Raw genomic sequence first — 288,358 nt, 5'->3', positions numbered from 1 at the left:
GAAGCGTGTGAAGGAAGCCTGTGGGGGCTTTATGCGGCGCGTGCCACTCAACTCTGTCAAAGGTTTGCCCTTCGGGGAAACCATCCTTCACCTGACATCTTGTATCACTAAGTCAGAAGCGTTTGAAAACCTATGCAGGGCACGATGTGGAAAGTGATATGTACTCGATACTCTGAAAGAATCCTGCAGAGAAACCATCTCTCAGCTGACATCTTGTTTGACTAAGTTGCAAGAGTTTGAAAGCGTATGCAGACGTACACGGCAAGTGCTCTGTCCTCGACTGTGTGAAACAAAACCGTGGAGGGCGGAAGGGGGGGGGGTGAGGAAACACCTTTCAGCCAACATCTCCTTTCCCTAAGTGGGAAGAGGCGGAACAGTGATGGGAGGCCTATAGTGAAAGTGCCATACACTCACCTTTGTGCAGCTGCACATTTGGGGAAACCGTCTTTCCAGGAACATCTTGTATCACCAGGTTGGCATTGTTTGAAATCCTATGCGGAGAACGACGTCGAAAGTGACCCTCCACCCCGTGAAGGTGTACTGTGGAGAGACCACCTTTCAGCTAGCATCTCGTTTCACTCCGTTCCAAGTGTTTGCCAACCTACGTACGGTGGCTTGCGTAGAAAGTGCCCTTACACTCCATCATGTGAAACACGGTGTGGCGAAACGGTCTTTCTCCTAATATCTTGCTGCACTAAAAGAGAGCTGTCTGACAACTGTGCGGGGCCTGCAAGGTAGGTGCCGTAGAGTCACCCGTGTGAAGGCACACTCTGAGGACACGACCTTTTAGCTAACACCTAGTTTCACTCAGTTCCAAGGGCTTGAAAACCTGCGCGGGGACTGCGCGTCAAGTTCCACGTACTCAACTCCGTCAGACTTCACTCTGGGGAAGCCAACACTCAACTAACAGCTTGTATCAATCACTAGGTTAGAAGAGTTTGAGAACCTATGTGGGGAACGATGTGGAAAGTGACATATACCAGCCACTGTGAAAGAATCCTGTGGAGCAACCATCTCTCACCTAACATCCGGTGTCACAACGTTGGAGGTGTTGGAACACCTATGTGGGGGGCGGGGGGGGGGGGCTATGTGGAGAGTGAAGTGCCATGTACACAAGTCAGTCAATCTGCACTCTACGGAAACCATCTTTCCACTAACCTCTGGCTCCACTAACGTGGAAGTGTTGGAAAACCCATGTGGGGCCTAGAAGGAAAGTGCCATACCCTCAACCCTGTGAAACAACACTGTGGGGAAACCATCTTTCCACTCACATCTTGTTTCACTAAGGAAGAAGTGTTGGCAAACCTGTGGGGGCTTAGGCGGAAAGTGTCATACCCTCCACTCTGTCAAGCAGCCTTTGGGGAAACCATCTTTCCACTACCATCTTATTTCACCATGTTAGAAGTGTTTGAAAAACTGCTGGGAACGAAGATTCGTCTTCAACGGAATTCTCGAGTTCCTCAGAATTCTCGATTCAGAGAAAACATACTGTGGAGAAACCATCTTTCAACTCACATCTGGTTTCTGTCAGTTAGAAGTGTTTGAAAAACTTACGCGGGCCCATGCGGAAAGGGCCGTATACCCAATCCTGCGAAACAACCCTGGAGAGTAACCAGCTTTCACCTAATGTGTGGTTTCGCTCAGTGAGAACTGTTTGAAAACCTACGCGGGGCCTACAGGGTAAGTGCCATATACTCAACCCTGTGATACAACACTGTGGGGAAAATATCTTGTAACTAGCCTGTCGTTTCACTACGTGAGAAGAGTTTGACAACCTATGCAGGGAATGATGTGGAAAGTCACATATACCAGCCATCGCAAAAGACTCCTGTGGAGAAAGCATCTTTCAACTAACATGTTTCACCAAGTTGGAAGTTTTGAGAAGCTATGCAGGGCCTCCAAGGTCACTGCCATATACTCATCTCTGGGAACCAACACGGTGGGAAAGCATCCTTTGAACTAACATCTAGTTTCACTAAGTTAGAAGGGTTTGAAAAATTATTCAGGGACTGTGCAGAAAGAAAGTGCCATATATTCAACTCTGTCAAAACGGCACTTTGGGGAAACCGTCTTTCAACTAACATCTTGTTTCTCCATGTTGGAAGCGTTTGAAAAACTGCTGGGAACGACGACGAACGTGCCATACACTCAACTCTGTGAAGTAACACTGTGGGGGAAAAACCATCGTGTGGCTAACATCTTGTTTCACTGAGTTAGAAGTGTTTGAAAACCTCGGCGGGGACTAGGTGGAAAGTGCCATATACTCAACTCTGTCAAACTGCACTTTCAACTAACGTGCAGCCTACACAAGACACGAATTACACGGAAACCCACACATATCTCACACATACCACAGTACCCAAACACACAACACACAAACCCAAAACATTTAAGGAAAACACACCACACACGGCCACCCGTGCAATACACTCAAGACACTTATATAACACACATACACACACACACACACACACACACACACACACACACCCTGCACATTCCACACACCTGGCACGCCGCATTGGCCACCTTCCTACGACATACACACCTGCATGACACATACACCGTCTACACATGCATACATCACACACACCACATGCTCACCACACACTCACCATGCATATGCCACAGACATGTCCAACACACATCACACATGCCCCACACACCCACAGTTACACCCCTCGCACAGTATTACCACACTCCACACATATACAGCACACGGTTTCCAAACAAACCACTGCCCGTATACCACGCATACACCCTCCACATGCACACCCCACACCCCAAACCCACGCCACTTATACGGAAGACAGATGCTCCCTCCTCTACACGTCGACTACCAGGACACCACACACACTGCACATAGAGACACAAATGTGACACATATGCCACACAGCCACATCACTCCTACACCGAACACACAACAGGGTACCAACATACCTCGCTTGACACGTGAATACCACACAAACACCTCACCCAGTCACCACATACACACCAAACCACTTACACCTCGCACAGACATCTTCCACACACTACTTACTACACCTAATACACGGACCACACATATACCCACCGTACACTACGTATAGCCCACAAACACACCCCGTATATACACCACATACATGCCAAACTCATACCGCACACAACGCACTTACACTACACAGACACCGCATCCACAATACACACACCATGAGAATCCATACATCTATGAAGTACGGACACCACGCACACCACACACACACCACACTTTTACTGCCCAAACTCCACCCGTATGCCACACCACAAAACCACACGTGCACCACATACAAAACACACATGCCATAGAAAGACCATACACGCACATACGTTCTATGCGGCGCATACCTAGCTGATATACTACAATCACAACACATATATGACCCTTGAAGACAACACAGAAGGACACATACAGCACCTCCAAAACACTGACACACCATACACACACCACATTCACCACACAAATAACATGCACAGACACAAACGTTATATACAACATACGTGCCATCCATACTTTAGAGATGTAAGATGTTAGCTGAAAGATGGCTTCTGCAATGTGCAGTTTGACAGAGGGCACGACGGGTTTCTCAAACACTTCTAACGTAGTGAAACCAGGTGTTCGTTGAACCCGTTTCCCCACAGCGTTGTTTCACAGAGTTGAGCATATGGCACTTTGGCTGTAGGCGCCGCATGGTTTGCAACCCCATGGTGACATAGTGAAGTAAAATGTCAGTTGAAGGACGGCTTCCCCAAAGTCTTTGCCAGAGTGCAGTGTAAGATACTTTCGGGGTAGGCTCCGCATAGGTTTTCAAACACTTCTAACAGTGAACCATGATGCTATTTGAAGGATGGTGTCACCGGTGTTGTTTTACAGAGTTGAGCATATGGCACTCGTTGCGTAGAACGCACGTAGGTTTTCAAACCCTTCTCACTCAGTGAAACGAGCGGTTGGTTGAAACGTGGAGACCCACAGTGTTGTTTCACAGAGTGGACTATAGGCACTTTCTGCGCAGGCCTTGCATGCATGGGTTTTCAAACACTTGTAAGTTTGTGAAACGAGAAGTCACTTCAAAGACGGTTTCCCTAGGGCGTCTCATAGAGTAAGTCCCTTTGGGGTGTAGCTCCTCATGGTTTTCAAACTGACACACGTTAGTCGGAAGATGGTGTCCCCACTGTGTTCTGTCACAGAGTGGAGCATATGGCACTCTCCTCACAGACCCTGAATAGTTTTCAAACACTTTTAAATTAGTGCAACCAGATGTTAGTTGAAATATTGTTTTAGCACACCATCGTTGTTCACCGTTGAGCGTAGAGGTATGGCACTTAACCAGTTGGCTTCTCATAGGTTTTCAGACACTTCTAGCTCAAAGAAACCACATAGAGGTTGAAAGGTGGTCTCCCCAACCGTGTTGTTTCACGGAGTTGCGTGTTTGGTACTCTCCACCCAGGCCCCGCATGTGTTTTAAACACTTGTAACCGAGTGAAAGCAGATGTTGGGAGACTGTCTCTCGACCGTGACGGTGCCCAGGGCTATGTGGCACTTTCGGTGTGATCCCCGGATGGCGTTCAAACACCTCTAACTTAGTGTAACAAGAAATTGGGTGGACGATGGGTTCCCCACAGTGTTCTGTCACAGAGTTGACTCTATGGCGCTTACCTCTAGGTCCCGCCTAGTTTTCAAGCCATTTTAACGTAGCGAAACCCGACGCTTCACTCTTTTTTTCCAGAGGTGAGTATAAGGCACTTTCCCTGTAGGCCCCGCACGTATTTACTAAGGTTTCTCACGTTGTGACACGTAGCCGTTAGTTGAATGATGGTATCCCCACGGTACTTCCTAAAGTTAGGTACAAGGCACTGGTCGGGGTAGGCCTACGGGGTTTTTCAAACACTTGTGACTTAGTGAAACAAGATGTTAGTTGAAAGATAGTTTCCCTCAAGGGCTGCCTGGTAGAGCTGAGTACATAGAGCTTTCCACCTGGGCTCCGCATAGGTCTCCAAGCGCTTCAAACTTAGTGAATAAGACGATAGGAGAAAGCTTTCCCTAAGGTGTTTCATGGTATTGCGTATGAGGCACACTCGGTGTAGGTGCTGCATTTGCTTTGAAACACTTTTAACTTGGTGAAAGAAGATGTTAGTGGCAAGATGTTTCCCTCACACTTTTCTGTTTCACAGAGTTGAGTGCATGGCACTTTCCCCGTAGGGCCCACGTAAGCTTTCCAATTCTACTTGGCGAAGCAAGAGGTTAGTTGCAAGCCGGATACCATGGGTTTTCAAACACTTCTCACTTTGTCAAATCAGATAGATGTATGTTACTTGAAAGTCGGTTTCCCCACGGTGTTGTTTCACGGAGGTGACGCTATGGCCCTTACCCTGTAGGCCCCGCCTAGGTTTTCAAAGAGTTCTCACTTACTGAAACCGGATGTTAGGTGAAAGACTCTTTCCCCGTAGTTGTTTCACAGAGCTGCGTGTAGGCGTTTCCGCCTAAGCCCCGCAGAGGTTTGCAAACGCTTCCAACCTACCGAAACAGGATTTTAGTTGGAAGGTGGTTCCCCCACAGCGTTTCATACACTTCAGCCTATGGCGCTTTCCGTTTCGTCCCCACATGGGTTTTCAAGCACTTGAAACCCTATGCGGTGAAAGCAGATGTTAGTTGGTAAAAGGCGTCACCACACTGGGGTTTCACAGCGCCGAGGACATGGCAGTGTCTTTGCGGCCCCGCAAGCGTTTGCAAACACTTCCCACTTAGTTAAACCAGATGTTATTTGAAAAGTGGTTTGTCTACAACGATCCTTGACACAGCGAGGAAAGTGCGCTTTGCTTTTTAACTTCTTTTTTAAAGTTCCTTTATTTTTTGAGACAGAGAGAGATAGAGCTGAACGGGGGAGGGTCACGGTGAGAAGGAGACACAGACTCTGAAACAGGCTCCAGGCTCTGAGCTGTCAGCACAGAGCCTGACGCGGGGCTCGAACCCACGGACCGCGAGATCATGACCTGAGCCGAAGTCAGACGCTTAACCGACCAAGCCACCCAGGCGCCCCGCTTTTTAGCTTCTATGCCTAGGATTCCAACATTTCTAACTTTGTGAAACAAACAGATGTTTCCGCACAGTGATTTTACACCGCGTTAAGTATGTGACACTTTTCATAAATAAGCCATTTATCAACTAACATCTTGCTTCGCTGAGAAGTGTTTGAAAACCTATGAGGAAAACGAGATACACTCCACGCTGAAATCTTACCGTGGAGAAACCATCCTTCAACTACCATCAGGTCTCACTATGTTAGAGGTATTCGACAACGTATGTGGGGCCTACGAATAAAGTGTCATATACTCGAGTCTGGCAAATAACACTGTGCGGAAACCATCTTCCAACCAGCATCCTGTTTCAGTACGTTAGACCCCTCTTAGCTTGAAGACCCATGTGGGGCCTACACCGAATGTGCCATGCACTCAACCCTGGGAAACAACCGTGTGGTGAAACCATCTATCCACCAACGTCGGGTTTCACCAAGTTAGAAGTGTTGGAGGGCCCGTGCGGGGCCAACACCGAAACTGCCGTATGCACGACTGTATGAAACATCTTTCAACTGGCATCTGGTATCCCTACGGTTAAAACCATCTTTGAAACCTATGCGGAGCCTATGCGGAAAGTGCCACACACTCAACTCTGCACAAGAGTCTGCTCAAACCCTCAGCCAACTAACCTCTTGTTGCACAAGGTTGGACCAGTTTGAAAACCTATGCGACACCTTCAGGGAAAGCGCCTTGTACTCAAATATGGGAAACAACAACATTTTGGGGAACCCTCCTTCAAGAAACATTCGGTTTCACTAATTTGGACGGGGTGGAAAACGTACGCGAGCAACTATGAGAGAAGCGCCATATCCTCCACTCTGTGAGACAACACTGTGGTGAAACCATCTTTCAACTACCATCTGATGTCACTAATTTGTAAGTGTTAGAAAACCCACGCGGGCAACGAGACGGAAAGCGCCATCACTCAGCTCTGTGAAACAACAGTGTGGTGAAACCATCCTTCAACTAACATCTCGTTTCACCGTTGGAAGTTTCTGTAACCATTTTCGGGGAATTACGATGAAAGTGACATAGACTTGATTGTGTGAAAGAGTGTTACGGAAAAACGGTCTTTCAACTAATATCTTGTTTCACTAACAGAAGCACTTGAAACCCTAGGCCGGGTCTATGAGGAAAGTGCCGTCTACTCAACTCTGCGAGACAACACTGAGGTGAAAACCTCTTTCCACTACCATCTGATTTCAGAAATTTAGAAAAGCTTAAAAACTGAAGAGGGACCTAGAGGAAGGTGCCATATACTCCACTCTGTGAAACAATACTGTGGGATAAAAATCTTTCCATTAACAACTTGTTTCACGGTTAGAAATGCTTTAAAACACACACTAGGGACTATGGGGAAAGTGACATATACTCGACTCTAAAGACTGCTTGTGGGGAAACCATCTTTCAACTAACTTAACGGTTTCACGTTGCTAGGCGTGTTCCAAAACCTATGCATAAAGTGCCACATAGTCAAGTCTGGCAGACAACACATCTTTCAACTAATGTCTTGTTTCACGACACTAGAAGTGGCTAAAAACCCATGCGGGGACTACAGCCAAAGTGCCCGGTACTCAACCCTGTGAAACGTTTGTGTGGTGCAAACGTCTATCAGTTAACATCTGGTTTCGCTAACTTAGTGTGCTTGAACACCCGTGCGGGGGGGCGACATCCAGAGTGCCACATACACGCCTGTCTGATACGTTGCGGGGGCAACCATCTTTCAAGGAACAGCCCATTACGCTAAGGTGGAAGCGTTTGAAAACCTGTGAGGGGCCTAAGCGGAAGGTGCCAAATACCCATCTCCCTGTGAAACAACACTGTGGGGCAACTGTCTTTCAGCTACTACCTGGTTTCACAAAGTCTGAAGTGTTTAGAAACACTTGAGTGGCCTCCCCGCAAGGTGCCATATACACGACTCTGTGAGGAGACCACTGTTCGATTAACATCCGGTTTCACTAAGGTTCAAGTGTTTGGAAAACTGTGCTTGGGATACACGAAAGTGCCATATACTCGATTCTGCGAAGCAGCAGTGTAATGAAAACAATCGTTCAACTACCATCTTGTTTCGCTAGGTTCCAAGTGTTGGAAAATCAATGCAGGGCCTATGGTGAAAGCGCCGCATCCTCAACTCTGTCACAACGCACTTTGTGGAAATGGTCTGTCCATTGACCTGTCGTGTCGCGTAGAAGTCTGTGAAGGTCTATGTGGGGAACGATGTGGAGAGTGACACGTACAGGACACTGTAGAGAATCCTGTGGAGACACCCTCTTTCAACTAACATCTTGGTGCACTAAGTTCGAAGTGTTTGAAGACCTATGCAGGGACTACGCAGAGAGTGCCATAAGCTCAACTCTGTAAAACAACAGCGTGGTGATACCATCCTCCAAATATCACCTGGGTTCACTTGTCAGACGTGTTTGAAATGCCATGCGGCCGCTACACCGAGTGTATCTTACATTGCACTGTGTCAAACAACACTTGGAGGAAGCCGTCCTCCAACTCACATCTTATTTCCCTAAGTTTGATGTGTTTGAAAACCATGCGGGGCCCACAACGAAAGTGCCATATACTCAACTCCGAGAACAGACACGATGGTGACACAGTCTTTCTCCGAGCATCTGGATTCGCGAGGTTACAAGGGTTTGAAAAGACGGGGGGAGGGGGCTTAGGTGCATAGCACCATAGGCTCAACTCTGTGAGACAACATGGGAGAAACTGACTTTGAACGAAAAGCTGGGCCACTAAGTTAGAAGTGTTTGAAACCCCTGGGGGGGGGGGGCCTCTGAAGACCGTGCCGTATACTCGACTCTGTGAAACAACACTGTGGGAAAACGATCTTCGACTACCAGCTGGTTTCTCTAAGTGAGCAGTGTGTGGAAATCCTGTGCTCTCATAGGATTGCCTAATCGCAAGGTGCCCTATACTCAACTGTGTGAATACCAGTGTGGTGAAAGGATCGTTCCACTACTATCTGGTTTCACTGTTACAAGTGTTTGAAAACACATGCGGGGCCCATGTGGCTAGCGCCATACGCGCCACTCAATCAAACAACACTGTGGTGAAACCACCTTTCAATTAACTTCTCACTGAGCGTGGTTGCAAGGGTTAGGAAACCTAAGTGTGGGCCACACGGAGAGTGCCATACGGTCAAGTCTGTGAAACAACACTGGGGAAACCATCGTTCAACTACCATCTGGTTTCCCTAGGGTAGAAGTCTTTGAACACCCACGGGAAGCCTAACGGTTAAGTGCCGTGCACTCAACTGTGAGAGACAATGGTGTGGCAAAACGATCTTTCAACTAACATCTGGTTTCCCTGCTTCAAGCCTGTTTGAAAACTATCCAGGGTCTATGAGGAAAGTGCCATAGTTTCAACTCCGAGACACAACACAGTCGGGGGAAACCCTCTTCCAACTAACACGTTGTTTCAGTAAGTTAGAAGTGTTTGGAAACCACGCGGAGATGACACCGAAAGCGCCACCAACTCATCTCTGTGAGACCCTGTGGAGGAACCATCTTTCAACTGACATCTCATTTCACAAAGTGACAAGCGTTTGAAAACCCATGTAGGGCCTGCGCCGAAAGTGCCACCTAGTCAACTCTGTGAAACAACACTGCGGGGACTCCACCTTTCAACTAAACTCTCGTTTCACTTAGAAGTGTTTGAGGACCGTATGCGGTTCTACGTAGAAAGTGCCATGTGCTCAACTCTGTAAAACAACACGGTGGGGAAACCACCCTTCAAATACCATCTGGGCTCCCCTGTTAGAAGTGTTTGAAAACTTCTGCAGCGCCGACACCGCAAGAATCATACACTCCACTCTGTCAAACAACACCTGGGGAAGCCGTCCTCCAACTCACATTTTAATTCACTATGTTAGATGTAGATGCAAACCATGTGGGGCCTAGTCCGAAAGTGCCATATGCTCAACTCTGTGAAACGGCACTGCGGGGGGAAAGATCTTTCTTCTAGCCTCTGGTTTCACTAGGTTACAAGTGTCTGAGAAGACCCACGGGACCTAGGCGCGTAGACCATGCACTCAACTCTGTGACACAACACTGTGGTGAATCCATGTTGCAGCTAACTGCTCTTCACTCAGAAGTGGTTGAAAACCTATGCCATTTCTACAAAGAAAGTGTCATATGCTCAACTCTGCACAACACGACTGCGGTGAAACCGTCTTTCAAATAACATCCGGGTTCAGTTCGTAGGAGTGTTTCGAAACTTGCCGGGGGTGGGGGTTGGGGGGGGGGGGCTTAGGCGGAAAGTGCCATCTGCTCCACTGTCAATTTTTTTTAGGGAAACCGTCTTCCAACTAATATCTTGTTTCACCATGTTAGACGTACGTGAAAAACGTTGCTAGGAACAATGAGGAAAGTGCCATGTTCTCGACTCTGTGAAAACACACTGTGGAGAGAACCGTCTTTTCAACTAACCCCTTGTTTGCCTAAGTTAGAAGAGTTTGAAAACGTATGCAGACGTGGACGGTGAGTGCCATATACTCGGCTATGGGGAAAAACACGGTGGGGAAAACACCTTTCAACTGACATCTCAGTTCACTAAGGCAGACGTGTTTGAAAACCTATGGAGGCGTATGTAGAAAGGGACGTACACTCAACTCTGTGACACAACCTTGCGGGGAAAGCATCTTCCAACTACCATGTGGTTTCACTAAGTTGGAAGTGTTTGAGAAGCATCCGGAGACTACAACGAAACTGCCGTATACTCAGCTCTCTGAGACGCTGTGGGGGAAAACCATCTTTCCAATCACATCTCGTTTCACAATGCTAGAAGTGTTTGACAACCTATGCAGGGCCTATGCGGAAAGTGCCATACACTCAACTCTGTGAGACAACACTGTGGGTCTCCACGTTTCACCTAACCGCTCGTTTCGCTTAGTGAGAAGGGCTCGAAAACCTACGTGGGTACTACGCAGAGAGGGCCCTGTGCGCAACTCTGTATGTAAAACAACACTGTGGTGAAACCCTCCTTCCGACAGCATCTGGGTTCCCTCGCTAGAAGTGTTTGGAAAGCTACGCGGAGCCTAGCCCGAAAGTATCTCCCACTGCGCTCTGGCAGATAACACTTGGTGAATGAAAGCCGTCGTTCCGCTGACATCTCGCTTCGCTAAGGTACACGTAGCTCCAAACGTTGCGGGGCCTACAACGAGAGTGCCATATACTGAACCCTGTGAGACGACACTGTGGGGACACAATCTGTCTCCTAGCATGTGGTTTCACTAAGCCACACGTGTTTCATAAGGCTCGCAGGCGCCTAGCGCACGGGACCGTACGCTCTCAACTCTAGGAAACAACACTGTGGGGAAACCGTCCTTCAACTACCATGTGGTTTCTCTAAGGTAGAAGGGTTTGAAAACCTACGAGAAGCCTAACTGTTGAGCGCCGTCTACTCAACTGTGAGAAACGATGGTGTGCTGAAACGAGCACTCAACTAGCACCTGGTTTCACTAACTTAAGAGTGTTCGGAAACTGTTGGGGGTCTACGCGGCAAGGGCCCTACCCTCAACTCTGTGAGACACTGGGGGGAGACCACTTTTCAAATGGCAGCTCGTTTGCCAAAGTGTCAAGGGCTTCAAGACCCATGCGGGGCCTGCGACGAAAGTGCCGTAGAGTCAACTCTGTGAAACAACACCGTGGAGACGCCACCTTTCAACACACCTCTCGTTTCCCTTACTGAGAAGAGTTTCAGAAACGAGGGGCTTCCTACGCAGAAAGCGCCATGTGCTCAACTCTGTAAAACAACACTGTGGTGAAACCATCCTTCAAATAGCATCTGGGTTCCCTTGTTAGACGTGTTTGAAAAGCGATGCGGAGCTCACACCAAAAGTATGAGACACCCCACTCTGTCAGACAACACCTGCGGTGTGTGTGGGGGGAGGGGGGAGGGCGGAGAAGCCGTCCTTCAACTAACAGCTTACTTCACTATGTTACCTGTGGCTGCAAACCGTTCGTGCGGGGCCTACAGCGAAAGTGCCATACACTCAACTCTGTGAAACAACACTGTGGGGAGACCGTTTCAACTAACACGTGGTTTCACTAAGTTAGAAGTGTTTGAGAAACCCGTTGGGGCCTAAGCACAACGTGCTATATGTGTGTGTATATATATATATATATATATATATGTATATACACAGAGCACTGTCCCACTGCACATTGCAGGAGCCATCTTCTGGCTAACAGCTTGCATCACTAACGTAGAAGTGTTTGAAACCCTCTGTGGGGAGCCAGGGGGAAAGTGACATATACTCGACTGTGGGAGAGAATACTGTGGACTGACATCACGTTTCACTGGGCAGAGGTGTCTGAAAACCCATTCGGGGCCTATGACGAAGGTGCCATATACGCGACTCTGTCGAGAGGCACTTTGGGGAAACCACCTTTCAAATAACATCCCGTATCGCTAAGTTAGATTTGCCGGAAATCCTCTGCGGGCAAAGAAGGGGCAAGTGACATTTACTCGGCATTGTGAGAAAGTCCTGTGGAGAAGCCATCTTGCAACTAACATCTTGGCTCACTGAGGGAGAACTGTTTGAAAACCTATGCGGCGCCCACATGTAAGGTCAGTGCCACAAACTCGGCTCTGTGAAGGAACATCTTGTATCGCTAAGTTAGACCAGCAGTTTGAACAAACGCCTATCGTGGGGCCTCAGTGGAAGGTGTCATATACTCGACTCGGGCAAACTGCACTTTGGAGGAACGCTTTCCACTCACCTCTGGTTCCACTAACTTGGAAGTGTTTGCAATCCCATGTGGGGCCTAGACCCTCAGCGCTGTGAAACAACACTGTTGGGGAAACCGTCTTTCAACTACATTGGGTTTCACCAGGTAAGAAGCGTGTGAAGGAAGCCTGTGGGGGCTTTATGCGGCGCGTGCCACTCAACTCTGTCAAAGGTTTGCCCTTCGGGGAAACCATCCTTCACCTGACATCTTGTATCACTAAGTCAGAAGCGTTTGAAAACCTATGCAGGGCACGATGTGGAAAGTGATATGTACTCGATACTCTGAAAGAATCCTGCAGAGAAACCATCTCTCAGCTGACATCTTGTTTGACTAAGTTGCAAGAGTTTGAAAGCGTATGCAGACGTACACGGCAAGTGCTCTGTCCTCGACTGTGTGAAACAAAACCGTGGAGGGCGGAAGGGGGGGGGGTGAGGAAACACCTTTCAGCCAACATCTCCTTTCCCTAAGTGGGAAGAGGCGGAACAGTGATGGGAGGCCTATAGTGAAAGTGCCATACACTCACCTTTGTGCAGCTGCACATTTGGGGAAACCGTCTTTCCAGGAACATCTTGTATCACCAGGTTGGCATTGTTTGAAATCCTATGCGGAGAACGACGTCGAAAGTGACCCTCCACCCCGTGAAGGTGTACTGTGGAGAGACCACCTTTCAGCTAGCATCTCGTTTCACTCCGTTCCAAGTGTTTGCCAACCTACGTACGGTGGCTTGCGTAGAAAGTGCCCTTACACTCCATCATGTGAAACACGGTGTGGCGAAACGGTCTTTCTCCTAATATCTTGCTGCACTAAAAGAGAGCTGTCTGACAACTGTGCGGGGCCTGCAAGGTAGGTGCCGTAGAGTCACCCGTGTGAAGGCACACTCTGAGGACACGACCTTTTAGCTAACACCTAGTTTCACTCAGTTCCAAGGGCTTGAAAACCTGCGCGGGGACTGCGCGTCAAGTTCCACGTACTCAACTCCGTCAGACTTCACTCTGGGGAAGCCAACACTCAACTAACAGCTTGTATCAATCACTAGGTTAGAAGAGTTTGAGAACCTATGTGGGGAACGATGTGGAAAGTGACATATACCAGCCACTGTGAAAGAATCCTGTGGAGCAACCATCTCTCACCTAACATCCGGTGTCACAACGTTGGAGGTGTTGGAACACCTATGTGGGGGGCGGGGGGGGGGGGCTATGTGGAGAGTGAAGTGCCATGTACACAAGTCAGTCAATCTGCACTCTACGGAAACCATCTTTCCACTAACCTCTGGCTCCACTAACGTGGAAGTGTTGGAAAACCCATGTGGGGCCTAGAAGGAAAGTGCCATACCCTCAACCCTGTGAAACAACACTGTGGGGAAACCATCTTTCCACTCACATCTTGTTTCACTAAGGAAGAAGTGTTGGCAAACCTGTGGGGGCTTAGGCGGAAAGTGTCATACCCTCCACTCTGTCAAGCAGCCTTTGGGGAAACCATCTTTCCACTACCATCTTATTTCACCATGTTAGAAGTGTTTGAAAAACTGCTGGGAACGAAGATTCGTCTTCAACGGAATTCTCGAGTTCCTCAGAATTCTCGATTCAGAGAAAACATACTGTGGAGAAACCATCTTTCAACTCACATCTGGTTTCTGTCAGTTAGAAGTGTTTGAAAAACTTACGCGGGCCCATGCGGAAAGGGCCGTATACCCAATCCTGCGAAACAACCCTGGAGAGTAACCAGCTTTCACCTAATGTGTGGTTTCGCTCAGTGAGAACTGTTTGAAAACCTACGCGGGGCCTACAGGGTAAGTGCCATATACTCAACCCTGTGATACAACACTGTGGGGAAAATATCTTGTAACTAGCCTGTCGTTTCACTACGTGAGAAGAGTTTGACAACCTATGCAGGGAATGATGTGGAAAGTCACATATACCAGCCATCGCAAAAGACTCCTGTGGAGAAAGCATCTTTCAACTAACATGTTTCACCAAGTTGGAAGTTTTGAGAAGCTATGCAGGGCCTCCAAGGTCACTGCCATATACTCATCTCTGGGAACCAACACGGTGGGAAAGCATCCTTTGAACTAACATCTAGTTTCACTAAGTTAGAAGGGTTTGAAAAATTATTCAGGGACTGTGCAGAAAGAAAGTGCCATATATTCAACTCTGTCAAAACGGCACTTTGGGGAAACCGTCTTTCAACTAACATCTTGTTTCTCCATGTTGGAAGCGTTTGAAAAACTGCTGGGAACGACGACGAACGTGCCATACACTCAACTCTGTGAAGTAACACTGTGGGGGAAAAACCATCGTGTGGCTAACATCTTGTTTCACTGAGTTAGAAGTGTTTGAAAACCTCGGCGGGGACTAGGTGGAAAGTGCCATATACTCAACTCTGTCAAACTGCACTTTCAACTAACGTGCAGCCTACACAAGACACGAATTACACGGAAACCCACACATATCTCACACATACCACAGTACCCAAACACACAACACACAAACCCAAAACATTTAAGGAAAACACACCACACACGGCCACCCGTGCAATACACTCAAGACACTTATATAACACACATACACACACACACACACACACACACACACACCCTGCACATTCCACACACCTGGCACGCCACATTGGCCACCTTCCTACGACATACACACCTGCATGACACATACACCGTCTACACATGCATACATCACACACACCACATGCTCACCACACACTCACCATGCATATGCCACAGACATGTCCAACACACATCACACATGCCCCACACACCCACAGTTACCCCCCTCGCACAGTATTACCACACTCCACACATATACAGCACACGGTTTCCAAACAAACCACTGCCCGTATACCACGCATACACCCTCCACATGCACACCCCACACCCCAAACCCACGCCACTTATACGGAAGACAGATGCTCCCTCCTCTACACGTCGACTACCAGGACACCACACACACTGCACATAGAGACACAAATGTGACACATATGCCACACAGCCACATCACTCCTACACCGAACACACAACAGGGTACCAACATACCTCGCTTGACACGTGAATACCACACAAACACCTCACCCAGTCACCACATACACACCAAACCACTTACACCTCGCACAGACATCTTCCACACACTACTTACTACACCTAATACACGGACCACACATATACCCACCGTACACTACGTATAGCCCACAAACACACCCCGTATATACACCACATACATGCCAAACTCATACCGCACACAACGCACTTACACTACACAGACACCGCATCCACAATACACACACCATGAGAATCCATACATCTATGAAGTACGGACACCACGCACACCACACACACACCACACTTTTACTGCCCAAACTCCACCCGTATGCCACACCACAAAACCACACGTGCACCACATACAAAACACACATGCCATAGAAAGACCATACACGCACATACGTTCTATGCGGCGCATACCTAGCTGATATACTACAATCACAACACATATATGACCCTTGAAGACAACACAGAAGGACACATACAGCACCTCCAAAACACTGACACACCATACACACACCACATTCACCACACAAATAACATGCACAGACACAAACGTTATATACAACATACGTGCCATCCATACTTTAGAGATGTAAGATGTTAGCTGAAAGATGGCTTCTGCAATGTGCAGTTTGACAGAGGGCACGACGGGTTTCTCAAACACTTCTAACGTAGTGAAACCAGGTGTTCGTTGAACCCGTTTCCCCACAGCGTTGTTTCACAGAGTTGAGCATATGGCACTTTGGCTGTAGGCGCCGCATGGTTTGCAACCCCATGGTGACATAGTGAAGTAAAATGTCAGTTGAAGGACGGCTTCCCCAAAGTCTTTGCCAGAGTGCAGTGTAAGATACTTTCGGGGTAGGCTCCGCATAGGTTTTCAAACACTTCTAACAGTGAACCATGATGCTATTTGAAGGATGGTGTCACCGGTGTTGTTTTACAGAGTTGAGCATATGGCACTCGTTGCGTAGAACGCACGTAGGTTTTCAAACCCTTCTCACTCAGTGAAACGAGCGGTTGGTTGAAACGTGGAGACCCACAGTGTTGTTTCACAGAGTGGACTATAGGCACTTTCTGCGCAGGCCTTGCATGCATGGGTTTTCAAACACTTGTAAGTTTGTGAAACGAGAAGTCACTTCAAAGACGGTTTCCCTAGGGCATCTCATAGAGTAAGTCCCTTTGGGGTGTAGCTCCTCATGGTTTTCAAACTGACACACGTTAGTCGGAAGATGGTGTCCCCACTGTGTTCTGTCACAGAGTGGAGCATATGGCACTCTCCTCACAGACCCTGAATAGTTTTCAAACACTTTTAAATTAGTGCAACCAGATGTTAGTTGAAATATTGTTTTAGCACACCATCGTTGTTCACCGTTGAGCGTAGAGGTATGGCACTTAACCAGTTGGCTTCTCATAGGTTTTCAGACACTTCTAGCTCAAAGAAACCACATAGAGGTTGAAAGGTGGTCTCCCCAACCGTGTTGTTTCACGGAGTTGCGTGTTTGGTACTCTCCACCCAGGCCCCGCATGTGTTTTAAACACTTGTAACCGAGTGAAAGCAGATGTTGGGAGACTGTCTCTCGACCGTGACGGTGCCCAGGGCTATGTGGCACTTTCGGTGTGATCCCCGGATGGCGTTCAAACACCTCTAACTTAGTGTAACAAGAAATTGGGTGGACGATGGGTTCCCCACAGTGTTCTGTCACAGAGTTGACTCTATGGCGCTTACCTCTAGGTCCCGCCTAGTTTTCAAGCCATTTTAACGTAGCGAAACCCGACGCTTCACTCTTTTTTTCCAGAGGTGAGTATAAGGCACTTTCCCTGTAGGCCCCGCACGTATTTACTAAGGTTTCTCACGTTGTGACACGTAGCCGTTAGTTGAATGATGGTATCCCCACGGTACTTCCTAAAGTTAGGTACAAGGCACTGGTCGGGGTAGGCCTACGGGGTTTTTCAAACACTTGTGACTTAGTGAAACAAGATGTTAGTTGAAAGATAGTTTCCCTCAAGGGCTGCCTGGTAGAGCTGAGTACATAGAGCTTTCCACCTGGGCTCCGCATAGGTCTCCAAGCGCTTCAAACTTAGTGAATAAGACGATAGGAGAAAGCTTTCCCTAAGGTGTTTCATGGTATTGCGTATGAGGCACACTCGGTGTAGGTGCTGCATTTGCTTTGAAACACTTTTAACTTGGTGAAAGAAGATGTTAGTGGCAAGATGTTTCCCTCACACTTTTCTGTTTCACAGAGTTGAGTGCATGGCACTTTCCCCGTAGGGCCCACGTAAGCTTTCCAATTCTACTTGGCGAAGCAAGAGGTTAGTTGCAAGCCGGATACCATGGGTTTTCAAACACTTCTCACTTTGTCAAATCAGATAGATGTATGTTACTTGAAAGTCGGTTTCCCCACGGTGTTGTTTCACGGAGGTGACGCTATGGCCCTTACCCTGTAGGCCCCGCATAGGTTTTCAAAGAGTTCTCACTTACTGAAACCGGATGTTAGGTGAAAGACTCTTTCCCCGTAGTTGTTTCACAGAGCTGCGTGTAGGCGTTTCCGCCTAAGCCCCGCAGAGGTTTGCAAACGCTTCCAACCTACCGAAACAGGATTTTAGTTGGAAGGTGGTTCCCCCACAGCGTTTCATACACTTCAGCCTATGGCGCTTTCCGTTTCGTCCCCACATGGGTTTTCAAGCACTTGAAACCCTATGCGGTGAAAGCAGATGTTAGTTGGTAAAAGGCGTCACCACACTGGGGTTTCACAGCGCCGAGGACATGGCAGTGTCTTTGCGGCCCCGCAAGCGTTTGCAAACACTTCCCACTTAGTTAAACCAGATGTTATTTGAAAAGTGGTTTGTCTACAACGATCCTTGACACAGCGAGGAAAGTGCGCTTTGCTTTTTAACTTCTTTTTTAAAGTTCCTTTATTTTTTGAGACAGAGAGAGATAGAGCTGAACGGGGGAGGGTCACGGTGAGAAGGAGACACAGACTCTGAAACAGGCTCCAGGCTCTGAGCTGTCAGCACAGAGCCTGACGCGGGGCTCGAACCCACGGACCGCGAGATCATGACCTGAGCCGAAGTCAGACGCTTAACCGACCAAGCCACCCAGGCGCCCCGCTTTTTAGCTTCTATGCCTAGGATTCCAACATTTCTAACTTTGTGAAACAAACAGATGTTTCCGCACAGTGATTTTACACCGCGTTAAGTATGTGACACTTTTCATAAATAAGCCATTTATCAACTAACATCTTGCTTCGCTGAGAAGTGTTTGAAAACCTATGAGGAAAACGAGATACACTCCACGCTGAAATCTTACCGTGGAGAAACCATCCTTCAACTACCATCAGGTCTCACTATGTTAGAGGTATTCGACAACGTATGTGGGGCCTACGAATAAAGTGTCATATACTCGAGTCTGGCAAATAACACTGTGCGGAAACCATCTTCCAACCAGCATCCTGTTTCAGTACGTTAGACCCCTCTTAGCTTGAAGACCCATGTGGGGCCTACACCGAATGTGCCATGCACTCAACCCTGGGAAACAACCGTGTGGTGAAACCATCTATCCACCAACGTCGGGTTTCACCAAGTTAGAAGTGTTGGAGGGCCCGTGCGGGGCCAACACCGAAACTGCCGTATGCACGACTGTATGAAACATCTTTCAACTGGCATCTGGTATCCCTACGGTTAAAACCATCTTTGAAACCTATGCGGAGCCTATGCGGAAAGTGCCACACACTCAACTCTGCACAAGAGTCTGCTCAAACCCTCAGCCAACTAACCTCTTGTTGCACAAGGTTGGACCAGTTTGAAAACCTATGCGACACCTTCAGGGAAAGCGCCTTGTACTCAAATATGGGAAACAACAACATTTTGGGGAACCCTCCTTCAAGAAACATTCGGTTTCACTAATTTGGACGGGGTGGAAAACGTACGCGAGCAACTATGAGAGAAGCGCCATATCCTCCACTCTGTGAGACAACACTGTGGTGAAACCATCTTTCAACTACCATCTGATGTCACTAATTTGTAAGTGTTAGAAAACCCACGCGGGCAACGAGACGGAAAGCGCCATCACTCAGCTCTGTGAAACAACAGTGTGGTGAAACCATCCTTCAACTAACATCTCGTTTCACCGTTGGAAGTTTCTGTAACCATTTTCGGGGAATTACGATGAAAGTGACATAGACTTGATTGTGTGAAAGAGTGTTACGGAAAAACGGTCTTTCAACTAATATCTTGTTTCACTAACAGAAGCACTTGAAACCCTAGGCCGGGTCTATGAGGAAAGTGCCGTCTACTCAACTCTGCGAGACAACACTGAGGTGAAAACCTCTTTCCACTACCATCTGATTTCAGAAATTTAGAAAAGCTTAAAAACTGAAGAGGGACCTAGAGGAAGGTGCCATATACTCCACTCTGTGAAACAATACTGTGGGATAAAAATCTTTCCATTAACAACTTGTTTCACGGTTAGAAATGCTTTAAAACACACACTAGGGACTATGGGGAAAGTGACATATACTCGACTCTAAAGACTGCTTGTGGGGAAACCATCTTTCAACTAACTTAACGGTTTCACGTTGCTAGGCGTGTTCCAAAACCTATGCATAAAGTGCCACATAGTCAAGTCTGGCAGACAACACATCTTTCAACTAATGTCTTGTTTCACGACACTAGAAGTGGCTAAAAACCCATGCGGGGACTACAGCCAAAGTGCCCGGTACTCAACCCTGTGAAACGTTTGTGTGGTGCAAACGTCTATCAGTTAACATCTGGTTTCGCTAACTTAGTGTGCTTGAACACCCGTGCGGGGGGGCGACATCCAGAGTGCCACATACACGCCTGTCTGATACGTTGCGGGGGCAACCATCTTTCAAGGAACAGCCCATTACGCTAAGGTGGAAGCGTTTGAAAACCTGTGAGGGGCCTAAGCGGAAGGTGCCAAATACCCATCTCCCTGTGAAACAACACTGTGGGGCAACTGTCTTTCAGCTACTACCTGGTTTCACAAAGTCTGAAGTGTTTAGAAACACTTGAGTGGCCTCCCCGCAAGGTGCCATATACACGACTCTGTGAGGAGACCACTGTTCGATTAACATCCGGTTTCACTAAGGTTCAAGTGTTTGGAAAACTGTGCTTGGGATACACGAAAGTGCCATATACTCGATTCTGCGAAGCAGCAGTGTAATGAAAACAATCGTTCAACTACCATCTTGTTTCGCTAGGTTCCAAGTGTTGGAAAATCAATGCAGGGCCTATGGTGAAAGCGCCGCATCCTCAACTCTGTCACAACGCACTTTGTGGAAATGGTCTGTCCATTGACCTGTCGTGTCGCGTAGAAGTCTGTGAAGGTCTATGTGGGGAACGATGTGGAGAGTGACACGTACAGGACACTGTAGAGAATCCTGTGGAGACACCCTCTTTCAACTAACATCTTGGTGCACTAAGTTCGAAGTGTTTGAAGACCTATGCAGGGACTACGCAGAGAGTGCCATAAGCTCAACTCTGTAAAACAACAGCGTGGTGATACCATCCTCCAAATATCACCTGGGTTCACTTGTCAGACGTGTTTGAAATGCCATGCGGCCGCTACACCGAGTGTATCTTACATTGCACTGTGTCAAACAACACTTGGAGGAAGCCGTCCTCCAACTCACATCTTATTTCCCTAAGTTTGATGTGTTTGAAAACCATGCGGGGCCCACAACGAAAGTGCCATATACTCAACTCCGAGAACAGACACGATGGTGACACAGTCTTTCTCCGAGCATCTGGATTCGCGAGGTTACAAGGGTTTGAAAAGACGGGGGGAGGGGGCTTAGGTGCATAGCACCATAGGCTCAACTCTGTGAGACAACATGGGAGAAACTGACTTTGAACTAAAAGCTGGGCCACTAAGTTAGAAGTGTTTGAAACCCCTGGGGGGGGGGGGGGCCTCTGAAGACCGTGCCGTATACTCGACTCTGTGAAACAACACTGTGGGAAAACGATCTTCGACTACCAGCTGGTTTCTCTAAGTGAGCAGTGTGTGGAAATCCTGTGCTCTCATAGGATTGCCTAATCGCAAGGTGCCCTATACTCAACTGTGTGAATACCAGTGTGGTGAAAGGATCGTTCCACTACTATCTGGTTTCACTGTTACAAGTGTTTGAAAACACATGCGGGGCCCATGTGGCTAGCGCCATACGCGCCACTCAATCAAACAACACTGTGGTGAAACCACCTTTCAATTAACTTCTCACTGAGCGTGGTTGCAAGGGTTAGGAAACCTAAGTGTGGGCCACACGGAGAGTGCCATACGGTCAAGTCTGTGAAACAACACTGGGGAAACCATCGTTCAACTACCATCTGGTTTCCCTAGGGTAGAAGTCTTTGAACACCCACGGGAAGCCTAACGGTTAAGTGCCGTGCACTCAACTGTGAGAGACAATGGTGTGGCAAAACGATCTTTCAACTAACATCTGGTTTCCCTGCTTCAAGCCTGTTTGAAAACTATCCAGGGTCTATGAGGAAAGTGCCATAGTTTCAACTCCGAGACACAACACAGTCGGGGGAAACCCTCTTCCAACTAACACGTTGTTTCAGTAAGTTAGAAGTGTTTGGAAACCACGCGGAGATGACACCGAAAGCGCCACCAACTCATCTCTGTGAGACCCTGTGGAGGAACCATCTTTCAACTGACATCTCATTTCACAAAGTGACAAGCGTTTGAAAACCCATGTAGGGCCTGCGCCGAAAGTGCCACCTAGTCAACTCTGTGAAACAACACTGCGGGGACTCCACCTTTCAACTAAACTCTCGTTTCACTTAGAAGTGTTTGAGGACCGTATGCGGTTCTACGTAGAAAGTGCCATGTGCTCAACTCTGTAAAACAACACGGTGGGGAAACCACCCTTCAAATACCATCTGGGCTCCCCTGTTAGAAGTGTTTGAAAACTTCTGCAGCGCCGACACCGCAAGAATCATACACTCCACTCTGTCAAACAACACCTGGGGAAGCCGTCCTCCAACTCACATTTTAATTCACTATGTTAGATGTAGATGCAAACCATGTGGGGCCTAGTCCGAAAGTGCCATATGCTCAACTCTGTGAAACGGCACTGCGGGGGGAAAGATCTTTCTTCTAGCCTCTGGTTTCACTAGGTTACAAGTGTCTGAGAAGACCCACGGGACCTAGGCGCGTAGACCATGCACTCAACTCTGTGACACAACACTGTGGTGAATCCATGTTGCAGCTAACTGCTCTTCACTCAGAAGTGGTTGAAAACCTATGCCATTTCTACAAAGAAAGTGTCATATGCTCAACTCTGCACAACACGACTGCGGTGAAACCGTCTTTCAAATAACATCCGGGTTCAGTTCGTAGGAGTGTTTCGAAACTTGCCGGGGGTGGGGGTTGGGGGGGGGGGGGCTTAGGCGGAAAGTGCCATCTGCTCCACTGTCAATTTTTTTTAGGGAAACCGTCTTCCAACTAATATCTTGTTTCACCATGTTAGACGTACGTGAAAAACGTTGCTAGGAACAATGAGGAAAGTGCCATGTTCTCGACTCTGTGAAAACACACTGTGGAGAGAACCGTCTTTTCAACTAACCCCTTGTTTGCCTAAGTTAGAAGAGTTTGAAAACGTATGCAGACGTGGACGGTGAGTGCCATATACTCGGCTATGGGGAAAAACACGGTGGGGAAAACACCTTTCAACTGACATCTCAGTTCACTAAGGCAGACGTGTTTGAAAACCTATGGAGGCGTATGTAGAAAGGGACGTACACTCAACTCTGTGACACAACCTTGCGGGGAAAGCATCTTCCAACTACCATGTGGTTTCACTAAGTTGGAAGTGTTTGAGAAGCATCCGGAGACTACAACGAAACTGCCGTATACTCAGCTCTCTGAGACGCTGTGGGGGAAAACCATCTTTCCAATCACATCTCGTTTCACAATGCTAGAAGTGTTTGACAACCTATGCAGGGCCTATGCGGAAAGTGCCATACACTCAACTCTGTGAGACAACACTGTGGGTCTCCACGTTTCACCTAACCGCTCGTTTCGCTTAGTGAGAAGGGCTCGAAAACCTACGTGGGTACTACGCAGAGAGGGCCCTGTGCGCAACTCTGTATGTAAAACAACACTGTGGTGAAACCCTCCTTCCGACAGCATCTGGGTTCCCTCGCTAGAAGTGTTTGGAAAGCTACGCGGAGCCTAGCCCGAAAGTATCTCCCACTGCGCTCTGGCAGATAACACTTGGTGAATGAAAGCCGTCGTTCCGCTGACATCTCGCTTCGCTAAGGTACACGTAGCTCCAAACGTTGCGGGGCCTACAACGAGAGTGCCATATACTGAACCCTGTGAGACGACACTGTGGGGACACAATCTGTCTCCTAGCATGTGGTTTCACTAAGCCACACGTGTTTCATAAGGCTCGCAGGCGCCTAGCGCACGGGACCGTACGCTCTCAACTCTAGGAAACAACACTGTGGGGAAACCGTCCTTCAACTACCATGTGGTTTCTCTAAGGTAGAAGGGTTTGAAAACCTACGAGAAGCCTAACTGTTGAGCGCCGTCTACTCAACTGTGAGAAACGATGGTGTGCTGAAACGAGCACTCAACTAGCACCTGGTTTCACTAACTTAAGAGTGTTCGGAAACTGTTGGGGGTCTACGCGGCAAGGGCCCTACCCTCAACTCTGTGAGACACTGGGGGGAGACCACTTTTCAAATGGCAGCTCGTTTGCCAAAGTGTCAAGGGCTTCAAGACCCATGCGGGGCCTGCGACGAAAGTGCCGTAGAGTCAACTCTGTGAAACAACACCGTGGAGACGCCACCTTTCAACACACCTCTCGTTTCCCTTACTGAGAAGAGTTTCAGAAACGAGGGGCTTCCTACGCAGAAAGCGCCATGTGCTCAACTCTGTAAAACAACACTGTGGTGAAACCATCCTTCAAATAGCATCTGGGTTCCCTTGTTAGACGTGTTTGAAAAGCGATGCGGAGCTCACACCAAAAGTATGAGACACCCCACTCTGTCAGACAACACCTGCGGTGTGTGTGGGGGGAGGGGGGAGGGCGGAGAAGCCGTCCTTCAACTAACAGCTTACTTCACTATGTTACCTGTGGCTGCAAACCGTTCGTGCGGGGCCTACAGCGAAAGTGCCATACACTCAACTCTGTGAAACAACACTGTGGGGAGACCGTTTCAACTAACACGTGGTTTCACTAAGTTAGAAGTGTTTGAGAAACCCGTCGGGGCCTAAGCACAACGTGCTATATGTGTGTGTATATATATATATATATATATATATGTATATACACAGAGCACTGTCCCACTGCACATTGCAGGAGCCATCTTCTGGCTAACAGCTTGCATCACTAACGTAGAAGTGTTTGAAACCCTCTGTGGGGAGCCAGGGGGAAAGTGACATATACTCGACTGTGGGAGAGAATACTGTGGACTGACATCACGTTTCACTGGGCAGAGGTGTCTGAAAACCCATTCGGGGCCTATGACGAAGGTGCCATATACGCGACTCTGTCGAGAGGCACTTTGGGGAAACCACCTTTCAAATAACATCCCGTATCGCTAAGTTAGATTTGCCGGAAATCCTCTGCGGGCAAAGAAGGGGCAAGTGACATTTACTCGGCATTGTGAGAAAGTCCTGTGGAGAAGCCATCTTGCAACTAACATCTTGGCTCACTGAGGGAGAACTGTTTGAAAACCTATGCGGCGCCCACATGTAAGGTCAGTGCCACAAACTCGGCTCTGTGAAGGAACATCTTGTATCGCTAAGTTAGACCAGCAGTTTGAACAAACGCCTATCGTGGGGCCTCAGTGGAAGGTGTCATATACTCGACTCGGGCAAACTGCACTTTGGAGGAACGCTTTCCACTCACCTCTGGTTCCACTAACTTGGAAGTGTTTGCAATCCCATGTGGGGCCTAGACCCTCAGCGCTGTGAAACAACACTGTTGGGGAAACCGTCTTTCAACTACATTGGGTTTCACCAGGTAAGAAGCGTGTGAAGGAAGCCTGTGGGGGCTTTATGCGGCGCGTGCCACTCAACTCTGTCAAAGGTTTGCCCTTCGGGGAAACCATCCTTCACCTGACATCTTGTATCACTAAGTCAGAAGCGTTTGAAAACCTATGCAGGGCACGATGTGGAAAGTGATATGTACTCGATACTCTGAAAGAATCCTGCAGAGAAACCATCTCTCAGCTGACATCTTGTTTGACTAAGTTGCAAGAGTTTGAAAGCGTATGCAGACGTACACGGCAAGTGCTCTGTCCTCGACTGTGTGAAACAAAACCGTGGAGGGCGGAAGGGGGGGGGGGTGAGGAAACACCTTTCAGCCAACATCTCCTTTCCCTAAGTGGGAAGAGGCGGAACAGTGATGGGAGGCCTATAGTGAAAGTGCCATACACTCACCTTTGTGCAGCTGCACATTTGGGGAAACCGTCTTTCCAGGAACATCTTGTATCACCAGGTTGGCATTGTTTGAAATCCTATGCGGAGAACGACGTCGAAAGTGACCCTCCACCCCGTGAAGGTGTACTGTGGAGAGACCACCTTTCAGCTAGCATCTCGTTTCACTCCGTTCCAAGTGTTTGCCAACCTACGTACGGTGGCTTGCGTAGAAAGTGCCCTTACACTCCATCATGTGAAACACGGTGTGGCGAAACGGTCTTTCTCCTAATATCTTGCTGCACTAAAAGAGAGCTGTCTGACAACTGTGCGGGGCCTGCAAGGTAGGTGCCGTAGAGTCACCCGTGTGAAGGCACACTCTGAGGACACGACCTTTTAGCTAACACCTAGTTTCACTCAGTTCCAAGGGCTTGAAAACCTGCGCGGGGACTGCGCGTCAAGTTCCACGTACTCAACTCCGTCAGACTTCACTCTGGGGAAGCCAACACTCAACTAACAGCTTGTATCAATCACTAGGTTAGAAGAGTTTGAGAACCTATGTGGGGAACGATGTGGAAAGTGACATATACCAGCCACTGTGAAAGAATCCTGTGGAGCAACCATCTCTCACCTAACATCCGGTGTCACAACGTTGGAGGTGTTGGAACACCTATGTGGGGGGCGGGGGGGGGGGGGCTATGTGGAGAGTGAAGTGCCATGTACACAAGTCAGTCAATCTGCACTCTACGGAAACCATCTTTCCACTAACCTCTGGCTCCACTAACGTGGAAGTGTTGGAAAACCCATGTGGGGCCTAGAAGGAAAGTGCCATACCCTCAACCCTGTGAAACAACACTGTGGGGAAACCATCTTTCCACTCACATCTTGTTTCACTAAGGAAGAAGTGTTGGCAAACCTGTGGGGGCTTAGGCGGAAAGTGTCATACCCTCCACTCTGTCAAGCAGCCTTTGGGGAAACCATCTTTCCACTACCATCTTATTTCACCATGTTAGAAGTGTTTGAAAAACTGCTGGGAACGAAGATTCGTCTTCAACGGAATTCTCGAGTTCCTCAGAATTCTCGATTCAGAGAAAACATACTGTGGAGAAACCATCTTTCAACTCACATCTGGTTTCTGTCAGTTAGAAGTGTTTGAAAAACTTACGCGGGCCCATGCGGAAAGGGCCGTATACCCAATCCTGCGAAACAACCCTGGAGAGTAACCAGCTTTCACCTAATGTGTGGTTTCGCTCAGTGAGAACTGTTTGAAAACCTACGCGGGGCCTACAGGGTAAGTGCCATATACTCAACCCTGTGATACAACACTGTGGGGAAAATATCTTGTAACTAGCCTGTCGTTTCACTACGTGAGAAGAGTTTGACAACCTATGCAGGGAATGATGTGGAAAGTCACATATACCAGCCATCGCAAAAGACTCCTGTGGAGAAAGCATCTTTCAACTAACATGTTTCACCAAGTTGGAAGTTTTGAGAAGCTATGCAGGGCCTCCAAGGTCACTGCCATATACTCATCTCTGGGAACCAACACGGTGGGAAAGCATCCTTTGAACTAACATCTAGTTTCACTAAGTTAGAAGGGTTTGAAAAATTATTCAGGGACTGTGCAGAAAGAAAGTGCCATATATTCAACTCTGTCAAAACGGCACTTTGGGGAAACCGTCTTTCAACTAACATCTTGTTTCTCCATGTTGGAAGCGTTTGAAAAACTGCTGGGAACGACGACGAACGTGCCATACACTCAACTCTGTGAAGTAACACTGTGGGGGAAAAACCATCGTGTGGCTAACATCTTGTTTCACTGAGTTAGAAGTGTTTGAAAACCTCGGCGGGGACTAGGTGGAAAGTGCCATATACTCAACTCTGTCAAACTGCACTTTCAACTAACGTGCAGCCTACACAAGACACGAATTACACGGAAACCCACACATATCTCACACATACCACAGTACCCAAACACACAACACACAAACCCAAAACATTTAAGGAAAACACACCACACACGGCCACCCGTGCAATACACTCAAGACACTTATATAACACACATACACACACACACACACACACACACACACACACCCTGCACATTCCACACACCTGGCACGCCGCATTGGCCACCTTCCTACGACATACACACCTGCATGACACATACACCGTCTACACATGCATACATCACACACACCACATGCTCACCACACACTCACCATGCATATGCCACAGACATGTCCAACACACATCACACATGCCCCACACACCCACAGTTACCCCCCTCGCACAGTATTACCACACTCCACACATATACAGCACACGGTTTCCAAACAAACCACTGCCCGTATACCACGCATACACCCTCCACATGCACACCCCACACCCCAAACCCACGCCACTTATACGGAAGACAGATGCTCCCTCCTCTACACGTCGACTACCAGGACACCACACACACTGCACATAGAGACACAAATGTGACACATATGCCACACAGCCACATCACTCCTACACCGAACACACAACAGGGTACCAACATACCTCGCTTGACACGTGAATACCACACAAACACCTCACCCAGTCACCACATACACACCAAACCACTTACACCTCGCACAGACATCTTCCACACACTACTTACTACACCTAATACACGGACCACACATATACCCACCGTACACTACGTATAGCCCACAAACACACCCCGTATATACACCACATACATGCCAAACTCATACCGCACACAACGCACTTACACTACACAGACACCGCATCCACAATACACACACCATGAGAATCCATACATCTATGAAGTACGGACACCACGCACACCACACACACACCACACTTTTACTGCCCAAACTCCACCCGTATGCCACACCACAAAACCACACGTGCACCACATACAAAACACACATGCCATAGAAAGACCATACACGCACATACGTTCTATGCGGCGCATACCTAGCTGATATACTACAATCACAACACATATATGACCCTTGAAGACAACACAGAAGGACACATACAGCACCTCCAAAACACTGACACACCATACACACACCACATTCACCACACAAATAACATGCACAGACACAAACGTTATATACAACATACGTGCCATCCATACTTTAGAGATGTAAGATGTTAGCTGAAAGATGGCTTCTGCAATGTGCAGTTTGACAGAGGGCACGACGGGTTTCTCAAACACTTCTAACGTAGTGAAACCAGGTGTTCGTTGAACCCGTTTCCCCACAGCGTTGTTTCACAGAGTTGAGCATATGGCACTTTGGCTGTAGGCGCCGCATGGTTTGCAACCCCATGGTGACATAGTGAAGTAAAATGTCAGTTGAAGGACGGCTTCCCCAAAGTCTTTGCCAGAGTGCAGTGTAAGATACTTTCGGGGTAGGCTCCGCATAGGTTTTCAAACACTTCTAACAGTGAACCATGATGCTATTTGAAGGATGGTGTCACCGGTGTTGTTTTACAGAGTTGAGCATATGGCACTCGTTGCGTAGAACGCACGTAGGTTTTCAAACCCTTCTCACTCAGTGAAACGAGCGGTTGGTTGAAACGTGGAGACCCACAGTGTTGTTTCACAGAGTGGACTATAGGCACTTTCTGCGCAGGCCTTGCATGCATGGGTTTTCAAACACTTGTAAGTTTGTGAAACGAGAAGTCACTTCAAAGACGGTTTCCCTAGGGCGTCTCATAGAGTAAGTCCCTTTGGGGTGTAGCTCCTCATGGTTTTCAAACTGACACACGTTAGTCGGAAGATGGTGTCCCCACTGTGTTCTGTCACAGAGTGGAGCATATGGCACTCTCCTCACAGACCCTGAATAGTTTTCAAACACTTTTAAATTAGTGCAACCAGATGTTAGTTGAATTATTGTTTTAGCACACCATCGTTGTTCACCGTTGAGCGTAGAGGTATGGCACTTAACCAGTTGGCTTCTCATAGGTTTTCAGACACTTCTAGCTCAAAGAAACCACATAGAGGTTGAAAGGTGGTCTCCCCAACCGTGTTGTTTCACGGAGTTGCGTGTTTGGTACTCTCCACCCAGGCCCCGCATGTGTTTTAAACACTTGTAACCGAGTGAAAGCAGATGTTGGGAGACTGTCTCTCGACCGTGACGGTGCCCAGGGCTATGTGGCACTTTCGGTGTGATCCCCGGATGGCGTTCAAACACCTCTAACTTAGTGTAACAAGAAATTGGGTGGACGATGGGTTCCCCACAGTGTTCTGTCACAGAGTTGACTCTATGGCGCTTACCTCTAGGTCCCGCCTAGTTTTCAAGCCATTTTAACGTAGCGAAACCCGACGCTTCACTCTTTTTTTCCAGAGGTGAGTATCAGGCACTTTCCCTGTAGGCCCCGCACGTATTTACTAAGGTTTCTCACGTTGTGACACGTAGCCGTTAGTTGAATGATGGTATCCCCACGGTACTTCCTAAAGTTAGGTACAAGGCACTGGTCGGGGTAGGCCTACGGGGTTTTTCAAACACTTGTGACTTAGTGAAACAAGATGTTAGTTGAAAGATAGTTTCCCTCAAGGGCTGCCTGGTAGAGCTGAGTACATAGAGCTTTCCACCTGGGCTCCGCATAGGTCTCCAAGCGCTTCAAACTTAGTGAATAAGACGATAGGAGAAAGCTTTCCCTAAGGTGTTTCATGGTATTGCGTATGAGGCACACTCGGTGTAGGTGCTGCATTTGCTTTGAAACACTTTTAACTTGGTGAAAGAAGATGTTAGTGGCAAGATGTTTCCCTCACACTTTTCTGTTTCACAGAGTTGAGTGCATGGCACTTTCCCCGTAGGGCCCACGTAGGCTTTCCAATTCTACTTGGCGAAGCAAGAGGTTAGTTGCAAGCCGGATACCATGGGTTTTCAAACACTTCTCACTTTGTCAAATCAGATAGATGTATGTTACTTGAAAGTCGGTTTCCCCACGGTGTTGTTTCACGGAGGTGACGCTATGGCCCTTACCCTGTAGGCCCCGCCTAGGTTTTCAAAGAGTTCTCACTTACTGAAACCGGATGTTAGGTGAAAGACTCTTTCCCCGTAGTTGTTTCACAGAGCTGCGTGTAGGCGTTTCCGCCTAAGCCCCGCAGAGGTTTGCAAACGCTTCCAACCTACCGAAACAGGATTTTAGTTGGAAGGTGGTTCCCCCACAGCGTTTCATACACTTCAGCCTATGGCGCTTTCCGTTTCGTCCCCACATGGGTTTTCAAGCACTTGAAACCCTATGCGGTGAAAGCAGATGTTAGTTGGTAAAAGGCGTCACCACACTGGGGTTTCACAGCGCCGAGGACATGGCAGTGTCTTTGCGGCCCCGCAAGCGTTTGCAAACACTTCCCACTTAGTTAAACCAGATGTTATTTGAAAAGTGGTTTGTCTACAACGATCCTTGACACAGCGAGGAAAGTGCGCTTTGCTTTTTAACTTCTTTTTTAAAGTTCCTTTATTTTTTGAGACAGAGAGAGATAGAGCTGAACGGGGGAGGGTCACGGTGAGAAGGAGACACAGACTCTGAAACAGGCTCCAGGCTCTGAGCTGTCAGCACAGAGCCTGACGCGGGGCTCGAACCCACGGACCGCGAGATCATGACCTGAGCCGAAGTCAGACGCTTAACCGACCAAGCCACCCAGGCGCCCCGCTTTTTAGCTTCTATGCCTAGGATTCCAACATTTCTAACTTTGTGAAACAAACAGATGTTTCCGCACAGTGATTTTACACCGCGTTAAGTATGTGACACTTTTCATAAATAAGCCATTTATCAACTAACATCTTGCTTCGCTGAGAAGTGTTTGAAAACCTATGAGGAAAACGAGATACACTCCACGCTGAAATCTTACCGTGGAGAAACCATCCTTCAACTACCATCAGGTCTCACTATGTTAGAGGTATTCGACAACGTATGTGGGGCCTACGAATAAAGTGTCATATACTCGAGTCTGGCAAATAACACTGTGCGGAAACCATCTTCCAACCAGCATCCTGTTTCAGTACGTTAGACCCCTCTTAGCTTGAAGACCCATGTGGGGCCTACACCGAATGTGCCATGCACTCAACCCTGGGAAACAACCGTGTGGTGAAACCATCTATCCACCAACGTCGGGTTTCACCAAGTTAGAAGTGTTGGAGGGCCCGTGCGGGGCCAACACCGAAACTGCCGTATGCACGACTGTATGAAACATCTTTCAACTGGCATCTGGTATCCCTACGGTTAAAACCATCTTTGAAACCTATGCGGAGCCTATGCGGAAAGTGCCACACACTCAACTCTGCACAAGAGTCTGCTCAAACCCTCAGCCAACTAACCTCTTGTTGCACAAGGTTGGACCAGTTTGAAAACCTATGCGACACCTTCAGGGAAAGCGCCTTGTACTCAAATATGGGAAACAACAACATTTTGGGGAACCCTCCTTCAAGAAACATTCGGTTTCACTAATTTGGACGGGGTGGAAAACGTACGCGAGCAACTATGAGAGAAGCGCCATATCCTCCACTCTGTGAGACAACACTGTGGTGAAACCATCTTTCAACTACCATCTGATGTCACTAATTTGTAAGTGTTAGAAAACCCACGCGGGCAACGAGACGGAAAGCGCCATCACTCAGCTCTGTGAAACAACAGTGTGGTGAAACCATCCTTCAACTAACATCTCGTTTCACCGTTGGAAGTTTCTGTAACCATTTTCGGGGAATTACGATGAAAGTGACATAGACTTGATTGTGTGAAAGAGTGTTACGGAAAAACGGTCTTTCAACTAATATCTTGTTTCACTAACAGAAGCACTTGAAACCCTAGGCCGGGTCTATGAGGAAAGTGCCGTCTACTCAACTCTGCGAGACAACACTGAGGTGAAAACCTCTTTCCACTACCATCTGATTTCAGAAATTTAGAAAAGCTTAAAAACTGAAGAGGGACCTAGAGGAAGGTGCCATATACTCCACTCTGTGAAACAATACTGTGGGATAAAAATCTTTCCATTAACAACTTGTTTCACGGTTAGAAATGCTTTAAAACACACACTAGGGACTATGGGGAAAGTGACATATACTCGACTCTAAAGACTGCTTGTGGGGAAACCATCTTTCAACTAACTTAACGGTTTCACGTTGCTAGGCGTGTTCCAAAACCTATGCATAAAGTGCCACATAGTCAAGTCTGGCAGACAACACATCTTTCAACTAATGTCTTGTTTCACGACACTAGAAGTGGCTAAAAACCCATGCGGGGACTACAGCCAAAGTGCCCGGTACTCAACCCTGTGAAACGTTTGTGTGGTGCAAACGTCTATCAGTTAACATCTGGTTTCGCTAACTTAGTGTGCTTGAACACCCGTGCGGGGGGGCGACATCCAGAGTGCCACATACACGCCTGTCTGATACGTTGCGGGGGCAACCATCTTTCAAGGAACAGCCCATTACGCTAAGGTGGAAGCGTTTGAAAACCTGTGAGGGGCCTAAGCGGAAGGTGCCAAATACCCATCTCCCTGTGAAACAACACTGTGGGGCAACTGTCTTTCAGCTACTACCTGGTTTCACAAAGTCTGAAGTGTTTAGAAACACTTGAGTGGCCTCCCCGCAAGGTGCCATATACACGACTCTGTGAGGAGACCACTGTTCGATTAACATCCGGTTTCACTAAGGTTCAAGTGTTTGGAAAACTGTGCTTGGGATACACGAAAGTGCCATATACTCGATTCTGCGAAGCAGCAGTGTAATGAAAACAATCGTTCAACTACCATCTTGTTTCGCTAGGTTCCAAGGGTTGGAAAATCAATGCAGGGCCTATGGTGAAAGCGCCGCATCCTCAACTCTGTCACAACGCACTTTGTGGAAATGGTCTGTCCATTGACCTGTCGTGTCGCGTAGAAGTCTGTGAAGGTCTATGTGGGGAACGATGTGGAGAGTGACACGTACAGGACACTGTAGAGAATCCTGTGGAGACACCCTCTTTCAACTAACATCTTGGTGCACTAAGTTCGAAGTGTTTGAAGACCTATGCAGGGACTACGCAGAGAGTGCCATAAGCTCAACTCTGTAAAACAACAGCGTGGTGATACCATCCTCCAAATATCACCTGGGTTCACTTGTCAGACGTGTTTGAAATGCCATGCGGCCGCTACACCGAGTGTATCTTACATTGCACTGTGTCAAACAACACTTGGAGGAAGCCGTCCTCCAACTCACATCTTATTTCCCTAAGTTTGATGTGTTTGAAAACCATGCGGGGCCCACAACGAAAGTGCCATATACTCAACTCCGAGAACAGACACGATGGTGACACAGTCTTTCTCCGAGCATCTGGATTCGCGAGGTTACAAGGGTTTGAAAAGACGGGGGGAGGGGGCTTAGGTGCATAGCACCATAGGCTCAACTCTGTGAGACAACATGGGAGAAACTGACTTTGAACTAAAAGCTGGGCCACTAAGTTAGAAGTGTTTGAAACCCCTGGGGGGGGGGGGGGGCCTCTGAAGACCGTGCCGTATACTCGACTCTGTGAAACAACACTGTGGGAAAACGATCTTCGACTACCAGCTGGTTTCTCTAAGTGAGCAGTGTGTGGAAATCCTGTGCTCTCATAGGATTGCCTAATCGCAAGGTGCCCTATACTCAACTGTGTGAATACCAGTGTGGTGAAAGGATCGTTCCACTACTATCTGGTTTCACTGTTACAAGTGTTTGAAAACACATGCGGGGCCCATGTGGCTAGCGCCATACGCGCCACTCAATCAAACAACACTGTGGTGAAACCACCTTTCAATTAACTTCTCACTGAGCGTGGTTGCAAGGGTTAGGAAACCTAAGTGTGGGCCACACGGAGAGTGCCATACGGTCAAGTCTGTGAAACAACACTGGGGAAACCATCGTTCAACTACCATCTGGTTTCCCTAGGGTAGAAGTCTTTGAACACCCACGGGAAGCCTAACGGTTAAGTGCCGTGCACTCAACTGTGAGAGACAATGGTGTGGCAAAACGATCTTTCAACTAACATCTGGTTTCCCTGCTTCAAGCCTGTTTGAAAACTATCCAGGGTCTATGAGGAAAGTGCCATAGTTTCAACTCCGAGACACAACACAGTCGGGGGAAACCCTCTTCCAACTAACACGTTGTTTCAGTAAGTTAGAAGTGTTTGGAAACCACGCGGAGATGACACCGAAAGCGCCACCAACTCATCTCTGTGAGACCCTGTGGAGGAACCATCTTTCAACTGACATCTCATTTCACAAAGTGACAAGCGTTTGAAAACCCATGTAGGGCCTGCGCCGAAAGTGCCACCTAGTCAACTCTGTGAAACAACACTGCGGGGACTCCACCTTTCAACTAAACTCTCGTTTCACTTAGAAGTGTTTGAGGACCGTATGCGGTTCTACGTAGAAAGTGCCATGTGCTCAACTCTGTAAAACAACACGGTGGGGAAACCACCCTTCAAATACCATCTGGGCTCCCCTGTTAGAAGTGTTTGAAAACTTCTGCAGCGCCGACACCGCAAGAATCATACACTCCACTCTGTCAAACAACACCTGGGGAAGCCGTCCTCCAACTCACATTTTAATTCACTATGTTAGATGTAGATGCAAACCATGTGGGGCCTAGTCCGAAAGTGCCATATGCTCAACTCTGTGAAACGGCACTGCGGGGGGAAAGATCTTTCTTCTAGCCTCTGGTTTCACTAGGTTACAAGTGTCTGAGAAGACCCACGGGACCTAGGCGCGTAGACCATGCACTCAACTCTGTGACACAACACTGTGGTGAATCCATGTTGCAGCTAACTGCTCTTCACTCAGAAGTGGTTGAAAACCTATGCCATTTCTACAAAGAAAGTGTCATATGCTCAACTCTGCACAACACGACTGCGGTGAAACCGTCTTTCAAATAACATCCGGGTTCAGTTCGTAGGAGTGTTTCGAAACTTGCCGGGGGTGGGGGTTGGGGGGGGGGGGGCTTAGGCGGAAAGTGCCATCTGCTCCACTGTCAATTTTTTTTAGGGAAACCGTCTTCCAACTAATATCTTGTTTCACCATGTTAGACGTACGTGAAAAACGTTGCTAGGAACAATGAGGAAAGTGCCATGTTCTCGACTCTGTGAAAACACACTGTGGAGAGAACCGTCTTTTCAACTAACCCCTTGTTTGCCTAAGTTAGAAGAGTTTGAAAACGTATGCAGACGTGGACGGTGAGTGTCATATACTCGGCTATGGGGAAAAACACGGTGGGGAAAACACCTTTCAACTGACATCTCAGTTCACTAAGGCAGACGTGTTTGAAAACCTATGGAGGCGTATGTAGAAAGGGACGTACACTCAACTCTGTGACACAACCTTGCGGGGAAAGCATCTTCCAACTACCATGTGGTTTCACTAAGTTGGAAGTGTTTGAGAAGCATCCGGAGACTACAACGAAACTGCCGTATACTCAGCTCTCTGAGACGCTGTGGGGGAAAACCATCTTTCCAATCACATCTCGTTTCACAATGCTAGAAGTGTTTGACAACCTATGCAGGGCCTATGCGGAAAGTGCCATACACTCAACTCTGTGAGACAACACTGTGGGTCTCCACGTTTCACCTAACCGCTCGTTTCGCTTAGTGAGAAGGGCTCGAAAACCTACGTGGGTACTACGCAGAGAGGGCCCTGTGCGCAACTCTGTATGTAAAACAACACTGTGGTGAAACCCTCCTTCCGACAGCATCTGGGTTCCCTCGCTAGAAGTGTTTGGAAAGCTACGCGGAGCCTAGCCCGAAAGTATCTCCCACTGCGCTCTGGCAGATAACACTTGGTGAATGAAAGCCGTCGTTCCGCTGACATCTCGCTTCGCTAAGGTACACGTAGCTCCAAACGTTGCGGGGCCTACAACGAGAGTGCCATATACTGAACCCTGTGAGACGACACTGTGGGGACACAATCTGTCTCCTAGCATGTGGTTTCACTAAGCCACACGTGTTTCATAAGGCTCGCAGGCGCCTAGCGCACGGGACCGTACGCTCTCAACTCTAGGAAACAACACTGTGGGGAAACCGTCCTTCAACTACCATGTGGTTTCTCTAAGGTAGAAGGGTTTGAAAACCTACGAGAAGCCTAACTGTTGAGCGCCGTCTACTCAACTGTGAGAAACGATGGTGTGCTGAAACGAGCACTCAACTAGCACCTGGTTTCACTAACTTAAGAGTGTTCGGAAACTGTTGGGGGTCTACGCGGCAAGGGCCCTACCCTCAACTCTGTGAGACACTGGGGGGAGACCACTTTTCAAATGGCAGCTCGTTTGCCAAAGTGTCAAGGGCTTCAAGACCCATGCGGGGCCTGCGACGAAAGTGCCGTAGAGTCAACTCTGTGAAACAACACCGTGGAGACGCCACCTTTCAACACACCTCTCGTTTCCCTTACTGAGAAGAGTTTCAGAAACGAGGGGCTTCCTACGCAGAAAGCGCCATGTGCTCAACTCTGTAAAACAACACTGTGGTGAAACCATCCTTCAAATAGCATCTGGGTTCCCTTGTTAGACGTGTTTGAAAAGCGATGCGGAGCTCACACCAAAAGTATGAGACACCCCACTCTGTCAGACAACACCTGCGGTGTGTGTGGGGGGAGGGGGGAGGGCGGAGAAGCCGTCCTTCAACTAACAGCTTACTTCACTATGTTACCTGTGGCTGCAAACCGTTCGTGCGGGGCCTACAGCGAAAGTGCCATACACTCAACTCTGTGAAACAACACTGTGGGGAGACCGTTTCAACTAACACGTGGTTTCACTAAGTTAGAAGTGTTTGAGAAACCCGTCGGGGCCTAAGCACAACGTGCTATATGTGTGTGTATATATATATATATATATATATATGTATATACACAGAGCACTGTCCCACTGCACATTGCAGGAGCCATCTTCTGGCTAACAGCTTGCATCACTAACGTAGAAGTGTTTGAAACCCTCTGTGGGGAGCCAGGGGGAAAGTGACATATACTCGACTGTGGGAGAGAATACTGTGGACTGACATCACGTTTCACTGGGCAGAGGTGTCTGAAAACCCATTCGGGGCCTATGACGAAGGTGCCATATACGCGACTCTGTCGAGAGGCACTTTGGGGAAACCACCTTTCAAATAACATCCCGTATCGCTAAGTTAGATTTGCCGGAAATCCTCTGCGGGCAAAGAAGGGGCAAGTGACATTTACTCGGCATTGTGAGAAAGTCCTGTGGAGAAGCCATCTTGCAACTAACATCTTGGCTCACTGAGGGAGAACTGTTTGAAAACCTATGCGGCGCCCACATGTAAGGTCAGTGCCACAAACTCGGCTCTGTGAAGGAACATCTTGTATCGCTAAGTTAGACCAGCAGTTTGAACAAACGCCTATCGTGGGGCCTCAGTGGAAGGTGTCATATACTCGACTCGGGCAAACTGCACTTTGGAGGAACGCTTTCCACTCACCTCTGGTTCCACTAACTTGGAAGTGTTTGCAATCCCATGTGGGGCCTAGACCCTCAGCGCTGTGAAACAACACTGTTGGGGAAACCGTCTTTCAACTACATTGGGTTTCACCAGGTAAGAAGCGTGTGAAGGAAGCCTGTGGGGGCTTTATGCGGCGCGTGCCACTCAACTCTGTCAAAGGTTTGCCCTTCGGGGAAACCATCCTTCACCTGACATCTTGTATCACTAAGTCAGAAGCGTTTGAAAACCTATGCAGGGCACGATGTGGAAAGTGATATGTACTCGATACTCTGAAAGAATCCTGCAGAGAAACCATCTCTCAGCTGACATCTTGTTTGACTAAGTTGCAAGAGTTTGAAAGCGTATGCAGACGTACACGGCAAGTGCTCTGTCCTCGACTGTGTGAAACAAAACCGTGGAGGGCGGAAGGGGGGGGGGGTGAGGAAACACCTTTCAGCCAACATCTCCTTTCCCTAAGTGGGAAGAGGCGGAACAGTGATGGGAGGCCTATAGTGAAAGTGCCATACACTCACCTTTGTGCAGCTGCACATTTGGGGAAACCGTCTTTCCAGGAACATCTTGTATCACCAGGTTGGCATTGTTTGAAATCCTATGCGGAGAACGACGTCGAAAGTGACCCTCCACCCCGTGAAGGTGTACTGTGGAGAGACCACCTTTCAGCTAGCATCTCGTTTCACTCCGTTCCAAGTGTTTGCCAACCTACGTACGGTGGCTTGCGTAGAAAGTGCCCTTACACTCCATCATGTGAAACACGGTGTGGCGAAACGGTCTTTCTCCTAATATCTTGCTGCACTAAAAGAGAGCTGTCTGACAACTGTGCGGGGCCTGCAAGGTAGGTGCCGTAGAGTCACCCGTGTGAAGGCACACTCTGAGGACACGACCTTTTAGCTAACACCTAGTTTCACTCAGTTCCAAGGGCTTGAAAACCTGCGCGGGGACTGCGCGTCAAGTTCCACGTACTCAACTCCGTCAGACTTCACTCTGGGGAAGCCAACACTCAACTAACAGCTTGTATCAATCACTAGGTTAGAAGAGTTTGAGAACCTATGTGGGGAACGATGTGGAAAGTGACATATACCAGCCACTGTGAAAGAATCCTGTGGAGCAACCATCTCTCACCTAACATCCGGTGTCACAACGTTGGAGGTGTTGGAACACCTATGTGGGGGGCGGGGGGGGGGGGGCTATGTGGAGAGTGAAGTGCCATGTACACAAGTCAGTCAATCTGCACTCTACGGAAACCATCTTTCCACTAACCTCTGGCTCCACTAACGTGGAAGTGTTGGAAAACCCATGTGGGGCCTAGAAGGAAAGTGCCATACCCTCAACCCTGTGAAACAACACTGTGGGGAAACCATCTTTCCACTCACATCTTGTTTCACTAAGGAAGAAGTGTTGGCAAACCTGTGGGGGCTTAGGCGGAAAGTGTCATACCCTCCACTCTGTCAAGCAGCCTTTGGGGAAACCATCTTTCCACTACCATCTTATTTCACCATGTTAGAAGTGTTTGAAAAACTGCTGGGAACGAAGATTCGTCTTCAACGGAATTCTCGAGTTCCTCAGAATTCTCGATTCAGAGAAAACATACTGTGGAGAAACCATCTTTCAACTCACATCTGGTTTCTGTCAGTTAGAAGTGTTTGAAAAACTTACGCGGGCCCATGCGGAAAGGGCCGTATACCCAATCCTGCGAAACAACCCTGGAGAGTAACCAGCTTTCACCTAATGTGTGGTTTCGCTCAGTGAGAACTGTTTGAAAACCTACGCGGGGCCTACAGGGTAAGTGCCATATACTCAACCCTGTGATACAACACTGTGGGGAAAATATCTTGTAACTAGCCTGTCGTTTCACTACGTGAGAAGAGTTTGACAACCTATGCAGGGAATGATGTGGAAAGTCACATATACCAGCCATCGCAAAAGACTCCTGTGGAGAAAGCATCTTTCAACTAACATGTTTCACCAAGTTGGAAGTTTTGAGAAGCTATGCAGGGCCTCCAAGGTCACTGCCATATACTCATCTCTGGGAACCAACACGGTGGGAAAGCATCCTTTGAACTAACATCTAGTTTCACTAAGTTAGAAGGGTTTGAAAAATTATTCAGGGACTGTGCAGAAAGAAAGTGCCATATATTCAACTCTGTCAAAACGGCACTTTGGGGAAACCGTCTTTCAACTAACATCTTGTTTCTCCATGTTGGAAGCGTTTGAAAAACTGCTGGGAACGACGACGAACGTGCCATACACTCAACTCTGTGAAGTAACACTGTGGGGGAAAAACCATCGTGTGGCTAACATCTTGTTTCACTGAGTTAGAAGTGTTTGAAAACCTCGGCGGGGACTAGGTGGAAAGTGCCATATACTCAACTCTGTCAAACTGCACTTTCAACTAACGTGCAGCCTACACAAGACACGAATTACACGGAAACCCACACATATCTCACACATACCACAGTACCCAAACACACAACACACAAACCCAAAACATTTAAGGAAAACACACCACACACGGCCACCCGTGCAATACACTCAAGACACTTATATAACACACATACACACACACACACACACACACACACACACACACACACCCTGCACATTCCACACACCTGGCACGCCGCATTGGCCACCTTCCTACGACATACACACCTGCATGACACATACACCGTCTACACATGCATACATCACACACACCACATGCTCACCACACACTCACCATGCATATGCCACAGACATGTCCAACACACATCACACATGCCCCACACACCCACAGTTACCCCCCTCGCACAGTATTACCACACTCCACACATATACAGCACACGGTTTCCAAACAAACCACTGCCCGTATACCACGCATACACCCTCCACATGCACACCCCACACCCCAAACCCACGCCACTTATACGGAAGACAGATGCTCCCTCCTCTACACGTCGACTACCAGGACACCACACACACTGCACATAGAGACACAAATGTGACACATATGCCACACAGCCACATCACTCCTACACCGAACACACAACAGGGTACCAACATACCTCGCTTGACACGTGAATACCACACAAACACCTCACCCAGTCACCACATACACACCAAACCACTTACACCTCGCACAGACATCTTCCACACACTACTTACTACACCTAATACACGGACCACACATATACCCACCGTACACTACGTATAGCCCACAAACACACCCCGTATATACACCACATACATGCCAAACTCATACCGCACACAACGCACTTACACTACACAGACACCGCATCCACAATACACACACCATGAGAATCCATACATCTATGAAGTACGGACACCACGCACACCACACACACACCACACTTTTACTGCCCAAACTCCACCCGTATGCCACACCACAAAACCACACGTGCACCACATACAAAACACACATGCCATAGAAAGACCATACACGCACATACGTTCTATGCGGCGCATACCTAGCTGATATACTACAATCACAACACATATATGACCCTTGAAGACAACACAGAAGGACACATACAGCACCTCCAAAACACTGACACACCATACACACACCACATTCACCACACAAATAACATGCACAGACACAAACGTTATATACAACATACGTGCCATCCATACTTTAGAGATGTAAGATGTTAGCTGAAAGATGGCTTCTGCAATGTGCAGTTTGACAGAGGGCACGACGGGTTTCTCAAACACTTCTAACGTAGTGAAACCAGGTGTTCGTTGAACCCGTTTCCCCACAGCGTTGTTTCACAGAGTTGAGCATATGGCACTTTGGCTGTAGGCGCCGCATGGTTTGCAACCCCATGGTGACATAGTGAAGTAAAATGTCAGTTGAAGGACGGCTTCCCCAAAGTCTTTGCCAGAGTGCAGTGTAAGATACTTTCGGGGTAGGCTCCGCATAGGTTTTCAAACACTTCTAACAGTGAACCATGATGCTATTTGAAGGATGGTGTCACCGGTGTTGTTTTACAGAGTTGAGCATATGGCACTCGTTGCGTAGAACGCACGTAGGTTTTCAAACCCTTCTCACTCAGTGAAACGAGCGGTTGGTTGAAACGTGGAGACCCACAGTGTTGTTTCACAGAGTGGACTATAGGCACTTTCTGCACAGGCCTTGCATGCATGGGTTTTCAAACACTTGTAAGTTTGTGAAACGAGAAGTCACTTCAAAGACGGTTTCCCTAGGGCGTCTCATAGAGTAAGTCCCTTTGGGGTGTAGCTCCTCATGGTTTTCAAACTGACACACGTTAGTCGGAAGATGGTGTCCCCACTGTGTTCTGTCACAGAGTGGAGCATATGGCACTCTCCTCACAGACCCTGAATAGTTTTCAAACACTTTTAAATTAGTGCAACCAGATGTTAGTTGAAATATTGTTTTAGCACACCATCGTTGTTCACCGTTGAGCGTAGAGGTATGGCACTTAACCAGTTGGCTTCTCATAGGTTTTCAGACACTTCTAGCTCAAAGAAACCACATAGAGGTTGAAAGGTGGTCTCCCCAACCGTGTTGTTTCACGGAGTTGCGTGTTTGGTACTCTCCACCCAGGCCCCGCATGTGTTTTAAACACTTGTAACCGAGTGAAAGCAGATGTTGGGAGACTGTCTCTCGACCGTGACGGTGCCCAGGGCTATGTGGCACTTTCGGTGTGATCCCCGGATGGCGTTCAAACACCTCTAACTTAGTGTAACAAGAAATTGGGTGGACGATGGGTTCCCCACAGTGTTCTGTCACAGAGTTGACTCTATGGCGCTTACCTCTAGGTCCCGCCTAGTTTTCAAGCCATTTTAACGTAGCGAAACCCGACGCTTCACTCTTTTTTTCCAGAGGTGAGTATAAGGCACTTTCCCTGTAGGCCCCGCACGTATTTACTAAGGTTTCTCACGTTGTGACACGTAGCCGTTAGTTGAATGATGGTATCCCCACGGTACTTCCTAAAGTTAGGTACAAGGCACTGGTCGGGGTAGGCCTACGGGGTTTTTCAAACACTTGTGACTTAGTGAAACAAGATGTTAGTTGAAAGATAGTTTCCCTCAAGGGCTGCCTGGTAGAGCTGAGTACATAGAGCTTTCCACCTGGGCTCCGCATAGGTCTCCAAGCGCTTCAAACTTAGTGAATAAGACGATAGGAGAAAGCTTTCCCTAAGGTGTTTCATGGTATTGCGTATGAGGCACACTCGGTGTAGGTGCTGCATTTGCTTTGAAACACTTTTAACTTGGTGAAAGAAGATGTTAGTGGCAAGATGTTTCCCTCACACTTTTCTGTTTCACAGAGTTGAGTGCATGGCACTTTCCCCGTAGGGCCCACGTAGGCTTTCCAATTCTACTTGGCGAAGCAAGAGGTTAGTTGCAAGCCGGATACCATGGGTTTTCAAACACTTCTCACTTTGTCAAATCAGATAGATGTATGTTACTTGAAAGTCGGTTTCCCCACGGTGTTGTTTCACGGAGGTGACGCTATGGCCCTTACCCTGTAGGCCCCGCCTAGGTTTTCAAAGAGTTCTCACTTACTGAAACCGGATGTTAGGTGAAAGACTCTTTCCCCGTAGTTGTTTCACAGAGCTGCGTGTAGGCGTTTCCGCCTAAGCCCCGCAGAGGTTTGCAAACGCTTCCAACCTACCGAAACAGGATTTTAGTTGGAAGGTGGTTCCCCCACAGCGTTTCATACACTTCAGCCTATGGCGCTTTCCGTTTCGTCCCCACATGGGTTTTCAAGCACTTGAAACCCTATGCGGTGAAAGCAGATGTTAGTTGGTAAAAGGCGTCACCACACTGGGGTTTCACAGCGCCGAGGACATGGCAGTGTCTTTGCGGCCCCGCAAGCGTTTGCAAACACTTCCCACTTAGTTAAACCAGATGTTATTTGAAAAGTGGTTTGTCTACAACGATCCTTGACACAGCGAGGAAAGTGCGCTTTGCTTTTTAACTTCTTTTTTAAAGTTCCTTTATTTTTTGAGACAGAGAGAGATAGAGCTGAACGGGGGAGGGTCACGGTGAGAAGGAGACACAGACTCTGAAACAGGCTCCAGGCTCTGAGCTGTCAGCACAGAGCCTGACGCGGGGCTCGAACCCACGGACCGCGAGATCATGACCTGAGCCGAAGTCAGACGCTTAACCGACCAAGCCACCCAGGCGCCCCGCTTTTTAGCTTCTATGCCTAGGATTCCAACATTTCTAACTTTGTGAAACAAACAGATGTTTCCGCACAGTGATTTTACACCGCGTTAAGTATGTGACACTTTTCATAAATAAGCCATTTATCAACTAACATCTTGCTTCGCTGAGAAGTGTTTGAAAACCTATGAGGAAAACGAGATACACTCCACGCTGAAATCTTACCGTGGAGAAACCATCCTTCAACTACCATCAGGTCTCACTATGTTAGAGGTATTCGACAACGTATGTGGGGCCTACGAATAAAGTGTCATATACTCGAGTCTGGCAAATAACACTGTGCGGAAACCATCTTCCAACCAGCATCCTGTTTCAGTACGTTAGACCCCTCTTAGCTTGAAGACCCATGTGGGGCCTACACCGAATGTGCCATGCACTCAACCCTGGGAAACAACCGTGTGGTGAAACCATCTATCCACCAACGTCGGGTTTCACCAAGTTAGAAGTGTTGGAGGGCCCGTGCGGGGCCAACACCGAAACTGCCGTATGCACGACTGTATGAAACATCTTTCAACTGGCATCTGGTATCCCTACGGTTAAAACCATCTTTGAAACCTATGCGGAGCCTATGCGGAAAGTGCCACACACTCAACTCTGCACAAGAGTCTGCTCAAACCCTCAGCCAACTAACCTCTTGTTGCACAAGGTTGGACCAGTTTGAAAACCTATGCGACACCTTCAGGGAAAGCGCCTTGTACTCAAATATGGGAAACAACAACATTTTGGGGAACCCTCCTTCAAGAAACATTCGGTTTCACTAATTTGGACGGGGTGGAAAACGTACGCGAGCAACTATGAGAGAAGCGCCATATCCTCCACTCTGTGAGACAACACTGTGGTGAAACCATCTTTCAACTACCATCTGATGTCACTAATTTGTAAGTGTTAGAAAACCCACGCGGGCAACGAGACGGAAAGCGCCATCACTCAGCTCTGTGAAACAACAGTGTGGTGAAACCATCCTTCAACTAACATCTCGTTTCACCGTTGGAAGTTTCTGTAACCATTTTCGGGGAATTACGATGAAAGTGACATAGACTTGATTGTGTGAAAGAGTGTTACGGAAAAACGGTCTTTCAACTAATATCTTGTTTCACTAACAGAAGCACTTGAAACCCTAGGCCGGGTCTATGAGGAAAGTGCCGTCTACTCAACTCTGCGAGACAACACTGAGGTGAAAACCTCTTTCCACTACCATCTGATTTCAGAAATTTAGAAAAGCTTAAAAACTGAAGAGGGACCTAGAGGAAGGTGCCATATACTCCACTCTGTGAAACAATACTGTGGGATAAAAATCTTTCCATTAACAACTTGTTTCACGGTTAGAAATGCTTTAAAACACACACTAGGGACTATGGGGAAAGTGACATATACTCGACTCTAAAGACTGCTTGTGGGGAAACCATCTTTCAACTAACTTAACGGTTTCACGTTGCTAGGCGTGTTCCAAAACCTATGCATAAAGTGCCACATAGTCAAGTCTGGCAGACAACACATCTTTCAACTAATGTCTTGTTTCACGACACTAGAAGTGGCTAAAAACCCATGCGGGGACTACAGCCAAAGTGCCCGGTACTCAACCCTGTGAAACGTTTGTGTGGTGCAAACGTCTATCAGTTAACATCTGGTTTCGCTAACTTAGTGTGCTTGAACACCCGTGCGGGGGGGCGACATCCAGAGTGCCACATACACGCCTGTCTGATACGTTGCGGGGGCAACCATCTTTCAAGGAACAGCCCATTACGCTAAGGTGGAAGCGTTTGAAAACCTGTGAGGGGCCTAAGCGGAAGGTGCCAAATACCCATCTCCCTGTGAAACAACACTGTGGGGCAACTGTCTTTCAGCTACTACCTGGTTTCACAAAGTCTGAAGTGTTTAGAAACACTTGAGTGGCCTCCCCGCAAGGTGCCATATACACGACTCTGTGAGGAGACCACTGTTCGATTAACATCCGGTTTCACTAAGGTTCAAGTGTTTGGAAAACTGTGCTTGGGATACACGAAAGTGCCATATACTCGATTCTGCGAAGCAGCAGTGTAATGAAAACAATCGTTCAACTACCATCTTGTTTCGCTAGGTTCCAAGTGTTGGAAAATCAATGCAGGGCCTATGGTGAAAGCGCCGCATCCTCAACTCTGTCACAACGCACTTTGTGGAAATGGTCTGTCCATTGACCTGTCGTGTCGCGTAGAAGTCTGTGAAGGTCTATGTGGGGAACGATGTGGAGAGTGACACGTACAGGACACTGTAGAGAATCCTGTGGAGACACCCTCTTTCAACTAACATCTTGGTGCACTAAGTTCGAAGTGTTTGAAGACCTATGCAGGGACTACGCAGAGAGTGCCATAAGCTCAACTCTGTAAAACAACAGCGTGGTGATACCATCCTCCAAATATCACCTGGGTTCACTTGTCAGACGTGTTTGAAATGCCATGCGGCCGCTACACCGAGTGTATCTTACATTGCACTGTGTCAAACAACACTTGGAGGAAGCCGTCCTCCAACTCACATCTTATTTCCCTAAGTTTGATGTGTTTGAAAACCATGCGGGGCCCACAACGAAAGTGCCATATACTCAACTCCGAGAACAGACACGATGGTGACACAGTCTTTCTCCGAGCATCTGGATTCGCGAGGTTACAAGGGTTTGAAAAGACGGGGGGAGGGGGCTTAGGTGCATAGCACCATAGGCTCAACTCTGTGAGACAACATGGGAGAAACTGACTTTGAACTAAAAGCTGGGCCACTAAGTTAGAAGTGTTTGAAACCCCTGGGGGGGGGGGGGGCCTCTGAAGACCGTGCCGTATACTCGACTCTGTGAAACAACACTGTGGGAAAACGATCTTCGACTACCAGCTGGTTTCTCTAAGTGAGCAGTGTGTGGAAATCCTGTGCTCTCATAGGATTGCCTAATCGCAAGGTGCCCTATACTCAACTGTGTGAATACCAGTGTGGTGAAAGGATCGTTCCACTACTATCTGGTTTCACTGTTACAAGTGTTTGAAAACACATGCGGGGCCCATGTGGCTAGCGCCATACGCGCCACTCAATCAAACAACACTGTGGTGAAACCACCTTTCAATTAACTTCTCACTGAGCGTGGTTGCAAGGGTTAGGAAACCTAAGTGTGGGCCACACGGAGAGTGCCATACGGTCAAGTCTGTGAAACAACACTGGGGAAACCATCGTTCAACTACCATCTGGTTTCCCTAGGGTAGAAGTCTTTGAACACCCACGGGAAGCCTAACGGTTAAGTGCCGTGCACTCAACTGTGAGAGACAATGGTGTGGCAAAACGATCTTTCAACTAACATCTGGTTTCCCTGCTTCAAGCCTGTTTGAAAACTATCCAGGGTCTATGAGGAAAGTGCCATAGTTTCAACTCCGAGACACAACACAGTCGGGGGAAACCCTCTTCCAACTAACACGTTGTTTCAGTAAGTTAGAAGTGTTTGGAAACCACGCGGAGATGACACCGAAAGCGCCACCAACTCATCTCTGTGAGACCCTGTGGAGGAACCATCTTTCAACTGACATCTCATTTCACAAAGTGACAAGCGTTTGAAAACCCATGTAGGGCCTGCGCCGAAAGTGCCACCTAGTCAACTCTGTGAAACAACACTGCGGGGACTCCACCTTTCAACTAAACTCTCGTTTCACTTAGAAGTGTTTGAGGACCGTATGCGGTTCTACGTAGAAAGTGCCATGTGCTCAACTCTGTAAAACAACACGGTGGGGAAACCACCCTTCAAATACCATCTGGGCTCCCCTGTTAGAAGTGTTTGAAAACTTCTGCAGCGCCGACACCGCAAGAATCATACACTCCACTCTGTCAAACAACACCTGGGGAAGCCGTCCTCCAACTCACATTTTAATTCACTATGTTAGATGTAGATGCAAACCATGTGGGGCCTAGTCCGAAAGTGCCATATGCTCAACTCTGTGAAACGGCACTGCGGGGGGAAAGATCTTTCTTCTAGCCTCTGGTTTCACTAGGTTACAAGTGTCTGAGAAGACCCACGGGACCTAGGCGCGTAGACCATGCACTCAACTCTGTGACACAACACTGTGGTGAATCCATGTTGCAGCTAACTGCTCTTCACTCAGAAGTGGTTGAAAACCTATGCCATTTCTACAAAGAAAGTGTCATATGCTCAACTCTGCACAACACGACTGCGGTGAAACCGTCTTTCAAATAACATCCGGGTTCAGTTCGTAGGAGTGTTTCGAAACTTGCCGGGGGTGGGGGTTGGGGGGGGGGGCTTAGGCGGAAAGTGCCATCTGCTCCACTGTCAATTTTTTTTAGGGAAACCGTCTTCCAACTAATATCTTGTTTCACCATGTTAGACGTACGTGAAAAACGTTGCTAGGAACAATGAGGAAAGTGCCATGTTCTCGACTCTGTGAAAACACACTGTGGAGAGAACCGTCTTTTCAACTAACCCCTTGTTTGCCTAAGTTAGAAGAGTTTGAAAACGTATGCAGACGTGGACGGTGAGTGCCATATACTCGGCTATGGGGAAAAACACGGTGGGGAAAACACCTTTCAACTGACATCTCAGTTCACTAAGGCAGACGTGTTTGAAAACCTATGGAGGCGTATGTAGAAAGGGACGTACACTCAACTCTGTGACACAACCTTGCGGGGAAAGCATCTTCCAACTACCATGTGGTTTCACTAAGTTGGAAGTGTTTGAGAAGCATCCGGAGACTACAACGAAACTGCCGTATACTCAGCTCTCTGAGACGCTGTGGGGGAAAACCATCTTTCCAATCACATCTCGTTTCACAATGCTAGAAGTGTTTGACAACCTATGCAGGGCCTATGCGGAAAGTGCCATACACTCAACTCTGTGAGACAACACTGTGGGTCTCCACGTTTCACCTAACCGCTCGTTTCGCTTAGTGAGAAGGGCTCGAAAACCTACGTGGGTACTACGCAGAGAGGGCCCTGTGCGCAACTCTGTATGTAAAACAACACTGTGGTGAAACCCTCCTTCCGACAGCATCTGGGTTCCCTCGCTAGAAGTGTTTGGAAAGCTACGCGGAGCCTAGCCCGAAAGTATCTCCCACTGCGCTCTGGCAGATAACACTTGGTGAATGAAAGCCGTCGTTCCGCTGACATCTCGCTTCGCTAAGGTACACGTAGCTCCAAACGTTGCGGGGCCTACAACGAGAGTGCCATATACTGAACCCTGTGAGACGACACTGTGGGGACACAATCTGTCTCCTAGCATGTGGTTTCACTAAGCCACACGTGTTTCATAAGGCTCGCAGGCGCCTAGCGCACGGGACCGTACGCTCTCAACTCTAGGAAACAACACTGTGGGGAAACCGTCCTTCAACTACCATGTGGTTTCTCTAAGGTAGAAGGGTTTGAAAACCTACGAGAAGCCTAACTGTTGAGCGCCGTCTACTCAACTGTGAGAAACGATGGTGTGCTGAAACGAGCACTCAACTAGCACCTGGTTTCACTAACTTAAGAGTGTTCGGAAACTGTTGGGGGTCTACGCGGCAAGGGCCCTACCCTCAACTCTGTGAGACACTGGGGGGAGACCACTTTTCAAATGGCAGCTCGTTTGCCAAAGTGTCAAGGGCTTCAAGACCCATGCGGGGCCTGCGACGAAAGTGCCGTAGAGTCAACTCTGTGAAACAACACCGTGGAGACGCCACCTTTCAACACACCTCTCGTTTCCCTTACTGAGAAGAGTTTCAGAAACGAGGGGCTTCCTACGCAGAAAGCGCCATGTGCTCAACTCTGTAAAACAACACTGTGGTGAAACCATCCTTCAAATAGCATCTGGGTTCCCTTGTTAGACGTGTTTGAAAAGCGATGCGGAGCTCACACCAAAAGTATGAGACACCCCACTCTGTCAGACAACACCTGCGGTGTGTGTGGGGGGAGGGGGGAGGGCGGAGAAGCCGTCCTTCAACTAACAGCTTACTTCACTATGTTACCTGTGGCTGCAAACCGTTCGTGCGGGGCCTACAGCGAAAGTGCCATACACTCAACTCTGTGAAACAACACTGTGGGGAGACCGTTTCAACTAACACGTGGTTTCACTAAGTTAGAAGTGTTTGAGAAACCCGTCGGGGCCTAAGCACAACGTGCTATATGTGTGTGTATATATATATATATATATGTATATACACAGAGCACTGTCCCACTGCACATTGCAGGAGCCATCTTCTGGCTAACAGCTTGCATCACTAACGTAGAAGTGTTTGAAACCCTCTGTGGGGAGCCAGGGGGAAAGTGACATATACTCGACTGTGGGAGAGAATACTGTGGACTGACATCACGTTTCACTGGGCAGAGGTGTCTGAAAACCCATTCGGGGCCTATGACGAAGGTGCCATATACGCGACTCTGTCGAGAGGCACTTTGGGGAAACCACCTTTCAAATAACATCCCGTATCGCTAAGTTAGATTTGCCGGAAATCCTCTGCGGGCAAAGAAGGGGCAAGTGACATTTACTCGGCATTGTGAGAAAGTCCTGTGGAGAAGCCATCTTGCAACTAACATCTTGGCTCACTGAGGGAGAACTGTTTGAAAACCTATGCGGCGCCCACATGTAAGGTCAGTGCCACAAACTCGGCTCTGTGAAGGAACATCTTGTATCGCTAAGTTAGACCAGCAGTTTGAACAAACGCCTATCGTGGGGCCTCAGTGGAAGGTGTCATATACTCGACTCGGGCAAACTGCACTTTGGAGGAACGCTTTCCACTCACCTCTGGTTCCACTAACTTGGAAGTGTTTGCAATCCCATGTGGGGCCTAGACCCTCAGCGCTGTGAAACAACACTGTTGGGGAAACCGTCTTTCAACTACATTGGGTTTCACCAGGTAAGAAGCGTGTGAAGGAAGCCTGTGGGGGCTTTATGCGGCGCGTGCCACTCAACTCTGTCAAAGGTTTGCCCTTCGGGGAAACCATCCTTCACCTGACATCTTGTATCACTAAGTCAGAAGCGTTTGAAAACCTATGCAGGGCACGATGTGGAAAGTGATATGTACTCGATACTCTGAAAGAATCCTGCAGAGAAACCATCTCTCAGCTGACATCTTGTTTGACTAAGTTGCAAGAGTTTGAAAGCGTATGCAGACGTACACGGCAAGTGCTCTGTCCTCGACTGTGTGAAACAAAACCGTGGAGGGCGGAAGGGGGGGGGGTGAGGAAACACCTTTCAGCCAACATCTCCTTTCCCTAAGTGGGAAGAGGCGGAACAGTGATGGGAGGCCTATAGTGAAAGTGCCATACACTCACCTTTGTGCAGCTGCACATTTGGGGAAACCGTCTTTCCAGGAACATCTTGTATCACCAGGTTGGCATTGTTTGAAATCCTATGCGGAGAACGACGTCGAAAGTGACCCTCCACCCCGTGAAGGTGTACTGTGGAGAGACCACCTTTCAGCTAGCATCTCGTTTCACTCCGTTCCAAGTGTTTGCCAACCTACGTACGGTGGCTTGCGTAGAAAGTGCCCTTACACTCCATCATGTGAAACACGGTGTGGCGAAACGGTCTTTCTCCTAATATCTTGCTGCACTAAAAGAGAGCTGTCTGACAACTGTGCGGGGCCTGCAAGGTAGGTACCGTAGAGTCACCCGTGTGAAGGCACACTCTGAGGACACGACCTTTTAGCTAACACCTAGTTTCACTCAGTTCCAAGGGCTTGAAAACCTGCGCGGGGACTGCGCGTCAAGTTCCACGTACTCAACTCCGTCAGACTTCACTCTGGGGAAGCCAACACTCAACTAACAGCTTGTATCAATCACTAGGTTAGAAGAGTTTGAGAACCTATGTGGGGAACGATGTGGAAAGTGACATATACCAGCCACTGTGAAAGAATCCTGTGGAGCAACCATCTCTCACCTAACATCCGGTGTCACAACGTTGGAGGTGTTGGAACACCTATGTGGGGGGCGGGGGGGGGGGCTATGTGGAGAGTGAAGTGCCATGTACACAAGTCAGTCAATCTGCACTCTACGGAAACCATCTTTCCACTAACCTCTGGCTCCACTAACGTGGAAGTGTTGGAAAACCCATGTGGGGCCTAGAAGGAAAGTGCCATACCCTCAACCCTGTGAAACAACACTGTGGGGAAACCATCTTTCCACTCACATCTTGTTTCACTAAGGAAGAAGTGTTGGCAAACCTGTGGGGGCTTAGGCGGAAAGTGTCATACCCTCCACTCTGTCAAGCAGCCTTTGGGGAAACCATCTTTCCACTACCATCTTATTTCACCATGTTAGAAGTGTTTGAAAAACTGCTGGGAACGAAGATTCGTCTTCAACGGAATTCTCGAGTTCCTCAGAATTCTCGATTCAGAGAAAACATACTGTGGAGAAACCATCTTTCAACTCACATCTGGTTTCTGTCAGTTAGAAGTGTTTGAAAAACTTACGCGGGCCCATGCGGAAAGGGCCGTATACCCAATCCTGCGAAACAACCCTGGAGAGTAACCAGCTTTCACCTAATGTGTGGTTTCGCTCAGTGAGAACTGTTTGAAAACCTACGCGGGGCCTACAGGGTAAGTGCCATATACTCAACCCTGTGATACAACACTGTGGGGAAAATATCTTGTAACTAGCCTGTCGTTTCACTACGTGAGAAGAGTTTGACAACCTATGCAGGGAATGATGTGGAAAGTCACATATACCAGCCATCGCAAAAGACTCCTGTGGAGAAAGCATCTTTCAACTAACATGTTTCACCAAGTTGGAAGTTTTGAGAAGCTATGCAGGGCCTCCAAGGTCACTGCCATATACTCATCTCTGGGAACCAACACGGTGGGAAAGCATCCTTTGAACTAACATCTAGTTTCACTAAGTTAGAAGGGTTTGAAAAATTATTCAGGGACTGTGCAGAAAGAAAGTGCCATATATTCAACTCTGTCAAAACGGCACTTTGGGGAAACCGTCTTTCAACTAACATCTTGTTTCTCCATGTTGGAAGCGTTTGAAAAACTGCTGGGAACGACGACGAACGTGCCATACACTCAACTCTGTGAAGTAACACTGTGGGGGAAAAACCATCGTGTGGCTAACATCTTGTTTCACTGAGTTAGAAGTGTTTGAAAACCTCGGCGGGGACTAGGTGGAAAGTGCCATATACTCAACTCTGTCAAACTGCACTTTCAACTAACGTGCAGCCTACACAAGACACGAATTACACGGAAACCCACACATATCTCACACATACCACAGTACCCAAACACACAACACACAAACCCAAAACATTTAAGGAAAACACACCACACACGGCCACCCGTGCAATACACTCAAGACACTTATATAACACACATACACACACACACACACACACACACACACACACACACACCCTGCACATTCCACACACCTGGCACGCCGCATTGGCCACCTTCCTACGACATACACACCTGCATGACACATACACCGTCTACACATGCATACATCACACACACCACATGCTCACCACACACTCACCATGCATATGCCACAGACATGTCCAACACACATCACACATGCCCCACACACCCACAGTTACCCCCCTCGCACAGTATTACCACACTCCACACATATACAGCACACGGTTTCCAAACAAACCACTGCCCGTATACCACGCATACACCCTCCACATGCACACCCCACACCCCAAACCCACGCCACTTATACGGAAGACAGATGCTCCCTCCTCTACACGTCGACTACCAGGACACCACACACACTGCACATAGAGACACAAATGTGACACATATGCCACACAGCCACATCACTCCTACACCGAACACACAACAGGGTACCAACATACCTCGCTTGACACGTGAATACCACACAAACACCTCACCCAGTCACCACATACACACCAAACCACTTACACCTCGCACAGACATCTTCCACACACTACTTACTACACCTAATACACGGACCACACATATACCCACCGTACACTACGTATAGCCCACAAACACACCCCGTATATACACCACATACATGCCAAACTCATACCGCACACAACGCACTTACACTACACAGACACCGCATCCACAATACACACACCATGAGAATCCATACATCTATGAAGTACGGACACCACGCACACCACACACACACCACACTTTTACTGCCCAAACTCCACCCGTATGCCACACCACAAAACCACACGTGCACCACATACAAAACACACATGCCATAGAAAGACCATACACGCACATACGTTCTATGCGGCGCATACCTAGCTGATATACTACAATCACAACACATATATGACCCTTGAAGACAACACAGAAGGACACATACAGCACCTCCAAAACACTGACACACCATACACACACCACATTCACCACACAAATAACATGCACAGACACAAACGTTATATACAACATACGTGCCATCCATACTTTAGAGATGTAAGATGTTAGCTGAAAGATGGCTTCTGCAATGTGCAGTTTGACAGAGGGCATGACGGGTTTCTCAAACACTTCTAACGTAGTGAAACCAGGTGTTCGTTGAACCCGTTTCCCCACAGCGTTGTTTCACAGAGTTGAGCATATGGCACTTTGGCTGTAGGCGCCGCATGGTTTGCAACCCCATGGTGACATAGTGAAGTAAAATGTCAGTTGAAGGACGGCTTCCCCAAAGTCTTTGCCAGAGTGCAGTGTAAGATACTTTCGGGGTAGGCTCCGCATAGGTTTTCAAACACTTCTAACAGTGAACCATGATGCTATTTGAAGGATGGTGTCACCGGTGTTGTTTTACAGAGTTGAGCATATGGCACTCGTTGCGTAGAACGCACGTAGGTTTTCAAACCCTTCTCACTCAGTGAAACGAGCGGTTGGTTGAAACGTGGAGACCCACAGTGTTGTTTCACAGAGTGGACTATAGGCACTTTCTGCGCAGGCCTTGCATGCATGGGTTTTCAAACACTTGTAAGTTTGTGAAACGAGAAGTCACTTCAAAGACGGTTTCCCTAGGGCGTCTCATAGAGTAAGTCCCTTTGGGGTGTAGCTCCTCATGGTTTTCAAACTGACACACGTTAGTCGGAAGATGGTGTCCCCACTGTGTTCTGTCACAGAGTGGAGCATATGGCACTCTCCTCACAGACCCTGAATAGTTTTCAAACACTTTTAAATTAGTGCAACCAGATGTTAGTTGAAATATTGTTTTAGCACACCATCGTTGTTCACCGTTGAGCGTAGAGGTATGGCACTTAACCAGTTGGCTTCTCATAGGTTTTCAGACACTTCTAGCTCAAAGAAACCACATAGAGGTTGAAAGGTGGTCTCCCCAACCGTGTTGTTTCACGGAGTTGCGTGTTTGGTACTCTCCACCCAGGCCCCGCATGTGTTTTAAACACTTGTAACCGAGTGAAAGCAGATGTTGGGAGACTGTCTCTCGACCGTGACGGTGCCCAGGGCTATGTGGCACTTTCGGTGTGATCCCCGGATGGCGTTCAAACACCTCTAACTTAGTGTAACAAGAAATTGGGTGGACGATGGGTTCCCCACAGTGTTCTGTCACAGAGTTGACTCTATGGCGCTTACCTCTAGGTCCCGCCTAGTTTTCAAGCCATTTTAACGTAGCGAAACCCGACGCTTCACTCTTTTTTTCCAGAGGTGAGTATAAGGCACTTTCCCTGTAGGCCCCGCACGTATTTACTAAGGTTTCTCACGTTGTGACACGTAGCCGTTAGTTGAATGATGGTATCCCCACGGTACTTCCTAAAGTTAGGTACAAGGCACTGGTCGGGGTAGGCCTACGGGGTTTTTCAAACACTTGTGACTTAGTGAAACAAGATGTTAGTTGAAAGATAGTTTCCCTCAAGGGCTGCCTGGTAGAGCTGAGTACATAGAGCTTTCCACCTGGGCTCCGCATAGGTCTCCAAGCGCTTCAAACTTAGTGAATAAGACGATAGGAGAAAGCTTTCCCTAAGGTGTTTCATGGTATTGCGTATGAGGCACACTCGGTGTAGGTGCTGCATTTGCTTTGAAACACTTTTAACTTGGTGAAAGAAGATGTTAGTGGCAAGATGTTTCCCTCACACTTTTCTGTTTCACAGAGTTGAGTGCATGGCACTTTCCCCGTAGGGCCCACGTAAGCTTTCCAATTCTACTTGGCGAAGCAAGAGGTTAGTTGCAAGCCGGATACCATGGGTTTTCAAACACTTCTCACTTTGTCAAATCAGATAGATGTATGTTACTTGAAAGTCGGTTTCCCCACGGTGTTGTTTCACGGAGGTGACGCTATGGCCCTTACCCTGTAGGCCCCGCATAGGTTTTCAAAGAGTTCTCACTTACTGAAACCGGATGTTAGGTGAAAGACTCTTTCCCCGTAGTTGTTTCACAGAGCTGCGTGTAGGCGTTTCCGCCTAAGCCCCGCAGAGGTTTGCAAACGCTTCCAACCTACCGAAACAGGATTTTAGTTGGAAGGTGGTTCCCCCACAGCGTTTCATACACTTCAGCCTATGGCGCTTTCCGTTTCGTCCCCACATGGGTTTTCAAGCACTTGAAACCCTATGCGGTGAAAGCAGATGTTAGTTGGTAAAAGGCGTCACCACACTGGGGTTTCACAGCGCCGAGGACATGGCAGTGTCTTTGCGGCCCCGCAAGCGTTTGCAAACACTTCCCACTTAGTTAAACCAGATGTTATTTGAAAAGTGGTTTGTCTACAACGATCCTTGACACAGCGAGGAAAGTGCGCTTTGCTTTTTAACTTCTTTTTTAAAGTTCCTTTATTTTTTGAGACAGAGAGAGATAGAGCTGAACGGGGGAGGGTCACGGTGAGAAGGAGACACAGACTCTGAAACAGGCTCCAGGCTCTGAGCTGTCAGCACAGAGCCTGACGCGGGGCTCGAACCCACGGACCGCGAGATCATGACCTGAGCCGAAGTCAGACGCTTAACCGACCAAGCCACCCAGGCGCCCCGCTTTTTAGCTTCTATGCCTAGGATTCCAACATTTCTAACTTTGTGAAACAAACAGATGTTTCCGCACAGTGATTTTACACCGCGTTAAGTATGTGACACTTTTCATAAATAAGCCATTTATCAACTAACATCTTGCTTCGCTGAGAAGTGTTTGAAAACCTATGAGGAAAACGAGATACACTCCACGCTGAAATCTTACCGTGGAGAAACCATCCTTCAACTACCATCAGGTCTCACTATGTTAGAGGTATTCGACAACGTATGTGGGGCCTACGAATAAAGTGTCATATACTCGAGTCTGGCAAATAACACTGTGCGGAAACCATCTTCCAACCAGCATCCTGTTTCAGTACGTTAGACCCCTCTTAGCTTGAAGACCCATGTGGGGCCTACACCGAATGTGCCATGCACTCAACCCTGGGAAACAACCGTGTGGTGAAACCATCTATCCACCAACGTCGGGTTTCACCAAGTTAGAAGTGTTGGAGGGCCCGTGCGGGGCCAACACCGAAACTGCCGTATGCACGACTGTATGAAACATCTTTCAACTGGCATCTGGTATCCCTACGGTTAAAACCATCTTTGAAACCTATGCGGAGCCTATGCGGAAAGTGCCACACACTCAACTCTGCACAAGAGTCTGCTCAAACCCTCAGCCAACTAACCTCTTGTTGCACAAGGTTGGACCAGTTTGAAAACCTATGCGACACCTTCAGGGAAAGCGCCTTGTACTCAAATATGGGAAACAACAACATTTTGGGGAACCCTCCTTCAAGAAACATTCGGTTTCACTAATTTGGACGGGGTGGAAAACGTACGCGAGCAACTATGAGAGAAGCGCCATATCCTCCACTCTGTGAGACAACACTGTGGTGAAACCATCTTTCAACTACCATCTGATGTCACTAATTTGTAAGTGTTAGAAAACCCACGCGGGCAACGAGACGGAAAGCGCCATCACTCAGCTCTGTGAAACAACAGTGTGGTGAAACCATCCTTCAACTAACATCTCGTTTCACCGTTGGAAGTTTCTGTAACCATTTTCGGGGAATTACGATGAAAGTGACATAGACTTGATTGTGTGAAAGAGTGTTACGGAAAAACGGTCTTTCAACTAATATCTTGTTTCACTAACAGAAGCACTTGAAACCCTAGGCCGGGTCTATGAGGAAAGTGCCGTCTACTCAACTCTGCGAGACAACACTGAGGTGAAAACCTCTTTCCACTACCATCTGATTTCAGAAATTTAGAAAAGCTTAAAAACTGAAGAGGGACCTAGAGGAAGGTGCCATATACTCCACTCTGTGAAACAATACTGTGGGATAAAAATCTTTCCATTAACAACTTGTTTCACGGTTAGAAATGCTTTAAAACACACACTAGGGACTATGGGGAAAGTGACATATACTCGACTCTAAAGACTGCTTGTGGGGAAACCATCTTTCAACTAACTTAACGGTTTCACGTTGCTAGGCGTGTTCCAAAACCTATGCATAAAGTGCCACATAGTCAAGTCTGGCAGACAACACATCTTTCAACTAATGTCTTGTTTCACGACACTAGAAGTGGCTAAAAACCCATGCGGGGACTACAGCCAAAGTGCCCGGTACTCAACCCTGTGAAACGTTTGTGTGGTGCAAACGTCTATCAGTTAACATCTGGTTTCGCTAACTTAGTGTGCTTGAACACCCGTGCGGGGGGGCGACATCCAGAGTGCCACATACACGCCTGTCTGATACGTTGCGGGGGCAACCATCTTTCAAGGAACAGCCCATTACGCTAAGGTGGAAGCGTTTGAAAACCTGTGAGGGGCCTAAGCGGAAGGTGCCAAATACCCATCTCCCTGTGAAACAACACTGTGGGGCAACTGTCTTTCAGCTACTACCTGGTTTCACAAAGTCTGAAGTGTTTAGAAACACTTGAGTGGCCTCCCCGCAAGGTGCCATATACACGACTCTGTGAGGAGACCACTGTTCGATTAACATCCGGTTTCACTAAGGTTCAAGTGTTTGGAAAACTGTGCTTGGGATACACGAAAGTGCCATATACTCGATTCTGCGAAGCAGCAGTGTAATGAAAACAATCGTTCAACTACCATCTTGTTTCGCTAGGTTCCAAGTGTTGGAAAATCAATGCAGGGCCTATGGTGAAAGCGCCGCATCCTCAACTCTGTCACAACGCACTTTGTGGAAATGGTCTGTCCATTGACCTGTCGTGTCGCGTAGAAGTCTGTGAAGGTCTATGTGGGGAACGATGTGGAGAGTGACACGTACAGGACACTGTAGAGAATCCTGTGGAGACACCCTCTTTCAACTAACATCTTGGTGCACTAAGTTCGAAGTGTTTGAAGACCTATGCAGGGACTACGCAGAGAGTGCCATAAGCTCAACTCTGTAAAACAACAGCGTGGTGATACCATCCTCCAAATATCACCTGGGTTCACTTGTCAGACGTGTTTGAAATGCCATGCAGCCGCTACACCGAGTGTATCTTACATTGCACTGTGTCAAACAACACTTGGAGGAAGCCGTCCTCCAACTCACATCTTATTTCCCTAAGTTTGATGTGTTTGAAAACCATGCGGGGCCCACAACGAAAGTGCCATATACTCAACTCCGAGAACAGACACGATGGTGACACAGTCTTTCTCCGAGCATCTGGATTCGCGAGGTTACAAGGGTTTGAAAAGACGGGGGGAGGGGGCTTAGGTGCATAGCACCATAGGCTCAACTCTGTGAGACAACATGGGAGAAACTGACTTTGAACTAAAAGCTGGGCCACTAAGTTAGAAGTGTTTGAAACCCCTGGGGGGGGGGGGGCTCTGAAGACCGTGCCGTATACTCGACTCTGTGAAACAACACTGTGGGAAAACGATCTTCGACTACCAGCTGGTTTCTCTAAGTGAGCAGTGTGTGGAAATCCTGTGCTCTCATAGGATTGCCTAATCGCAAGGTGCCCTATACTCAACTGTGTGAATACCAGTGTGGTGAAAGGATCGTTCCACTACTATCTGGTTTCACTGTTACAAGTGTTTGAAAACACATGCGGGGCCCATGTGGCTAGCGCCATACGCGCCACTCAATCAAACAACACTGTGGTGAAACCACCTTTCAATTAACTTCTCACTGAGCGTGGTTGCAAGGGTTAGGAAACCTAAGTGTGGGCCACACGGAGAGTGCCATACGGTCAAGTCTGTGAAACAACACTGGGGAAACCATCGTTCAACTACCATCTGGTTTCCCTAGGGTAGAAGTCTTTGAACACCCACGGGAAGCCTAACGGTTAAGTGCCGTGCACTCAACTGTGAGAGACAATGGTGTGGCAAAACGATCTTTCAACTAACATCTGGTTTCCCTGCTTCAAGCCTGTTTGAAAACTATCCAGGGTCTATGAGGAAAGTGCCATAGTTTCAACTCCGAGACACAACACAGTCGGGGGAAACCCTCTTCCAACTAACACGTTGTTTCAGTAAGTTAGAAGTGTTTGGAAACCACGCGGAGATGACACCGAAAGCGCCACCAACTCATCTCTGTGAGACCCTGTGGAGGAACCATCTTTCAACTGACATCTCATTTCACAAAGTGACAGGCGTTTGAAAACCCATGTAGGGCCTGCGCCGAAAGTGCCACCTAGTCAACTCTGTGAAACAACACTGCGGGGACTCCACCTTTCAACTAAACTCTCGTTTCACTTAGAAGTGTTTGAGGACCGTATGCGGTTCTACGTAGAAAGTGCCATGTGCTCAACTCTGTAAAACAACACGGTGGGGAAACCACCCTTCAAATACCATCTGGGCTCCCCTGTTAGAAGTGTTTGAAAACTTCTGCAGCGCCGACACCGCAAGAATCATACACTCCACTCTGTCAAACAACACCTGGGGAAGCCGTCCTCCAACTCACATTTTAATTCACTATGTTAGATGTAGATGCAAACCATGTGGGGCCTAGTCCGAAAGTGCCATATGCTCAACTCTGTGAAACGGCACTGCGGGGGGAAAGATCTTTCTTCTAGCCTCTGGTTTCACTAGGTTACAAGTGTCTGAGAAGACCCACGGGACCTAGGCGCGTAGACCATGCACTCAACTCTGTGACACAACACTGTGGTGAATCCATGTTGCAGCTAACTGCTCTTCACTCAGAAGTGGTTGAAAACCTATGCCATTTCTACAAAGAAAGTGTCATATGCTCAACTCTGCACAACACGGCTGCGGTGAAACCGTCTTTCAAATAACATCCGGGTTCAGTTCGTAGGAGTGTTTCGAAACTTGCCGGGGGTGGGGGTTGGGGGGGGGGGGGGCTTAGGCGGAAAGTGCCATCTGCTCCACTGTCAATTTTTTTTAGGGAAACCGTCTTCCAACTAATATCTTGTTTCACCATGTTAGACGTACGTGAAAAACGTTGCTAGGAACAATGAGGAAAGTGCCATGTTCTCGACTCTGTGAAAACACACTGTGGAGAGAACCGTCTTTTCAACTAACCCCTTGTTTGCCTAAGTTAGAAGAGTTTGAAAACGTATGCAGACGTGGACGGTGAGTGCCATATACTCGGCTATGGGGAAAAACACGGTGGGGAAAACACCTTTCAACTGACATCTCAGTTCACTAAGGCAGACGTGTTTGAAAACCTATGGAGGCGTATGTAGAAAGGGACGTACACTCAACTCTGTGACACAACCTTGCGGGGAAAGCATCTTCCAACTACCATGTGGTTTCACTAAGTTGGAAGTGTTTGAGAAGCATCCGGAGACTACAACGAAACTGCCGTATACTCAGCTCTCTGAGACGCTGTGGGGGAAAACCATCTTTCCAATCACATCTCGTTTCACAATGCTAGAAGTGTTTGACAACCTATGCAGGGCCTATGCGGAAAGTGCCATACACTCAACTCTGTGAGACAACACTGTGGGTCTCCACGTTTCACCTAACCGCTCGTTTCGCTTAGTGAGAAGGGCTCGAAAACCTACGTGGGTACTACGCAGAGAGGGCCCTGTGCGCAACTCTGTATGTAAAACAACACTGTGGTGAAACCCTCCTTCCGACAGCATCTGGGTTCCCTCGCTAGAAGTGTTTGGAAAGCTACGCGGAGCCTAGCCCGAAAGTATCTCCCACTGCGCTCTGGCAGATAACACTTGGTGAATGAAAGCCGTCGTTCCGCTGACATCTCGCTTCGCTAAGGTACACGTAGCTCCAAACGTTGCGGGGCCTACAACGAGAGTGCCATATACTGAACCCTGTGAGACGACACTGTGGGGACACAATCTGTCTCCTAGCATGTGGTTTCACTAAGCCACACGTGTTTCATAAGGCTCGCAGGCGCCTAGCGCACGGGACCGTACGCTCTCAACTCTAGGAAACAACACTGTGGGGAAACCGTCCTTCAACTACCATGTGGTTTCTCTAAGGTAGAAGGGTTTGAAAACCTACGAGAAGCCTAACTGTTGAGCGCCGTCTACTCAACTGTGAGAAACGATGGTGTGCTGAAACGAGCACTCAACTAGCACCTGGTTTCACTAACTTAAGAGTGTTCGGAAACTGTTGGGGGTCTACGCGGCAAGGGCCCTACCCTCAACTCTGTGAGACACTGGGGGGAGACCACTTTTCAAATGGCAGCTCGTTTGCCAAAGTGTCAAGGGCTTCAAGACCCATGCGGGGCCTGCGACGAAAGTGCCGTAGAGTCAACTCTGTGAAACAACACCGTGGAGACGCCACCTTTCAACACACCTCTCGTTTCCCTTACTGAGAAGAGTTTCAGAAACGAGGGGCTTCCTACGCAGAAAGCGCCATGTGCTCAACTCTGTAAAACAACACTGTGGTGAAACCATCCTTCAAATAGCATCTGGGTTCCCTTGTTAGACGTGTTTGAAAAGCGATGCGGAGCTCACACCAAAAGTATGAGACACCCCACTCTGTCAGACAACACCTGCGGTGTGTGTGGGGGGAGGGGGGAGGGCGGAGAAGCCGTCCTTCAACTAACAGCTTACTTCACTATGTTACCTGTGGCTGCAAACCGTTCGTGCGGGGCCTACAGCGAAAGTGCCATACACTCAACTCTGTGAAACAACACTGTGGGGAGACCGTTTCAACTAACACGTGGTTTCACTAAGTTAGAAGTGTTTGAGAAACCCGTCGGGGCCTAAGCACAACGTGCTATATGTGTGTGTATATATATATATATATATATGTATATACACAGAGCACTGTCCCACTGCACATTGCAGGAGCCATCTTCTGGCTAACAGCTTGCATCACTAACGTAGAAGTGTTTGAAACCCTCTGTGGGGAGCCAGGGGGAAAGTGACATATACTCGACTGTGGGAGAGAATACTGTGGACTGACATCACGTTTCACTGGGCAGAGATGTCTGAAAACCCATTCGGGGCCTATGACGAAGGTGCCATATACGCGACTCTGTCGAGAGGCACTTTGGGGAAACCACCTTTCAAATAACATCCCGTATCGCTAAGTTAGATTTGCCGGAAATCCTCTGCGGGCAAAGAAGGGGCAAGTGACATTTACTCGGCATTGTGAGAAAGTCCTGTGGAGAAGCCATCTTGCAACTAACATCTTGGCTCACTGAGGGAGAACTGTTTGAAAACCTATGCGGCGCCCACATGTAAGGTCAGTGCCACAAACTCGGCTCTGTGAAGGAACATCTTGTATCGCTAAGTTAGACCAGCAGTTTGAACAAACGCCTATCGTGGGGCCTCAGTGGAAGGTGTCATATACTCGACTCGGGCAAACTGCACTTTGGAGGAACGCTTTCCACTCACCTCTGGTTCCACTAACTTGGAAGTGTTTGCAATCCCATGTGGGGCCTAGACCCTCAGCGCTGTGAAACAACACTGTTGGGGAAACCGTCTTTCAACTACATTGGGTTTCACCAGGTAAGAAGCGTGTGAAGGAAGCCTGTGGGGGCTTTATGCGGCGCGTGCCACTCAACTCTGTCAAAGGTTTGCCCTTCGGGGAAACCATCCTTCACCTGACATCTTGTATCACTAAGTCAGAAGCGTTTGAAAACCTATGCAGGGCACGATGTGGAAAGTGATATGTACTCGATACTCTGAAAGAATCCTGCAGAGAAACCATCTCTCAGCTGACATCTTGTTTGACTAAGTTGCAAGAGTTTGAAAGCGTATGCAGACGTACACGGCAAGTGCTCTGTCCTCGACTGTGTGAAACAAAACCGTGGAGGGCGGAAGGGGGGGGGGGGTGAGGAAACACCTTTCAGCCAACATCTCCTTTCCCTAAGTGGGAAGAGGCGGAACAGTGATGGGAGGCCTATAGTGAAAGTGCCATACACTCACCTTTGTGCAGCTGCACATTTGGGGAAACCGTCTTTCCAGGAACATCTTGTATCACCAGGTTGGCATTGTTTGAAATCCTATGCGGAGAACGACGTCGAAAGTGACCCTCCACCCCGTGAAGGTGTACTGTGGAGAGACCACCTTTCAGCTAGCATCTCGTTTCACTCCGTTCCAAGTGTTTGCCAACCTACGTACGGTGGCTTGCGTAGAAAGTGCCCTTACACTCCATCATGTGAAACACGGTGTGGCGAAACGGTCTTTCTCCTAATATCTTGCTGCACTAAAAGAGAGCTGTCTGACAACTGTGCGGGGCCTGCAAGGTAGGTGCCGTAGAGTCACCCGTGTGAAGGCACACTCTGAGGACACGACCTTTTAGCTAACACCTAGTTTCACTCAGTTCCAAGGGCTTGAAAACCTGCGCGGGGACTGCGCGTCAAGTTCCACGTACTCAACTCCGTCAGACTTCACTCTGGGGAAGCCAACACTCAACTAACAGCTTGTATCAATCACTAGGTTAGAAGAGTTTGAGAACCTATGTGGGGAACGATGTGGAAAGTGACATATACCAGCCACTGTGAAAGAATCCTGTGGAGCAACCATCTCTCACCTAACATCCGGTGTCACAACGTTGGAGGTGTTGGAACACCTATGTGGGGGGCGGGGGGGGGGGGCTATGTGGAGAGTGAAGTGCCATGTACACAAGTCAGTCAATCTGCACTCTACGGAAACCATCTTTCCACTAACCTCTGGCTCCACTAACGTGGAAGTGTTGGAAAACCCATGTGGGGCCTAGAAGGAAAGTGCCATACCCTCAACCCTGTGAAACAACACTGTGGGGAAACCATCTTTCCACTCACATCTTGTTTCACTAAGGAAGAAGTGTTGGCAAACCTGTGGGGGCTTAGGCGGAAAGTGTCATACCCTCCACTCTGTCAAGCAGCCTTTGGGGAAACCATCTTTCCACTACCATCTTATTTCACCATGTTAGAAGTGTTTGAAAAACTGCTGGGAACGAAGATTCGTCTTCAACGGAATTCTCGAGTTCCTCAGAATTCTCGATTCAGAGAAAACATACTGTGGAGAAACCATCTTTCAACTCACATCTGGTTTCTGTCAGTTAGAAGTGTTTGAAAAACTTACGCGGGCCCATGCGGAAAGGGCCGTATACCCAATCCTGCGAAACAACCCTGGAGAGTAACCAGCTTTCACCTAATGTGTGGTTTCGCTCAGTGAGAACTGTTTGAAAACCTACGCGGGGCCTACAGGGTAAGTGCCATATACTCAACCCTGTGATACAACACTGTGGGGAAAATATCTTGTAACTAGCCTGTCGTTTCACTACGTGAGAAGAGTTTGACAACCTATGCAGGGAATGATGTGGAAAGTCACATATACCAGCCATCGCAAAAGACTCCTGTGGAGAAAGCATCTTTCAACTAACATGTTTCACCAAGTTGGAAGTTTTGAGAAGCTATGCAGGGCCTCCAAGGTCACTGCCATATACTCATCTCTGGGAACCAACACGGTGGGAAAGCATCCTTTGAACTAACATCTAGTTTCACTAAGTTAGAAGGGTTTGAAAAATTATTCAGGGACTGTGCAGAAAGAAAGTGCCATATATTCAACTCTGTCAAAACGGCACTTTGGGGAAACCGTCTTTCAACTAACATCTTGTTTCTCCATGTTGGAAGCGTTTGAAAAACTGCTGGGAACGACGACGAACGTGCCATACACTCAACTCTGTGAAGTAACACTGTGGGGGAAAAACCATCGTGTGGCTAACATCTTGTTTCACTGAGTTAGAAGTGTTTGAAAACCTCGGCGGGGACTAGGTGGAAAGTGCCATATACTCAACTCTGTCAAACTGCACTTTCAACTAACGTGCAGCCTACACAAGACACGAATTACACGGAAACCCACACATATCTCACACATACCACAGTACCCAAACACACAACACACAAACCCAAAACATTTAAGGAAAACACACCACACACGGCCACCCGTGCAATACACTCAAGACACTTATATAACACACATACACACACACACACACACACACACACACACACACACCCCCTGCACATTCCACACACCTGGCACGCCGCATTGGCCACCTTCCTACGACATACACACCTGCATGACACATACACCGTCTACACATGCATACATCACACACACCACATGCTCACCACACACTCACCATGCATATGCCACAGACATGTCCAACACACATCACACATGCCCCACACACCCACAGTTACCCCCCTCGCACAGTATTACCACACTCCACACATATACAGCACACGGTTTCCAAACAAACCACTGCCCGTATACCACGCATACACCCTCCACATGCACACCCCACACCCCAAACCCACGCCACTTATACGGAAGACAGATGCTCCCTCCTCTACACGTCGACTACCAGGACACCACACACACTGCACATAGAGACACAAATGTGACACATATGCCACACAGCCACATCACTCCTACACCGAACACACAACAGGGTACCAACATACCTCGCTTGACACGTGAATACCACACAAACACCTCACCCAGTCACCACATACACACCAAACCACTTACACCTCGCACAGACATCTTCCACACACTACTTACTACACCTAATACACGGACCACACATATACCCACCGTACACTACGTATAGCCCACAAACACACCCCGTATATACACCACATACATGCCAAACTCATACCGCACACAACGCACTTACACTACACAGACACCGCATCCACAATACACACACCATGAGAATCCATACATCTATGAAGTACGGACACCACGCACACCACACACACACCACACTTTTACTGCCCAAACTCCACCCGTATGCCACACCACAAAACCACACGTGCACCACATACAAAACACACATGCCATAGAAAGACCATACACGCACATACGTTCTATGCGGCGCATACCTAGCTGATATACTACAATCACAACACATATATGACCCTTGAAGACAACACAGAAGGACACATACAGCACCTCCAAAACACTGACACACCATACACACACCACATTCACCACACAAATAACATGCACAGACACAAACGTTATATACAACATACGTGCCATCCATACTTTAGAGATGTAAGATGTTAGCTGAAAGATGGCTTCTGCAATGTGCAGTTTGACAGAGGGCACGACGGGTTTCTCAAACACTTCTAACGTAGTGAAACCAGGTGTTCGTTGAACCCGTTTCCCCACAGCGTTGTTTCACAGAGTTGAGCATATGGCACTTTGGCTGTAGGCGCCGCATGGTTTGCAACCCCATGGTGACATAGTGAAGTAAAATGTCAGTTGAAGGACGGCTTCCCCAAAGTCTTTGCCAGAGTGCAGTGTAAGATACTTTCGGGGTAGGCTCCGCATAGGTTTTCAAACACTTCTAACAGTGAACCATGATGCTATTTGAAGGATGGTGTCACCGGTGTTGTTTTACAGAGTTGAGCATATGGCACTCGTTGCGTAGAACGCACGTAGGTTTTCAAACCCTTCTCACTCAGTGAAACGAGCGGTTGGTTGAAACGTGGAGACCCACAGTGTTGTTTCACAGAGTGGACTATAGGCACTTTCTGCGCAGGCCTTGCATGCATGGGTTTTCAAACACTTGTTAAGTTTGTGAAACGAGAAGTCACTTCAAAGACGGTTTCCCTAGGGCGTCTCATAGAGTAAGTCCCTTTGGGGTGTAGCTCCTCATGGTTTTCAAACTGACACACGTTAGTCGGAAGATGGTGTCCCCACTGTGTTCTGTCACAGAGTGGAGCATATGGCACTCTCCTCACAGACCCTGAATAGTTTTCAAACACTTTTAAATTAGTGCAACCAGATGTTAGTTGAAATATTGTTTTAGCACACCATCGTTGTTCACCGTTGAGCGTAGAGGTATGGCACTTAACCAGTTGGCTTCTCATAGGTTTTCAGACACTTCTAGCTCAAAGAAACCACATAGAGGTTGAAAGGTGGTCTCCCCAACCGTGTTGTTTCACGGAGTTGCGTGTTTGGTACTCTCCACCCAGGCCCCGCATGTGTTTTAAACACTTGTAACCGAGTGAAAGCAGATGTTGGGAGACTGTCTCTCGACCGTGACGGTGCCCAGGGCTATGTGGCACTTTCGGTGTGATCCCCGGATGGCGTTCAAACACCTCTAACTTAGTGTAACAAGAAATTGGGTGGACGATGGGTTCCCCACAGTGTTCTGTCACAGAGTTGACTCTATGGCGCTTACCTCTAGGTCCCGCCTAGTTTTCAAGCCATTTTAACGTAGCGAAACCCGACGCTTCACTCTTTTTTTCCAGAGGTGAGTATAAGGCACTTTCCCTGTAGGCCCCGCACGTATTTACTAAGGTTTCTCACGTTGTGACACGTAGCCGTTAGTTGAATGATGGTATCCCCACGGTACTTCCTAAAGTTAGGTACAAGGCACTGGTCGGGGTAGGCCTACGGGGTTTTTCAAACACTTGTGACTTAGTGAAACAAGATGTTAGTTGAAAGATAGTTTCCCTCAAGGGCTGCCTGGTAGAGCTGAGTACATAGAGCTTTCCACCTGGGCTCCGCATAGGTCTCCAAGCGCTTCAAACTTAGTGAATAAGACGATAGGAGAAAGCTTTCCCTAAGGTGTTTCATGGTATTGCGTATGAGGCACACTCGGTGTAGGTGCTGCATTTGCTTTGAAACACTTTTAACTTGGTGAAAGAAGATGTTAGTGGCAAGATGTTTCCCTCACACTTTTCTGTTTCACAGAGTTGAGTGCATGGCACTTTCCCCGTAGGGCCCACGTAAGCTTTCCAATTCTACTTGGCGAAGCAAGAGGTTAGTTGCAAGCCGGATACCATGGGTTTTCAAACACTTCTCACTTTGTCAAATCAGATAGATGTATGTTACTTGAAAGTCGGTTTCCCCACGGTGTTGTTTCACGGAGGTGACGCTATGGCCCTTACCCTGTAGGCCCCGCATAGGTTTTCAAAGAGTTCTCACTTACTGAAACCGGATGTTAGGTGAAAGACTCTTTCCCCGTAGTTGTTTCACAGAGCTGCGTGTAGGCGTTTCCGCCTAAGCCCCGCAGAGGTTTGCAAACGCTTCCAACCTACCGAAACAGGATTTTAGTTGGAAGGTGGTTCCCCCACAGCGTTTCATACACTTCAGCCTATGGCGCTTTCCGTTTCGTCCCCACATGGGTTTTCAAGCACTTGAAACCCTATGCGGTGAAAGCAGATGTTAGTTGGTAAAAGGCGTCACCACACTGGGGTTTCACAGCGCCGAGGACATGGCAGTGTCTTTGCGGCCCCGCAAGCGTTTGCAAACACTTCCCACTTAGTTAAACCAGATGTTATTTGAAAAGTGGTTTGTCTACAACGATCCTTGACACAGCGAGGAAAGTGCGCTTTGCTTTTTAACTTCTTTTTTAAAGTTCCTTTATTTTTTGAGACAGAGAGAGATAGAGCTGAACGGGGGAGGGTCACGGTGAGAAGGAGACACAGACTCTGAAACAGGCTCCAGGCTCTGAGCTGTCAGCACAGAGCCTGACGCGGGGCTCGAACCCACGGACCGCGAGATCATGACCTGAGCCGAAGTCAGACGCTTAACCGACCAAGCCACCCAGGCGCCCCGCTTTTTAGCTTCTATGCCTAGGATTCCAACATTTCTAACTTTGTGAAACAAACAGATGTTTCCGCACAGTGATTTTACACCGCGTTAAGTATGTGACACTTTTCATAAATAAGCCATTTATCAACTAACATCTTGCTTCGCTGAGAAGTGTTTGAAAACCTATGAGGAAAACGAGATACACTCCACGCTGAAATCTTACCGTGGAGAAACCATCCTTCAACTACCATCAGGTCTCACTATGTTAGAGGTATTCGACAACGTATGTGGGGCCTACGAATAAAGTGTCATATACTCGAGTCTGGCAAATAACACTGTGCGGAAACCATCTTCCAACCAGCATCCTGTTTCAGTACGTTAGACCCCTCTTAGCTTGAAGACCCATGTGGGGCCTACACCGAATGTGCCATGCACTCAACCCTGGGAAACAACCGTGTGGTGAAACCATCTATCCACCAACGTCGGGTTTCACCAAGTTAGAAGTGTTGGAGGGCCCGTGCGGGGCCAACACCGAAACTGCCGTATGCACGACTGTATGAAACATCTTTCAACTGGCATCTGGTATCCCTACGGTTAAAACCATCTTTGAAACCTATGCGGAGCCTATGCGGAAAGTGCCACACACTCAACTCTGCACAAGAGTCTGCTCAAACCCTCAGCCAACTAACCTCTTGTTGCACAAGGTTGGACCAGTTTGAAAACCTATGCGACACCTTCAGGGAAAGCGCCTTGTACTCAAATATGGGAAACAACAACATTTTGGGGAACCCTCCTTCAAGAAACATTCGGTTTCACTAATTTGGACGGGGTGGAAAACGTACGCGAGCAACTATGAGAGAAGCGCCATATCCTCCACTCTGTGAGACAACACTGTGGTGAAACCATCTTTCAACTACCATCTGATGTCACTAATTTGTAAGTGTTAGAAAACCCACGCGGGCAACGAGACGGAAAGCGCCATCACTCAGCTCTGTGAAACAACAGTGTGGTGAAACCATCCTTCAACTAACATCTCGTTTCACCGTTGGAAGTTTCTGTAACCATTTTCGGGGAATTACGATGAAAGTGACATAGACTTGATTGTGTGAAAGAGTGTTACGGAAAAACGGTCTTTCAACTAATATCTTGTTTCACTAACAGAAGCACTTGAAACCCTAGGCCGGGTCTATGAGGAAAGTGCCGTCTACTCAACTCTGCGAGACAACACTGAGGTGAAAACCTCTTTCCACTACCATCTGATTTCAGAAATTTAGAAAAGCTTAAAAACTGAAGAGGGACCTAGAGGAAGGTGCCATATACTCCACTCTGTGAAACAATACTGTGGGATAAAAATCTTTCCATTAACAACTTGTTTCACGGTTAGAAATGCTTTAAAACACACACTAGGGACTATGGGGAAAGTGACATATACTCGACTCTAAAGACTGCTTGTGGGGAAACCATCTTTCAACTAACTTAACGGTTTCACGTTGCTAGGCGTGTTCCAAAACCTATGCATAAAGTGCCACATAGTCAAGTCTGGCAGACAACACATCTTTCAACTAATGTCTTGTTTCACGACACTAGAAGTGGCTAAAAACCCATGCGGGGACTACAGCCAAAGTGCCCGGTACTCAACCCTGTGAAACGTTTGTGTGGTGCAAACGTCTATCAGTTAACATCTGGTTTCGCTAACTTAGTGTGCTTGAACACCCGTGCGGGGGGGCGACATCCAGAGTGCCACATACACGCCTGTCTGATACGTTGCGGGGGCAACCATCTTTCAAGGAACAGCCCATTACGCTAAGGTGGAAGCGTTTGAAAACCTGTGAGGGGCCTAAGCGGAAGGTGCCAAATACCCATCTCCCTGTGAAACAACACTGTGGGGCAACTGTCTTTCAGCTACTACCTGGTTTCACAAAGTCTGAAGTGTTTAGAAACACTTGAGTGGCCTCCCCGCAAGGTGCCATATACACGACTCTGTGAGGAGACCACTGTTCGATTAACATCCGGTTTCACTAAGGTTCAAGTGTTTGGAAAACTGTGCTTGGGATACACGAAAGTGCCATATACTCGATTCTGCGAAGCAGCAGTGTAATGAAAACAATCGTTCAACTACCATCTTGTTTCGCTAGGTTCCAAGTGTTGGAAAATCAATGCAGGGCCTATGGTGAAAGCGCCGCATCCTCAACTCTGTCACAACGCACTTTGTGGAAATGGTCTGTCCATTGACCTGTCGTGTCGCGTAGAAGTCTGTGAAGGTCTATGTGGGGAACGATGTGGAGAGTGACACGTACAGGACACTGTAGAGAATCCTGTGGAGACACCCTCTTTCAACTAACATCTTGGTGCACTAAGTTCGAAGTGTTTGAAGACCTATGCAGGGACTACGCAGAGAGTGCCATAAGCTCAACTCTGTAAAACAACAGCGTGGTGATACCATCCTCCAAATATCACCTGGGTTCACTTGTCAGACGTGTTTGAAATGCCATGCGGCCGCTACACCGAGTGTATCTTACATTGCACTGTGTCAAACAACACTTGGAGGAAGCCGTCCTCCAACTCACATCTTATTTCCCTAAGTTTGATGTGTTTGAAAACCATGCGGGGCCCACAACGAAAGTGCCATATACTCAACTCCGAGAACAGACACGATGGTGACACAGTCTTTCTCCGAGCATCTGGATTCGCGAGGTTACAAGGGTTTGAAAAGACGGGGGGAGGGGGCTTAGGTGCATAGCACCATAGGCTCAACTCTGTGAGACAACATGGGAGAAACTGACTTTGAACTAAAAGCTGGGCCACTAAGTTAGAAGTGTTTGAAACCCCTGGGGGGGGGGGGGGCCTCTGAAGACCGTGCCGTATACTCGACTCTGTGAAACAACACTGTGGGAAAACGATCTTCGACTACCAGCTGGTTTCTCTAAGTGAGCAGTGTGTGGAAATCCTGTGCTCTCATAGGATTGCCTAATCGCAAGGTGCCCTATACTCAACTGTGTGAATACCAGTGTGGTGAAAGGATCGTTCCACTACTATCTGGTTTCACTGTTACAAGTGTTTGAAAACACATGCGGGGCCCATGTGGCTAGCGCCATACGCGCCACTCAATCAAACAACACTGTGGTGAAACCACCTTTCAATTAACTTCTCACTGAGCGTGGTTGCAAGGGTTAGGAAACCTAAGTGTGGGCCACACGGAGAGTGCCATACGGTCAAGTCTGTGAAACAACACTGGGGAAACCATCGTTCAACTACCATCTGGTTTCCCTAGGGTAGAAGTCTTTGAACACCCACGGGAAGCCTAACGGTTAAGTGCCGTGCACTCAACTGTGAGAGACAATGGTGTGGCAAAACGATCTTTCAACTAACATCTGGTTTCCCTGCTTCAAGCCTGTTTGAAAACTATCCAGGGTCTATGAGGAAAGTGCCATAGTTTCAACTCCGAGACACAACACAGTCGGGGGAAACCCTCTTCCAACTAACACGTTGTTTCAGTAAGTTAGAAGTGTTTGGAAACCACGCGGAGATGACACCGAAAGCGCCACCAACTCATCTCTGTGAGACCCTGTGGAGGAACCATCTTTCAACTGACATCTCATTTCACAAAGTGACAAGCGTTTGAAAACCCATGTAGGGCCTGCGCCGAAAGTGCCACCTAGTCAACTCTGTGAAACAACACTGCGGGGACTCCACCTTTCAACTAAACTCTCGTTTCACTTAGAAGTGTTTGAGGACCGTATGCGGTTCTACGTAGAAAGTGCCATGTGCTCAACTCTGTAAAACAACACGGTGGGGAAACCACCCTTCAAATACCATCTGGGCTCCCCTGTTAGAAGTGTTTGAAAACTTCTGCAGCGCCGACACCGCAAGAATCATACACTCCACTCTGTCAAACAACACCTGGGGAAGCCGTCCTCCAACTCACATTTTAATTCACTATGTTAGATGTAGATGCAAACCATGTGGGGCCTAGTCCGAAAGTGCCATATGCTCAACTCTGTGAAACGGCACTGCGGGGGGAAAGATCTTTCTTCTAGCCTCTGGTTTCACTAGGTTACAAGTGTCTGAGAAGACCCACGGGACCTAGGCGCGTAGACCATGCACTCAACTCTGTGACACAACACTGTGGTGAATCCATGTTGCAGCTAACTGCTCTTCACTCAGAAGTGGTTGAAAACCTATGCCATTTCTACAAAGAAAGTGTCATATGCTCAACTCTGCACAACACGACTGCGGTGAAACCGTCTTTCAAATAACATCCGGGTTCAGTTCGTAGGAGTGTTTCGAAACTTGCCGGGGGTGGGGGTTGGGGGGGGGGGGCTTAGGCGGAAAGTGCCATCTGCTCCACTGTCAATTTTTTTTAGGGAAACCGTCTTCCAACTAATATCTTGTTTCACCATGTTAGACGTACGTGAAAAACGTTGCTAGGAACAATGAGGAAAGTGCCATGTTCTCGACTCTGTGAAAACACACTGTGGAGAGAACCGTCTTTTCAACTAACCCCTTGTTTGCCTAAGTTAGAAGAGTTTGAAAACGTATGCAGACGTGGACGGTGAGTGCCATATACTCGGCTATGGGGAAAAACACGGTGGGGAAAACACCTTTCAACTGACATCTCAGTTCACTAAGGCAGACGTGTTTGAAAACCTATGGAGGCGTATGTAGAAAGGGACGTACACTCAACTCTGTGACACAACCTTGCGGGGAAAGCATCTTCCAACTACCATGTGGTTTCACTAAGTTGGAAGTGTTTGAGAAGCATCCGGAGACTACAACGAAACTGCCGTATACTCAGCTCTCTGAGACGCTGTGGGGGAAAACCATCTTTCCAATCACATCTCGTTTCACAATGCTAGAAGTGTTTGACAACCTATGCAGGGCCTATGCGGAAAGTGCCATACACTCAACTCTGTGAGACAACACTGTGGGTCTCCACGTTTCACCTAACCGCTCGTTTCGCTTAGTGAGAAGGGCTCGAAAACCTACGTGGGTACTACGCAGAGAGGGCCCTGTGCGCAACTCTGTATGTAAAACAACACTGTGGTGAAACCCTCCTTCCGACAGCATCTGGGTTCCCTCGCTAGAAGTGTTTGGAAAGCTACGCGGAGCCTAGCCCGAAAGTATCTCCCACTGCGCTCTGGCAGATAACACTTGGTGAATGAAAGCCGTCGTTCCGCTGACATCTCGCTTCACTAAGGTACACGTAGCTCCAAACGTTGCGGGGCCTACAACGAGAGTGCCATATACTGAACCCTGTGAGACGACACTGTGGGGACACAATCTGTCTCCTAGCATGTGGTTTCACTAAGCCACACGTGTTTCATAAGGCTCGCAGGCGCCTAGCGCACGGGACCGTACGCTCTCAACTCTAGGAAACAACACTGTGGGGAAACCGTCCTTCAACTACCATGTGGTTTCTCTAAGGTAGAAGGGTTTGAAAACCTACGAGAAGCCTAACTGTTGAGCGCCGTCTACTCAACTGTGAGAAACGATGGTGTGCTGAAACGAGCACTCAACTAGCACCTGGTTTCACTAACTTAAGAGTGTTCGGAAACTGTTGGGGGTCTACGCGGCAAGGGCCCTACCCTCAACTCTGTGAGACACTGGGGGGAGACCACTTTTCAAATGGCAGCTCGTTTGCCAAAGTGACAAGGGCTTCAAGACCCATGCGGGGCCTGCGACGAAAGTGCCGTAGAGTCAACTCTGTGAAACAACACCGTGGAGACGCCACCTTTCAACACACCTCTCGTTTCCCTTACTGAGAAGAGTTTCAGAAACGAGGGGCTTCCTACGCAGAAAGCGCCATGTGCTCAACTCTGTAAAACAACACTGTGGTGAAACCATCCTTCAAATAGCATCTGGGTTCCCTTGTTAGACGTGTTTGAAAAGCGATGCGGAGCTCACACCAAAAGTATGAGACACCCCACTCTGTCAGACAACACCTGCGGTGTGTGTGGGGGGAGGGGGGAGGGCGGAGAAGCCGTCCTTCAACTAACAGCTTACTTCACTATGTTACCTGTGGCTGCAAACCGTTCGTGCGGGGCCTACAGCGAAAGTGCCATACACTCAACTCTGTGAAACAACACTGTGGGGAGACCGTTTCAACTAACACGTGGTTTCACTAAGTTAGAAGTGTTTGAGAAACCCGTCGGGGCCTAAGCACAACGTGCTATATGTGTGTGTATATATATATATATATATATATATATATATATATGTATATACACAGAGCACTGTCCCACTGCACATTGCAGGAGCCATCTTCTGGCTAACAGCTTGCATCACTAACGTAGAAGTGTTTGAAACCCTCTGTGGGGAGCCAGGGGGAAAGTGACATATACTCGACTGTGGGAGAGAATACTGTGGACTGACATCACGTTTCACTGGGCAGAGGTGTCTGAAAACCCATTCGGGGCCTATGACGAAGGTGCCATATACGCGACTCTGTCGAGAGGCACTTTGGGGAAACCACCTTTCAAATAACATCCCGTATCGCTAAGTTAGATTTGCCGGAAATCCTCTGCGGGCAAAGAAGGGGCAAGTGACATTTACTCGGCATTGTGAGAAAGTCCTGTGGAGAAGCCATCTTGCAACTAACATCTTGGCTCACTGAGGGAGAACTGTTTGAAAACCTATGCGGCGCCCACATGTAAGGTCAGTGCCACAAACTCGGCTCTGTGAAGGAACATCTTGTATCGCTAAGTTAGACCAGCAGTTTGAACAAACGCCTATCGTGGGGCCTCAGTGGAAGGTGTCATATACTCGACTCGGGCAAACTGCACTTTGGAGGAACGCTTTCCACTCACCTCTGGTTCCACTAACTTGGAAGTGTTTGCAATCCCATGTGGGGCCTAGACCCTCAGCGCTGTGAAACAACACTGTTGGGGAAACCGTCTTTCAACTACATTGGGTTTCACCAGGTAAGAAGCGTGTGAAGGAAGCCTGTGGGGGCTTTATGCGGCGCGTGCCACTCAACTCTGTCAAAGGTTTGCCCTTCGGGGAAACCATCCTTCACCTGACATCTTGTATCACTAAGTCAGAAGCGTTTGAAAACCTATGCAGGGCACGATGTGGAAAGTGATATGTACTCGATACTCTGAAAGAATCCTGCAGAGAAACCATCTCTCAGCTGACATCTTGTTTGACTAAGTTGCAAGAGTTTGAAAGCGTATGCAGACGTACACGGCAAGTGCTCTGTCCTCGACTGTGTGAAACAAAACCGTGGAGGGCGGAAGGGGGGGGGGGTGAGGAAACACCTTTCAGCCAACATCTCCTTTCCCTAAGTGGGAAGAGGCGGAACAGTGATGGGAGGCCTATAGTGAAAGTGCCATACACTCACCTTTGTGCAGCTGCACATTTGGGGAAACCGTCTTTCCAGGAACATCTTGTATCACCAGGTTGGCATTGTTTGAAATCCTATGCGGAGAACGACGTCGAAAGTGACCCTCCACCCCGTGAAGGTGTACTGTGGAGAGACCACCTTTCAGCTAGCATCTCGTTTCACTCCGTTCCAAGTGTTTGCCAACCTACGTACGGTGGCTTGCGTAGAAAGTGCCCTTACACTCCATCATGTGAAACACGGTGTGGCGAAACGGTCTTTCTCCTAATATCTTGCTGCACTAAAAGAGAGCTGTCTGACAACTGTGCGGGGCCTGCAAGGTAGGTGCCGTAGAGTCACCCGTGTGAAGGCACACTCTGAGGACACGACCTTTTAGCTAACACCTAGTTTCACTCAGTTCCAAGGGCTTGAAAACCTGCGCGGGGACTGCGCGTCAAGTTCCACGTACTCAACTCCGTCAGACTTCACTCTGGGGAAGCCAACACTCAACTAACAGCTTGTATCAATCACTAGGTTAGAAGAGTTTGAGAACCTATGTGGGGAACGATGTGGAAAGTGACATATACCAGCCACTGTGAAAGAATCCTGTGGAGCAACCATCTCTCACCTAACATCCGGTGTCACAACGTTGGAGGTGTTGGAACACCTATGTGGGGGGCGGGGGGGGGGGGGCTATGTGGAGAGTGAAGTGCCATGTACACAAGTCAGTCAATCTGCACTCTACGGAAACCATCTTTCCACTAACCTCTGGCTCCACTAACGTGGAAGTGTTGGAAAACCCATGTGGGGCCTAGAAGGAAAGTGCCATACCCTCAACCCTGTGAAACAACACTGTGGGGAAACCATCTTTCCACTCACATCTTGTTTCACTAAGGAAGAAGTGTTGGCAAACCTGTGGGGGCTTAGGCGGAAAGTGTCATACCCTCCACTCTGTCAAGCAGCCTTTGGGGAAACCATCTTTCCACTACCATCTTATTTCACCATGTTAGAAGTGTTTGAAAAACTGCTGGGAACGAAGATTCGTCTTCAACGGAATTCTCGAGTTCCTCAGAATTCTCGATTCAGAGAAAACATACTGTGGAGAAACCATCTTTCAACTCACATCTGGTTTCTGTCAGTTAGAAGTGTTTGAAAAACTTACGCGGGCCCATGCGGAAAGGGCCGTATACCCAATCCTGCGAAACAACCCTGGAGAGTAACCAGCTTTCACCTAATGTGTGGTTTCGCTCAGTGAGAACTGTTTGAAAACCTACGCGGGGCCTACAGGGTAAGTGCCATATACTCAACCCTGTGATACAACACTGTGGGGAAAATATCTTGTAACTAGCCTGTCGTTTCACTACGTGAGAAGAGTTTGACAACCTATGCAGGGAATGATGTGGAAAGTCACATATACCAGCCATCGCAAAAGACTCCTGTGGAGAAAGCATCTTTCAACTAACATGTTTCACCAAGTTGGAAGTTTTGAGAAGCTATGCAGGGCCTCCAAGGTCACTGCCATATACTCATCTCTGGGAACCAACACGGTGGGAAAGCATCCTTTGAACTAACATCTAGTTTCACTAAGTTAGAAGGGTTTGAAAAATTATTCAGGGACTGTGCAGAAAGAAAGTGCCATATATTCAACTCTGTCAAAACGGCACTTTGGGGAAACCGTCTTTCAACTAACATCTTGTTTCTCCATGTTGGAAGCGTTTGAAAAACTGCTGGGAACGACGACGAACGTGCCATACACTCAACTCTGTGAAGTAACACTGTGGGGGAAAAACCATCGTGTGGCTAACATCTTGTTTCACTGAGTTAGAAGTGTTTGAAAACCTCGGCGGGGACTAGGTGGAAAGTGCCATATACTCAACTCTGTCAAACTGCACTTTCAACTAACGTGCAGCCTACACAAGACACGAATTACACGGAAACCCACACATATCTCACACATACCACAGTACCCAAACACACAACACACAAACCCAAAACATTTAAGGAAAACACACCACACACGGCCACCCGTGCAATACACTCAAGACACTTATATAACACACATACACACACACACACACACACACACACACACACACACACCCTGCACATTCCACACACCTGGCACGCCGCATTGGCCACCTTCCTACGACATACACACCTGCATGACACATACACCGTCTACACATGCATACATCACACACACCACATGCTCACCACACACTCACCATGCATATGCCACAGACATGTCCAACACACATCACACATGCCCCACACACCCACAGTTACCCCCCTCGCACAGTATTACCACACTCCACACATATACAGCACACGGTTTCCAAACAAACCACTGCCCGTATACCACGCATACACCCTCCACATGCACACCCCACACCCCAAACCCACGCCACTTATACGGAAGACAGATGCTCCCTCCTCTACACGTCGACTACCAGGACACCACACACACTGCACATAGAGACACAAATGTGACACATATGCCACACAGCCACATCACTCCTACACCGAACACACAACAGGGTACCAACATACCTCGCTTGACACGTGAATACCACACAAACACCTCACCCAGTCACCACATACACACCAAACCACTTACACCTCGCACAGACATCTTCCACACACTACTTACTACACCTAATACACGGACCACACATATACCCACCGTACACTACGTATAGCCCACAAACACACCCCGTATATACACCACATACATGCCAAACTCATACCGCACACAACGCACTTACACTACACAGACACCGCATCCACAATACACACACCATGAGAATCCATACATCTATGAAGTACGGACACCACGCACACCACACACACACCACACTTTTACTGCCCAAACTCCACCCGTATGCCACACCACAAAACCACACGTGCACCACATACAAAACACACATGCCATAGAAAGACCATACACGCACATACGTTCTATGCGGCGCATACCTAGCTGATATACTACAATCACAACACATATATGACCCTTGAAGACAACACAGAAGGACACATACAGCACCTCCAAAACACTGACACACCATACACACACCACATTCACCACACAAATAACATGCACAGACACAAACGTTATATACAACATACGTGCCATCCATACTTTAGAGATGTAAGATGTTAGCTGAAAGATGGCTTCTGCAATGTGCAGTTTGACAGAGGGCACGACGGGTTTCTCAAACACTTCTAACGTAGTGAAACCAGGTGTTCGTTGAACCCGTTTCCCCACAGCGTTGTTTCACAGAGTTGAGCATATGGCACTTTGGCTGTAGGCGCCGCATGGTTTGCAACCCCATGGTGACATAGTGAAGTAAAATGTCAGTTGAAGGACGGCTTCCCCAAAGTCTTTGCCAGAGTGCAGTGTAAGATACTTTCGGGGTAGGCTCCGCATAGGTTTTCAAACACTTCTAACAGTGAACCATGATGCTATTTGAAGGATGGTGTCACCGGTGTTGTTTTACAGAGTTGAGCATATGGCACTCGTTGCGTAGAACGCACGTAGGTTTTCAAACCCTTCTCACTCAGTGAAACGAGCGGTTGGTTGAAACGTGGAGACCCACAGTGTTGTTTCACAGAGTGGACTATAGGCACTTTCTGCGCAGGCCTTGCATGCATGGGTTTTCAAACACTTGTAAGTTTGTGAAACGAGAAGTCACTTCAAAGACGGTTTCCCTAGGGCGTCTCATAGAGTAAGTCCCTTTGGGGTGTAGCTCCTCATGGTTTTCAAACTGACACACGTTAGTCGGAAGATGGTGTCCCCACTGTGTTCTGTCACAGAGTGGAGCATATGGCACTCTCCTCACAGACCCTGAATAGTTTTCAAACACTTTTAAATTAGTGCAACCAGATGTTAGTTGAAATATTGTTTTAGCACACCATCGTTGTTCACCGTTGAGCGTAGAGGTATGGCACTTAACCAGTTGGCTTCTCATAGGTTTTCAGACACTTCTAGCTCAAAGAAACCACATAGAGGTTGAAAGGTGGTCTCCCCAACCGTGTTGTTTCACGGAGTTGCGTGTTTGGTACTCTCCACCCAGGCCCCGCATGTGTTTTAAACACTTGTAACCGAGTGAAAGCAGATGTTGGGAGACTGTCTCTCGACCGTGACGGTGCCCAGGGCTATGTGGCACTTTCGGTGTGATCCCCGGATGGCGTTCAAACACCTCTAACTTAGTGTAACAAGAAATTGGGTGGACGATGGGTTCCCCACAGTGTTCTGTCACAGAGTTGACTCTATGGCGCTTACCTCTAGGTCCCGCCTAGTTTTCAAGCCATTTTAACGTAGCGAAACCCGACGCTTCACTCTTTTTTTCCAGAGGTGAGTATAAGGCACTTTCCCTGTAGGCCCCGCACGTATTTACTAAGGTTTCTCACGTTGTGACACGTAGCCGTTAGTTGAATGATGGTATCCCCACGGTACTTCCTAAAGTTAGGTACAAGGCACTGGTCGGGGTAGGCCTACGGGGTTTTTCAAACACTTGTGACTTAGTGAAACAAGATGTTAGTTGAAAGATAGTTTCCCTCAAGGGCTGCCTGGTAGAGCTGAGTACATAGAGCTTTCCACCTGGGCTCCGCATAGGTCTCCAAGCGCTTCAAACTTAGTGAATAAGACGATAGGAGAAAGCTTTCCCTAAGGTGTTTCATGGTATTGCGTATGAGGCACACTCGGTGTAGGTGCTGCATTTGCTTTGAAACACTTTTAACTTGGTGAAAGAAGATGTTAGTGGCAAGATGTTTCCCTCACACTTTTCTGTTTCACAGAGTTGAGTGCATGGCACTTTCCCCGTAGGGCCCACGTAAGCTTTCCAATTCTACTTGGCGAAGCAAGAGGTTAGTTGCAAGCCGGATACCATGGGTTTTCAAACACTTCTCACTTTGTCAAATCAGATAGATGTATGTTACTTGAAAGTCGGTTTCCCCACGGTGTTGTTTCACGGAGGTGACGCTATGGCCCTTACCCTGTAGGCCCCGCCTAGGTTTTCAAAGAGTTCTCACTTACTGAAACCGGATGTTAGGTGAAAGACTCTTTCCCCGTAGTTGTTTCACAGAGCTGCGTGTAGGCGTTTCCGCCTAAGCCCCGCAGAGGTTTGCAAACGCTTCCAACCTACCGAAACAGGATTTTAGTTGGAAGGTGGTTCCCCCACAGCGTTTCATACACTTCAGCCTATGGCGCTTTCCGTTTCGTCCCCACATGGGTTTTCAAGCACTTGAAACCCTATGCGGTGAAAGCAGATGTTAGTTGGTAAAAGGCGTCACCACACTGGGGTTTCACAGCGCCGAGGACATGGCAGTGTCTTTGCGGCCCCGCAAGCGTTTGCAAACACTTCCCACTTAGTTAAACCAGATGTTATTTGAAAAGTGGTTTGTCTACAACGATCCTTGACACAGCGAGGAAAGTGCGCTTTGCTTTTTAACTTCTTTTTTAAAGTTCCTTTATTTTTTGAGACAGAGAGAGATAGAGCTGAACGGGGGAGGGTCACGGTGAGAAGGAGACACAGACTCTGAAACAGGCTCCAGGCTCTGAGCTGTCAGCACAGAGCCTGACGCGGGGCTCGAACCCACGGACCGCGAGATCATGACCTGAGCCGAAGTCAGACGCTTAACCGACCAAGCCACCCAGGCGCCCCGCTTTTTAGCTTCTATGCCTAGGATTCCAACATTTCTAACTTTGTGAAACAAACAGATGTTTCCGCACAGTGATTTTACACCGCGTTAAGTATGTGACACTTTTCATAAATAAGCCATTTATCAACTAACATCTTGCTTCGCTGAGAAGTGTTTGAAAACCTATGAGGAAAACGAGATACACTCCACGCTGAAATCTTACCGTGGAGAAACCATCCTTCAACTACCATCAGGTCTCACTATGTTAGAGGTATTCGACAACGTATGTGGGGCCTACGAATAAAGTGTCATATACTCGAGTCTGGCAAATAACACTGTGCGGAAACCATCTTCCAACCAGCATCCTGTTTCAGTACGTTAGACCCCTCTTAGCTTGAAGACCCATGTGGGGCCTACACCGAATGTGCCATGCACTCAACCCTGGGAAACAACCGTGTGGTGAAACCATCTATCCACCAACGTCGGGTTTCACCAAGTTAGAAGTGTTGGAGGGCCCGTGCGGGGCCAACACCGAAACTGCCGTATGCACGACTGTATGAAACATCTTTCAACTGGCATCTGGTATCCCTACGGTTAAAACCATCTTTGAAACCTATGCGGAGCCTATGCGGAAAGTGCCACACACTCAACTCTGCACAAGAGTCTGCTCAAACCCTCAGCCAACTAACCTCTTGTTGCACAAGGTTGGACCAGTTTGAAAACCTATGCGACACCTTCAGGGAAAGCGCCTTGTACTCAAATATGGGAAACAACAACATTTTGGGGAACCCTCCTTCAAGAAACATTCGGTTTCACTAATTTGGACGGGGTGGAAAACGTACGCGAGCAACTATGAGAGAAGCGCCATATCCTCCACTCTGTGAGAAAACACTGTGGTGAAACCATCTTTCAACTACCATCTGATGTCACTAATTTGTAAGTGTTAGAAAACCCACGCGGGCAACGAGACGGAAAGCGCCATCACTCAGCTCTGTGAAACAACAGTGTGGTGAAACCATCCTTCAACTAACATCTCGTTTCACCGTTGGAAGTTTCTGTAACCATTTTCGGGGAATTACGATGAAAGTGACATAGACTTGATTGTGTGAAAGAGTGTTACGGAAAAACGGTCTTTCAACTAATATCTTGTTTCACTAACAGAAGCACTTGAAACCCTAGGCCGGGTCTATGAGGAAAGTGCCGTCTACTCAACTCTGCGAGACAACACTGAGGTGAAAACCTCTTTCCACTACCATCTGATTTCAGAAATTTAGAAAAGCTTAAAAACTGAAGAGGGACCTAGAGGAAGGTGCCATATACTCCACTCTGTGAAACAATACTGTGGGATAAAAATCTTTCCATTAACAACTTGTTTCACGGTTAGAAATGCTTTAAAACACACACTAGGGACTATGGGGAAAGTGACATATACTCGACTCTAAAGACTGCTTGTGGGGAAACCATCTTTCAACTAACTTAACGGTTTCACGTTGCTAGGCGTGTTCCAAAACCTATGCATAAAGTGCCACATAGTCAAGTCTGGCAGACAACACATCTTTCAACTAATGTCTTGTTTCACGACACTAGAAGTGGCTAAAAACCCATGCGGGGACTACAGCCAAAGTGCCCGGTACTCAACCCTGTGAAACGTTTGTGTGGTGCAAACGTCTATCAGTTAACATCTGGTTTCGCTAACTTAGTGTGCTTGAACACCCGTGCGGGGGGGCGACATCCAGAGTGCCACATACACGCCTGTCTGATACGTTGCGGGGGCAACCATCTTTCAAGGAACAGCCCATTACGCTAAGGTGGAAGCGTTTGAAAACCTGTGAGGGGCCTAAGCGGAAGGTGCCAAATACCCATCTCCCTGTGAAACAACACTGTGGGGCAACTGTCTTTCAGCTACTACCTGGTTTCACAAAGTCTGAAGTGTTTAGAAACACTTGAGTGGCCTCCCCGCAAGGTGCCATATACACGACTCTGTGAGGAGACCACTGTTCGATTAACATCCGGTTTCACTAAGGTTCAAGTGTTTGGAAAACTGTGCTTGGGATACACGAAAGTGCCATATACTCGATTCTGCGAAGCAGCAGTGTAATGAAAACAATCGTTCAACTACCATCTTGTTTCGCTAGGTTCCAAGTGTTGGAAAATCAATGCAGGGCCTATGGTGAAAGCGCCGCATCCTCAACTCTGTCACAACGCACTTTGTGGAAATGGTCTGTCCATTGACCTGTCGTGTCGCGTAGAAGTCTGTGAAGGTCTATGTGGGGAACGATGTGGAGAGTGACACGTACAGGACACTGTAGAGAATCCTGTGGAGACACCCTCTTTCAACTAACATCTTGGTGCACTAAGTTCGAAGTGTTTGAAGACCTATGCAGGGACTACGCAGAGAGTGCCATAAGCTCAACTCTGTAAAACAACAGCGTGGTGATACCATCCTCCAAATATCACCTGGGTTCACTTGTCAGACGTGTTTGAAATGCCATGCGGCCGCTACACCGAGTGTATCTTACATTGCACTGTGTCAAACAACACTTGGAGGAAGCCGTCCTCCAACTCACATCTTATTTCCCTAAGTTTGATGTGTTTGAAAACCATGCGGGGCCCACAACGAAAGTGCCATATACTCAACTCCGAGAACAGACACGATGGTGACACAGTCTTTCTCCGAGCATCTGGATTCGCGAGGTTACAAGGGTTTGAAAAGACGGGGGGAGGGGGCTTAGGTGCATAGCACCATAGGCTCAACTCTGTGAGACAACATGGGAGAAACTGACTTTGAACTAAAAGCTGGGCCACTAAGTTAGAAGTGTTTGAAACCCCTGGGGGGGGGGGGGGGCCTCTGAAGACCGTGCCGTATACTCGACTCTGTGAAACAACACTGTGGGAAAACGATCTTCGACTACCAGCTGGTTTCTCTAAGTGAGCAGTGTGTGGAAATCCTGTGCTCTCATAGGATTGCCTAATCGCAAGGTGCCCTATACTCAACTGTGTGAATACCAGTGTGGTGAAAGGATCGTTCCACTACTATCTGGTTTCACTGTTACAAGTGTTTGAAAACACATGCGGGGCCCATGTGGCTAGCGCCATACGCGCCACTCAATCAAACAACACTGTGGTGAAACCACCTTTCAATTAACTTCTCACTGAGCGTGGTTGCAAGGGTTAGGAAACCTAAGTGTGGGCCACACGGAGAGTGCCATACGGTCAAGTCTGTGAAACAACACTGGGGAAACCATCGTTCAACTACCATCTGGTTTCCCTAGGGTAGAAGTCTTTGAACACCCACGGGAAGCCTAACGGTTAAGTGCCGTGCACTCAACTGTGAGAGACAATGGTGTGGCAAAACGATCTTTCAACTAACATCTGGTTTCCCTGCTTCAAGCCTGTTTGAAAACTATCCAGGGTCTATGAGGAAAGTGCCATAGTTTCAACTCCGAGACACAACACAGTCGGGGGAAACCCTCTTCCAACTAACACGTTGTTTCAGTAAGTTAGAAGTGTTTGGAAACCACGCGGAGATGACACCGAAAGCGCCACCAACTCATCTCTGTGAGACCCTGTGGAGGAACCATCTTTCAACTGACATCTCATTTCACAAAGTGACAAGCGTTTGAAAACCCATGTAGGGCCTGCGCCGAAAGTGCCACCTAGTCAACTCTGTGAAACAACACTGCGGGGACTCCACCTTTCAACTAAACTCTCGTTTCACTTAGAAGTGTTTGAGGACCGTATGCGGTTCTACGTAGAAAGTGCCATGTGCTCAACTCTGTAAAACAACACGGTGGGGAAACCACCCTTCAAATACCATCTGGGCTCCCCTGTTAGAAGTGTTTGAAAACTTCTGCAGCGCCGACACCGCAAGAATCATACACTCCACTCTGTCAAACAACACCTGGGGAAGCCGTCCTCCAACTCACATTTTAATTCACTATGTTAGATGTAGATGCAAACCATGTGGGGCCTAGTCCGAAAGTGCCATATGCTCAACTCTGTGAAACGGCACTGCGGGGGGAAAGATCTTTCTTCTAGCCTCTGGTTTCACTAGGTTACAAGTGTCTGAGAAGACCCACGGGACCTAGGCGCGTAGACCATGCACTCAACTCTGTGACACAACACTGTGGTGAATCCATGTTGCAGCTAACTGCTCTTCACTCAGAAGTGGTTGAAAACCTATGCCATTTCTACAAAGAAAGTGTCATATGCTCAACTCTGCACAACACGACTGCGGTGAAACCGTCTTTCAAATAACATCCGGGTTCAGTTCGTAGGAGTGTTTCGAAACTTGCCGGGGGTGGGGGTTGGGGGGGGGGGGCTTAGGCGGAAAGTGCCATCTGCTCCACTGTCAATTTTTTTTAGGGAAACCGTCTTCCAACTAATATCTTGTTTCACCATGTTAGACGTACGTGAAAAACGTTGCTAGGAACAATGAGGAAAGTGCCATGTTCTCGACTCTGTGAAAACACACTGTGGAGAGAACCGTCTTTTCAACTAACCCCTTGTTTGCCTAAGTTAGAAGAGTTTGAAAACGTATGCAGACGTGGACGGTGAGTGCCATATACTCGGCTATGGGGAAAAACACGGTGGGGAAAACACCTTTCAACTGACATCTCAGTTCACTAAGGCAGACGTGTTTGAAAACCTATGGAGGCGTATGTAGAAAGGGACGTACACTCAACTCTGTGACACAACCTTGCGGGGAAAGCATCTTCCAACTACCATGTGGTTTCACTAAGTTGGAAGTGTTTGAGAAGCATCCGGAGACTACAACGAAACTGCCGTATACTCAGCTCTCTGAGACGCTGTGGGGGAAAACCATCTTTCCAATCACATCTCGTTTCACAATGCTAGAAGTGTTTGACAACCTATGCAGGGCCTATGCGGAAAGTGCCATACACTCAACTCTGTGAGACAACACTGTGGGTCTCCACGTTTCACCTAACCGCTCGTTTCGCTTAGTGAGAAGGGCTCGAAAACCTACGTGGGTACTACGCAGAGAGGGCCCTGTGCGCAACTCTGTATGTAAAACAACACTGTGGTGAAACCCTCCTTCCGACAGCATCTGGGTTCCCTCGCTAGAAGTGTTTGGAAAGCTACGCGGAGCCTAGCCCGAAAGTATCTCCCACTGCGCTCTGGCAGATAACACTTGGTGAATGAAAGCCGTCGTTCCGCTGACATCTCGCTTCACTAAGGTACACGTAACTCCAAACGTTGCGGGGCCTACAACGAGAGTGCCATATACTGAACCCTGTGAGACGACACTGTGGGGACACAATCTGTCTCCTAGCATGTGGTTTCACTAAGCCACACGTGTTTCATAAGGCTCGCAGGCGCCTAGCGCACGGGACCGTACGCTCTCAACTCTAGGAAACAACACTGTGGGGAAACCGTCCTTCAACTACCATGTGGTTTCTCTAAGGTAGAAGGGTTTGAAAACCTACGAGAAGCCTAACTGTTGAGCGCCGTCTACTCAACTGTGAGAAACGATGGTGTGCTGAAACGAGCACTCAACTAGCACCTGGTTTCACTAACTTAAGAGTGTTCGGAAACTGTTGGGGGTCTACGCGGCAAGGGCCCTACCCTCAACTCTGTGAGACACTGGGGGGAGACCACTTTTCAAATGGCAGCTCGTTTGCCAAAGTGACAAGGGCTTCAAGACCCATGCGGGGCCTGCGACGAAAGTGCCGTAGAGTCAACTCTGTGAAACAACACCGTGGAGACGCCACCTTTCAACACACCTCTCGTTTCCCTTACTGAGAAGAGTTTCAGAAACGAGGGGCTTCCTACGCAGAAAGCGCCATGTGCTCAACTCTGTAAAACAACACTGTGGTGAAACCATCCTTCAAATAGCATCTGGGTTCCCTTGTTAGACGTGTTTGAAAAGCGATGCGGAGCTCACACCAAAAGTATGAGACACCCCACTCTGTCAGACAACACCTGCGGTGTGTGTGGGGGGAGGGGGGAGGGCGGAGAAGCCGTCCTTCAACTAACAGCTTACTTCACTATGTTACCTGTGGCTGCAAACCGTTCGTGCGGGGCCTACAGCGAAAGTGCCATACACTCAACTCTGTGAAACAACACTGTGGGGAGACCGTTTCAACTAACACGTGGTTTCACTAAGTTAGAAGTGTTTGAGAAACCCGTCGGGGCCTAAGCACAACGTGCTATATGTGTGTGTATATATATATATATATATATATATATATATATATGTATATACACAGAGCACTGTCCCACTGCACATTGCAGGAGCCATCTTCTGGCTAACAGCTTGCATCACTAACGTAGAAGTGTTTGAAACCCTCTGTGGGGAGCCAGGGGGAAAGTGACATATACTCGACTGTGGGAGAGAATACTGTGGACTGACATCACGTTTCACTGGGCAGAGGTGTCTGAAAACCCATTCGGGGCCTATGACGAAGGTGCCATATACGCGACTCTGTCGAGAGGCACTTTGGGGAAACCACCTTTCAAATAACATCCCGTATCGCTAAGTTAGATTTGCCGGAAATCCTCTGCGGGCAAAGAAGGGGCAAGTGACATTTACTCGGCATTGTGAGAAAGTCCTGTGGAGAAGCCATCTTGCAACTAACATCTTGGCTCACTGAGGGAGAACTGTTTGAAAACCTATGCGGCGCCCACATGTAAGGTCAGTGCCACAAACTCGGCTCTGTGAAGGAACATCTTGTATCGCTAAGTTAGACCAGCAGTTTGAACAAACGCCTATCGTGGGGCCTCAGTGGAAGGTGTCATATACTCGACTCGGGCAAACTGCACTTTGGAGGAACGCTTTCCACTCACCTCTGGTTCCACTAACTTGGAAGTGTTTGCAATCCCATGTGGGGCCTAGACCCTCAGCGCTGTGAAACAACACTGTTGGGGAAACCGTCTTTCAACTACATTGGGTTTCACCAGGTAAGAAGCGTGTGAAGGAAGCCTGTGGGGGCTTTATGCGGCGCGTGCCACTCAACTCTGTCAAAGGTTTGCCCTTCGGGGAAACCATCCTTCACCTGACATCTTGTATCACTAAGTCAGAAGCGTTTGAAAACCTATGCAGGGCACGATGTGGAAAGTGATATGTACTCGATACTCTGAAAGAATCCTGCAGAGAAACCATCTCTCAGCTGACATCTTGTTTGACTAAGTTGCAAGAGTTTGAAAGCGTATGCAGACGTACACGGCAAGTGCTCTGTCCTCGACTGTGTGAAACAAAACCGTGGAGGGCGGAAGGGGGGGGGGGTGAGGAAACACCTTTCAGCCAACATCTCCTTTCCCTAAGTGGGAAGAGGCGGAACAGTGATGGGAGGCCTATAGTGAAAGTGCCATACACTCACCTTTGTGCAGCTGCACATTTGGGGAAACCGTCTTTCCAGGAACATCTTGTATCACCAGGTTGGCATTGTTTGAAATCCTATGCGGAGAACGACGTCGAAAGTGACCCTCCACCCCGTGAAGGTGTACTGTGGAGAGACCACCTTTCAGCTAGCATCTCGTTTCACTCCGTTCCAAGTGTTTGCCAACCTACGTACGGTGGCTTGCGTAGAAAGTGCCCTTACACTCCATCATGTGAAACACGGTGTGGCGAAACGGTCTTTCTCCTAATATCTTGCTGCACTAAAAGAGAGCTGTCTGACAACTGTGCGGGGCCTGCAAGGTAGGTGCCGTAGAGTCACCCGTGTGAAGGCACACTCTGAGGACACGACCTTTTAGCTAACACCTAGTTTCACTCAGTTCCAAGGGCTTGAAAACCTGCGCGGGGACTGCGCGTCAAGTTCCACGTACTCAACTCCGTCAGACTTCACTCTGGGGAAGCCAACACTCAACTAACAGCTTGTATCAATCACTAGGTTAGAAGAGTTTGAGAACCTATGTGGGGAACGATGTGGAAAGTGACATATACCAGCCACTGTGAAAGAATCCTGTGGAGCAACCATCTCTCACCTAACATCCGGTGTCACAACGTTGGAGGTGTTGGAACACCTATGTGGGGGGCGGGGGGGGGGGGGCTATGTGGAGAGTGAAGTGCCATGTACACAAGTCAGTCAATCTGCACTCTACGGAAACCATCTTTCCACTAACCTCTGGCTCCACTAACGTGGAAGTGTTGGAAAACCCATGTGGGGCCTAGAAGGAAAGTGCCATACCCTCAACCCTGTGAAACAACACTGTGGGGAAACCATCTTTCCACTCACATCTTGTTTCACTAAGGAAGAAGTGTTGGCAAACCTGTGGGGGCTTAGGCGGAAAGTGTCATACCCTCCACTCTGTCAAGCAGCCTTTGGGGAAACCATCTTTCCACTACCATCTTATTTCACCATGTTAGAAGTGTTTGAAAAACTGCTGGGAACGAAGATTCGTCTTCAACGGAATTCTCGAGTTCCTCAGAATTCTCGATTCAGAGAAAACATACTGTGGAGAAACCATCTTTCAACTCACATCTGGTTTCTGTCAGTTAGAAGTGTTTGAAAAACTTACGCGGGCCCATGCGGAAAGGGCCGTATACCCAATCCTGCGAAACAACCCTGGAGAGTAACCAGCTTTCACCTAATGTGTGGTTTCGCTCAGTGAGAACTGTTTGAAAACCTACGCGGGGCCTACAGGGTAAGTGCCATATACTCAACCCTGTGATACAACACTGTGGGGAAAATATCTTGTAACTAGCCTGTCGTTTCACTACGTGAGAAGAGTTTGACAACCTATGCAGGGAATGATGTGGAAAGTCACATATACCAGCCATCGCAAAAGACTCCTGTGGAGAAAGCATCTTTCAACTAACATGTTTCACCAAGTTGGAAGTTTTGAGAAGCTATGCAGGGCCTCCAAGGTCACTGCCATATACTCATCTCTGGGAACCAACACGGTGGGAAAGCATCCTTTGAACTAACATCTAGTTTCACTAAGTTAGAAGGGTTTGAAAAATTATTCAGGGACTGTGCAGAAAGAAAGTGCCATATATTCAACTCTGTCAAAACGGCACTTTGGGGAAACCGTCTTTCAACTAACATCTTGTTTCTCCATGTTGGAAGCGTTTGAAAAACTGCTGGGAACGACGACGAACGTGCCATACACTCAACTCTGTGAAGTAACACTGTGGGGGAAAAACCATCGTGTGGCTAACATCTTGTTTCACTGAGTTAGAAGTGTTTGAAAACCTCGGCGGGGACTAGGTGGAAAGTGCCATATACTCAACTCTGTCAAACTGCACTTTCAACTAACGTGCAGCCTACACAAGACACGAATTACACGGAAACCCACACATATCTCACACATACCACAGTACCCAAACACACAACACACAAACCCAAAACATTTAAGGAAAACACACCACACACGGCCACCCGTGCAATACACTCAAGACACTTATATAACACACATACACACACACACACACACACACACACACACACACACCCTGCACATTCCACACACCTGGCACGCCGCATTGGCCACCTTCCTACGACATACACACCTGCATGACACATACACCGTCTACACATGCATACATCACACACACCACATGCTCACCACACACTCACCATGCATATGCCACAGACATGTCCAACACACATCACTCATGCCCCACACACCCACAGTTACCCCCCTCGCACAGTATTACCACACTCCACACATATACAGCACACGGTTTCCAAACAAACCACTGCCCGTATACCACGCATACACCCTCCACATGCACACCCCACACCCCAAACCCACGCCACTTATACGGAAGACAGATGCTCCCTCCTCTACACGTCGACTACCAGGACACCACACACACTGCACATAGAGACACAAATGTGACACATATGCCACACAGCCACATCACTCCTACACCGAACACACAACAGGGTACCAACATACCTCGCTTGACACGTGAATACCACACAAACACCTCACCCAGTCACCACATACACACCAAACCACTTACACCTCGCACAGACATCTTCCACACACTACTTACTACACCTAATACACGGACCACACATATACCCACCGTACACTACGTATAGCCCACAAACACACCCCGTATATACACCACATACATGCCAAACTCATACCGCACACAACGCACTTACACTACACAGACACCGCATCCACAATACACACACCATGAGAATCCATACATCTATGAAGTACGGACACCACGCACACCACACACACACCACACTTTTACTGCCCAAACTCCACCCGTATGCCACACCACAAAACCACACGTGCACCACATACAAAACACACATGCCATAGAAAGACCATACACGCACATACGTTCTATGCGGCGCATACCTAGCTGATATACTACAATCACAACACATATATGACCCTTGAAGACAACACAGAAGGACACATACAGCACCTCCAAAACACTGACACACCATACACACACCACATTCACCACACAAATAACATGCACAGACACAAACGTTATATACAACATACGTGCCATCCATACTTTAGAGATGTAAGATGTTAGCTGAAAGATGGCTTCTGCAATGTGCAGTTTGACAGAGGGCACGACGGGTTTCTCAAACACTTCTAACGTAGTGAAACCAGGTGTTCGTTGAACCCGTTTCCCCACAGCGTTGTTTCACAGAGTTGAGCATATGGCACTTTGGCTGTAGGCGCCGCATGGTTTGCAACCCCATGGTGACATAGTGAAGTAAAATGTCAGTTGAAGGACGGCTTCCCCAAAGTCTTTGCCAGAGTGCAGTGTAAGATACTTTCGGGGTAGGCTCCGCATAGGTTTTCAAACACTTCTAACAGTGAACCATGATGCTATTTGAAGGATGGTGTCACCGGTGTTGTTTTACAGAGTTGAGCATATGGCACTCGTTGCGTAGAACGCGCGTAGGTTTTCAAACCCTTCTCACTCAGTGAAACGAGCGGTTGGTTGAAACGTGGAGACCCACAGTGTTGTTTCACAGAGTGGACTATAGGCACTTTCTGCGCAGGCCTTGCATGCATGGGTTTTCAAACACTTGTAAGTTTGTGAAACGAGAAGTCACTTCAAAGACGGTTTCCCTAGGGCGTCTCATAGAGTAAGTCCCTTTGGGGTGTAGCTCCTCATGGTTTTCAAACTGACACACGTTAGTCGGAAGATGGTGTCCCCACTGTGTTCTGTCACAGAGTGGAGCATATGGCACTCTCCTCACAGACCCTGAATAGTTTTCAAACACTTTTAAATTAGTGCAACCAGATGTTAGTTGAATTATTGTTTTAGCACACCATCGTTGTTCACCGTTGAGCGTAGAGGTATGGCACTTAACCAGTTGGCTTCTCATAGGTTTTCAGACACTTCTAGCTCAAAGAAACCACATAGAGGTTGAAAGGTGGTCTCCCCAACCGTGTTGTTTCACGGAGTTGCGTGTTTGGTACTCTCCACCCAGGCCCCGCATGTGTTTTAAACACTTGTAACCGAGTGAAAGCAGATGTTGGGAGACTGTCTCTCGACCGTGACGGTGCCCAGGGCTATGTGGCACTTTCGGTGTGATCCCCGGATGGCGTTCAAACACCTCTAACTTAGTGTAACAAGAAATTGGGTGGACGATGGGTTCCCCACAGTGTTCTGTCACAGAGTTGACTCTATGGCGCTTACCTCTAGGTCCCGCCTAGTTTTCAAGCCATTTTAACGTAGCGAAACCCGACGCTTCACTCTTTTTTTCCAGAGGTGAGTATAAGGCACTTTCCCTGTAGGCCCCGCACGTATTTACTAAGGTTTCTCACGTTGTGACACGTAGCCGTTAGTTGAATGATGGTATCCCCACGGTACTTCCTAAAGTTAGGTACAAGGCACTGGTCGGGGTAGGCCTACGGGGTTTTTCAAACACTTGTGACTTAGTGAAACAAGATGTTAGTTGAAAGATAGTTTCCCTCAAGGGCTGCCTGGTAGAGCTGAGTACATAGAGCTTTCCACCTGGGCTCCGCATAGGTCTCCAAGCGCTTCAAACTTAGTGAATAAGACGATAGGAGAAAGCTTTCCCTAAGGTGTTTCATGGTATTGCGTATGAGGCACACTCGGTGTAGGTGCTGCATTTGCTTTGAAACACTTTTAACTTGGTGAAAGAAGATGTTAGTGGCAAGATGTTTCCCTCACACTTTTCTGTTTCACAGAGTTGAGTGCATGGCACTTTCCCCGTAGGGCCCACGTAAGCTTTCCAATTCTACTTGGCGAAGCAAGAGGTTAGTTGCAAGCCGGATACCATGGGTTTTCAAACACTTCTCACTTTGTCAAATCAGATAGATGTATGTTACTTGAAAGTCGGTTTCCCCACGGTGTTGTTTCACGGAGGTGACGCTATGGCCCTTACCCTGTAGGCCCCGCCTAGGTTTTCAAAGAGTTCTCACTTACTGAAACCGGATGTTAGGTGAAAGACTCTTTCCCCGTAGTTGTTTCACAGAGCTGCGTGTAGGCGTTTCCGCCTAAGCCCCGCAGAGGTTTGCAAACGCTTCCAACCTACCGAAACAGGATTTTAGTTGGAAGGTGGTTCCCCCACAGCGTTTCATACACTTCAGCCTATGGCGCTTTCCGTTTCGTCCCCACATGGGTTTTCAAGCACTTGAAACCCTATGCGGTGAAAGCAGATGTTAGTTGGTAAAAGGCGTCACCACACTGGGGTTTCACAGCGCCGAGGACATGGCAGTGTCTTTGCGGCCCCGCAAGCGTTTGCAAACACTTCCCACTTAGTTAAACCAGATGTTATTTGAAAAGTGGTTTGTCTACAACGATCCTTGACACAGCGAGGAAAGTGCGCTTTGCTTTTTAACTTCTTTTTTAAAGTTCCTTTATTTTTTGAGACAGAGAGAGATAGAGCTGAACGGGGGAGGGTCACGGTGAGAAGGAGACACAGACTCTGAAACAGGCTCCAGGCTCTGAGCTGTCAGCACAGAGCCTGACGCGGGGCTCGAACCCACGGACCGCGAGATCATGACCTGAGCCGAAGTCAGACGCTTAACCGACCAAGCCACCCAGGCGCCCCGCTTTTTAGCTTCTATGCCTAGGATTCCAACATTTCTAACTTTGTGAAACAAACAGATGTTTCCGCACAGTGATTTTACACCGCGTTAAGTATGTGACACTTTTCATAAATAAGCCATTTATCAACTAACATCTTGCTTCGCTGAGAAGTGTTTGAAAACCTATGAGGAAAACGAGATACACTCCACGCTGAAATCTTACCGTGGAGAAACCATCCTTCAACTACCATCAGGTCTCACTATGTTAGAGGTATTCGACAACGTATGTGGGGCCTACGAATAAAGTGTCATATACTCGAGTCTGGCAAATAACACTGTGCGGAAACCATCTTCCAACCAGCATCCTGTTTCAGTACGTTAGACCCCTCTTAGCTTGAAGACCCATGTGGGGCCTACACCGAATGTGCCATGCACTCAACCCTGGGAAACAACCGTGTGGTGAAACCATCTATCCACCAACGTCGGGTTTCACCAAGTTAGAAGTGTTGGAGGGCCCGTGCGGGGCCAACACCGAAACTGCCGTATGCACGACTGTATGAAACATCTTTCAACTGGCATCTGGTATCCCTACGGTTAAAACCATCTTTGAAACCTATGCGGAGCCTATGCGGAAAGTGCCACACACTCAACTCTGCACAAGAGTCTGCTCAAACCCTCAGCCAACTAACCTCTTGTTGCACAAGGTTGGACCAGTTTGAAAACCTATGCGACACCTTCAGGGAAAGCGCCTTGTACTCAAATATGGGAAACAACAACATTTTGGGGAACCCTCCTTCAAGAAACATTCGGTTTCACTAATTTGGACGGGGTGGAAAACGTACGCGAGCAACTATGAGAGAAGCGCCATATCCTCCACTCTGTGAGAAAACACTGTGGTGAAACCATCTTTCAACTACCATCTGATGTCACTAATTTGTAAGTGTTAGAAAACCCACGCGGGCAACGAGACGGAAAGCGCCATCACTCAGCTCTGTGAAACAACAGTGTGGTGAAACCATCCTTCAACTAACATCTCGTTTCACCGTTGGAAGTTTCTGTAACCATTTTCGGGGAATTACGATGAAAGTGACATAGACTTGATTGTGTGAAAGAGTGTTACGGAAAAACGGTCTTTCAACTAATATCTTGTTTCACTAACAGAAGCACTTGAAACCCTAGGCCGGGTCTATGAGGAAAGTGCCGTCTACTCAACTCTGCGAGACAACACTGAGGTGAAAACCTCTTTCCACTACCATCTGATTTCAGAAATTTAGAAAAGCTTAAAAACTGAAGAGGGACCTAGAGGAAGGTGCCATATACTCCACTCTGTGAAACAATACTGTGGGATAAAAATCTTTCCATTAACAACTTGTTTCACGGTTAGAAATGCTTTAAAACACACACTAGGGACTATGGGGAAAGTGACATATACTCGACTCTAAAGACTGCTTGTGGGGAAACCATCTTTCAACTAACTTAACGGTTTCACGTTGCTAGGCGTGTTCCAAAACCTATGCATAAAGTGCCACATAGTCAAGTCTGGCAGACAACACATCTTTCAACTAATGTCTTGTTTCACGACACTAGAAGTGGCTAAAAACCCATGCGGGGACTACAGCCAAAGTGCCCGGTACTCAACCCTGTGAAACGTTTGTGTGGTGCAAACGTCTATCAGTTAACATCTGGTTTCGCTAACTTAGTGTGCTTGAACACCCGTGCGGGGGGGCGACATCCAGAGTGCCACATACACGCCTGTCTGATACGTTGCGGGGGCAACCATCTTTCAAGGAACAGCCCATTACGCTAAGGTGGAAGCGTTTGAAAACCTGTGAGGGGCCTAAGCGGAAGGTGCCAAATACCCATCTCCCTGTGAAACAACACTGTGGGGCAACTGTCTTTCAGCTACTACCTGGTTTCACAAAGTCTGAAGTGTTTAGAAACACTTGAGTGGCCTCCCCGCAAGGTGCCATATACACGACTCTGTGAGGAGACCACTGTTCGATTAACATCCGGTTTCACTAAGGTTCAAGTGTTTGGAAAACTGTGCTTGGGATACACGAAAGTGCCATATACTCGATTCTGCGAAGCAGCAGTGTAATGAAAACAATCGTTCAACTACCATCTTGTTTCGCTAGGTTCCAAGTGTTGGAAAATCAATGCAGGGCCTATGGTGAAAGCGCCGCATCCTCAACTCTGTCACAACGCACTTTGTGGAAATGGTCTGTCCATTGACCTGTCGTGTCGCGTAGAAGTCTGTGAAGGTCTATGTGGGGAACGATGTGGAGAGTGACACGTACAGGACACTGTAGAGAATCCTGTGGAGACACCCTCTTTCAACTAACATCTTGGTGCACTAAGTTCGAAGTGTTTGAAGACCTATGCAGGGACTACGCAGAGAGTGCCATAAGCTCAACTCTGTAAAACAACAGCGTGGTGATACCATCCTCCAAATATCACCTGGGTTCACTTGTCAGACGTGTTTGAAATGCCATGCGGCCGCTACACCGAGTGTATCTTACATTGCACTGTGTCAAACAACACTTGGAGGAAGCCGTCCTCCAACTCACATCTTATTTCCCTAAGTTTGATGTGTTTGAAAACCATGCGGGGCCCACAACGAAAGTGCCATATACTCAACTCCGAGAACAGACACGATGGTGACACAGTCTTTCTCCGAGCATCTGGATTCGCGAGGTTACAAGGGTTTGAAAAGACGGGGGGAGGGGGCTTAGGTGCATAGCACCATAGGCTCAACTCTGTGAGACAACATGGGAGAAACTGACTTTGAACTAAAAGCTGGGCCACTAAGTTAGAAGTGTTTGAAACCCCTGGGGGGGGGGGGCCTCTGAAGACCGTGCCGTATACTCGACTCTGTGAAACAACACTGTGGGAAAACGATCTTCGACTACCAGCTGGTTTCTCTAAGTGAGCAGTGTGTGGAAATCCTGTGCTCTCATAGGATTGCCTAATCGCAAGGTGCCCTATACTCAACTGTGTGAATACCAGTGTGGTGAAAGGATCGTTCCACTACTATCTGGTTTCACTGTTACAAGTGTTTGAAAACACATGCGGGGCCCATGTGGCTAGCGCCATACGCGCCACTCAATCAAACAACACTGTGGTGAAACCACCTTTCAATTAACTTCTCACTGAGCGTGGTTGCAAGGGTTAGGAAACCTAAGTGTGGGCCACACGGAGAGTGCCATACGGTCAAGTCTGTGAAACAACACTGGGGAAACCATCGTTCAACTACCATCTGGTTTCCCTAGGGTAGAAGTCTTTGAACACCCACGGGAAGCCTAACGGTTAAGTGCCGTGCACTCAACTGTGAGAGACAATGGTGTGGCAAAACGATCTTTCAACTAACATCTGGTTTCCCTGCTTCAAGCCTGTTTGAAAACTATCCAGGGTCTATGAGGAAAGTGCCATAGTTTCAACTCCGAGACACAACACAGTCGGGGGAAACCCTCTTCCAACTAACACGTTGTTTCAGTAAGTTAGAAGTGTTTGGAAACCACGCGGAGATGACACCGAAAGCGCCACCAACTCATCTCTGTGAGACCCTGTGGAGGAACCATCTTTCAACTGACATCTCATTTCACAAAGTGACAAGCGTTTGAAAACCCATGTAGGGCCTGCGCCGAAAGTGCCACCTAGTCAACTCTGTGAAACAACACTGCGGGGACTCCACCTTTCAACTAAACTCTCGTTTCACTTAGAAGTGTTTGAGGACCGTATGCGGTTCTACGTAGAAAGTGCCATGTGCTCAACTCTGTAAAACAACACGGTGGGGAAACCACCCTTCAAATACCATCTGGGCTCCCCTGTTAGAAGTGTTTGAAAACTTCTGCAGCGCCGACACCGCAAGAATCATACACTCCACTCTGTCAAACAACACCTGGGGAAGCCGTCCTCCAACTCACATTTTAATTCACTATGTTAGATGTAGATGCAAACCATGTGGGGCCTAGTCCGAAAGTGCCATATGCTCAACTCTGTGAAACGGCACTGCGGGGGGAAAGATCTTTCTTCTAGCCTCTGGTTTCACTAGGTTACAAGTGTCTGAGAAGACCCACGGGACCTAGGCGCGTAGACCATGCACTCAACTCTGTGACACAACACTGTGGTGAATCCATGTTGCAGCTAACTGCTCTTCACTCAGAAGTGGTTGAAAACCTATGCCATTTCTACAAAGAAAGTGTCATATGCTCAACTCTGCACAACACGACTGCGGTGAAACCGTCTTTCAAATAACATCCGGGTTCAGTTCGTAGGAGTGTTTCGAAACTTGCCGGGGGTGGGGGTTGGGGGGGGGGGGGCTTAGGCGGAAAGTGCCATCTGCTCCACTGTCAATTTTTTTTAGGGAAACCGTCTTCCAACTAATATCTTGTTTCACCATGTTAGACGTACGTGAAAAACGTTGCTAGGAACAATGAGGAAAGTGCCATGTTCTCGACTCTGTGAAAACACACTGTGGAGAGAACCGTCTTTTCAACTAACCCCTTGTTTGCCTAAGTTAGAAGAGTTTGAAAACGTATGCAGACGTGGACGGTGAGTGCCATATACTCGGCTATGGGGAAAAACACGGTGGGGAAAACACCTTTCAACTGACATCTCAGTTCACTAAGGCAGACGTGTTTGAAAACCTATGGAGGCGTATGTAGAAAGGGACGTACACTCAACTCTGTGACACAACCTTGCGGGGAAAGCATCTTCCAACTACCATGTGGTTTCACTAAGTTGGAAGTGTTTGAGAAGCATCCGGAGACTACAACGAAACTGCCGTATACTCAGCTCTCTGAGACGCTGTGGGGGAAAACCATCTTTCCAATCACATCTCGTTTCACAATGCTAGAAGTGTTTGACAACCTATGCAGGGCCTATGCGGAAAGTGCCATACACTCAACTCTGTGAGACAACACTGTGGGTCTCCACGTTTCACCTAACCGCTCGTTTCGCTTAGTGAGAAGGGCTCGAAAACCTACGTGGGTACTACGCAGAGAGGGCCCTGTGCGCAACTCTGTATGTAAAACAACACTGTGGTGAAACCCTCCTTCCGACAGCATCTGGGTTCCCTCGCTAGAAGTGTTTGGAAAGCTACGCGGAGCCTAGCCCGAAAGTATCTCCCACTGCGCTCTGGCAGATAACACTTGGTGAATGAAAGCCGTCGTTCCGCTGACATCTCGCTTCGCTAAGGTACACGTAGCTCCAAACGTTGCGGGGCCTACAACGAGAGTGCCATATACTGAACCCTGTGAGACGACACTGTGGGGACACAATCTGTCTCCTAGCATGTGGTTTCACTAAGCCACACGTGTTTCATAAGGCTCGCAGGCGCCTAGCGCACGGGACCGTACGCTCTCAACTCTAGGAAACAACACTGTGGGGAAACCGTCCTTCAACTACCATGTGGTTTCTCTAAGGTAGAAGGGTTTGAAAACCTACGAGAAGCCTAACTGTTGAGCGCCGTCTACTCAACTGTGAGAAACGATGGTGTGCTGAAACGAGCACTCAACTAGCACCTGGTTTCACTAACTTAAGAGTGTTCGGAAACTGTTGGGGGTCTACGCGGCAAGGGCCCTACCCTCAACTCTGTGAGACACTGGGGGGAGACCACTTTTCAAATGGCAGCTCGTTTGCCAAAGTGTCAAGGGCTTCAAGACCCATGCGGGGCCTGCGACGAAAGTGCCGTAGAGTCAACTCTGTGAAACAACACCGTGGAGACGCCACCTTTCAACACACCTCTCGTTTCCCTTACTGAGAAGAGTTTCAGAAACGAGGGGCTTCCTACGCAGAAAGCGCCATGTGCTCAACTCTGTAAAACAACACTGTGGTGAAACCATCCTTCAAATAGCATCTGGGTTCCCTTGTTAGACGTGTTTGAAAAGCGATGCGGAGCTCACACCAAAAGTATGAGACACCCCACTCTGTCAGACAACACCTGCGGTGTGTGTGGGGGGAGGGGGGAGGGCGGAGAAGCCGTCCTTCAACTAACAGCTTACTTCACTATGTTACCTGTGGCTGCAAACCGTTCGTGCGGGGCCTACAGCGAAAGTGCCATACACTCAACTCTGTGAAACAACACTGTGGGGAGACCGTTTCAACTAACACGTGGTTTCACTAAGTTAGAAGTGTTTGAGAAACCCGTCGGGGCCTAAGCACAACGTGCTATATGTGTGTGTGTATATATATATATATATATATATATATATATGTATATACACAGAGCACTGTCCCACTGCACATTGCAGGAGCCATCTTCTGGCTAACAGCTTGCATCACTAACGTAGAAGTGTTTGAAACCCTCTGTGGGGAGCCAGGGGGAAAGTGACATATACTCGACTGTGGGAGAGAATACTGTGGACTGACATCACGTTTCACTGGGCAGAGGTGTCTGAAAACCCATTCGGGGCCTATGACGAAGGTGCCATATACGCGACTCTGTCGAGAGGCACTTTGGGGAAACCACCTTTCAAATAACATCCCGTATCGCTAAGTTAGATTTGCCGGAAATCCTCTGCGGGCAAAGAAGGGGCAAGTGACATTTACTCGGCATTGTGAGAAAGTCCTGTGGAGAAGCCATCTTGCAACTAACATCTTGGCTCACTGAGGGAGAACTGTTTGAAAACCTATGCGGCGCCCACATGTAAGGTCAGTGCCACAAACTCGGCTCTGTGAAGGAACATCTTGTATCGCTAAGTTAGACCAGCAGTTTGAACAAACGCCTATCGTGGGGCCTCAGTGGAAGGTGTCATATACTCGACTCGGGCAAACTGCACTTTGGAGGAACGCTTTCCACTCACCTCTGGTTCCACTAACTTGGAAGTGTTTGCAATCCCATGTGGGGCCTAGACCCTCAGCGCTGTGAAACAACACTGTTGGGGAAACCGTCTTTCAACTACATTGGGTTTCACCAGGTAAGAAGCGTGTGAAGGAAGCCTGTGGGGGCTTTATGCGGCGCGTGCCACTCAACTCTGTCAAAGGTTTGCCCTTCGGGGAAACCATCCTTCACCTGACATCTTGTATCACTAAGTCAGAAGCGTTTGAAAACCTATGCAGGGCACGATGTGGAAAGTGATATGTACTCGATACTCTGAAAGAATCCTGCAGAGAAACCATCTCTCAGCTGACATCTTGTTTGACTAAGTTGCAAGAGTTTGAAAGCGTATGCAGACGTACACGGCAAGTGCTCTGTCCTCGACTGTGTGAAACAAAACCGTGGAGGGCGGAAGGGGGGGGGGTGAGGAAACACCTTTCAGCCAACATCTCCTTTCCCTAAGTGGGAAGAGGCGGAACAGTGATGGGAGGCCTATAGTGAAAGTGCCATACACTCACCTTTGTGCAGCTGCACATTTGGGGAAACCGTCTTTCCAGGAACATCTTGTATCACCAGGTTGGCATTGTTTGAAATCCTATGCGGAGAACGACGTCGAAAGTGACCCTCCACCCCGTGAAGGTGTACTGTGGAGAGACCACCTTTCAGCTAGCATTTCGTTTCACTCCGTTCCAAGTGTTTGCCAACCTACGTACGGTGGCTTGCGTAGAAAGTGCCCTTACACTCCATCATGTGAAACACGGTGTGGCGAAACGGTCTTTCTCCTAATATCTTGCTGCACTAAAAGAGAGCTGTCTGACAACTGTGCGGGGCCTGCAAGGTAGGTGCCGTAGAGTCACCCGTGTGAAGGCACACTCTGAGGACACGACCTTTTAGCTAACACCTAGTTTCACTCAGTTCCAAGGGCTTGAAAACCTGCGCGGGGACTGCGCGTCAAGTTCCACGTACTCAACTCCGTCAGACTTCACTCTGGGGAAGCCAACACTCAACTAACAGCTTGTATCAATCACTAGGTTAGAAGAGTTTGAGAACCTATGTGGGGAACGATGTGGAAAGTGACATATACCAGCCACTGTGAAAGAATCCTGTGGAGCAACCATCTCTCACCTAACATCCGGTGTCACAACGTTGGAGGTGTTGGAACACCTATGTGGGGGGCGGGGGGGGGGGCTATGTGGAGAGTGAAGTGCCATGTACACAAGTCAGTCAATCTGCACTCTACGGAAACCATCTTTCCACTAACCTCTGGCTCCACTAACGTGGAAGTGTTGGAAAACCCATGTGGGGCCTAGAAGGAAAGTGCCATACCCTCAACCCTGTGAAACAACACTGTGGGGAAACCATCTTTCCACTCACATCTTGTTTCACTAAGGAAGAAGTGTTGGCAAACCTGTGGGGGCTTAGGCGGAAAGTGTCATACCCTCCACTCTGTCAAGCAGCCTTTGGGGAAACCATCTTTCCACTACCATCTTATTTCACCATGTTAGAAGTGTTTGAAAAACTGCTGGGAACGAAGATTCGTCTTCAACGGAATTCTCGAGTTCCTCAGAATTCTCGATTCAGAGAAAACATACTGTGGAGAAACCATCTTTCAACTCACATCTGGTTTCTGTCAGTTAGAAGTGTTTGAAAAACTTACGCGGGCCCATGCGGAAAGGGCCGTATACCCAATCCTGCGAAACAACCCTGGAGAGTAACCAGCTTTCACCTAATGTGTGGTTTCGCTCAGTGAGAACTGTTTGAAAACCTACGCGGGGCCTACAGGGTAAGTGCCATATACTCAACCCTGTGATACAACACTGTGGGGAAAATATCTTGTAACTAGCCTGTCGTTTCACTACGTGAGAAGAGTTTGACAACCTATGCAGGGAATGATGTGGAAAGTCACATATACCAGCCATCGCAAAAGACTCCTGTGGAGAAAGCATCTTTCAACTAACATGTTTCACCAAGTTGGAAGTTTTGAGAAGCTATGCAGGGCCTCCAAGGTCACTGCCATATACTCATCTCTGGGAACCAACACGGTGGGAAAGCATCCTTTGAACTAACATCTAGTTTCACTAAGTTAGAAGGGTTTGAAAAATTATTCAGGGACTGTGCAGAAAGAAAGTGCCATATATTCAACTCTGTCAAAACGGCACTTTGGGGAAACCGTCTTTCAACTAACATCTTGTTTCTCCATGTTGGAAGCGTTTGAAAAACTGCTGGGAACGACGACGAACGTGCCATACACTCAACTCTGTGAAGTAACACTGTGGGGGAAAAACCATCGTGTGGCTAACATCTTGTTTCACTGAGTTAGAAGTGTTTGAAAACCTCGGCGGGGACTAGGTGGAAAGTGCCATATACTCAACTCTGTCAAACTGCACTTTCAACTAACGTGCAGCCTACACAAGACACGAATTACACGGAAACCCACACATATCTCACACATACCACAGTACCCAAACACACAACACACAAACCCAAAACATTTAAGGAAAACACACCACACACGGCCACCCGTGCAATACACTCAAGACACTTATATAACACACATACACACACACACACACACACACACACACACACACACACCCTGCACATTCCACACACCTGGCACGCCGCATTGGCCACCTTCCTACGACATACACACCTGCATGACACATACACCGTCTACACATGCATACATCACACACACCACATGCTCACCACACACTCACCATGCATATGCCACAGACATGTCCAACACACATCACACATGCCCCACACACCCACAGTTACCCCCCTCGCACAGTATTACCACACTCCACACATATACAGCACACGGTTTCCAAACAAACCACTGCCCGTATACCACGCATACACCCTCCACATGCACACCCCACACCCCAAACCCACGCCACTTATACGGAAGACAGATGCTCCCTCCTCTACACGTCGACTACCAGGACACCACACACACTGCACATAGAGACACAAATGTGACACATATGCCACACAGCCACATCACTCCTACACCGAACACACAACAGGGTACCAACATACCTCGCTTGACACGTGAATACCACACAAACACCTCACCCAGTCACCACATACACACCAAACCACTTACACCTCGCACAGACATCTTCCACACACTACTTACTACACCTAATACACGGACCACACATATACCCACCGTACACTACGTATAGCCCACAAACACACCCCGTATATACACCACATACATGCCAAACTCATACCGCACACAACGCACTTACACTACACAGACACCGCATCCACAATACACACACCATGAGAATCCATACATCTATGAAGTACGGACACCACGCACACCACACACACACCACACTTTTACTGCCCAAACTCCACCCGTATGCCACACCACAAAACCACACGTGCACCACATACAAAACACACATGCCATAGAAAGACCATACACGCACATACGTTCTATGCGGCGCATACCTAGCTGATATACTACAATCACAACACATATATGACCCTTGAAGACAACACAGAAGGACACATACAGCACCTCCAAAACACTGACACACCATACACACACCACATTCACCACACAAATAACATGCACAGACACAAACGTTATATACAACATACGTGCCATCCATACTTTAGAGATGTAAGATGTTAGCTGAAAGATGGCTTCTGCAATGTGCAGTTTGACAGAGGGCACGACGGGTTTCTCAAACACTTCTAACGTAGTGAAACCAGGTGTTCGTTGAACCCGTTTCCCCACAGCGTTGTTTCACAGAGTTGAGCATATGGCACTTTGGCTGTAGGCGCCGCATGGTTTGCAACCCCATGGTGACATAGTGAAGTAAAATGTCAGTTGAAGGACGGCTTCCCCAAAGTCTTTGCCAGAGTGCAGTGTAAGATACTTTCGGGGTAGGCTCCGCATAGGTTTTCAAACACTTCTAACAGTGAACCATGATGCTATTTGAAGGATGGTGTCACCGGTGTTGTTTTACAGAGTTGAGCATATGGCACTCGTTGCGTAGAACGCACGTAGGTTTTCAAACCCTTCTCACTCAGTGAAACGAGCGGTTGGTTGAAACGTGGAGACCCACAGTGTTGTTTCACAGAGTGGACTATAGGCACTTTCTGCGCAGGCCTTGCATGCATGGGTTTTCAAACACTTGTAAGTTTGTGAAACGAGAAGTCACTTCAAAGACGGTTTCCCTAGGGCGTCTCATAGAGTAAGTCCCTTTGGGGTGTAGCTCCTCATGGTTTTCAAACTGACACACGTTAGTCGGAAGATGGTGTCCCCACTGTGTTCTGTCACAGAGTGGAGCATATGGCACTCTCCTCACAGACCCTGAATAGTTTTCAAACACTTTTAAATTAGTGCAACCAGATGTTAGTTGAAATATTGTTTTAGCACACCATCGTTGTTCACCGTTGAGCGTAGAGGTATGGCACTTAACCAGTTGGCTTCTCATAGGTTTTCAGACACTTCTAGCTCAAAGAAACCACATAGAGGTTGAAAGGTGGTCTCCCCAACCGTGTTGTTTCACGGAGTTGCGTGTTTGGTACTCTCCACCCAGGCCCCGCATGTGTTTTAAACACTTGTAACCGAGTGAAAGCAGATGTTGGGAGACTGTCTCTCGACCGTGACGGTGCCCAGGGCTATGTGGCACTTTCGGTGTGATCCCCGGATGGCGTTCAAACACCTCTAACTTAGTGTAACAAGAAATTGGGTGGACGATGGGTTCCCCACAGTGTTCTGTCACAGAGTTGACTCTATGGCGCTTACCTCTAGGTCCCGCCTAGTTTTCAAGCCATTTTAACGTAGCGAAACCCGACGCTTCACTCTTTTTTTCCAGAGGTGAGTATAAGGCACTTTCCCTGTAGGCCCCGCACGTATTTACTAAGGTTTCTCACGTTGTGACACGTAGCCGTTAGTTGAATGATGGTATCCCCACGGTACTTCCTAAAGTTAGGTACAAGGCACTGGTCGGGGTAGGCCTACGGGGTTTTTCAAACACTTGTGACTTAGTGAAACAAGATGTTAGTTGAAAGATAGTTTCCCTCAAGGGCTGCCTGGTAGAGCTGAGTACATAGAGCTTTCCACCTGGGCTCCGCATAGGTCTCCAAGCGCTTCAAACTTAGTGAATAAGACGATAGGAGAAAGCTTTCCCTAAGGTGTTTCATGGTATTGCGTATGAGGCACACTCGGTGTAGGTGCTGCATTTGCTTTGAAACACTTTTAACTTGGTGAAAGAAGATGTTAGTGGCAAGATGTTTCCCTCACACTTTTCTGTTTCACAGAGTTGAGTGCATGGCACTTTCCCCGTAGGGCCCACGTAAGCTTTCCAATTCTACTTGGCGAAGCAAGAGGTTAGTTGCAAGCCGGATACCATGGGTTTTCAAACACTTCTCACTTTGTCAAATCAGATAGATGTATGTTACTTGAAAGTCGGTTTCCCCACGGTGTTGTTTCACGGAGGTGACGCTATGGCCCTTACCCTGTAGGCCCCGCCTAGGTTTTCAAAGAGTTCTCACTTACTGAAACCGGATGTTAGGTGAAAGACTCTTTCCCCGTAGTTGTTTCACAGAGCTGCGTGTAGGCGTTTCCGCCTAAGCCCCGCAGAGGTTTGCAAACGCTTCCAACCTACCGAAACAGGATTTTAGTTGGAAGGTGGTTCCCCCACAGCGTTTCATACACTTCAGCCTATGGCGCTTTCCGTTTCGTCCCCACATGGGTTTTCAAGCACTTGAAACCCTATGCGGTGAAAGCAGATGTTAGTTGGTAAAAGGCGTCACCACACTGGGGTTTCACAGCGCCGAGGACATGGCAGTGTCTTTGCGGCCCCGCAAGCGTTTGCAAACACTTCCCACTTAGTTAAACCAGATGTTATTTGAAAAGTGGTTTGTCTACAACGATCCTTGACACAGCGAGGAAAGTGCGCTTTGCTTTTTAACTTCTTTTTTAAAGTTCCTTTATTTTTTGAGACAGAGAGAGATAGAGCTGAACGGGGGAGGGTCACGGTGAGAAGGAGACACAGACTCTGAAACAGGCTCCAGGCTCTGAGCTGTCAGCACAGAGCCTGACGCGGGGCTCGAACCCACGGACCGCGAGATCATGACCTGAGCCGAAGTCAGACGCTTAACCGACCAAGCCACCCAGGCGCCCCGCTTTTTAGCTTCTATGCCTAGGATTCCAACATTTCTAACTTTGTGAAACAAACAGATGTTTCCGCACAGTGATTTTACACCGCGTTAAGTATGTGACACTTTTCATAAATAAGCCATTTATCAACTAACATCTTGCTTCGCTGAGAAGTGTTTGAAAACCTATGAGGAAAACGAGATACACTCCACGCTGAAATCTTACCGTGGAGAAACCATCCTTCAACTACCATCAGGTCTCACTATGTTAGAGGTATTCGACAACGTATGTGGGGCCTACGAATAAAGTGTCATATACTCGAGTCTGGCAAATAACACTGTGCGGAAACCATCTTCCAACCAGCATCCTGTTTCAGTACGTTAGACCCCTCTTAGCTTGAAGACCCATGTGGGGCCTACACCGAATGTGCCATGCACTCAACCCTGGGAAACAACCGTGTGGTGAAACCATCTATCCACCAACGTCGGGTTTCACCAAGTTAGAAGTGTTGGAGGGCCCGTGCGGGGCCAACACCGAAACTGCCGTATGCACGACTGTATGAAACATCTTTCAACTGGCATCTGGTATCCCTACGGTTAAAACCATCTTTGAAACCTATGCGGAGCCTATGCGGAAAGTGCCACACACTCAACTCTGCACAAGAGTCTGCTCAAACCCTCAGCCAACTAACCTCTTGTTGCACAAGGTTGGACCAGTTTGAAAACCTATGCGACACCTTCAGGGAAAGCGCCTTGTACTCAAATATGGGAAACAACAACATTTTGGGGAACCCTCCTTCAAGAAACATTCGGTTTCACTAATTTGGACGGGGTGGAAAACGTACGCGAGCAACTATGAGAGAAGCGCCATATCCTCCACTCTGTGAGACAACACTGTGGTGAAACCATCTTTCAACTACCATCTGATGTCACTAATTTGTAAGTGTTAGAAAACCCACGCGGGCAACGAGACGGAAAGCGCCATCACTCAGCTCTGTGAAACAACAGTGTGGTGAAACCATCCTTCAACTAACATCTCGTTTCACCGTTGGAAGTTTCTGTAACCATTTTCGGGGAATTACGATGAAAGTGACATAGACTTGATTGTGTGAAAGAGTGTTACGGAAAAACGGTCTTTCAACTAATATCTTGTTTCACTAACAGAAGCACTTGAAACCCTAGGCCGGGTCTATGAGGAAAGTGCCGTCTACTCAACTCTGCGAGACAACACTGAGGTGAAAACCTCTTTCCACTACCATCTGATTTCAGAAATTTAGAAAAGCTTAAAAACTGAAGAGGGACCTAGAGGAAGGTGCCATATACTCCACTCTGTGAAACAATACTGTGGGATAAAAATCTTTCCATTAACAACTTGTTTCACGGTTAGAAATGCTTTAAAACACACACTAGGGACTATGGGGAAAGTGACATATACTCGACTCTAAAGACTGCTTGTGGGGAAACCATCTTTCAACTAACTTAACGGTTTCACGTTGCTAGGCGTGTTCCAAAACCTATGCATAAAGTGCCACATAGTCAAGTCTGGCAGACAACACATCTTTCAACTAATGTCTTGTTTCACGACACTAGAAGTGGCTAAAAACCCATGCGGGGACTACAGCCAAAGTGCCCGGTACTCAACCCTGTGAAACGTTTGTGTGGTGCAAACGTCTATCAGTTAACATCTGGTTTCGCTAACTTAGTGTGCTTGAACACCCGTGCGGGGGGGCGACATCCAGAGTGCCACATACACGCCTGTCTGATACGTTGCGGGGGCAACCATCTTTCAAGGAACAGCCCATTACGCTAAGGTGGAAGCGTTTGAAAACCTGTGAGGGGCCTAAGCGGAAGGTGCCAAATACCCATCTCCCTGTGAAACAACACTGTGGGGCAACTGTCTTTCAGCTACTACCTGGTTTCACAAAGTCTGAAGTGTTTAGAAACACTTGAGTGGCCTCCCCGCAAGGTGCCATATACACGACTCTGTGAGGAGACCACTGTTCGATTAACATCCGGTTTCACTAAGGTTCAAGTGTTTGGAAAACTGTGCTTGGGATACACGAAAGTGCCATATACTCGATTCTGCGAAGCAGCAGTGTAATGAAAACAATCGTTCAACTACCATCTTGTTTCGCTAGGTTCCAAGTGTTGGAAAATCAATGCAGGGCCTATGGTGAAAGCGCCGCATCCTCAACTCTGTCACAACGCACTTTGTGGAAATGGTCTGTCCATTGACCTGTCGTGTCGCGTAGAAGTCTGTGAAGGTCTATGTGGGGAACGATGTGGAGAGTGACACGTACAGGACACTGTAGAGAATCCTGTGGAGACACCCTCTTTCAACTAACATCTTGGTGCACTAAGTTCGAAGTGTTTGAAGACCTATGCAGGGACTACGCAGAGAGTGCCATAAGCTCAACTCTGTAAAACAACAGCGTGGTGATACCATCCTCCAAATATCACCTGGGTTCACTTGTCAGACGTGTTTGAAATGCCATGCGGCCGCTACACCGAGTGTATCTTACATTGCACTGTGTCAAACAACACTTGGAGGAAGCCGTCCTCCAACTCACATCTTATTTCCCTAAGTTTGATGTGTTTGAAAACCATGCGGGGCCCACAACGAAAGTGCCATATACTCAACTCCGAGAACAGACACGATGGTGACACAGTCTTTCTCCGAGCATCTGGATTCGCGAGGTTACAAGGGTTTGAAAAGACGGGGGGAGGGGGCTTAGGTGCATAGCACCATAGGCTCAACTCTGTGAGACAACATGGGAGAAACTGACTTTGAACTAAAAGCTGGGCCACTAAGTTAGAAGTGTTTGAAACCCCTGGGGGGGGGGGGGGCCTCTGAAGACCGTGCCGTATACTCGACTCTGTGAAACAACACTGTGGGAAAACGATCTTCGACTACCAGCTGGTTTCTCTAAGTGAGCAGTGTGTGGAAATCCTGTGCTCTCATAGGATTGCCTAATCGCAAGGTGCCCTATACTCAACTGTGTGAATACCAGTGTGGTGAAAGGATCGTTCCACTACTATCTGGTTTCACTGTTACAAGTGTTTGAAAACACATGCGGGGCCCATGTGGCTAGCGCCATACGCGCCACTCAATCAAACAACACTGTGGTGAAACCACCTTTCAATTAACTTCTCACTGAGCGTGGTTGCAAGGGTTAGGAAACCTAAGTGTGGGCCACACGGAGAGTGCCATACGGTCAAGTCTGTGAAACAACACTGGGGAAACCATCGTTCAACTACCATCTGGTTTCCCTAGGGTAGAAGTCTTTGAACACCCACGGGAAGCCTAACGGTTAAGTGCCGTGCACTCAACTGTGAGAGACAATGGTGTGGCAAAACGATCTTTCAACTAACATCTGGTTTCCCTGCTTCAAGCCTGTTTGAAAACTATCCAGGGTCTATGAGGAAAGTGCCATAGTTTCAACTCCGAGACACAACACAGTCGGGGGAAACCCTCTTCCAACTAACACGTTGTTTCAGTAAGTTAGAAGTGTTTGGAAACCACGCGGAGATGACACCGAAAGCGCCACCAACTCATCTCTGTGAGACCCTGTGGAGGAACCATCTTTCAACTGACATCTCATTTCACAAAGTGACAGGCGTTTGAAAACCCATGTAGGGCCTGCGCCGAAAGTGCCACCTAGTCAACTCTGTGAAACAACACTGCGGGGACTCCACCTTTCAACTAAACTCTCGTTTCACTTAGAAGTGTTTGAGGACCGTATGCGGTTCTACGTAGAAAGTGCCATGTGCTCAACTCTGTAAAACAACACGGTGGGGAAACCACCCTTCAAATACCATCTGGGCTCCCCTGTTAGAAGTGTTTGAAAACTTCTGCAGCGCCGACACCGCAAGAATCATACACTCCACTCTGTCAAACAACACCTGGGGAAGCCGTCCTCCAACTCACATTTTAATTCACTATGTTAGATGTAGATGCAAACCATGTGGGGCCTAGTCCGAAAGTGCCATATGCTCAACTCTGTGAAACGGCACTGCGGGGGGAAAGATCTTTCTTCTAGCCTCTGGTTTCACTAGGTTACAAGTGTCTGAGAAGACCCACGGGACCTAGGCGCGTAGACCATGCACTCAACTCTGTGACACAACACTGTGGTGAATCCATGTTGCAGCTAACTGCTCTTCACTCAGAAGTGGTTGAAAACCTATGCCATTTCTACAAAGAAAGTGTCATATGCTCAACTCTGCACAACACGACTGCGGTGAAACCGTCTTTCAAATAACATCCGGGTTCAGTTCGTAGGAGTGTTTCGAAACTTGCCGGGGGTGGGGGTTGGGGGGGGGGGGCTTAGGCGGAAAGTGCCATCTGCTCCACTGTCAATTTTTTTTAGGGAAACCGTCTTCCAACTAATATCTTGTTTCACCATGTTAGACGTACGTGAAAAACGTTGCTAGGAACAATGAGGAAAGTGCCATGTTCTCGACTCTGTGAAAACACACTGTGGAGAGAACCGTCTTTTCAACTAACCCCTTGTTTGCCTAAGTTAGAAGAGTTTGAAAACGTATGCAGACGTGGACGGTGAGTGCCATATACTCGGCTATGGGGAAAAACACGGTGGGGAAAACACCTTTCAACTGACATCTCAGTTCACTAAGGCAGACGTGTTTGAAAACCTATGGAGGCGTATGTAGAAAGGGACGTACACTCAACTCTGTGACACAACCTTGCGGGGAAAGCATCTTCCAACTACCATGTGGTTTCACTAAGTTGGAAGTGTTTGAGAAGCATCCGGAGACTACAACGAAACTGCCGTATACTCAGCTCTCTGAGACGCTGTGGGGGAAAACCATCTTTCCAATCACATCTCGTTTCACAATGCTAGAAGTGTTTGACAACCTATGCAGGGCCTATGCGGAAAGTGCCATACACTCAACTCTGTGAGACAACACTGTGGGTCTCCACGTTTCACCTAACCGCTCGTTTCGCTTAGTGAGAAGGGCTCGAAAACCTACGTGGGTACTACGCAGAGAGGGCCCTGTGCGCAACTCTGTATGTAAAACAACACTGTGGTGAAACCCTCCTTCCGACAGCATCTGGGTTCCCTCGCTAGAAGTGTTTGGAAAGCTACGCGGAGCCTAGCCCGAAAGTATCTCCCACTGCGCTCTGGCAGATAACACTTGGTGAATGAAAGCCGTCGTTCCGCTGACATCTCGCTTCGCTAAGGTACACGTAGCTCCAAACGTTGCGGGGCCTACAACGAGAGTGCCATATACTGAACCCTGTGAGACGACACTGTGGGGACACAATCTGTCTCCTAGCATGTGGTTTCACTAAGCCACACGTGTTTCATAAGGCTCGCAGGCGCCTAGCGCACGGGACCGTACGCTCTCAACTCTAGGAAACAACACTGTGGGGAAACCGTCCTTCAACTACCATGTGGTTTCTCTAAGGTAGAAGGGTTTGAAAACCTACGAGAAGCCTAACTGTTGAGCGCCGTCTACTCAACTGTGAGAAACGATGGTGTGCTGAAACGAGCACTCAACTAGCACCTGGTTTCACTAACTTAAGAGTGTTCGGAAACTGTTGGGGGTCTACGCGGCAAGGGCCCTACCCTCAACTCTGTGAGACACTGGGGGGAGACCACTTTTCAAATGGCAGCTCGTTTGCCAAAGTGTCAAGGGCTTCAAGACCCATGCGGGGCCTGCGACGAAAGTGCCGTAGAGTCAACTCTGTGAAACAACACCGTGGAGACGCCACCTTTCAACACACCTCTCGTTTCCCTTACTGAGAAGAGTTTCAGAAACGAGGGGCTTCCTACGCAGAAAGCGCCATGTGCTCAACTCTGTAAAACAACACTGTGGTGAAACCATCCTTCAAATAGCATCTGGGTTCCCTTGTTAGACGTGTTTGAAAAGCGATGCGGAGCTCACACCAAAAGTATGAGACACCCCACTCTGTCAGACAACACCTGCGGTGTGTGTGGGGGGAGGGGGGAGGGCGGAGAAGCCGTCCTTCAACTAACAGCTTACTTCACTATGTTACCTGTGGCTGCAAACCGTTCGTGCGGGGCCTACAGCGAAAGTGCCATACACTCAACTCTGTGAAACAACACTGTGGGGAGACCGTTTCAACTAACACGTGGTTTCACTAAGTTAGAAGTGTTTGAGAAACCCGTCGGGGCCTAAGCACAACGTGCTATATGTGTGTGTATATATATATATATATATATGTATATACACAGAGCACTGTCCCACTGCACATTGCAGGAGCCATCTTCTGGCTAACAGCTTGCATCACTAACGTAGAAGTGTTTGAAACCCTCTGTGGGGAGCCAGGGGGAAAGTGACATATACTCGACTGTGGGAGAGAATACTGTGGACTGACATCACGTTTCACTGGGCAGAGGTGTCTGAAAACCCATTCGGGGCCTATGACGAAGGTGCCATATACGCGACTCTGTCGAGAGGCACTTTGGGGAAACCACCTTTCAAATAACATCCCGTATCGCTAAGTTAGATTTGCCGGAAATCCTCTGCGGGCAAAGAAGGGGCAAGTGACATTTACTCGGCATTGTGAGAAAGTCCTGTGGAGAAGCCATCTTGCAACTAACATCTTGGCTCACTGAGGGAGAACTGTTTGAAAACCTATGCGGCGCCCACATGTAAGGTCAGTGCCACAAACTCGGCTCTGTGAAGGAACATCTTGTATCGCTAAGTTAGACCAGCAGTTTGAACAAACGCCTATCGTGGGGCCTCAGTGGAAGGTGTCATATACTCGACTCGGGCAAACTGCACTTTGGAGGAACGCTTTCCACTCACCTCTGGTTCCACTAACTTGGAAGTGTTTGCAATCCCATGTGGGGCCTAGACCCTCAGCGCTGTGAAACAACACTGTTGGGGAAACCGTCTTTCAACTACATTGGGTTTCACCAGGTAAGAAGCGTGTGAAGGAAGCCTGTGGGGGCTTTATGCGGCGCGTGCCACTCAACTCTGTCAAAGGTTTGCCCTTCGGGGAAACCATCCTTCACCTGACATCTTGTATCACTAAGTCAGAAGCGTTTGAAAACCTATGCAGGGCACGATGTGGAAAGTGATATGTACTCGATACTCTGAAAGAATCCTGCAGAGAAACCATCTCTCAGCTGACATCTTGTTTGACTAAGTTGCAAGAGTTTGAAAGCGTATGCAGACGTACACGGCAAGTGCTCTGTCCTCGACTGTGTGAAACAAAACCGTGGAGGGCGGAAGGGGGGGGGGGTGAGGAAACACCTTTCAGCCAACATCTCCTTTCCCTAAGTGGGAAGAGGCGGAACAGTGATGGGAGGCCTATAGTGAAAGTGCCATACACTCACCTTTGTGCAGCTGCACATTTGGGGAAACCGTCTTTCCAGGAACATCTTGTATCACCAGGTTGGCATTGTTTGAAATCCTATGCGGAGAACGACGTCGAAAGTGACCCTCCACCCCGTGAAGGTGTACTGTGGAGAGACCACCTTTCAGCTAGCATCTCGTTTCACTCCGTTCCAAGTGTTTGCCAACCTACGTACGGTGGCTTGCGTAGAAAGTGCCCTTACACTCCATCATGTGAAACACGGTGTGGCGAAACGGTCTTTCTCCTAATATCTTGCTGCACTAAAAGAGAGCTGTCTGACAACTGTGCGGGGCCTGCAAGGTAGGTGCCGTAGAGTCACCCGTGTGAAGGCACACTCTGAGGACACGACCTTTTAGCTAACACCTAGTTTCACTCAGTTCCAAGGGCTTGAAAACCTGCGCGGGGACTGCGCGTCAAGTTCCACGTACTCAACTCCGTCAGACTTCACTCTGGGGAAGCCAACACTCAACTAACAGCTTGTATCAATCACTAGGTTAGAAGAGTTTGAGAACCTATGTGGGGAACGATGTGGAAAGTGACATATACCAGCCACTGTGAAAGAATCCTGTGGAGCAACCATCTCTCACCTAACATCCGGTGTCACAACGTTGGAGGTGTTGGAACACCTATGTGGGGGGCGGGGGGGGGGGGGCTATGTGGAGAGTGAAGTGCCATGTACACAAGTCAGTCAATCTGCACTCTACGGAAACCATCTTTCCACTAACCTCTGGCTCCACTAACGTGGAAGTGTTGGAAAACCCATGTGGGGCCTAGAAGGAAAGTGCCATACCCTCAACCCTGTGAAACAACACTGTGGGGAAACCATCTTTCCACTCACATCTTGTTTCACTAAGGAAGAAGTGTTGGCAAACCTGTGGGGGCTTAGGCGGAAAGTGTCATACCCTCCACTCTGTCAAGCAGCCTTTGGGGAAACCATCTTTCCACTACCATCTTATTTCACCATGTTAGAAGTGTTTGAAAAACTGCTGGGAACGAAGATTCGTCTTCAACGGAATTCTCGAGTTCCTCAGAATTCTCGATTCAGAGAAAACATACTGTGGAGAAACCATCTTTCAACTCACATCTGGTTTCTGTCAGTTAGAAGTGTTTGAAAAACTTACGCGGGCCCATGCGGAAAGGGCCGTATACCCAATCCTGCGAAACAACCCTGGAGAGTAACCAGCTTTCACCTAATGTGTGGTTTCGCTCAGTGAGAACTGTTTGAAAACCTACGCGGGGCCTACAGGGTAAGTGCCATATACTCAACCCTGTGATACAACACTGTGGGGAAAATATCTTGTAACTAGCCTGTCGTTTCACTACGTGAGAAGAGTTTGACAACCTATGCAGGGAATGATGTGGAAAGTCACATATACCAGCCATCGCAAAAGACTCCTGTGGAGAAAGCATCTTTCAACTAACATGTTTCACCAAGTTGGAAGTTTTGAGAAGCTATGCAGGGCCTCCAAGGTCACTGCCATATACTCATCTCTGGGAACCAACACGGTGGGAAAGCATCCTTTGAACTAACATCTAGTTTCACTAAGTTAGAAGGGTTTGAAAAATTATTCAGGGACTGTGCAGAAAGAAAGTGCCATATATTCAACTCTGTCAAAACGGCACTTTGGGGAAACCGTCTTTCAACTAACATCTTGTTTCTCCATGTTGGAAGCGTTTGAAAAACTGCTGGGAACGACGACGAACGTGCCATACACTCAACTCTGTGAAGTAACACTGTGGGGGAAAAACCATCGTGTGGCTAACATCTTGTTTCACTGAGTTAGAAGTGTTTGAAAACCTCGGCGGGGACTAGGTGGAAAGTGCCATATACTCAACTCTGTCAAACTGCACTTTCAACTAACGTGCAGCCTACACAAGACACGAATTACACGGAAACCCACACATATCTCACACATACCACAGTACCCAAACACACAACACACAAACCCAAAACATTTAAGGAAAACACACCACACACGGCCACCCGTGCAATACACTCAAGACACTTATATAACACACATACACACACACACACACACACACACACACACACACCCTGCACATTCCACACACCTGGCACGCCGCATTGGCCACCTTCCTACGACATACACACCTGCATGACACATACACCGTCTACACATGCATACATCACACACACCACATGCTCACCACACACTCACCATGCATATGCCACAGACATGTCCAACACACATCACACATGCCCCACACACCCACAGTTACCCCCCTCGCACAGTATTACCACACTCCACACATATACAGCACACGGTTTCCAAACAAACCACTGCCCGTATACCACGCATACACCCTCCACATGCACACCCCACACCCCAAACCCACGCCACTTATACGGAAGACAGATGCTCCCTCCTCTACACGTCGACTACCAGGACACCACACACACTGCACATAGAGACACAAATGTGACACATATGCCACACAGCCACATCACTCCTACACCGAACACACAACAGGGTACCAACATACCTCGCTTGACACGTGAATACCACACAAACACCTCACCCAGTCACCACATACACACCAAACCACTTACACCTCGCACAGACATCTTCCACACACTACTTACTACACCTAATACACGGACCACACATATACCCACCGTACACTACGTATAGCCCACAAACACACCCCGTATATACACCACATACATGCCAAACTCATACCGCACACAACGCACTTACACTACACAGACACCGCATCCACAATACACACACCATGAGAATCCATACATCTATGAAGTACGGACACCACGCACACCACACACACACCACACTTTTACTGCCCAAACTCCACCCGTATGCCACACCACAAAACCACACGTGCACCACATACAAAACACACATGCCATAGAAAGACCATACACGCACATACGTTCTATGCGGCGCATACCTAGCTGATATACTACAATCACAACACATATATGACCCTTGAAGACAACACAGAAGGACACATACAGCACCTCCAAAACACTGACACACCATACACACACCACATTCACCACACAAATAACATGCACAGACACAAACGTTATATACAACATACGTGCCATCCATACTTTAGAGATGTAAGATGTTAGCTGAAAGATGGCTTCTGCAATGTGCAGTTTGACAGAGGGCACGACGGGTTTCTCAAACACTTCTAACGTAGTGAAACCAGGTGTTCGTTGAACCCGTTTCCCCACAGCGTTGTTTCACAGAGTTGAGCATATGGCACTTTGGCTGTAGGCGCCGCATGGTTTGCAACCCCATGGTGACATAGTGAAGTAAAATGTCAGTTGAAGGACGGCTTCCCCAAAGTCTTTGCCAGAGTGCAGTGTAAGATACTTTCGGGGTAGGCTCCGCATAGGTTTTCAAACACTTCTAACAGTGAACCATGATGCTATTTGAAGGATGGTGTCACCGGTGTTGTTTTACAGAGTTGAGCATATGGCACTCGTTGCGTAGAACGCACGTAGGTTTTCAAACCCTTCTCACTCAGTGAAACGAGCGGTTGGTTGAAACGTGGAGACCCACAGTGTTGTTTCACAGAGTGGACTATAGGCACTTTCTGCGCAGGCCTTGCATGCATGGGTTTTCAAACACTTGTAAGTTTGTGAAACGAGAAGTCACTTCAAAGACGGTTTCCCTAGGGCGTCTCATAGAGTAAGTCCCTTTGGGGTGTAGCTCCTCATGGTTTTCAAACTGACACACGTTAGTCGGAAGATGGTGTCCCCACTGTGTTCTGTCACAGAGTGGAGCATATGGCACTCTCCTCACAGACCCTGAATAGTTTTCAAACACTTTTAAATTAGTGCAACCAGATGTTAGTTGAAATATTGTTTTAGCACACCATCGTTGTTCACCGTTGAGCGTAGAGGTATGGCACTTAACCAGTTGGCTTCTCATAGGTTTTCAGACACTTCTAGCTCAAAGAAACCACATAGAGGTTGAAAGGTGGTCTCCCCAACCGTGTTGTTTCACGGAGTTGCGTGTTTGGTACTCTCCACCCAGGCCCCGCATGTGTTTTAAACACTTGTAACCGAGTGAAAGCAGATGTTGGGAGACTGTCTCTCGACCGTGACGGTGCCCAGGGCTATGTGGCACTTTCGGTGTGATCCCCGGATGGCGTTCAAACACCTCTAACTTAGTGTAACAAGAAATTGGGTGGACGATGGGTTCCCCACAGTGTTCTGTCACAGAGTTGACTCTATGGCGCTTACCTCTAGGTCCCGCCTAGTTTTCAAGCCATTTTAACGTAGCGAAACCCGACGCTTCACTCTTTTTTTCCAGAGGTGAGTATAAGGCACTTTCCCTGTAGGCCCCGCACGTATTTACTAAGGTTTCTCACGTTGTGACACGTAGCCGTTAGTTGAATGATGGTATCCCCACGGTACTTCCTAAAGTTAGGTACAAGGCACTGGTCGGGGTAGGCCTACGGGGTTTTTCAAACACTTGTGACTTAGTGAAACAAGATGTTAGTTGAAAGATAGTTTCCCTCAAGGGCTGCCTGGTAGAGCTGAGTACATAGAGCTTTCCACCTGGGCTCCGCATAGGTCTCCAAGCGCTTCAAACTTAGTGAATAAGACGATAGGAGAAAGCTTTCCCTAAGGTGTTTCATGGTATTGCGTATGAGGCACACTCGGTGTAGGTGCTGCATTTGCTTTGAAACACTTTTAACTTGGTGAAAGAAGATGTTAGTGGCAAGATGTTTCCCTCACACTTTTCTGTTTCACAGAGTTGAGTGCATGGCACTTTCCCCGTAGGGCCCACGTAAGCTTTCCAATTCTACTTGGCGAAGCAAGAGGTTAGTTGCAAGCCGGATACCATGGGTTTTCAAACACTTCTCACTTTGTCAAATCAGATAGATGTATGTTACTTGAAAGTCGGTTTCCCCACGGTGTTGTTTCACGGAGGTGACGCTATGGCCCTTACCCTGTAGGCCCCGCCTAGGTTTTCAAAGAGTTCTCACTTACTGAAACCGGATGTTAGGTGAAAGACTCTTTCCCCGTAGTTGTTTCACAGAGCTGCGTGTAGGCGTTTCCGCCTAAGCCCCGCAGAGGTTTGCAAACGCTTCCAACCTACCGAAACAGGATTTTAGTTGGAAGGTGGTTCCCCCACAGCGTTTCATACACTTCAGCCTATGGCGCTTTCCGTTTCGTCCCCACATGGGTTTTCAAGCACTTGAAACCCTATGCGGTGAAAGCAGATGTTAGTTGGTAAAAGGCGTCACCACACTGGGGTTTCACAGCGCCGAGGACATGGCAGTGTCTTTGCGGCCCCGCAAGCGTTTGCAAACACTTCCCACTTAGTTAAACCAGATGTTATTTGAAAAGTGGTTTGTCTACAACGATCCTTGACACAGCGAGGAAAGTGCGCTTTGCTTTTTAACTTCTTTTTTAAAGTTCCTTTATTTTTTGAGACAGAGAGAGATAGAGCTGAACGGGGGAGGGTCACGGTGAGAAGGAGACACAGACTCTGAAACAGGCTCCAGGCTCTGAGCTGTCAGCACAGAGCCTGACGCGGGGCTCGAACCCACGGACCGCGAGATCATGACCTGAGCCGAAGTCAGACGCTTAACCGACCAAGCCACCCAGGCGCCCCGCTTTTTAGCTTCTATGCCTAGGATTCCAACATTTCTAACTTTGTGAAACAAACAGATGTTTCCGCACAGTGATTTTACACCGCGTTAAGTATGTGACACTTTTCATAAATAAGCCATTTATCAACTAACATCTTGCTTCGCTGAGAAGTGTTTGAAAACCTATGAGGAAAACGAGATACACTCCACGCTGAAATCTTACCGTGGAGAAACCATCCTTCAACTACCATCGGTCTCACTATGTTAGAGGTATTCGACAACGTATGTGGGGCCTACGAATAAAGTGTCATATACTCGAGTCTGGCAAATAACACTGTGCGGAAACCATCTTCCAACCAGCATCCTGTTTCAGTACGTTAGACCCCTCTTAGCTTGAAGACCCATGTGGGGCCTACACCGAATGTGCCATGCACTCAACCCTGGGAAACAACCGTGTGGTGAAACCATCTATCCACCAACGTCGGGTTTCACCAAGTTAGAAGTGTTGGAGGGCCCGTGCGGGGCCAACACCGAAACTGCCGTATGCACGACTGTATGAAACATCTTTCAACTGGCATCTGGTATCCCTACGGTTAAAACCATCTTTGAAACCTATGCGGAGCCTATGCGGAAAGTGCCACACACTCAACTCTGCACAAGAGTCTGCTCAAACCCTCAGCCAACTAACCTCTTGTTGCACAAGGTTGGACCAGTTTGAAAACCTATGCGACACCTTCAGGGAAAGCGCCTTGTACTCAAATATGGGAAACAACAACATTTTGGGGAACCCTCCTTCAAGAAACATTCGGTTTCACTAATTTGGACGGGGTGGAAAACGTACGCGAGCAACTATGAGAGAAGCGCCATATCCTCCACTCTGTGAGACAACACTGTGGTGAAACCATCTTTCAACTACCATCTGATGTCACTAATTTGTAAGTGTTAGAAAACCCACGCGGGCAACGAGACGGAAAGCGCCATCACTCAGCTCTGTGAAACAACAGTGTGGTGAAACCATCCTTCAACTAACATCTCGTTTCACCGTTGGAAGTTTCTGTAACCATTTTCGGGGAATTACGATGAAAGTGACATAGACTTGATTGTGTGAAAGAGTGTTACGGAAAAACGGTCTTTCAACTAATATCTTGTTTCACTAACAGAAGCACTTGAAACCCTAGGCCGGGTCTATGAGGAAAGTGCCGTCTACTCAACTCTGCGAGACAACACTGAGGTGAAAACCTCTTTCCACTACCATCTGATTTCAGAAATTTAGAAAAGCTTAAAAACTGAAGAGGGACCTAGAGGAAGGTGCCATATACTCCACTCTGTGAAACAATACTGTGGGATAAAAATCTTTCCATTAACAACTTGTTTCACGGTTAGAAATGCTTTAAAACACACACTAGGGACTATGGGGAAAGTGACATATACTCGACTCTAAAGACTGCTTGTGGGGAAACCATCTTTCAACTAACTTAACGGTTTCACGTTGCTAGGCGTGTTCCAAAACCTATGCATAAAGTGCCACATAGTCAAGTCTGGCAGACAACACATCTTTCAACTAATGTCTTGTTTCACGACACTAGAAGTGGCTAAAAACCCATGCGGGGACTACAGCCAAAGTGCCCGGTACTCAACCCTGTGAAACGTTTGTGTGGTGCAAACGTCTATCAGTTAACATCTGGTTTCGCTAACTTAGTGTGCTTGAACACCCGTGCGGGGGGGCGACATCCAGAGTGCCACATACACGCCTGTCTGATACGTTGCGGGGGCAACCATCTTTCAAGGAACAGCCCATTACGCTAAGGTGGAAGCGTTTGAAAACCTGTGAGGGGCCTAAGCGGAAGGTGCCAAATACCCATCTCCCTGTGAAACAACACTGTGGGGCAACTGTCTTTCAGCTACTACCTGGTTTCACAAAGTCTGAAGTGTTTAGAAACACTTGAGTGGCCTCCCCGCAAGGTGCCATATACACGACTCTGTGAGGAGACCACTGTTCGATTAACATCCGGTTTCACTAAGGTTCAAGTGTTTGGAAAACTGTGCTTGGGATACACGAAAGTGCCATATACTCGATTCTGCGAAGCAGCAGTGTAATGAAAACAATCGTTCAACTACCATCTTGTTTCGCTAGGTTCCAAGTGTTGGAAAATCAATGCAGGGCCTATGGTGAAAGCGCCGCATCCTCAACTCTGTCACAACGCACTTTGTGGAAATGGTCTGTCCATTGACCTGTCGTGTCGCGTAGAAGTCTGTGAAGGTCTATGTGGGGAACGATGTGGAGAGTGACACGTACAGGACACTGTAGAGAATCCTGTGGAGACACCCTCTTTCAACTAACATCTTGGTGCACTAAGTTCGAAGTGTTTGAAGACCTATGCAGGGACTACGCAGAGAGTGCCATAAGCTCAACTCTGTAAAACAACAGCGTGGTGATACCATCCTCCAAATATCACCTGGGTTCACTTGTCAGACGTGTTTGAAATGCCATGCGGCCGCTACACCGAGTGTATCTTACATTGCACTGTGTCAAACAACACTTGGAGGAAGCCGTCCTCCAACTCACATCTTATTTCCCTAAGTTTGATGTGTTTGAAAACCATGCGGGGCCCACAACGAAAGTGCCATATACTCAACTCCGAGAACAGACACGATGGTGACACAGTCTTTCTCCGAGCATCTGGATTCGCGAGGTTACAAGGGTTTGAAAAGACGGGGGGAGGGGGCTTAGGTGCATAGCACCATAGGCTCAACTCTGTGAGACAACATGGGAGAAACTGACTTTGAACTAAAAGCTGGGCCACTAAGTTAGAAGTGTTTGAAACCCCTGGGGGGGGGGGGGGCCTCTGAAGACCGTGCCGTATACTCGACTCTGTGAAACAACACTGTGGGAAAACGATCTTCGACTACCAGCTGGTTTCTCTAAGTGAGCAGTGTGTGGAAATCCTGTGCTCTCATAGGATTGCCTAATCGCAAGGTGCCCTATACTCAACTGTGTGAATACCAGTGTGGTGAAAGGATCGTTCCACTACTATCTGGTTTCACTGTTACAAGTGTTTGAAAACACATGCGGGGCCCATGTGGCTAGCGCCATACGCGCCACTCAATCAAACAACACTGTGGTGAAACCACCTTTCAATTAACTTCTCACTGAGCGTGGTTGCAAGGGTTAGGAAACCTAAGTGTGGGCCACACGGAGAGTGCCATACGGTCAAGTCTGTGAAACAACACTGGGGAAACCATCGTTCAACTACCATCTGGTTTCCCTAGGGTAGAAGTCTTTGAACACCCACGGGAAGCCTAACGGTTAAGTGCCGTGCACTCAACTGTGAGAGACAATGGTGTGGCAAAACGATCTTTCAACTAACATCTGGTTTCCCTGCTTCAAGCCTGTTTGAAAACTATCCAGGGTCTATGAGGAAAGTGCCATAGTTTCAACTCCGAGACACAACACAGTCGGGGGAAACCCTCTTCCAACTAACACGTTGTTTCAGTAAGTTAGAAGTGTTTGGAAACCACGCGGAGATGACACCGAAAGCGCCACCAACTCATCTCTGTGAGACCCTGTGGAGGAACCATCTTTCAACTGACATCTCATTTCACAAAGTGACAAGCGTTTGAAAACCCATGTAGGGCCTGCGCCGAAAGTGCCACCTAGTCAACTCTGTGAAACAACACTGCGGGGACTCCACCTTTCAACTAAACTCTCGTTTCACTTAGAAGTGTTTGAGGACCGTATGCGGTTCTACGTAGAAAGTGCCATGTGCTCAACTCTGTAAAACAACACGGTGGGGAAACCACCCTTCAAATACCATCTGGGCTCCCCTGTTAGAAGTGTTTGAAAACTTCTGCAGCGCCGACACCGCAAGAATCATACACTCCACTCTGTCAAACAACACCTGGGGAAGCCGTCCTCCAACTCACATTTTAATTCACTATGTTAGATGTAGATGCAAACCATGTGGGGCCTAGTCCGAAAGTGCCATATGCTCAACTCTGTGAAACGGCACTGCGGGGGGAAAGATCTTTCTTCTAGCCTCTGGTTTCACTAGGTTACAAGTGTCTGAGAAGACCCACGGGACCTAGGCGCGTAGACCATGCACTCAACTCTGTGACACAACACTGTGGTGAATCCATGTTGCAGCTAACTGCTCTTCACTCAGAAGTGGTTGAAAACCTATGCCATTTCTACAAAGAAAGTGTCATATGCTCAACTCTGCACAACACGACTGCGGTGAAACCGTCTTTCAAATAACATCCGGGTTCAGTTCGTAGGAGTGTTTCGAAACTTGCCGGGGGTGGGGGTTGGGGGGGGGGGGCTTAGGCGGAAAGTGCCATCTGCTCCACTGTCAATTTTTTTTAGGGAAACCGTCTTCCAACTAATATCTTGTTTCACCATGTTAGACGTACGTGAAAAACGTTGCTAGGAACAATGAGGAAAGTGCCATGTTCTCGACTCTGTGAAAACACACTGTGGAGAGAACCGTCTTTTCAACTAACCCCTTGTTTGCCTAAGTTAGAAGAGTTTGAAAACGTATGCAGACGTGGACGGTGAGTGCCATATACTCGGCTATGGGGAAAAACACGGTGGGGAAAACACCTTTCAACTGACATCTCAGTTCACTAAGGCAGACGTGTTTGAAAACCTATGGAGGCGTATGTAGAAAGGGACGTACACTCAACTCTGTGACACAACCTTGCGGGGAAAGCATCTTCCAACTACCATGTGGTTTCACTAAGTTGGAAGTGTTTGAGAAGCATCCGGAGACTACAACGAAACTGCCGTATACTCAGCTCTCTGAGACGCTGTGGGGGAAAACCATCTTTCCAATCACATCTCGTTTCACAATGCTAGAAGTGTTTGACAACCTATGCAGGGCCTATGCGGAAAGTGCCATACACTCAACTCTGTGAGACAACACTGTGGGTCTCCACGTTTCACCTAACCGCTCGTTTCGCTTAGTGAGAAGGGCTCGAAAACCTACGTGGGTACTACGCAGAGAGGGCCCTGTGCGCAACTCTGTATGTAAAACAACACTGTGGTGAAACCCTCCTTCCGACAGCATCTGGGTTCCCTCGCTAGAAGTGTTTGGAAAGCTACGCGGAGCCTAGCCCGAAAGTATCTCCCACTGCGCTCTGGCAGATAACACTTGGTGAATGAAAGCCGTCGTTCCGCTGACATCTCGCTTCACTAAGGTACACGTAGCTCCAAACGTTGCGGGGCCTACAACGAGAGTGCCATATACTGAACCCTGTGAGACGACACTGTGGGGACACAATCTGTCTCCTAGCATGTGGTTTCACTAAGCCACACGTGTTTCATAAGGCTCGCAGGCGCCTAGCGCACGGGACCGTACGCTCTCAACTCTAGGAAACAACACTGTGGGGAAACCGTCCTTCAACTACCATGTGGTTTCTCTAAGGTAGAAGGGTTTGAAAACCTACGAGAAGCCTAACTGTTGAGCGCCGTCTACTCAACTGTGAGAAACGATGGTGTGCTGAAACGAGCACTCAACTAGCACCTGGTTTCACTAACTTAAGAGTGTTCGGAAACTGTTGGGGGTCTACGCGGCAAGGGCCCTACCCTCAACTCTGTGAGACACTGGGGGGAGACCACTTTTCAAATGGCAGCTCGTTTGCCAAAGTGACAAGGGCTTCAAGACCCATGCGGGGCCTGCGACGAAAGTGCCGTAGAGTCAACTCTGTGAAACAACACCGTGGAGACGCCACCTTTCAACACACCTCTCGTTTCCCTTACTGAGAAGAGTTTCAGAAACGAGGGGCTTCCTACGCAGAAAGCGCCATGTGCTCAACTCTGTAAAACAACACTGTGGTGAAACCATCCTTCAAATAGCATCTGGGTTCCCTTGTTAGACGTGTTTGAAAAGCGATGCGGAGCTCACACCAAAAGTATGAGACACCCCACTCTGTCAGACAACACCTGCGGTGTGTGTGGGGGGAGGGGGGAGGGCGGAGAAGCCGTCCTTCAACTAACAGCTTACTTCACTATGTTACCTGTGGCTGCAAACCGTTCGTGCGGGGCCTACAGCGAAAGTGCCATACACTCAACTCTGTGAAACAACACTGTGGGGAGACCGTTTCAACTAACACGTGGTTTCACTAAGTTAGAAGTGTTTGAGAAACCCGTCGGGGCCTAAGCACAACGTGCTATATGTGTGTGTATATATATATATATATATATATATATATATATATATGTATATACACAGAGCACTGTCCCACTGCACATTGCAGGAGCCATCTTCTGGCTAACAGCTTGCATCACTAACGTAGAAGTGTTTGAAACCCTCTGTGGGGAGCCAGGGGGAAAGTGACATATACTCGACTGTGGGAGAGAATACTGTGGACTGACATCACGTTTCACTGGGCAGAGGTGTCTGAAAACCCATTCGGGGCCTATGACGAAGGTGCCATATACGCGACTCTGTCGAGAGGCACTTTGGGGAAACCACCTTTCAAATAACATCCCGTATCGCTAAGTTAGATTTGCCGGAAATCCTCTGCGGGCAAAGAAGGGGCAAGTGACATTTACTCGGCATTGTGAGAAAGTCCTGTGGAGAAGCCATCTTGCAACTAACATCTTGGCTCACTGAGGGAGAACTGTTTGAAAACCTATGCGGCGCCCACATGTAAGGTCAGTGCCACAAACTCGGCTCTGTGAAGGAACATCTTGTATCGCTAAGTTAGACCAGCAGTTTGAACAAACGCCTATCGTGGGGCCTCAGTGGAAGGTGTCATATACTCGACTCGGGCAAACTGCACTTTGGAGGAACGCTTTCCACTCACCTCTGGTTCCACTAACTTGGAAGTGTTTGCAATCCCATGTGGGGCCTAGACCCTCAGCGCTGTGAAACAACACTGTTGGGGAAACCGTCTTTCAACTACATTGGGTTTCACCAGGTAAGAAGCGTGTGAAGGAAGCCTGTGGGGGCTTTATGCGGCGCGTGCCACTCAACTCTGTCAAAGGTTTGCCCTTCGGGGAAACCATCCTTCACCTGACATCTTGTATCACTAAGTCAGAAGCGTTTGAAAACCTATGCAGGGCACGATGTGGAAAGTGATATGTACTCGATACTCTGAAAGAATCCTGCAGAGAAACCATCTCTCAGCTGACATCTTGTTTGACTAAGTTGCAAGAGTTTGAAAGCGTATGCAGACGTACACGGCAAGTGCTCTGTCCTCGACTGTGTGAAACAAAACCGTGGAGGGCGGAAGGGGGGGGGGGTGAGGAAACACCTTTCAGCCAACATCTCCTTTCCTAAGTGGGAAGAGGCGGAACAGTGATGGGAGGCCTATAGTGAAAGTGCCATACACTCACCTTTGTGCAGCTGCACATTTGGGGAAACCGTCTTTCCAGGAACATCTTGTATCACCAGGTTGGCATTGTTTGAAATCCTATGCGGAGAACGACGTCGAAAGTGACCCTCCACCCCGTGAAGGTGTACTGTGGAGAGACCACCTTTCAGCTAGCATCTCGTTTCACTCCGTTCCAAGTGTTTGCCAACCTACGTACGGTGGCTTGCGTAGAAAGTGCCCTTACACTCCATCATGTGAAACACGGTGTGGCGAAACGGTCTTTCTCCTAATATCTTGCTGCACTAAAAGAGAGCTGTCTGACAACTGTGCGGGGCCTGCAAGGTAGGTGCCGTAGAGTCACCCGTGTGAAGGCACACTCTGAGGACACGACCTTTTAGCTAACACCTAGTTTCACTCAGTTCCAAGGGCTTGAAAACCTGCGCGGGGACTGCGCGTCAAGTTCCACGTACTCAACTCCGTCAGACTTCACTCTGGGGAAGCCAACACTCAACTAACAGCTTGTATCAATCACTAGGTTAGAAGAGTTTGAGAACCTATGTGGGGAACGATGTGGAAAGTGACATATACCAGCCACTGTGAAAGAATCCTGTGGAGCAACCATCTCTCACCTAACATCCGGTGTCACAACGTTGGAGGTGTTGGAACACCTATGTGGGGGGCGGGGGGGGGGGGCTATGTGGAGAGTGAAGTGCCATGTACACAAGTCAGTCAATCTGCACTCTACGGAAACCATCTTTCCACTAACCTCTGGCTCCACTAACGTGGAAGTGTTGGAAAACCCATGTGGGGCCTAGAAGGAAAGTGCCATACCCTCAACCCTGTGAAACAACACTGTGGGGAAACCATCTTTCCACTCACATCTTGTTTCACTAAGGAAGAAGTGTTGGCAAACCTGTGGGGGCTTAGGCGGAAAGTGTCATACCCTCCACTCTGTCAAGCAGCCTTTGGGGAAACCATCTTTCCACTACCATCTTATTTCACCATGTTAGAAGTGTTTGAAAAACTGCTGGGAACGAAGATTCGTCTTCAACGGAATTCTCGAGTTCCTCAGAATTCTCGATTCAGAGAAAACATACTGTGGAGAAACCATCTTTCAACTCACATCTGGTTTCTGTCAGTTAGAAGTGTTTGAAAAACTTACGCGGGCCCATGCGGAAAGGGCCGTATACCCAATCCTGCGAAACAACCCTGGAGAGTAACCAGCTTTCACCTAATGTGTGGTTTCGCTCAGTGAGAACTGTTTGAAAACCTACGCGGGGCCTACAGGGTAAGTGCCATATACTCAACCCTGTGATACAACACTGTGGGGAAAATATCTTGTAACTAGCCTGTCGTTTCACTACGTGAGAAGAGTTTGACAACCTATGCAGGGAATGATGTGGAAAGTCACATATACCAGCCATCGCAAAAGACTCCTGTGGAGAAAGCATCTTTCAACTAACATGTTTCACCAAGTTGGAAGTTTTGAGAAGCTATGCAGGGCCTCCAAGGTCACTGCCATATACTCATCTCTGGGAACCAACACGGTGGGAAAGCATCCTTTGAACTAACATCTAGTTTCACTAAGTTAGAAGGGTTTGAAAAATTATTCAGGGACTGTGCAGAAAGAAAGTGCCATATATTCAACTCTGTCAAAACGGCACTTTGGGGAAACCGTCTTTCAACTAACATCTTGTTTCTCCATGTTGGAAGCGTTTGAAAAACTGCTGGGAACGACGACGAACGTGCCATACACTCAACTCTGTGAAGTAACACTGTGGGGGAAAAACCATCGTGTGGCTAACATCTTGTTTCACTGAGTTAGAAGTGTTTGAAAACCTCGGCGGGGACTAGGTGGAAAGTGCCATATACTCAACTCTGTCAAACTGCACTTTCAACTAACGTGCAGCCTACACAAGACACGAATTACACGGAAACCCACACATATCTCACACATACCACAGTACCCAAACACACAACACACAAACCCAAAACATTTAAGGAAAACACACCACACACGGCCACCCGTGCAATACACTCAAGACACTTATATAACACACATACACACACACACACACACACACACACACACCCTGCACATTCCACACACCTGGCACGCCGCATTGGCCACCTTCCTACGACATACACACCTGCATGACACATACACCGTCTACACATGCATACATCACACACACCACATGCTCACCACACACTCACCATGCATATGCCACAGACATGTCCAACACACATCACACATGCCCCACACACCCACAGTTACCCCCCTCGCACAGTATTACCACACTCCACACATATACAGCACACGGTTTCCAAACAAACCACTGCCCGTATACCACGCATACACCCTCCACATGCACACCCCACACCCCAAACCCACGCCACTTATACGGAAGACAGATGCTCCCTCCTCTACACGTCGACTACCAGGACACCACACACACTGCACATAGAGACACAAATGTGACACATATGCCACACAGCCACATCACTCCTACACCGAACACACAACAGGGTACCAACATACCTCGCTTGACACGTGAATACCACACAAACACCTCACCCAGTCACCACATACACACCAAACCACTTACACCTCGCACAGACATCTTCCACACACTACTTACTACACCTAATACACGGACCACACATATACCCACCGTACACTACGTATAGCCCACAAACACACCCCGTATATACACCACATACATGCCAAACTCATACCGCACACAACGCACTTACACTACACAGACACCGCATCCACAATACACACACCATGAGAATCCATACATCTATGAAGTACGGACACCACGCACACCACACACACACCACACTTTTACTGCCCAAACTCCACCCGTATGCCACACCACAAAACCACACGTGCACCACATACAAAACACACATGCCATAGAAAGACCATACACGCACATACGTTCTATGCGGCGCATACCTAGCTGATATACTACAATCACAACACATATATGACCCTTGAAGACAACACAGAAGGACACATACAGCACCTCCAAAACACTGACACACCATACACACACCACATTCACCACACAAATAACATGCACAGACACAAACGTTATATACAACATACGTGCCATCCATACTTTAGAGATGTAAGATGTTAGCTGAAAGATGGCTTCTGCAATGTGCAGTTTGACAGAGGGCACGACGGGTTTCTCAAACACTTCTAACGTAGTGAAACCAGGTGTTCGTTGAACCCGTTTCCCCACAGCGTTGTTTCACAGAGTTGAGCATATGGCACTTTGGCTGTAGGCGCCGCATGGTTTGCAACCCCATGGTGACATAGTGAAGTAAAATGTCAGTTGAAGGACGGCTTCCCCAAAGTCTTTGCCAGAGTGCAGTGTAAGATACTTTCGGGGTAGGCTCCGCATAGGTTTTCAAACACTTCTAACAGTGAACCATGATGCTATTTGAAGGATGGTGTCACCGGTGTTGTTTTACAGAGTTGAGCATATGGCACTCGTTGCGTAGAACGCACGTAGGTTTTCAAACCCTTCTCACTCAGTGAAACGAGCGGTTGGTTGAAACGTGGAGACCCACAGTGTTGTTTCACAGAGTGGACTATAGGCACTTTCTGCGCAGGCCTTGCATGCATGGGTTTTCAAACACTTGTTAAGTTTGTGAAACGAGAAGTCACTTCAAAGACGGTTTCCCTAGGGCGTCTCATAGAGTAAGTCCCTTTGGGGTGTAGCTCCTCATGGTTTTCAAACTGACACACGTTAGTCGGAAGATGGTGTCCCCACTGTGTTCTGTCACAGAGTGGAGCATATGGCACTCTCCTCACAGACCCTGAATAGTTTTCAAACACTTTTAAATTAGTGCAACCAGATGTTAGTTGAATTATTGTTTTAGCACACCATCGTTGTTCACCGTTGAGCGTAGAGGTATGGCACTTAACCAGTTGGCTTCTCATAGGTTTTCAGACACTTCTAGCTCAAAGAAACCACATAGAGGTTGAAAGGTGGTCTCCCCAACCGTGTTGTTTCACGGAGTTGCGTGTTTGGTACTCTCCACCCAGGCCCCGCATGTGTTTTAAACACTTGTAACCGAGTGAAAGCAGATGTTGGGAGACTGTCTCTCGACCGTGACGGTGCCCAGGGCTATGTGGCACTTTCGGTGTGATCCCCGGATGGCGTTCAAACACCTCTAACTTAGTGTAACAAGAAATTGGGTGGACGATGGGTTCCCCACAGTGTTCTGTCACAGAGTTGACTCTATGGCGCTTACCTCTAGGTCCCGCCTAGTTTTCAAGCCATTTTAACGTAGCGAAACCCGACGCTTCACTCTTTTTTTCCAGAGGTGAGTATAAGGCACTTTCCCTGTAGGCCCCGCACGTATTTACTAAGGTTTCTCACGTTGTGACACGTAGCCGTTAGTTGAATGATGGTATCCCCACGGTACTTCCTAAAGTTAGGTACAAGGCACTGGTCGGGGTAGGCCTACGGGGTTTTTCAAACACTTGTGACTTAGTGAAACAAGATGTTAGTTGAAAGATAGTTTCCCTCAAGGGCTGCCTGGTAGAGCTGAGTACATAGAGCTTTCCACCTGGGCTCCGCATAGGTCTCCAAGCGCTTCAAACTTAGTGAATAAGACGATAGGAGAAAGCTTTCCCTAAGGTGTTTCATGGTATTGCGTATGAGGCACACTCGGTGTAGGTGCTGCATTTGCTTTGAAACACTTTTAACTTGGTGAAAGAAGATGTTAGTGGCAAGATGTTTCCCTCACACTTTTCTGTTTCACAGAGTTGAGTGCATGGCACTTTCCCCGTAGGGCCCACGTAAGCTTTCCAATTCTACTTGGCGAAGCAAGAGGTTAGTTGCAAGCCGGATACCATGGGTTTTCAAACACTTCTCACTTTGTCAAATCAGATAGATGTATGTTACTTGAAAGTCGGTTTCCCCACGGTGTTGTTTCACGGAGGTGACGCTATGGCCCTTACCCTGTAGGCCCCGCCTAGGTTTTCAAAGAGTTCTCACTTACTGAAACCGGATGTTAGGTGAAAGACTCTTTCCCCGTAGTTGTTTCACAGAGCTGCGTGTAGGCGTTTCCGCCTAAGCCCCGCAGAGGTTTGCAAACGCTTCCAACCTACCGAAACAGGATTTTAGTTGGAAGGTGGTTCCCCCACAGCGTTTCATACACTTCAGCCTATGGCGCTTTCCGTTTCGTCCCCACATGGGTTTTCAAGCACTTGAAACCCTATGCGGTGAAAGCAGATGTTAGTTGGTAAAAGGCGTCACCACACTGGGGTTTCACAGCGCCGAGGACATGGCAGTGTCTTTGCGGCCCCGCAAGCGTTTGCAAACACTTCCCACTTAGTTAAACCAGATGTTATTTGAAAAGTGGTTTGTCTACAACGATCCTTGACACAGCGAGGAAAGTGCGCTTTGCTTTTTAACTTCTTTTTTAAAGTTCCTTTATTTTTTGAGACAGAGAGAGATAGAGCTGAACGGGGGAGGGTCACGGTGAGAAGGAGACACAGACTCTGAAACAGGCTCCAGGCTCTGAGCTGTCAGCACAGAGCCTGACGCGGGGCTCGAACCCACGGACCGCGAGATCATGACCTGAGCCGAAGTCAGACGCTTAACCGACCAAGCCACCCAGGCGCCCCGCTTTTTAGCTTCTATGCCTAGGATTCCAACATTTCTAACTTTGTGAAACAAACAGATGTTTCCGCACAGTGATTTTACACCGCGTTAAGTATGTGACACTTTTCATAAATAAGCCATTTATCAACTAACATCTTGCTTCGCTGAGAAGTGTTTGAAAACCTATGAGGAAAACGAGATACACTCCACGCTGAAATCTTACCGTGGAGAAACCATCCTTCAACTACCATCAGGTCTCACTATGTTAGAGGTATTCGACAACGTATGTGGGGCCTACGAATAAAGTGTCATATACTCGAGTCTGGCAAATAACACTGTGCGGAAACCATCTTCCAACCAGCATCCTGTTTCAGTACGTTAGACCCCTCTTAGCTTGAAGACCCATGTGGGGCCTACACCGAATGTGCCATGCACTCAACCCTGGGAAACAACCGTGTGGTGAAACCATCTATCCACCAACGTCGGGTTTCACCAAGTTAGAAGTGTTGGAGGGCCCGTGCGGGGCCAACACCGAAACTGCCGTATGCACGACTGTATGAAACATCTTTCAACTGGCATCTGGTATCCCTACGGTTAAAACCATCTTTGAAACCTATGCGGAGCCTATGCGGAAAGTGCCACACACTCAACTCTGCACAAGAGTCTGCTCAAACCCTCAGCCAACTAACCTCTTGTTGCACAAGGTTGGACCAGTTTGAAAACCTATGCGACACCTTCAGGGAAAGCGCCTTGTACTCAAATATGGGAAACAACAACATTTTGGGGAACCCTCCTTCAAGAAACATTCGGTTTCACTAATTTGGACGGGGTGGAAAACGTACGCGAGCAACTATGAGAGAAGCGCCATATCCTCCACTCTGTGAGACAACACTGTGGTGAAACCATCTTTCAACTACCATCTGATGTCACTAATTTGTAAGTGTTAGAAAACCCACGCGGGCAACGAGACGGAAAGCGCCATCACTCAGCTCTGTGAAACAACAGTGTGGTGAAACCATCCTTCAACTAACATCTCGTTTCACCGTTGGAAGTTTCTGTAACCATTTTCGGGGAATTACGATGAAAGTGACATAGACTTGATTGTGTGAAAGAGTGTTACGGAAAAACGGTCTTTCAACTAATATCTTGTTTCACTAACAGAAGCACTTGAAACCCTAGGCCGGGTCTATGAGGAAAGTGCCGTCTACTCAACTCTGCGAGACAACACTGAGGTGAAAACCTCTTTCCACTACCATCTGATTTCAGAAATTTAGAAAAGCTTAAAAACTGAAGAGGGACCTAGAGGAAGGTGCCATATACTCCACTCTGTGAAACAATACTGTGGGATAAAAATCTTTCCATTAACAACTTGTTTCACGGTTAGAAATGCTTTAAAACACACACTAGGGACTATGGGGAAAGTGACATATACTCGACTCTAAAGACTGCTTGTGGGGAAACCATCTTTCAACTAACTTAACGGTTTCACGTTGCTAGGCGTGTTCCAAAACCTATGCATAAAGTGCCACATAGTCAAGTCTGGCAGACAACACATCTTTCAACTAATGTCTTGTTTCACGACACTAGAAGTGGCTAAAAACCCATGCGGGGACTACAGCCAAAGTGCCCGGTACTCAACCCTGTGAAACGTTTGTGTGGTGCAAACGTCTATCAGTTAACATCTGGTTTCGCTAACTTAGTGTGCTTGAACACCCGTGCGGGGGGGCGACATCCAGAGTGCCACATACACGCCTGTCTGATACGTTGCGGGGGCAACCATCTTTCAAGGAACAGCCCATTACGCTAAGGTGGAAGCGTTTGAAAACCTGTGAGGGGCCTAAGCGGAAGGTGCCAAATACCCATCTCCCTGTGAAACAACACTGTGGGGCAACTGTCTTTCAGCTACTACCTGGTTTCACAAAGTCTGAAGTGTTTAGAAACACTTGAGTGGCCTCCCCGCAAGGTGCCATATACACGACTCTGTGAGGAGACCACTGTTCGATTAACATCCGGTTTCACTAAGGTTCAAGTGTTTGGAAAACTGTGCTTGGGATACACGAAAGTGCCATATACTCGATTCTGCGAAGCAGCAGTGTAATGAAAACAATCGTTCAACTACCATCTTGTTTCGCTAGGTTCCAAGTGTTGGAAAATCAATGCAGGGCCTATGGTGAAAGCGCCGCATCCTCAACTCTGTCACAACGCACTTTGTGGAAATGGTCTGTCCATTGACCTGTCGTGTCGCGTAGAAGTCTGTGAAGGTCTATGTGGGGAACGATGTGGAGAGTGACACGTACAGGACACTGTAGAGAATCCTGTGGAGACACCCTCTTTCAACTAACATCTTGGTGCACTAAGTTCGAAGTGTTTGAAGACCTATGCAGGGACTACGCAGAGAGTGCCATAAGCTCAACTCTGTAAAACAACAGCGTGGTGATACCATCCTCCAAATATCACCTGGGTTCACTTGTCAGACGTGTTTGAAATGCCATGCGGCCGCTACACCGAGTGTATCTTACATTGCACTGTGTCAAACAACACTTGGAGGAAGCCGTCCTCCAACTCACATCTTATTTCCCTAAGTTTGATGTGTTTGAAAACCATGCGGGGCCCACAACGAAAGTGCCATATACTCAACTCCGAGAACAGACACGATGGTGACACAGTCTTTCTCCGAGCATCTGGATTCGCGAGGTTACAAGGGTTTGAAAAGACGGGGGGAGGGGGCTTAGGTGCATAGCACCATAGGCTCAACTCTGTGAGACAACATGGGAGAAACTGACTTTGAACTAAAAGCTGGGCCACTAAGTTAGAAGTGTTTGAAACCCCTGGGGGGGGGGGGGCCTCTGAAGACCGTGCCGTATACTCGACTCTGTGAAACAACACTGTGGGAAAACGATCTTCGACTACCAGCTGGTTTCTCTAAGTGAGCAGTGTGTGGAAATCCTGTGCTCTCATAGGATTGCCTAATCGCAAGGTGCCCTATACTCAACTGTGTGAATACCAGTGTGGTGAAAGGATCGTTCCACTACTATCTGGTTTCACTGTTACAAGTGTTTGAAAACACATGCGGGGCCCATGTGGCTAGCGCCATACGCGCCACTCAATCAAACAACACTGTGGTGAAACCACCTTTCAATTAACTTCTCACTGAGCGTGGTTGCAAGGGTTAGGAAACCTAAGTGTGGGCCACACGGAGAGTGCCATACGGTCAAGTCTGTGAAACAACACTGGGGAAACCATCGTTCAACTACCATCTGGTTTCCCTAGGGTAGAAGTCTTTGAACACCCACGGGAAGCCTAACGGTTAAGTGCCGTGCACTCAACTGTGAGAGACAATGGTGTGGCAAAACGATCTTTCAACTAACATCTGGTTTCCCTGCTTCAAGCCTGTTTGAAAACTATCCAGGGTCTATGAGGAAAGTGCCATAGTTTCAACTCCGAGACACAACACAGTCGGGGGAAACCCTCTTCCAACTAACACGTTGTTTCAGTAAGTTAGAAGTGTTTGGAAACCACGCGGAGATGACACCGAAAGCGCCACCAACTCATCTCTGTGAGACCCTGTGGAGGAACCATCTTTCAACTGACATCTCATTTCACAAAGTGACAAGCGTTTGAAAACCCATGTAGGGCCTGCGCCGAAAGTGCCACCTAGTCAACTCTGTGAAACAACACTGCGGGGACTCCACCTTTCAACTAAACTCTCGTTTCACTTAGAAGTGTTTGAGGACCGTATGCGGTTCTACGTAGAAAGTGCCATGTGCTCAACTCTGTAAAACAACACGGTGGGGAAACCACCCTTCAAATACCATCTGGGCTCCCCTGTTAGAAGTGTTTGAAAACTTCTGCAGCGCCGACACCGCAAGAATCATACACTCCACTCTGTCAAACAACACCTGGGGAAGCCGTCCTCCAACTCACATTTTAATTCACTATGTTAGATGTAGATGCAAACCATGTGGGGCCTAGTCCGAAAGTGCCATATGCTCAACTCTGTGAAACGGCACTGCGGGGGGAAAGATCTTTCTTCTAGCCTCTGGTTTCACTAGGTTACAAGTGTCTGAGAAGACCCACGGGACCTAGGCGCGTAGACCATGCACTCAACTCTGTGACACAACACTGTGGTGAATCCATGTTGCAGCTAACTGCTCTTCACTCAGAAGTGGTTGAAAACCTATGCCATTTCTACAAAGAAAGTGTCATATGCTCAACTCTGCACAACACGACTGCGGTGAAACCGTCTTTCAAATAACATCCGGGTTCAGTTCGTAGGAGTGTTTCGAAACTTGCCGGGGGTGGGGGTTGGGGGGGGGGGCTTAGGCGGAAAGTGCCATCTGCTCCACTGTCAATTTTTTTTAGGGAAACCGTCTTCCAACTAATATCTTGTTTCACCATGTTAGACGTACGTGAAAAACGTTGCTAGGAACAATGAGGAAAGTGCCATGTTCTCGACTCTGTGAAAACACACTGTGGAGAGAACCGTCTTTTCAACTAACCCCTTGTTTGCCTAAGTTAGAAGAGTTTGAAAACGTATGCAGACGTGGACGGTGAGTGCCATATACTCGGCTATGGGGAAAAACACGGTGGGGAAAACACCTTTCAACTGACATCTCAGTTCACTAAGGCAGACGTGTTTGAAAACCTATGGAGGCGTATGTAGAAAGGGACGTACACTCAACTCTGTGACACAACCTTGCGGGGAAAGCATCTTCCAACTACCATGTGGTTTCACTAAGTTGGAAGTGTTTGAGAAGCATCCGGAGACTACAACGAAACTGCCGTATACTCAGCTCTCTGAGACGCTGTGGGGGAAAACCATCTTTCCAATCACATCTCGTTTCACAATGCTAGAAGTGTTTGACAACCTATGCAGGGCCTATGCGGAAAGTGCCATACACTCAACTCTGTGAGACAACACTGTGGGTCTCCACGTTTCACCTAACCGCTCGTTTCGCTTAGTGAGAAGGGCTCGAAAACCTACGTGGGTACTACGCAGAGAGGGCCCTGTGCGCAACTCTGTATGTAAAACAACACTGTGGTGAAACCCTCCTTCCGACAGCATCTGGGTTCCCTCGCTAGAAGTGTTTGGAAAGCTACGCGGAGCCTAGCCCGAAAGTATCTCCCACTGCGCTCTGGCAGATAACACTTGGTGAATGAAAGCCGTCGTTCCGCTGACATCTCGCTTCGCTAAGGTACACGTAGCTCCAAACGTTGCGGGGCCTACAACGAGAGTGCCATATACTGAACCCTGTGAGACGACACTGTGGGGACACAATCTGTCTCCTAGCATGTGGTTTCACTAAGCCACACGTGTTTCATAAGGCTCGCAGGCGCCTAGCGCACGGGACCGTACGCTCTCAACTCTAGGAAACAACACTGTGGGGAAACCGTCCTTCAACTACCATGTGGTTTCTCTAAGGTAGAAGGGTTTGAAAACCTACGAGAAGCCTAACTGTTGAGCGCCGTCTACTCAACTGTGAGAAACGATGGTGTGCTGAAACGAGCACTCAACTAGCACCTGGTTTCACTAACTTAAGAGTGTTCGGAAACTGTTGGGGGTCTACACGGCAAGGGCCCTACCCTCAACTCTGTGAGACACTGGGGGGAGACCACTTTTCAAATGGCAGCTCGTTTGCCAAAGTGACAAGGGCTTCAAGACCCATGCGGGGCCTGCGACGAAAGTGCCGTAGAGTCAACTCTGTGAAACAACACCGTGGAGACGCCACCTTTCAACACACCTCTCGTTTCCCTTACTGAGAAGAGTTTCAGAAACGAGGGGCTTCCTACGCAGAAAGCGCCATGTGCTCAACTCTGTAAAACAACACTGTGGTGAAACCATCCTTCAAATAGCATCTGGGTTCCCTTGTTAGACGTGTTTGAAAAGCGATGCGGAGCTCACACCAAAAGTATGAGACACCCCACTCTGTCAGACAACACCTGCGGTGTGTGTGGGGGGAGGGGGGAGGGCGGAGAAGCCGTCCTTCAACTAACAGCTTACTTCACTATGTTACCTGTGGCTGCAAACCGTTCGTGCGGGGCCTACAGCGAAAGTGCCATACACTCAACTCTGTGAAACAACACTGTGGGGAGACCGTTTCAACTAACACGTGGTTTCACTAAGTTAGAAGTGTTTGAGAAACCCGTCGGGGCCTAAGCACAACGTGCTATATGTGTGTGTATATATATATATATATATGTATATACACAGAGCACTGTCCCACTGCACATTGCAGGAGCCATCTTCTGGCTAACAGCTTGCATCACTAACGTAGAAGTGTTTGAAACCCTCTGTGGGGAGCCAGGGGGAAAGTGACATATACTCGACTGTGGGAGAGAATACTGTGGACTGACATCACGTTTCACTGGGCAGAGGTGTCTGAAAACCCATTCGGGGCCTATGACGAAGGTGCCATATACGCGACTCTGTCGAGAGGCACTTTGGGGAAACCACCTTTCAAATAACATCCCGTATCGCTAAGTTAGATTTGCCGGAAATCCTCTGCGGGCAAAGAAGGGGCAAGTGACATTTACTCGGCATTGTGAGAAAGTCCTGTGGAGAAGCCATCTTGCAACTAACATCTTGGCTCACTGAGGGAGAACTGTTTGAAAACCTATGCGGCGCCCACATGTAAGGTCAGTGCCACAAACTCGGCTCTGTGAAGGAACATCTTGTATCGCTAAGTTAGACCAGCAGTTTGAACAAACGCCTATCGTGGGGCCTCAGTGGAAGGTGTCATATACTCGACTCGGGCAAACTGCACTTTGGAGGAACGCTTTCCACTCACCTCTGGTTCCACTAACTTGGAAGTGTTTGCAATCCCATGTGGGGCCTAGACCCTCAGCGCTGTGAAACAACACTGTTGGGGAAACCGTCTTTCAACTACATTGGGTTTCACCAGGTAAGAAGCGTGTGAAGGAAGCCTGTGGGGGCTTTATGCGGCGCGTGCCACTCAACTCTGTCAAAGGTTTGCCCTTCGGGGAAACCATCCTTCACCTGACATCTTGTATCACTAAGTCAGAAGCGTTTGAAAACCTATGCAGGGCACGATGTGGAAAGTGATATGTACTCGATACTCTGAAAGAATCCTGCAGAGAAACCATCTCTCAGCTGACATCTTGTTTGACTAAGTTGCAAGAGTTTGAAAGCGTATGCAGACGTACACGGCAAGTGCTCTGTCCTCGACTGTGTGAAACAAAACCGTGGAGGGCGGAAGGGGGGGGGGTGAGGAAACACCTTTCAGCCAACATCTCCTTTCCCTAAGTGGGAAGAGGCGGAACAGTGATGGGAGGCCTATAGTGAAAGTGCCATACACTCACCTTTGTGCAGCTGCACATTTGGGGAAACCGTCTTTCCAGGAACATCTTGTATCACCAGGTTGGCATTGTTTGAAATCCTATGCGGAGAACGACGTCGAAAGTGACCCTCCACCCCGTGAAGGTGTACTGTGGAGAGACCACCTTTCAGCTAGCATCTCGTTTCACTCCGTTCCAAGTGTTTGCCAACCTACGTACGGTGGCTTGCGTAGAAAGTGCCCTTACACTCCATCATGTGAAACACGGTGTGGCGAAACGGTCTTTCTCCTAATATCTTGCTGCACTAAAAGAGAGCTGTCTGACAACTGTGCGGGGCCTGCAAGGTAGGTGCCGTAGAGTCACCCGTGTGAAGGCACACTCTGAGGACACGACCTTTTAGCTAACACCTAGTTTCACTCAGTTCCAAGGGCTTGAAAACCTGCGCGGGGACTGCGCGTCAAGTTCCACGTACTCAACTCCGTCAGACTTCACTCTGGGGAAGCCAACACTCAACTAACAGCTTGTATCAATCACTAGGTTAGAAGAGTTTGAGAACCTATGTGGGGAACGATGTGGAAAGTGACATATACCAGCCACTGTGAAAGAATCCTGTGGAGCAACCATCTCTCACCTAACATCCGGTGTCACAACGTTGGAGGTGTTGGAACACCTATGTGGGGGGCGGGGGGGGGGGGCTATGTGGAGAGTGAAGTGCCATGTACACAAGTCAGTCAATCTGCACTCTACGGAAACCATCTTTCCACTAACCTCTGGCTCCACTAACGTGGAAGTGTTGGAAAACCCATGTGGGGCCTAGAAGGAAAGTGCCATACCCTCAACCCTGTGAAACAACACTGTGGGGAAACCATCTTTCCACTCACATCTTGTTTCACTAAGGAAGAAGTGTTGGCAAACCTGTGGGGGCTTAGGCGGAAAGTGTCATACCCTCCACTCTGTCAAGCAGCCTTTGGGGAAACCATCTTTCCACTACCATCTTATTTCACCATGTTAGAAGTGTTTGAAAAACTGCTGGGAACGAAGATTCGTCTTCAATGGAATTCTCGAGTTCCTCAGAATTCTCGATTCAGAGAAAACATACTGTGGAGAAACCATCTTTCAACTCACATCTGGTTTCTGTCAGTTAGAAGTGTTTGAAAAACTTACGCGGGCCCATGCGGAAAGGGCCGTATACCCAATCCTGCGAAACAACCCTGGAGAGTAACCAGCTTTCACCTAATGTGTGGTTTCGCTCAGTGAGAACTGTTTGAAAACCTACGCGGGGCCTACAGGGTAAGTGCCATATACTCAACCCTGTGATACAACACTGTGGGGAAAATATCTTGTAACTAGCCTGTCGTTTCACTACGTGAGAAGAGTTTGACAACCTATGCAGGGAATGATGTGGAAAGTCACATATACCAGCCATCGCAAAAGACTCCTGTGGAGAAAGCATCTTTCAACTAACATGTTTCACCAAGTTGGAAGTTTTGAGAAGCTATGCAGGGCCTCCAAGGTCACTGCCATATACTCATCTCTGGGAACCAACACGGTGGGAAAGCATCCTTTGAACTAACATCTAGTTTCACTAAGTTAGAAGGGTTTGAAAAATTATTCAGGGACTGTGCAGAAAGAAAGTGCCATATATTCAACTCTGTCAAAACGGCACTTTGGGGAAACCGTCTTTCAACTAACATCTTGTTTCTCCATGTTGGAAGCGTTTGAAAAACTGCTGGGAACGACGACGAACGTGCCATACACTCAACTCTGTGAAGTAACACTGTGGGGGAAAAACCATCGTGTGGCTAACATCTTGTTTCACTGAGTTAGAAGTGTTTGAAAACCTCGGCGGGGACTAGGTGGAAAGTGCCATATACTCAACTCTGTCAAACTGCACTTTCAACTAACGTGCAGCCTACACAAGACACGAATTACACGGAAACCCACACATATCTCACACATACCACAGTACCCAAACACACAACACACAAACCCAAAACATTTAAGGAAAACACACCACACACGGCCACCCGTGCAATACACTCAAGACACTTATATAACACACATACACACACACACACACACACACACACACACACACCCTGCACATTCCACACACCTGGCACGCCGCATTGGCCACCTTCCTACGACATACACACCTGCATGACACATACACCGTCTACACATGCATACATCACACACACCACATGCTCACCACACACTCACCATGCATATGCCACAGACATGTCCAACACACATCACACATGCCCCACACACCCACAGTTACCCCCCTCGCACAGTATTACCACACTCCACACATATACAGCACACGGTTTCCAAACAAACCACTGCCCGTATACCACGCATACACCCTCCACATGCACACCCCACACCCCAAACCCACGCCACTTATACGGAAGACAGATGCTCCCTCCTCTACACGTCGACTACCCGGACACCACACACACTGCACATAGAGACACAAATGTGACACATATGCCACACAGCCACATCACTCCTACACCGAACACACAACAGGGTACCAACATACCTCGCTTGACACGTGAATACCACACAAACACCTCACCCAGTCACCACATACACACCAAACCACTTACACCTCGCACAGACATCTTCCACACACTACTTACTACACCTAATACACGGACCACACATATACCCACCGTACACTACGTATAGCCCACAAACACACCCCGTATATACACCACATACATGCCAAACTCATACCGCACACAACGCACTTACACTACACAGACACCGCATCCACAATACACACACCATGAGAATCCATACATCTATGAAGTACGGACACCACGCACACCACACACACACCACACTTTTACTGCCCAAACTCCACCCGTATGCCACACCACAAAACCACACGTGCACCACATACAAAACACACATGCCATAGAAAGACCATACACGCACATACGTTCTATGCGGCGCATACCTAGCTGATATACTACAATCACAACACATATATGACCCTTGAAGACAACACAGAAGGACACATACAGCACCTCCAAAACACTGACACACCATACACACACCACATTCACCACACAAATAACATGCACAGACACAAACGTTATATACAACATACGTGCCATCCATACTTTAGAGATGTAAGATGTTAGCTGAAAGATGGCTTCTGCAATGTGCAGTTTGACAGAGGGCACGACGGGTTTCTCAAACACTTCTAACGTAGTGAAACCAGGTGTTCGTTGAACCCGTTTCCCCACAGCGTTGTTTCACAGAGTTGAGCATATGGCACTTTGGCTGTAGGCGCCGCATGGTTTGCAACCCCATGGTGACATAGTGAAGTAAAATGTCAGTTGAAGGACGGCTTCCCCAAAGTCTTTGCCAGAGTGCAGTGTAAGATACTTTCGGGGTAGGCTCCGCATAGGTTTTCAAACACTTCTAACAGTGAACCATGATGCTATTTGAAGGATGGTGTCACCGGTGTTGTTTTACAGAGTTGAGCATATGGCACTCGTTGCGTAGAACGCACGTAGGTTTTCAAACCCTTCTCACTCAGTGAAACGAGCGGTTGGTTGAAACGTGGAGACCCACAGTGTTGTTTCACAGAGTGGACTATAGGCACTTTCTGCGCAGGCCTTGCATGCATGGGTTTTCAAACACTTGTTAAGTTTGTGAAACGAGAAGTCACTTCAAAGACGGTTTCCCTAGGGCGTCTCATAGAGTAAGTCCCTTTGGGGTGTAGCTCCTCATGGTTTTCAAACTGACACACGTTAGTCGGAAGATGGTGTCCCCACTGTGTTCTGTCACAGAGTGGAGCATATGGCACTCTCCTCACAGACCCTGAATAGTTTTCAAACACTTTTAAATTAGTGCAACCAGATGTTAGTTGAATTATTGTTTTAGCACACCATCGTTGTTCACCGTTGAGCGTAGAGGTATGGCACTTAACCAGTTGGCTTCTCATAGGTTTTCAGACACTTCTAGCTCAAAGAAACCACATAGAGGTTGAAAGGTGGTCTCCCCAACCGTGTTGTTTCACGGAGTTGCGTGTTTGGTACTCTCCACCCAGGCCCCGCATGTGTTTTAAACACTTGTAACCGAGTGAAAGCAGATGTTGGGAGACTGTCTCTCGACCGTGACGGTGCCCAGGGCTATGTGGCACTTTCGGTGTGATCCCCGGATGGCGTTCAAACACCTCTAACTTAGTGTAACAAGAAATTGGGTGGACGATGGGTTCCCCACAGTGTTCTGTCACAGAGTTGACTCTATGGCGCTTACCTCTAGGTCCCGCCTAGTTTTCAAGCCATTTTAACGTAGCGAAACCCGACGCTTCACTCTTTTTTTCCAGAGGTGAGTATAAGGCACTTTCCCTGTAGGCCCCGCACGTATTTACTAAGGTTTCTCACGTTGTGACACGTAGCCGTTAGTTGAATGATGGTATCCCCACGGTACTTCCTAAAGTTAGGTACAAGGCACTGGTCGGGGTAGGCCTACGGGGTTTTTCAAACACTTGTGACTTAGTGAAACAAGATGTTAGTTGAAAGATAGTTTCCCTCAAGGGCTGCCTGGTAGAGCTGAGTACATAGAGCTTTCCACCTGGGCTCCGCATAGGTCTCCAAGCGCTTCAAACTTAGTGAATAAGACGATAGGAGAAAGCTTTCCCTAAGGTGTTTCATGGTATTGCGTATGAGGCACACTCGGTGTAGGTGCTGCATTTGCTTTGAAACACTTTTAACTTGGTGAAAGAAGATGTTAGTGGCAAGATGTTTCCCTCACACTTTTCTGTTTCACAGAGTTGAGTGCATGGCACTTTCCCCGTAGGGCCCACGTAGGCTTTCCAATTCTACTTGGCGAAGCAAGAGGTTAGTTGCAAGCCGGATACCATGGGTTTTCAAACACTTCTCACTTTGTCAAATCAGATAGATGTATGTTACTTGAAAGTCGGTTTCCCCACGGTGTTGTTTCACGGAGGTGACGCTATGGCCCTTACCCTGTAGGCCCCGCCTAGGTTTTCAAAGAGTTCTCACTTACTGAAACCGGATGTTAGGTGAAAGACTCTTTCCCCGTAGTTGTTTCACAGAGCTGCGTGTAGGCGTTTCCGCCTAAGCCCCGCAGAGGTTTGCAAACGCTTCCAACCTACCGAAACAGGATTTTAGTTGGAAGGTGGTTCCCCCACAGCGTTTCATACACTTCAGCCTATGGCGCTTTCCGTTTCGTCCCCACATGGGTTTTCAAGCACTTGAAACCCTATGCGGTGAAAGCAGATGTTAGTTGGTAAAAGGCGTCACCACACTGGGGTTTCACAGCGCCGAGGACATGGCAGTGTCTTTGCGGCCCCGCAAGCGTTTGCAAACACTTCCCACTTAGTTAAACCAGATGTTATTTGAAAAGTGGTTTGTCTACAACGATCCTTGACACAGCGAGGAAAGTGCGCTTTGCTTTTTAACTTCTTTTTTAAAGTTCCTTTATTTTTTGAGACAGAGAGAGATAGAGCTGAACGGGGGAGGGTCACGGTGAGAAGGAGACACAGACTCTGAAACAGGCTCCAGGCTCTGAGCTGTCAGCACAGAGCCTGACGCGGGGCTCGAACCCACGGACCGCGAGATCATGACCTGAGCCGAAGTCAGACGCTTAACCGACCAAGCCACCCAGGCGCCCCGCTTTTTAGCTTCTATGCCTAGGATTCCAACATTTCTAACTTTGTGAAACAAACAGATGTTTCCGCACAGTGATTTTACACCGCGTTAAGTATGTGACACTTTTCATAAATAAGCCATTTATCAACTAACATCTTGCTTCGCTGAGAAGTGTTTGAAAACCTATGAGGAAAACGAGATACACTCCACGCTGAAATCTTACCGTGGAGAAACCATCCTTCAACTACCATCAGGTCTCACTATGTTAGAGGTATTCGACAACGTATGTGGGGCCTACGAATAAAGTGTCATATACTCGAGTCTGGCAAATAACACTGTGCGGAAACCATCTTCCAACCAGCATCCTGTTTCAGTACGTTAGACCCCTCTTAGCTTGAAGACCCATGTGGGGCCTACACCGAATGTGCCATGCACTCAACCCTGGGAAACAACCGTGTGGTGAAACCATCTATCCACCAACGTCGGGTTTCACCAAGTTAGAAGTGTTGGAGGGCCCGTGCGGGGCCAACACCGAAACTGCCGTATGCACGACTGTATGAAACATCTTTCAACTGGCATCTGGTATCCCTACGGTTAAAACCATCTTTGAAACCTATGCGGAGCCTATGCGGAAAGTGCCACACACTCAACTCTGCACAAGAGTCTGCTCAAACCCTCAGCCAACTAACCTCTTGTTGCACAAGGTTGGACCAGTTTGAAAACCTATGCGACACCTTCAGGGAAAGCGCCTTGTACTCAAATATGGGAAACAACAACATTTTGGGGAACCCTCCTTCAAGAAACATTCGGTTTCACTAATTTGGACGGGGTGGAAAACGTACGCGAGCAACTATGAGAGAAGCGCCATATCCTCCACTCTGTGAGACAACACTGTGGTGAAACCATCTTTCAACTACCATCTGATGTCACTAATTTGTAAGTGTTAGAAAACCCACGCGGGCAACGAGACGGAAAGCGCCATCACTCAGCTCTGTGAAACAACAGTGTGGTGAAACCATCCTTCAACTAACATCTCGTTTCACCGTTGGAAGTTTCTGTAACCATTTTCGGGGAATTACGATGAAAGTGACATAGACTTGATTGTGTGAAAGAGTGTTACGGAAAAACGGTCTTTCAACTAATATCTTGTTTCACTAACAGAAGCACTTGAAACCCTAGGCCGGGTCTATGAGGAAAGTGCCGTCTACTCAACTCTGCGAGACAACACTGAGGTGAAAACCTCTTTCCACTACCATCTGATTTCAGAAATTTAGAAAAGCTTAAAAACTGAAGAGGGACCTAGAGGAAGGTGCCATATACTCCACTCTGTGAAACAATACTGTGGGATAAAAATCTTTCCATTAACAACTTGTTTCACGGTTAGAAATGCTTTAAAACACACACTAGGGACTATGGGGAAAGTGACATATACTCGACTCTAAAGACTGCTTGTGGGGAAACCATCTTTCAACTAACTTAACGGTTTCACGTTGCTAGGCGTGTTCCAAAACCTATGCATAAAGTGCCACATAGTCAAGTCTGGCAGACAACACATCTTTCAACTAATGTCTTGTTTCACGACACTAGAAGTGGCTAAAAACCCATGCGGGGACTACAGCCAAAGTGCCCGGTACTCAACCCTGTGAAACGTTTGTGTGGTGCAAACGTCTATCAGTTAACATCTGGTTTCGCTAACTTAGTGTGCTTGAACACCCGTGCGGGGGGGCGACATCCAGAGTGCCACATACACGCCTGTCTGATACGTTGCGGGGGCAACCATCTTTCAAGGAACAGCCCATTACGCTAAGGTGGAAGCGTTTGAAAACCTGTGAGGGGCCTAAGCGGAAGGTGCCAAATACCCATCTCCCTGTGAAACAACACTGTGGGGCAACTGTCTTTCAGCTACTACCTGGTTTCACAAAGTCTGAAGTGTTTAGAAACACTTGAGTGGCCTCCCCGCAAGGTGCCATATACACGACTCTGTGAGGAGACCACTGTTCGATTAACATCCGGTTTCACTAAGGTTCAAGTGTTTGGAAAACTGTGCTTGGGATACACGAAAGTGCCATATACTCGATTCTGCGAAGCAGCAGTGTAATGAAAACAATCGTTCAACTACCATCTTGTTTCGCTAGGTTCCAAGTGTTGGAAAATCAATGCAGGGCCTATGGTGAAAGCGCCGCATCCTCAACTCTGTCACAACGCACTTTGTGGAAATGGTCTGTCCATTGACCTGTCGTGTCGCGTAGAAGTCTGTGAAGGTCTATGTGGGGAACGATGTGGAGAGTGACACGTACAGGACACTGTAGAGAATCCTGTGGAGACACCCTCTTTCAACTAACATCTTGGTGCACTAAGTTCGAAGTGTTTGAAGACCTATGCAGGGACTACGCAGAGAGTGCCATAAGCTCAACTCTGTAAAACAACAGCGTGGTGATACCATCCTCCAAATATCACCTGGGTTCACTTGTCAGACGTGTTTGAAATGCCATGCGGCCGCTACACCGAGTGTATCTTACATTGCACTGTGTCAAACAACACTTGGAGGAAGCCGTCCTCCAACTCACATCTTATTTCCCTAAGTTTGATGTGTTTGAAAACCATGCGGGGCCCACAACGAAAGTGCCATATACTCAACTCCGAGAACAGACACGATGGTGACACAGTCTTTCTCCGAGCATCTGGATTCGCGAGGTTACAAGGGTTTGAAAAGACGGGGGGAGGGGGCTTAGGTGCATAGCACCATAGGCTCAACTCTGTGAGACAACATGGGAGAAACTGACTTTGAACTAAAAGCTGGGCCACTAAGTTAGAAGTGTTTGAAACCCCTGGGGGGGGGGGGGCCTCTGAAGACCGTGCCGTATACTCGACTCTGTGAAACAACACTGTGGGAAAACGATCTTCGACTACCAGCTGGTTTCTCTAAGTGAGCAGTGTGTGGAAATCCTGTGCTCTCATAGGATTGCCTAATCGCAAGGTGCCCTATACTCAACTGTGTGAATACCAGTGTGGTGAAAGGATCGTTCCACTACTATCTGGTTTCACTGTTACAAGTGTTTGAAAACACATGCGGGGCCCATGTGGCTAGCGCCATACGCGCCACTCAATCAAACAACACTGTGGTGAAACCACCTTTCAATTAACTTCTCACTGAGCGTGGTTGCAAGGGTTAGGAAACCTAAGTGTGGGCCACACGGAGAGTGCCATACGGTCAAGTCTGTGAAACAACACTGGGGAAACCATCGTTCAACTACCATCTGGTTTCCCTAGGGTAGAAGTCTTTGAACACCCACGGGAAGCCTAACGGTTAAGTGCCGTGCACTCAACTGTGAGAGACAATGGTGTGGCAAAACGATCTTTCAACTAACATCTGGTTTCCCTGCTTCAAGCCTGTTTGAAAACTATCCAGGGTCTATGAGGAAAGTGCCATAGTTTCAACTCCGAGACACAACACAGTCGGGGGAAACCCTCTTCCAACTAACACGTTGTTTCAGTAAGTTAGAAGTGTTTGGAAACCACGCGGAGATGACACCGAAAGCGCCACCAACTCATCTCTGTGAGACCCTGTGGAGGAACCATCTTTCAACTGACATCTCATTTCACAAAGTGACAAGCGTTTGAAAACCCATGTAGGGCCTGCGCCGAAAGTGCCACCTAGTCAACTCTGTGAAACAACACTGCGGGGACTCCACCTTTCAACTAAACTCTCGTTTCACTTAGAAGTGTTTGAGGACCGTATGCGGTTCTACGTAGAAAGTGCCATGTGCTCAACTCTGTAAAACAACACGGTGGGGAAACCACCCTTCAAATACCATCTGGGCTCCCCTGTTAGAAGTGTTTGAAAACTTCTGCAGCGCCGACACCGCAAGAATCATACACTCCACTCTGTCAAACAACACCTGGGGAAGCCGTCCTCCAACTCACATTTTAATTCACTATGTTAGATGTAGATGCAAACCATGTGGGGCCTAGTCCGAAAGTGCCATATGCTCAACTCTGTGAAACGGCACTGCGGGGGGAAAGATCTTTCTTCTAGCCTCTGGTTTCACTAGGTTACAAGTGTCTGAGAAGACCCACGGGACCTAGGCGCGTAGACCATGCACTCAACTCTGTGACACAACACTGTGGTGAATCCATGTTGCAGCTAACTGCTCTTCACTCAGAAGTGGTTGAAAACCTATGCCATTTCTACAAAGAAAGTGTCATATGCTCAACTCTGCACAACACGACTGCGGTGAAACCGTCTTTCAAATAACATCCGGGTTCAGTTCGTAGGAGTGTTTCGAAACTTGCCGGGGGTGGGGGTTGGGGGGGGGGGGGCTTAGGCGGAAAGTGCCATCTGCTCCACTGTCAATTTTTTTTAGGGAAACCGTCTTCCAACTAATATCTTGTTTCACCATGTTAGACGTACGTGAAAAACGTTGCTAGGAACAATGAGGAAAGTGCCATGTTCTCGACTCTGTGAAAACACACTGTGGAGAGAACCGTCTTTTCAACTAACCCCTTGTTTGCCTAAGTTAGAAGAGTTTGAAAACGTATGCAGACGTGGACGGTGAGTGCCATATATACTCGGCTATGGGGAAAAACACGGTGGGGAAAACACCTTTCAACTGACATCTCAGTTCACTAAGGCAGACGTGTTTGAAAACCTATGGAGGCGTATGTAGAAAGGGACGTACACTCAACTCTGTGACACAACCTTGCGGGGAAAGCATCTTCCAACTACCATGTGGTTTCACTAAGTTGGAAGTGTTTGAGAAGCATCCGGAGACTACAACGAAACTGCCGTATACTCAGCTCTCTGAGACGCTGTGGGGGAAAACCATCTTTCCAATCACATCTCGTTTCACAATGCTAGAAGTGTTTGACAACCTATGCAGGGCCTATGCGGAAAGTGCCATACACTCAACTCTGTGAGACAACACTGTGGGTCTCCACGTTTCACCTAACCGCTCGTTTCGCTTAGTGAGAAGGGCTCGAAAACCTACGTGGGTACTACGCAGAGAGGGCCCTGTGCGCAACTCTGTATGTAAAACAACACTGTGGTGAAACCCTCCTTCCGACAGCATCTGGGTTCCCTCGCTAGAAGTGTTTGGAAAGCTACGCGGAGCCTAGCCCGAAAGTATCTCCCACTGCGCTCTGGCAGATAACACTTGGTGAATGAAAGCCGTCGTTCCGCTGACATCTCGCTTCGCTAAGGTACACGTAGCTCCAAACGTTGCGGGGCCTACAACGAGAGTGCCATATACTGAACCCTGTGAGACGACACTGTGGGGACACAATCTGTCTCCTAGCATGTGGTTTCACTAAGCCACACGTGTTTCATAAGGCTCGCAGGCGCCTAGCGCACGGGACCGTACGCTCTCAACTCTAGGAAACAACACTGTGGGGAAACCGTCCTTCAACTACCATGTGGTTTCTCTAAGGTAGAAGGGTTTGAAAACCTACGAGAAGCCTAACTGTTGAGCGCCGTCTACTCAACTGTGAGAAACGATGGTGTGCTGAAACGAGCACTCAACTAGCACCTGGTTTCACTAACTTAAGAGTGTTCGGAAACTGTTGGGGGTCTACGCGGCAAGGGCCCTACCCTCAACTCTGTGAGACACTGGGGGGGAGACCACTTTTCAAATGGCAGCTCGTTTGCCAAAGTGACAAGGGCTTCAAGACCCATGCGGGGCCTGCGACGAAAGTGCCGTAGAGTCAACTCTGTGAAACAACACCGTGGAGACGCCACCTTTCAACACACCTCTCGTTTCCCTTACTGAGAAGAGTTTCAGAAACGAGGGGCTTCCTACGCAGAAAGCGCCATGTGCTCAACTCTGTAAAACAACACTGTGGTGAAACCATCCTTCAAATAGCATCTGGGTTCCCTTGTTAGACGTGTTTGAAAAGCGATGCGGAGCTCACACCAAAAGTATGAGACACCCCACTCTGTCAGACAACACCTGCGGTGTGTGTGGGGGGAGGGGGGAGGGCGGAGAAGCCGTCCTTCAACTAACAGCTTACTTCACTATGTTACCTGTGGCTGCAAACCGTTCGTGCGGGGCCTACAGCGAAAGTGCCATACACTCAACTCTGTGAAACAACACTGTGGGGAGACCGTTTCAACTAACACGTGGTTTCACTAAGTTAGAAGTGTTTGAGAAACCCGTCGGGGCCTAAGCACAACGTGCTATATGTGTGTGTGTATATATATATATATATATATGTATATACACAGAGCACTGTCCCACTGCACATTGCAGGAGCCATCTTCTGGCTAACAGCTTGCATCACTAACGTAGAAGTGTTTGAAACCCTCTGTGGGGAGCCAGGGGGAAAGTGACATATACTCGACTGTGGGAGAGAATACTGTGGACTGACATCACGTTTCACTGGGCAGAGGTGTCTGAAAACCCATTCGGGGCCTATGACGAAGGTGCCATATACGCGACTCTGTCGAGAGGCACTTTGGGGAAACCACCTTTCAAATAACATCCCGTATCGCTAAGTTAGATTTGCCGGAAATCCTCTGCGGGCAAAGAAGGGGCAAGTGACATTTACTCGGCATTGTGAGAAAGTCCTGTGGAGAAGCCATCTTGCAACTAACATCTTGGCTCACTGAGGGAGAACTGTTTGAAAACCTATGCGGCGCCCACATGTAAGGTCAGTGCCACAAACTCGGCTCTGTGAAGGAACATCTTGTATCGCTAAGTTAGACCAGCAGTTTGAACAAACGCCTATCGTGGGGCCTCAGTGGAAGGTGTCATATACTCGACTCGGGCAAACTGCACTTTGGAGGAACGCTTTCCACTCACCTCTGGTTCCACTAACTTGGAAGTGTTTGCAATCCCATGTGGGGCCTAGACCCTCAGCGCTGTGAAACAACACTGTTGGGGAAACCGTCTTTCAACTACATTGGGTTTCACCAGGTAAGAAGCGTGTGAAGGAAGCCTGTGGGGGCTTTATGCGGCGCGTGCCACTCAACTCTGTCAAAGGTTTGCCCTTCGGGGAAACCATCCTTCACCTGACATCTTGTATCACTAAGTCAGAAGCGTTTGAAAACCTATGCAGGGCACGATGTGGAAAGTGATATGTACTCGATACTCTGAAAGAATCCTGCAGAGAAACCATCTCTCAGCTGACATCTTGTTTGACTAAGTTGCAAGAGTTTGAAAGCGTATGCAGACGTACACGGCAAGTGCTCTGTCCTCGACTGTGTGAAACAAAACCGTGGAGGGCGGAAGGGGGGGGGGGTGAGGAAACACCTTTCAGCCAACATCTCCTTTCCCTAAGTGGGAAGAGGCGGAACAGTGATGGGAGGCCTATAGTGAAAGTGCCATACACTCACCTTTGTGCAGCTGCACATTTGGGGAAACCGTCTTTCCAGGAACATCTTGTATCACCAGGTTGGCATTGTTTGAAATCCTATGCGGAGAACGACGTCGAAAGTGACCCTCCACCCCGTGAAGGTGTACTGTGGAGAGACCACCTTTCAGCTAGCATCTCGTTTCACTCCGTTCCAAGTGTTTGCCAACCTACGTACGGTGGCTTGCGTAGAAAGTGCCCTTACACTCCATCATGTGAAACACGGTGTGGCGAAACGGTCTTTCTCCTAATATCTTGCTGCACTAAAAGAGAGCTGTCTGACAACTGTGCGGGGCCTGCAAGGTAGGTGCCGTAGAGTCACCCGTGTGAAGGCACACTCTGAGGACACGACCTTTTAGCTAACACCTAGTTTCACTCAGTTCCAAGGGCTTGAAAACCTGCGCGGGGACTGCTTCCACGTACTCAACTCCGTCAGACTTCACTCTGGGGAAGCCAACACTCAACTAACAGCTTGTATCAATCACTAGGTTAGAAGAGTTTGAGAACCTATGTGGGGAACGATGTGGAAAGTGACATATACCAGCCACTGTGAAAGAATCCTGTGGAGCAACCATCTCTCACCTAACATCCGGTGTCACAACGTTGGAGGTGTTGGAACACCTATGTGGGGGGCGGGGGGGGGGGGCTATGTGGAGAGTGAAGTGCCATGTACACAAGTCAGTCAATCTGCACTCTACGGAAACCATCTTTCCACTAACCTCTGGCTCCACTAACGTGGAAGTGTTGGAAAACCCATGTGGGGCCTAGAAGGAAAGTGCCATACCCTCAACCCTGTGAAACAACACTGTGGGGAAACCATCTTTCCACTCACATCTTGTTTCACTAAGGAAGAAGTGTTGGCAAACCTGTGGGGGCTTAGGCGGAAAGTGTCATACCCTCCACTCTGTCAAGCAGCCTTTGGGGAAACCATCTTTCCACTACCATCTTATTTCACCATGTTAGAAGTGTTTGAAAAACTGCTGGGAACGAAGATTCGTCTTCAATGGAATTCTCGAGTTCCTCAGAATTCTCGATTCAGAGAAAACATACTGTGGAGAAACCATCTTTCAACTCACATCTGGTTTCTGTCAGTTAGAAGTGTTTGAAAAACTTACGCGGGCCCATGCGGAAAGGGCCGTATACCCAATCCTGCGAAACAACCCTGGAGAGTAACCAGCTTTCACCTAATGTGTGGTTTCGCTCAGTGAGAACTGTTTGAAAACCTACGCGGGGCCTACAGGGTAAGTGCCATATACTCAACCCTGTGATACAACACTGTGGGGAAAATATCTTGTAACTAGCCTGTCGTTTCACTACGTGAGAAGAGTTTGACAACCTATGCAGGGAATGATGTGGAAAGTCACATATACCAGCCATCGCAAAAGACTCCTGTGGAGAAAGCATCTTTCAACTAACATGTTTCACCAAGTTGGAAGTTTTGAGAAGCTATGCAGGGCCTCCAAGGTCACTGCCATATACTCATCTCTGGGAACCAACACGGTGGGAAAGCATCCTTTGAACTAACATCTAGTTTCACTAAGTTAGAAGGGTTTGAAAAATTATTCAGGGACTGTGCAGAAAGAAAGTGCCATATATTCAACTCTGTCAAAACGGCACTTTGGGGAAACCGTCTTTCAACTAACATCTTGTTTCTCCATGTTGGAAGCGTTTGAAAAACTGCTGGGAACGACGACGAACGTGCCATACACTCAACTCTGTGAAGTAACACTGTGGGGGAAAAACCATCGTGTGGCTAACATCTTGTTTCACTGAGTTAGAAGTGTTTGAAAACCTCGGCGGGGACTAGGTGGAAAGTGCCATATACTCAACTCTGTCAAACTGCACTTTCAACTAACGTGCAGCCTACACAAGACACGAATTACACGGAAACCCACACATATCTCACACATACCACAGTACCCAAACACACAACACACAAACCCAAAACATTTAAGGAAAACACACCACACACGGCCACCCGTGCAATACACTCAAGACACTTATATAACACACATACACACACACACACACACACACACACACACACACCCTGCACATTCCACACACCTGGCACGCCGCATTGGCCACCTTCCTACGACATACACACCTGCATGACACATACACCGTCTACACATGCATACATCACACACACCACATGCTCACCACACACTCACCATGCATATGCCACAGACATGTCCAACACACATCACACATGCCCCACACACCCACAGTTACCCCCCTCGCACAGTATTACCACACTCCACACATATACAGCACACGGTTTCCAAACAAACCACTGCCCGTATACCACGCATACACCCTCCACATGCACACCCCACACCCCAAACCCACGCCACTTATACGGAAGACAGATGCTCCCTCCTCTACACGTCGACTACCCGGACACCACACACACTGCACATAGAGACACAAATGTGACACATATGCCACACAGCCACATCACTCCTACACCGAACACACAACAGGGTACCAACATACCTCGCTTGACACGTGAATACCACACAAACACCTCACCCAGTCACCACATACACACCAAACCACTTACACCTCGCACAGACATCTTCCACACACTACTTACTACACCTAATACACGGACCACACATATACCCACCGTACACTACGTATAGCCCACAAACACACCCCGTATATACACCACATACATGCCAAACTCATACCGCACACAACGCACTTACACTACACAGACACCGCATCCACAATACACACACCATGAGAATCCATACATCTATGAAGTACGGACACCACGCACACCACACACACACCACACTTTTACTGCCCAAACTCCACCCGTATGCCACACCACAAAACCACACGTGCACCACATACAAAACACACATGCCATAGAAAGACCATACACGCACATACGTTCTATGCGGCGCATACCTAGCTGATATACTACAATCACAACACATATATGACCCTTGAAGACAACACAGAAGGACACATACAGCACCTCCAAAACACTGACACACCATACACACACCACATTCACCACACAAATAACATGCACAGACACAAACGTTATATACAACATACGTGCCATCCATACTTTAGAGATGTAAGATGTTAGCTGAAAGATGGCTTCTGCAATGTGCAGTTTGACAGAGGGCACGACGGGTTTCTCAAACACTTCTAACGTAGTGAAACCAGGTGTTCGTTGAACCCGTTTCCCCACAGCGTTGTTTCACAGAGTTGAGCATATGGCACTTTGGCTGTAGGCGCCGCATGGTTTGCAACCCCATGGTGACATAGTGAAGTAAAATGTCAGTTGAAGGACGGCTTCCCCAAAGTCTTTGCCAGAGTGCAGTGTAAGATACTTTCGGGGTAGGCTCCGCATAGGTTTTCAAACACTTCTAACAGTGAACCATGATGCTATTTGAAGGATGGTGTCACCGGTGTTGTTTTACAGAGTTGAGCATATGGCACTCGTTGCGTAGAACGCACGTAGGTTTTCAAACCCTTCTCACTCAGTGAAACGAGCGGTTGGTTGAAACGTGGAGACCCACAGTGTTGTTTCACAGAGTGGACTATAGGCACTTTCTGCGCAGGCCTTGCATGCATGGGTTTTCAAACACTTGTAAGTTTGTGAAACGAGAAGTCACTTCAAAGACGGTTTCCCTAGGGCGTCTCATAGAGTAAGTCCCTTTGGGGTGTAGCTCCTCATGGTTTTCAAACTGACACACGTTAGTCGGAAGATGGTGTCCCCACTGTGTTCTGTCACAGAGTGGAGCATATGGCACTCTCCTCACAGACCCTGAATAGTTTTCAAACACTTTTAAATTAGTGCAACCAGATGTTAGTTGAATTATTGTTTTAGCACACCATCGTTGTTCACCGTTGAGCGTAGAGGTATGGCACTTAACCAGTTGGCTTCTCATAGGTTTTCAGACACTTCTAGCTCAAAGAAACCACATAGAGGTTGAAAGGTGGTCTCCCCAACCGTGTTGTTTCACGGAGTTGCGTGTTTGGTACTCTCCACCCAGGCCCCGCATGTGTTTTAAACACTTGTAACCGAGTGAAAGCAGATGTTGGGAGACTGTCTCTCGACCGTGACGGTGCCCAGGGCTATGTGGCACTTTCGGTGTGATCCCCGGATGGCGTTCAAACACCTCTAACTTAGTGTAACAAGAAATTGGGTGGACGATGGGTTCCCCACAGTGTTCTGTCACAGAGTTGACTCTATGGCGCTTACCTCTAGGTCCCGCCTAGTTTTCAAGCCATTTTAACGTAGCGAAACCCGACGCTTCACTCTTTTTTTCCAGAGGTGAGTATAAGGCACTTTCCCTGTAGGCCCCGCACGTATTTACTAAGGTTTCTCACGTTGTGACACGTAGCCGTTAGTTGAATGATGGTATCCCCACGGTACTTCCTAAAGTTAGGTACAAGGCACTGGTCGGGGTAGGCCTACGGGGTTTTTCAAACACTTGTGACTTAGTGAAACAAGATGTTAGTTGAAAGATAGTTTCCCTCAAGGGCTGCCTGGTAGAGCTGAGTACATAGAGCTTTCCACCTGGGCTCCGCATAGGTCTCCAAGCGCTTCAAACTTAGTGAATAAGACGATAGGAGAAAGCTTTCCCTAAGGTGTTTCATGGTATTGCGTATAAGGCACACTCGGTGTAGGTGCTGCATTTGCTTTGAAACACTTTTAACTTGGTGAAAGAAGATGTTAGTGGCAAGATGTTTCCCTCACACTTTTCTGTTTCACAGAGTTGAGTGCATGGCACTTTCCCCGTAGGGCCCACGTAGGCTTTCCAATTCTACTTGGCGAAGCAAGAGGTTAGTTGCAAGCCGGATACCATGGGTTTTCAAACACTTCTCACTTTGTCAAATCAGATAGATGTATGTTACTTGAAAGTCGGTTTCCCCACGGTGTTGTTTCACGGAGGTGACGCTATGGCCCTTACCCTGTAGGCCCCGCCTAGGTTTTCAAAGAGTTCTCACTTACTGAAACCGGATGTTAGGTGAAAGACTCTTTCCCCGTAGTTGTTTCACAGAGCTGCGTGTAGGCGTTTCCGCCTAAGCCCCGCAGAGGTTTGCAAACGCTTCCAACCTACCGAAACAGGATTTTAGTTGGAAGGTGGTTCCCCCACAGCGTTTCATACACTTCAGCCTATGGCGCTTTCCGTTTCGTCCCCACATGGGTTTTCAAGCACTTGAAACCCTATGCGGTGAAAGCAGATGTTAGTTGGTAAAAGGCGTCACCACACTGGGGTTTCACAGCGCCGAGGACATGGCAGTGTCTTTGCGGCCCCGCAAGCGTTTGCAAACACTTCCCACTTAGTTAAACCAGATGTTATTTGAAAAGTGGTTTGTCTACAACGATCCTTGACACAGCGAGGAAAGTGCGCTTTGCTTTTTAACTTCTTTTTTAAAGTTCCTTTATTTTTTGAGACAGAGAGAGATAGAGCTGAACGGGGGAGGGTCACGGTGAGAAGGAGACACAGACTCTGAAACAGGCTCCAGGCTCTGAGCTGTCAGCACAGAGCCTGACGCGGGGCTCGAACCCACGGACCGCGAGATCATGACCTGAGCCGAAGTCAGACGCTTAACCGACCAAGCCACCCAGGCGCCCCGCTTTTTAGCTTCTATGCCTAGGATTCCAACATTTCTAACTTTGTGAAACAAACAGATGTTTCCGCACAGTGATTTTACACCGCGTTAAGTATGTGACACTTTTCATAAATAAGCCATTTATCAACTAACATCTTGCTTCGCTGAGAAGTGTTTGAAAACCTATGAGGAAAACGAGATACACTCCACGCTGAAATCTTACCGTGGAGAAACCATCCTTCAACTACCATCAGGTCTCACTATGTTAGAGGTATTCGACAACGTATGTGGGGCCTACGAATAAAGTGTCATATACTCGAGTCTGGCAAATAACACTGTGCGGAAACCATCTTCCAACCAGCATCCTGTTTCAGTACGTTAGACCCCTCTTAGCTTGAAGACCCATGTGGGGCCTACACCGAATGTGCCATGCACTCAACCCTGGGAAACAACCGTGTGGTGAAACCATCTATCCACCAACGTCGGGTTTCACCAAGTTAGAAGTGTTGGAGGGCCCGTGCGGGGCCAACACCGAAACTGCCGTATGCACGACTGTATGAAACATCTTTCAACTGGCATCTGGTATCCCTACGGTTAAAACCATCTTTGAAACCTATGCGGAGCCTATGCGGAAAGTGCCACACACTCAACTCTGCACAAGAGTCTGCTCAAACCCTCAGCCAACTAACCTCTTGTTGCACAAGGTTGGACCAGTTTGAAAACCTATGCGACACCTTCAGGGAAAGCGCCTTGTACTCAAATATGGGAAACAACAACATTTTGGGGAACCCTCCTTCAAGAAACATTCGGTTTCACTAATTTGGACGGGGTGGAAAACGTACGCGAGCAACTATGAGAGAAGCGCCATATCCTCCACTCTGTGAGACAACACTGTGGTGAAACCATCTTTCAACTACCATCTGATGTCACTAATTTGTAAGTGTTAGAAAACCCACGCGGGCAACGAGACGGAAAGCGCCATCACTCAGCTCTGTGAAACAACAGTGTGGTGAAACCATCCTTCAACTAACATCTCGTTTCACCGTTGGAAGTTTCTGTAACCATTTTCGGGGAATTACGATGAAAGTGACATAGACTTGATTGTGTGAAAGAGTGTTACGGAAAAACGGTCTTTCAACTAATATCTTGTTTCACTAACAGAAGCACTTGAAACCCTAGGCCGGGTCTATGAGGAAAGTGCCGTCTACTCAACTCTGCGAGACAACACTGAGGTGAAAACCTCTTTCCACTACCATCTGATTTCAGAAATTTAGAAAAGCTTAAAAACTGAAGAGGGACCTAGAGGAAGGTGCCATATACTCCACTCTGTGAAACAATACTGTGGGATAAAAATCTTTCCATTAACAACTTGTTTCACGGTTAGAAATGCTTTAAAACACACACTAGGGACTATGGGGAAAGTGACATATACTCGACTCTAAAGACTGCTTGTGGGGAAACCATCTTTCAACTAACTTAACGGTTTCACGTTGCTAGGCGTGTTCCAAAACCTATGCATAAAGTGCCACATAGTCAAGTCTGGCAGACAACACATCTTTCAACTAATGTCTTGTTTCACGACACTAGAAGTGGCTAAAAACCCATGCGGGGACTACAGCCAAAGTGCCCGGTACTCAACCCTGTGAAACGTTTGTGTGGTGCAAACGTCTATCAGTTAACATCTGGTTTCGCTAACTTAGTGTGCTTGAACACCCGTGCGGGGGGGCGACATCCAGAGTGCCACATACACGCCTGTCTGATACGTTGCGGGGGCAACCATCTTTCAAGGAACAGCCCATTACGCTAAGGTGGAAGCGTTTGAAAACCTGTGAGGGGCCTAAGCGGAAGGTGCCAAATACCCATCTCCCTGTGAAACAACACTGTGGGGCAACTGTCTTTCAGCTACTACCTGGTTTCACAAAGTCTGAAGTGTTTAGAAACACTTGAGTGGCCTCCCCGCAAGGTGCCATATACACGACTCTGTGAGGAGACCACTGTTCGATTAACATCCGGTTTCACTAAGGTTCAAGTGTTTGGAAAACTGTGCTTGGGATACACGAAAGTGCCATATACTCGATTCTGCGAAGCAGCAGTGTAATGAAAACAATCGTTCAACTACCATCTTGTTTCGCTAGGTTCCAAGTGTTGGAAAATCAATGCAGGGCCTATGGTGAAAGCGCCGCATCCTCAACTCTGTCACAACGCACTTTGTGGAAATGGTCTGTCCATTGACCTGTCGTGTCGCGTAGAAGTCTGTGAAGGTCTATGTGGGGAACGATGTGGAGAGTGACACGTACAGGACACTGTAGAGAATCCTGTGGAGACACCCTCTTTCAACTAACATCTTGGTGCACTAAGTTCGAAGTGTTTGAAGACCTATGCAGGGACTACGCAGAGAGTGCCATAAGCTCAACTCTGTAAAACAACAGCGTGGTGATACCATCCTCCAAATATCACCTGGGTTCACTTGTCAGACGTGTTTGAAATGCCATGCGGCCGCTACACCGAGTGTATCTTACATTGCACTGTGTCAAACAACACTTGGAGGAAGCCGTCCTCCAACTCACATCTTATTTCCCTAAGTTTGATGTGTTTGAAAACCATGCGGGGCCCACAACGAAAGTGCCATATACTCAACTCCGAGAACAGACACGATGGTGACACAGTCTTTCTCCGAGCATCTGGATTCGCGAGGTTACAAGGGTTTGAAAAGACGGGGGGAGGGGGCTTAGGTGCATAGCACCATAGGCTCAACTCTGTGAGACAACATGGGAGAAACTGACTTTGAACTAAAAGCTGGGCCACTAAGTTAGAAGTGTTTGAAACCCCTGGGGGGGGGGGGGGCCTCTGAAGACCGTGCCGTATACTCGACTCTGTGAAACAACACTGTGGGAAAACGATCTTCGACTACCAGCTGGTTTCTCTAAGTGAGCAGTGTGTGGAAATCCTGTGCTCTCATAGGATTGCCTAATCGCAAGGTGCCCTATACTCAACTGTGTGAATACCAGTGTGGTGAAAGGATCGTTCCACTACTATCTGGTTTCACTGTTACAAGTGTTTGAAAACACATGCGGGGCCCATGTGGCTAGCGCCATACGCGCCACTCAATCAAACAACACTGTGGTGAAACCACCTTTCAATTAACTTCTCACTGAGCGTGGTTGCAAGGGTTAGGAAACCTAAGTGTGGGCCACACGGAGAGTGCCATACGGTCAAGTCTGTGAAACAACACTGGGGAAACCATCGTTCAACTACCATCTGGTTTCCCTAGGGTAGAAGTCTTTGAACACCCACGGGAAGCCTAACGGTTAAGTGCCGTGCACTCAACTGTGAGAGACAATGGTGTGGCAAAACGATCTTTCAACTAACATCTGGTTTCCCTGCTTCAAGCCTGTTTGAAAACTATCCAGGGTCTATGAGGAAAGTGCCATAGTTTCAACTCCGAGACACAACACAGTCGGGGGAAACCCTCTTCCAACTAACACGTTGTTTCAGTAAGTTAGAAGTGTTTGGAAACCACGCGGAGATGACACCGAAAGCGCCACCAACTCATCTCTGTGAGACCCTGTGGAGGAACCATCTTTCAACTGACATCTCATTTCACAAAGTGACAAGCGTTTGAAAACCCATGTAGGGCCTGCGCCGAAAGTGCCACCTAGTCAACTCTGTGAAACAACACTGCGGGGACTCCACCTTTCAACTAAACTCTCGTTTCACTTAGAAGTGTTTGAGGACCGTATGCGGTTCTACGTAGAAAGTGCCATGTGCTCAACTCTGTAAAACAACACGGTGGGGAAACCACCCTTCAAATACCATCTGGGCTCCCCTGTTAGAAGTGTTTGAAAACTTCTGCAGCGCCGACACCGCAAGAATCATACACTCCACTCTGTCAAACAACACCTGGGGAAGCCGTCCTCCAACTCACATTTTAATTCACTATGTTAGATGTAGATGCAAACCATGTGGGGCCTAGTCCGAAAGTGCCATATGCTCAACTCTGTGAAACGGCACTGCGGGGGGAAAGATCTTTCTTCTAGCCTCTGGTTTCACTAGGTTACAAGTGTCTGAGAAGACCCACGGGACCTAGGCGCGTAGACCATGCACTCAACTCTGTGACACAACACTGTGGTGAATCCATGTTGCAGCTAACTGCTCTTCACTCAGAAGTGGTTGAAAACCTATGCCATTTCTACAAAGAAAGTGTCATATGCTCAACTCTGCACAACACGACTGCGGTGAAACCGTCTTTCAAATAACATCCGGGTTCAGTTCGTAGGAGTGTTTCGAAACTTGCCGGGGGTGGGGGTTGGGGGGGGGGGGGCTTAGGCGGAAAGTGCCATCTGCTCCACTGTCAATTTTTTTTAGGGAAACCGTCTTCCAACTAATATCTTGTTTCACCATGTTAGACGTACGTGAAAAACGTTGCTAGGAACAATGAGGAAAGTGCCATGTTCTCGACTCTGTGAAAACACACTGTGGAGAGAACCGTCTTTTCAACTAACCCCTTGTTTGCCTAAGTTAGAAGAGTTTGAAAACGTATGCAGACGTGGACGGTGAGTGCCATATACTCGGCTATGGGGAAAAACACGGTGGGGAAAACACCTTTCAACTGACATCTCAGTTCACTAAGGCAGACGTGTTTGAAAACCTATGGAGGCGTATGTAGAAAGGGACGTACACTCAACTCTGTGACACAACCTTGCGGGGAAAGCATCTTCCAACTACCATGTGGTTTCACTAAGTTGGAAGTGTTTGAGAAGCATCCGGAGACTACAACGAAACTGCCGTATACTCAGCTCTCTGAGACGCTGTGGGGGAAAACCATCTTTCCAATCACATCTCGTTTCACAATGCTAGAAGTGTTTGACAACCTATGCAGGGCCTATGCGGAAAGTGCCATACACTCAACTCTGTGAGACAACACTGTGGGTCTCCACGTTTCACCTAACCGCTCGTTTCGCTTAGTGAGAAGGGCTCGAAAACCTACGTGGGTACTACGCAGAGAGGGCCCTGTGCGCAACTCTGTATGTAAAACAACACTGTGGTGAAACCCTCCTTCCGACAGCATCTGGGTTCCCTCGCTAGAAGTGTTTGGAAAGCTACGCGGAGCCTAGCCCGAAAGTATCTCCCACTGCGCTCTGGCAGATAACACTTGGTGAATGAAAGCCGTCGTTCCGCTGACATCTCGCTTCGCTAAGGTACACGTAGCTCCAAACGTTGCGGGGCCTACAACGAGAGTGCCATATACTGAACCCTGTGAGACGACACTGTGGGGACACAATCTGTCTCCTAGCATGTGGTTTCACTAAGCCACACGTGTTTCATAAGGCTCGCAGGCGCCTAGCGCACGGGACCGTACGCTCTCAACTCTAGGAAACAACACTGTGGGGAAACCGTCCTTCAACTACCATGTGGTTTCTCTAAGGTAGAAGGGTTTGAAAACCTACGAGAAGCCTAACTGTTGAGCGCCGTCTACTCAACTGTGAGAAACGATGGTGTGCTGAAACGAGCACTCAACTAGCACCTGGTTTCACTAACTTAAGAGTGTTCGGAAACTGTTGGGGGTCTACGCGGCAAGGGCCCTACCCTCAACTCTGTGAGACACTGGGGGGAGACCACTTTTCAAATGGCAGCTCGTTTGCCAAAGTGACAAGGGCTTCAAGACCCATGCGGGGCCTGCGACGAAAGTGCCGTAGAGTCAACTCTGTGAAACAACACCGTGGAGACGCCACCTTTCAACACACCTCTCGTTTCCCTTACTGAGAAGAGTTTCAGAAACGAGGGGCTTCCTACGCAGAAAGCGCCATGTGCTCAACTCTGTAAAACAACACTGTGGTGAAACCATCCTTCAAATAGCATCTGGGTTCCCTTGTTAGACGTGTTTGAAAAGCGATGCGGAGCTCACACCAAAAGTATGAGACACCCCACTCTGTCAGACAACACCTGCGGTGTGTGTGGGGGGAGGGGGGAGGGCGGAGAAGCCGTCCTTCAACTAACAGCTTACTTCACTATGTTACCTGTGGCTGCAAACCGTTCGTGCGGGGCCTACAGCGAAAGTGCCATACACTCAACTCTGTGAAACAACACTGTGGGGAGACCGTTTCAACTAACACGTGGTTTCACTAAGTTAGAAGTGTTTGAGAAACCCGTCGGGGCCTAAGCACAACGTGCTATATGTGTGTGTATATATATATATATATATATATATATGTATATACACAGAGCACTGTCCCACTGCACATTGCAGGAGCCATCTTCTGGCTAACAGCTTGCATCACTAACGTAGAAGTGTTTGAAACCCTCTGTGGGGAGCCAGGGGGAAAGTGACATATACTCGACTGTGGGAGAGAATACTGTGGACTGACATCACGTTTCACTGGGCAGAGGTGTCTGAAAACCCATTCGGGGCCTATGACGAAGGTGCCATATACGCGACTCTGTCGAGAGGCACTTTGGGGAAACCACCTTTCAAATAACATCCCGTATCGCTAAGTTAGATTTGCCGGAAATCCTCTGCGGGCAAAGAAGGGGCAAGTGACATTTACTCGGCATTGTGAGAAAGTCCTGTGGAGAAGCCATCTTGCAACTAACATCTTGGCTCACTGAGGGAGAACTGTTTGAAAACCTATGCGGCGCCCACATGTAAGGTCAGTGCCACAAACTCGGCTCTGTGAAGGAACATCTTGTATCGCTAAGTTAGACCAGCAGTTTGAACAAACGCCTATCGTGGGGCCTCAGTGGAAGGTGTCATATACTCGACTCGGGCAAACTGCACTTTGGAGGAACGCTTTCCACTCACCTCTGGTTCCACTAACTTGGAAGTGTTTGCAATCCCATGTGGGGCCTAGACCCTCAGCGCTGTGAAACAACACTGTTGGGGAAACCGTCTTTCAACTACATTGGGTTTCACCAGGTAAGAAGCGTGTGAAGGAAGCCTGTGGGGGCTTTATGCGGCGCGTGCCACTCAACTCTGTCAAAGGTTTGCCCTTCGGGGAAACCATCCTTCACCTGACATCTTGTATCACTAAGTCAGAAGCGTTTGAAAACCTATGCAGGGCACGATGTGGAAAGTGATATGTACTCGATACTCTGAAAGAATCCTGCAGAGAAACCATCTCTCAGCTGACATCTTGTTTGACTAAGTTGCAAGAGTTTGAAAGCGTATGCAGACGTACACGGCAAGTGCTCTGTCCTCGACTGTGTGAAACAAAACCGTGGAGGGCGGAAGGGGGGGGGGGTGAGGAAACACCTTTCAGCCAACATCTCCTTTCCCTAAGTGGGAAGAGGCGGAACAGTGATGGGAGGCCTATAGTGAAAGTGCCATACACTCACCTTTGTGCAGCTGCACATTTGGGGAAACCGTCTTTCCAGGAACATCTTGTATCACCAGGTTGGCATTGTTTGAAATCCTATGCGGAGAACGACGTCGAAAGTGACCCTCCACCCCGTGAAGGTGTACTGTGGAGAGACCACCTTTCAGCTAGCATCTCGTTTCACTCCGTTCCAAGTGTTTGCCAACCTACGTACGGTGGCTTGCGTAGAAAGTGCCCTTACACTCCATCATGTGAAACACGGTGTGGCGAAACGGTCTTTCTCCTAATATCTTGCTGCACTAAAAGAGAGCTGTCTGACAACTGTGCGGGGCCTGCAAGGTAGGTGCCGTAGAGTCACCCGTGTGAAGGCACACTCTGAGGACACGACCTTTTAGCTAACACCTAGTTTCACTCAGTTCCAAGGGCTTGAAAACCTGCGCGGGGACTGCGCGTCAAGTTCCACGTACTCAACTCCGTCAGACTTCACTCTGGGGAAGCCAACACTCAACTAACAGCTTGTATCAATCACTAGGTTAGAAGAGTTTGAGAACCTATGTGGGGAACGATGTGGAAAGTGACATATACCAGCCACTGTGAAAGAATCCTGTGGAGCAACCATCTCTCACCTAACATCCGGTGTCACAACGTTGGAGGTGTTGGAACACCTATGTGGGGGGCGGGGGGGGGGGGGCTATGTGGAGAGTGAAGTGCCATGTACACAAGTCAGTCAATCTGCACTCTACGGAAACCATCTTTCCACTAACCTCTGGCTCCACTAACGTGGAAGTGTTGGAAAACCCATGTGGGGCCTAGAAGGAAAGTGCCATACCCTCAACCCTGTGAAACAACACTGTGGGGAAACCATCTTTCCACTCACATCTTGTTTCACTAAGGAAGAAGTGTTGGCAAACCTGTGGGGGCTTAGGCGGAAAGTGTCATACCCTCCACTCTGTCAAGCAGCCTTTGGGGAAACCATCTTTCCACTACCATCTTATTTCACCATGTTAGAAGTGTTTGAAAAACTGCTGGGAACGAAGATTCGTCTTCAACGGAATTCTCGAGTTCCTCAGAATTCTCGATTCAGAGAAAACATACTGTGGAGAAACCATCTTTCAACTCACATCTGGTTTCTGTCAGTTAGAAGTGTTTGAAAAACTTACGCGGGCCCATGCGGAAAGGGCCGTATACCCAATCCTGCGAAACAACCCTGGAGAGTAACCAGCTTTCACCTAATGTGTGGTTTCGCTCAGTGAGAACTGTTTGAAAACCTACGCGGGGCCTACAGGGTAAGTGCCATATACTCAACCCTGTGATACAACACTGTGGGGAAAATATCTTGTAACTAGCCTGTCGTTTCACTACGTGAGAAGAGTTTGACAACCTATGCAGGGAATGATGTGGAAAGTCACATATACCAGCCATCGCAAAAGACTCCTGTGGAGAAAGCATCTTTCAACTAACATGTTTCACCAAGTTGGAAGTTTTGAGAAGCTATGCAGGGCCTCCAAGGTCACTGCCATATACTCATCTCTGGGAACCAACACGGTGGGAAAGCATCCTTTGAACTAACATCTAGTTTCACTAAGTTAGAAGGGTTTGAAAAATTATTCAGGGACTGTGCAGAAAGAAAGTGCCATATATTCAACTCTGTCAAAACGGCACTTTGGGGAAACCGTCTTTCAACTAACATCTTGTTTCTCCATGTTGGAAGCGTTTGAAAAACTGCTGGGAACGACGACGAACGTGCCATACACTCAACTCTGTGAAGTAACACTGTGGGGGAAAAACCATCGTGTGGCTAACATCTTGTTTCACTGAGTTAGAAGTGTTTGAAAACCTCGGCGGGGACTAGGTGGAAAGTGCCATATACTCAACTCTGTCAAACTGCACTTTCAACTAACGTGCAGCCTACACAAGACACGAATTACACGGAAACCCACACATATCTCACACATACCACAGTACCCAAACACACAACACACAAACCCAAAACATTTAAGGAAAACACACCACACACGGCCACCCGTGCAATACACTCAAGACACTTATATAACACACATACACACACACACACACACACACACACACACACACACACCCTGCACATTCCACACACCTGGCACGCCGCATTGGCCACCTTCCTACGACATACACACCTGCATGACACATACACCGTCTACACATGCATACATCACACACACCACATGCTCACCACACACTCACCATGCATATGCCACAGACATGTCCAACACACATCACACATGCCCCACACACCCACAGTTACCCCCCTCGCACAGTATTACCACACTCCACACATATACAGCACACGGTTTCCAAACAAACCACTGCCCGTATACCACGCATACACCCTCCACATGCACACCCCACACCCCAAACCCACGCCACTTATACGGAAGACAGATGCTCCCTCCTCTACACGTCGACTACCAGGACACCACACACACTGCACATAGAGACACAAATGTGACACATATGCCACACAGCCACATCACTCCTACACCGAACACACAACAGGGTACCAACATACCTCGCTTGACACGTGAATACCACACAAACACCTCACCCAGTCACCACATACACACCAAACCACTTACACCTCGCACAGACATCTTCCACACACTACTTACTACACCTAATACACGGACCACACATATACCCACCGTACACTACGTATAGCCCACAAACACACCCCGTATATACACCACATACATGCCAAACTCATACCGCACACAACGCACTTACACTACACAGACACCGCATCCACAATACACACACCATGAGAATCCATACATCTATGAAGTACGGACACCACGCACACCACACACACACCACACTTTTACTGCCCAAACTCCACCCGTATGCCACACCACAAAACCACACGTGCACCACATACAAAACACACATGCCATAGAAAGACCATACACGCACATACGTTCTATGCGGCGCATACCTAGCTGATATACTACAATCACAACACATATATGACCCTTGAAGACAACACAGAAGGACACATACAGCACCTCCAAAACACTGACACACCATACACACACCACATTCACCACACAAATAACATGCACAGACACAAACGTTATATACAACATACGTGCCATCCATACTTTAGAGATGTAAGATGTTAGCTGAAAGATGGCTTCTGCAATGTGCAGTTTGACAGAGGGCACGACGGGTTTCTCAAACACTTCTAACGTAGTGAAACCAGGTGTTCGTTGAACCCGTTTCCCCACAGCGTTGTTTCACAGAGTTGAGCATATGGCACTTTGGCTGTAGGCGCCGCATGGTTTGCAACCCCATGGTGACATAGTGAAGTAAAATGTCAGTTGAAGGACGGCTTCCCCAAAGTCTTTGCCAGAGTGCAGTGTAAGATACTTTCGGGGTAGGCTCCGCATAGGTTTTCAAACACTTCTAACAGTGAACCATGATGCTATTTGAAGGATGGTGTCACCGGTGTTGTTTTACAGAGTTGAGCATATGGCACTCGTTGCGTAGAACGCACGTAGGTTTTCAAACCCTTCTCACTCAGTGAAACGAGCGGTTGGTTGAAACGTGGAGACCCACAGTGTTGTTTCACAGAGTGGACTATAGGCACTTTCTGCGCAGGCCTTGCATGCATGGGTTTTCAAACACTTGTAAGTTTGTGAAACGAGAAGTCACTTCAAAGACGGTTTCCCTAGGGCGTCTCATAGAGTAAGTCCCTTTGGGGTGTAGCTCCTCATGGTTTTCAAACTGACACACGTTAGTCGGAAGATGGTGTCCCCACTGTGTTCTGTCACAGAGTGGAGCATATGGCACTCTCCTCACAGACCCTGAATAGTTTTCAAACACTTTTAAATTAGTGCAACCAGATGTTAGTTGAAATATTGTTTTAGCACACCATCGTTGTTCACCGTTGAGCGTAGAGGTATGGCACTTAACCAGTTGGCTTCTCATAGGTTTTCAGACACTTCTAGCTCAAAGAAACCACATAGAGGTTGAAAGGTGGTCTCCCCAACCGTGTTGTTTCACGGAGTTGCGTGTTTGGTACTCTCCACCCAGGCCCCGCATGTGTTTTAAACACTTGTAACCGAGTGAAAGCAGATGTTGGGAGACTGTCTCTCGACCGTGACGGTGCCCAGGGCTATGTGGCACTTTCGGTGTGATCCCCGGATGGCGTTCAAACACCTCTAACTTAGTGTAACAAGAAATTGGGTGGACGATGGGTTCCCCACAGTGTTCTGTCACAGAGTTGACTCTATGGCGCTTACCTCTAGGTCCCGCCTAGTTTTCAAGCCATTTTAACGTAGCGAAACCCGACGCTTCACTCTTTTTTTCCAGAGGTGAGTATAAGGCACTTTCCCTGTAGGCCCCGCACGTATTTACTAAGGTTTCTCACGTTGTGACACGTAGCCGTTAGTTGAATGATGGTATCCCCACGGTACTTCCTAAAGTTAGGTACAAGGCACTGGTCGGGGTAGGCCTACGGGGTTTTTCAAACACTTGTGACTTAGTGAAACAAGATGTTAGTTGAAAGATAGTTTCCCTCAAGGGCTGCCTGGTAGAGCTGAGTACATAGAGCTTTCCACCTGGGCTCCGCATAGGTCTCCAAGCGCTTCAAACTTAGTGAATAAGACGATAGGAGAAAGCTTTCCCTAAGGTGTTTCATGGTATTGCGTATGAGGCACACTCGGTGTAGGTGCTGCATTTGCTTTGAAACACTTTTAACTTGGTGAAAGAAGATGTTAGTGGCAAGATGTTTCCCTCACACTTTTCTGTTTCACAGAGTTGAGTGCATGGCACTTTCCCCGTAGGGCCCACGTAAGCTTTCCAATTCTACTTGGCGAAGCAAGAGGTTAGTTGCAAGCCGGATACCATGGGTTTTCAAACACTTCTCACTTTGTCAAATCAGATAGATGTATGTTACTTGAAAGTCGGTTTCCCCACGGTGTTGTTTCACGGAGGTGACGCTATGGCCCTTACCCTGTAGGCCCCGCCTAGGTTTTCAAAGAGTTCTCACTTACTGAAACCGGATGTTAGGTGAAAGACTCTTTCCCCGTAGTTGTTTCACAGAGCTGCGTGTAGGCGTTTCCGCCTAAGCCCCGCAGAGGTTTGCAAACGCTTCCAACCTACCGAAACAGGATTTTAGTTGGAAGGTGGTTCCCCCACAGCGTTTCATACACTTCAGCCTATGGCGCTTTCCGTTTCGTCCCCACATGGGTTTTCAAGCACTTGAAACCCTATGCGGTGAAAGCAGATGTTAGTTGGTAAAAGGCGTCACCACACTGGGGTTTCACAGCGCCGAGGACATGGCAGTGTCTTTGCGGCCCCGCAAGCGTTTGCAAACACTTCCCACTTAGTTAAACCAGATGTTATTTGAAAAGTGGTTTGTCTACAACGATCCTTGACACAGCGAGGAAAGTGCGCTTTGCTTTTTAACTTCTTTTTTAAAGTTCCTTTATTTTTTGAGACAGAGAGAGATAGAGCTGAACGGGGGAGGGTCACGGTGAGAAGGAGACACAGACTCTGAAACAGGCTCCAGGCTCTGAGCTGTCAGCACAGAGCCTGACGCGGGGCTCGAACCCACGGACCGCGAGATCGACCTGAGCCGAAGTCAGACGCTTAACCGACCAAGCCACCCAGGCGCCCCGCTTTTTAGCTTCTATGCCTAGGATTCCAACATTTCTAACTTTGTGAAACAAACAGATGTTTCCGCACAGTGATTTTACACCGCGTTAAGTATGTGACACTTTTCATAAATAAGCCATTTATCAACTAACATCTTGCTTCGCTGAGAAGTGTTTGAAAACCTATGAGGAAAACGAGATACACTCCACGCTGAAATCTTACCGTGGAGAAACCATCCTTCAACTACCATCAGGTCTCACTATGTTAGAGGTATTCGACAACGTATGTGGGGCCTACGAATAAAGTGTCATATACTCGAGTCTGGCAAATAACACTGTGCGGAAACCATCTTCCAACCAGCATCCTGTTTCAGTACGTTAGACCCCTCTTAGCTTGAAGACCCATGTGGGGCCTACACCGAATGTGCCATGCACTCAACCCTGGGAAACAACCGTGTGGTGAAACCATCTATCCACCAACGTCGGGTTTCACCAAGTTAGAAGTGTTGGAGGGCCCGTGCGGGGCCAACACCGAAACTGCCGTATGCACGACTGTATGAAACATCTTTCAACTGGCATCTGGTATCCCTACGGTTAAAACCATCTTTGAAACCTATGCGGAGCCTATGCGGAAAGTGCCACACACTCAACTCTGCACAAGAGTCTGCTCAAACCCTCAGCCAACTAACCTCTTGTTGCACAAGGTTGGACCAGTTTGAAAACCTATGCGACACCTTCAGGGAAAGCGCCTTGTACTCAAATATGGGAAACAACAACATTTTGGGGAACCCTCCTTCAAGAAACATTCGGTTTCACTAATTTGGACGGGGTGGAAAACGTACGCGAGCAACTATGAGAGAAGCGCCATATCCTCCACTCTGTGAGACAACACTGTGGTGAAACCATCTTTCAACTACCATCTGATGTCACTAATTTGTAAGTGTTAGAAAACCCACGCGGGCAACGAGACGGAAAGCGCCATCACTCAGCTCTGTGAAACAACAGTGTGGTGAAACCATCCTTCAACTAACATCTCGTTTCACCGTTGGAAGTTTCTGTAACCATTTTCGGGGAATTACGATGAAAGTGACATAGACTTGATTGTGTGAAAGAGTGTTACGGAAAAACGGTCTTTCAACTAATATCTTGTTTCACTAACAGAAGCACTTGAAACCCTAGGCCGGGTCTATGAGGAAAGTGCCGTCTACTCAACTCTGCGAGACAACACTGAGGTGAAAACCTCTTTCCACTACCATCTGATTTCAGAAATTTAGAAAAGCTTAAAAACTGAAGAGGGACCTAGAGGAAGGTGCCATATACTCCACTCTGTGAAACAATACTGTGGGATAAAAATCTTTCCATTAACAACTTGTTTCACGGTTAGAAATGCTTTAAAACACACACTAGGGACTATGGGGAAAGTGACATATACTCGACTCTAAAGACTGCTTGTGGGGAAACCATCTTTCAACTAACTTAACGGTTTCACGTTGCTAGGCGTGTTCCAAAACCTATGCATAAAGTGCCACATAGTCAAGTCTGGCAGACAACACATCTTTCAACTAATGTCTTGTTTCACGACACTAGAAGTGGCTAAAAACCCATGCGGGGACTACAGCCAAAGTGCCCGGTACTCAACCCTGTGAAACGTTTGTGTGGTGCAAACGTCTATCAGTTAACATCTGGTTTCGCTAACTTAGTGTGCTTGAACACCCGTGCGGGGGGGCGACATCCAGAGTGCCACATACACGCCTGTCTGATACGTTGCGGGGGCAACCATCTTTCAAGGAACAGCCCATTACGCTAAGGTGGAAGCGTTTGAAAACCTGTGAGGGGCCTAAGCGGAAGGTGCCAAATACCCATCTCCCTGTGAAACAACACTGTGGGGCAACTGTCTTTCAGCTACTACCTGGTTTCACAAAGTCTGAAGTGTTTAGAAACACTTGAGTGGCCTCCCCGCAAGGTGCCATATACACGACTCTGTGAGGAGACCACTGTTCGATTAACATCCGGTTTCACTAAGGTTCAAGTGTTTGGAAAACTGTGCTTGGGATACACGAAAGTGCCATATACTCGATTCTGCGAAGCAGCAGTGTAATGAAAACAATCGTTCAACTACCATCTTGTTTCGCTAGGTTCCAAGTGTTGGAAAATCAATGCAGGGCCTATGGTGAAAGCGCCGCATCCTCAACTCTGTCACAACGCACTTTGTGGAAATGGTCTGTCCATTGACCTGTCGTGTCGCGTAGAAGTCTGTGAAGGTCTATGTGGGGAACGATGTGGAGAGTGACACGTACAGGACACTGTAGAGAATCCTGTGGAGACACCCTCTTTCAACTAACATCTTGGTGCACTAAGTTCGAAGTGTTTGAAGACCTATGCAGGGACTACGCAGAGAGTGCCATAAGCTCAACTCTGTAAAACAACAGCGTGGTGATACCATCCTCCAAATATCACCTGGGTTCACTTGTCAGACGTGTTTGAAATGCCATGCGGCCGCTACACCGAGTGTATCTTACATTGCACTGTGTCAAACAACACTTGGAGGAAGCCGTCCTCCAACTCACATCTTATTTCCCTAAGTTTGATGTGTTTGAAAACCATGCGGGGCCCACAACGAAAGTGCCATATACTCAACTCCGAGAACAGACACGATGGTGACACAGTCTTTCTCCGAGCATCTGGATTCGCGAGGTTACAAGGGTTTGAAAAGACGGGGGGAGGGGGCTTAGGTGCATAGCACCATAGGCTCAACTCTGTGAGACAACATGGGAGAAACTGACTTTGAACTAAAAGCTGGGCCACTAAGTTAGAAGTGTTTGAAACCCCTGGGGGGGGGGGGGGCCTCTGAAGACCGTGCCGTATACTCGACTCTGTGAAACAACACTGTGGGAAAACGATCTTCGACTACCAGCTGGTTTCTCTAAGTGAGCAGTGTGTGGAAATCCTGTGCTCTCATAGGATTGCCTAATCGCAAGGTGCCCTATACTCAACTGTGTGAATACCAGTGTGGTGAAAGGATCGTTCCACTACTATCTGGTTTCACTGTTACAAGTGTTTGAAAACACATGCGGGGCCCATGTGGCTAGCGCCATACGCGCCACTCAATCAAACAACACTGTGGTGAAACCACCTTTCAATTAACTTCTCACTGAGCGTGGTTGCAAGGGTTAGGAAACCTAAGTGTGGGCCACACGGAGAGTGCCATACGGTCAAGTCTGTGAAACAACACTGGGGAAACCATCGTTCAACTACCATCTGGTTTCCCTAGGGTAGAAGTCTTTGAACACCCACGGGAAGCCTAACGGTTAAGTGCCGTGCACTCAACTGTGAGAGACAATGGTGTGGCAAAACGATCTTTCAACTAACATCTGGTTTCCCTGCTTCAAGCCTGTTTGAAAACTATCCAGGGTCTATGAGGAAAGTGCCATAGTTTCAACTCCGAGACACAACACAGTCGGGGGAAACCCTCTTCCAACTAACACGTTGTTTCAGTAAGTTAGAAGTGTTTGGAAACCACGCGGAGATGACACCGAAAGCGCCACCAACTCATCTCTGTGAGACCCTGTGGAGGAACCATCTTTCAACTGACATCTCATTTCACAAAGTGACAAGCGTTTGAAAACCCATGTAGGGCCTGCGCCGAAAGTGCCACCTAGTCAACTCTGTGAAACAACACTGCGGGGACTCCACCTTTCAACTAAACTCTCGTTTCACTTAGAAGTGTTTGAGGACCGTATGCGGTTCTACGTAGAAAGTGCCATGTGCTCAACTCTGTAAAACAACACGGTGGGGAAACCACCCTTCAAATACCATCTGGGCTCCCCTGTTAGAAGTGTTTGAAAACTTCTGCAGCGCCGACACCGCAAGAATCATACACTCCACTCTGTCAAACAACACCTGGGGAAGCCGTCCTCCAACTCACATTTTAATTCACTATGTTAGATGTAGATGCAAACCATGTGGGGCCTAGTCCGAAAGTGCCATATGCTCAACTCTGTGAAACGGCACTGCGGGGGGAAAGATCTTTCTTCTAGCCTCTGGTTTCACTAGGTTACAAGTGTCTGAGAAGACCCACGGGACCTAGGCGCGTAGACCATGCACTCAACTCTGTGACACAACACTGTGGTGAATCCATGTTGCAGCTAACTGCTCTTCACTCAGAAGTGGTTGAAAACCTATGCCATTTCTACAAAGAAAGTGTCATATGCTCAACTCTGCACAACACGACTGCGGTGAAACCGTCTTTCAAATAACATCCGGGTTCAGTTCGTAGGAGTGTTTCGAAACTTGCCGGGGGTGGGGGTTGGGGGGGGGGGCTTAGGCGGAAAGTGCCATCTGCTCCACTGTCAATTTTTTTTAGGGAAACCGTCTTCCAACTAATATCTTGTTTCACCATGTTAGACGTACGTGAAAAACGTTGCTAGGAACAATGAGGAAAGTGCCATGTTCTCGACTCTGTGAAAACACACTGTGGAGAGAACCGTCTTTTCAACTAACCCCTTGTTTGCCTAAGTTAGAAGAGTTTGAAAACGTATGCAGACGTGGACGGTGAGTGCCATATACTCGGCTATGGGGAAAAACACGGTGGGGAAAACACCTTTCAACTGACATCTCAGTTCACTAAGGCAGACGTGTTTGAAAACCTATGGAGGCGTATGTAGAAAGGGACGTACACTCAACTCTGTGACACAACCTTGCGGGGAAAGCATCTTCCAACTACCATGTGGTTTCACTAAGTTGGAAGTGTTTGAGAAGCATCCGGAGACTACAACGAAACTGCCGTATACTCAGCTCTCTGAGACGCTGTGGGGGAAAACCATCTTTCCAATCACATCTCGTTTCACAATGCTAGAAGTGTTTGACAACCTATGCAGGGCCTATGCGGAAAGTGCCATACACTCAACTCTGTGAGACAACACTGTGGGTCTCCACGTTTCACCTAACCGCTCGTTTCGCTTAGTGAGAAGGGCTCGAAAACCTACGTGGGTACTACGCAGAGAGGGCCCTGTGCGCAACTCTGTATGTAAAACAACACTGTGGTGAAACCCTCCTTCCGACAGCATCTGGGTTCCCTCGCTAGAAGTGTTTGGAAAGCTACGCGGAGCCTAGCCCGAAAGTATCTCCCACTGCGCTCTGGCAGATAACACTTGGTGAATGAAAGCCGTCGTTCCGCTGACATCTCGCTTCGCTAAGGTACACGTAGCTCCAAACGTTGCGGGGCCTACAACGAGAGTGCCATATACTGAACCCTGTGAGACGACACTGTGGGGACACAATCTGTCTCCTAGCATGTGGTTTCACTAAGCCACACGTGTTTCATAAGGCTCGCAGGCGCCTAGCGCACGGGACCGTACGCTCTCAACTCTAGGAAACAACACTGTGGGGAAACCGTCCTTCAACTACCATGTGGTTTCTCTAAGGTAGAAGGGTTTGAAAACCTACGAGAAGCCTAACTGTTGAGCGCCGTCTACTCAACTGTGAGAAACGATGGTGTGCTGAAACGAGCACTCAACTAGCACCTGGTTTCACTAACTTAAGAGTGTTCGGAAACTGTTGGGGGTCTACGCGGCAAGGGCCCTACCCTCAACTCTGTGAGACACTGGGGGGAGACCACTTTTCAAATGGCAGCTCGTTTGCCAAAGTGACAAGGGCTTCAAGACCCATGCGGGGCCTGCGACGAAAGTGCCGTAGAGTCAACTCTGTGAAACAACACCGTGGAGACGCCACCTTTCAACACACCTCTCGTTTCCCTTACTGAGAAGCGTTTCAGAAACGAGGGGCTTCCTACGCAGAAAGCGCCATGTGCTCAACTCTGTAAAACAACACTGAGGTGAAACCATCCTTCAAATAGCATCTGGGTTCCCTTGTTAGACGTGTTTGAAAAGCGATGCGGAGCTCACACCAAAAGTATGAGACACCCCACTCTGTCAGACAACACCTGCGGTGTGTGTGGGGGGAGGGGGGAGGGCGGAGAAGCCGTCCTTCAACTAACAGCTTACTTCACTATGTTACCTGTGGCTGCAAACCGTTCGTGCGGGGCCTACAGCGAAAGTGCCATACACTCAACTCTGTGAAACAACACTGTGGGGAGACCGTTTCAACTAACACGTGGTTTCACTAAGTTAGAAGTGTTTGAGAAACCCGTCGGGGCCTAAGCACAACGTGCTATATGTGTGTGTATATATATATATATATATATATGTATATACACAGAGCACTGTCCCACTGCACATTGCAGGAGCCATCTTCTGGCTAACAGCTTGCATCACTAACGTAGAAGTGTTTGAAACCCTCTGTGGGGAGCCAGGGGGAAAGTGACATATACTCGACTGTGGGAGAGAATACTGTGGACTGACATCACGTTTCACTGGGCAGAGGTGTCTGAAAACCCATTCGGGGCCTATGACGAAGGTGCCATATACGCGACTCTGTCGAGAGGCACTTTGGGGAAACCACCTTTCAAATAACATCCCGTATCGCTAAGTTAGATTTGCCGGAAATCCTCTGCGGGCAAAGAAGGGGCAAGTGACATTTACTCGGCATTGTGAGAAAGTCCTGTGGAGAAGCCATCTTGCAACTAACATCTTGGCTCACTGAGGGAGAACTGTTTGAAAACCTATGCGGCGCCCACATGTAAGGTCAGTGCCACAAACTCGGCTCTGTGAAGGAACATCTTGTATCGCTAAGTTAGACCAGCAGTTTGAACAAACGCCTATCGTGGGGCCTCAGTGGAAGGTGTCATATACTCGACTCGGGCAAACTGCACTTTGGAGGAACGCTTTCCACTCACCTCTGGTTCCACTAACTTGGAAGTGTTTGCAATCCCATGTGGGGCCTAGACCCTCAGCGCTGTGAAACAACACTGTTGGGGAAACCGTCTTTCAACTACATTGGGTTTCACCAGGTAAGAAGCGTGTGAAGGAAGCCTGTGGGGGCTTTATGCGGCGCGTGCCACTCAACTCTGTCAAAGGTTTGCCCTTCGGGGAAACCATCCTTCACCTGACATCTTGTATCACTAAGTCAGAAGCGTTTGAAAACCTATGCAGGGCACGATGTGGAAAGTGATATGTACTCGATACTCTGAAAGAATCCTGCAGAGAAACCATCTCTCAGCTGACATCTTGTTTGACTAAGTTGCAAGAGTTTGAAAGCGTATGCAGACGTACACGGCAAGTGCTCTGTCCTCGACTGTGTGGAACAAAACCGTGGAGGGCGGAAGGGGGGGGGGGTGAGGAAACACCTTTCAGCCAACATCTCCTTTCCCTAAGTGGGAAGAGGCGGAACAGTGATGGGAGGCCTATAGTGAAAGTGCCATACACTCACCTTTGTGCAGCTGCACATTTGGGGAAACCGTCTTTCCAGGAACATCTTGTATCACCAGGTTGGCATTGTTTGAAATCCTATGCGGAGAACGACGTCGAAAGTGACCCTCCACCCCGTGAAGGTGTACTGTGGAGAGACCACCTTTCAGCTAGCATCTCGTTTCACTCCGTTCCAAGTGTTTGCCAACCTACGTACGGTGGCTTGCGTAGAAAGTGCCCTTACACTCCATCATGTGAAACACGGTGTGGCGAAACGGTCTTTCTCCTAATATCTTGCTGCACTAAAAGAGAGCTGTCTGACAACTGTGCGGGGCCTGCAAGGTAGGTGCCGTAGAGTCACCCGTGTGAAGGCACACTCTGAGGACACGACCTTTTAGCTAACACCTAGTTTCACTCAGTTCCAAGGGCTTGAAAACCTGCGCGGGGACTGCGCGTCAAGTTCCACGTACTCAACTCCGTCAGACTTCACTCTGGGGAAGCCAACACTCAACTAACAGCTTGTATCAATCACTAGGTTAGAAGAGTTTGAGAACCTATGTGGGGAACGATGTGGAAAGTGACATATACCAGCCACTGTGAAAGAATCCTGTGGAGCAACCATCTCTCACCTAACATCCGGTGTCACAACGTTGGAGGTGTTGGAACACCTATGTGGGGGGCGGGGGGGGGGGGGCTATGTGGAGAGTGAAGTGCCATGTACACAAGTCAGTCAATCTGCACTCTACGGAAACCATCTTTCCACTAACCTCTGGCTCCACTAACGTGGAAGTGTTGGAAAACCCATGTGGGGCCTAGAAGGAAAGTGCCATACCCTCAACCCTGTGAAACAACACTGTGGGGAAACCATCTTTCCACTCACATCTTGTTTCACTAAGGAAGAAGTGTTGGCAAACCTGTGGGGGCTTAGGCGGAAAGTGTCATACCCTCCACTCTGTCAAGCAGCCTTTGGGGAAACCATCTTTCCACTACCATCTTATTTCACCATGTTAGAAGTGTTTGAAAAACTGCTGGGAACGAAGATTCGTCTTCAACGGAATTCTCGAGTTCCTCAGAATTCTCGATTCAGAGAAAACATACTGTGGAGAAACCATCTTTCAACTCACATCTGGTTTCTGTCAGTTAGAAGTGTTTGAAAAACTTACGCGGGCCCATGCGGAAAGGGCCGTATACCCAATCCTGCGAAACAACCCTGGAGAGTAACCAGCTTTCACCTAATGTGTGGTTTCGCTCAGTGAGAACTGTTTGAAAACCTACGCGGGGCCTACAGGGTAAGTGCCATATACTCAACCCTGTGATACAACACTGTGGGGAAAATATCTTGTAACTAGCCTGTCGTTTCACTACGTGAGAAGAGTTTGACAACCTATGCAGGGAATGATGTGGAAAGTCACATATACCAGCCATCGCAAAAGACTCCTGTGGAGAAAGCATCTTTCAACTAACATGTTTCACCAAGTTGGAAGTTTTGAGAAGCTATGCAGGGCCTCCAAGGTCACTGCCATATACTCATCTCTGGGAACCAACACGGTGGGAAAGCATCCTTTGAACTAACATCTAGTTTCACTAAGTTAGAAGGGTTTGAAAAATTATTCAGGGACTGTGCAGAAAGAAAGTGCCATATATTCAACTCTGTCAAAACGGCACTTTGGGGAAACCGTCTTTCAACTAACATCTTGTTTCTCCATGTTGGAAGCGTTTGAAAAACTGCTGGGAACGACGACGAACGTGCCATACACTCAACTCTGTGAAGTAACACTGTGGGGGAAAAACCATCGTGTGGCTAACATCTTGTTTCACTGAGTTAGAAGTGTTTGAAAACCTCGGCGGGGACTAGGTGGAAAGTGCCATATACTCAACTCTGTCAAACTGCACTTTCAACTAACGTGCAGCCTACACAAGACACGAATTACACGGAAACCCACACATATCTCACACATACCACAGTACCCAAACACACAACACACAAACCCAAAACATTTAAGGAAAACACACCACACACGGCCACCCGTGCAATACACTCAAGACACTTATATAACACACATACACACACACACACACACACACACACCCTGCACATTCCACACACCTGGCACGCCGCATTGGCCACCTTCCTACGACATACACACCTGCATGACACATACACCGTCTACACATGCATACATCACACACACCACATGCTCACCACACACTCACCATGCATATGCCACAGACATGTCCAACACACATCACACATGCCCCACACACCCACAGTTACCCCCCTCGCACAGTATTACCACACTCCACACATATACAGCACACGGTTTCCAAACAAACCACTGCCCGTATACCACGCATACACCCTCCACATGCACACCCCACACCCCAAACCCACGCCACTTATACGGAAGACAGATGCTCCCTCCTCTACACGTCGACTACCCGGACACCACACACACTGCACATAGAGACACAAATGTGACACATATGCCACACAGCCACATCACTCCTACACCGAACACACAACAGGGTACCAACATACCTCGCTTGACACGTGAATACCACACAAACACCTCACCCAGTCACCACATACACACCAAACCACTTACACCTCGCACAGACATCTTCCACACACTACTTACTACACCTAATACACGGACCACACATATACCCACCGTACACTACGTATAGCCCACAAACACACCCCGTATATACACCACATACATGCCAAACTCATACCGCACACAACGCACTTACACTACACAGACACCGCATCCACAATACACACACCATGAGAATCCATACATCTATGAAGTACGGACACCACGCACACCACACACACACCACACTTTTACTGCCCAAACTCCACCCGTATGCCACACCACAAAACCACACGTGCACCACATACAAAACACACATGCCATAGAAAGACCATACACGCACATACGTTCTATGCGGCGCATACCTAGCTGATATACTACAATCACAACACATATATGACCCTTGAAGACAACACAGAAGGACACATACAGCACCTCCAAAACACTGACACACCATACACACACCACATTCACCACACAAATAACATGCACAGACACAAACGTTATATACAACATACGTGCCATCCATACTTTAGAGATGTAAGATGTTAGCTGAAAGATGGCTTCTGCAATGTGCAGTTTGACAGAGGGCACGACGGGTTTCTCAAACACTTCTAACGTAGTGAAACCAGGTGTTCGTTGAACCCGTTTCCCCACAGCGTTGTTTCACAGAGTTGAGCATATGGCACTTTGGCTGTAGGCGCCGCATGGTTTGCAACCCCATGGTGACATAGTGAAGTAAAATGTCAGTTGAAGGACGGCTTCCCCAAAGTCTTTGCCAGAGTGCAGTGTAAGATACTTTCGGGGTAGGCTCCGCATAGGTTTTCAAACACTTCTAACAGTGAACCATGATGCTATTTGAAGGATGGTGTCACCGGTGTTGTTTTACAGAGTTGAGCATATGGCACTCGTTGCGTAGAACGCACGTAGGTTTTCAAACCCTTCTCACTCAGTGAAACGAGCGGTTGGTTGAAACGTGGAGACCCACAGTGTTGTTTCACAGAGTGGACTATAGGCACTTTCTGCGCAGGCCTTGCATGCATGGGTTTTCAAACACTTGTTAAGTTTGTGAAACGAGAAGTCACTTCAAAGACGGTTTCCCTAGGGCGTCTCATAGAGTAAGTCCCTTTGGGGTGTAGCTCCTCATGGTTTTCAAACTGACACACGTTAGTCGGAAGATGGTGTCCCCACTGTGTTCTGTCACAGAGTGGAGCATATGGCACTCTCCTCACAGACCCTGAATAGTTTTCAAACACTTTTAAATTAGTGCAACCAGATGTTAGTTGAATTATTGTTTTAGCACACCATCGTTGTTCACCGTTGAGCGTAGAGGTATGGCACTTAACCAGTTGGCTTCTCATAGGTTTTCAGACACTTCTAGCTCAAAGAAACCACATAGAGGTTGAAAGGTGGTCTCCCCAACCGTGTTGTTTCACGGAGTTGCGTGTTTGGTACTCTCCACCCAGGCCCCGCATGTGTTTTAAACACTTGTAACCGAGTGAAAGCAGATGTTGGGAGACTGTCTCTCGACCGTGACGGTGCCCAGGGCTATGTGGCACTTTCGGTGTGATCCCCGGATGGCGTTCAAACACCTCTAACTTAGTGTAACAAGAAATTGGGTGGACGATGGGTTCCCCACAGTGTTCTGTCACAGAGTTGACTCTATGGCGCTTACCTCTAGGTCCCGCCTAGTTTTCAAGCCATTTTAACGTAGCGAAACCCGACGCTTCACTCTTTTTTTCCAGAGGTGAGTATAAGGCACTTTCCCTGTAGGCCCCGCACGTATTTACTAAGGTTTCTCACGTTGTGACACGTAGCCGTTAGTTGAATGATGGTATCCCCACGGTACTTCCTAAAGTTAGGTACAAGGCACTGGTCGGGGTAGGCCTACGGGGTTTTTCAAACACTTGTGACTTAGTGAAACAAGATGTTAGTTGAAAGATAGTTTCCCTCAAGGGCTGCCTGGTAGAGCTGAGTACATAGAGCTTTCCACCTGGGCTCCGCATAGGTCTCCAAGCGCTTCAAACTTAGTGAATAAGACGATAGGAGAAAGCTTTCCCTAAGGTGTTTCATGGTATTGCGTATGAGGCACACTCGGTGTAGGTGCTGCATTTGCTTTGAAACACTTTTAACTTGGTGAAAGAAGATGTTAGTGGCAAGATGTTTCCCTCACACTTTTCTGTTTCACAGAGTTGAGTGCATGGCACTTTCCCCGTAGGGCCCACGTAGGCTTTCCAATTCTACTTGGCGAAGCAAGAGGTTAGTTGCAAGCCGGATACCATGGGTTTTCAAACACTTCTCACTTTGTCAAATCAGATAGATGTATGTTACTTGAAAGTCGGTTTCCCCACGGTGTTGTTTCACGGAGGTGACGCTATGGCCCTTACCCTGTAGGCCCCGCCTAGGTTTTCAAAGAGTTCTCACTTACTGAAACCGGATGTTAGGTGAAAGACTCTTTCCCCGTAGTTGTTTCACAGAGCTGCGTGTAGGCGTTTCCGCCTAAGCCCCGCAGAGGTTTGCAAACGCTTCCAACCTACCGAAACAGGATTTTAGTTGGAAGGTGGTTCCCCCACAGCGTTTCATACACTTCAGCCTATGGCGCTTTCCGTTTCGTCCCCACATGGGTTTTCAAGCACTTGAAACCCTATGCGGTGAAAGCAGATGTTAGTTGGTAAAAGGCGTCACCACACTGGGGTTTCACAGCGCCGAGGACATGGCAGTGTCTTTGCGGCCCCGCAAGCGTTTGCAAACACTTCCCACTTAGTTAAACCAGATGTTATTTGAAAAGTGGTTTGTCTACAACGATCCTTGACACAGCGAGGAAAGTGCGCTTTGCTTTTTAACTTCTTTTTTAAAGTTCCTTTATTTTTTGAGACAGAGAGAGATAGAGCTGAACGGGGGAGGGTCACGGTGAGAAGGAGACACAGACTCTGAAACAGGCTCCAGGCTCTGAGCTGTCAGCACAGAGCCTGACGCGGGGCTCGAACCCACGGACCGCGAGATCATGACCTGAGCCGAAGTCAGACGCTTAACCGACCAAGCCACCCAGGCGCCCCGCTTTTTAGCTTCTATGCCTAGGATTCCAACATTTCTAACTTTGTGAAACAAACAGATGTTTCCGCACAGTGATTTTACACCGCGTTAAGTATGTGACACTTTTCATAAATAAGCCATTTATCAACTAACATCTTGCTTCGCTGAGAAGTGTTTGAAAACCTATGAGGAAAACGAGATACACTCCACGCTGAAATCTTACCGTGGAGAAACCATCCTTCAACTACCATCAGGTCTCACTATGTTAGAGGTATTCGACAACGTATGTGGGGCCTACGAATAAAGTGTCATATACTCGAGTCTGGCAAATAACACTGTGCGGAAACCATCTTCCAACCAGCATCCTGTTTCAGTACGTTAGACCCCTCTTAGCTTGAAGACCCATGTGGGGCCTACACCGAATGTGCCATGCACTCAACCCTGGGAAACAACCGTGTGGTGAAACCATCTATCCACCAACGTCGGGTTTCACCAAGTTAGAAGTGTTGGAGGGCCCGTGCGGGGCCAACACCGAAACTGCCGTATGCACGACTGTATGAAACATCTTTCAACTGGCATCTGGTATCCCTACGGTTAAAACCATCTTTGAAACCTATGCGGAGCCTATGCGGAAAGTGCCACACACTCAACTCTGCACAAGAGTCTGCTCAAACCCTCAGCCAACTAACCTCTTGTTGCACAAGGTTGGACCAGTTTGAAAACCTATGCGACACCTTCAGGGAAAGCGCCTTGTACTCAAATATGGGAAACAACAACATTTTGGGGAACCCTCCTTCAAGAAACATTCGGTTTCACTAATTTGGACGGGGTGGAAAACGTACGCGAGCAACTATGAGAGAAGCGCCATATCCTCCACTCTGTGAGACAACACTGTGGTGAAACCATCTTTCAACTACCATCTGATGTCACTAATTTGTAAGTGTTAGAAAACCCACGCGGGCAACGAGACGGAAAGCGCCATCACTCAGCTCTGTGAAACAACAGTGTGGTGAAACCATCCTTCAACTAACATCTCGTTTCACCGTTGGAAGTTTCTGTAACCATTTTCGGGGAATTACGATGAAAGTGACATAGACTTGATTGTGTGAAAGAGTGTTACGGAAAAACGGTCTTTCAACTAATATCTTGTTTCACTAACAGAAGCACTTGAAACCCTAGGCCGGGTCTATGAGGAAAGTGCCGTCTACTCAACTCTGCGAGACAACACTGAGGTGAAAACCTCTTTCCACTACCATCTGATTTCAGAAATTTAGAAAAGCTTAAAAACTGAAGAGGGACCTAGAGGAAGGTGCCATATACTCCACTCTGTGAAACAATACTGTGGGATAAAAATCTTTCCATTAACAACTTGTTTCACGGTTAGAAATGCTTTAAAACACACACTAGGGACTATGGGGAAAGTGACATATACTCGACTCTAAAGACTGCTTGTGGGGAAACCATCTTTCAACTAACTTAACGGTTTCACGTTGCTAGGCGTGTTCCAAAACCTATGCATAAAGTGCCACATAGTCAAGTCTGGCAGACAACACATCTTTCAACTAATGTCTTGTTTCACGACACTAGAAGTGGCTAAAAACCCATGCGGGGACTACAGCCAAAGTGCCCGGTACTCAACCCTGTGAAACGTTTGTGTGGTGCAAACGTCTATCAGTTAACATCTGGTTTCGCTAACTTAGTGTGCTTGAACACCCGTGCGGGGGGGCGACATCCAGAGTGCCACATACACGCCTGTCTGATACGTTGCGGGGGCAACCATCTTTCAAGGAACAGCCCATTACGCTAAGGTGGAAGCGTTTGAAAACCTGTGAGGGGCCTAAGCGGAAGGTGCCAAATACCCATCTCCCTGTGAAACAACACTGTGGGGCAACTGTCTTTCAGCTACTACCTGGTTTCACAAAGTCTGAAGTGTTTAGAAACACTTGAGTGGCCTCCCCGCAAGGTGCCATATACACGACTCTGTGAGGAGACCACTGTTCGATTAACATCCGGTTTCACTAAGGTTCAAGTGTTTGGAAAACTGTGCTTGGGATACACGAAAGTGCCATATACTCGATTCTGCGAAGCAGCAGTGTAATGAAAACAATCGTTCAACTACCATCTTGTTTCGCTAGGTTCCAAGTGTTGGAAAATCAATGCAGGGCCTATGGTGAAAGCGCCGCATCCTCAACTCTGTCACAACGCACTTTGTGGAAATGGTCTGTCCATTGACCTGTCGTGTCGCGTAGAAGTCTGTGAAGGTCTATGTGGGGAACGATGTGGAGAGTGACACGTACAGGACACTGTAGAGAATCCTGTGGAGACACCCTCTTTCAACTAACATCTTGGTGCACTAAGTTCGAAGTGTTTGAAGACCTATGCAGGGACTACGCAGAGAGTGCCATAAGCTCAACTCTGTAAAACAACAGCGTGGTGATACCATCCTCCAAATATCACCTGGGTTCACTTGTCAGACGTGTTTGAAATGCCATGCGGCCGCTACACCGAGTGTATCTTACATTGCACTGTGTCAAACAACACTTGGAGGAAGCCGTCCTCCAACTCACATCTTATTTCCCTAAGTTTGATGTGTTTGAAAACCATGCGGGGCCCACAACGAAAGTGCCATATACTCAACTCCGAGAACAGACACGATGGTGACACAGTCTTTCTCCGAGCATCTGGATTCGCGAGGTTACAAGGGTTTGAAAAGACGGGGGGAGGGGGCTTAGGTGCATAGCACCATAGGCTCAACTCTGTGAGACAACATGGGAGAAACTGACTTTGAACTAAAAGCTGGGCCACTAAGTTAGAAGTGTTTGAAACCCCTGGGGGGGGGGGGCCTCTGAAGACCGTGCCGTATACTCGACTCTGTGAAACAACACTGTGGGAAAACGATCTTCGACTACCAGCTGGTTTCTCTAAGTGAGCAGTGTGTGGAAATCCTGTGCTCTCATAGGATTGCCTAATCGCAAGGTGCCCTATACTCAACTGTGTGAATACCAGTGTGGTGAAAGGATCGTTCCACTACTATCTGGTTTCACTGTTACAAGTGTTTGAAAACACATGCGGGGCCCATGTGGCTAGCGCCATACGCGCCACTCAATCAAACAACACTGTGGTGAAACCACCTTTCAATTAACTTCTCACTGAGCGTGGTTGCAAGGGTTAGGAAACCTAAGTGTGGGCCACACGGAGAGTGCCATACGGTCAAGTCTGTGAAACAACACTGGGGAAACCATCGTTCAACTACCATCTGGTTTCCCTAGGGTAGAAGTCTTTGAACACCCACGGGAAGCCTAACGGTTAAGTGCCGTGCACTCAACTGTGAGAGACAATGGTGTGGCAAAACGATCTTTCAACTAACATCTGGTTTCCCTGCTTCAAGCCTGTTTGAAAACTATCCAGGGTCTATGAGGAAAGTGCCATAGTTTCAACTCCGAGACACAACACAGTCGGGGGAAACCCTCTTCCAACTAACACGTTGTTTCAGTAAGTTAGAAGTGTTTGGAAACCACGCGGAGATGACACCGAAAGCGCCACCAACTCATCTCTGAGAGACCCTGTGGAGGAACCATCTTTCAACTGACATCTCATTTCACAAAGTGACAAGCGTTTGAAAACCCATGTAGGGCCTGCGCCGAAAGTGCCACCTAGTCAACTCTGTGAAACAACACTGCGGGGACTCCACCTTTCAACTAAACTCTCGTTTCACTTAGAAGTGTTTGAGGACCGTATGCGGTTCTACGTAGAAAGTGCCATGTGCTCAACTCTGTAAAACAACACGGTGGGGAAACCACCCTTCAAATACCATCTGGGCTCCCCTGTTAGAAGTGTTTGAAAACTTCTGCAGCGCCGACACCGCAAGAATCATACACTCCACTCTGTCAAACAACACCTGGGGAAGCCGTCCTCCAACTCACATTTTAATTCACTATGTTAGATGTAGATGCAAACCATGTGGGGCCTAGTCCGAAAGTGCCATATGCTCAACTCTGTGAAACGGCACTGCGGGGGGAAAGATCTTTCTTCTAGCCTCTGGTTTCACTAGGTTACAAGTGTCTGAGAAGACCCACGGGACCTAGGCGCGTAGACCATGCACTCAACTCTGTGACACAACACTGTGGTGAATCCATGTTGCAGCTAACTGCTCTTCACTCAGAAGTGGTTGAAAACCTATGCCATTTCTACAAAGAAAGTGTCATATGCTCAACTCTGCACAACACGACTGCGGTGAAACCGTCTTTCAAATAACATCCGGGTTCAGTTCGTAGGAGTGTTTCGAAACTTGCCGGGGGTGGGGGTTGGGGGGGGGGGGGGCTTAGGCGGAAAGTGCCATCTGCTCCACTGTCAATTTTTTTTAGGGAAACCGTCTTCCAACTAATATCTTGTTTCACCATGTTAGACGTACGTGAAAAACGTTGCTAGGAACAATGAGGAAAGTGCCATGTTCTCGACTCTGTGAAAACACACTGTGGAGAGAACCGTCTTTTCAACTAACCCCTTGTTTGCCTAAGTTAGAAGAGTTTGAAAACGTATGCAGACGTGGACGGTGAGTGCCATATACTCGGCTATGGGGAAAAACACGGTGGGGAAAACACCTTTCAACTGACATCTCAGTTCACTAAGGCAGACGTGTTTGAAAACCTATGGAGGCGTATGTAGAAAGGGACGTACACTCAACTCTGTGACACAACCTTGCGGGGAAAGCATCTTCCAACTACCATGTGGTTTCACTAAGTTGGAAGTGTTTGAGAAGCATCCGGAGACTACAACGAAACTGCCGTATACTCAGCTCTCTGAGACGCTGTGGGGGAAAACCATCTTTCCAATCACATCTCGTTTCACAATGCTAGAAGTGTTTGACAACCTATGCAGGGCCTATGCGGAAAGTGCCATACACTCAACTCTGTGAGACAACACTGTGGGTCTCCACGTTTCACCTAACCGCTCGTTTCGCTTAGTGAGAAGGGCTCGAAAACCTACGTGGGTACTACGCAGAGAGGGCCCTGTGCGCAACTCTGTATGTAAAACAACACTGTGGTGAAACCCTCCTTCCGACAGCATCTGGGTTCCCTCGCTAGAAGTGTTTGGAAAGCTACGCGGAGCCTAGCCCGAAAGTATCTCCCACTGCGCTCTGGCAGATAACACTTGGTGAATGAAAGCCGTCGTTCCGCTGACATCTCGCTTCGCTAAGGTACACGTAGCTCCAAACGTTGCGGGGCCTACAACGAGAGTGCCATATACTGAACCCTGTGAGACGACACTGTGGGGACACAATCTGTCTCCTAGCATGTGGTTTCACTAAGCCACACGTGTTTCATAAGGCTCGCAGGCGCCTAGCGCACGGGACCGTACGCTCTCAACTCTAGGAAACAACACTGTGGGGAAACCGTCCTTCAACTACCATGTGGTTTCTCTAAGGTAGAAGGGTTTGAAAACCTACGAGAAGCCTAACTGTTGAGCGCCGTCTACTCAACTGTGAGAAACGATGGTGTGCTGAAACGAGCACTCAACTAGCACCTGGTTTCACTAACTTAAGAGTGTTCGGAAACTGTTGGGGGTCTACGCGGCAAGGGCCCTACCCTCAACTCTGTGAGACACTGGGGGGAGACCACTTTTCAAATGGCAGCTCGTTTGCCAAAGTGTCAAGGGCTTCAAGACCCATGCGGGGCCTGCGACGAAAGTGCCGTAGAGTCAACTCTGTGAAACAACACCGTGGAGACGCCACCTTTCAACACACCTCTCGTTTCCCTTACTGAGAAGAGTTTCAGAAACGAGGGGCTTCCTACGCAGAAAGCGCCATGTGCTCAACTCTGTAAAACAACACTGTGGTGAAACCATCCTTCAAATAGCATCTGGGTTCCCTTGTTAGACGTGTTTGAAAAGCGATGCGGAGCTCACACCAAAAGTATGAGACACCCCACTCTGTCAGACAACACCTGCGGTGTGTGTGGGGGGAGGGGGGAGGGCGGAGAAGCCGTCCTTCAACTAACAGCTTACTTCACTATGTTACCTGTGGCTGCAAACCGTTCGTGCGGGGCCTACAGCGAAAGTGCCATACACTCAACTCTGTGAAACAACACTGTGGGGAGACCGTTTCAACTAACACGTGGTTTCACTAAGTTAGAAGTGTTTGAGAAACCCGTCGGGGCCTAAGCACAACGTGCTATATGTGTGTGTATATATATATATATATATATATATATATGTATATACACAGAGCACTGTCCCACTGCACATTGCAGGAGCCATCTTCTGGCTAACAGCTTGCATCACTAACGTAGAAGTGTTTGAAACCCTCTGTGGGGAGCCAGGGGGAAAGTGACATATACTCGACTGTGGGAGAGAATACTGTGGACTGACATCACGTTTCACTGGGCAGAGGTGTCTGAAAACCCATTCGGGGCCTATGACGAAGGTGCCATATACGCGACTCTGTCGAGAGGCACTTTGGGGAAACCACCTTTCAAATAACATCCCGTATCGCTAAGTTAGATTTGCCGGAAATCCTCTGCGGGCAAAGAAGGGGCAAGTGACATTTACTCGGCATTGTGAGAAAGTCCTGTGGAGAAGCCATCTTGCAACTAACATCTTGGCTCACTGAGGGAGAACTGTTTGAAAACCTATGCGGCGCCCACATGTAAGGTCAGTGCCACAAACTCGGCTCTGTGAAGGAACATCTTGTATCGCTAAGTTAGACCAGCAGTTTGAACAAACGCCTATCGTGGGGCCTCAGTGGAAGGTGTCATATACTCGACTCGGGCAAACTGCACTTTGGAGGAACGCTTTCCACTCACCTCTGGTTCCACTAACTTGGAAGTGTTTGCAACCCCATGTGGGGCCTAGACCCTCAGCGCTGTGAAACAACACTGTTGGGGAAACCGTCTTTCAACTACATTGGGTTTCACCAGGTAAGAAGCGTGTGAAGGAAGCCTGTGGGGGCTTTATGCGGCGCGTGCCACTCAACTCTGTCAAAGGTTTGCCCTTCTGGGAAACCATCCTTCACCTGACATCTTGTATCACTAAGTCAGAAGCGTTTGAAAACCTATGCAGGGCACGATGTGGAAAGTGATATGTACTCGATACTCTGAAAGAATCCTGCAGAGAAACCATCTCTCAGCTGACATCTTGTTTGACTAAGTTGCAAGAGTTTGAAAGCGTATGCAGACGTACACGGCAAGTGCTCTGTCCTCGACTGTGTGAAACAAAACCGTGGAGGGCGGAAGGGGGGGGGGTGAGGAAACACCTTTCAGCCAACATCTCCTTTCCCTAAGTGGGAAGAGGCGGAACAGTGATGGGAGGCCTATAGTGAAAGTGCCATACACTCACCTTTGTGCAGCTGCACATTTGGGGAAACCGTCTTTCCAGGAACATCTTGTATCACCAGGTTGGCATTGTTTGAAATCCTATGCGGAGAACGACGTCGAAAGTGACCCTCCACCCCGTGAAGGTGTACTGTGGAGAGACCACCTTTCAGCTAGCATCTCGTTTCACTCCGTTCCAAGTGTTTGCCAACCTACGTACGGTGGCTTGCGTAGAAAGTGCCCTTACACTCCATCATGTGAAACACGGTGTGGCGAAACGGTCTTTCTCCTAATATCTTGCTGCACTAAAAGAGAGCTGTCTGACAACTGTGCGGGGCCTGCAAGGTAGGTGCCGTAGAGTCACCCGTGTGAAGGCACACTCTGAGGACACGACCTTTTAGCTAACACCTAGTTTCACTCAGTTCCAAGGGCTTGAAAACCTGCGCGGGGACTGCGCGTCAAGTTCCACGTACTCAACTCCGTCAGACTTCACTCTGGGGAAGCCAACACTCAACTAACAGCTTGTATCAATCACTAGGTTAGAAGAGTTTGAGAACCTATGTGGGGAACGATGTGGAAAGTGACATATACCAGCCACTGTGAAAGAATCCTGTGGAGCAACCATCTCTCACCTAACATCCGGTGTCACAACGTTGGAGGTGTTGGAACACCTATGTGGGGGGCGGGGGGGGGGGCTATGTGGAGAGTGAAGTGCCATGTACACAAGTCAGTCAATCTGCACTCTACGGAAACCATCTTTCCACTAACCTCTGGCTCCACTAACGTGGAAGTGTTGGAAAACCCATGTGGGGCCTAGAAGGAAAGTGCCATACCCTCAACCCTGTGAAACAACACTGTGGGGAAACCATCTTTCCACTCACATCTTGTTTCACTAAGGAAGAAGTGTTGGCAAACCTGTGGGGGCTTAGGCGGAAAGTGTCATACCCTCCACTCTGTCAAGCAGCCTTTGGGGAAACCATCTTTCCACTACCATCTTATTTCACCATGTTAGAAGTGTTTGAAAAACTGCTGGGAACGAAGATTCGTCTTCAACGGAATTCTCGAGTTCCTCAGAATTCTCGATTCAGAGAAAACATACTGTGGAGAAACCATCTTTCAACTCACATCTGGTTTCTGTCAGTTAGAAGTGTTTGAAAAACTTACGCGGGCCCATGCGGAAAGGGCCGTATACCCAATCCTGCGAAACAACCCTGGAGAGTAACCAGCTTTCACCTAATGTGTGGTTTCGCTCAGTGAGAACTGTTTGAAAACCTACGCGGGGCCTACAGGGTAAGTGCCATATACTCAACCCTGTGATACAACACTGTGGGGAAAATATCTTGTAACTAGCCTGTCGTTTCACTACGTGAGAAGAGTTTGACAACCTATGCAGGGAATGATGTGGAAAGTCACATATACCAGCCATCGCAAAAGACTCCTGTGGAGAAAGCATCTTTCAACTAACATGTTTCACCAAGTTGGAAGTTTTGAGAAGCTATGCAGGGCCTCCAAGGTCACTGCCATATACTCATCTCTGGGAACCAACACGGTGGGAAAGCATCCTTTGAACTAACATCTAGTTTCACTAAGTTAGAAGGGTTTGAAAAATTATTCAGGGACTGTGCAGAAAGAAAGTGCCATATATTCAACTCTGTCAAAACGGCACTTTGGGGAAACCGTCTTTCAACTAACATCTTGTTTCTCCATGTTGGAAGCGTTTGAAAAACTGCTGGGAACGACGACGAACGTGCCATACACTCAACTCTGTGAAGTAACACTGTGGGGGAAAAACCATCGTGTGGCTAACATCTTGTTTCACTGAGTTAGAAGTGTTTGAAAACCTCGGCGGGGACTAGGTGGAAAGTGCCATATACTCAACTCTGTCAAACTGCACTTTCAACTAACGTGCAGCCTACACAAGACACGAATTACACGGAAACCCACACATATCTCACACATACCACAGTACCCAAACACACAACACACAAACCCAAAACATTTAAGGAAAACACACCACACACGGCCACCCGTGCAATACACTCAAGACACTTATATAACACACATACACACACACACACACACACACACACCCTGCACATTCCACACACCTGGCACGCCGCATTGGCCACCTTCCTACGACATACACACCTGCATGACACATACACCGTCTACACATGCATACATCACACACACCACATGCTCACCACACACTCACCATGCATATGCCACAGACATGTCCAACACACATCACACATGCCCCACACACCCACAGTTACCCCCCTCGCACAGTATTACCACACTCCACACATATACAGCACACGGTTTCCAAACAAACCACTGCCCGTATACCACGCATACACCCTCCACATGCACACCCCACACCCCAAACCCACGCCACTTATACGGAAGACAGATGCTCCCTCCTCTACACGTCGACTACCCGGACACCACACACACTGCACATAGAGACACAAATGTGACACATATGCCACACAGCCACATCACTCCTACACCGAACACACAACAGGGTACCAACATACCTCGCTTGACACGTGAATACCACACAAACACCTCACCCAGTCACCACATACACACCAAACCACTTACACCTCGCACAGACATCTTCCACACACTACTTACTACACCTAATACACGGACCACACATATACCCACCGTACACTACGTATAGCCCACAAACACACCCCGTATATACACCACATACATGCCAAACTCATACCGCACACAACGCACTTACACTACACAGACACCGCATCCACAATACACACACCATGAGAATCCATACATCTATGAAGTACGGACACCACGCACACCACACACACACCACACTTTTACTGCCCAAACTCCACCCGTATGCCACACCACAAAACCACACGTGCACCACATACAAAACACACATGCCATAGAAAGACCATACACGCACATACGTTCTATGCGGCGCATACCTAGCTGATATACTACAATCACAACACATATATGACCCTTGAAGACAACACAGAAGGACACATACAGCACCTCCAAAACACTGACACACCATACACACACCACATTCACCACACAAATAACATGCACAGACACAAACGTTATATACAACATACGTGCCATCCATACTTTAGAGATGTAAGATGTTAGCTGAAAGATGGCTTCTGCAATGTGCAGTTTGACAGAGGGCACGACGGGTTTCTCAAACACTTCTAACGTAGTGAAACCAGGTGTTCGTTGAACCCGTTTCCCCACAGCGTTGTTTCACAGAGTTGAGCATATGGCACTTTGGCTGTAGGCGCCGCATGGTTTGCAACCCCATGGTGACATAGTGAAGTAAAATGTCAGTTGAAGGACGGCTTCCCCAAAGTCTTTGCCAGAGTGCAGTGTAAGATACTTTCGGGGTAGGCTCCGCATAGGTTTTCAAACACTTCTAACAGTGAACCATGATGCTATTTGAAGGATGGTGTCACCGGTGTTGTTTTACAGAGTTGAGCATATGGCACTCGTTGCGTAGAACGCACGTAGGTTTTCAAACCCTTCTCACTCAGTGAAACGAGCGGTTGGTTGAAACGTGGAGACCCACAGTGTTGTTTCACAGAGTGGACTATAGGCACTTTCTGCGCAGGCCTTGCATGCATGGGTTTTCAAACACTTGTTAAGTTTGTGAAACGAGAAGTCACTTCAAAGACGGTTTCCCTAGGGCGTCTCATAGAGTAAGTCCCTTTGGGGTGTAGCTCCTCATGGTTTTCAAACTGACACACGTTAGTCGGAAGATGGTGTCCCCACTGTGTTCTGTCACAGAGTGGAGCATATGGCACTCTCCTCACAGACCCTGAATAGTTTTCAAACACTTTTAAATTAGTGCAACCAGATGTTAGTTGAAATATTGTTTTAGCACACCATCGTTGTTCACCGTTGAGCGTAGAGGTATGGCACTTAACCAGTTGGCTTCTCATAGGTTTTCAGACACTTCTAGCTCAAAGAAACCACATAGAGGTTGAAAGGTGGTCTCCCCAACCGTGTTGTTTCACGGAGTTGCGTGTTTGGTACTCTCCACCCAGGCCCCGCATGTGTTTTAAACACTTGTAACCGAGTGAAAGCAGATGTTGGGAGACTGTCTCTCGACCGTGACGGTGCCCAGGGCTATGTGGCACTTTCGGTGTGATCCCCGGATGGCGTTCAAACACCTCTAACTTAGTGTAACAAGAAATTGGGTGGACGATGGGTTCCCCACAGTGTTCTGTCACAGAGTTGACTCTATGGCGCTTACCTCTAGGTCCCGCCTAGTTTTCAAGCCATTTTAACGTAGCGAAACCCGACGCTTCACTCTTTTTTTCCAGAAGTGAGTATAAGGCACTTTCCCTGTAGGCCCCGCACGTATTTACTAAGGTTTCTCACGTTGTGACACGTAGCCGTTAGTTGAATGATGGTATCCCCACGGTACTTCCTAAAGTTAGGTACAAGGCACTGGTCGGGGTAGGCCTACGGGGTTTTTCAAACACTTGTGACTTAGTGAAACAAGATGTTAGTTGAAAGATAGTTTCCCTCAAGGGCTGCCTGGTAGAGCTGAGTACCTAGAGCTTTCCACCTGGGCTCCGCATAGGTCTCCAAGCGCTTCAAACTTAGTGAATAAGACGATAGGAGAAAGCTTTCCCTAAGGTGTTTCATGGTATTGCGTATGAGGCACACTCGGTGTAGGTGCTGCATTTGCTTTGAAACACTTTTAACTTGGTGAAAGAAGATGTTAGTGGCAAGATGTTTCCCTCACACTTTTCTGTTTCACAGAGTTGAGTGCATGGCACTTTCCCCGTAGGGCCCACGTAGGCTTTCCAATTCTACTTGGCGAAGCAAGAGGTTAGTTGCAAGCCGGATACCATGGGTTTTCAAACACTTCTCACTTTGTCAAATCAGATAGATGTATGTTACTTGAAAGTCGGTTTCCCCACGGTGTTGTTTCACGGAGGTGACGCTATGGCCCTTACCCTGTAGGCCCCGCCTAGGTTTTCAAAGAGTTCTCACTTACTGAAACCGGATGTTAGGTGAAAGACTCTTTCCCCGTAGTTGTTTCACAGAGCTGCGTGTAGGCGTTTCCGCCTAAGCCCCGCAGAGGTTTGCAAACGCTTCCAACCTACCGAAACAGGATTTTAGTTGGAAGGTGGTTCCCCCACAGCGTTTCATACACTTCAGCCTATGGCGCTTTCCGTTTCGTCCCCACATGGGTTTTCAAGCACTTGAAACCCTATGCGGTGAAAGCAGATGTTAGTTGGTAAAAGGCGTCACCACACTGGGGTTTCACAGCGCCGAGGACATGGCAGTGTCTTTGCGGCCCCGCAAGCGTTTGCAAACACTTCCCACTTAGTTAAACCAGATGTTATTTGAAAAGTGGTTTGTCTACAACGATCCTTGACACAGCGAGGAAAGTGCGCTTTGCTTTTTAACTTCTTTTTTAAAGTTCCTTTATTTTTTGAGACAGAGAGAGATAGAGCTGAACGGGGGAGGGTCACGGTGAGAAGGAGACACAGACTCTGAAACAGGCTCCAGGCTCTGAGCTGTCAGCACAGAGCCTGACGCGGGGCTCGAACCCACGGACCGCGAGATCATGACCTGAGCCGAAGTCAGACGCTTAACCGACCAAGCCACCCAGGCGCCCCGCTTTTTAGCTTCTATGCCTAGGATTCCAACATTTCTAACTTTGTGAAACAAACAGATGTTTCCGCACAGTGATTTTACACCGCGTTAAGTATGTGACACTTTTCATAAATAAGCCATTTATCAACTAACATCTTGCTTCGCTGAGAAGTGTTTGAAAACCTATGAGGAAAACGAGATACACTCCACGCTGAAATCTTACCGTGGAGAAACCATCCTTCAACTACCATCAGGTCTCACTATGTTAGAGGTATTCGACAACGTATGTGGGGCCTACGAATAAAGTGTCATATACTCGAGTCTGGCAAATAACACTGTGCGGAAACCATCTTCCAACCAGCATCCTGTTTCAGTACGTTAGACCCCTCTTAGCTTGAAGACCCATGTGGGGCCTACACCGAATGTGCCATGCACTCAACCCTGGGAAACAACCGTGTGGTGAAACCATCTATCCACCAACGTCGGGTTTCACCAAGTTAGAAGTGTTGGAGGGCCCGTGCGGGGCCAACACCGAAACTGCCGTATGCACGACTGTATGAAACATCTTTCAACTGGCATCTGGTATCCCTACGGTTAAAACCATCTTTGAAACCTATGCGGAGCCTATGCGGAAAGTGCCACACACTCAACTCTGCACAAGAGTCTGCTCAAACCCTCAGCCAACTAACCTCTTGTTGCACAAGGTTGGACCAGTTTGAAAACCTATGCGACACCTTCAGGGAAAGCGCCTTGTACTCAAATATGGGAAACAACAACATTTTGGGGAACCCTCCTTCAAGAAACATTCGGTTTCACTAATTTGGACGGGGTGGAAAACGTACGCGAGCAACTATGAGAGAAGCGCCATATCCTCCACTCTGTGAGACAACACTGTGGTGAAACCATCTTTCAACTACCATCTGATGTCACTAATTTGTAAGTGTTAGAAAACCCACGCGGGCAACGAGACGGAAAGCGCCATCACTCAGCTCTGTGAAACAACAGTGTGGTGAAACCATCCTTCAACTAACATCTCGTTTCACCGTTGGAAGTTTCTGTAACCATTTTCGGGGAATTACGATGAAAGTGACATAGACTTGATTGTGTGAAAGAGTGTTACGGAAAAACGGTCTTTCAACTAATATCTTGTTTCACTAACAGAAGCACTTGAAACCCTAGGCCGGGTCTATGAGGAAAGTGCCGTCTACTCAACTCTGCGAGACAACACTGAGGTGAAAACCTCTTTCCACTACCATCTGATTTCAGAAATTTAGAAAAGCTTAAAAACTGAAGAGGGACCTAGAGGAAGGTGCCATATACTCCACTCTGTGAAACAATACTGTGGGATAAAAATCTTTCCATTAACAACTTGTTTCACGGTTAGAAATGCTTTAAAACACACACTAGGGACTATGGGGAAAGTGACATATACTCGACTCTAAAGACTGCTTGTGGGGAAACCATCTTTCAACTAACTTAACGGTTTCACGTTGCTAGGCGTGTTCCAAAACCTATGCATAAAGTGCCACATAGTCAAGTCTGGCAGACAACACATCTTTCAACTAATGTCTTGTTTCACGACACTAGAAGTGGCTAAAAACCCATGCGGGGACTACAGCCAAAGTGCCCGGTACTCAACCCTGTGAAACGTTTGTGTGGTGCAAACGTCTATCAGTTAACATCTGGTTTCGCTAACTTAGTGTGCTTGAACACCCGTGCGGGGGGGCGACATCCAGAGTGCCACATACACGCCTGTCTGATACGTTGCGGGGGCAACCATCTTTCAAGGAACAGCCCATTACGCTAAGGTGGAAGCGTTTGAAAACCTGTGAGGGGCCTAAGCGGAAGGTGCCAAATACCCATCTCCCTGTGAAACAACACTGTGGGGCAACTGTCTTTCAGCTACTACCTGGTTTCACAAAGTCTGAAGTGTTTAGAAACACTTGAGTGGCCTCCCCGCAAGGTGCCATATACACGACTCTGTGAGGAGACCACTGTTCGATTAACATCCGGTTTCACTAAGGTTCAAGTGTTTGGAAAACTGTGCTTGGGATACACGAAAGTGCCATATACTCGATTCTGCGAAGCAGCAGTGTAATGAAAACAATCGTTCAACTACCATCTTGTTTCGCTAGGTTCCAAGTGTTGGAAAATCAATGCAGGGCCTATGGTGAAAGCGCCGCATCCTCAACTCTGTCACAACGCACTTTGTGGAAATGGTCTGTCCATTGACCTGTCGTGTCGCGTAGAAGTCTGTGAAGGTCTATGTGGGGAACGATGTGGAGAGTGACACGTACAGGACACTGTAGAGAATCCTGTGGAGACACCCTCTTTCAACTAACATCTTGGTGCACTAAGTTCGAAGTGTTTGAAGACCTATGCAGGGACTACGCAGAGAGTGCCATAAGCTCAACTCTGTAAAACAACAGCGTGGTGATACCATCCTCCAAATATCACCTGGGTTCACTTGTCAGACGTGTTTGAAATGCCATGCGGCCGCTACACCGAGTGTATCTTACATTGCACTGTGTCAAACAACACTTGGAGGAAGCCGTCCTCCAACTCACATCTTATTTCCCTAAGTTTGATGTGTTTGAAAACCATGCGGGGCCCACAACGAAAGTGCCATATACTCAACTCCGAGAACAGACACGATGGTGACACAGTCTTTCTCCGAGCATCTGGATTCGCGAGGTTACAAGGGTTTGAAAAGACGGGGGGAGGGGGCTTAGGTGCATAGCACCATAGGCTCAACTCTGTGAGACAACATGGGAGAAACTGACTTTGAACTAAAAGCTGGGCCACTAAGTTAGAAGTGTTTGAAACCCCTGGGGGGGGGGGGGCCTCTGAAGACCGTGCCGTATACTCGACTCTGTGAAACAACACTGTGGGAAAACGATCTTCGACTACCAGCTGGTTTCTCTAAGTGAGCAGTGTGTGGAAATCCTGTGCTCTCATAGGATTGCCTAATCGCAAGGTGCCCTATACTCAACTGTGTGAATACCAGTGTGGTGAAAGGATCGTTCCACTACTATCTGGTTTCACTGTTACAAGTGTTTGAAAACACATGCGGGGCCCATGTGGCTAGCGCCATACGCGCCACTCAATCAAACAACACTGTGGTGAAACCACCTTTCAATTAACTTCTCACTGAGCGTGGTTGCAAGGGTTAGGAAACCTAAGTGTGGGCCACACGGAGAGTGCCATACGGTCAAGTCTGTGAAACAACACTGGGGAAACCATCGTTCAACTACCATCTGGTTTCCCTAGGGTAGAAGTCTTTGAACACCCACGGGAAGCCTAACGGTTAAGTGCCGTGCACTCAACTGTGAGAGACAATGGTGTGGCAAAACGATCTTTCAACTAACATCTGGTTTCCCTGCTTCAAGCCTGTTTGAAAACTATCCAGGGTCTATGAGGAAAGTGCCATAGTTTCAACTCCGAGACACAACACAGTCGGGGGAAACCCTCTTCCAACTAACACGTTGTTTCAGTAAGTTAGAAGTGTTTGGAAACCACGCGGAGATGACACCGAAAGCGCCACCAACTCATCTCTGTGAGACCCTGTGGAGGAACCATCTTTCAACTGACATCTCATTTCACAAAGTGACAAGCGTTTGAAAACCCATGTAGGGCCTGCGCCGAAAGTGCCACCTAGTCAACTCTGTGAAACAACACTGCGGGGACTCCACCTTTCAACTAAACTCTCGTTTCACTTAGAAGTGTTTGAGGACCGTATGCGGTTCTACGTAGAAAGTGCCATGTGCTCAACTCTGTAAAACAACACGGTGGGGAAACCACCCTTCAAATACCATCTGGGCTCCCCTGTTAGAAGTGTTTGAAAACTTCTGCAGCGCCGACACCGCAAGAATCATACACTCCACTCTGTCAAACAACACCTGGGGAAGCCGTCCTCCAACTCACATTTTAATTCACTATGTTAGATGTAGATGCAAACCATGTGGGGCCTAGTCCGAAAGTGCCATATGCTCAACTCTGTGAAACGGCACTGCGGGGGGAAAGATCTTTCTTCTAGCCTCTGGTTTCACTAGGTTACAAGTGTCTGAGAAGACCCACGGGACCTAGGCGCGTAGACCATGCACTCAACTCTGTGACACAACACTGTGGTGAATCCATGTTGCAGCTAACTGCTCTTCACTCAGAAGTGGTTGAAAACCTATGCCATTTCTACAAAGAAAGTGTCATATGCTCAACTCTGCACAACACGACTGCGGTGAAACCGTCTTTCAAATAACATCCGGGTTCAGTTCGTAGGAGTGTTTCGAAACTTGCCGGGGGTGGGGGTTGGGGGGGGGGGGGCTTAGGCGGAAAGTGCCATCTGCTCCACTGTCAATTTTTTTTAGGGAAACCGTCTTCCAACTAATATCTTGTTTCACCATGTTAGACGTACGTGAAAAACGTTGCTAGGAACAATGAGGAAAGTGCCATGTTCTCGACTCTGTGAAAACACACTGTGGAGAGAACCGTCTTTTCAACTAACCCCTTGTTTGCCTAAGTTAGAAGAGTTTGAAAACGTATGCAGACGTGGACGGTGAGTGCCATATACTCGGCTATGGGGAAAAACACGGTGGGGAAAACACCTTTCAACTGACATCTCAGTTCACTAAGGCAGACGTGTTTGAAAACCTATGGAGGCGTATGTAGAAAGGGACGTACACTCAACTCTGTGACACAACCTTGCGGGGAAAGCATCTTCCAACTACCATGTGGTTTCACTAAGTTGGAAGTGTTTGAGAAGCATCCGGAGACTACAACGAAACTGCCGTATAGTCAGCTCTCTGAGACGCTGTGGGGGAAAACCATCTTTCCAATCACATCTCGTTTCACAATGCTAGAAGTGTTTGACAACCTATGCAGGGCCTATGCGGAAAGTGCCATACACTCAACTCTGTGAGACAACACTGTGGGTCTCCACGTTTCACCTAACCGCTCGTTTCGCTTAGTGAGAAGGGCTCGAAAACCTACGTGGGTACTACGCAGAGAGGGCCCTGTGCGCAACTCTGTATGTAAAACAACACTGTGGTGAAACCCTCCTTCCGACAGCATCTGGGTTCCCTCGCTAGAAGTGTTTGGAAAGCTACGCGGAGCCTAGCCCGAAAGTATCTCCCACTGCGCTCTGGCAGATAACACTTGGTGAATGAAAGCCGTCGTTCCGCTGACATCTCGCTTCGCTAAGGTACACGTAGCTCCAAACGTTGCGGGGCCTACAACGAGAGTGCCATATACTGAACCCTGTGAGACGACACTGTGGGGACACAATCTGTCTCCTAGCATGTGGTTTCACTAAGCCACACGTGTTTCATAAGGCTCGCAGGCGCCTAGCGCACGGGACCGTACGCTCTCAACTCTAGGAAACAACACTGTGGGGAAACCGTCCTTCAACTACCATGTGGTTTCTCTAAGGTAGAAGGGTTTGAAAACCTACGAGAAGCCTAACTGTTGAGCGCCGTCTACTCAACTGTGAGAAACGATGGTGTGCTGAAACGAGCACTCAACTAGCACCTGGTTTCACTAACTTAAGAGTGTTCGGAAACTGTTGGGGGTCTACGCGGCAAGGGCCCTACCCTCAACTCTGTGAGACACTGGGGGGAGACCACTTTTCAAATGGCAGCTCGTTTGCCAAAGTGACAAGGGCTTCAAGACCCATGCGGGGCCTGCGACGAAAGTGCCGTAGAGTCAACTCTGTGAAACAACACCGTGGAGACGCCACCTTTCAACACACCTCTCGTTTCCCTTACTGAGAAGAGTTTCAGAAACGAGGGGCTTCCTACGCAGAAAGCGCCATGTGCTCAACTCTGTAAAACAACACTGTGGTGAAACCATCCTTCAAATAGCATCTGGGTTCCCTTGTTAGACGTGTTTGAAAAGCGATGCGGAGCTCACACCAAAAGTATGAGACACCCCACTCTGTCAGACAACACCTGCGGTGTGTGTGGGGGGAGGGGGGAGGGCGGAGAAGCCGTCCTTCAACTAACAGCTTACTTCACTATGTTACCTGTGGCTGCAAACCGTTCGTGCGGGGCCTACAGCGAAAGTGCCATACACTCAACTCTGTGAAACAACACTGTGGGGAGACCGTTTCAACTAACACGTGGTTTCACTAAGTTAGAAGTGTTTGAGAAACCCGTCGGGGCCTAAGCACAACGTGCTATATGTGTGTGTATATATATATATATATATATATATATATATATATATGTATATACACAGAGCACTGTCCCACTGCACATTGCAGGAGCCATCTTCTGGCTAACAGCTTGCATCACTAACGTAGAAGTGTTTGAAACCCTCTGTGGGGAGCCAGGGGGAAAGTGACATATACTCGACTGTGGGAGAGAATACTGTGGACTGACATCACGTTTCACTGGGCAGAGGTGTCTGAAAACCCATTCGGGGCCTATGACGAAGGTGCCATATACGCGACTCTGTCGAGAGGCACTTTGGGGAAACCACCTTTCAAATAACATCCCGTATCGCTAAGTTAGATTTGCCGGAAATCCTCTGCGGGCAAAGAAGGGGCAAGTGACATTTACTCGGCATTGTGAGAAAGTCCTGTGGAGAAGCCATCTTGCAACTAACATCTTGGCTCACTGAGGGAGAACTGTTTGAAAACCTATGCGGCGCCCACATGTAAGGTCAGTGCCACAAACTCGGCTCTGTGAAGGAACATCTTGTATCGCTAAGTTAGACCAGCAGTTTGAACAAACGCCTATCGTGGGGCCTCAGTGGAAGGTGTCATATACTCGACTCGGGCAAACTGCACTTTGGAGGAACGCTTTCCACTCACCTCTGGTTCCACTAACTTGGAAGTGTTTGCAATCCCATGTGGGGCCTAGACCCTCAGCGCTGTGAAACAACACTGTTGGGGAAACCGTCTTTCAACTACATTGGGTTTCACCAGGTAAGAAGCGTGTGAAGGAAGCCTGTGGGGGCTTTATGCGGCGCGTGCCACTCAACTCTGTCAAAGGTTTGCCCTTCGGGGAAACCATCCTTCACCTGACATCTTGTATCACTAAGTCAGAAGCGTTTGAAAACCTATGCAGGGCACGATGTGGAAAGTGATATGTACTCGATACTCTGAAAGAATCCTGCAGAGAAACCATCTCTCAGCTGACATCTTGTTTGACTAAGTTGCAAGAGTTTGAAAGCGTATGCAGACGTACACGGCAAGTGCTCTGTCCTCGACTGTGTGAAACAAAACCGTGGAGGGCGGAAGGGGGGGGGGTGAGGAAACACCTTTCAGCCAACATCTCCTTTCCCTAAGTGGGAAGAGGCGGAACAGTGATGGGAGGCCTATAGTGAAAGTGCCATACACTCACCTTTGTGCAGCTGCACATTTGGGGAAACCGTCTTTCCAGGAACATCTTGTATCACCAGGTTGGCATTGTTTGAAATCCTATGCGGAGAACGACGTCGAAAGTGACCCTCCACCCCGTGAAGGTGTACTGTGGAGAGACCACCTTTCAGCTAGCATCTCGTTTCACTCCGTTCCAAGTGTTTGCCAACCTACGTACGGTGGCTTGCGTAGAAAGTGCCCTTACACTCCATCATGTGAAACACGGTGTGGCGAAACGGTCTTTCTCCTAATATCTTGCTGCACTAAAAGAGAGCTGTCTGACAACTGTGCGGGGCCTGCAAGGTAGGTGCCGTAGAGTCACCCGTGTGAAGGCACACTCTGAGGACACGACCTTTTAGCTAACACCTAGTTTCACTCAGTTCCAAGGGCTTGAAAACCTGCGCGGGGACTGCGCGTCAAGTTCCACGTACTCAACTCCGTCAGACTTCACTCTGGGGAAGCCAACACTCAACTAACAGCTTGTATCAATCACTAGGTTAGAAGAGTTTGAGAACCTATGTGGGGAACGATGTGGAAAGTGACATATACCAGCCACTGTGAAAGAATCCTGTGGAGCAACCATCTCTCACCTAACATCCGGTGTCACAACGTTGGAGGTGTTGGAACACCTATGTGGGGGGCGGGGGGGGGGGCTATGTGGAGAGTGAAGTGCCATGTACACAAGTCAGTCAATCTGCACTCTACGGAAACCATCTTTCCACTAACCTCTGGCTCCACTAACGTGGAAGTGTTGGAAAACCCATGTGGGGCCTAGAAGGAAAGTGCCATACCCTCAACCCTGTGAAACAACACTGTGGGGAAACCATCTTTCCACTCACATCTTGTTTCACTAAGGAAGAAGTGTTGGCAAACCTGTGGGGGCTTAGGCGGAAAGTGTCATACCCTCCACTCTGTCAAGCAGCCTTTGGGGAAACCATCTTTCCACTACCACCTTATTTCACCATGTTAGAAGTGTTTGAAAAACTGCTGGGAACGAAGATTCGTCTTCAACGGAATTCTCGAGTTCCTCAGAATTCTCGATTCAGAGAAAACATACTGTGGAGAAACCATCTTTCAACTCACATCTGGTTTCTGTCAGTTAGAAGTGTTTGAAAAACTTACGCGGGCCCATGCGGAAAGGGCCGTATACCCAATCCTGCGAAACAACCCTGGAGAGTAACCAGCTTTCACCTAATGTGTGGTTTCGCTCAGTGAGAACTGTTTGAAAACCTACGCGGGGCCTACAGGGTAAGTGCCATATACTCAACCCTGTGATACAACACTGTGGGGAAAATATCTTGTAACTAGCCTGTCGTTTCACTACGTGAGAAGAGTTTGACAACCTATGCAGGGAATGATGTGGAAAGTCACATATACCAGCCATCGCAAAAGACTCCTGTGGAGAAAGCATCTTTCAACTAACATGTTTCACCAAGTTGGAAGTTTTGAGAAGCTATGCAGGGCCTCCAAGGTCACTGCCATATACTCATCTCTGGGAACCAACACGGTGGGAAAGCATCCTTTGAACTAACATCTAGTTTCACTAAGTTAGAAGGGTTTGAAAAATTATTCAGGGACTGTGCAGAAAGAAAGTGCCATATATTCAACTCTGTCAAAACGGCACTTTGGGGAAACCGTCTTTCAACTAACATCTTGTTTCTCCATGTTGGAAGCGTTTGAAAAACTGCTGGGAACGACGACGAACGTGCCATACACTCAACTCTGTGAAGTAACACTGTGGGGGAAAAACCATCGTGTGGCTAACATCTTGTTTCACTGAGTTAGAAGTGTTTGAAAACCTCGGCGGGGACTAGGTGGAAAGTGCCATATACTCAACTCTGTCAAACTGCACTTTCAACTAACGTGCAGCCTACACAAGACACGAATTACACGGAAACCCACACATATCTCACACATACCACAGTACCCAAACACACAACACACAAACCCAAAACATTTAAGGAAAACACACCACACACGGCCACCCGTGCAATACACTCAAGACACTTATATAACACACATACACACACACACACACACACACACACACACACACACACACCCTGCACATTCCACACACCTGGCACGCCGCATTGGCCACCTTCCTACGACATACACACCTGCATGACACATACACCGTCTACACATGCATACATCACACACACCACATGCTCACCACACACTCACCATGCATATGCCACAGACATGTCCAACACACATCACACATGCCCCACACACCCACAGTTACCCCCCTCGCACAGTATTACCACACTCCACACATATACAGCACACGGTTTCCAAACAAACCACTGCCCGTATACCACGCATACACCCTCCACATGCACACCCCACACCCCAAACCCACGCCACTTATACGGAAGACAGATGCTCCCTCCTCTACACGTCGACTACCAGGACACCACACACACTGCACATAGAGACACAAATGTGACACATATGCCACACAGCCACATCACTCCTACACCGAACACACAACAGGGTACCAACATACCTCGCTTGACACGTGAATACCACACAAACACCTCACCCAGTCACCACATACACACCAAACCACTTACACCTCGCACAGACATCTTCCACACACTACTTACTACACCTAATACACGGACCACACATATACCCACCGTACACTACGTATAGCCCACAAACACACCCCGTATATACACCACATACATGCCAAACTCATACCGCACACAACGCACTTACACTACACAGACACCGCATCCACAATACACACACCATGAGAATCCATACATCTATGAAGTACGGACACCACGCACACCACACACACACCACACTTTTACTGCCCAAACTCCACCCGTATGCCACACCACAAAACCACACGTGCACCACATACAAAACACACATGCCATAGAAAGACCATACACGCACATACGTTCTATGCGGCGCATACCTAGCTGATATACTACAATCACAACACATATATGACCCTTGAAGACAACACAGAAGGACACATACAGCACCTCCAAAACACTGACACACCATACACACACCACATTCACCACACAAATAACATGCACAGACACAAACGTTATATACAACATACGTGCCATCCATACTTTAGAGATGTAAGATGTTAGCTGAAAGATGGCTTCTGCAATGTGCAGTTTGACAGAGGGCACGACGGGTTTCTCAAACACTTCTAACGTAGTGAAACCAGGTGTTCGTTGAACCCGTTTCCCCACAGCGTTGTTTCACAGAGTTGAGCATATGGCACTTTGGCTGTAGGCGCCGCATGGTTTGCAACCCCATGGTGACATAGTGAAGTAAAATGTCAGTTGAAGGACGGCTTCCCCAAAGTCTTTGCCAGAGTGCAGTGTAAGATACTTTCGGGGTAGGCTCCGCATAGGTTTTCAAACACTCCTAACAGTGAACCATGATGCTATTTGAAGGATGGTGTCACCGGTGTTGTTTTACAGAGTTGAGCATATGGCACTCGTTGCGTAGAACGCACGTAGGTTTTCAAACCCTTCTCACTCAGTGAAACGAGCGGTTGGTTGAAACGTGGAGACCCACAGTGTTGTTTCACAGAGTGGACTATAGGCACTTTCTGCGCAGGCCTTGCATGCATGGGTTTTCAAACACTTGTTAAGTTTGTGAAACGAGAAGTCACTTCAAAGACGGTTTCCCTAGGGCGTCTCATAGAGTAAGTCCCTTTGGGGTGTAGCTCCTCATGGTTTTCAAACTGACACACGTTAGTCGGAAGATGGTGTCCCCACTGTGTTCTGTCACAGAGTGGAGCATATGGCACTCTCCTCACAGACCCTGAATAGTTTTCAAACACTTTTAAATTAGTGCAACCAGATGTTAGTTGAAATATTGTTTTAGCACACCATCGTTGTTCACCGTTGAGCGTAGAGGTATGGCACTTAACCAGTTGGCTTCTCATAGGTTTTCAGACACTTCTAGCTCAAAGAAACCACATAGAGGTTGAAAGGTGGTCTCCCCAACCGTGTTGTTTCACGGAGTTGCGTGTTTGGTACTCTCCACCCAGGCCCCGCATGTGTTTTAAACACTTGTAACCGAGTGAAAGCAGATGTTGGGAGACTGTCTCTCGACCGTGACGGTGCCCAGGGCTATGTGGCACTTTCGGTGTGATCCCCGGATGGCGTTCAAACACCTCTAACTTAGTGTAACAAGAAATTGGGTGGACGATGGGTTCCCCACAGTGTTCTGTCACAGAGTTGACTCTATGGCGCTTACCTCTAGGTCCCGCCTAGTTTTCAAGCCATTTTAACGTAGCGAAACCCGACGCTTCACTCTTTTTTTCCAGAGGTGAGTATAAGGCACTTTCCCTGTAGGCCCCGCACGTATTTACTAAGGTTTCTCACGTTGTGACACGTAGCCGTTAGTTGAATGATGGTATCCCCACGGTACTTCCTAAAGTTAGGTACAAGGCACTGGTCGGGGTAGGCCTACGGGGTTTTTCAAACACTTGTGACTTAGTGAAACAAGATGTTAGTTGAAAGATAGTTTCCCTCAAGGGCTGCCTGGTAGAGCTGAGTACCTAGAGCTTTCCACCTGGGCTCCGCATAGGTCTCCAAGCGCTTCAAACTTAGTGAATAAGACGATAGGAGAAAGCTTTCCCTAAGGTGTTTCATGGTATTGCGTATAAGGCACACTCGGTGTAGGTGCTGCATTTGCTTTGAAACACTTTTAACTTGGTGAAAGAAGATGTTAGTGGCAAGATGTTTCCCTCACACTTTTCTGTTTCACAGAGTTGAGTGCATGGCACTTTCCCCGTAGGGCCCACGTAGGCTTTCCAATTCTACTTGGCGAAGCAAGAGGTTAGTTGCAAGCCGGATACCATGGGTTTTCAAACACTTCTCACTTTGTCAAATCAGATAGATGTATGTTACTTGAAAGTCGGTTTCCCCACGGTGTTGTTTCACGGAGGTGACGCTATGGCCCTTACCCTGTAGGCCCCGCCTAGGTTTTCAAAGAGTTCTCACTTACTGAAACCGGATGTTAGGTGAAAGACTCTTTCCCCGTAGTTGTTTCACAGAGCTGCGTGTAGGCGTTTCCGCCTAAGCCCCGCAGAGGTTTGCAAACGCTTCCAACCTACCGAAACAGGATTTTAGTTGGAAGGTGGTTCCCCCACAGCGTTTCATACACTTCAGCCTATGGCGCTTTCCGTTTCGTCCCCACATGGGTTTTCAAGCACTTGAAACCCTATGCGGTGAAAGCAGATGTTAGTTGGTAAAAGGCGTCACCACACTGGGGTTTCACAGCGCCGAGGACATGGCAGTGTCTTTGCGGCCCCGCAAGCGTTTGCAAACACTTCCCACTTAGTTAAACCAGATGTTATTTGAAAAGTGGTTTGTCTACAACGATCCTTGACACAGCGAGGAAAGTGCGCTTTGCTTTTTAACTTCTTTTTTAAAGTTCCTTTATTTTTTGAGACAGAGAGAGATAGAGCTGAACGGGGGAGGGTCACGGTGAGAAGGAGACACAGACTCTGAAACAGGCTCCAGGCTCTGAGCTGTCAGCACAGAGCCTGACGCGGGGCTCGAACCCACGGACCGCGAGATCATGACCTGAGCCGAAGTCAGACGCTTAACCGACCAAGCCACCCAGGCGCCCCGCTTTTTAGCTTCTATGCCTAGGATTCCAACATTTCTAACTTTGTGAAACAAACAGATGTTTCCGCACAGTGATTTTACACCGCGTTAAGTATGTGACACTTTTCATAAATAAGCCATTTATCAACTAACATCTTGCTTCGCTGAGAAGTGTTTGAAAACCTATGAGGAAAACGAGATACACTCCACGCTGAAATCTTACCGTGGAGAAACCATCCTTCAACTACCATCAGGTCTCACTATGTTAGAGGTATTCGACAACGTATGTGGGGCCTACGAATAAAGTGTCATATACTCGAGTCTGGCAAATAACACTGTGCGGAAACCATCTTCCAACCAGCATCCTGTTTCAGTACGTTAGACCCCTCTTAGCTTGAAGACCCATGTGGGGCCTACACCGAATGTGCCATGCACTCAACCCTGGGAAACAACCGTGTGGTGAAACCATCTATCCACCAACGTCGGGTTTCACCAAGTTAGAAGTGTTGGAGGGCCCGTGCGGGGCCAACACCGAAACTGCCGTATGCACGACTGTATGAAACATCTTTCAACTGGCATCTGGTATCCCTACGGTTAAAACCATCTTTGAAACCTATGCGGAGCCTATGCGGAAAGTGCCACACACTCAACTCTGCACAAGAGTCTGCTCAAACCCTCAGCCAACTAACCTCTTGTTGCACAAGGTTGGACCAGTTTGAAAACCTATGCGACACCTTCAGGGAAAGCGCCTTGTACTCAAATATGGGAAACAACAACATTTTGGGGAACCCTCCTTCAAGAAACATTCGGTTTCACTAATTTGGACGGGGTGGAAAACGTACGCGAGCAACTATGAGAGAAGCGCCATATCCTCCACTCTGTGAGACAACACTGTGGTGAAACCATCTTTCAACTACCATCTGATGTCACTAATTTGTAAGTGTTAGAAAACCCACGCGGGCAACGAGACGGAAAGCGCCATCACTCAGCTCTGTGAAACAACAGTGTGGTGAAACCATCCTTCAACTAACATCTCGTTTCACCGTTGGAAGTTTCTGTAACCATTTTCGGGGAATTACGATGAAAGTGACATAGACTTGATTGTGTGAAAGAGTGTTACGGAAAAACGGTCTTTCAACTAATATCTTGTTTCACTAACAGAAGCACTTGAAACCCTAGGCCGGGTCTATGAGGAAAGTGCCGTCTACTCAACTCTGCGAGACAACACTGAGGTGAAAACCTCTTTCCACTACCATCTGATTTCAGAAATTTAGAAAAGCTTAAAAACTGAAGAGGGACCTAGAGGAAGGTGCCATATACTCCACTCTGTGAAACAATACTGTGGGATAAAAATCTTTCCATTAACAACTTGTTTCACGGTTAGAAATGCTTTAAAACACACACTAGGGACTATGGGGAAAGTGACATATACTCGACTCTAAAGACTGCTTGTGGGGAAACCATCTTTCAACTAACTTAACGGTTTCACGTTGCTAGGCGTGTTCCAAAACCTATGCATAAAGTGCCACATAGTCAAGTCTGGCAGACAACACATCTTTCAACTAATGTCTTGTTTCACGACACTAGAAGTGGCTAAAAACCCATGCGGGGACTACAGCCAAAGTGCCCGGTACTCAACCCTGTGAAACGTTTGTGTGGTGCAAACGTCTATCAGTTAACATCTGGTTTCGCTAACTTAGTGTGCTTGAACACCCGTGCGGGGGGGCGACATCCAGAGTGCCACATACACGCCTGTCTGATACGTTGCGGGGGCAACCATCTTTCAAGGAACAGCCCATTACGCTAAGGTGGAAGCGTTTGAAAACCTGTGAGGGGCCTAAGCGGAAGGTGCCAAATACCCATCTCCCTGTGAAACAACACTGTGGGGCAACTGTCTTTCAGCTACTACCTGGTTTCACAAAGTCTGAAGTGTTTAGAAACACTTGAGTGGCCTCCCCGCAAGGTGCCATATACACGACTCTGTGAGGAGACCACTGTTCGATTAACATCCGGTTTCACTAAGGTTCAAGTGTTTGGAAAACTGTGCTTGGGATACACGAAAGTGCCATATACTCGATTCTGCGAAGCAGCAGTGTAATGAAAACAATCGTTCAACTACCATCTTGTTTCGCTAGGTTCCAAGTGTTGGAAAATCAATGCAGGGCCTATGGTGAAAGCGCCGCATCCTCAACTCTGTCACAACGCACTTTGTGGAAATGGTCTGTCCATTGACCTGTCGTGTCGCGTAGAAGTCTGTGAAGGTCTATGTGGGGAACGATGTGGAGAGTGACACGTACAGGACACTGTAGAGAATCCTGTGGAGACACCCTCTTTCAACTAACATCTTGGTGCACTAAGTTCGAAGTGTTTGAAGACCTATGCAGGGACTACGCAGAGAGTGCCATAAGCTCAACTCTGTAAAACAACAGCGTGGTGATACCATCCTCCAAATATCACCTGGGTTCACTTGTCAGACGTGTTTGAAATGCCATGCGGCCGCTACACCGAGTGTATCTTACATTGCACTGTGTCAAACAACACTTGGAGGAAGCCGTCCTCCAACTCACATCTTATTTCCCTAAGTTTGATGTGTTTGAAAACCATGCGGGGCCCACAACGAAAGTGCCATATACTCAACTCCGAGAACAGACACGATGGTGACACAGTCTTTCTCCGAGCATCTGGATTCGCGAGGTTACAAGGGTTTGAAAAGACGGGGGGAGGGGGCTTAGGTGCATAGCACCATAGGCTCAACTCTGTGAGACAACATGGGAGAAACTGACTTTGAACGAAAAGCTGGGCCACTAAGTTAGAAGTGTTTGAAACCCCTGGGGGGGGGGGGCCTCTGAAGACCGTGCCGTATACTCGACTCTGTGAAACAACACTGTGGGAAAACGATCTTCGACTACCAGCTGGTTTCTCTAAGTGAGCAGTGTGTGGAAATCCTGTGCTCTCATAGGATTGCCTAATCGCAAGGTGCCCTATACTCAACTGTGTGAATACCAGTGTGGTGAAAGGATCGTTCCACTACTATCTGGTTTCACTGTTACAAGTGTTTGAAAACACATGCGGGGCCCATGTGGCTAGCGCCATACGCGCCACTCAATCAAACAACACTGTGGTGAAACCACCTTTCAATTAACTTCTCACTGAGCGTGGTTGCAAGGGTTAGGAAACCTAAGTGTGGGCCACACGGAGAGTGCCATACGGTCAAGTCTGTGAAACAACACTGGGGAAACCATCGTTCAACTACCATCTGGTTTCCCTAGGGTAGAAGTCTTTGAACACCCACGGGAAGCCTAACGGTTAAGTGCCGTGCACTCAACTGTGAGAGACAATGGTGTGGCAAAACGATCTTTCAACTAACATCTGGTTTCCCTGCTTCAAGCCTGTTTGAAAACTATCCAGGGTCTATGAGGAAAGTGCCATAGTTTCAACTCCGAGACACAACACAGTCGGGGGAAACCCTCTTCCAACTAACACGTTGTTTCAGTAAGTTAGAAGTGTTTGGAAACCACGCGGAGATGACACCGAAAGCGCCACCAACTCATCTCTGTGAGACCCTGTGGAGGAACCATCTTTCAACTGACATCTCATTTCACAAAGTGACAAGCGTTTGAAAACCCATGTAGGGCCTGCGCCGAAAGTGCCACCTAGTCAACTCTGTGAAACAACACTGCGGGGACTCCACCTTTCAACTAAACTCTCGTTTCACTTAGAAGTGTTTGAGGACCGTATGCGGTTCTACGTAGAAAGTGCCATGTGCTCAACTCTGTAAAACAACACGGTGGGGAAACCACCCTTCAAATACCATCTGGGCTCCCCTGTTAGAAGTGTTTGAAAACTTCTGCAGCGCCGACACCGCAAGAATCATACACTCCACTCTGTCAAACAACACCTGGGGAAGCCGTCCTCCAACTCACATTTTAATTCACTATGTTAGATGTAGATGCAAACCATGTGGGGCCTAGTCCGAAAGTGCCATATGCTCAACTCTGTGAAACGGCACTGCGGGGGGAAAGATCTTTCTTCTAGCCTCTGGTTTCACTAGGTTACAAGTGTCTGAGAAGACCCACGGGACCTAGGCGCGTAGACCATGCACTCAACTCTGTGACACAACACTGTGGTGAATCCATGTTGCAGCTAACTGCTCTTCACTCAGAAGTGGTTGAAAACCTATGCCATTTCTACAAAGAAAGTGTCATATGCTCAACTCTGCACAACACGACTGCGGTGAAACCGTCTTTCAAATAACATCCGGGTTCAGTTCGTAGGAGTGTTTCGAAACTTGCCGGGGGTGGGGGTTGGGGGGGGGGGGGGCTTAGGCGGAAAGTGCCATCTGCTCCACTGTCAATTTTTTTTAGGGAAACCGTCTTCCAACTAATATCTTGTTTCACCATGTTAGACGTACGTGAAAAACGTTGCTAGGAACAATGAGGAAAGTGCCATGTTCTCGACTCTGTGAAAACACACTGTGGAGAGAACCGTCTTTTCAACTAACCCCTTGTTTGCCTAAGTTAGAAGAGTTTGAAAACGTATGCAGACGTGGACGGTGAGTGCCATATACTCGGCTATGGGGAAAAACACGGTGGGGAAAACACCTTTCAACTGACATCTCAGTTCACTAAGGCAGACGTGTTTGAAAACCTATGGAGGCGTATGTAGAAAGGGACGTACACTCAACTCTGTGACACAACCTTGCGGGGAAAGCATCTTCCAACTACCATGTGGTTTCACTAAGTTGGAAGTGTTTGAGAAGCATCCGGAGACTACAACGAAACTGCCGTATACTCAGCTCTCTGAGACGCTGTGGGGGAAAACCATCTTTCCAATCACATCTCGTTTCACAATGCTAGAAGTGTTTGACAACCTATGCAGGGCCTATGCGGAAAGTGCCATACACTCAACTCTGTGAGACAACACTGTGGGTCTCCACGTTTCACCTAACCGCTCGTTTCGCTTAGTGAGAAGGGCTCGAAAACCTACGTGGGTACTACGCAGAGAGGGCCCTGTGCGCAACTCTGTATGTAAAACAACACTGTGGTGAAACCCTCCTTCCGACAGCATCTGGGTTCCCTCGCTAGAAGTGTTTGGAAAGCTACGCGGAGCCTAGCCCGAAAGTATCTCCCACTGCGCTCTGGCAGATAACACTTGGTGAATGAAAGCCGTCGTTCCGCTGACATCTCGCTTCGCTAAGGTACACGTAGCTCCAAACGTTGCGGGGCCTACAACGAGAGTGCCATATACTGAACCCTGTGAGACGACACTGTGGGGACACAATCTGTCTCCTAGCATGTGGTTTCACTAAGCCACACGTGTTTCATAAGGCTCGCAGGCGCCTAGCGCACGGGACCGTACGCTCTCAACTCTAGGAAACAACACTGTGGGGAAACCGTCCTTCAACTACCATGTGGTTTCTCTAAGGTAGAAGGGTTTGAAAACCTACGAGAAGCCTAACTGTTGAGCGCCGTCTACTCAACTGTGAGAAACGATGGTGTGCTGAAACGAGCACTCAACTAGCACCTGGTTTCACTAACTTAAGAGTGTTCGGAAACTGTTGGGGGTCTACGCGGCAAGGGCCCTACCCTCAACTCTGTGAGACACTGGGGGGAGACCACTTTTCAAATGGCAGCTCGTTTGCCAAAGTGTCAAGGGCTTCAAGACCCATGCGGGGCCTGCGACGAAAGTGCCGTAGAGTCAACTCTGTGAAACAACACCGTGGAGACGCCACCTTTCAACACACCTCTCGTTTCCCTTACTGAGAAGAGTTTCAGAAACGAGGGGCTTCCTACGCAGAAAGCGCCATGTGCTCAACTCTGTAAAACAACACTGTGGTGAAACCATCCTTCAAATAGCATCTGGGTTCCCTTGTTAGACGTGTTTGAAAAGCGATGCGGAGCTCACACCAAAAGTATGAGACACCCCACTCTGTCAGACAACACCTGCGGTGTGTGTGGGGGGAGGGGGGAGGGCGGAGAAGCCGTCCTTCAACTAACAGCTTACTTCACTATGTTACCTGTGGCTGCAAACCGTTCGTGCGGGGCCTACAGCGAAAGTGCCATACACTCAACTCTGTGAAACAACACTGTGGGGAGACCGTTTCAACTAACACGTGGTTTCACTAAGTTAGAAGTGTTTGAGAAACCCGTCGGGGCCTAAGCACAACGTGCTATATGTGTGTGTATATATATATATATATATATATATATATATATATATATGTATATACACAGAGCACTGTCCCACTGCACATTGCAGGAGCCATCTTCTGGCTAACAGCTTGCATCACTAACGTAGAAGTGTTTGAAACCCTCTGTGGGGAGCCAGGGGGAAAGTGACATATACTCGACTGTGGGAGAGAATACTGTGGACTGACATCACGTTTCACTGGGCAGAGGTGTCTGAAAACCCATTCGGGGCCTATGACGAAGGTGCCATATACGCGACTCTGTCGAGAGGCACTTTGGGGAAACCACCTTTCAAATAACATCCCGTATCGCTAAGTTAGATTTGCCGGAAATCCTCTGCGGGCAAAGAAGGGGCAAGTGACATTTACTCGGCATTGTGAGAAAGTCCTGTGGAGAAGCCATCTTGCAACTAACATCTTGGCTCACTGAGGGAGAACTGTTTGAAAACCTATGCGGCGCCCACATGTAAGGTCAGTGCCACAAACTCGGCTCTGTGAAGGAACATCTTGTATCGCTAAGTTAGACCAGCAGTTTGAACAAACGCCTATCGTGGGGCCTCAGTGGAAGGTGTCATATACTCGACTCGGGCAAACTGCACTTTGGAGGAACGCTTTCCACTCACCTCTGGTTCCACTAACTTGGAAGTGTTTGCAACCCCATGTGGGGCCTAGACCCTCAGCGCTGTGAAACAACACTGTTGGGGAAACCGTCTTTCAACTACATTGGGTTTCACCAGGTAAGAAGCGTGTGAAGGAAGCCTGTGGGGGCTTTATGCGGCGCGTGCCACTCAACTCTGTCAAAGGTTTGCCCTTCGGGGAAACCATCCTTCACCTGACATCTTGTATCACTAAGTCAGAAGCGTTTGAAAACCTATGCAGGGCACGATGTGGAAAGTGATATGTACTCGATACTCTGAAAGAATCCTGCAGAGAAACCATCTCTCAGCTGACATCTTGTTTGACTAAGTTGCAAGAGTTTGAAAGCGTATGCAGACGTACACGGCAAGTGCTCTGTCCTCGACTGTGTGAAACAAAACCGTGGAGGGCGGAAGGGGGGGGGGTGAGGAAACACCTTTCAGCCAACATCTCCTTTCCCTAAGTGGGAAGAGGCGGAACAGTGATGGGAGGCCTATAGTGAAAGTGCCATACACTCACCTTTGTGCAGCTGCACATTTGGGGAAACCGTCTTTCCAGGAACATCTTGTATCACCAGGTTGGCATTGTTTGAAATCCTATGCGGAGAACGACGTCGAAAGTGACCCTCCACCCCGTGAAGGTGTACTGTGGAGAGACCACCTTTCAGCTAGCATCTCGTTTCACTCCGTTCCAAGTGTTTGCCAACCTACGTACGGTGGCTTGCGTAGAAAGTGCCCTTACACTCCATCATGTGAAACACGGTGTGGCGAAACGGTCTTTCTCCTAATATCTTGCTGCACTAAAAGAGAGCTGTCTGACAACTGTGCGGGGCCTGCAAGGTAGGTGCCGTAGAGTCACCCGTGTGAAGGCACACTCTGAGGACACGACCTTTTAGCTAACACCTAGTTTCACTCAGTTCCAAGGGCTTGAAAACCTGCGCGGGGACTGCGCGTCAAGTTCCACGTACTCAACTCCGTCAGACTTCACTCTGGGGAAGCCAACACTCAACTAACAGCTTGTATCAATCACTAGGTTAGAAGAGTTTGAGAACCTATGTGGGGAACGATGTGGAAAGTGACATATACCAGCCACTGTGAAAGAATCCTGTGGAGCAACCATCTCTCACCTAACATCCGGTGTCACAACGTTGGAGGTGTTGGAACACCTATGTGGGGGGCGGGGGGGGGGGCTATGTGGAGAGTGAAGTGCCATGTACACAAGTCAGTCAATCTGCACTCTACGGAAACCATCTTTCCACTAACCTCTGGCTCCACTAACGTGGAAGTGTTGGAAAACCCATGTGGGGCCTAGAAGGAAAGTGCCATACCCTCAACCCTGTGAAACAACACTGTGGGGAAACCATCTTTCCACTCACATCTTGTTTCACTAAGGAAGAAGTGTTGGCAAACCTGTGGGGGCTTAGGCGGAAAGTGTCATACCCTCCACTCTGTCAAGCAGCCTTTGGGGAAACCATCTTTCCACTACCATCTTATTTCACCATGTTAGAAGTGTTTGAAAAACTGCTGGGAACGAAGATTCGTCTTCAACGGAATTCTCGAGTTCCTCAGAATTCTCGATTCAGAGAAAACATACTGTGGAGAAACCATCTTTCAACTCACATCTGGTTTCTGTCAGTTAGAAGTGTTTGAAAAACTTACGCGGGCCCATGCGGAAAGGGCCGTATACCCAATCCTGCGAAACAACCCTGGAGAGTAACCAGCTTTCACCTAATGTGTGGTTTCGCTCAGTGAGAACTGTTTGAAAACCTACGCGGGGCCTACAGGGTAAGTGCCATATACTCAACCCTGTGATACAACACTGTGGGGAAAATATCTTGTAACTAGCCTGTCGTTTCACTACGTGAGAAGAGTTTGACAACCTATGCAGGGAATGATGTGGAAAGTCACATATACCAGCCATCGCAAAAGACTCCTGTGGAGAAAGCATCTTTCAACTAACATGTTTCACCAAGTTGGAAGTTTTGAGAAGCTATGCAGGGCCTCCAAGGTCACTGCCATATACTCATCTCTGGGAACCAACACGGTGGGAAAGCATCCTTTGAACTAACATCTAGTTTCACTAAGTTAGAAGGGTTTGAAAAATTATTCAGGGACTGTGCAGAAAGAAAGTGCCATATATTCAACTCTGTCAAAACGGCACTTTGGGGAAACCGTCTTTCAACTAACATCTTGTTTCTCCATGTTGGAAGCGTTTGAAAAACTGCTGGGAACGACGACGAACGTGCCATACACTCAACTCTGTGAAGTAACACTGTGGGGGAAAAACCATCGTGTGGCTAACATCTTGTTTCACTGAGTTAGAAGTGTTTGAAAACCTCGGCGGGGACTAGGTGGAAAGTGCCATATACTCAACTCTGTCAAACTGCACTTTCAACTAACGTGCAGCCTACACAAGACACGAATTACACGGAAACCCACACATATCTCACACATACCACAGTACCCAAACACACAACACACAAACCCAAAACATTTAAGGAAAACACACCACACACGGCCACCCGTGCAATACACTCAAGACACTTATATAACACACATACACACACACACACACACACACACACCCTGCACATTCCACACACCTGGCACGCCGCATTGGCCACCTTCCTACGACATACACACCTGCATGACACATACACCGTCTACACATGCATACATCACACACACCACATGCTCACCACACACTCACCATGCATATGCCACAGACATGTCCAACACACATCACACATGCCCCACACACCCACAGTTACCCCCCTCGCACAGTATTACCACACTCCACACATATACAGCACACGGTTTCCAAACAAACCACTGCCCGTATACCACGCATACACCCTCCACATGCACACCCCACACCCCAAACCCACGCCACTTATACGGAAGACAGATGCTCCCTCCTCTACACGTCGACTACCCGGACACCACACACACTGCACATAGAGACACAAATGTGACACATATGCCACACAGCCACATCACTCCTACACCGAACACACAACAGGGTACCAACATACCTCGCTTGACACGTGAATACCACACAAACACCTCACCCAGTCACCACATACACACCAAACCACTTACACCTCGCACAGACATCTTCCACACACTACTTACTACACCTAATACACGGACCACACATATACCCACCGTACACTACGTATAGCCCACAAACACACCCCGTATATACACCACATACATGCCAAACTCATACCGCACACAACGCACTTACACTACACAGACACCGCATCCACAATACACACACCATGAGAATCCATACATCTATGAAGTACGGACACCACGCACACCACACACACACCACACTTTTACTGCCCAAACTCCACCCGTATGCCACACCACAAAACCACACGTGCACCACATACAAAACACACATGCCATAGAAAGACCATACACGCACATACGTTCTATGCGGCGCATACCTAGCTGATATACTACAATCACAACACATATATGACCCTTGAAGACAACACAGAAGGACACATACAGCACCTCCAAAACACTGACACACCATACACACACCACATTCACCACACAAATAACATGCACAGACACAAACGTTATATACAACATACGTGCCATCCATACTTTAGAGATGTAAGATGTTAGCTGAAAGATGGCTTCTGCAATGTGCAGTTTGACAGAGGGCACGACGGGTTTCTCAAACACTTCTAACGTAGTGAAACCAGGTGTTCGTTGAACCCGTTTCCCCACAGCGTTGTTTCACAGAGTTGAGCATATGGCACTTTGGCTGTAGGCGCCGCATGGTTTGCAACCCCATGGTGACATAGTGAAGTAAAATGTCAGTTGAAGGACGGCTTCCCCAAAGTCTTTGCCAGAGTGCAGTGTAAGATACTTTCGGGGTAGGCTCCGCATAGGTTTTCAAACACTTCTAACAGTGAACCATGATGCTATTTGAAGGATGGTGTCACCGGTGTTGTTTTACAGAGTTGAGCATATGGCACTCGTTGCGTAGAACGCACGTAGGTTTTCAAACCCTTCTCACTCAGTGAAACGAGCGGTTGGTTGAAACGTGGAGACCCACAGTGTTGTTTCACAGAGTGGACTATAGGCACTTTCTGCGCAGGCCTTGCATGCATGGGTTTTCAAACACTTGTTAAGTTTGTGAAACGAGAAGTCACTTCAAAGACGGTTTCCCTAGGGCGTCTCATAGAGTAAGTCCCTTTGGGGTGTAGCTCCTCATGGTTTTCAAACTGACACACGTTAGTCGGAAGATGGTGTCCCCACTGTGTTCTGTCACAGAGTGGAGCATATGGCACTCTCCTCACAGACCCTGAATAGTTTTCAAACACTTTTAAATTAGTGCAACCAGATGTTAGTTGAATTATTGTTTTAGCACACCATCGTTGTTCACCGTTGAGCGTAGAGGTATGGCACTTAACCAGTTGGCTTCTCATAGGTTTTCAGACACTTCTAGCTCAAAGAAACCACATAGAGGTTGAAAGGTGGTCTCCCCAACCGTGTTGTTTCACGGAGTTGCGTGTTTGGTACTCTCCACCCAGGCCCCGCATGTGTTTTAAACACTTGTAACCGAGTGAAAGCAGATGTTGGGAGACTGTCTCTCGACCGTGACGGTGCCCAGGGCTATGTGGCACTTTCGGTGTGATCCCCGGATGGCGTTCAAACACCTCTAACTTAGTGTAACAAGAAATTGGGTGGACGATGGGTTCCCCACAGTGTTCTGTCACAGAGTTGACTCTATGGCGCTTACCTCTAGGTCCCGCCTAGTTTTCAAGCCATTTTAACGTAGCGAAACCCGACGCTTCACTCTTTTTTTCCAGAAGTGAGTATAAGGCACTTTCCCTGTAGGCCCCGCACGTATTTACTAAGGTTTCTCACGTTGTGACACGTAGCCGTTAGTTGAATGATGGTATCCCCACGGTACTTCCTAAAGTTAGGTACAAGGCACTGGTCGGGGTAGGCCTACGGGGTTTTTCAAACACTTGTGACTTAGTGAAACAAGATGTTAGTTGAAAGATAGTTTCCCTCAAGGGCTGCCTGGTAGAGCTGAGTACCTAGAGCTTTCCACCTGGGCTCCGCATAGGTCTCCAAGCGCTTCAAACTTAGTGAATAAGACGATAGGAGAAAGCTTTCCCTAAGGTGTTTCATGGTATTGCGTATGAGGCACACTCGGTGTAGGTGCTGCATTTGCTTTGAAACACTTTTAACTTGGTGAAAGAAGATGTTAGTGGCAAGATGTTTCCCTCACACTTTTCTGTTTCACAGAGTTGAGTGCATGGCACTTTCCCCGTAGGGCCCACGTAGGCTTTCCAATTCTACTTGGCGAAGCAAGAGGTTAGTTGCAAGCCGGATACCATGGGTTTTCAAACACTTCTCACTTTGTCAAATCAGATAGATGTATGTTACTTGAAAGTCGGTTTCCCCACGGTGTTGTTTCACGGAGGTGACGCTATGGCCCTTACCCTGTAGGCCCCGCCTAGGTTTTCAAAGAGTTCTCACTTACTGAAACCGGATGTTAGGTGAAAGACTCTTTCCCCGTAGTTGTTTCACAGAGCTGCGTGTAGGCGTTTCCGCCTAAGCCCCGCAGAGGTTTGCAAACGCTTCCAACCTACCGAAACAGGATTTTAGTTGGAAGGTGGTTCCCCCACAGCGTTTCATACACTTCAGCCTATGGCGCTTTCCGTTTCGTCCCCACATGGGTTTTCAAGCACTTGAAACCCTATGCGGTGAAAGCAGATGTTAGTTGGTAAAAGGCGTCACCACACTGGGGTTTCACAGCGCCGAGGACATGGCAGTGTCTTTGCGGCCCCGCAAGCGTTTGCAAACACTTCCCACTTAGTTAAACCAGATGTTATTTGAAAAGTGGTTTGTCTACAACGATCCTTGACACAGCGAGGAAAGTGCGCTTTGCTTTTTAACTTCTTTTTTAAAGTTCCTTTATTTTTTGAGACAGAGAGAGATAGAGCTGAACGGGGGAGGGTCACGGTGAGAAGGAGACACAGACTCTGAAACAGGCTCCAGGCTCTGAGCTGTCAGCACAGAGCCTGACGCGGGGCTCGAACCCACGGACCGCGAGATCATGACCTGAGCCGAAGTCAGACGCTTAACCGACCAAGCCACCCAGGCGCCCCGCTTTTTAGCTTCTATGCCTAGGATTCCAACATTTCTAACTTTGTGAAACAAACAGATGTTTCCGCACAGTGATTTTACACCGCGTTAAGTATGTGACACTTTTCATAAATAAGCCATTTATCAACTAACATCTTGCTTCGCTGAGAAGTGTTTGAAAACCTATGAGGAAAACGAGATACACTCCACGCTGAAATCTTACCGTGGAGAAACCATCCTTCAACTACCATCAGGTCTCACTATGTTAGAGGTATTCGACAACGTATGTGGGGCCTACGAATAAAGTGTCATATACTCGAGTCTGGCAAATAACACTGTGCGGAAACCATCTTCCAACCAGCATCCTGTTTCAGTACGTTAGACCCCTCTTAGCTTGAAGACCCATGTGGGGCCTACACCGAATGTGCCATGCACTCAACCCTGGGAAACAACCGTGTGGTGAAACCATCTATCCACCAACGTCGGGTTTCACCAAGTTAGAAGTGTTGGAGGGCCCGTGCGGGGCCAACACCGAAACTGCCGTATGCACGACTGTATGAAACATCTTTCAACTGGCATCTGGTATCCCTACGGTTAAAACCATCTTTGAAACCTATGCGGAGCCTATGCGGAAAGTGCCACACACTCAACTCTGCACAAGAGTCTGCTCAAACCCTCAGCCAACTAACCTCTTGTTGCACAAGGTTGGACCAGTTTGAAAACCTATGCGACACCTTCAGGGAAAGCGCCTTGTACTCAAATATGGGAAACAACAACATTTTGGGGAACCCTCCTTCAAGAAACATTCGGTTTCACTAATTTGGACGGGGTGGAAAACGTACGCGAGCAACTATGAGAGAAGCGCCATATCCTCCACTCTGTGAGACAACACTGTGGTGAAACCATCTTTCAACTACCATCTGATGTCACTAATTTGTAAGTGTTAGAAAACCCACGCGGGCAACGAGACGGAAAGCGCCATCACTCAGCTCTGTGAAACAACAGTGTGGTGAAACCATCCTTCAACTAACATCTCGTTTCACCGTTGGAAGTTTCTGTAACCATTTTCGGGGAATTACGATGAAAGTGACATAGACTTGATTGTGTGAAAGAGTGTTACGGAAAAACGGTCTTTCAACTAATATCTTGTTTCACTAACAGAAGCACTTGAAACCCTAGGCCGGGTCTATGAGGAAAGTGCCGTCTACTCAACTCTGCGAGACAACACTGAGGTGAAAACCTCTTTCCACTACCATCTGATTTCAGAAATTTAGAAAAGCTTAAAAACTGAAGAGGGACCTAGAGGAAGGTGCCATATACTCCACTCTGTGAAACAATACTGTGGGATAAAAATCTTTCCATTAACAACTTGTTTCACGGTTAGAAATGCTTTAAAACACACACTAGGGACTATGGGGAAAGTGACATATACTCGACTCTAAAGACTGCTTGTGGGGAAACCATCTTTCAACTAACTTAACGGTTTCACGTTGCTAGGCGTGTTCCAAAACCTATGCATAAAGTGCCACATAGTCAAGTCTGGCAGACAACACATCTTTCAACTAATGTCTTGTTTCACGACACTAGAAGTGGCTAAAAACCCATGCGGGGACTACAGCCAAAGTGCCCGGTACTCAACCCTGTGAAACGTTTGTGTGGTGCAAACGTCTATCAGTTAACATCTGGTTTCGCTAACTTAGTGTGCTTGAACACCCGTGCGGGGGGGCGACATCCAGAGTGCCACATACACGCCTGTCTGATACGTTGCGGGGGCAACCATCTTTCAAGGAACAGCCCATTACGCTAAGGTGGAAGCGTTTGAAAACCTGTGAGGGGCCTAAGCGGAAGGTGCCAAATACCCATCTCCCTGTGAAACAACACTGTGGGGCAACTGTCTTTCAGCTACTACCTGGTTTCACAAAGTCTGAAGTGTTTAGAAACACTTGAGTGGCCTCCCCGCAAGGTGCCATATACACGACTCTGTGAGGAGACCACTGTTCGATTAACATCCGGTTTCACTAAGGTTCAAGTGTTTGGAAAACTGTGCTTGGGATACACGAAAGTGCCATATACTCGATTCTGCGAAGCAGCAGTGTAATGAAAACAATCGTTCAACTACCATCTTGTTTCGCTAGGTTCCAAGTGTTGGAAAATCAATGCAGGGCCTATGGTGAAAGCGCCGCATCCTCAACTCTGTCACAACGCACTTTGTGGAAATGGTCTGTCCATTGACCTGTCGTGTCGCGTAGAAGTCTGTGAAGGTCTATGTGGGGAACGATGTGGAGAGTGACACGTACAGGACACTGTAGAGAATCCTGTGGAGACACCCTCTTTCAACTAACATCTTGGTGCACTAAGTTCGAAGTGTTTGAAGACCTATGCAGGGACTACGCAGAGAGTGCCATAAGCTCAACTCTGTAAAACAACAGCGTGGTGATACCATCCTCCAAATATCACCTGGGTTCACTTGTCAGACGTGTTTGAAATGCCATGCGGCCGCTACACCGAGTGTATCTTACATTGCACTGTGTCAAACAACACTTGGAGGAAGCCGTCCTCCAACTCACATCTTATTTCCCTAAGTTTGATGTGTTTGAAAACCATGCGGGGCCCACAACGAAAGTGCCATATACTCAACTCCGAGAACAGACACGATGGTGACACAGTCTTTCTCCGAGCATCTGGATTCGCGAGGTTACAAGGGTTTGAAAAGACGGGGGGAGGGGGCTTAGGTGCATAGCACCATAGGCTCAACTCTGTGAGACAACATGGGAGAAACTGACTTTGAACTAAAAGCTGGGCCACTAAGTTAGAAGTGTTTGAAACCCCTGGGGGGGGGGGGGCCTCTGAAGACCGTGCCGTATACTCGACTCTGTGAAACAACACTGTGGGAAAACGATCTTCGACTACCAGCTGGTTTCTCTAAGTGAGCAGTGTGTGGAAATCCTGTGCTCTCATAGGATTGCCTAATCGCAAGGTGCCCTATACTCAACTGTGTGAATACCAGTGTGGTGAAAGGATCGTTCCACTACTATCTGGTTTCACTGTTACAAGTGTTTGAAAACACATGCGGGGCCCATGTGGCTAGCGCCATACGCGCCACTCAATCAAACAACACTGTGGTGAAACCACCTTTCAATTAACTTCTCACTGAGCGTGGTTGCAAGGGTTAGGAAACCTAAGTGTGGGCCACACGGAGAGTGCCATACGGTCAAGTCTGTGAAACAACACTGGGGAAACCATCGTTCAACTACCATCTGGTTTCCCTAGGGTAGAAGTCTTTGAACACCCACGGGAAGCCTAACGGTTAAGTGCCGTGCACTCAACTGTGAGAGACAATGGTGTGGCAAAACGATCTTTCAACTAACATCTGGTTTCCCTGCTTCAAGCCTGTTTGAAAACTATCCAGGGTCTATGAGGAAAGTGCCATAGTTTCAACTCCGAGACACAACACAGTCGGGGGAAACCCTCTTCCAACTAACACGTTGTTTCAGTAAGTTAGAAGTGTTTGGAAACCACGCGGAGATGACACCGAAAGCGCCACCAACTCATCTCTGTGAGACCCTGTGGAGGAACCATCTTTCAACTGACATCTCATTTCACAAAGTGACAAGCGTTTGAAAACCCATGTAGGGCCTGCGCCGAAAGTGCCACCTAGTCAACTCTGTGAAACAACACTGCGGGGACTCCACCTTTCAACTAAACTCTCGTTTCACTTAGAAGTGTTTGAGGACCGTATGCGGTTCTACGTAGAAAGTGCCATGTGCTCAACTCTGTAAAACAACACGGTGGGGAAACCACCCTTCAAATACCATCTGGGCTCCCCTGTTAGAAGTGTTTGAAAACTTCTGCAGCGCCGACACCGCAAGAATCATACACTCCACTCTGTCAAACAACACCTGGGGAAGCCGTCCTCCAACTCACATTTTAATTCACTATGTTAGATGTAGATGCAAACCATGTGGGGCCTAGTCCGAAAGTGCCATATGCTCAACTCTGTGAAACGGCACTGCGGGGGGAAAGATCTTTCTTCTAGCCTCTGGTTTCACTAGGTTACAAGTGTCTGAGAAGACCCACGGGACCTAGGCGCGTAGACCATGCACTCAACTCTGTGACACAACACTGTGGTGAATCCATGTTGCAGCTAACTGCTCTTCACTCAGAAGTGGTTGAAAACCTATGCCATTTCTACAAAGAAAGTGTCATATGCTCAACTCTGCACAACACGACTGCGGTGAAACCGTCTTTCAAATAACATCCGGGTTCAGTTCGTAGGAGTGTTTCGAAACTTGCCGGGGGTGGGGGTTGGGGGGGGGGGGGCTTAGGCGGAAAGTGCCATCTGCTCCACTGTCAATTTTTTTTAGGGAAACCGTCTTCCAACTAATATCTTGTTTCACCATGTTAGACGTACGTGAAAAACGTTGCTAGGAACAATGAGGAAAGTGCCATGTTCTCGACTCTGTGAAAACACACTGTGGAGAGAACCGTCTTTTCAACTAACCCCTTGTTTGCCTAAGTTAGAAGAGTTTGAAAACGTATGCAGACGTGGACGGTGAGTGCCATATACTCGGCTATGGGGAAAAACACGGTGGGGAAAACACCTTTCAACTGACATCTCAGTTCACTAAGGCAGACGTGTTTGAAAACCTATGGAGGCGTATGTAGAAAGGGACGTACACTCAACTCTGTGACACAACCTTGCGGGGAAAGCATCTTCCAACTACCATGTGGTTTCACTAAGTTGGAAGTGTTTGAGAAGCATCCGGAGACTACAACGAAACTGCCGTATACTCAGCTCTCTGAGACGCTGTGGGGGAAAACCATCTTTCCAATCACATCTCGTTTCACAATGCTAGAAGTGTTTGACAACCTATGCAGGGCCTATGCGGAAAGTGCCATACACTCAACTCTGTGAGACAACACTGTGGGTCTCCACGTTTCACCTAACCGCTCGTTTCGCTTAGTGAGAAGGGCTCGAAAACCTACGTGGGTACTACGCAGAGAGGGCCCTGTGCGCAACTCTGTATGTAAAACAACACTGTGGTGAAACCCTCCTTCCGACAGCATCTGGGTTCCCTCGCTAGAAGTGTTTGGAAAGCTACGCGGAGCCTAGCCCGAAAGTATCTCCCACTGCGCTCTGGCAGATAACACTTGGTGAATGAAAGCCGTCGTTCCGCTGACATCTCGCTTCGCTAAGGTACACGTAGCTCCAAACGTTGCGGGGCCTACAACGAGAGTGCCATATACTGAACCCTGTGAGACGACACTGTGGGGACACAATCTGTCTCCTAGCATGTGGTTTCACTAAGCCACACGTGTTTCATAAGGCTCGCAGGCGCCTAGCGCACGGGACCGTACGCTCTCAACTCTAGGAAACAACACTGTGGGGAAACCGTCCTTCAACTACCATGTGGTTTCTCTAAGGTAGAAGGGTTTGAAAACCTACGAGAAGCCTAACTGTTGAGCGCCGTCTACTCAACTGTGAGAAACGATGGTGTGCTGAAACGAGCACTCAACTAGCACCTGGTTTCACTAACTTAAGAGTGTTCGGAAACTGTTGGGGGTCTACGCGGCAAGGGCCCTACCCTCAACTCTGTGAGACACTGGGGGGAGACCACTTTTCAAATGGCAGCTCGTTTGCCAAAGTGACAAGGGCTTCAAGACCCATGCGGGGCCTGCGACGAAAGTGCCGTAGAGTCAACTCTGTGAAACAACACCGTGGAGACGCCACCTTTCAACACACCTCTCGTTTCCCTTACTGAGAAGAGTTTCAGAAACGAGGGGCTTCCTACGCAGAAAGCGCCATGTGCTCAACTCTGTAAAACAACACTGTGGTGAAACCATCCTTCAAATAGCATCTGGGTTCCCTTGTTAGACGTGTTTGAAAAGCGATGCGGAGCTCACACCAAAAGTATGAGACACCCCACTCTGTCAGACAACACCTGCGGTGTGTGTGGGGGGAGGGGGGAGGGCGGAGAAGCCGTCCTTCAACTAACAGCTTACTTCACTATGTTACCTGTGGCTGCAAACCGTTCGTGCGGGGCCTACAGCGAAAGTGCCATACACTCAACTCTGTGAAACAACACTGTGGGGAGACCGTTTCAACTAACACGTGGTTTCACTAAGTTAGAAGTGTTTGAGAAACCCGTCGGGGCCTAAGCACAACGTGCTATATGTGTGTGTATATATATATATATATATATATATATATATATATGTATATACACAGAGCACTGTCCCACTGCACATTGCAGGAGCCATCTTCTGGCTAACAGCTTGCATCACTAACGTAGAAGTGTTTGAAACCCTCTGTGGGGAGCCAGGGGGAAAGTGACATATACTCGACTGTGGGAGAGAATACTGTGGACTGACATCACGTTTCACTGGGCAGAGGTGTCTGAAAACCCATTCGGGGCCTATGACGAAGGTGCCATATACGCGACTCTGTCGAGAGGCACTTTGGGGAAACCACCTTTCAAATAACATCCCGTATCGCTAAGTTAGATTTGCCGGAAATCCTCTGCGGGCAAAGAAGGGGCAAGTGACATTTACTCGGCATTGTGAGAAAGTCCTGTGGAGAAGCCATCTTGCAACTAACATCTTGGCTCACTGAGGGAGAACTGTTTGAAAACCTATGCGGCGCCCACATGTAAGGTCAGTGCCACAAACTCGGCTCTGTGAAGGAACATCTTGTATCGCTAAGTTAGACCAGCAGTTTGAACAAACGCCTATCGTGGGGCCTCAGTGGAAGGTGTCATATACTCGACTCGGGCAAACTGCACTTTGGAGGAACGCTTTCCACTCACCTCTGGTTCCACTAACTTGGAAGTGTTTGCAATCCCATGTGGGGCCTAGACCCTCAGCGCTGTGAAACAACACTGTTGGGGAAACCGTCTTTCAACTACATTGGGTTTCACCAGGTAAGAAGCGTGTGAAGGAAGCCTGTGGGGGCTTTATGCGGCGCGTGCCACTCAACTCTGTCAAAGGTTTGCCCTTCGGGGAAACCATCCTTCACCTGACATCTTGTATCACTAAGTCAGAAGCGTTTGAAAACCTATGCAGGGCACGATGTGGAAAGTGATATGTACTCGATACTCTGAAAGAATCCTGCAGAGAAACCATCTCTCAGCTGACATCTTGTTTGACTAAGTTGCAAGAGTTTGAAAGCGTATGCAGACGTACACGGCAAGTGCTCTGTCCTCGACTGTGTGAAACAAAACCGTGGAGGGCGGAAGGGGGGGGGGTGAGGAAACACCTTTCAGCCAACATCTCCTTTCCCTAAGTGGGAAGAGGCGGAACAGTGATGGGAGGCCTATAGTGAAAGTGCCATACACTCACCTTTGTGCAGCTGCACATTTGGGGAAACCGTCTTTCCAGGAACATCTTGTATCACCAGGTTGGCATTGTTTGAAATCCTATGCGGAGAACGACGTCGAAAGTGACCCTCCACCCCGTGAAGGTGTACTGTGGAGAGACCACCTTTCAGCTAGCATCTCGTTTCACTCCGTTCCAAGTGTTTGCCAACCTACGTACGGTGGCTTGCGTAGAAAGTGCCCTTACACTCCATCATGTGAAACACGGTGTGGCGAAACGGTCTTTCTCCTAATATCTTGCTGCACTAAAAGAGAGCTGTCTGACAACTGTGCGGGGCCTGCAAGGTAGGTGCCGTAGAGTCACCCGTGTGAAGGCACACTCTGAGGACACGACCTTTTAGCTAACACCTAGTTTCACTCAGTTCCAAGGGCTTGAAAACCTGCGCGGGGACTGCGCGTCAAGTTCCACGTACTCAACTCCGTCAGACTTCACTCTGGGGAAGCCAACACTCAACTAACAGCTTGTATCAATCACTAGGTTAGAAGAGTTTGAGAACCTATGTGGGGAACGATGTGGAAAGTGACATATACCAGCCACTGTGAAAGAATCCTGTGGAGCAACCATCTCTCACCTAACATCCGGTGTCACAACGTTGGAGGTGTTGGAACACCTATGTGGGGGGCGGGGGGGGGGGGGCTATGTGGAGAGTGAAGTGCCATGTACACAAGTCAGTCAATCTGCACTCTACGGAAACCATCTTTCCACTAACCTCTGGCTCCACTAACGTGGAAGTGTTGGAAAACCCATGTGGGGCCTAGAAGGAAAGTGCCATACCCTCAACCCTGTGAAACAACACTGTGGGGAAACCATCTTTCCACTCACATCTTGTTTCACTAAGGAAGAAGTGTTGGCAAACCTGTGGGGGCTTAGGCGGAAAGTGTCATACCCTCCACTCTGTCAAGCAGCCTTTGGGGAAACCATCTTTCCACTACCATCTTATTTCACCATGTTAGAAGTGTTTGAAAAACTGCTGGGAACGAAGATTCGTCTTCAACGGAATTCTCGAGTTCCTCAGAATTCTCGATTCAGAGAAAACATACTGTGGAGAAACCATCTTTCAACTCACATCTGGTTTCTGTCAGTTAGAAGTGTTTGAAAAACTTACGCGGGCCCATGCGGAAAGGGCCGTATACCCAATCCTGCGAAACAACCCTGGAGAGTAACCAGCTTTCACCTAATGTGTGGTTTCGCTCAGTGAGAACTGTTTGAAAACCTACGCGGGGCCTACAGGGTAAGTGCCATATACTCAACCCTGTGATACAACACTGTGGGGAAAATATCTTGTAACTAGCCTGTCGTTTCACTACGTGAGAAGAGTTTGACAACCTATGCAGGGAATGATGTGGAAAGTCACATATACCAGCCATCGCAAAAGACTCCTGTGGAGAAAGCATCTTTCAACTAACATGTTTCACCAAGTTGGAAGTTTTGAGAAGCTATGCAGGGCCTCCAAGGTCACTGCCATATACTCATCTCTGGGAACCAACACGGTGGGAAAGCATCCTTTGAACTAACATCTAGTTTCACTAAGTTAGAAGGGTTTGAAAAATTATTCAGGGACTGTGCAGAAAGAAAGTGCCATATATTCAACTCTGTCAAAACGGCACTTTGGGGAAACCGTCTTTCAACTAACATCTTGTTTCTCCATGTTGGAAGCGTTTGAAAAACTGCTGGGAACGACGACGAACGTGCCATACACTCAACTCTGTGAAGTAACACTGTGGGGGAAAAACCATCGTGTGGCTAACATCTTGTTTCACTGAGTTAGAAGTGTTTGAAAACCTCGGCGGGGACTAGGTGGAAAGTGCCATATACTCAACTCTGTCAAACTGCACTTTCAACTAACGTGCAGCCTACACAAGACACGAATTACACGGAAACCCACACATATCTCACACATACCACAGTACCCAAACACACAACACACAAACCCAAAACATTTAAGGAAAACACACCACACACGGCCACCCGTGCAATACACTCAAGACACTTATATAACACACATACACACACACACACACACACACACACACACACACACACCCTGCACATTCCACACACCTGGCACGCCGCATTGGCCACCTTCCTACGACATACACACCTGCATGACACATACACCGTCTACACATGCATACATCACACACACCACATGCTCACCACACACTCACCATGCATATGCCACAGACATGTCCAACACACATCACACATGCCCCACACACCCACAGTTACCCCCCTCGCACAGTATTACCACACTCCACACATATACAGCACACGGTTTCCAAACAAACCACTGCCCGTATACCACGCATACACCCTCCACATGCACACCCCACACCCCAAACCCACGCCACTTATACGGAAGACAGATGCTCCCTCCTCTACACGTCGACTACCCGGACACCACACACACTGCACATAGAGACACAAATGTGACACATATGCCACACAGCCACATCACTCCTACACCGAACACACAACAGGGTACCAACATACCTCGCTTGACACGTGAATACCACACAAACACCTCACCCAGTCACCACATACACACCAAACCACTTACACCTCGCACAGACATCTTCCACACACTACTTACTACACCTAATACACGGACCACACATATACCCACCGTACACTACGTATAGCCCACAAACACACCCCGTATATACACCACATACATGCCAAACTCATACCGCACACAACGCACTTACACTACACAGACACCGCATCCACAATACACACACCATGAGAATCCATACATCTATGAAGTACGGACACCACGCACACCACACACACACCACACTTTTACTGCCCAAACTCCACCCGTATGCCACACCACAAAACCACACGTGCACCACATACAAAACACACATGCCATAGAAAGACCATACACGCACATACGTTCTATGCGGCGCATACCTAGCTGATATACTACAATCACAACACATATATGACCCTTGAAGACAACACAGAAGGACACATACAGCACCTCCAAAACACTGACACACCATACACACACCACATTCACCACACAAATAACATGCACAGACACAAACGTTATATACAACATACGTGCCATCCATACTTTAGAGATGTAAGATGTTAGCTGAAAGATGGCTTCTGCAATGTGCAGTTTGACAGAGGGCACGACGGGTTTCTCAAACACTTCTAACGTAGTGAAACCAGGTGTTCGTTGAACCCGTTTCCCCACAGCGTTGTTTCACAGAGTTGAGCATATGGCACTTTGGCTGTAGGCGCCGCATGGTTTGCAACCCCATGGTGACATAGTGAAGTAAAATGTCAGTTGAAGGACGGCTTCCCCAAAGTCTTTGCCAGAGTGCAGTGTAAGATACTTTCGGGGTAGGCTCCGCATAGGTTTTCAAACACTTCTAACAGTGAACCATGATGCTATTTGAAGGATGGTGTCACCGGTGTTGTTTTACAGAGTTGAGCATATGGCACTCGTTGCGTAGAACGCACGTAGGTTTTCAAACCCTTCTCACTCAGTGAAACGAGCGGTTGGTTGAAACGTGGAGACCCACAGTGTTGTTTCACAGAGTGGACTATAGGCACTTTCTGCGCAGGCCTTGCATGCATGGGTTTTCAAACACTTGTTAAGTTTGTGAAACGAGAAGTCACTTCAAAGACGGTTTCCCTAGGGCGTCTCATAGAGTAAGTCCCTTTGGGGTGTAGCTCCTCATGGTTTTCAAACTGACACACGTTAGTCGGAAGATGGTGTCCCCACTGTGTTCTGTCACAGAGTGGAGCGCATATGGCACTCTCCTCACAGACCCTGAATAGTTTTCAAACACTTTTAAATTAGTGCAACCAGATGTTAGTTGAAATATTGTTTTAGCACACCATCGTTGTTCACCGTTGAGCGTAGAGGTATGGCACTTAACCAGTTGGCTTCTCATAGGTTTTCAGACACTTCTAGCTCAAAGAAACCACATAGAGGTTGAAAGGTGGTCTCCCCAACCGTGTTGTTTCACGGAGTTGCGTGTTTGGTACTCTCCACCCAGGCCCCGCATGTGTTTTAAACACTTGTAACCGAGTGAAAGCAGATGTTGGGAGACTGTCTCTCGACCGTGACGGTGCCCAGGGCTATGTGGCACTTTCGGTGTGATCCCCGGATGGCGTTCAAACACCTCTAACTTAGTGTAACAAGAAATTGGGTGGACGATGGGTTCCCCACAGTGTTCTGTCACAGAGTTGACTCTATGGCGCTTACCTCTAGGTCCCGCCTAGTTTTCAAGCCATTTTAACGTAGCGAAACCCGACGCTTCACTCTTTTTTTCCAGAGGTGAGTATAAGGCACTTTCCCTGTAGGCCCCGCACGTATTTACTAAGGTTTCTCACGTTGTGACACGTAGCCGTTAGTTGAATGATGGTATCCCCACGGTACTTCCTAAAGTTAGGTACAAGGCACTGGTCGGGGTAGGCCTATGGGGTTTTTCAAACACTTGTGACTTAGTGAAACAAGATGTTAGTTGAAAGATAGTTTCCCTCAAGGGCTGCCTGGTAGAGCTGAGTACATAGAGCTTTCCACCTGGGCTCCGCATAGGTCTCCAAGCGCTTCAAACTTAGTGAATGAGACGATAGGAGAAAGCTTTCCCTAAGGTGTTTCATGGTATTGCGTATAAGGCACACTCGGTGTAGGTGCTGCATTTGCTTTGAAACACTTTTAACTTGGTGAAAGAAGATGTTAGTGGCAAGATGTTTCCCTCACACTTTTCTGTTTCACAGAGTTGAGTGCATGGCACTTTCCCCGTAGGGCCCACGTAGGCTTTCCAATTCTACTTGGCGAAGCAAGAGGTTAGTTGCAAGCCGGATACCATGGGTTTTCAAACACTTCTCACTTTGTCAAATCAGATAGATGTATGTTACTTGAAAGTCGGTTTCCCCACGGTGTTGTTTCACGGAGGTGACGCTATGGCCCTTACCCTGTAGGCCCCGCCTAGGTTTTCAAAGAGTTCTCACTTACTGAAACCGGATGTTAGGTGAAAGACTCTTTCCCCGTAGTTGTTTCACAGAGCTGCGTGTAGGCGTTTCCGCCTAAGCCCCGCAGAGGTTTGCAAACGCTTCCAACCTACCGAAACAGGATTTTAGTTGGAAGGTGGTTCCCCCACAGCGTTTCATACACTTCAGCCTATGGCGCTTTCCGTTTCGTCCCCACATGGGTTTTCAAGCACTTGAAACCCTATGCGGTGAAAGCAGATGTTAGTTGGTAAAAGGCGTCACCACACTGGTGTTTCACAGCGCCGAGGACATGGCAGTGTCTTTGCGGCCCCGCAAGCGTTTGCAAACACTTCCCACTTAGTTAAACCAGATGTTATTTGAAAAGTGGTTTGTCTACAACGATCCTTGACACAGCGAGGAAAGTGCGCTTTGCTTTTTAACTTCTTTTTTAAAGTTCCTTTATTTTTTGAGACAGAGAGAGATAGAGCTGAACGGGGGAGGGTCACGGTGAGAAGGAGACACAGACTCTGAAACAGGCTCCAGGCTCTGAGCTGTCAGCACAGAGCCTGACGCGGGGCTCGAACCCACGGACCGCGAGATCATGACCTGAGCCGAAGTCAGACGCTTAACCGACCAAGCCACCCAGGCGCCCCGCTTTTTAGCTTCTATGCCTAGGATTCCAACATTTCTAACTTTGTGAAACAAACAGATGTTTCCGCACAGTGATTTTACACCGCGTTAAGTATGTGACACTTTTCATAAATAAGCCATTTATCAACTAACATCTTGCTTCGCTGAGAAGTGTTTGAAAACCTATGAGGAAAACGAGATACACTCCACGCTGAAATCTTACCGTGGAGAAACCATCCTTCAACTACCATCAGGTCTCACTATGTTAGAGGTATTCGACAACGTATGTGGGGCCTACGAATAAAGTGTCATATACTCGAGTCTGGCAAATAACACTGTGCGGAAACCATCTTCCAACCAGCATCCTGTTTCAGTACGTTAGACCCCTCTTAGCTTGAAGACCCATGTGGGGCCTACACCGAATGTGCCATGCACTCAACCCTGGGAAACAACCGTGTGGTGAAACCATCTATCCACCAACGTCGGGTTTCACCAAGTTAGAAGTGTTGGAGGGCCCGTGCGGGGCCAACACCGAAACTGCCGTATGCACGACTGTATGAAACATCTTTCAACTGGCATCTGGTATCCCTACGGTTAAAACCATCTTTGAAACCTATGCGGAGCCTATGCGGAAAGTGCCACACACTCAACTCTGCACAAGAGTCTGCTCAAACCCTCAGCCAACTAACCTCTTGTTGCACAAGGTTGGACCAGTTTGAAAACCTATGCGACACCTTCAGGGAAAGCGCCTTGTACTCAAATATGGGAAACAACAACATTTTGGGGAACCCTCCTTCAAGAAACATTCGGTTTCACTAATTTGGACGGGGTGGAAAACGTACGCGAGCAACTATGAGAGAAGCGCCATATCCTCCACTCTGTGAGACAACACTGTGGTGAAACCATCTTTCAACTACCATCTGATGTCACTAATTTGTAAGTGTTAGAAAACCCACGCGGGCAACGAGACGGAAAGCGCCATCACTCAGCTCTGTGAAACAACAGTGTGGTGAAACCATCCTTCAACTAACATCTCGTTTCACCGTTGGAAGTTTCTGTAACCATTTTCGGGGAATTACGATGAAAGTGACATAGACTTGATTGTGTGAAAGAGTGTTACGGAAAAACGGTCTTTCAACTAATATCTTGTTTCACTAACAGAAGCACTTGAAACCCTAGGCCGGCTCTATGAGGAAAGTGCCGTCTACTCAACTCTGCGAGACAACACTGAGGTGAAAACCTCTTTCCACTACCATCTGATTTCAGAAATTTAGAAAAGCTTAAAAACTGAAGAGGGACCTAGAGGAAGGTGCCATATACTCCACTCTGTGAAACAATACTGTGGGATAAAAATCTTTCCATTAACAACTTGTTTCACGGTTAGAAATGCTTTAAAACACACACTAGGGACTATGGGGAAAGTGACATATACTCGACTCTAAAGACTGCTTGTGGGGAAACCATCTTTCAACTAACTTAACGGTTTCACGTTGCTAGGCGTGTTCCAAAACCTATGCATAAAGTGCCACATAGTCAAGTCTGGCAGACAACACATCTTTCAACTAATGTCTTGTTTCACGACACTAGAAGTGGCTAAAAACCCATGCGGGGACTACAGCCAAAGTGCCCGGTACTCAACCCTGTGAAACGTTTGTGTGGTGCAAACGTCTATCAGTTAACATCTGGTTTCGCTAACTTAGTGTGCTTGAACACCCGTGCGGGGGGGCGACATCCAGAGTGCCACATACACGCCTGTCTGATACGTTGCGGGGGCAACCATCTTTCAAGGAACAGCCCATTACGCTAAGGTGGAAGCGTTTGAAAACCTGTGAGGGGCCTAAGCGGAAGGTGCCAAATACCCATCTCCCTGTGAAACAACACTGTGGGGCAACTGTCTTTCAGCTACTACCTGGTTTCACAAAGTCTGAAGTGTTTAGAAACACTTGAGTGGCCTCCCCGCAAGGTGCCATATACACGACTCTGTGAGGAGACCACTGTTCGATTAACATCCGGTTTCACTAAGGTTCAAGTGTTTGGAAAACTGTGCTTGGGATACACGAAAGTGCCATATACTCGATTCTGCGAAGCAGCAGTGTAATGAAAACAATCGTTCAACTACCATCTTGTTTCGCTAGGTTCCAAGTGTTGGAAAATCAATGCAGGGCCTATGGTGAAAGCGCCGCATCCTCAACTCTGTCACAACGCACTTTGTGGAAATGGTCTGTCCATTGACCTGTCGTGTCGCGTAGTGAAGTCTGTGAAGGTCTATGTGGGGAACGATGTGGAGAGTGACACGTACAGGACACTGTAGAGAATCCTGTGGAGACACCCTCTTTCAACTAACATCTTGGTGCACTAAGTTCGAAGTGTTTGAAGACCTATGCAGGGACTACGCAGAGAGTGCCATAAGCTCAACTCTGTAAAACAACAGCGTGGTGATACCATCCTCCAAATATCACCTGGGTTCACTTGTCAGACGTGTTTGAAATGCCATGCGGCCGCTACACCGAGTGTATCTTACATTGCACTGTGTCAAACAACACTTGGAGGAAGCCGTCCTCCAACTCACATCTTATTTCCCTAAGTTTGATGTGTTTGAAAACCATGCGGGGCCCACAACGAAAGTGCCATATACTCAACTCCGAGAACAGACACGATGGTGACACAGTCTTTCTCCGAGCATCTGGATTCGCGAGGTTACAAGGGTTTGAAAAGACGGGGGGAGGGGGCTTAGGTGCATAGCACCATAGGCTCAACTCTGTGAGACAACATGGGAGAAACTGACTTTGAACTAAAAGCTGGGCCACTAAGTTAGAAGTGTTTGAAACCCGTGGGGGGGGGGGGGCCTCTGAAGACCGTGCCGTATACTCGACTCTGTGAAACAACACTGTGGGAAAACGATCTTCGACTACCAGCTGGTTTCTCTAAGTGAGCAGTGTGTGGAAATCCTGTGCTCTCATAGGATTGCCTAATCGCAAGGTGCCCTATACTCAACTGTGTGAATACCAGTGTGGTGAAAGGATCGTTCCACTACTATCTGGTTTCACTGTTACAAGTGTTTGAAAACACATGCGGGGCCCATGTGGCTAGCGCCATACGCGCCACTCAATCAAACAACACTGTGGTGAAACCACCTTTCAATTAACTTCTCACTGAGCGTGGTTGCAAGGGTTAGGAAACCTAAGTGTGGGCCACACGGAGAGTGCCATACGGTCAAGTCTGTGAAACAACACTGGGGAAACCATCGTTCAACTACCATCTGGTTTCCCTAGGGTAGAAGTCTTTGAACACCCACGGGAAGCCTAACGGTTAAGTGCCGTGCACTCAACTGTGAGAGACAATGGTGTGGCAAAACGATCTTTCAACTAACATCTGGTTTCCCTGCTTCAAGCCTGTTTGAAAACTATCCAGGGTCTATGAGGAAAGTGCCATAGTTTCAACTCCGAGACACAACACAGTCGGGGGAAACCCTCTTCCAACTAACACGTTGTTTCAGTAAGTTAGAAGTGTTTGGAAACCACGCGGAGATGACACCGAAAGCGCCACCAACTCATCTCTGTGAGACCCTGTGGAGGAACCATCTTTCAACTGACATCTCATTTCACAAAGTGACAAGCGTTTGAAAACCCATGTAGGGCCTGCGCCGAAAGTGCCACCTAGTCAACTCTGTGAAACAACACTGCGGGGACTCCACCTTTCAACTAAACTCTCGTTTCACTTAGAAGTGTTTGAGGACCGTATGCGGTTCTACGTAGAAAGTGCCATGTGCTCAACTCTGTAAAACAACACGGTGGGGAAACCACCCTTCAAATACCATCTGGGCTCCCCTGTTAGAAGTGTTTGAAAACTTCTGCAGCGCCGACACCGCAAGAATCATACACTCCACTCTGTCAAACAACACCTGGGGAAGCCGTCCTCCAACTCACATTTTAATTCACTATGTTAGATGTAGATGCAAACCATGTGGGGCCTAGTCCGAAAGTGCCATATGCTCAACTCTGTGAAACGGCACTGCGGGGGGAAAGATCTTTCTTCTAGCCTCTGGTTTCACTAGGTTACAAGTGTCTGAGAAGACCCACGGGACCTAGGCGCGTAGACCATGCACTCAACTCTGTGACACAACACTGTGGTGAATCCATGTTGCAGCTAACTGCTCTTCACTCAGAAGTGGTTGAAAACCTATGCCATTTCTACAAAGAAAGTGTCATATGCTCAACTCTGCACAACACGACTGCGGTGAAACCGTCTTTCAAATAACATCCGGGTTCAGTTCGTAGGAGTGTTTCGAAACTTGCCGGGGGTGGGGGTTGGGGGGGGGGGCTTAGGCGGAAAGTGCCATCTGCTCCACTGTCAATTTTTTTTAGGGAAACCGTCTTCCAACTAATATCTTGTTTCACCATGTTAGACGTACGTGAAAAACGTTGCTAGGAACAATGAGGAAAGTGCCATGTTCTCGACTCTGTGAAAACACACTGTGGAGAGAACCGTCTTTTCAACTAACCCCTTGTTTGCCTAAGTTAGAAGAGTTTGAAAACGTATGCAGACGTGGACGGTGAGTGCCATATACTCGGCTATGGGGAAAAACACGGTGGGGAAAACACCTTTCAACTGACATCTCAGTTCACTAAGGCAGACGTGTTTGAAAACCTATGGAGGCGTATGTAGAAAGGGACGTACACTCAACTCTGTGACACAACCTTGCGGGGAAAGCATCTTCCAACTACCATGTGGTTTCACTAAGTTGGAAGTGTTTGAGAAGCATCCGGAGACTACAACGAAACTGCCGTATACTCAGCTCTCTGAGACGCTGTGGGGGAAAACCATCTTTCCAATCACATCTCGTTTCACAATGCTAGAAGTGTTTGACAACCTATGCAGGGCCTATGCGGAAAGTGCCATACACTCAACTCTGTGAGACAACACTGTGGGTCTCCACGTTTCACCTAACCGCTCGTTTCGCTTAGTGAGAAGGGCTCGAAAACCTACGTGGGTACTACGCAGAGAGGGCCCTGTGCGCAACTCTGTATGTAAAACAACACTGTGGTGAAACCCTCCTTCCGACAGCATCTGGGTTCCCTCGCTAGAAGTGTTTGGAAAGCTACGCGGAGCCTAGCCCGAAAGTATCTCCCACTGCGCTCTGGCAGATAACACTTGGTGAATGAAAGCCGTCGTTCCGCTGACATCTCGCTTCGCTAAGGTACACGTAGCTCCAAACGTTGCGGGGCCTACAACGAGAGTGCCATATACTGAACCCTGTGAGACGACACTGTGGGGACACAATCTGTCTCCTAGCATGTGGTTTCACTAAGCCACACGTGTTTCATAAGGCTCGCAGGCGCCTAGCGCACGGGACCGTACGCTCTCAACTCTAGGAAACAACACTGTGGGGAAACCGTCCTTCAACTACCATGTGGTTTCTCTAAGGTAGAAGGGTTTGAAAACCTACGAGAAGCCTAACTGTTGAGCGCCGTCTACTCAACTGTGAGAAACGATGGTGTGCTGAAACGAGCACTCAACTAGCACCTGGTTTCACTAACTTAAGAGTGTTCGGAAACTGTTGGGGGTCTACGCGGCAAGGGCCCTACCCTCAACTCTGTGAGACACTGGGGGGAGACCACTTTTCAAATGGCAGCTCGTTTGCCAAAGTGACAAGGGCTTCAAGACCCATGCGGGGCCTGCGACGAAAGTGCCGTAGAGTCAACTCTGTGAAACAACACCGTGGAGACGCCACCTTTCAACACACCTCTCGTTTCCCTTACTGAGAAGAGTTTCAGAAACGAGGGGCTTCCTACGCAGAAAGCGCCATGTGCTCAACTCTGTAAAACAACACTGTGGTGAAACCATCCTTCAAATAGCATCTGGGTTCCCTTGTTAGACGTGTTTGAAAAGCGATGCGGAGCTCACACCAAAAGTATGAGACACCCCACTCTGTCAGACAACACCTGCGGTGTGTGTGGGGGGAGGGGGGAGGGCGGAGAAGCCGTCCTTCAACTAACAGCTTACTTCACTATGTTACCTGTGGCTGCAAACCGTTCGTGCGGGGCCTACAGCGAAAGTGCCATACACTCAACTCTGTGAAACAACACTGTGGGGAGACCGTTTCAACTAACACGTGGTTTCACTAAGTTAGAAGTGTTTGAGAAACCCGTCGGGGCCTAAGCACAACGTGCTATACGTGTGTGTATATATATATATATATATATATGTATATACACAGAGCACTGTCCCACTGCACATTGCAGGAGCCATCTTCTGGCTAACAGCTTGCATCACTAACGTAGAAGTGTTTGAAACCCTCTGTGGGGAGCCAGGGGGAAAGTGACATATACTCGACTGTGGGAGAGAATACTGTGGACTGACATCACGTTTCACTGGGCAGAGGTGTCTGAAAACCCATTCGGGGCCTATGACGAAGGTGCCATATACGCGACTCTGTCGAGAGGCACTTTGGGGAAACCACCTTTCAAATAACATCCCGTATCGCTAAGTTAGATTTGCCGGAAATCCTCTGCGGGCAAAGAAGGGGCAAGTGACATTTACTCGGCATTGTGAGAAAGTCCTGTGGAGAAGCCATCTTGCAACTAACATCTTGGCTCACTGAGGGAGAACTGTTTGAAAACCTATGCGGCGCCCACATGTAAGGTCAGTGCCACAAACTCGGCTCTGTGAAGGAACATCTTGTATCGCTAAGTTAGACCAGCAGTTTGAACAAACGCCTATCGTGGGGCCTCAGTGGAAGGTGTCATATACTCGACTCGGGCAAACTGCACTTTGGAGGAACGCTTTCCACTCACCTCTGGTTCCACTAACTTGGAAGTGTTTGCAATCCCATGTGGGGCCTAGACCCTCAGCGCTGTGAAACAACACTGTTGGGGAAACCGTCTTTCAACTACATTGGGTTTCACCAGGTAAGAAGCGTGTGAAGGAAGCCTGTGGGGGCTTTATGCGGCGCGTGCCACTCAACTCTGTCAAAGGTTTGCCCTTCGGGGAAACCATCCTTCACCTGACATCTTGTATCACTAAGTCAGAAGCGTTTGAAAACCTATGCAGGGCACGATGTGGAAAGTGATATGTACTCGATACTCTGAAAGAATCCTGCAGAGAAACCATCTCTCAGCTGACATCTTGTTTGACTAAGTTGCAAGAGTTTGAAAGCGTATGCAGACGTACACGGCAAGTGCTCTGTCCTCGACTGTGTGAAACAAAACCGTGGAGGGCGGAAGGGGGGGGGGTGAGGAAACACCTTTCAGCCAACATCTCCTTTCCCTAAGTGGGAAGAGGCGGAACAGTGATGGGAGGCCTATAGTGAAAGTGCCATACACTCACCTTTGTGCAGCTGCACATTTGGGGAAACCGTCTTTCCAGGAACATCTTGTATCACCAGGTTGGCATTGTTTGAAATCCTATGCGGAGAACGACGTCGAAAGTGACCCTCCACCCCGTGAAGGTGTACTGTGGAGAGACCACCTTTCAGCTAGCATCTCGTTTCACTCCGTTCCAAGTGTTTGCCAACCTACGTACGGTGGCTTGCGTAGAAAGTGCCCTTACACTCCATCATGTGAAACACGGTGTGGCGAAACGGTCTTTCTCCTAATATCTTGCTGCACTAAAAGAGAGCTGTCTGACAACTGTGCGGGGCCTGCAAGGTAGGTGCCGTAGAGTCACCCGTGTGAAGGCACACTCTGAGGACACGACCTTTTAGCTAACACCTAGTTTCACTCAGTTCCAAGGGCTTGAAAACCTGCGCGGGGACTGCACGTCAAGTTCCACGTACTCAACTCCGTCAGACTTCACTCTGGGGAAGCCAACACTCAACTAACAGCTTGTATCAATCACTAGGTTAGAAGAGTTTGAGAACCTATGTGGGGAACGATGTGGAAAGTGACATATACCAGCCACTGTGAAAGAATCCTGTGGAGCAACCATCTCTCACCTAACATCCGGTGTCACAACGTTGGAGGTGTTGGAACACCTATGTGGGGGGCGGGGGGGGGGGGGCTATGTGGAGAGTGAAGTGCCATGTACACAAGTCAGTCAATCTGCACTCTACGGAAACCATCTTTCCACTAACCTCTGGCTCCACTAACGTGGAAGTGTTGGAAAACCCATGTGGGGCCTAGAAGGAAAGTGCCATACCCTCAACCCTGTGAAACAACACTGTGGGGAAACCATCTTTCCACTCACATCTTGTTTCACTAAGGAAGAAGTGTTGGCAAACCTGTGGGGGCTTAGGCGGAAAGTGTCATACCCTCCACTCTGTCAAGCAGCCTTTGGGGAAACCATCTTTCCACTACCATCTTATTTCACCATGTTAGAAGTGTTTGAAAAACTGCTGGGAACGAAGATTCGTCTTCAACGGAATTCTCGAGTTCCTCAGAATTCTCGATTCAGAGAAAACATACTGTGGAGAAACCATCTTTCAACTCACATCTGGTTTCTGTCAGTTAGAAGTGTTTGAAAAACTTACGCGGGCCCATGCGGAAAGGGCCGTATACCCAATCCTGCGAAACAACCCTGGAGAGTAACCAGCTTTCACCTAATGTGTGGTTTCGCTCAGTGAGAACTGTTTGAAAACCTACGCGGGGCCTACAGGGTAAGTGCCATATACTCAACCCTGTGATACAACACTGTGGGGAAAATATCTTGTAACTAGCCTGTCGTTTCACTACGTGAGAAGAGTTTGACAACCTATGCAGGGAATGATGTGGAAAGTCACATATACCAGCCATCGCAAAAGACTCCTGTGGAGAAAGCATCTTTCAACTAACATGTTTCACCAAGTTGGAAGTTTTGAGAAGCTATGCAGGGCCTCCAAGGTCACTGCCATATACTCATCTCTGGGAACCAACACGGTGGGAAAGCATCCTTTGAACTAACATCTAGTTTCACTAAGTTAGAAGGGTTTGAAAAATTATTCAGGGACTGTGCAGAAAGAAAGTGCCATATATTCAACTCTGTCAAAACGGCACTTTGGGGAAACCGTCTTTCAACTAACATCTTGTTTCTCCATGTTGGAAGCGTTTGAAAAACTGCTGGGAACGACGACGAACGTGCCATACACTCAACTCTGTGAAGTAACACTGTGGGGGAAAAACCATCGTGTGGCTAACATCTTGTTTCACTGAGTTAGAAGTGTTTGAAAACCTCGGCGGGGACTAGGTGGAAAGTGCCATATACTCAACTCTGTCAAACTGCACTTTCAACTAACGTGCAGCCTACACAAGACACGAATTACACGGAAACCCACACATATCTCACACATACCACAGTACCCAAACACACAACACACAAACCCAAAACATTTAAGGAAAACACACCACACACGGCCACCCGTGCAATACACTCAAGACACTTATATAACACACATACACACACACACACACACACACACACACACACACACCCTGCACATTCCACACACCTGGCACGCCGCATTGGCCACCTTCCTACGACATACACACCTGCATGACACATACACCGTCTACACATGCATACATCACACACACCACATGCTCACCACACACTCACCATGCATATGCCACAGACATGTCCAACACACATCACACATGCCCCACACACCCACAGTTACCCCCCTCGCACAGTATTACCACACTCCACACATATACAGCACACGGTTTCCAAACAAACCACTGCCCGTATACCACGCATACACCCTCCACATGCACACCCCACACCCCAAACCCACGCCACTTATACGGAAGACAGATGCTCCCTCCTCTACACGTCGACTACCAGGACACCACACACACTGCACATAGAGACACAAATGTGACACATATGCCACACAGCCACATCACTCCTACACCGAACACACAACAGGGTACCAACATACCTCGCTTGACACGTGAATACCACACAAACACCTCACCCAGTCACCACATACACACCAAACCACTTACACCTCGCACAGACATCTTCCACACACTACTTACTACACCTAATACACGGACCACACATATACCCACCGTACACTACGTATAGCCCACAAACACACCCCGTATATACACCACATACATGCCAAACTCATACCGCACACAACGCACTTACACTACACAGACACCGCATCCACAATACACACACCATGAGAATCCATACATCTATGAAGTACGGACACCACGCACACCACACACACACCACACTTTTACTGCCCAAACTCCACCCGTATGCCACACCACAAAACCACACGTGCACCACATACAAAACACACATGCCATAGAAAGACCATACACGCACATACGTTCTATGCGGCGCATACCTAGCTGATATACTACAATCACAACACATATATGACCCTTGAAGACAACACAGAAGGACACATACAGCACCTCCAAAACACTGACACACCATACACACACCACATTCACCACACAAATAACATGCACAGACACAAACGTTATATACAACATACGTGCCATCCATACTTTAGAGATGTAAGATGTTAGCTGAAAGATGGCTTCTGCAATGTGCAGTTTGACAGAGGGCACGACGGGTTTCTCAAACACTTCTAACGTAGTGAAACCAGGTGTTCGTTGAACCCGTTTCCCCACAGCGTTGTTTCACAGAGTTGAGCATATGGCACTTTGGCTGTAGGCGCCGCATGGTTTGCAACCCCATGGTGACATAGTGAAGTAAAATGTCAGTTGAAGGACGGCTTCCCCAAAGTCTTTGCCAGAGTGCAGTGTAAGATACTTTCGGGGTAGGCTCCGCATAGGTTTTCAAACACTTCTAACAGTGAACCATGATGCTATTTGAAGGATGGTGTCACCGGTGTTGTTTTACAGAGTTGAGCATATGGCACTCGTTGCGTAGAACGCACGTAGGTTTTCAAACCCTTCTCACTCAGTGAAACGAGCGGTTGGTTGAAACGTGGAGACCCACAGTGTTGTTTCACAGAGTGGACTATAGGCACTTTCTGCGCAGGCCTTGCATGCATGGGTTTTCAAACACTTGTTAAGTTTGTGAAACGAGAAGTCACTTCAAAGACGGTTTCCCTAGGGCGTCTCATAGAGTAAGTCCCTTTGGGGTGTAGCTCCTCATGGTTTTCAAACTGACACACGTTAGTCGGAAGATGGTGTCCCCACTGTGTTCTGTCACAGAGTGGAGCATATGGCACTCTCCTCACAGACCCTGAATAGTTTTCAAACACTTTTAAATTAGTGCAACCAGATGTTAGTTGAATTATTGTTTTAGCACACCATCGTTGTTCACCGTTGAGCGTAGAGGTATGGCACTTAACCAGTTGGCTTCTCATAGGTTTTCAGACACTTCTAGCTCAAAGAAACCACATAGAGGTTGAAAGGTGGTCTCCCCAACCGTGTTGTTTCACGGAGTTGCGTGTTTGGTACTCTCCACCCAGGCCCCGCATGTGTTTTAAACACTTGTAACCGAGTGAAAGCAGATGTTGGGAGACTGTCTCTCGACCGTGACGGTGCCCAGGGCTATGTGGCACTTTCGGTGTGATCCCCGGATGGCGTTCAAACACCTCTAACTTAGTGTAACAAGAAATTGGGTGGACGATGGGTTCCCCACAGTGTTCTGTCACAGAGTTGACTCTATGGCGCTTACCTCTAGGTCCCGCCTAGTTTTCAAGCCATTTTAACGTAGCGAAACCCGACGCTTCACTCTTTTTTTCCAGAGGTGAGTATAAGGCACTTTCCCTGTAGGCCCCGCACGTATTTACTAAGGTTTCTCACGTTGTGACACGTAGCCGTTAGTTGAATGATGGTATCCCCACGGTACTTCCTAAAGTTAGGTACAAGGCACTGGTCGGGGTAGGCCTACGGGGTTTTTCAAACACTTGTGACTTAGTGAAACAAGATGTTAGTTGAAAGATAGTTTCCCTCAAGGGCTGCCTGGTAGAGCTGAGTACATAGAGCTTTCCACCTGGGCTCCGCATAGGTCTCCAAGCGCTTCAAACTTAGTGAATAAGACGATAGGAGAAAGCTTTCCCTAAGGTGTTTCATGGTATTGCGTATGAGGCACACTCGGTGTAGGTGCTGCATTTGCTTTGAAACACTTTTAACTTGGTGAAAGAAGATGTTAGTGGCAAGATGTTTCCCTCACACTTTTCTGTTTCACAGAGTTGAGTGCATGGCACTTTCCCCGTAGGGCCCACGTAGGCTTTCCAATTCTACTTGGCGAAGCAAGAGGTTAGTTGCAAGCCGGATACCATGGGTTTTCAAACACTTCTCACTTTGTCAAATCAGATAGATGTATGTTACTTGAAAGTCGGTTTCCCCACGGTGTTGTTTCACGGAGGTGACGCTATGGCCCTTACCCTGTAGGCCCCGCCTAGGTTTTCAAAGAGTTCTCACTTACTGAAACCGGATGTTAGGTGAAAGACTCTTTCCCCGTAGTTGTTTCACAGAGCTGCGTGTAGGCGTTTCCGCCTAAGCCCCGCAGAGGTTTGCAAACGCTTCCAACCTACCGAAACAGGATTTTAGTTGGAAGGTGGTTCCCCCACAGCGTTTCATACACTTCAGCCTATGGCGCTTTCCGTTTCGTCCCCACATGGGTTTTCAAGCACTTGAAACCCTATGCGGTGAAAGCAGATGTTAGTTGGTAAAAGGCGTCACCACACTGGGGTTTCACAGCGCCGAGGACATGGCAGTGTCTTTGCGGCCCCGCAAGCGTTTGCAAACACTTCCCACTTAGTTAAACCAGATGTTATTTGAAAAGTGGTTTGTCTACAACGATCCTTGACACAGCGAGGAAAGTGCGCTTTGCTTTTTAACTTCTTTTTTAAAGTTCCTTTATTTTTTGAGACAGAGAGAGATAGAGCTGAACGGGGGAGGGTCACGGTGAGAAGGAGACACAGACTCTGAAACAGGCTCCAGGCTCTGAGCTGTCAGCACAGAGCCTGACGCGGGGCTCGAACCCACGGACCGCGAGATCATGACCTGAGCCGAAGTCAGACGCTTAACCGACCAAGCCACCCAGGCGCCCCGCTTTTTAGCTTCTATGCCTAGGATTCCAACATTTCTAACTTTGTGAAACAAACAGATGTTTCCGCACAGTGATTTTACACCGCGTTAAGTATGTGACACTTTTCATAAATAAGCCATTTATCAACTAACATCTTGCTTCGCTGAGAAGTGTTTGAAAACCTATGAGGAAAACGAGATACACTCCACGCTGAAATCTTACCGTGGAGAAACCATCCTTCAACTACCATCAGGTCTCACTATGTTAGAGGTATTCGACAACGTATGTGGGGCCTACGAATAAAGTGTCATATACTCGAGTCTGGCAAATAACACTGTGCGGAAACCATCTTCCAACCAGCATCCTGTTTCAGTACGTTAGACCCCTCTTAGCTTGAAGACCCATGTGGGGCCTACACCGAATGTGCCATGCACTCAACCCTGGGAAACAACCGTGTGGTGAAACCATCTATCCACCAACGTCGGGTTTCACCAAGTTAGAAGTGTTGGAGGGCCCGTGCGGGGCCAACACCGAAACTGCCGTATGCACGACTGTATGAAACATCTTTCAACTGGCATCTGGTATCCCTACGGTTAAAACCATCTTTGAAACCTATGCGGAGCCTATGCGGAAAGTGCCACACACTCAACTCTGCACAAGAGTCTGCTCAAACCCTCAGCCAACTAACCTCTTGTTGCACAAGGTTGGACCAGTTTGAAAACCTATGCGACACCTTCAGGGAAAGCGCCTTGTACTCAAATATGGGAAACAACAACATTTTGGGGAACCCTCCTTCAAGAAACATTCGGTTTCACTAATTTGGACGGGGTGGAAAACGTACGCGAGCAACTATGAGAGAAGCGCCATATCCTCCACTCTGTGAGACAACACTGTGGTGAAACCATCTTTCAACTACCATCTGATGTCACTAATTTGTAAGTGTTAGAAAACCCACGCGGGCAACGAGACGGAAAGCGCCATCACTCAGCTCTGTGAAACAACAGTGTGGTGAAACCATCCTTCAACTAACATCTCGTTTCACCGTTGGAAGTTTCTGTAACCATTTTCGGGGAATTACGATGAAAGTGACATAGACTTGATTGTGTGAAAGAGTGTTACGGAAAAACGGTCTTTCAACTAATATCTTGTTTCACTAACAGAAGCACTTGAAACCCTAGGCCGGGTCTATGAGGAAAGTGCCGTCTACTCAACTCTGCGAGACAACACTGAGGTGAAAACCTCTTTCCACTACCATCTGATTTCAGAAATTTAGAAAAGCTTAAAAACTGAAGAGGGACCTAGAGGAAGGTGCCATATACTCCACTCTGTGAAACAATACTGTGGGATAAAAATCTTTCCATTAACAACTTGTTTCACGGTTAGAAATGCTTTAAAACACACACTAGGGACTATGGGGAAAGTGACATATACTCGACTCTAAAGACTGCTTGTGGGGAAACCATCTTTCAACTAACTTAACGGTTTCACGTTGCTAGGCGTGTTCCAAAACCTATGCATAAAGTGCCACATAGTCAAGTCTGGCAGACAACACATCTTTCAACTAATGTCTTGTTTCACGACACTAGAAGTGGCTAAAAACCCATGCGGGGACTACAGCCAAAGTGCCCGGTACTCAACCCTGTGAAACGTTTGTGTGGTGCAAACGTCTATCAGTTAACATCTGGTTTCGCTAACTTAGTGTGCTTGAACACCCGTGCGGGGGGGCGACATCCAGAGTGCCACATACACGCCTGTCTGATACGTTGCGGGGGCAACCATCTTTCAAGGAACAGCCCATTACGCTAAGGTGGAAGCGTTTGAAAACCTGTGAGGGGCCTAAGCGGAAGGTGCCAAATACCCATCTCCCTGTGAAACAACACTGTGGGGCAACTGTCTTTCAGCTACTACCTGGTTTCACAAAGTCTGAAGTGTTTAGAAACACTTGAGTGGCCTCCCCGCAAGGTGCCATATACACGACTCTGTGAGGAGACCACTGTTCGATTAACATCCGGTTTCACTAAGGTTCAAGTGTTTGGAAAACTGTGCTTGGGATACACGAAAGTGCCATATACTCGATTCTGCGAAGCAGCAGTGTAATGAAAACAATCGTTCAACTACCATCTTGTTTCGCTAGGTTCCAAGTGTTGGAAAATCAATGCAGGGCCTATGGTGAAAGCGCCGCATCCTCAACTCTGTCACAACGCACTTTGTGGAAATGGTCTGTCCATTGACCTGTCGTGTCGCGTAGAAGTCTGTGAAGGTCTATGTGGGGAACGATGTGGAGAGTGACACGTACAGGACACTGTAGAGAATCCTGTGGAGACACCCTCTTTCAACTAACATCTTGGTGCACTAAGTTCGAAGTGTTTGAAGACCTATGCAGGGACTACGCAGAGAGTGCCATAAGCTCAACTCTGTAAAACAACAGCGTGGTGATACCATCCTCCAAATATCACCTGGGTTCACTTGTCAGACGTGTTTGAAATGCCATGCGGCCGCTACACCGAGTGTATCTTACATTGCACTGTGTCAAACAACACTTGGAGGAAGCCGTCCTCCAACTCACATCTTATTTCCCTAAGTTTGATGTGTTTGAAAACCATGCGGGGCCCACAACGAAAGTGCCATATACTCAACTCCGAGAACAGACACGATGGTGACACAGTCTTTCTCCGAGCATCTGGATTCGCGAGGTTACAAGGGTTTGAAAAGACGGGGGGAGGGGGCTTAGGTGCATAGCACCATAGGCTCAACTCTGTGAGACAACATGGGAGAAACTGACTTTGAACTAAAAGCTGGGCCACTAAGTTAGAAGTGTTTGAAACCCCTGGGGGGGGGGGGCCTCTGAAGACCGTGCCGTATACTCGACTCTGTGAAACAACACTGTGGGAAAACGATCTTCGACTACCAGCTGGTTTCTCTAAGTGAGCAGTGTGTGGAAATCCTGTGCTCTCATAGGATTGCCTAATCGCAAGGTGCCCTATACTCAACTGTGTGAATACCAGTGTGGTGAAAGGATCGTTCCACTACTATCTGGTTTCACTGTTACAAGTGTTTGAAAACACATGCGGGGCCCATGTGGCTAGCGCCATACGCGCCACTCAATCAAACAACACTGTGGTGAAACCACCTTTCAATTAACTTCTCACTGAGCGTGGTTGCAAGGGTTAGGAAACCTAAGTGTGGGCCACACGGAGAGTGCCATACGGTCAAGTCTGTGAAACAACACTGGGGAAACCATCGTTCAACTACCATCTGGTTTCCCTAGGGTAGAAGTCTTTGAACACCCACGGGAAGCCTAACGGTTAAGTGCCGTGCACTCAACTGTGAGAGACAATGGTGTGGCAAAACGATCTTTCAACTAACATCTGGTTTCCCTGCTTCAAGCCTGTTTGAAAACTATCCAGGGTCTATGAGGAAAGTGCCATAGTTTCAACTCCGAGACACAACACAGTCGGGGGAAACCCTCTTCCAACTAACACGTTGTTTCAGTAAGTTAGAAGTGTTTGGAAACCACGCGGAGATGACACCGAAAGCGCCACCAACTCATCTCTGTGAGACCCTGTGGAGGAACCATCTTTCAACTGACATCTCATTTCACAAAGTGACAGGCGTTTGAAAACCCATGTAGGGCCTGCGCCGAAAGTGCCACCTAGTCAACTCTGTGAAACAACACTGCGGGGACTCCACCTTTCAACTAAACTCTCGTTTCACTTAGAAGTGTTTGAGGACCGTATGCGGTTCTACGTAGAAAGTGCCATGTGCTCAACTCTGTAAAACAACACGGTGGGGAAACCACCCTTCAAATACCATCTGGGCTCCCCTGTTAGAAGTGTTTGAAAACTTCTGCAGCGCCGACACCGCAAGAATCATACACTCCACTCTGTCAAACAACACCTGGGGAAGCCGTCCTCCAACTCACATTTTAATTCACTATGTTAGATGTAGATGCAAACCATGTGGGGCCTAGTCCGAAAGTGCCATATGCTCAACTCTGTGAAACGGCACTGCGGGGGGAAAGATCTTTCTTCTAGCCTCTGGTTTCACTAGGTTACAAGTGTCTGAGAAGACCCACGGGACCTAGGCGCGTAGACCATGCACTCAACTCTGTGACACAACACTGTGGTGAATCCATGTTGCAGCTAACTGCTCTTCACTCAGAAGTGGTTGAAAACCTATGCCATTTCTACAAAGAAAGTGTCATATGCTCAACTCTGCACAACACGACTGCGGTGAAACCGTCTTTCAAATAACATCCGGGTTCAGTTCGTAGGAGTGTTTCGAAACTTGCCGGGGGTGGGGGTTGGGGGGGGGGGGGCTTAGGCGGAAAGTGCCATCTGCTCCACTGTCAATTTTTTTTAGGGAAACCGTCTTCCAACTAATATCTTGTTTCACCATGTTAGACGTACGTGAAAAACGTTGCTAGGAACAATGAGGAAAGTGCCATGTTCTCGACTCTGTGAAAACACACTGTGGAGAGAACCGTCTTTTCAACTAACCCCTTGTTTGCCTAAGTTAGAAGAGTTTGAAAACGTATGCAGACGTGGACGGTGAGTGCCATATACTCGGCTATGGGGAAAAACACGGTGGGGAAAACACCTTTCAACTGACATCTCAGTTCACTAAGGCAGACGTGTTTGAAAACCTATGGAGGCGTATGTAGAAAGGGACGTACACTCAACTCTGTGACACAACCTTGCGGGGAAAGCATCTTCCAACTACCATGTGGTTTCACTAAGTTGGAAGTGTTTGAGAAGCATCCGGAGACTACAACGAAACTGCCGTATACTCAGCTCTCTGAGACGCTGTGGGGGAAAACCATCTTTCCAATCACATCTCGTTTCACAATGCTAGAAGTGTTTGACAACCTATGCAGGGCCTATGCGGAAAGTGCCATACACTCAACTCTGTGAGACAACACTGTGGGTCTCCACGTTTCACCTAACCGCTCGTTTCGCTTAGTGAGAAGGGCTCGAAAACCTACGTGGGTACTACGCAGAGAGGGCCCTGTGCGCAACTCTGTATGTAAAACAACACTGTGGTGAAACCCTCCTTCCGACAGCATCTGGGTTCCCTCGCTAGAAGTGTTTGGAAAGCTACGCGGAGCCTAGCCCGAAAGTATCTCCCACTGCGCTCTGGCAGATAACACTTGGTGAATGAAAGCCGTCGTTCCGCTGACATCTCGCTTCGCTAAGGTACACGTAGCTCCAAACGTTGCGGGGCCTACAACGAGAGTGCCATATACTGAACCCTGTGAGACGACACTGTGGGGACACAATCTGTCTCCTAGCATGTGGTTTCACTAAGCCACACGTGTTTCATAAGGCTCGCAGGCGCCTAGCGCACGGGACCGTACGCTCTCAACTCTAGGAAACAACACTGTGGGGAAACCGTCCTTCAACTACCATGTGGTTTCTCTAAGGTAGAAGGGTTTGAAAACCTACGAGAAGCCTAACTGTTGAGCGCCGTCTACTCAACTGTGAGAAACGATGGTGTGCTGAAACGAGCACTCAACTAGCACCTGGTTTCACTAACTTAAGAGTGTTCGGAAACTGTTGGGGGTCTACGCGGCAAGGGCCCTACCCTCAACTCTGTGAGACACTGGGGGGAGACCACTTTTCAAATGGCAGCTCGTTTGCCAAAGTGTCAAGGGCTTCAAGACCCATGCGGGGCCTGCGACGAAAGTGCCGTAGAGTCAACTCTGTGAAACAACACCGTGGAGACGCCACCTTTCAACACACCTCTCGTTTCCCTTACTGAGAAGCGTTTCAGAAACGAGGGGCTTCCTACGCAGAAAGCGCCATGTGCTCAACTCTGTAAAACAACACTGTGGTGAAACCATCCTTCAAATAGCATCTGGGTTCCCTTGTTAGACGTGTTTGAAAAGCGATGCGGAGCTCACACCAAAAGTATGAGACACCCCACTCTGTCAGACAACACCTGCGGTGTGTGTGGGGGGAGGGGGGAGGGCGGAGAAGCCGTCCTTCAACTAACAGCTTACTTCACTATGTTACCTGTGGCTGCAAACCGTTCGTGCGGGGCCTACAGCGAAAGTGCCATACACTCAACTCTGTGAAACAACACTGTGGGGAGACCGTTTCAACTAACACGTGGTTTCACTAAGTTAGAAGTGTTTGAGAAACCCGTCGGGGCCTAAGCACAACGTGCTATATGTGTGTGTATATATATATATATATATATATATATATATATGTATATACACAGAGCACTGTCCCACTGCACATTGCAGGAGCCATCTTCTGGCTAACAGCTTGCATCACTAACGTAGAAGTGTTTGAAACCCTCTGTGGGGAGCCAGGGGGAAAGTGACATATACTCGACTGTGGGAGAGAATACTGTGGACTGACATCACGTTTCACTGGGCAGAGGTGTCTGAAAACCCATTCGGGGCCTATGACGAAGGTGCCATATACGCGACTCTGTCGAGAGGCACTTTGGGGAAACCACCTTTCAAATAACATCCCGTATCGCTAAGTTAGATTTGCCGGAAATCCTCTGCGGGCAAAGAAGGGGCAAGTGACATTTACTCGGCATTGTGAGAAAGTCCTGTGGAGAAGCCATCTTGCAACTAACATCTTGGCTCACTGAGGGAGAACTGTTTGAAAACCTATGCGGCGCCCACATGTAAGGTCAGTGCCACAAACTCGGCTCTGTGAAGGAACATCTTGTATCGCTAAGTTAGACCAGCAGTTTGAACAAACGCCTATCGTGGGGCCTCAGTGGAAGGTGTCATATACTCGACTCGGGCAAACTGCACTTTGGAGGAACGCTTTCCACTCACCTCTGGTTCCACTAACTTGGAAGTGTTTGCAATCCCATGTGGGGCCTAGACCCTCAGCGCTGTGAAACAACACTGTTGGGGAAACCGTCTTTCAACTACATTGGGTTTCACCAGGTAAGAAGCGTGTGAAGGAAGCCTGTGGGGGCTTTATGCGGCGCGTGCCACTCAACTCTGTCAAAGGTTTGCCCTTCGGGGAAACCATCCTTCACCTGACATCTTGTATCACTAAGTCAGAAGCGTTTGAAAACCTATGCAGGGCACGATGTGGAAAGTGATATGTACTCGATACTCTGAAAGAATCCTGCAGAGAAACCATCTCTCAGCTGACATCTTGTTTGACTAAGTTGCAAGAGTTTGAAAGCGTATGCAGACGTACACGGCAAGTGCTCTGTCCTCGACTGTGTGAAACAAAACCGTGGAGGGCGGAAGGGGGGGGGTGAGGAAACACCTTTCAGCCAACATCTCCTTTCCCTAAGTGGGAAGAGGCGGAACAGTGATGGGAGGCCTATAGTGAAAGTGCCATACACTCACCTTTGTGCAGCTGCACATTTGGGGAAACCGTCTTTCCAGGAACATCTTGTATCACCAGGTTGGCATTGTTTGAAATCCTATGCGGAGAACGACGTCGAAAGTGACCCTCCACCCCGTGAAGGTGTACTGTGGAGAGACCACCTTTCAGCTAGCATCTCGTTTCACTCCGTTCCAAGTGTTTGCCAACCTACGTACGGTGGCTTGCGTAGAAAGTGCCCTTACACTCCATCATGTGAAACACGGTGTGGCGAAACGGTCTTTCTCCTAATATCTTGCTGCACTAAAAGAGAGCTGTCTGACAACTGTGCGGGGCCTGCAAGGTAGGTGCCGTAGAGTCACCCGTGTGAAGGCACACTCTGAGGACACGACCTTTTAGCTAACACCTAGTTTCACTCAGTTCCAAGGGCTTGAAAACCTGCGCGGGGACTGCGCGTCAAGTTCCACGTACTCAACTCCGTCAGACTTCACTCTGGGGAAGCCAACACTCAACTAACAGCTTGTATCAATCACTAGGTTAGAAGAGTTTGAGAACCTATGTGGGGAACGATGTGGAAAGTGACATATACCAGCCACTGTGAAAGAATCCTGTGGAGCAACCATCTCTCACCTAACATCCGGTGTCACAACGTTGGAGGTGTTGGAACACCTATGTGGGGGGCGGGGGGGGGGGGGGCTATGTGGAGAGTGAAGTGCCATGTACACAAGTCAGTCAATCTGCACTCTACGGAAACCATCTTTCCACTAACCTCTGGCTCCACTAACGTGGAAGTGTTGGAAAACCCATGTGGGGCCTAGAAGGAAAGTGCCATACCCTCAACCCTGTGAAACAACACTGTGGGGAAACCATCTTTCCACTCACATCTTGTTTCACTAAGGAAGAAGTGTTGGCAAACCTGTGGGGGCTTAGGCGGAAAGTGTCATACCCTCCACTCTGTCAAGCAGCCTTTGGGGAAACCATCTTTCCACTACCATCTTATTTCACCATGTTAGAAGTGTTTGAAAAACTGCTGGGAACGAAGATTCGTCTTCAACGGAATTCTCGAGTTCCTCAGAATTCTCGATTCAGAGAAAACATACTGTGGAGAAACCATCTTTCAACTCACATCTGGTTTCTGTCAGTTAGAAGTGTTTGAAAAACTTACGCGGGCCCATGCGGAAAGGGCCGTATACCCAATCCTGCGAAACAACCCTGGAGAGTAACCAGCTTTCACCTAATGTGTGGTTTCGCTCAGTGAGAACTGTTTGAAAACCTACGCGGGGCCTACAGGGTAAGTGCCATATACTCAACCCTGTGATACAACACTGTGGGGAAAATATCTTGTAACTAGCCTGTCGTTTCACTACGTGAGAAGAGTTTGACAACCTATGCAGGGAATGATGTGGAAAGTCACATATACCAGCCATCGCAAAAGACTCCTGTGGAGAAAGCATCTTTCAACTAACATGTTTCACCAAGTTGGAAGTTTTGAGAAGCTATGCAGGGCCTCCAAGGTCACTGCCATATACTCATCTCTGGGAACCAACACGGTGGGAAAGCATCCTTTGAACTAACATCTAGTTTCACTAAGTTAGAAGGGTTTGAAAAATTATTCAGGGACTGTGCAGAAAGAAAGTGCCATATATTCAACTCTGTCAAAACGGCACTTTGGGGAAACCGTCTTTCAACTAACATCTTGTTTCTCCATGTTGGAAGCGTTTGAAAAACTGCTGGGAACGACGACGAACGTGCCATACACTCAACTCTGTGAAGTAACACTGTGGGGGAAAAACCATCGTGTGGCTAACATCTTGTTTCACTGAGTTAGAAGTGTTTGAAAACCTCGGCGGGGACTAGGTGGAAAGTGCCATATACTCAACTCTGTCAAACTGCACTTTCAACTAACGTGCAGCCTACACAAGACACGAATTACACGGAAACCCACACATATCTCACACATACCACAGTACCCAAACACACAACACACAAACCCAAAACATTTAAGGAAAACACACCACACACGGCCACCCGTGCAATACACTCAAGACACTTATATAACACACATACACACACACACACACACACACACACACACACCCTGCACATTCCACACACCTGGCACGCCGCATTGGCCACCTTCCTACGACATACACACCTGCATGACACATACACCATCTACACATGCATACATCACACACACCACATGCTCACCACACACTCACCATGCATATGCCACAGACATGTCCAACACACATCACACATGCCCCACACACCCACAGTTACCCCCCTCGCACAGTATTACCACACTCCACACATATACAGCACACGGTTTCCAAACAAACCACTGCCCGTATACCACGCATACACCCTCCACATGCACACCCCACACCCCAAACCCACGCCACTTATACGGAAGACAGATGCTCCCTCCTCTACACGTCGACTACCAGGACACCACACACACTGCACATAGAGACACAAATGTGACACATATGCCACACAGCCACATCACTCCTACACCGAACACACAACAGGGTACCAACATACCTCGCTTGACACGTGAATACCACACAAACACCTCACCCAGTCACCACATACACACCAAACCACTTACACCTCGCACAGACATCTTCCACACACTACTTACTACACCTAATACACGGACCACACATATACCCACCGTACACTACGTATAGCCCACAAACACACCCCGTATATACACCACATACATGCCAAACTCATACCGCACACAACGCACTTACACTACACAGACACCGCATCCACAATACACACACCATGAGAATCCATACATCTATGAAGTACGGACACCACGCACACCACACACACACCACACTTTTACTGCCCAAACTCCACCCGTATGCCACACCACAAAACCACACGTGCACCACATACAAAACACACATGCCATAGAAAGACCATACACGCACATACGTTCTATGCGGCGCATACCTAGCTGATATACTACAATCACAACACATATATGACCCTTGAAGACAACACAGAAGGACACATACAGCACCTCCAAAACACTGACACACCATACACACACCACATTCACCACACAAATAACATGCACAGACACAAACGTTATATACAACATACGTGCCATCCATACTTTAGAGATGTAAGATGTTAGCTGAAAGATGGCTTCTGCAATGTGCAGTTTGACAGAGGGCACGACGGGTTTCTCAAACACTTCTAACGTAGTGAAACCAGGTGTTCGTTGAACCCGTTTCCCCACAGCGTTGTTTCACAGAGTTGAGCATATGGCACTTTGGCTGTAGGCGCCGCATGGTTTGCAACCCCATGGTGACATAGTGAAGTAAAATGTCAGTTGAAGGACGGCTTCCCCAAAGTCTTTGCCAGAGTGCAGTGTAAGATACTTTCGGGGTAGGCTCCGCATAGGTTTTCAAACACTTCTAACAGTGAACCATGATGCTATTTGAAGGATGGTGTCACCGGTGTTGTTTTACAGAGTTGAGCATATGGCACTCGTTGCGTAGAACGCACGTAGGTTTTCAAACCCTTCTCACTCAGTGAAACGAGCGGTTGGTTGAAACGTGGAGACCCACAGTGTTGTTTCACAGAGTGGACTATAGGCACTTTCTGCGCAGGCCTTGCATGCATGGGTTTTCAAACACTTGTTAAGTTTGTGAAACGAGAAGTCACTTCAAAGACGGTTTCCCTAGGGCGTCTCATAGAGTAAGTCCCTTTGGGGTGTAGCTCCTCATGGTTTTCAAACTGACACACGTTAGTCGGAAGATGGTGTCCCCACTGTGTTCTGTCACAGAGTGGAGCATATGGCACTCTCCTCACAGACCCTGAATAGTTTTCAAACACTTTTAAATTAGTGCAACCAGATGTTAGTTGAATTATTGTTTTAGCACACCATCGTTGTTCACCGTTGAGCGTAGAGGTATGGCACTTAACCAGTTGGCTTCTCATAGGTTTTCAGACACTTCTAGCTCAAAGAAACCACATAGAGGTTGAAAGGTGGTCTCCCCAACCGTGTTGTTTCACGGAGTTGCGTGTTTGGTACTCTCCACCCAGGCCCCGCATGTGTTTTAAACACTTGTAACCGAGTGAAAGCAGATGTTGGGAGACTGTCTCTCGACCGTGACGGTGCCCAGGGCTATGTGGCACTTTCGGTGTGATCCCCGGATGGCGTTCAAACACCTCTAACTTAGTGTAACAAGAAATTGGGTGGACGATGGGTTCCCCACAGTGTTCTGTCACAGTGTTGACTCTATGGCGCTTACCTCTAGGTCCCGCCTAGTTTTCAAGCCATTTTAACGTAGCGAAACCCGACGCTTCACTCTTTTTTTCCAGAGGTGAGTATAAGGCACTTTCCCTGTAGGCCCCGCACGTATTTACTAAGGTTTCTCACGTTGTGACACGTAGCCGTTAGTTGAATGATGGTATCCCCACGGTACTTCCTAAAGTTAGGTACAAGGCACTGGTCGGGGTAGGCCTACGGGGTTTTTCAAACACTTGTGACTTAGTGAAACAAGATGTTAGTTGAAAGATAGTTTCCCTCAAGGGCTGCCTGGTAGAGCTGAGTACATAGAGCTTTCCACCTGGGCTCCGCATAGGTCTCCAAGCGCTTCAAACTTAGTGAATAAGACGATAGGAGAAAGCTTTCCCTAAGGTGTTTCATGGTATTGCGTATAAGGCACACTCGGTGTAGGTGCTGCATTTGCTTTGAAACACTTTTAACTTGGTGAAAGAAGATGTTAGTGGCAAGATGTTTCCCTCACACTTTTCTGTTTCACAGAGTTGAGTGCATGGCACTTTCCCCGTAGGGCCCACGTAGGCTTTCCAATTCTACTTGGCGAAGCAAGAGGTTAGTTGCAAGCCGGATACCATGGGTTTTCAAACACTTCTCACTTTGTCAAATCAGATAGATGTATGTTACTTGAAAGTCGGTTTCCCCACGGTGTTGTTTCACGGAGGTGACGCTATGGCCCTTACCCTGTAGGCCCCGCCTAGGTTTTCAAAGAGTTCTCACTTACTGAAACCGGATGTTAGGTGAAAGACTCTTTCCCCGTAGTTGTTTCACAGAGCTGCGTGTAGGCGTTTCCGCCTAAGCCCCGCAGAGGTTTGCAAACGCTTCCAACCTACCGAAACAGGATTTTAGTTGGAAGGTGGTTCCCCCACAGCGTTTCATACACTTCAGCCTATGGCGCTTTCCGTTTCGTCCCCACATGGGTTTTCAAGCACTTGAAACCCTATGCGGTGAAAGCAGATGTTAGTTGGTAAAAGGCGTCACCACACTGGGGTTTCACAGCGCCGAGGACATGGCAGTGTCTTTGCGGCCCCGCAAGCGTTTGCAAACACTTCCCACTTAGTTAAACCAGATGTTATTTGAAAAGTGGTTTGTCTACAACGATCCTTGACACAGCGAGGAAAGTGCGCTTTGCTTTTTAACTTCTTTTTTAAAGTTCCTTTATTTTTTGAGACAGAGAGAGATAGAGCTGAACGGGGGAGGGTCACGGTGAGAAGGAGACACAGACTCTGAAACAGGCTCCAGGCTCTGAGCTGTCAGCACAGAGCCTGACGCGGGGCTCGAACCCACGGACCGCGAGATCATGACCTGAGCCGAAGTCAGACGCTTAACCGACCAAGCCACCCAGGCGCCCCGCTTTTTAGCTTCTATGCCTAGGATTCCAACATTTCTAACTTTGTGAAACAAACAGATGTTTCCGCACAGTGATTTTACACCGCGTTAAGTATGTGACACTTTTCATAAATAAGCCATTTATCAACTAACATCTTGCTTCGCTGAGAAGTGTTTGAAAACCTATGAGGAAAACGAGATACACTCCACGCTGAAATCTTACCGTGGAGAAACCATCCTTCAACTACCATCAGGTCTCACTATGTTAGAGGTATTCGACAACGTATGTGGGGCCTACGAATAAAGTGTCATATACTCGAGTCTGGCAAATAACACTGTGCGGAAACCATCTTCCAACCAGCATCCTGTTTCAGTACGTTAGACCCCTCTTAGCTTGAAGACCCATGTGGGGCCGGGTTTCACCAAGTTAGAAGTGTTGGAGGGCCCGTGCGGGGCCAACACCGAAACTGCCGTATGCACGACTGTATGAAACATCTTTCAACTGGCATCTGGTATCCCTACGGTTAAAACCATCTTTGAAACCTATGCGGAGCCTATGCGGAAAGTGCCACACACTCAACTCTGCACAAGAGTCTGCTCAAACCCTCAGCCAACTAACCTCTTGTTGCACAAGGTTGGACCAGTTTGAAAACCTATGCGACACCTTCAGGGAAAGCGCCTTGTACTCAAATATGGGAAACAACAACATTTTGGGGAACCCTCCTTCAAGAAACATTCGGTTTCACTAATTTGGACGGGGTGGAAAACGTACGCGAGCAACTATGAGAGAAGCGCCATATCCTCCACTCTGTGAGACAACACTGTGGTGAAACCATCTTTCAACTACCATCTGATGTCACTAATTTGTAAGTGTTAGAAAACCCACGCGGGCAACGAGACGGAAAGCGCCATCACTCAGCTCTGTGAAACAACAGTGTGGTGAAACCATCCTTCAACTAACATCTCGTTTCACCGTTGGAAGTTTCTGTAACCATTTTCGGGGAATTACGATGAAAGTGACATAGACTTGATTGTGTGAAAGAGTGTTACGGAAAAACGGTCTTTCAACTAATATCTTGTTTCACTAACAGAAGCACTTGAAACCCTAGGCCGGGTCTATGAGGAAAGTGCCGTCTACTCAACTCTGCGAGACAACACTGAGGTGAAAACCTCTTTCCACTACCATCTGATTTCAGAAATTTAGAAAAGCTTAAAAACTGAAGAGGGACCTAGAGGAAGGTGCCATATACTCCACTCTGTGAAACAATACTGTGGGATAAAAATCTTTCCATTAACAACTTGTTTCACGGTTAGAAATGCTTTAAAACACACACTAGGGACTATGGGGAAAGTGACATATACTCGACTCTAAAGACTGCTTGTGGGGAAACCATCTTTCAACTAACTTAACGGTTTCACGTTGCTAGGCGTGTTCCAAAACCTATGCATAAAGTGCCACATAGTCAAGTCTGGCAGACAACACATCTTTCAACTAATGTCTTGTTTCACGACACTAGAAGTGGCTAAAAACCCATGCGGGGACTACAGCCAAAGTGCCCGGTACTCAACCCTGTGAAACGTTTGTGTGGTGCAAACGTCTATCAGTTAACATCTGGTTTCGCTAACTTAGTGTGCTTGAACACCCGTGCGGGGGGGCGACATCCAGAGTGCCACATACACGCCTGTCTGATACGTTGCGGGGGCAACCATCTTTCAAGGAACAGCCCATTACGCTAAGGTGGAAGCGTTTGAAAACCTGTGAGGGGCCTAAGCGGAAGGTGCCAAATACCCATCTCCCTGTGAAACAACACTGTGGGGCAACTGTCTTTCAGCTACTACCTGGTTTCACAAAGTCTGAAGTGTTTAGAAACACTTGAGTGGCCTCCCCGCAAGGTGCCATATACACGACTCTGTGAGGAGACCACTGTTCGATTAACATCCGGTTTCACTAAGGTTCAAGTGTTTGGAAAACTGTGCTTGGGATACACGAAAGTGCCATATACTCGATTCTGCGAAGCAGCAGTGTAATGAAAACAATCGTTCAACTACCATCTTGTTTCGCTAGGTTCCAAGTGTTGGAAAATCAATGCAGGGCCTATGGTGAAAGCGCCGCATCCTCAACTCTGTCACAACGCACTTTGTGGAAATGGTCTGTCCATTGACCTGTCGTGTCGCGTAGAAGTCTGTGAAGGTCTATGTGGGGAACGATGTGGAGAGTGACACGTACAGGACACTGTAGAGAATCCTGTGGAGACACCCTCTTTCAACTAACATCTTGGTGCACTAAGTTCGAAGTGTTTGAAGACCTATGCAGGGACTACGCAGAGAGTGCCATAAGCTCAACTCTGTAAAACAACAGCGTGGTGATACCATCCTCCAAATATCACCTGGGTTCACTTGTCAGACGTGTTTGAAATGCCATGCGGCCGCTACACCGAGTGTATCTTACATTGCACTGTGTCAAACAACACTTGGAGGAAGCCGTCCTCCAACTCACATCTTATTTCCCTAAGTTTGATGTGTTTGAAAACCATGCGGGGCCCACAACGAAAGTGCCATATACTCAACTCCGAGAACAGACACGATGGTGACACAGTCTTTCTCCGAGCATCTGGATTCGCGAGGTTACAAGGGTTTGAAAAGACGGGGGGAGGGGGCTTAGGTGCATAGCACCATAGGCTCAACTCTGTGAGACAACATGGGAGAAACTGACTTTGAACTAAAAGCTGGGCCACTAAGTTAGAAGTGTTTGAAACCCCTGGGGGGGGGGGGGGCCTCTGAAGACCGTGCCGTATACTCGACTCTGTGAAACAACACTGTGGGAAAACGATCTTCGACTACCAGCTGGTTTCTCTAAGTGAGCAGTGTGTGGAAATCCTGTGCTCTCATAGGATTGCCTAATCGCAAGGTGCCCTATACTCAACTGTGTGAATACCAGTGTGGTGAAAGGATCGTTCCACTACTATCTGGTTTCACTGTTACAAGTGTTTGAAAACACATGCGGGGCCCATGTGGCTAGCGCCATACGCGCCACTCAATCAAACAACACTGTGGTGAAACCACCTTTCAATTAACTTCTCACTGAGCGTGGTTGCAAGGGTTAGGAAACCTAAGTGTGGGCCACACGGAGAGTGCCATACGGTCAAGTCTGTGAAACAACACTGGGGAAACCATCGTTCAACTACCATCTGGTTTCCCTAGGGTAGAAGTCTTTGAACACCCACGGGAAGCCTAACGGTTAAGTGCCGTGCACTCAACTGTGAGAGACAATGGTGTGGCAAAACGATCTTTCAACTAACATCTGGTTTCCCTGCTTCAAGCCTGTTTGAAAACTATCCAGGGTCTATGAGGAAAGTGCCATAGTTTCAACTCCGAGACACAACACAGTCGGGGGAAACCCTCTTCCAACTAACACGTTGTTTCAGTAAGTTAGAAGTGTTTGGAAACCACGCGGAGATGACACCGAAAGCGCCACCAACTCATCTCTGTGAGACCCTGTGGAGGAACCATCTTTCAACTGACATCTCATTTCACAAAGTGACAAGCGTTTGAAAACCCATGTAGGGCCTGCGCCGAAAGTGCCACCTAGTCAACTCTGTGAAACAACACTGCGGGGACTCCACCTTTCAACTAAACTCTCGTTTCACTTAGAAGTGTTTGAGGACCGTATGCGGTTCTACGTAGAAAGTGCCATGTGCTCAACTCTGTAAAACAACACGGTGGGGAAACCACCCTTCAAATACCATCTGGGCTCCCCTGTTAGAAGTGTTTGAAAACTTCTGCAGCGCCGACACCGCAAGAATCATACACTCCACTCTGTCAAACAACACCTGGGGAAGCCGTCCTCCAACTCACATTTTAATTCACTATGTTAGATGTAGATGCAAACCATGTGGGGCCTAGTCCGAAAGTGCCATATGCTCAACTCTGTGAAACGGCACTGCGGGGGGAAAGATCTTTCTTCTAGCCTCTGGTTTCACTAGGTTACAAGTGTCTGAGAAGACCCACGGGACCTAGGCGCGTAGACCATGCACTCAACTCTGTGACACAACACTGTGGTGAATCCATGTTGCAGCTAACTGCTCTTCACTCAGAAGTGGTTGAAAACCTATGCCATTTCTACAAAGAAAGTGTCATATGCTCAACTCTGCACAACACGACTGCGGTGAAACCGTCTTTCAAATAACATCCGGGTTCAGTTCGTAGGAGTGTTTCGAAACTTGCCGGGGGTGGGGGTTGGGGGGGGGGGGCTTAGGCGGAAAGTGCCATCTGCTCCACTGTCAATTTTTTTTAGGGAAACCGTCTTCCAACTAATATCTTGTTTCACCATGTTAGACGTACGTGAAAAACGTTGCTAGGAACAATGAGGAAAGTGCCATGTTCTCGACTCTGTGAAAACACACTGTGGAGAGAACCGTCTTTTCAACTAACCCCTTGTTTGCCTAAGTTAGAAGAGTTTGAAAACGTATGCAGACGTGGACGGTGAGTGCCATATACTCGGCTATGGGGAAAAACACGGTGGGGAAAACACCTTTCAACTGACATCTCAGTTCACTAAGGCAGACGTGTTTGAAAACCTATGGAGGCGTATGTAGAAAGGGACGTACACTCAACTCTGTGACACAACCTTGCGGGGAAAGCATCTTCCAACTACCATGTGGTTTCACTAAGTTGGAAGTGTTTGAGAAGCATCCGGAGACTACAACGAAACTGCCGTATACTCAGCTCTCTGAGACGCTGTGGGGGAAAACCATCTTTCCAATCACATCTCGTTTCACAATGCTAGAAGTGTTTGACAACCTATGCAGGGCCTATGCGGAAAGTGCCATACACTCAACTCTGTGAGACAACACTGTGGGTCTCCACGTTTCACCTAACCGCTCGTTTCGCTTAGTGAGAAGGGCTCGAAAACCTACGTGGGTACTACGCAGAGAGGGCCCTGTGCGCAACTCTGTATGTAAAACAACACTGTGGTGAAACCCTCCTTCCGACAGCATCTGGGTTCCCTCGCTAGAAGTGTTTGGAAAGCTACGCGGAGCCTAGCCCGAAAGTATCTCCCACTGCGCTCTGGCAGATAACACTTGGTGAATGAAAGCCGTCGTTCCGCTGACATCTCGCTTCGCTAAGGTACACGTAGCTCCAAACGTTGCGGGGCCTACAACGAGAGTGCCATATACTGAACCCTGTGAGACGACACTGTGGGGACACAATCTGTCTCCTAGCATGTGGTTTCACTAAGCCACACGTGTTTCATAAGGCTCGCAGGCGCCTAGCGCACGGGACCGTACGCTCTCAACTCTAGGAAACAACACTGTGGGGAAACCGTCCTTCAACTACCATGTGGTTTCTCTAAGGTAGAAGGGTTTGAAAACCTACGAGAAGCCTAACTGTTGAGCGCCGTCTACTCAACTGTGAGAAACGATGGTGTGCTGAAACGAGCACTCAACTAGCACCTGGTTTCACTAACTTAAGAGTGTTCGGAAACTGTTGGGGGTCTACGCGGCAAGGGCCCTACCCTCAACTCTGTGAGACACTGGGGGGAGACCACTTTTCAAATGGCAGCTCGTTTGCCAAAGTGTCAAGGGCTTCAAGACCCATGCGGGGCCTGCGACGAAAGTGCCGTAGAGTCAACTCTGTGAAACAACACCGTGGAGACGCCACCTTTCAACACACCTCTCGTTTCCCTTACTGAGAAGCGTTTCAGAAACGAGGGGCTTCCTACGCAGAAAGCGCCATGTGCTCAACTCTGTAAAACAACACTGTGGTGAAACCATCCTTCAAATAGCATCTGGGTTCCCTTGTTAGACGTGTTTGAAAAGCGATGCGGAGCTCACACCAAAAGTATGAGACACCCCACTCTGTCAGACAACACCTGCGGTGTGTGTGGGGGGAGGGGGGAGGGCGGAGAAGCCGTCCTTCAACTAACAGCTTACTTCACTATGTTACCTGTGGCTGCAAACCGTTCGTGCGGGGCCTACAGCGAAAGTGCCATACACTCAACTCTGTGAAACAACACTGTGGGGAGACCGTTTCAACTAACACGTGGTTTCACTAAGTTAGAAGTGTTTGAGAAACCCGTCGGGGCCTAAGCACAACGTGCTATACGTGTGTGTATATATATATATATATATATATGTATATACACAGAGCACTGTCCCACTGCACATTGCAGGAGCCATCTTCTGGCTAACAGCTTGCATCACTAACGTAGAAGTGTTTGAAACCCTCTGTGGGGAGCCAGGGGGAAAGTGACATATACTCGACTGTGGGAGAGAATACTGTGGACTGACATCACGTTTCACTGGGCAGAGGTGTCTGAAAACCCATTCGGGGCCTATGACGAAGGTGCCATATACGCGACTCTGTCGAGAGGCACTTTGGGGAAACCACCTTTCAAATAACATCCCGTATCGCTAAGTTAGATTTGCCGGAAATCCTCTGCGGGCAAAGAAGGGGCAAGTGACATTTACTCGGCATTGTGAGAAAGTCCTGTGGAGAAGCCATCTTGCAACTAACATCTTGGCTCACTGAGGGAGAACTGTTTGAAAACCTATGCGGCGCCCACATGTAAGGTCAGTGCCACAAACTCGGCTCTGTGAAGGAACATCTTGTATCGCTAAGTTAGACCAGCAGTTTGAACAAACGCCTATCGTGGGGCCTCAGTGGAAGGTGTCATATACTCGACTCGGGCAAACTGCACTTTGGAGGAACGCTTTCCACTCACCTCTGGTTCCACTAACTTGGAAGTGTTTGCAATCCCATGTGGGGCCTAGACCCTCAGCGCTGTGAAACAACACTGTTGGGGAAACCGTCTTTCAACTACATTGGGTTTCACCAGGTAAGAAGCGTGTGAAGGAAGCCTGTGGGGGCTTTATGCGGCGCGTGCCACTCAACTCTGTCAAAGGTTTGCCCTTCGGGGAAACCATCCTTCACCTGACATCTTGTATCACTAAGTCAGAAGCGTTTGAAAACCTATGCAGGGCACGATGTGGAAAGTGATATGTACTCGATACTCTGAAAGAATCCTGCAGAGAAACCATCTCTCAGCTGACATCTTGTTTGACTAAGTTGCAAGAGTTTGAAAGCGTATGCAGACGTACACGGCAAGTGCTCTGTCCTCGACTGTGTGAAACAAAACCGTGGAGGGCGGAAGGGGGGGGGGGTGAGGAAACACCTTTCAGCCAACATCTCCTTTCCCTAAGTGGGAAGAGGCGGAACAGTGATGGGAGGCCTATAGTGAAAGTGCCATACACTCACCTTTGTGCAGCTGCACATTTGGGGAAACCGTCTTTCCAGGAACATCTTGTATCACCAGGTTGGCATTGTTTGAAATCCTATGCGGAGAACGACGTCGAAAGTGACCCTCCACCCCGTGAAGGTGTACTGTGGAGAGACCACCTTTCAGCTAGCATCTCGTTTCACTCCGTTCCAAGTGTTTGCCAACCTACGTACGGTGGCTTGCGTAGAAAGTGCCCTTACACTCCATCATGTGAAACACGGTGTGGCGAAACGGTCTTTCTCCTAATATCTTGCTGCACTAAAAGAGAGCTGTCTGACAACTGTGCGGGGCCTGCAAGGTAGGTGCCGTAGAGTCACCCGTGTGAAGGCACACTCTGAGGACACGACCTTTTAGCTAACACCTAGTTTCACTCAGTTCCAAGGGCTTGAAAACCTGCGCGGGGACTGCGCGTCAAGTTCCACGTACTCAACTCCGTCAGACTTCACTCTGGGGAAGCCAACACTCAACTAACAGCTTGTATCAATCACTAGGTTAGAAGAGTTTGAGAACCTATGTGGGGAACGATGTGGAAAGTGACATATACCAGCCACTGTGAAAGAATCCTGTGGAGCAACCATCTCTCACCTAACATCCGGTGTCACAACGTTGGAGGTGTTGGAACACCTATGTGGGGGGCGGGGGGGGGGGGGCTATGTGGAGAGTGAAGTGCCATGTACACAAGTCAGTCAATCTGCACTCTACGGAAACCATCTTTCCACTAACCTCTGGCTCCACTAACGTGGAAGTGTTGGAAAACCCATGTGGGGCCTAGAAGGAAAGTGCCATACCCTCAACCCTGTGAAACAACACTGTGGGGAAACCATCTTTCCACTCACATCTTGTTTCACTAAGGAAGAAGTGTTGGCAAACCTGTGGGGGCTTAGGCGGAAAGTGTCATACCCTCCACTCTGTCAAGCAGCCTTTGGGGAAACCATCTTTCCACTACCATCTTATTTCACCATGTTAGAAGTGTTTGAAAAACTGCTGGGAACGAAGATTCGTCTTCAACGGAATTCTCGAGTTCCTCAGAATTCTCGATTCAGAGAAAACATACTGTGGAGAAACCATCTTTCAACTCACATCTGGTTTCTGTCAGTTAGAAGTGTTTGAAAAACTTACGCGGGCCCATGCGGAAAGGGCCGTATACCCAATCCTGCGAAACAACCCTGGAGAGTAACCAGCTTTCACCTAATGTGTGGTTTCGCTCAGTGAGAACTGTTTGAAAACCTACGCGGGGCCTACAGGGTAAGTGCCATATACTCAACCCTGTGATACAACACTGTGGGGAAAATATCTTGTAACTAGCCTGTCGTTTCACTACGTGAGAAGAGTTTGACAACCTATGCAGGGAATGATGTGGAAAGTCACATATACCAGCCATCGCAAAAGACTCCTGTGGAGAAAGCATCTTTCAACTAACATGTTTCACCAAGTTGGAAGTTTTGAGAAGCTATGCAGGGCCTCCAAGGTCACTGCCATATACTCATCTCTGGGAACCAACACGGTGGGAAAGCATCCTTTGAACTAACATCTAGTTTCACTAAGTTAGAAGGGTTTGAAAAATTATTCAGGGACTGTGCAGAAAGAAAGTGCCATATATTCAACTCTGTCAAAACGGCACTTTGGGGAAACCGTCTTTCAACTAACATCTTGTTTCTCCATGTTGGAAGCGTTTGAAAAACTGCTGGGAACGACGACGAACGTGCCATACACTCAACTCTGTGAAGTAACACTGTGGGGGAAAAACCATCGTGTGGCTAACATCTTGTTTCACTGAGTTAGAAGTGTTTGAAAACCTCGGCGGGGACTAGGTGGAAAGTGCCATATACTCAACTCTGTCAAACTGCACTTTCAACTAACGTGCAGCCTACACAAGACACGAATTACACGGAAACCCACACATATCTCACACATACCACAGTACCCAAACACACAACACACAAACCCAAAACATTTAAGGAAAACACACCACACACGGCCACCCGTGCAATACACTCAAGACACTTATATAACACACATACACACACACACACACACACACACACACACCCCCTGCACATTCCACACACCTGGCACGCCGCATTGGCCACCTTCCTACGACATACACACCTGCATGACACATACACCGTCTACACATGCATACATCACACACACCACATGCTCACCACACACTCACCATGCATATGCCACAGACATGTCCAACACACATCACACATGCCCCACACACCCACAGTTACCCCCCTCGCACAGTATTACCACACTCCACACATATACAGCACACGGTTTCCAAACAAACCACTGCCCGTATACCACGCATACACCCTCCACATGCACACCCCACACCCCAAACCCACGCCACTTATACGGAAGACAGATGCTCCCTCCTCTACACGTCGACTACCAGGACACCACACACACTGCACATAGAGACACAAATGTGACACATATGCCACACAGCCACATCACTCCTACACCGAACACACAACAGGGTACCAACATACCTCGCTTGACACGTGAATACCACACAAACACCTCACCCAGTCACCACATACACACCAAACCACTTACACCTCGCACAGACATCTTCCACACACTACTTACTACACCTAATACACGGACCACACATATACCCACCGTACACTACGTATAGCCCACAAACACACCCCGTATATACACCACATACATGCCAAACTCATACCGCACACAACGCACTTACACTACACAGACACCGCATCCACAATACACACACCATGAGAATCCATACATCTATGAAGTACGGACACCACGCACACCACACACACACCACACTTTTACTGCCCAAACTCCACCCGTATGCCACACCACAAAACCACACGTGCACCACATACAAAACACACATGCCATAGAAAGACCATACACGCACATACGTTCTATGCGGCGCATACCTAGCTGATATACTACAATCACAACACATATATGACCCTTGAAGACAACACAGAAGGACACATACAGCACCTCCAAAACACTGACACACCATACACACACCACATTCACCACACAAATAACATGCACAGACACAAACGTTATATACAACATACGTGCCATCCATACTTTAGAGATGTAAGATGTTAGCTGAAAGATGGCTTCTGCAATGTGCAGTTTGACAGAGGGCACGACGGGTTTCTCAAACACTTCTAACGTAGTGAAACCAGGTGTTCGTTGAACCCGTTTCCCCACAGCGTTGTTTCACAGAGTTGAGCATATGGCACTTTGGCTGTAGGCGCCGCATGGTTTGCAACCCCATGGTGACATAGTGAAGTAAAATGTCAGTTGAAGGACGGCTTCCCCAAAGTCTTTGCCAGAGTGCAGTGTAAGATACTTTCGGGGTAGGCTCCGCATAGGTTTTCAAACACTTCTAACAGTGAACCATGATGCTATTTGAAGGATGGTGTCACCGGTGTTGTTTTACAGAGTTGAGCATATGGCACTCGTTGCGTAGAACGCACGTAGGTTTTCAAACCCTTCTCACTCAGTGAAACGAGCGGTTGGTTGAAACGTGGAGACCCACAGTGTTGTTTCACAGAGTGGACTATAGGCACTTTCTGCGCAGGCCTTGCATGCATGGGTTTTCAAACACTTGTTAAGTTTGTGAAACGAGAAGTCACTTCAAAGACGGTTTCCCTAGGGCGTCTCATAGAGTAAGTCCCTTTGGGGTGTAGCTCCTCATGGTTTTCAAACTGACACACGTTAGTCGGAAGATGGTGTCCCCACTGTGTTCTGTCACAGAGTGGAGCATATGGCACTCTCCTCACAGACCCTGAATAGTTTTCAAACACTTTTAAATTAGTGCAACCAGATGTTAGTTGAATTATTGTTTTAGCACACCATCGTTGTTCACCGTTGAGCGTAGAGGTATGGCACTTAACCAGTTGGCTTCTCATAGGTTTTCAGACACTTCTAGCTCAAAGAAACCACATAGAGGTTGAAAGGTGGTCTCCCCAACCGTGTTGTTTCACGGAGTTGCGTGTTTGGTACTCTCCACCCAGGCCCCGCATGTGTTTTAAACACTTGTAACCGAGTGAAAGCAGATGTTGGGAGACTGTCTCTCGACCGTGACGGTGCCCAGGGCTATGTGGCACTTTCGGTGTGATCCCCGGATGGCGTTCAAACACCTCTAACTTAGTGTAACAAGAAATTGGGTGGACGATGGGTTCCCCACAGTGTTCTGTCACAGAGTTGACTCTATGGCGCTTACCTCTAGGTCCCGCCTAGTTTTCAAGCCATTTTAACGTAGCGAAACCCGACGCTTCACTCTTTTTTTCCAGAGGTGAGTATAAGGCACTTTCCCTGTAGGCCCCGCACGTATTTACTAAGGTTTCTCACGTTGTGACACGTAGCCGTTAGTTGAATGATGGTATCCCCACGGTACTTCCTAAAGTTAGGTACAAGGCACTGGTCGGGGTAGGCCTACGGGGTTTTTCAAACACTTGTGACTTAGTGAAACAAGATGTTAGTTGAAAGATAGTTTCCCTCAAGGGCTGCCTGGTAGAGCTGAGTACATAGAGCTTTCCACCTGGGCTCCGCATAGGTCTCCAAGCGCTTCAAACTTAGTGAATAAGACGATAGGAGAAAGCTTTCCCTAAGGTGTTTCATGGTATTGCGTATGAGGCACACTCGGTGTAGGTGCTGCATTTGCTTTGAAACACTTTTAACTTGGTGAAAGAAGATGTTAGTGGCAAGATGTTTCCCTCACACTTTTCTGTTTCACAGAGTTGAGTGCATGGCACTTTCCCCGTAGGGCCCACGTAGGCTTTCCAATTCTACTTGGCGAAGCAAGAGGTTAGTTGCAAGCCGGATACCATGGGTTTTCAAACACTTCTCACTTTGTCAAATCAGATAGATGTATGTTACTTGAAAGTCGGTTTCCCCACGGTGTTGTTTCACGGAGGTGACGCTATGGCCCTTACCCTGTAGGCCCCGCCTAGGTTTTCAAAGAGTTCTCACTTACTGAAACCGGATGTTAGGTGAAAGACTCTTTCCCCGTAGTTGTTTCACAGAGCTGCGTGTAGGCGTTTCCGCCTAAGCCCCGCAGAGGTTTGCAAACGCTTCCAACCTACCGAAACAGGATTTTAGTTGGAAGGTGGTTCCCCCACAGCGTTTCATACACTTCAGCCTATGGCGCTTTCCGTTTCGTCCCCACATGGGTTTTCAAGCACTTGAAACCCTATGCGGTGAAAGCAGATGTTAGTTGGTAAAAGGCGTCACCACACTGGGGTTTCACAGCGCCGAGGACATGGCAGTGTCTTTGCGGCCCCGCAAGCGTTTGCAAACACTTCCCACTTAGTTAAACCAGATGTTATTTGAAAAGTGGTTTGTCTACAACGATCCTTGACACAGCGAGGAAAGTGCGCTTTGCTTTTTAACTTCTTTTTTAAAGTTCCTTTATTTTTTGAGACAGAGAGAGATAGAGCTGAACGGGGGAGGGTCACGGTGAGAAGGAGACACAGACTCTGAAACAGGCTCCAGGCTCTGAGCTGTCAGCACAGAGCCTGACGCGGGGCTCGAACCCACGGACCGCGAGATCATGACCTGAGCCGAAGTCAGACGCTTAACCGACCAAGCCACCCAGGCGCCCCGCTTTTTAGCTTCTATGCCTAGGATTCCAACATTTCTAACTTTGTGAAACAAACAGATGTTTCCGCACAGTGATTTTACACCGCGTTAAGTATGTGACACTTTTCATAAATAAGCCATTTATCAACTAACATCTTGCTTCGCTGAGAAGTGTTTGAAAACCTATGAGGAAAACGAGATACACTCCACGCTGAAATCTTACCGTGGAGAAACCATCCTTCAACTACCATCAGGTCTCACTATGTTAGAGGTATTCGACAACGTATGTGGGGCCTACGAATAAAGTGTCATATACTCGAGTCTGGCAAATAACACTGTGCGGAAACCATCTTCCAACCAGCATCCTGTTTCAGTACGTTAGACCCCTCTTAGCTTGAAGACCCATGTGGGGCCTACACCGAATGTGCCATGCACTCAACCCTGGGAAACAACCGTGTGGTGAAACCATCTATCCACCAACGTCGGGTTTCACCAAGTTAGAAGTGTTGGAGGGCCCGTGCGGGGCCAACACCGAAACTGCCGTATGCACGACTGTATGAAACATCTTTCAACTGGCATCTGGTATCCCTACGGTTAAAACCATCTTTGAAACCTATGCGGAGCCTATGCGGAAAGTGCCACACACTCAACTCTGCACAAGAGTCTGCTCAAACCCTCAGCCAACTAACCTCTTGTTGCACAAGGTTGGACCAGTTTGAAAACCTATGCGACACCTTCAGGGAAAGCGCCTTGTACTCAAATATGGGAAACAACAACATTTTGGGGAACCCTCCTTCAAGAAACATTCGGTTTCACTAATTTGGACGGGGTGGAAAACGTACGCGAGCAACTATGAGAGAAGCGCCATATCCTCCACTCTGTGAGACAACACTGTGGTGAAACCATCTTTCAACTACCATCTGATGTCACTAATTTGTAAGTGTTAGAAAACCCACGCGGGCAACGAGACGGAAAGCGCCATCACTCAGCTCTGTGAAACAACAGTGTGGTGAAACCATCCTTCAACTAACATCTCGTTTCACCGTTGGAAGTTTCTGTAACCATTTTCGGGGAATTACGATGAAAGTGACATAGACTTGATTGTGTGAAAGAGTGTTACGGAAAAACGGTCTTTCAACTAATATCTTGTTTCACTAACAGAAGCACTTGAAACCCTAGGCCGGGTCTATGAGGAAAGTGCCGTCTACTCAACTCTGCGAGACAACACTGAGGTGAAAACCTCTTTCCACTACCATCTGATTTCAGAAATTTAGAAAAGCTTAAAAACTGAAGAGGGACCTAGAGGAAGGTGCCATATACTCCACTCTGTGAAACAATACTGTGGGATAAAAATCTTTCCATTAACAACTTGTTTCACGGTTAGAAATGCTTTAAAACACACACTAGGGACTATGGGGAAAGTGACATATACTCGACTCTAAAGACTGCTTGTGGGGAAACCATCTTTCAACTAACTTAACGGTTTCACGTTGCTAGGCGTGTTCCAAAACCTATGCATAAAGTGCCACATAGTCAAGTCTGGCAGACAACACATCTTTCAACTAATGTCTTGTTTCACGACACTAGAAGTGGCTAAAAACCCATGCGGGGACTACAGCCAAAGTGCCCGGTACTCAACCCTGTGAAACGTTTGTGTGGTGCAAACGTCTATCAGTTAACATCTGGTTTCGCTAACTTAGTGTGCTTGAACACCCGTGCGGGGGGGCGACATCCAGAGTGCCACATACACGCCTGTCTGATACGTTGCGGGGGCAACCATCTTTCAAGGAACAGCCCATTACGCTAAGGTGGAAGCGTTTGAAAACCTGTGAGGGGCCTAAGCGGAAGGTGCCAAATACCCATCTCCCTGTGAAACAACACTGTGGGGCAACTGTCTTTCAGCTACTACCTGGTTTCACAAAGTCTGAAGTGTTTAGAAACACTTGAGTGGCCTCCCCGCAAGGTGCCATATACACGACTCTGTGAGGAGACCACTGTTCGATTAACATCCGGTTTCACTAAGGTTCAAGTGTTTGGAAAACTGTGCTTGGGATACACGAAAGTGCCATATACTCGATTCTGCGAAGCAGCAGTGTAATGAAAACAATCGTTCAACTACCATCTTGTTTCGCTAGGTTCCAAGTGTTGGAAAATCAATGCAGGGCCTATGGTGAAAGCGCCGCATCCTCAACTCTGTCACAACGCACTTTGTGGAAATGGTCTGTCCATTGACCTGTCGTGTCGCGTAGAAGTCTGTGAAGGTCTATGTGGGGAACGATGTGGAGAGTGACACGTACAGGACACTGTAGAGAATCCTGTGGAGACACCCTCTTTCAACTAACATCTTGGTGCACTAAGTTCGAAGTGTTTGAAGACCTATGCAGGGACTACGCAGAGAGTGCCATAAGCTCAACTCTGTAAAACAACAGCGTGGTGATACCATCCTCCAAATATCACCTGGGTTCACTTGTCAGACGTGTTTGAAATGCCATGCGGCCGCTACACCGAGTGTATCTTACATTGCACTGTGTCAAACAACACTTGGAGGAAGCCGTCCTCCAACTCACATCTTATTTCCCTAAGTTTGATGTGTTTGAAAACCATGCGGGGCCCACAACGAAAGTGCCATATACTCAACTCCGAGAACAGACACGATGGTGACACAGTCTTTCTCCGAGCATCTGGATTCGCGAGGTTACAAGGGTTTGAAAAGACGGGGGGAGGGGGCTTAGGTGCATAGCACCATAGGCTCAACTCTGTGAGACAACATGGGAGAAACTGACTTTGAACTAAAAGCTGGGCCACTAAGTTAGAAGTGTTTGAAACCCCTGGGGGGGGGGGGGCCTCTGAAGACCGTGCCGTATACTCGACTCTGTGAAACAACACTGTGGGAAAACGATCTTCGACTACCAGCTGGTTTCTCTAAGTGAGCAGTGTGTGGAAATCCTGTGCTCTCATAGGATTGCCTAATCGCAAGGTGCCCTATACTCAACTGTGTGAATACCAGTGTGGTGAAAGGATCGTTCCACTACTATCTGGTTTCACTGTTACAAGTGTTTGAAAACACATGCGGGGCCCATGTGGCTAGCGCCATACGCGCCACTCAATCAAACAACACTGTGGTGAAACCACCTTTCAATTAACTTCTCACTGAGCGTGGTTGCAAGGGTTAGGAAACCTAAGTGTGGGCCACACGGAGAGTGCCATACGGTCAAGTCTGTGAAACAACACTGGGGAAACCATCGTTCAACTACCATCTGGTTTCCCTAGGGTAGAAGTCTTTGAACACCCACGGGAAGCCTAACGGTTAAGTGCCGTGCACTCAACTGTGAGAGACAATGGTGTGGCAAAACGATCTTTCAACTAACATCTGGTTTCCCTGCTTCAAGCCTGTTTGAAAACTATCCAGGGTCTATGAGGAAAGTGCCATAGTTTCAACTCCGAGACACAACACAGTCGGGGGAAACCCTCTTCCAACTAACACGTTGTTTCAGTAAGTTAGAAGTGTTTGGAAACCACGCGGAGATGACACCGAAAGCGCCACCAACTCATCTCTGTGAGACCCTGTGGAGGAACCATCTTTCAACTGACATCTCATTTCACAAAGTGACAAGCGTTTGAAAACCCATGTAGGGCCTGCGCCGAAAGTGCCACCTAGTCAACTCTGTGAAACAACACTGCGGGGACTCCACCTTTCAACTAAACTCTCGTTTCACTTAGAAGTGTTTGAGGACCGTATGCGGTTCTACGTAGAAAGTGCCATGTGCTCAACTCTGTAAAACAACACGGTGGGGAAACCACCCTTCAAATACCATCTGGGCTCCCCTGTTAGAAGTGTTTGAAAACTTCTGCAGCGCCGACACCGCAAGAATCATACACTCCACTCTGTCAAACAACACCTGGGGAAGCCGTCCTCCAACTCACATTTTAATTCACTATGTTAGATGTAGATGCAAACCATGTGGGGCCTAGTCCGAAAGTGCCATATGCTCAACTCTGTGAAACGGCACTGCGGGGGGAAAGATCTTTCTTCTAGCCTCTGGTTTCACTAGGTTACAAGTGTCTGAGAAGACCCACGGGACCTAGGCGCGTAGACCATGCACTCAACTCTGTGACACAACACTGTGGTGAATCCATGTTGCAGCTAACTGCTCTTCACTCAGAAGTGGTTGAAAACCTATGCCATTTCTACAAAGAAAGTGTCATATGCTCAACTCTGCACAACACGACTGCGGTGAAACCGTCTTTCAAATAACATCCGGGTTCAGTTCGTAGGAGTGTTTCGAAACTTGCCGGGGGTGGGGGTTGGGGGGGGGGGGGCTTAGGCGGAAAGTGCCATCTGCTCCACTGTCAATTTTTTTTAGGGAAACCGTCTTCCAACTAATATCTTGTTTCACCATGTTAGACGTACGTGAAAAACGTTGCTAGGAACAATGAGGAAAGTGCCATGTTCTCGACTCTGTGAAAACACACTGTGGAGAGAACCGTCTTTTCAACTAACCCCTTGTTTGCCTAAGTTAGAAGAGTTTGAAAACGTATGCAGACGTGGACGGTGAGTGCCATATACTCGGCTATGGGGAAAAACACGGTGGGGAAAACACCTTTCAACTGACATCTCAGTTCACTAAGGCAGACGTGTTTGAAAACCTATGGAGGCGTATGTAGAAAGGGACGTACACTCAACTCTGTGACACAACCTTGCGGGGAAAGCATCTTCCAACTACCATGTGGTTTCACTAAGTTGGAAGTGTTTGAGAAGCATCCGGAGACTACAACGAAACTGCCGTATACTCAGCTCTCTGAGACGCTGTGGGGGAAAACCATCTTTCCAATCACATCTCGTTTCACAATGCTAGAAGTGTTTGACAACCTATGCAGGGCCTATGCGGAAAGTGCCATACACTCAACTCTGTGAGACAACACTGTGGGTCTCCACGTTTCACCTAACCGCTCGTTTCGCTTAGTGAGAAGGGCTCGAAAACCTACGTGGGTACTACGCAGAGAGGGCCCTGTGCGCAACTCTGTATGTAAAACAACACTGTGGTGAAACCCTCCTTCCGACAGCATCTGGGTTCCCTCGCTAGAAGTGTTTGGAAAGCTACGCGGAGCCTAGCCCGAAAGTATCTCCCACTGCGCTCTGGCAGATAACACTTGGTGAATGAAAGCCGTCGTTCCGCTGACATCTCGCTTCGCTAAGGTACACGTAGCTCCAAACGTTGCGGGGCCTACAACGAGAGTGCCATATACTGAACCCTGTGAGACGACACTGTGGGGACACAATCTGTCTCCTAGCATGTGGTTTCACTAAGCCACACGTGTTTCATAAGGCTCGCAGGCGCCTAGCGCACGGGACCGTACGCTCTCAACTCTAGGAAACAACACTGTGGGGAAACCGTCCTTCAACTACCATGTGGTTTCTCTAAGGTAGAAGGGTTTGAAAACCTACGAGAAGCCTAACTGTTGAGCGCCGTCTACTCAACTGTGAGAAACGATGGTGTGCTGAAACGAGCACTCAACTAGCACCTGGTTTCACTAACTTAAGAGTGTTCGGAAACTGTTGGGGGTCTACGCGGCAAGGGCCCTACCCTCAACTCTGTGAGACACTGGGGGGAGACCACTTTTCAAATGGCAGCTCGTTTGCCAAAGTGACAAGGGCTTCAAGACCCATGCGGGGCCTGCGACGAAAGTGCCGTAGAGTCAACTCTGTGAAACAACACCGTGGAGACGCCACCTTTCAACACACCTCTCGTTTCCCTTACTGAGAAGAGTTTCAGAAACGAGGGGCTTCCTACGCAGAAAGCGCCATGTGCTCAACTCTGTAAAACAACACTGTGGTGAAACCATCCTTCAAATAGCATCTGGGTTCCCTTGTTAGACGTGTTTGAAAAGCGATGCGGAGCTCACACCAAAAGTATGAGACACCCCACTCTGTCAGACAACACCTGCGGTGTGTGTGGGGGGAGGGGGGAGGGCGGAGAAGCCGTCCTTCAACTAACAGCTTACTTCACTATGTTACCTGTGGCTGCAAACCGTTCGTGCGGGGCCTACAGCGAAAGTGCCATACACTCAACTCTGTGAAACAACACTGTGGGGAGACCGTTTCAACTAACACGTGGTTTCACTAAGTTAGAAGTGTTTGAGAAACCCGTCGGGGCCTAAGCACAACGTGCTATATGTGTGTGTATATATATATATATATATATATATATATATATATGTATATACACAGAGCACTGTCCCACTGCACATTGCAGGAGCCATCTTCTGGCTAACAGCTTGCATCACTAACGTAGAAGTGTTTGAAACCCTCTGTGGGGAGCCAGGGGGAAAGTGACATATACTCGACTGTGGGAGAGAATACTGTGGACTGACATCACGTTTCACTGGGCAGAGGTGTCTGAAAACCCATTCGGGGCCTATGACGAAGGTGCCATATACGCGACTCTGTCGAGAGGCACTTTGGGGAAACCACCTTTCAAATAACATCCCGTATCGCTAAGTTAGATTTGCCGGAAATCCTCTGCGGGCAAAGAAGGGGCAAGTGACATTTACTCGGCATTGTGAGAAAGTCCTGTGGAGAAGCCATCTTGCAACTAACATCTTGGCTCACTGAGGGAGAACTGTTTGAAAACCTATGCGGCGCCCACATGTAAGGTCAGTGCCACAAACTCGGCTCTGTGAAGGAACATCTTGTATCGCTAAGTTAGACCAGCAGTTTGAACAAACGCCTATCGTGGGGCCTCAGTGGAAGGTGTCATATACTCGACTCGGGCAAACTGCACTTTGGAGGAACGCTTTCCACTCACCTCTGGTTCCACTAACTTGGAAGTGTTTGCAATCCCATGTGGGGCCTAGACCCTCAGCGCTGTGAAACAACACTGTTGGGGAAACCGTCTTTCAACTACATTGGGTTTCACCAGGTAAGAAGCGTGTGAAGGAAGCCTGTGGGGGCTTTATGCGGCGCGTGCCACTCAACTCTGTCAAAGGTTTGCCCTTCGGGGAAACCATCCTTCACCTGACATCTTGTATCACTAAGTCAGAAGCGTTTGAAAACCTATGCAGGGCACGATGTGGAAAGTGATATGTACTCGATACTCTGAAAGAATCCTGCAGAGAAACCATCTCTCAGCTGACATCTTGTTTGACTAAGTTGCAAGAGTTTGAAAGCGTATGCAGACGTACACGGCAAGTGCTCTGTCCTCGACTGTGTGAAACAAAACCGTGGAGGGCGGAAGGGGGGGGGGGTGAGGAAACACCTTTCAGCCAACATCTCCTTTCCCTAAGTGGGAAGAGGCGGAACAGTGATGGGAGGCCTATAGTGAAAGTGCCATACACTCACCTTTGTGCAGCTGCACATTTGGGGAAACCGTCTTTCCAGGAACATCTTGTATCACCAGGTTGGCATTGTTTGAAATCCTATGCGGAGAACGACGTCGAAAGTGACCCTCCACCCCGTGAAGGTGTACTGTGGAGAGACCACCTTTCAGCTAGCATCTCGTTTCACTCCGTTCCAAGTGTTTGCCAACCTACGTACGGTGGCTTGCGTAGAAAGTGCCCTTACACTCCATCATGTGAAACACGGTGTGGCGAAACGGTCTTTCTCCTAATATCTTGCTGCACTAAAAGAGAGCTGTCTGACAACTGTGCGGGGCCTGCAAGGTAGGTGCCGTAGAGTCACCCGTGTGAAGGCACACTCTGAGGACACGACCTTTTAGCTAACACCTAGTTTCACTCAGTTCCAAGGGCTTGAAAACCTGCGCGGGGACTGCGCGTCAAGTTCCACGTACTCAACTCCGTCAGACTTCACTCTGGGGAAGCCAACACTCAACTAACAGCTTGTATCAATCACTAGGTTAGAAGAGTTTGAGAACCTATGTGGGGAACGATGTGGAAAGTGACATATACCAGCCACTGTGAAAGAATCCTGTGGAGCAACCATCTCTCACCTAACATCCGGTGTCACAACGTTGGAGGTGTTGGAACACCTATGTGGGGGGCGGGGGGGGGGGGGCTATGTGGAGAGTGAAGTGCCATGTACACAAGTCAGTCAATCTGCACTCTACGGAAACCATCTTTCCACTAACCTCTGGCTCCACTAACGTGGAAGTGTTGGAAAACCCATGTGGGGCCTAGAAGGAAAGTGCCATACCCTCAACCCTGTGAAACAACACTGTGGGGAAACCATCTTTCCACTCACATCTTGTTTCACTAAGGAAGAAGTGTTGGCAAACCTGTGGGGGCTTAGGCGGAAAGTGTCATACCCTCCACTCTGTCAAGCAGCCTTTGGGGAAACCATCTTTCCACTACCATCTTATTTCACCATGTTAGAAGTGTTTGAAAAACTGCTGGGAACGAAGATTCGTCTTCAACGGAATTCTCGAGTTCCTCAGAATTCTCGATTCAGAGAAAACATACTGTGGAGAAACCATCTTTCAACTCACATCTGGTTTCTGTCAGTTAGAAGTGTTTGAAAAACTTACGCGGGCCCATGCGGAAAGGGCCGTATACCCAATCCTGCGAAACAACCCTGGAGAGTAACCAGCTTTCACCTAATGTGTGGTTTCGCTCAGTGAGAACTGTTTGAAAACCTACGCGGGGCCTACAGGGTAAGTGCCATATACTCAACCCTGTGATACAACACTGTGGGGAAAATATCTTGTAACTAGCCTGTCGTTTCACTACGTGAGAAGAGTTTGACAACCTATGCAGGGAATGATGTGGAAAGTCACATATACCAGCCATCGCAAAAGACTCCTGTGGAGAAAGCATCTTTCAACTAACATGTTTCACCAAGTTGGAAGTTTTGAGAAGCTATGCAGGGCCTCCAAGGTCACTGCCATATACTCATCTCTGGGAACCAACACGGTGGGAAAGCATCCTTTGAACTAACATCTAGTTTCACTAAGTTAGAAGGGTTTGAAAAATTATTCAGGGACTGTGCAGAAAGAAAGTGCCATATATTCAACTCTGTCAAAACGGCACTTTGGGGAAACCGTCTTTCAACTAACATCTTGTTTCTCCATGTTGGAAGCGTTTGAAAAACTGCTGGGAACGACGACGAACGTGCCATACACTCAACTCTGTGAAGTAACACTGTGGGGGAAAAACCATCGTGTGGCTAACATCTTGTTTCACTGAGTTAGAAGTGTTTGAAAACCTCGGCGGGGACTAGGTGGAAAGTGCCATATACTCAACTCTGTCAAACTGCACTTTCAACTAACGTGCAGCCTACACAAGACACGAATTACACGGAAACCCACACATATCTCACACATACCACAGTACCCAAACACACAACACACAAACCCAAAACATTTAAGGAAAACACACCACACACGGCCACCCGTGCAATACACTCAAGACACTTATATAACACACATACACACACACACACACACACACACACACACACCCTGCACATTCCACACACCTGGCACGCCGCATTGGCCACCTTCCTACGACATACACACCTGCATGACACATACACCGTCTACACATGCATACATCACACACACCACATGCTCACCACACACTCACCATGCATATGCCACAGACATGTCCAACACACATCACACATGCCCCACACACCCACAGTTACCCCCCTCGCACAGTATTACCACACTCCACACATATACAGCACACGGTTTCCAAACAAACCACTGCCCGTATACCACGCATACACCCTCCACATGCACACCCCACACCCCAAACCCACGCCACTTATACGGAAGACAGATGCTCCCTCCTCTACACGTCGACTACCAGGACACCACACACACTGCACATAGAGACACAAATGTGACACATATGCCACACAGCCACATCACTCCTACACCGAACACACAACAGGGTACCAACATACCTCGCTTGACACGTGAATACCACACAAACACCTCACCCAGTCACCACATACACACCAAACCACTTACACCTCGCACAGACATCTTCCACACACTACTTACTACACCTAATACACGGACCACACATATACCCACCGTACACTACGTATAGCCCACAAACACACCCCGTATATACACCACATACATGCCAAACTCATACCGCACACAACGCACTTACACTACACAGACACCGCATCCACAATACACACACCATGAGAATCCATACATCTATGAAGTACGGACACCACGCACACCACACACACACCACACTTTTACTGCCCAAACTCCACCCGTATGCCACACCACAAAACCACACGTGCACCACATACAAAACACACATGCCATAGAAAGACCATACACGCACATACGTTCTATGCGGCGCATACCTAGCTGATATACTACAATCACAACACATATATGACCCTTGAAGACAACACAGAAGGACACATACAGCACCTCCAAAACACTGACACACCATACACACACCACATTCACCACACAAATAACATGCACAGACACAAACGTTATATACAACATACGTGCCATCCATACTTTAGAGATGTAAGATGTTAGCTGAAAGATGGCTTCTGCAATGTGCAGTTTGACAGAGGGCACGACGGGTTTCTCAAACACTTC

This window comes from Panthera onca, chromosome A1, assembly GCF_046562875.1.
Source record: "Panthera onca isolate mPanOnc1 chromosome A1, mPanOnc1 haplotype 2, whole genome shotgun sequence".
Classification (NCBI taxonomy): domain Eukaryota; kingdom Metazoa; phylum Chordata; class Mammalia; order Carnivora; family Felidae; genus Panthera; species Panthera onca.
Note: the sequence above shows the minus strand (reverse complement) of the source record.